Below are 263,312 nucleotides of genomic sequence, written 5' to 3'. Positions count from 1 at the left end.
TCAATGCAATTTAAGATCTCTGAATAAATACACAGTTAATTCAAGTCTTACGTAAATCAAGCGCTGGGGATTACTTGAGCAAATAAATGAGAATGAGATGGTAAGTATGGTGGGCCAGGACTTTTTCTACTGAATATTTTTTCTTTCTGAAATGGAACTCTGTGGAAATACTGCAGCATCCTCAAAGCTCCTCCTGTGAGCATTATTTGCAGCCTTGGAGGAACCTATGGCCTCTACCAAACTGAGCTCAAGGCTTAACAATGAGGAGACACCTTCTTTGGGGTAGGGATTGAACACCCTGACTACTGAACTGTTTCTCATCTGCACTGGAATCTGTGCCCTCCCTCTCACATGCACTCTTCCTTTCTCCCATGTGTTTTCTCTTTCCTTCAAAGTATCTTCCTCTTTTTCTCCTGCAAAACAGACTTCCTCTCTTTTTTGTCCTGCAGAACAGATATCCTCTTTTCTGCTCAGCGCCACTCCCAGCATTTAGAAATAGAACAGGCCACAGAGAAATGAAGCGAAAGAGAAGAAATAACTGTTCTCACTTCTGTAGCATGACCTGAGACCTCAAAACACTTTTCACACTTGAATAGGCTGTCTCAAAAAACTGCTGGATAACAAGTGAGTATTAATACCACCGTCCTAAGACTGGCAAAACAGTTCTGCAGTGGTTGTGAAGAGCAACTGGCTTGGGATACCAAGGGAACAAGACCACGCAACCCAGGGCCCAGTGCATCTCGTTTAGCTGCTGCAAAGCTGTAGAGGGAATTAACTGGAACAAGGTCCAGCAATAAAATGGATCCTCAGATACTCAGGATATTTCACTGCAGCTGGTAATTAGAGTATGATGCAGAATGAGCTAGATTCATCCCTCATTTCATAGAAATTGTACTCAGATTTTCTGAGTCTAAAAGTAGACTCAAGAAACATCTTCCCTTTCTGTGCTTACACTAAAGTAGTTGTAGCTCAGAATTTTACATGGCAAGGGGCTTTATCAGGAACAAAATTATTGAGCAGAATTGCCCTATTTTTCCAATCTGGTGGCTGCAATTGCAATTGTTAGAGGGCACTTTGTGCCTTGTGCTGCATAAACCTGGCCCTGACCTACAGAACAGGAGGCTATCTGTGCAAATAAGAAGAGTGACGCAGAGCAGGGAAGTGAGCTGTACACAGGGAGGGGTTTGCACAGCAGCAGACCAAGGTCCTGCTGTCCCATCCTCCTCCCTCTCCTTCACTGGCTCTGCACTCAACTCTGCTCTTCCCACCAATAGCTGAACCCAGGCTGAGATTTTCCTCTTTTCCCTTTTCTCTTCCTTGCACACTGTCTCTGTGTGGCCTTAACTCCTAGATCTGCAACAGACCCAAGAGGAAGGAACCCAGAGTAGCACCAAACCTGTTTTCACATTTATCAGGAGCTCACTTTGACTATGCTGCCCTGGTGATATCATTATTTGCTTCAGTTGCTTCACTGCTCTTCAGGTCTTTCTCTCCACTAGCAGTCTTTAGTCTGGTTCTGGAGTGAGGCATTTTGGGACTCCCAGACAGGACTAGAATGTCACAGCATGCCATGATGTCACCAAAGCACTCTTTGTGTTTCTCAGCATCAGAGCTTCCCCTCGTTCTGGTGCCAGAATCTTTGCCTCCGTTTCACATACCCCAAAAATGTCTTCAAAACAGCACTTACAGGTAGCAGTCTTCAGGCTCCACAAGGCTGGGATTAACAAAGACTAAGTTTAGCGCATATTCAGGGAAAAGAGAGTCTTTCAGATGAAGTTTGGACTCATGATCTCTCCCTGGCTCTGCTATTCAAGTTGTTTGCTCTAAAGAGGCAAGACTTGAAGGAACTATGGTGAACATAAAGCCACACCAGAGCACTCCTAGAGTTTGAAATCCGGAGCTAGTAAAGAACTTGGCTTCTGCTTTATATCCAGGGTTCCTTCTTGCCTTCCCTCATTTATTGAGGAAAGCCCACCCCATTCTGGCCCATTGATGCCATTAATTTCACCACCTGGAGCTGTTTCCACATGAGGGCATGTGTGGTACCAGGTGCAAAATTTGCTAGCCAAAACAGCATGGGTTATACTCAAGTCTGTCCCTCTCCAAACACCTGTTATGTCCCAGGTGTTTCCCAGGGACCATAAGAAGCCCTGCCTGCCCTTGTGCCCCCTCCAGTCACCGGAGACTTTGTCTAAGTTAGTGTCTATAAATAAAAATCTGGGTGATTTACAGGCACAATTTCCATGTGCAAGGGATTATGATAGACCAATATCATCCAGCACACACCACAATCTTGAGACAGTTTTAAAAAGGAGTGTGTTGTCTCCTTGACAGACTTAAAGTTTTCCTCCAGATTTAAAAAAAAAAAAATGCCGCCTCCTGTGAAGAGTTGTGATCTCCTACATGCTGTCAGCAGAACACAGCATCGAGCCATCCACATGGCAGTGGAGCTGTGCTCATTAAAACCCTTTGAAACAATGGCATTGCATCTGCCATAGCCAGCTCAAAAGTACCCATACATTTTCTAAAGTAACAGCAGATGCTTAGTGCATATCCCAAGCTAGAAATATATCTAACTCGTACATCTACCAAGGCTTTTGAAGTAAGCTGATTCTCAATCAGCTTCAGACACTAACTATTGAAAGACCACAGCTAGCACAGCTAGATCATTTATTATTCTTTCCTCAGTGTCCTTTTTTTTTTTTGGTGTGTGTGAAAATATACTGGTGATCTGTTTATCTCATTGTTAAGTGTAATTAGATCGTACACAGACACTGTTGATCTGATGAACTTCTCTGTAAGTGGGTTGGCTCAGGGTTTCTGTAAGCAATGTTTGGAAATATTTCTGCTGCTCATTTCCCAGGCTTATGTCAATTTTCTGTCATTAGTTTTATTTTTAAATTGGGATTATCTCAAGTAGTAAAATTTTGATTCAGATCTGAGTGGTGCTGAGCATTGTAGTGCTGCACTGGAACTAATACCATGGTAGAGGGATATGGCCAGAACTTGAAATCCCTGATCTATGTGCAAATTCCCCCTACATGGAGAAGATGCAGCTTTGGTGTTTGAGTTTGGTTCCATATATAATAAATAAATTCTGGTGGGGCAGATTGGAGAATACAAACAGCAAGACACACTCCCTTACACATCTACATGAATTATGTATGGCTTGACGACACTTATTGCTATTGTTCCTTTCTAGCTAATTACTTGTATTACAGTAATATCAAAAGCCACAAATGAGAATCAGGGCCCTATTGTACTGGAAACCAGATATAAATATAATGAAGAACTGGTCATTAGCACTTCTCTTTCATTTCTCTGTATCCTCAGAGACCTCGCTCAGCAACTTTCTTCCTCTTCAGGAGCTTAGAAAAGTTACCAAGGGGTCTGTGCCTGCAGTGATGTATAGATTGAGGGTGAGAAGAACCAATTACACCCGCTGCTCAAGGTGGCTGTCAGCAGCAGTTTAACTCTCACATCACATTCTGCAGGTCACGAGAAGATTTCAATGTGGCACTTTTCATGCAGTCTCTGTTAAATGGCAACTGTCCTTGTGATTAAGACACGCCTGCTAATTCTTTGGAGCCTCATAATGTACCAATCCCAGCATAATTTTTTATTTAAAATCCCACACTGAGTTCACAGGTGACTCAATTCTCCAGACCTCTAGGTAGTGGTTGTAGTTGTAGAAGATGAATATTTTTCCAAATTTGAAAACAAGAAAGGCTCCAGTCCCTAGACTTTTTCATGTGTCCCCAGAGAATACACTTCTTACAAGTCGTCGTAAAGCAGTGGGAAAAAGGAGGTTTGCAGGAAATGCTGCAGTTCCCTGTGGTAGCATCCACACAAAGAGAAAACAGAGTCCCTTGGTCATGTGTTGAAAGCCAATAGTCCCTTTCCTCTGCCTGTCCCCACATTATGTTTCCTGTTAGAATATCCTAGTCTGTAACTGATAGTCAAACCACTGACTTCTATATCAATTTTCCTTTCATTAACATGAAGATCTAAGAGCTTTCTGAGTGTCTTTCTATAAAAATACATCAGCATAAAATGAAATCCAGGAGCTCTGTAGTGTATTTAACTGCCTTACTCCACTAAAAACCTTTCTGCATCTGGTGGCAAAAGGAACATCCCCTGGCCAATGCAGACGTATTTTTAAGAGCTGGGGGTTTTTTGTTGTTGCTGAGAAGCAGAATTCAGCACAGCTCTGGCTGGTAGACGGGTTCATATCTGAGGAAGAGAAGAGCAGAGATTGATAAACAAAAGGCGGCAACAATCTATAATGAAAAACATCTCCTGTAATGCTTGTGACAGACCGCAAATCTGTCAGATAAAATGTTTTAGTGGTCTATAAGAAGGAGTAAGAGTTTGTGTCCTGAACAAAGGGTTTGTTTTTCTGCCAAGACAGACAATTGCAAACAAAAAAGAATTTTAAAAAAATGGGAGGGGGGAAGTTATAGGAAATCAAGGGAATTGTGATTTTCAAAAGAGAAAGATATTAGTGAGCCAGGACTTGGCAATGTGCATGAGTGGGTTTTTCCAGCTTTAGTTCAATTTATAAATCTAATAACTAAAATAATTTATTTTCTACTTCCAGTATTGGGCATCCTGTTTTCTGCTTGCTGGAATCATCTGCATGTACTGTTAAGTGAATACATTTTTGAATAATGTTGAATAACATTTTTGTGCTAGCAGGTGGCATATAAATACCTGAAATATATATAGGCCCCTGGGAAATGAAAAACACCCTTTAGTCTGAGATTATCAAACACCTTTTGTCATGTGGACTTTCAATGCATGCGCATGCAGTGTTGGGATACCTGCCACAGAAGGACCTTTATGACACTTTCCTAATCTAATTTTTCTCAAAAAAGTCACAACATTCTTTCGTGCTAGAATCCCTCTGTGACTCCTGTTCTGAAAGCTTGGCATGTTGTCAGCTGGGAAGAAAGTCACACAAAGTCACTGTGTTTCCTCTTCCCTGCCCAGCTCTTTTGCAGACACAGGCAAATCCTGACACTGCTATTATCCTCCTTCTATTTTTCCTGCTGTGAACTTGCAAGAGGTGAATGAGGATAGAAGCCTAGACATTTGCTGTGACTTCTGTTGTTCTCAGCTCTGCAAACACTTGCATCTGGCAACCTTCGCTGTATTGCTTAAACTCAGGGGAACTGTGGCAGAGAGCACTAGTGTCAGGCACTGTTCAGCATGTCCCCATCAGGTGGTGGAATAATAAAGCCATTGAAAAGCATACAACTACACTCAGCAAGGTCTTTTCCTTCAGGGATCTATAACAACAGAGCAAAAACAATTAGCTTAGGCAGAAAAAGGACCAGAAATGCCCATCAGAAATGGAAAAGTCACAAAGCAGATATTGCATAGCCATTACTTAAAGCCCGTTGACCAGGGAGTTTGGAAGAAGAGCTTAGGGTCACCCTTAAATAAACCAAGTGCATGACAGCACCCCTCTGTGCTCTGAATGCAAGAATTCCTCAGAAGATTAAGCAAGGCAGATGCCACTGGAGATATCTTTGCACCAGGGCTCAGTTCTTGGTACAGCACTCCTGTCACTGTCACTGCTGAAGAAATGCTATTGCAAACCACCTCCTCACTAGAGTCCCCATCCCCTGTGGCACCAGGGTCATTAAGGAGACTGTAACAGTAGGACATGACCTGGAGGAGTGAGTGCTATGAGCAGCCCCAACAAGCAGGAGAAGTGATAGCTGTAGAGGAGACCCCCCAGAGCTGGGAGGGAATTCAAGGATTTACATCAGGAACTGGACAACCAGTTGCCATCAACAGAGATAACCATGAACTGTGAGACTGGATCTGTAGGAGATGACTGCATAACTAGGACCTGGTTCTCCTTATAGTTACATGACAGTGTTGATGTCTGTGAGGTGGGAGTGAGGGCGCAGAGCAGGGTTCAGGGAGCCCCAGTCTGTTGGTGTGACAAGTGCTAGGGGAGAAAGAAACAGGCTGTGTACAGCACAGTCTGCTCAGGAGGGCTCTGTAATTGCCGTTGAAAGACCAGGCTGCTCAGCTAAAGGAAGTAAACAAGGAATTGATCAGTTATTGCTGTATTACACATGCACTCACGGTTTCTTGCATGCAAGCTTCCAGGGTATGATCAAAGTCCATTATCAATTTACAGTGTCAGTCTATGAAGCTGTAATCCAAAGAAAAGCTCTTTGCGCCTCCCTAGAGCTGCAGAGTTTAGGTGGGAACGAGGGTGTGCCAGCAGGAACTCCATGCAGGATCAAAACCTTTGCTTTTTTCTGCCTTTCTTGGCTATATGTGATGCATTTTCATGGGGTTATGAGGGTGGTCCCCTGTGATTTCATGCTGACATTTTTTCCCAGAAACCGGATCACTGGTCTCTGCTGCCTATTTTCGCTTTTCTTACTCTAATGAGTGTGCATTAAAAACAGAGGTGTACAGCATAATAGAACCCTCCTGGAAATATTTGTAAATAAAAGGCTTTTAGAAACCTTTTATAGGGAAGCTCTATAGACATTGATAGATAATGAACGCTTTTCTATAGGCATTGTTTTTTCACTAGCCTATACAATTCAGTAGCGAATTATATTCCTGCTATCAAATCCCAAAGGATGATTTAGAAAACCATTAGAAAGGATCTAATTCTCTGTAATTTTCTGCAGTAATTAAGATAAAAGCCTTTCAGGGTCTCCTCTATTACAGTTCATAGGATTTTTACACAGGAAAATAAATGATCAGTTTAAATTCTCCTTGGTTACTTAAGCAAAGTAAATCCAGTAAACTCTGGAGGTTTATTCTGATAAAATTTCCTTTTGTTTCTGTGGGAAATTTACTTAATTTTAGAAGACAGTGAGGTCCAAGGATTAGGCTCCTTTTTTTTTGTGACTTTTATAACAGGACATCAAACTCCACCTTCTGCTAGAGCCAAACAGCTTCAGTGATTTTGGTGCTTCTTCCCTCTGGGCTGGCAGGGCACATGTGCTTTTGGGAGGGTTGCACACAGCAGCAGGTCCCAGTCCACGAACACATGAAGCCTCAGTGTGGTGGTGAACTCAGAGCTCTGAGGACTGTGGCATATCTGGAGAGCTGTAGAGTGCTAATTAAAATATCACCAGTGGTTTTTCCATCATGTGCTTGGAAAGCTGTGTTAGGACCAGCTCAGCTCTGTGCCTACCTGTATCTTGTCCAGGAAGTAGAGATGATGTTTCTAGAATGTTGTGTTGAGTTCCTGTGAAACCCAAATGTTTCTTTGCCCCTTGACTCCACATTTGCTGCTTCAGGAGAGGTACTAATGACCTTTGCAGGGAACTCACTGCAAAGCCTTGGGAAGAAGTCACACATATGAGAGAAAAAGGGTCATAAAATCCATGGTGACATATCAAAGAGCTTAAAGGCAAAAATCACTCCTGTGCCATCCTTTTCCGGGGCTCCCCTTATGAGGCTGTGACCTATACTTTGGACTACATAAAGCTGAGGGTCAGGCCTCTGTGAAATCCTGACCTTGCTTACAACAATAAGAGCTTTTTCATTGACTTCCTTGGGTTTCTGATATCAGAGATTTGTCCACAGCCCTATCATAATCCCACTCCAGGTAGTGCCCTCTCTGCTGTCCCTAGTGGTTTTTCCTCCAGCCTCATCCATTCCATCCTTATCCTCTACCTCTCTTTGATGCTGACAGGGAACTGCCCACAGTCAAATTACAACAGTAATAGCTTCTTCTGTGTGGCATTTCTCATTCCCAGGTCTTTTCAGAGCCAAGCATTTTAATATCACTGGCCTTTCACATGCGGTTTGTAGCTGGCTCTTCCTTGAAAACGCCAGGGCCAAAGCTGGGTGCAGAATACAGTATGTTGGACTTAGTGGTCCTCACTGGTTCTTGTGTCTGTATGTCTCCTTGTCTCATTATCTGCCTTCCAAATACAGTGTGAAAGGGAGCTATTCCTATTTTCAGGAGCTGTAAATGGCGGATGCCAGCTGATGGTATAGGAAGGTCGTTAGGGGCTAGGAGGGCTGTGGAAGCCTGCAGAAAATGCCTTATCAAAAATGTTCATCATCTCCTCTTCTCAGGGGGCTTTTGGAGGTGTTGGATACACTCATCAGTAACAAGACTTCCTGCTGGAATTATTGCATCAATTAGCCATGTGAAAAACAACTTTCTGCTCTCTCCACTTCAAACAGATCCTTCCTCTCAGTGTGTGGTGCCGTCTTCATCTTTATTCCAGAGTGATTTATTTCATCTGGTGGTGCATTGCAAAATTTCCTGGCCTAGCATTGATACCAACGACTTATTTTGCCTCTGTGTACCAAAGCATGATTTTGGTTACATCATTGTCCCATCCAGTCTAAGTCCCAGCCACTTAGCAGCAAACTTAAAGTAGGTCACAATGAGTTCAAAAACAAATGGCTTACGAAGCTAAATCTTCACTCCAACACGTCAGTGCCAGTACTGTACAAGCAAGTAAGTCGTAAATCCTCACAGCACCACTACAGAATGTCACTGTAATACTCCAGAGACCAAAGAAGAACAGAGCACTCTGAATTGATGTTGCTGCTTTTATTAATTTCAATGGTTTATGCTTTATGAAATTACTATAACTCATGAATGGTGTTCCTTCTTCATTTGACACTGGGAAGGTGGGGAAAAGGACCTGACTACTAGCAATGTCTTCACTATGTTCATTTCAATTAGGAGTTTGCACATGACTACAAATTCCTAGTTTCTCAATGAATATTTTTCCATGACTGCACCAGTGGTTTTTTTCTGAAGTTTCCAGGAGGCTTGTTTTAGCTATCTGTGTAAATATCCATTCAGCTGTAGTCAGACTATCATAAATCTTTTCCTGCTATTTTTACAGACAGGTATTTTGTTCCTATGTGACAGTGAGTCCCCACATTTTCAAAAGCCTTGTGCCCTAAGGTGATGCTTGCCTTAGTGCACAGTCTAAGCGTACAAGAGCTTTCACTGTACTTTTTGGTGAGATTTTCGCTGCTCAGAAGTCTTTCAGCAGCCCCTTTACTTGAATGAATTTCATCCACAAAAAAAAAAAAAAAAGTAGTTACAAGATTTTGAGCTGAAAATCACTTTGTAAGTGCCTAGGGTTATTTTCAATTAACAACATCTAATTCCAAGCACACCATGAATCACATTTTTCTTCTCTCTTTAGAGCCAACATATTAATCCTTTGAAACAAAAATGGCTGCATTTTAATGAGAGTTTAAAAGGGTGAAAGTCCTGCTCTAGTACACCAAGCATAATAGAATATTTTTGTGATGTATATCTTCCATCCACTCACTTTAATTTTCAGAATAATATCTGGAGAGCAATCTGTTTTATCTCTGGTCTCTCCTCATCCACTCCACTTAGCTTTCAGTGTGTGTATCACAGATAATTTGAAGTTGATATTTGTTATTCTTTATGGGCAATATGTTAAAATAACACCAAAAAGATTACAGTGTTGTCTCTCCAGGTTGGCTTGCGCAACATAGAGAAGTATTAGTTTTAATTGTGTTTTTCCACATTACTTCCTGGCACTAGAACATAAAGAATTCCTTGTTAGATGAAGTTCTCAGCTGACGACACAGGGCATTAGCACGGGAAAGCCTTCCACTGCCCGGCACAGACCCCATGCAGGTCTGCAGCGGGTTGGCCCATGTCTGTTCTCCTTCAGTGGCAGCTCAAGTCGTGTGGTGTGGTTTGGAGGGGAAGGGATAATCTTGTCCACCAGGGAAACACAGTAAGGCAGCAGGCAATGCCAGCAGAAAGGGTAGAAGTTGCAAACTAAGAAGGAAATCGCCTATCCCATTCATGGAAGACACCAAGGCTGGTACCTTGTCCACGTGCCTTGCCTGCATATGGTTGTACACACCTCCTCTCCAGTGTGATTTTGACCATCTCATAGCCTGCTTCTCTGTTGCTTTAGCTGGTGTTCAGGCCAGGAGGGTGAGGAAGAAGGGAGGTGTCTAACAATACCTCTGTGAACCCTTTTCCAGGCTTCCACAGGCCCACTGTGCTGTCTGTGTCCTGCACACAGACTAGATGCCAGAAAATAAACATGAATAAATGGATACAGAGCACAGCAAAACTCTCTGGTACAGGAGAATGCATGCTGGAGGATGGGAGCTGTTGCCCTAGAAATAGTAAATAATTTAATGTCAGTCCTAGCTGCTAGCTCCTGGTGATGGCTAAGTGCCAAGATTTCATCCTGATCCAGGTCAACATCCCAGCCCACTCGCCAGCCTGAATTTCATAAATTTTGGGACCCATGGGATCTTCCTACAACATTCATTCATTCATTCTCCTGCATTGTTTCACTATGTGTGACTTAGAGGAAATCCAAAGTAAGACAGGAGTCCTGAAAGTGCATCAGGAGTAACTAGAGAGTAATGGCTAGCTGATATATTCCAGAAGGCATCCTAGAGCTGAGAAATTGCCTCCTTTTACCTGTGAAAATGATGAGGAAAGATGTTCACAGGACTGCTTCCCAATCGATTTGCTAAGGAGGAATGCTACTGCTTGGAAAGAACCTTGGAAGTTCCTCATGGTTTCATCCTGGCCCACTTGTGACTAGAACAATAGTATGCATGCATGTTCGATCAAACTTGACAGGCTTGCTTGCCTGTCTCCATTGTGAAAAGAGATGTACACAATGGCATGTCCTAAATGTGGGCATTACATCGTGTGACCAGATGTTACCACACATTCCTTCCTTCCACTCCGTACTTTTCAAGTGATTGTATCCTGAAACGAGAGCATGGCACGGAAACTGTCTCATAACTGTCTTTGTCATAGTACAGAGATGCTTTTATACAGCTGTAACAAAATCTCTGCTAAAACATCAGTTTCAACATCAGGAAATCCACTGGAACAGGTTCAGATACTTCAGCAGCTTAGCTGTAAATAGTACTGTGTTTTTATGGCTTGTATTAGATTAATGTATGGCACCTAGACCCTATGTATGCAGGAAATAAAAGGCATTCCTCATTCACAGAGCTCTGCACTGCAGTAGGTGAAGCAGGTGGATGAAACTAGGCAGTGGCTGTAAGCCCAGAGTGATAGCAATTCAGTGCAGAGGTTTGTGTTTCCCACTGATGTAGAGACAGCTACAGTCTGACCTCAAACAGTGTCTTGAGCTGGGTAAAAGTGGCTTCTTCATTTTCTGGGAAAAGGGATATTTGAGAAAGCCTGTATAACATTACTCGAAGGTTTAAAGAAAGAGCCCACCTTTCTGCAGAACACCAAACCGAATGAACTTGCCGTCTCTCAGGTTCCTCTGATTACTCCCATCAGGGCATGTAAACAACAGGCTCCTAGAGGAGAAGAAAATGAGGGCTTTAAGTATGCAGAAGAAAGACTCTAACAGCTGCTCATGGAAGAGTAAAACAGAGACACAGGAACAGTTTGCAGAATGTTATGGATAAAACGACAATAATTCACGCCCTCAGCCGGGCCAGCAGAGGTATATTACAAGCAAAGTTATCGAGTCATTGACACGTACTACATTGTGTATAACAGGCAAGCAGAGATGGGCAGACCCATAATGCAGAGGTGTTATGGAGGTGGGTAGATGTCTGGCTGACCAACATCTTGGCTGTAATACACAGTGGCTGATGACTGTGGTACTGTCTGATTTGTGTGTCCCTATCTCTCTGTGTTTTCCATAGGTAATTTGGCTCCTGACTCCTTGAGCTATCCTTTTCTTCCTTTCTCAGTTCTGCTGCTATTGTTAAAGGGCTGTGAGTTTTTAGTTTGCTTTGGTTTAAGTATGTTTACTCAATTTCCAGCAGGCAAACTGTCATTGAAACTATGCCTCGCAGCATGTTGGGTAGTTGACACTGATGACTGTGTATTAAACCCGAAAGTTTGGTCAGCCAGTCAGTTACCTGTCCATCTCCCTAACACCAGCATGATTTACTGTAAAATCTGGGTAGCTGTCAATAGTTTTGCCCATATAGCTCCCTGTAATGAAGATGTCAAGGGTAAGCTAAATCTCATTTTCTTGCTAGCAGGTTTCTCTAACTACATCAGCTTGACTTTTCTAACCAGCTTACATTGTGTTAGAACATTTGACTGCAGTATGGCTTCCTCAAGCAGATCTATGTGAGCTTACCAAAGTAAAGAAGTTTCAAGGTTGTTTATCTGTCTACTTGAGTGTCCCTCACCTCAGAAGGGAACACAGTCAGCAACTATGCTCTCTCCAGTGAAAGCAGAGGGTGAAAAGAGGCCTCCAAATTTAAAATACAATCTTGTGTGTGTAAATCCTTGCAGATACAAAAATTTGTACCTGCTCAGTTACCAAAATGAAGGATGGGATGGAGCTGTATCTATAAAGACGAGGCAGATAATGACAACAAAAGAGCACCTGGCAGTTCTATTCATATCCAGGAGCCATGAGATATTCTGTAGTTGTATGTGAGATAAGAGCATGAGGTAAGTGGACACATACTCAGCCAACAGTCTGCTGAAATTTTTAGTCCACTTCGGTTTACATATGAGTTTACAGTCTCTTGCATTACAAGTGACACCATAAAATCACATCCTTTTCTTCCATTAGGTTTGCAGATGTGCACAGTCCTCTCCTGGGCTCATTTGTCACGGTGCCTCCCTGCTTCTCTGCTAGTTCAGGTTCCTGCAATTTCCTTTCTCTGCCACATCCACTTACCCTGGCTGCAATCGCTCCAGAAGCAATTGATGTCACTTGTGTCCAAATCAACTCAGGACAGGAGAGAAGCAGTAGACAGGAAAGGACAGTGCTACCAGTGTTAGTACACTTATTTGTAATGATGGCTGGATTCTCATGGCTCGTTTAAACAGAAACAAACTAAAATTAATTTGTTAATGACAATTAACCCTATAGCCATAACAGAGACCTTTCAAGACCTGATCCTATTATCACTCTGAGAGATTTCAGATGCAATTTTCATTGCATTCAATAGAATTTCTCTGGATTTTGCAAAGAAGATCAGTCCTTGCTTTCAGTGTACTGTTTAAAATATACATGAGAATTCTTCTCTCCATTGTGGCAGAACAAAAGCCATTCTCATAGCTCTAGCTGGAGAGGTTTTGGGGCAAAATGCATGTCAGCGTGTTACCTCAACTGACTGATTTCTCTGCTTCACAGATGAGCAAACTAGGAGTCATCAGCTTCAGCTCATCACAGGAATCAGAGCACCTGCCTCTTTGCACACTGTGCTCTGCATGAGATGAGAGAAAAAGCAAGTAGATTGCTGCTTGTGAAGCAGAGCAGCTAAACATAGCACTGAAACAGAGTCTTGCAACACCCCTGGCCTGGCCTGACTGGTCCCTGTTTACCCAGATTTACACCTCTGCCAATTCAGTTAATGAGCATCCGTTCCGTGTTCTTACTCTCTCCTAACCAGCATCTCCCATAAGAGCAGAGGCGTCTGGCTTTTAATAAGTGAGCAGGAGGGTTTATTACTTTAATGGGGTGAAAGAGAAACTAGAAGGAAGACAGCACTTCAGAGCATCACTTCCAGACTGTGTTTTGGCATACCAAGTATTTAGCAGCCATACTGGTTATCACGCTCAACCCAGTACTACTGCTGGTACCTATTCACTTGCTGCAATGAACTCCCTTGGTTGTACAAGAGTCTGAGGCTTTGCTTAGTGCACTAAGAAAACCAAGTGGGTAGGTGGGGTGAAGTGCAAGGCACGAGAATTTCCTAAATTGTTGCCTTTGTCACATCTTCAGAGCATGAAACCCTGCTCTATAATGAGCTCTCAAAGGATGTAGTTCACCTGTACACAGAAGCCTAGCGCAAGAGCAACATGCAGTTTTAGAAGTCTGATATGTTCTCAAACAGTGCTCATGTCAGAAATGTTTTATGCTAGCGCGCAAGAGCTGGTTGTGAATTCAAACTCTACTTGTGTCAGATGCGTAAGTCTGTGAAAGAACCCTACTGTGACAGAAGCATAAGTCTGTGAAAAAACACAGAAACAAGGCAATATTGGCCAGCATGACAGATGGAGAGTCCTGCACCCACATTCACCCAGAATCACATTCCTGTTGGTGTTGCAGGAAAGGAGACTTTCGAAGAAGTTAAAATCATAAGTTTATTTCATTTTTCTCCATTCTTGTGGAAGGCCTGTAGAAATCTCAGGTTTATATCACCTGTCACAGGCTGATTGGCATGGGTTTACTGGATACTTCAGCATATCTAAACCTTTTGTTGTGAGACTCAGGGCATGAGGGACATGGTAGGCATCGTCCTGCAGTCTCACCATGTTTGAGTCTGATTACCCTTGACCAAGCTGCATGGAAAAGGCCCTGATTTTCACAGACACTTTACTCAGGCTTTGGGCTTAAAATGCCCATAGTTGAGAAACAGAAATTAGGTTGTAAGTTTCTGGCTGGAGATAAGCCAGCTCTGTTCAGCTTTGCTTCCATTTTTCTGGGCAAGAGGATCATTGACCCTGAGTGGCCTTGAATTTGGATTGGGAGCTCACTTCAGCACTTCACTGTGGCCTGCTGCTCATGTGAAAGGGTCTGTGTTTTAGGGATGCATAGCAGTCCAAACCTTAGGCAAAGGTTGAAGAGTACCCTCTTTCTGGGGACCAGGTCCCATTCGATATGGCAGGATGAGCTCCACAACTCGCAGTCCTCTCTCCAAATTGTGTTTACATCCCAGCCAATTTCCGTTCCTTCCCTGCTACCTCAGGGCAGCCCCCATCACTTCTCCTACCTCCAGAAAGCAGAGTATGGCCCCTTCCCAGCAGCACCCCACACTCCTGCCCCTTATGCATGTGCAGGGAAGTTCTGATTGTCTCCTTCGTTGAGAAACAGTGAAAGTCTCCTCCCTGTGCCTGGAAACAATGAGTCTGGACAAGAGAAACTGCTGTCCTTGCAGGCTGCCATGATATTGAATACAACCAGTCCTGCTGGTTCTGTGGGTGACAGAGCTCTGCCGATGTCCCCTAAGGCCTTTCTTGCTCTCCCCTCTATGCTAATATGACATCTGAACTGCTCTAGGTCTAAGTGGATCATTTCTGCTCTCATTTGTCTCATCTCACAGAACTCTGGAAGTTTGCTCACATATATTTTAGGCTCTGGTGGAGCCAATTTCCATGTTTCAGTTTGATTTCCCTGAATTCTCAGACAATTGCATTTCCCCTTCTCAGGGAGGCCAGTTCTTGGATTAAGTAAAACCATCCTGTTCTTACTGGCATTATTTTCGTTATTAGAATTTTGCTCCTTATTCACCAGGATACTGGATAGCCTGCCTCCATCAGTAAACTGACAACCAACTAAAAGGGTACCCTAACTATGCAGACACACATGCTGCCCCACAGAAGCAGAAATCCATAAGGTTTCTCCTCTGGAGAGCTCATCTTCCAGCCTTTTGTCCTGAAGAAATGTCATTCACTACCTGGCACGTGCTTTGCTGCTGAGTAGCGATTGAGTAATGAGAACTGCATACTGCTGCAAAGCCTTGGAGAAGGGCACGTGCTTGTGAGGATGGAAGTGCCTGGGGGCTGGCAGTCAGCACAGACCAGCACAACGTTCTCTCCCTGCCCCCCGTGCATGGCCTGAGCCCTTTGGACAGAAGTTCACTGGATGTGGGTGCAAGGAATGGTAGATCAAATGGGAGACAAATGTGCTTCTGGAGCTGCTGTGAAGCCATTCGAGGGTGCATCTTCAGTCCTTACTCCATTTGCATTGAAGTCAACGCAACCTGGACAGACACAGACATTATCCTTCACCCCCTAAGATTTATATCGAGGATCCATGGACTGGGCTGACAAGGACATTACAAAGCCTATTTACTGGTGGGGTTAATGTGCTTTGCTCCCACAGGTGGAAGGCACAGCTCAGTCCCTGCAGACAGAAATACTGAACAGAATATTATTCCTTACAGCCAGCTGTAATTGAAAGAGAAAGGGAGAGCTGCTCCCTCCTGTCTAAGGAACCATGAAGGAGAAACTCTCTACAGTATTTCTAGTCATCTCTGCAGCCTGTTCTTGCCACTGTCCTCACAAATGTAAATCATGTTTTGGTGTAAATCTGAACCCAGTACATTTGTCATGTCTGGGTGGCAATGCTGGCTATGCTGTTTGTAAATCCACTGAGAATAACGTATTTGTGCTGTGGGATGACATCCCATAATGAGATTGTGATATTCCACGGTCCAAGATTTGCAATTTCTGACAAAGACAGATTTCATGAACAGCAAGGCTGCTGGAAGACCTGCTGGATTTAGGGGACATTCATAAGCTAAGACCCTTCTAACCTACTCAGCCATAACTCAGATACAGCTAAGACAGTTTCTAGTGCTTTTTAGACCAAACTCTAATCACCAGTAGCTACATACTTGATCGTATATTTGCATTCAAAACACCACACTGCACAAAATAACTAACTGTAGAAGACCACAGTCAAGAACTGCATTTATTTACAAGCCAGCCTATCATATTGATCCAACTACACTTAATATAGCAAGTACAATAGTAAAAAAATTCATTTCCATGTCTAGAACTACTCCATTTATTCTCCTCAGAGATTTAGAAAGCTAATCCTTTCAGTAATGAAATTCTGCTTTTTCTTTTCTTTGCTCCCAGTTGTAGTTTATTTATGGAAAGCTTAAAAAAATTTCTTCATCCTTATTTGTGGAAATACACATATGCCACATCCTTCCCTTCTGTGCTGTGAGAAGAATTTGTATATGTGTGTACTTATGCATATACACAAATCTGCATGTAAATTCATGCCACTCTAACTCTCATAGCTAGTAAAACACACTAACTTGTTTCATCTGTCTCACTGGGAAATAATCAGTCTGGACTTAGTAAAGTAGGTGAATTAATACATTTCTATAATTTTATAAAAGCAGCCTTAGAAACGCTGTCGTGTTCAAGGCCAGAGAATAAGAGGAAAATTGTTAAATTACAGCCTCTGTATAGAGCCCAGCAGAATTAGGAACTCAGCCTAAGCCTTCTGAGTCTCAGTCTTGTTTCTCTGGCACTGAAACCAGCTGTCTATTTAAAAGCACAGTACTTTTACATGACTATTTTATCCTATTAGACTTCTTGTTCTTTGCTTACATCACCATATATACAAACATGGAAAAGTGTTTCATGTAAGTTAATAAAAGAGAAGCCAGGGTACAACACAAATTCCAAATCTCCTATCCATGCCCAGCCCAGACCAAGGGAAACGCATGGAGCAGTGACGAGGTTACTGGAAGCTGAAGACCTTCTTACTGGTCTGAACTGGAAGTTGAGTTAAAGTCACTATGAAGCTGATGCTGCCGGTTCTACCATGGAGTTGCACTCAGTGACTCAGGGCGTGCTCCTGGCCTTAATTTCCCACAACTGGATCACAGACATCCCACTTTACAGGCAGGTAAAAATATGAAAAAGCAAAGCAAAGCAATCTGTCTGTGGTCATACAATGTCTGTGACAATGCAGAACAAATCTCAGTGTATCTCAAGCCTACCCTATCGGTCCCTGAAGGTAAAGCTGCATGCACACCACCTATGCTGGGTACTGTGCATTCACATGTATAAGCAAATGTATTTCTGTTGTTTATTTGTTCAGTTTCCCACCTCCACGTTTCCTGGCGTGACAGCTGACCAGGGCTGCAGATGGGTAAGAGAGATGCTTACACATGAAATGAGTACATCTTTGAAAGCTGCCACCTCCCAGGACTGTCCTGCAGATGTGGACATCCAGGGCCAAATCTTGCCCTGGGAGGAGTGGACAGGGTTTCTCTGCCATCAGCAGTGTTGTGTCTCCTGAGCCACAGTGCGTACTTGGCTCACTCTCTGTGGCCTCAATCAAGCAAAGGGCTTGTAAAGTGGCGCAAAAGAAGTATTGATGGGGTTTAACATAAAAGGTAGAATCAGCCCACTAGAGCTGACCATTTAAATCCAGCAGGTCACTGATTCTTTTGTGTTGATCTGAACTGGCATAATCAAAACCTGGCTGGGTTCCACTTGCCGTCTCTTCATCACACATTACTTACCATCTGAATTTCCCTGCATTCAGAGAACACTCCCACCCCCTCCTGCCCTGCTCTCTGAAGGAACAGTTAGCTTGAATAATAAGATCCCTTTTTAACAACATTCTCTCAGAAATCCCAAATGCCAGAGACTGCACATCAGCATGTACCATCTCAGTCATTCACACACACACACATCAGTGATTTTTTCCCATCTCTGGTATGTCAATGCTGTTTACAAATTAAATGCTTACATATATTTCTGCCCTTTAAAAAAATGTAGCATGTTGTGACCAGTGTCAGTCCAGCATGACCACAGAAGTTGTATTCCTGAGATACTACAGCCAAGGGGTGAGTTTGTCTGTAAACAAGAGGCTTGTATATCCCATGGGCACAGTCTCAAGCCAGTGTTTGCATGCAAAAGTCCCTTAGGTTTTGTAAAGCAGGTAATAGAAGGGCTTTTTTGTGTGTTTTGTGACCCATATTTCAGGTTTATTAGTACCAAAAGACAGAAACCTCCCCTTGCATTACTAATCTTCAACAAAATGTCATGGTCACTGCTACTAAAAGCACTAATACCAAATTTATTGCTGGAGTCATGGCTGGATGCCATTCCAGTGGTATCTCCATTTCTACCGCACCTGTCCAGGCATTTGCTTGGAGCTGGTTTCTGCTGCCTCAGGGAAGGCAGTGCAGTTGTGCCTGTGGATGTTTGGCAACAGAGATCCTGCAGTGAGACTGGTTCTTCTGAGCATTTGGCCTCAGCCAGTATTTTGCAAAAGAGAAGAAAATCGGGGAGAAAATCTTAGAAAATGATCCTGAAAGAACATTTCCAAAAAACTAGGATACTTCAGTGGACCTCATGCAGTACTCTGAGCATTTATTTTGCAGCCAGGCCCTCTGATCTCTACATCTGATCAATGCGGCAACCTGAAAACTTAGTAGCAGATGTCCTTGAAAAATGGAGGTTTCTCCTCTATAAATGGTTACCACGAATGATGCAATGTTTGGAGAAGTGTCTGTACTATTTTTTTTACGTTTATTTTAAATCAAATTTCACTAGACTCTACCCTACATATTCAGCTTCACGTGTTCTGATCTCTATATTGATAGCTCAGCTTTGGGCTGGAGAAGCTGTCCCAGTTGGAGACAATGGGAACAGTAAGAAGAGAATGCAATGAGTGCTAGCAAGACTGTCACAGAAGGCAATTTGGGATGAAGAAATAAGTAAATTAGCTGGATGCTTCTGTAATATGATCAGTGGCAAAGCAGAACTGAGAAATGCATTGCTATGGCAGTAACAATAGTAACTTGGTTGTCATAACTGCATGTGGATCTCTCAAAACTAGTTTTCCACACTGTTCGCAGTACCAGGAAAAAAGTAGTAGTTTATCAGTGGTATATATTCCTCTTTGATTTCTGAAGTTTCCTCCACAGCTATAAACACTTGTGATACTTGTCTTATTGATATCTCCTCCTGCAGAGGAATGTCAGTTGGCAAGAAGCACCAAACGATTTGGCTGGTCCTAGAGCAGGGCAGCCCAGAGCAGGCAGGCCTGAGGATCTTAAGAAACTCCTGCCAGCTGCAGCGGGACCTGTGCCTGCTTGCGTCAGCACTTAATTCACCCTGAAAAAAAGCCTAACGATGGGCTGGATTTGTTCTTAGTACAACTCTCTTGACTTCAGTGGATTTTCCCTTGCAGTGAGCTTGTCCTGACGCACTCACATTGTGCAGCCAAGCAGAGCAGCAAAGGCTCTGGCTGGCAGACCATAATCAAATCCCACTTCAAGTAATCCAGCCAGCCTGCTGCCAGGGGTTTGGAGCAGGGAGAGAGGCAGCATGCCAAAGCCATCTCCTGCAGAACTGCATTCTTCCCTATTATTTAGTTACACTGATGCTGACAATTGTATTTTTAATCTCTAATTTTTACTGTTTGAGGCTGCCTCACCAGTGTTCAAAGCTCAGGGTGGCTTCTGACTGAAGAGCTAGATGACCATCCATGGAGTTCAACATTGAGTCTCCTGCAGCATTTGCTGTGGTCACAACCAGCACCAGGACTGCTGTGAAGGACTCCGAGTGTCATTTGCACCAGTGACTTCGGGTGGCACTAGTGCTCCTCTGCACAGCAAGGTGATGCTCCTGGTCCTGAGCATGGCAGTTCCTGCCTTAGCAGCACGAGAAAAATGAGCAGGTTCTGTCCCAGTTCGTCAAGCAGATGCTGAGTGAGAGGTCTAAAGTCATTTACTTCTCTAGAAAATTCTAGCATGAGGAAGAAAAATGAACAGAAGTCCTTCTGGGATGCACATACTGATTTCCTAAAGCAGTGACTAGAATCATTAGCCATTTGTACCTCAAATTCCTGCAGGATATTGCTGGGAAGAAATAAATGTATACTGCATGATGTTATGCATTGTGACAGGAGATTCTGTGTAGAAACTGTTGAGGACAGGCATGAATCTACTATAGGTCTGATATGAATTTCCCTATTTGTTTTACAATGCTGGAAGAAATCACCTCACTGTGATTCATTAGAGCTGAGGAATAAGACCACTTCACTTTCTTGCAGAAATTCCTTCCAGAATTTCCCATGAATAAGGTTCTTCCTTTCCTCTGAGAAATTGTGACCGGCTCTCTCCTTACCCTTAAGACAAGGAAGCTGGCCATTGCTAAAGTACAGAATGTTGGATTTCGTTTGTGGATTTTGGATGAGAAAAAAGAATATTTTTCACCACAAGATAAGCACTTCCATACACTGAGGACATATACTGGGACCTTATACCTTCCCCCTGCCAAGGAACAAGCTCTCCCCTGTTGTTTCTCCCTCTCCTCTCTCACTTAGTACCAATGGCAAAAATTAGCAACAAAGAACCACGGCATTCTCTTAACAGCCCAGCTGGTGCCCAAGTCGGAGGAGACAGATTGGTCGAGCGAGGTTTCTCTTTGATTAAATAGTGATTCCTGTCTTCTCTGTTTCCTAACAGAGACAACTGAGAGACTGTGTATCTCAGTGGTTGCCGAGTTGCTGTGATTGCAGAGGGACCAGCTTTGGTCACTTTGGGGCTCCCTCCAGGCCTGTGTTCCTTTCTCTGTTGCTGAGAAATAACGAGATTCAGGAAACTGAGCCCCGAATTCCAAATTGTAGCAGTTGGTGTCTAAAACCTACTATTGAATTCTTGACAGCATTTTACAAATACTCTACCTTACGTGAACCACAAGTGTTGACTGAGACACCATTCAATCTGCTCTGCTATGTCTTATTTGCATTCAGATTTTCTGTGCTCTGTTTGTTCCTCGTGAATGCACCAGAGCAGTCGCTATACATCCTGGGGTGGTGTACTGGAAGCTGTATCTTGCAGCCTGTGGTTTAGAAAAAGCCAGCAAAATACCTTTTGATCACTGGGCTGATCTTAGATGTGTTTTGCTCTAATAAAGGGTGCTTGATTTTTAATGCATTTACCTTTTCATTATTTAAAATTAAATTTAGCTGTAGTTGAACAGACTGACTTTACAGCTGGTAGAAATGTCACTCTCCCTTATTGCTGGTACAAAGATGAAGCTATATAGTAGCTTAGTAATAACTCTAGGCTTCTAGATAAACACAATCTTGATTTATAAGTTTGTAAAGCTTAAAAGTTCTCAGGATAACAAGCTAATTGTGAAATATTAGAGGTAAGAGCTGGTGAAGGAGGGCAAGAAACAGAAAGCCTGCTCCCTTGAGTCTTGGTCACCCTGCCTCAAGCCGTTGGTCTGACCCTGGCATTTCCAGACAGGTCCCAAATGATCACAAGCCACATCAAAAGGGAGTCCCTTTTACAACAGAAATTCTGAACTGTGGCAGGAAATAGTAACGACAACACCTCAGACAAAGCAGGTGTTATTTCAGTTTGAGACTATGGTACTAAGAACTGATTGGACAAGTAAAATAATGGATCTGGAAACGTATGGAGGAACTAAGAACTGACCAGACTAGTAGGGATCACAAATCTGGAAATGTGTGAAGGCAGAAGTAATCCTCACAGGTGGGGTCTTAGCCTGGATGGAAACATGCAGCTCCCTGGACAGACAACAACCAGAAAACCTGTCTAATAGATATTAACACCACCAACATCACTACCAGCAAGTGCACTGGCAGGTAAGAGAGCTACTGGCTGATACAACTAGCAACATCTAGAGACACAGCAAAGGCTGCTTCTGTCCAAAGAAGAAAAAAAACCTGTTGCCCGTTGCATCCTGCAGAACAGCAAGAATGGAGGTATGTTAAAATCCAAAAAGATTGTTTGTGGTTTTATTGTTGTTGTTCTGGAAGTGGCTTCTCAGAGGATACAAACTCCAGGGCTGGCTGTTTCCCACGACAGTCCCATAGCCCTGGCCGATGCCACCCAGCTGGTCCCAGTTTGCAGGGTTTACACACGCCACCTCCCGGTGCAGCTGGGCAAGACCTGTGACTTCATTGCTACTGGAGTTTTGGGGAAAGACTTCAACTGTCCTTCTTAAATTAAAATCACAGATAGTGGAGGCAGACAAGTCTGCAATGGAGCATTTAAAGCAGTGAGGCTAAATGAGCTCCAGTGGAAAGAAAAAGTATTTGTCTGAAATTACAATCAGAGGGAGAAATGGCAATGGGGTTTTCAGGGTAGCAAATGTTCTTTGTTGCAATCTGAGGCGAATAGAAATGATGGCTACATCTATTTGGTGAATGGTCTCCCACAAACGAACCCTGAGCATTCATGCAGGTTTGAGCTGCTGGAAAATGTGCTGGCCTGCCGCAGACTGGCAACAGTTTGTTTCCTTTCTTCTTCCATCCCTCTCAGTATTTTCAAATGAGTCTCACATTGGGCCAGTCAGGGGATGTGAGGAGACCACAGCCTAGTTGGAAGTGGGCTGAATTCATGAATTCGTTTCACATTGTTGTCACTGTAAGACTTCGCCTACTGATGCAGCAGAGATTGCTGGCCCAGTGCATCCCTATTTCTCTGCTGTAGGTGATTTAATCCCTCTGGCCTTTTATCCTCCACAGGGAGACATAGGAAGCTATCGATTGCCATGCATCTGTACTTCAGCATAGGCAGGGCTGGCTGAGGTTGGGATGGTCACATGCCATATTTAAATCGTGGCTTGCTTTTGCTATCTCATTATTACGTAAGAGTCATTAATTGGAAGGCTGTAGAACAGAGGTTATTTGAGAGAGCTGACATCTCCCACCAGGGATCCAAGAGACAGAAGATTTCCTGACTCCACATGTGCGTCCTCTGCCAAAGGCTTATACAGCCTACACTTCCTTATGATGACAACTTTCTTTGAGAGAAAAACATATTCTAACAAGCAGCCCTTAATCCTTCAACTACTGCTACAAAGAAACCTTAAAATTAGAGTTCCTGCAGTATAACACTTTTGAAATGTATGTGCCAGGAGTGATAAAAAACCCCTTTTATAGTTAGAAAACAAAAGTGTTTCAGTTGGGTGCACTCAGACATTCCTTCTGATTTGTTTAACATGCATCTTCTGTCCAGTCTGTCTGAATAGAGACCAGCTTAATGAAGCCCAAAGATGTAAGGCTTTTAGATCTTTTTTATGTTGTGGATGAAGTAAAAGCAAAACTGCCGTGGGATGTTGAGCATCAGACAACAGAAATAACATTGATATGTGCCTTGATTTGTTGTATAGCAGCCATATGGTGAGGTTTGTAGTTTCTGAATAGATAGCAGAATTCTCCCAGAAGTTGCCACACAGGAAATCCATGAGGAATCTTCACAGCAGAGACAGGTGGCCAAGAGCTGCCCCATCACACATGCTGCTGTCAGAATGGAAATACACCCATACCAGAGCTGCAGCGCTCTGCCCATAGTAGCAACCAGCTCCTGCCTGCCTCATATCATCATTCCTTTAGTAAAGAGGTGTTCTTTCTGCTGTGCATTCCTGCTCTCTGGTTTGGGTCATCTCCAGGGCAGAGAGGAATTTGTGGAAACTGGCAAGACCTTCAGCTGCAGTCACTGAACTCCTTCCTCATCTTTAGGCAATAAGTTTTGTCATGTCCTCCTTCCCTGTTGGCATCATTTTGTGATGGGCAGCAAAAATTTGTTTATTGAGCTGTCTCGTGGGTTGAACATTTTCATGTTCATAGAACAAGATAATCCCAACTTGTACATTAACATTTATTTGGCTGCAAAAATAAGCTCTTCACACCCAATGACCTGTGCTCTTCCCCACCCTCAGACAGAGGCCTCACCCAACATATAATTCATGTTCATTGTCCTGCCAATCTACACAATCTTGTTGGACTGAGGGAAGATTTGATGGTCAAAGGCACAGCTCTCAGTAATTCTTTTTGTTCCCCAATGGGCAGGTCTAGTGGACACACTCTGCTTGATCTCTGCTGTGATGACACATTGGCAGAGAAGGGCTCTGTAAGGCAGAAAGGGTCACGTCCTAAAGGTTTCTTAGATCAAAGTCAGCAAGTAAACCACCAGCAAACTGGAAACCAGTGCATTTTATTGAGTCATGACAGGCTGCAGCAAAATCGCATTCATCAGACAAGGCTTTATTGCCACCCACAGACTTTGTCTCTGCTGAGATCAGGCTCCACATCAGAAAAGGCATAGTATGAAAGTACTTTGGCAGATGAGCAGTGCCCAAGAGAGCTTGCAGTCCTAACAGATGAAGATGAGAGAAAAAATGGATTTTTCTCTCTACCCTATTGACAGACAATGGCGCCAGCGTACCTCCAAACTGTACACTGCTGCTCAGGGCCCTGAACCAGCTCATAATGCTTGGTGTTGCTAAAAATCACCATTTGGACAGGCAAGAGCAGCACCGTAGGACATTGCCTTGAGCTAGCACACTTCTCATCCTGACTTACCAGATTTGTGCTGTGTGAGTATGGCTAGATTGCTTCTAGACTGACTGGTGATTACACAGCTGGTCTGGCTCTTCACCCCTCAGTTTCCTTGGATTTCTTTACATCAAAGTTACCTGGATGTGCACTAGAACATCCACTCATCACTATGTCAATAGGCTGTAAGAACCAGGGTTTAACCTTGGGTCTTCTCTCCAGTATGTAACTGAATGTAAACTTTCAAGTTGGCTTCCAGTAAACGGGCATGTATTTCAAAGTTGAAGAGTTAACAGAGGGAAATACCTAATTGCAATCGTTTTACTATCAACTTGTTTAAGTATGAGTTAAAGTTTCCTGCTGGCAATAGCTGGGAAATAAAACTATGATGCTTCTTTAGCAATTACTGCAATAATGTTAGATAAATAGATTTTGTTGTTCAGCGTCATCCATCACATGAGTCGCTCAAAGAATCCTGATAGAAAGAGACAAAGAAACAACCTCAAAGAAAAAGATAATTTTCCTCAAAATTTAAAACTCTTTCAGAAATTTGAGGGAAATCCCTAGATGATCTTTTACAGATTCATTTCATATTCCTAAAGAATCTTTTATGAACCATCTTTCACCCATATGTACCTCAGAGCATGTCTCTTCCATACTTAGACTAGTTTTTACCCACAGGTTTCAGGAAAGGCTGGTGATTCAGGATTCTCCCATGCTAAGGACCCTACCCTGACATACCTGGAAATGTTGAAAAATATTTAAGCTGCCTGAACTGCACCATTCATCACTAGTAAATTTGGATAACTACAGGAGCCCTGTTCAGCTCCTGCTTTGCTCCATTAACCTGAGAACCAGACAACTCCTAAGCTTTCATTTACACTGTGCTCTCAGTCATGCAATGTCAAAGGGCACCATTTAAGATAGTCACGCTACTGTTGAAGGATTCCTTTCATTTTTGTACTTTCTACAGCTGTAATCTGAGGCAATTATAGAGTGTGACTCAGGACATGTCTACACAATGCAGAGATTTTCAGCCTACCACTGAGTCATCCCGTTGTGCGAGTTGCTCTGGCTCATATGAGTCATTACAAAAAAATGAGATTATGAACAGCATCCAGACCTGAGACTTCTGTTACTTTGGATTTTTCAGTGCCCTCAAAGTACCAGAGATTATTAGCTAACTGGGAAGAGTTAAAATATTTTTATGCATGGACAAACATTTAGAAGGCATCATTTCATAGTTCCTAGTCAAAGGGTGCCTAAAAGACCAAGAGATACCTGGTGGGAATTTAAAGACTTCCATTTTAAAGTGTCAGGTGATCAGGATGCTTCACTCCTCCTGCCTAGCTTAAAATTACCCTGAAGTAGCTTTGTTTTCAGAGGCCATCAGGCACCCAGCAGTTGAATGTCTTGAAATTGAGGCAGTCAGAACAACTACTTACTTTCGAGAATTTGAGCAATTAAAAGTAGATCTCTGCTGCTTTCTTCAGTTACTGCTGATATAGCCAGACTGAACAGTTTGAGACAACATTTTCCATAGGATTATGAGCCTCAGGTTTTGCTTTCCTCGTGTACTCTAACTGTAACATTTAAAAGAAACTCCTCCGAAACATGACAACAAAATCCTGTTTAATCTATACTTTAAAATTCTAGTGACCTTTTCCTCATTAGAGGGTAGTACTCTCTTCATTAAAAAAAAAAAAAAAAAAAAAAAAGCAGCCTATCTTTTGCTTGGGGGGAGTGCATTTATTAAAACTGTGATTTTTGATGCTGTGTCTGTCCAGCTTCATGAAGAATCAAACTTCAGGCCAGAATACTGTTTGGCTAGATACCTGTAACTGAATTTCCTATTCTGGCTGCATTAATTGCATGCAGCAAGTTCCAGACCAACCGTATGTGAGCAAAGCCTCATTTACACAGCACCAAAGTGTTTCTACAGATTAAACAGGTAAATTATGAGGAACCAGATCTGTTATCCTGCTTCCTCGTCACTGCTCAAGCTGCTGCCCCAATACCAATGGGCACACACAGGTAGGAAGATAACAACGTTCAGTTCAGATCTGGACATAAGGCCATGTGAAAAGCATATTGGAACCGACACCAGTGTAGCACTAAGAAAGGAAATCAAGTTGCAAGCAGCAGGAGCTGAAAATATATTTGTGGAGAAACTGCCAAGACAGAACCAGGTGAGGTAATCAGATCCTGAGGAGAGAGGAAGAAAAACGCATGTGGTGGTAAAAGTTCAAGAAGTGAGGATCAGATCTGCTGTGCTCTGCTCCTAGAAAGCAGTGGCAGAGTGCATAGATCATCTGCAAGTACTGAAACAGCTGAAATGTGAGGAACTAACAAAACCCACTGATAACGCCATGAGGCGGCAGAGCTTAAGCGGCCCCTCCTCACCGGTAACTCTAATGTATCATTACAAACCTGAGGAAACGCTTCTCTTTCTAGTGTGCTCTAACAAGAGAGGAAATTATTGGTGCACAAGAAAAATATTCCGCCACACGCAGAACTATGTTAAAAAACTCCACAAAAACAAATCAAAGAAACCTCACACCTTTATACAACTTATAGAATCCCAAACTCAGTAATTTACTAATGACAGACTTTAAAACTACCTTTTCTACTTCCTTCACTTTGGCCTTATTCTCTGTAAGCATTATGACATTTAATTGCATTATTGCATATTATTTATCCAACAATATGATGTTTTTCTATATTCTAAGCTTCTTCTACCTGTTCTCTTCCATATTAATATTTTCAGCAGATTTCTTGAACCTTTGACTCCAGACTAAACCAGCATACTCCAGATGAGCAAAATGCTTCGTTGACTGTAGCTCCCATAGCTGACTCAGCATTCCACCCCAAATCAGATCAGCCCTTCTGTTTATGATACAGAATTCTGCAGAATACTGTGAACGCCTAATCTTTTCGAAAACTTCTTTTGCCCTATTACCTTCCTTTATGTATAACCTGTGTTTTGGTAACAGAAGTACAACTCTGTATTGGGCTTCAGTGAATGTGCGTGCATATTACAAATGCTACAGATCTCTGTGCCACTGTTCTGTTGGCTTCCTCATCTAATACATCCATAAATCTGTGTCTCCTGCACACCTCATTAGTCATGATTTTATGGTTTCTTCCACATCATTGCTAGAATATTAAACAGCATACGCCCAAGAGCTGAGCCTAAGCTACACACCCAGTCTGTGTAGGGCAACACACCCAGATTGTGATAATCCCTTGTTTATAGTTACTCTCTGGGGTTTATCAAATAATAGAACTGGAAAAGGGACTCCTCAAGAATAAAAATTCATTCTCACAAAAGCATTTCACGCAGTGCATAGAATGTGGCTTTGCTAGAGGATTGCATTTACTTAAAACTCAATCAGCTGCCAGGTAGGGACTATGTAAAAGTATCTATACTTAAATGTTTATTTAGGTACTCACAGTGTGTGAATAATCATGCAAAGAAAGATTAGATGTCAGACCTACAGAAGCAGGGTGTCTCCTTGAAGACATCCTTAGACATCTCTTCTACAGCCGAAGGCATCAGAAAATCTTTAATTAAAGGACTGCAGCACAGATGACATCACCTGTAATCTACAGTGCTGGGATTATCCAGGCATTACCACACACTGGTCCTAATGGATGCCCCCTCCCCATGCTCTTACCTTTGTTTCACTTTAAGCAGATTTCTCAGTGTCTGGTGATCTCTGGAGACAGCAGAGATGGCAGAAATGAGTAGGAATATCATCAAACAAGTAGACTAGAGAAGTTATTGTCTTTCCTCTGCTCCTGTCCACAGTTTTGATGCCAGGGTGTCTGACTTCATGGATTTTTCTTCATTCTATTAAAGACAGAAGGTTAGTTGTGAAATTCAGCCCTAAACTTTGGAGGAAAAAGAAGAGAGGACTGTGTGTAAAGATATGTACAAGTGTGGAAACAAGAGTGTTTGCCAAACATTAAGGAGATTTATACTCAGTTTCATAACGTGTCAGGGCTGGAGAATGCAAAATGCCTAAGAAAGCTCAAAAGCAATTGAGGCCTTGGCTAGACTCGCTGAGATCAATAGGGAAAACACAGGACTGCTAGAAGATGTTCTTAAATGTCTCATTGAACCAGGTCTGAAAGGCAAAAGATTGGACCCAGTCTTATCCAATCTCAGAAAATTAATCAAAAGGCAAAGGTCATGATAGCTGGCTGTTTGACTCAACCTTTGAGAAATACCCATTCTTTTCAGGCCTATGCAAACTTCATACCAACATTAAAATCTGGAGGGATAAACAAAACAATAGTTCTTTTCTTATTTTCCTCATTTTGTCAGCTGCTATTGAAGCAGTTGACAACTTTGCACAAACAGCAAGACAAAGTGGCTTGCGATGAAGAGCTAATTCAGCAGGTTCGCAAACAGAGGCAGGTACTGGACTCCAGCCAGCTATGTGCTGGGCCATACTGTCACGGTGCATATCGAAGCTCACTCTTTTAAACACCAGGTGTGGTGAAGATGGAGTTTGGACTCAAGGAAGAAATCACTGCCATGGTGCTTGCTCAACTTCCCTACAAACTGAACTAGCACAATAGATCAAATGAGACCAGACGCGGGAAACGAAACTGAAGAGCTACTCCAGCATGAACGGAAAATTGCTATGGTGTTGCCGCACAGTCCCCTGATCACGGAAGGCCCATAGGGAACTGATTAATGGGTAAAACAATTTAAGCCTGGAGAATCTCCTCCTGTTTGGAGATAGATGTTGTGAGACAATGGGGGCCTGCCCACTATGGCTTCCATCCCTGTACCAGTCTTTTCCTCTTCCCTGTCAAATGGGACACCACACCACCAGCTCCCATGACCAGCTACAACACCAGCACCTCACATACCAACTCTTGAGCCAGCTGGAGCCATCTCTGACCAGCCCCGGGCAGTTCCTGACCTCCAGGCTGAGCCTACATGTAGGGGTCAGGATGAAGCCCAGTGAGGGGAAACAGAGTCAGACACAACCTGGGATGGCCAGGGCCATGAGAGCAGGCCAGGGTATCAGCCCATGGGGCCCACAGGTAGGCAGGGATGTGGCACGGCCAGAGCAAGGCCAGAGAGCAGCTTTGGGCTGGGCTGAAATGGGGCTGCCAGGTTTGTGGGTGGAAACCCCAGGTGAGGCTGGTCAGGGCCGGTAAGATCTCTTAGTGCACTCAGTACCCTGAGGTTATGCTCAATGCAGGTTATCTTCCTTTTTAGCTCAGTTTTTAAGTACCAAAACACAACTCCCTACTTACCACCAGCTACTGAAACCCACATCTCTGGCACACCTCAGCCTGCTGACAGGCTCAGGGGAGTGTTCTTAACCAGAGCAGCTGTCCCAGGGGTTTACCATGGTGACTCCCAAAAGTGGTTCACCACCATCTCACCAAAAGCACAGTTGCATTCAAGAAACCCAGGAGAAGTTTGGTGGTGTCTCACCTACCTGCCTGCCAGGAAGAAGCCTCACTCTTCACTGCCCTTCATCAATACACAGTTTTTTCTTTCTTAGATGACTGACACAATGCAATTTGACCACCTTTATGTCTTAAGCATTGCTCACCTGCTCGTGTACTCACAGCCTCCATCGCTGCCACTATTTCACTTTGGTGAAACTTTAGTGTTTTACCAATCAGATGAGTGCTCCAGTCCCTGAGCTAACCAGGAATTTTCGCTCGTGTTTTTCTTCTTTAGATCTGTTCATTTTCTGTGAAAAATTAAACCCCCTCTTTATTAGAAAGATAGATTTATGTGAAATACCGGAGACCAAAGTACAAGAGCTCATTCCGCAGAACACGTGTTTGAGATAAAGTGTTTCCTTTCCACTCTGTGACCTCCAGCAAGTCCTCTCATATCATACTGTTCCACTCTGTGAAATGGGAACAAACCAGCAGGTCTTAAACCTGAGCCTGGGCAAAAATTTTCAGAAGTAAGGAGCAAACCCATGTGGTTTTACTGAGTGAATGCAACTGGAGTAATTTGTTGCACCTGGTCCTTTGAGCACAGCAGTCTGGAAACCTGTCCCTAGCTGTCTGTGTGTAAACAGAGCCCAGAGCAATGCTTTACAACTTATGGTTGCTTGAAAGATTTTTCTAAGTATATTATCATATTATTTTCTTTTCTTCATTTTATTTCTCTTCTGGATTTACATGTTAACACGAGGCAATAGAAGAACTGTGGATAAAATGGAAGCTATTTTCCATAGTAAAATATTAACTGGTTAGTATACTTAAATTTATTTAGGGTTTTGTTCATAAAGCTTTTCTCATAGATTATCCTCTGATATATTCCTTGTATATCAGGTCTAGAATAAAGAGAATTTGCCAGGTCTTAGGGGTGTTACACACTCCATCTCTAAAAGGCTTATTCAAAACTACAGGGAAAATTTACGTTTGCCTCTCTTGGAAGCCTTGTACTTACACCATTAACAGTGTGAAGGCAATTGTCTCTGTTTCCCAGCTTTACTCAGATGTTTCTCTATCATTGCTAACTCTCCTAATTTGATCCTAGTCTTAAGAAATTGTTTTCATACACCTAAGCCTAAGTGGATATTTTTTACCCATAGATGGTGTTTTGCTTAAAAGCAAGCAAGGGACAGAAGCATTCTACTTCTTTGAAAACCTGAAAACATAACCTGATGGTGACCTGGAGGCTTCAAGCTTTTAAGATGGTGAAGAAAAAGCAGAGGTGTGAGCTTCGTGAGTATTAAGCCATCACAAAATTATTTCTGAAGCCTAGTATTAATTTTTGACACAGTTGTAAGTCCTGCTCATGGCACAGATGCAGTATATACTGTCCAGGTGAATCATATGTTCTGTTTTGTCTGGTTTGACTGTCAAAGAGAGGTCTGTCTGCTCTGTATTGTGTTACTCCTGGCTAGAGCATGTTTACAGGTACTTCTGCTTGCATTCCTGAATGCAGGCATGAAGAGAAGCTTACTGCCTGATGGGTATATATTACTAATTATATTGAAAAGTCTTCACAATGGAGGTAGTCAAACACAGTAATCATAGAGGGACCCAGACAGGTCATGGTGTTTCCATCATGACTGGACAAAACCCAGACCAACTTAACATAATTTTGAAGTTACTTAGGCTTTAAGCAGGCTGTGAGCTAGGTGACTTTCAGAGTTCCCTTCCTCCTTTAATTATTGTATGATTCTGCAATTTTTATGCATTGCCATGGGCCTGTCTAGCTGAGGAATGTTGGCTGATATAATTCCAGATGAATCAAAGCATTGCAATAGTTTTATTCATACAATTACACACATGGGCATACTATCCTGAAATAAGGGTAGCATATTCTGGTATTATCGATCTGCTTTTGCAACTATACTATTATTGTTCAGTTTCCCTATGCACAAGAGAGATGAAGGAAGGTTGTATGTGGCAGATGTATCTGTTCTCAATGAGGCATCACAGCAGGAGTCTAGTGAAAGCGTTTTCCAGCTCCGCATTGTTGAGTGTGCAAAGCTTACTTATTTCTGTAGAAGCTTCTAGATTTCTTGAGTCATATATGATTTTAGTATAATGGCAATATATTTTATCTTTCTGAATCATGTTAATAGCTACTCATCTGCTTACTCTTATCAGTATAACACAAATCAGTGATGCTCAGCAAGCCTGGATGTCTAATAAATCATTGATGCTGACTTTACTGGCAATAACTTCGGCATGTCTGTTTCCAAGAACCATTTGTTTCCTTTGTTTGGTGTTCATTTCCCAGATCACATTTTTCACTCAGGCTCACTCTTTCACCAGTGAGACACTACATTGCCACCCTCTTCTACCTACTAAACTCTGAAATAATATATCCAGAGGCTTTCCTCTTGGGTCCATATCCACTGCTGTGGGCACTCTTTCTCAACAGAGCATATCATATTTGAAGGTTGAAAGATCATTTCTTAATTTAGATAATAAAAGCAATTTATATGCATGTGTTCTGTTTATTAATCAATGTTTCACTTTATAGTGGCATGGTAGCTGGTACTCTTCATCCTTTTTCTATGTGTGTTTTATTATCCGTGATTTTTAGATTCAGTGGCAAAGAGGGAAGCTTGGAGATCTGAAATGCGTAAAGTTTGAATTTTGACCAGCAGAACACAAACCAAAGCATATTAGCTTGGTTGAACTTCAATTATCATTTCTAGAATGTAATACTTTGAGCAGACTCAATCTGACAGAAAATGCTATCCAATTGTCTTCGGTTTCTGGAAAAGGAAACCACGGTCATACACTAAAAATAATAATCTCCTGTGGTCAGCTGTATTTCCTAAACTTTGACACAAATTTTTATGTATATATAAGTACATGAAGACACCCAGATGTCATCTAGAGTCCTAAATGCTTTGCTGATAAGGAACCCTGCTTACCTCCTGAGACATAATCCTTGTTTTCCTGCGTAGCTCAAAACTCAAGTACTCTTTTATAAATACAGTTCACTCCAAAGCAAAGTGCAGAATGCTGATCACTTACCCTGAACTCATCGACACGAGCGATTTCCATTTCAGTTTAGTTCATTTCATACGGAGCTTGTAGAACAAATAGCAATACATTTCATAAGCTTCATACCTTGCTAGAGCCCAACGTGGGCTTAGTTTGTGATGTGGGACAGACTGAGCAACAGGTTAACTTTCCTGTCCCTTTCCACTTGTAAAAGCAGCAGGAGCCACCAGACTGAACCTTTTTTAAGCTCAACTCAGTCACCTCTCAGTGGGTTTTCCTGTAGACTGGGCAGGGAGGTGTCTGTGAACTAGGTAATGGAGGGCAGTAAAAATCACCAGTAGTCATGAGAAGTGCAGGATTTAGATCAGAAAAGGCCATATGAATACATGTTGACAAATTTATTTATTTTTTAAGTAATTTATAATTTTACATCTCTACATATTTACATGAAAAGGAAATTGTGCTATGATTTTTTGCGAAGCAACTGCAATAACAAGGTTTAATAGCTCAATTGCAGGAGGCACTGGATACCCAGAGGGCTCTCTTGCCCTCACAAGTGACCATACCTTAGGAATATATCTTGAGAGGAAGCAGCCTGATCCAGGAGGTAACAGATGGGAGAAGTCATCCTTCCTGAAATGACCAGGAAGAGGTTAGAGGTTTGCAGTATTACTCAGGACATGAGGAACTGGGTTGGAAGGCAAAGAACTGCACCAGTCCATTTAGGATCTGTAGAAAAAATCAGACTGGCCCCAAAGAGCTGTTCAAAATGGGGTTGAAGCAAGTGAAAGGCTTGCTGATGTCAGAGTGCTGAGGATGGAAGGGACAATGTAGACTTCATCATCTTCAAAGGAGTGTGCAACAGTGAGCTGAAAATTCAAACAAATTTCAGCATTCATTAGGCCAAGCCTGAGATTTCTAATTTTAGACACAGCTGCATCTGTAGTACCAGTTATGTTATAGAGAATGAGCCAGGTTCACACTACAATGAACTAGGAGCAGCACAACCAGCTTTTACAGTAGAATATTGGAACTGAAACAGGAAAATCCTTTATCTTGTAGGTAGCTCAGTTTTACAAACCCTCTGACAGAAACAGAAAGCACCACTCTTCCTCTGAAACTACTGTTAGAGAATAGTCTTTGCACACCACAGGTTTGTTGTGTATCTTAGATCCAAGCTGATAAATACAGTAAATACATCAAGGTGCAGATATGAAATTGCTAAATTCCAGTGAACCAGAAGCAGATGATTAGATTATCAGTGAACAACAAAAAAAAAGCAATGCTACATAAATAAGGCAGTTAAAGAGATAAATATCAGCAGTTTCCTCCTGCCAGAGGTCTGCCCCCAAAATTCATATTCAAATCTGTCATTTATATCTTATATATTATCAATAAACAGACTTGGAATAATTTCTGGGCTTTAATGAACTGATTAACCAATCTCATGTTTGCAAGTGTAGCACCCCAAAATCAAGTAGTTTTACTTATGAAGGTATTTTCTTTATTCAAATACCTGCTGGAATGCCAGCAAAAACTCTTTTTTCACATTAATCGGGAGGAATGTTATGTTCTTTACCTTAGAATGTTGGAAATGAAATACATCGTGAGTGTATTTCAACTCAAAGATAAGAAAGGCCTTGATAGTTATAATTTTAGTAATACATTATCCATATAGTACGTGTAGGCAATTGGCAACCGAGAATACTGACCAAAAAGCTGCTGTCTTTTAATTTCTGTTATCTCTGCACTGTTCAAAGCATAAGAAAGAGAATGAAACTTTAGTCTGACACCTGCACTATAATAAGAATGCTACCTTCCATTTTCAAAATCATTGCAGCTCTCAGACCAGGAAAAAGCTTGAATTTTAAATCTAAGCTTCAGTTTAGAGAGCTAGCGGTTAGAAAAACAACCCCAGCCTGTGCTCAGCAGAACACAAGTACACTTTACTCATCAAAGAGACATCCATTTAGTTTCCAGCAACAGAAAAATGTTGGTGTACTTCCTTCTCAGCCTATCAAAGCATGTTACTCAACAGAGCAAAGGTGGGATTAGTTGCACCTCTGTATAATCTAAATTTATCTGATTATGGATTTATGGGTGCTGATTGTTTGTTTCCTAGCTCCCTAGTGAAGCTTTACCACAGCAGTGACTTGGGGATAGCTCCAACAGGAGCCAAGCATAGACTGATAGCTGAAGGAACCAGAGGTCTGGCAGTGCCTTCTCACACACAACGTCAGTAGCGGCTGAGTGGAGCCCAGAGGGCACTGGGAATTCCAGAAACGGAGATAGAGGTATTACACGCTACAAAAGCTGACTCAGCCATTTGTTAGAACAGAGGAAGAACTTAATAACTAACTGGATAGAAGCAACAGAGGGATCCTTTTACTCACGCAAATTCTAACAGTTTAACTAAAACTGATGCAAACCCCCAATGCAGTTAAATCTCTGAAAAGCCCAATGGCATACATTCATATTGTCTGAAAATCAGGTAACGATGTTTAGTTTTTATGTGGAAATTTATTGAACCTGATGTATTTCAAATTCAGAGAATCTGTGCAGAATTCTGCCATTTAAGAGCAGCCATTTAGTTAATCCAATTAAAATGTCATCTAGATATAGTTTCAGACAGAATAGGTCCTGGGATACACATGTGCTGTGAGTGCATTTCATATCAGCCAGTGACATCTCTGCTTTGCTCTAGGTAGCAGCAGAGCAGTCTCCCATAGTGTCACTGAAGCTCAACTAGGCCCAAATATATGGTTTAGGAGAAAAAGGTTTTGTATAATTTTCCCTGTTTTTTTAAGCTTGCTGAGCTCTCCAGCTTTCTACTGATTACGATACCACAGACTGAGCACCAGCAACATGAAGTCCAATTGCTATTCATCTGAGAACACATGGATTTAAGAAAATGAAGTAACCAGATTTAGATACTTGAGGACCATCACATATGCTAGAATAACAGTGCAGCAAAAGCTGCACTAGGCAGCACTCGCTAAAACGGGGTAACTGCTGAGTTTGATTCTTTTACTGTTTGATTTTTCTTGCTCGGGACAGTTTTTTGGCTGTGTCTTCACTGTGCTGTCCCTTTGTGGGGGTTCAGGCTGATCCTGCCTCCTGAGAAACAACTTCATCCTGCAAAAATGAAAAAAAAAAAAAAAGACTCTCTTTAAGAGCCCCTTTCTGACCACTAGCCAGAAATTAAGTTGTATGCAGTATTATCTCTGTCCTTTTGAGGATGTTGCATGTCACACTGCTCAGTGACAAGACCTACTATTGGCATCTTCTGCTAATTTCGTGTGGGAAATCTGTTTGTGTAACCTAAAGACAATTAGTTCCCATGAGCAGCCTCGGTGTGCCTTGTCAACAGGGAGCAGGTGAGGAGAATTTCTAATACTGGCTGCAGATGGGGCAAAATCTGGTCTCTGGTTTCAAAAAGCAATGCAGCAGTACAGGGCACTAGGAACTCAGTCATAGGGATTAGCTGCCAGGTGTGCATCACTTGCATCCTTGGTTTAAGGCGGAAGAAAAACACAACTTGTTTGTAGGATCGTCTGCAAATGCCTTTCCTTGGAAAGAATTTTAGCTTCATCATGTGAGAAATTAAGAACTGCTGTTTTTCTTCTTCCTCAGGTTGCTGTGCAGTCCAGACCAGTATTTTTCTACAAATGGCAGTGTCTTCCAGATGCCTTCAAGTAATACAAAGTGTGCAGATGGAGAAGAGAAGCAGTAGGCATGCAAGGTGATTAGTTTGACTGTCAGAAATGCAGGAGACTGTCACATCTCACTGGAATCAAACTGCAAGTCATTTCCTTGTCATCCTTCCCATATGTAAATCGGGTTATCAATATTTGTCCCTTGCTGAAAAGCCCTAATCAGTACTCTGTTTCACATTTCACAGAGTACCTGAGCTAGCATTAAACAAGAATGACAAAGTGACAGAAAAGGTCACATAGCATGGCTGGAGAGCATACCGTGTTTGGTTGACGGGAGTGTTCATGGGGCATATTTGCCATGGGTGTGGAGGGGTCAATGACAGTGCATCATCTGGATGGGCAGATTTACCAGAGGGTTTCTTTCTTTCCGAGATGGACTCGCATTTTCTTGTCAGAATCATACAGAGCAGCATCAGATTCATGAGGAATCCCTAAATTTTCAGCAGAAGGAAAGAATGTGTGTACATGGAGGGCCTCTTGCTACCCGCTACAGTGCTAAGGACAGCTGTTGCCCAGATTACCACTTGCTGGACAATCATCTCAGCAGTCCTGGTGAAAACGCAGTGTGCTCAACACAACTTTTATCTGAAGGTCACTTGTATTCTTCACACTGAGCTCTCCTCAACTGAACTGGAAAAGTGTGGTCAACAGTTTTGTGTGAGGAATGTCTCTCTCTTGTCTCTAAATCACAGAAATCCTCTTCTCTGTTTCTTGATTCCTGGGAAAACACGTATTTTTGCAAAGAATTTTCAGTGTAGAGTGATGATTACCAGTCAAGTCAACATCCACCTTTTGGCTTTGGAGGGGCTCATGTGGGGCTTGTTGCAGAATGCAGCCCCAGGCCCATCGTTAACACAGCAGTTAACACCTAACTTGAAAAGTATGTGTTTCTGCTTAGCGTCCCTTGTTCCTTCCTTGTTTGTCTTGTTTCTGTAAGCAACCTCCTCAGTTACTTGTTAATGGCAAATGAAAATACTTTTGTGCTGAGCAGAAGGATGGAGTTGAAGAAATTCCAGACTTAAATTATGAAGCCTTCATGACCTTAATCATTGGAGTATAATCACAAAGGGAAAGTCGTTGTAACTAAGAGGCCACTTTTCCACAAAACCCCACTCCCAGAGACATCCTCCTTTTGGACAAAAAAAGAGCCATGGTTTGGAGTTTCCAGGCAATGTAGGAAAATGCTGTAGACTTTGTGATACTCCTTTGATTCTCATGACTCATTAAATACAGGTGGCATAGGGAATTTGACTGACTTTGAACCATTTCTTTGCAGACCCCAGTGCAAGGAAAGCTACAAAGGAACAGAACAGCGAAGGCCCAAGTGGCAGTGGAAATGATGCACCTGATTTTCTGCTTTTCCTGTGCCAGCAACCAACAGAGACTTCATTGCAGCCCAGAAAATGTTTCTTTTATTTTTAATCAGGGGCAATAAGGTAGCAATAATATTTCAGCAAGTTCCTGTATTGTGCCCACGGCAACTAACTGTTGTGAAGAAATTGAAAGCTTGTTATTCCATCTGGTGAATGCTAGTTTCAGAAAGGGAGAAAATTCAATCAATATGAGAAATCTCACTTATACTAGCAATGAAAGCTGCGCAGGAGTTTTGAAATTAAGAAAGGTGTCTTCCTATCAATGTGAGAAAAAATCCCTTTAAAATTGCAGACTTTTAAAATATGCAACAGCAGCAACAAAAATTGCCCAAATCAAATAAATTTCTCCGGCAAACAACTAAGACCGCTAAAGTAAGTGACACAGAATATGAGCTTTCAGATTGCATGTGCTTTTCTTGGGGTAGATAACCCAGGGAACATAACTGATACATGTTTAGACAGATTTTTATAATCGCCTCCACCCTCTGGTCAATATATACTTCTGTTTCTGTAAGGTCATCCTCATTTCCTCCTTGCCGAGTGCAGCTGGTGGATTACAATGCAAACTGTACCACACAGAAGACTTGATTCTATTTTCTAGCATGAGGACCCTCTGGCACTTACAATACACTTTGATTTTATTCTGTATTTCAGTGCTGAATATTGAAGGGTAAGTAACACAGTACTGAATGTAGCTTAATTCAGGAAGCTTAGCTGTTAATGATAAATATCCTTTCTTCACTTTACAAATGTGGAATGTTTCTTCAGTTTTTCAATATGGAATGTTGTACGATTGAACCATGTCATTTTAAAAAAAGAAGAAATAATTGAATTTTGTGGTTGCCTAATTCTGCACTGACCCCTGTCTTTGTAAGACATCTGTAACACATGGATTTCTAATGACACTTCTGAAGAGGAGGGATCTTGACAAAATATCTACAGTAGTTATGAAGCAGTTTTGACTCTGAATACACATACAATAACCTTTGCCTTAGGACTCGCCTGATGTGTAACAGTTTAAAGACAGTACTGTGTAGAGACCAAGTGGCAACTTGTCACAGCTTTCCCTTTCTTGTGGAAGAAATTCACGAAGGAACAGCAAAGAAAATTTTCTTTATCTGTCTCCACATATTCTCTTTTCTTCTTAGCCATAGCTCAATCTGTTTTCAAGTTGCTTGCTGCATTTAACTGATGAACGGATTGTGAGGTATTTGCTCCTAATCTCCCTAGTTTCTCTAAACGTCATTGCTTAGATTTTGAGGGGCAGTGGGGACATTCACTGTGGTGCATTCACTTAAGGACAGATTCTCTATACTATGTCAAGTACGATAAGGATAATTTAGGTGGGTGCAGCACAAAGGTTGGAACTGAACCCTGCATCCTGAAACGGTGGACCACTTCCAGAGCATGTAAAAAATTGTTATTGTAGACTTGCAGTCCTGGAAATCCTTTACCTACACAAAACAGCCACAGAGCAGAGCCATTTATGCTGTGATCTGCGGTGAGATTTCGGTCTTGTGTCAACTCACCTCTGCGGGACTGTGTAGCACCACAAAGAATATGCATTTGTAACTGCTTTTTTTCTGCAGCATTTTCAGGGTAAATTAGAAGAGCCGAATGAGATGACAGCTCTGCGTCCTGAAGAAATATGCAGGGATTAAAGGAAATATATAGCTTTCCAACAAACAACAGAGCTACACAGTACACTAGTTTACTGGCATTTATACACTTTGCTTTGCAACAGTGGGAATGACAATGCCATGGGCAAGTTAATAGCAAGTCTTTGCTATTATGCTGGTATTGTCTGAGCTGAGCTGCACCCATCCATCCCTTCAGTAGCTCCCTGTACCTAGGAGAGCTGGTCTCCTTTCAGTTCAGGGGGATACAGAGCAGAGGATCCTTCCAAATTCAATGAAGTGAACATATCCCACCTTTGACTCACTCTCAGAGCTTTATCGTGAAGGAATAAGTAAATACAGGAAGAGAGAGAGTCAGACATGAATGAAATCCTGGGTCTATTCAGTTATTCAGTGAAACACCCAAAGACATATGTTGACATCCCAGCCATTCTTTCTTAAATAATTTTTGAGTCACTAGTTCCACAAGGGCTTCATTGTGTTGTTTTTCTTGGCAGGATCAAGCAAAGACCAACTGGTGGCCTGAGAACATGGGATCCTGAAACAGGTAACTGCATGCCATTAGTGCTGTTAACATCCAAGGCATGTTTTGAACATACTAGCTCCTCTTCCTTACTTTAATGTGCTCTATTTCAGCTTACCTCACCAGATGTGATTTTAACAACAACTCAAGACCATTTTGTGACTGGACCCAACCTTGCAATGCCAACCAGGGACTGTGGATACGAACCAAGCATGACACTCCAACTCATGGAACGGGTCCTGATGGAGACTATCCAGATGGAAGTAAGTGCTCGGTTGTGGCATTGTTGATTTCCTTTGGAAGACAGCTTGACTATCTTTATTTTTCTTTCCTGGAAAGAGGGAGAGATTCATAAAGCCCTTTGAAATGTGTCCGTTTTGTTTCATGCTGACACTTGTCTTTGACTTTTCACCATGTCACGTATGAGTAAATTAAACTGGGTTGCCCCATTATGGGTTGGAAATCTTTATCAGTGCAGAAAGCAGAAGAAATTAAAGAATATCTTTAAAAAGCTTGTCCTCAGCTACATGCAATTGAAAAACTGGGGTCTAACATGGTCATATCATCAAATGTGTGCTTAATATGGCTCCATCTCTATCTGTTTGAACTGCTATCCTTGCACTAGCAGATCCATTTATGGGGGATCAGTCTGCAGTCATGCTGCTTTCTGTAATTATCCCAAGACTGCAAGGTCAGCTGCTGTTGGACTCAGTTAGTAAGCAGATTAGAATTAGTATTAGTTGGGATTTTTGTTAAATAATTTTCTGCATTTTAGTATTTTGATAATAAAAATTAAAATTGCCTGTTGAAAGAAAAAGTATTTTTTATTTGGATTCACACAAATAATTATGTTTTGCTTTCTGAATTGACACAGACCATATAACTTTAAATGTTACTTACACTTTCTTGCCTACTAAAACATATGACTGAATGTTAGAGGCTGTGTGGAGCCATATTTTAGCATATAAAAATGGTCATGCATTTCTTTTTGATTCCTTTCCATAGTCAGGTGGGAGAGACTTTATTTTCACTGGGGAAATGTAGCTTTGATCTCAGCCCATGGGAAGCAAAACCCTTCAGCCCTAGTAGAGCAAAATGTGTTTTCATATTGAACCAATTCAGACCAAAGCATTTCAAATCCTGAAAGAAATACTGTGAGTTTCTGAATTTTGAAAACTTTCCTTCCTTTTCATAAGGTCAAACCTAACTATTTTCATGGAAATACCTGCATTGCTTTCTGTCCCTTCCATTTTGAGACAAAAACAGATGCTGATGGGTTGGAATTCTCCTTGTGCTAGGGATTTGCAGATCTTGAGACCAAAACCTTTAGAAAAGAAGTATTTGTTGCAAGAGAAGGTCTATAGCAGATTGCATTATTTTCCTTTGAGGAAAGACGAAAGTGAACATGGATCAGTGTGGCACTGTGATTGGAGGTGCTGTCTCTTGAAAGAGGCCTACATCTTTATTTGTGATCCCAAAACAACTGTTTGTGTAAGAGGGGGTATATTTGCTTTGCTCTCCAGCTCACATTCCAGCTTGGGTAACTACATGGTGCTAACTATTGCAATGTAAATTCCAAACACCATTTACTTTGGTTTTTGTGAAAAAGTTCAACCTTTTTAAATTTTTTTCACTCCACAGAAGGCTATTTCATCTACCAAGAAGCAAGTAATCTGGTCCCATTCGACACTAATAGGCTTGAGAGCCCAGATATTTTCGTTTCTGAAAAAATATGCATAGACTTCTGGTACTATATGTTTGGGTCAGAAGAGATGAATGAGCTGAGAGTGCTTGTCCAAGACAGCACAGGGGAGTCTGTGGTGTGGAGTCGGAAGGGAAATCAGAGTTCCTTGTGGACCTATGCTGCCGTCACTCATGCTTTTCAAACACAAAGAACAATAAAGGTAATACATTTTCAGAATAAACTTCTTTGTACAGTGTCAGCATTTGTTCTCCCCTTGCAGGCTGCAAAAGTTTGTGCATGCAAGCTAGAAAATATAACCCAGATTTGCACAGTCTATGTTTTGCAAATATAATGGCCTTCATGCTCTGTGCCAATGAACTAAGAGAAGAAAGAATCAGTCCCCTGGGTTTTACTGGTGCTGTTAGTTAGGGGGTGAAATATATTTAGTTTTTTCTCCCTTTCCCTTCCCTTTATCACTTAGTTAACAAATTTAGGTGCCTTAGTTAAATGCAGATTTGTCCGCTATGAGTTAAGGTTTAAACTTTGGGATGCTGCCTACATCGAACTCTGTAGAATCCAGACAACTAATTGTCATTAATCATTTAGCAGTCAGTAAAACAGAGGGCAATGTTTCTTGAAGTCCTTACCTTACCACAGAATATGTATTACAGGCTTCTGAGGGAAGCTAGGAAAACTGTTATAGCCTCAGCTTACTTGATGCCTTTGGAGACAGACCAGAAATAGTGTTTTGAAAACATGCTAAGGGAAATGGTCTCATATTTGACTAAGCAAGTCCGATGCAGTGATTCACTTTGTGCCCTGTCTAGGTAATTTTTGAGGCTGTCCGAGGACTGACAGAGTATGGGGATACGGCACTGGACAATGTGAGAGTAAGGGATGGACCCTGTGGTAAGTTTATATTTGCACCTTGGGGTATACTCCTTTCTCATCCCTGTTTAAGCTGTTGACCATTACTCAAATCCACATACAACAGAGAAACCCCTCATAACTTCACACCACAAAAGAGAAATGGCAAAAACTTTACAGCTCGCTTTGTTTGAACATTATCTATTTAGTTGTAGTTTCTTCCCAAATCTCTCCTCACCACCTCAAATGTTCAGGACAAGCTATCCCTTTCTCTGTAAATGTGACGATTTTCACAAGGTCTAGCAAACTTTACCTTTATTTTAAGTCCAAAGTGTATCTCTAAACCCAGTCAAGGCTATACACGTTAGTCTTGGATTCCAGATTAAATGCTCTAATCGGCATTTTACAGCAAATCTCAGTTCTTACAAGCTCAGCAAATACACGGCACTGCCAAATGTCACAAAAAGAGATAATTATGAGTCAATAAAGCTGAATTGCACTACCAACTCTGACCACGAGTCGGCAATTTGAGCTTGATCCTTGATCCTGTAACAAATCAGCCAAGACTGGTACAAGCTGTGGATGACTGGGATCTGGAAGTGAATTACAGTTTCAGCCCATCTTTACTGACAAGCATGCGATACTTATGAAATGTGAACTGAACAAGAAATTTCCTGAAAGTGATATATAAAGTGTCATTAGGTCTTAATAGGCCTTGCTCTCTGTGAAATGCTACTCATATAACGACAATAAAATGTTTCAAATTTACGCTAGCCAGGATGAAGATTTCCATTCAGGTCCACACCCTCAGACATACAATTTTCTTTAAAATCCTGTGAAAAATACTTGGGGCCTTTGGGGAGGAGGGCTAGAGGGAGCCAGTTCTTCATTTTCCCAGGCGTATTAGCACAAGATTCAGCCAATGGTGAATGTGCACTAATAGTGCACTAATGTAACTCCAAGGCACAAGAGAAAAGTGCTCCTCCCTCTGCTCAACTGTATGACTACTAATATGATGAAATTTAAGTGTATTGTTAGGTCTGGTAAAAGTCAAAGTCCTCCCAATCTTTTTGTTTGTGCAAGAATGTTTGACGGAAGAGACATGTTAACCAAACTCGTGAAAAAAACCAAATATATGTCCATTTGTCCCATGAAAAATTGGCTTCCAAGGCAACTTTGGTGAGCAGTCTTTAGGTTATGATGACTTCTTCACCTTAGGTCTCAAGGAACAATAATCTTAGGAAAAGGTTTTCTTCTGACTTGGTGGGTTTTGTTTGATTTTGTTGGTTTTGTTTTGATTTTTCTGTTTGTTTGTTTGTTTTGATTGGGTTGGTGGTGGTGGTTTGGTTTTTGTTTTGGTTTGTTGGTTTGAGGGGCCTTGTTTGCATTTTTTGTAGGTGTTTTGGTTTGGGTTGGGTTTTTTTGTTTGTTGCTTTGGTTTTGGGGGTTTTTGTTGTTGGTTTTTTCCCTAGTTCTACAACAAAATTAACTTCAAGCTCGTTGGGAACTATCCACTGTGGGAATACAGCCATTGTCAGGATTCCTGTAATTTTTCACCAAAGTTGAAAGAGCAAAAAGAGTAATTCTGGGCTAGATATGCAAAAACTGCATTTACACTGGCATAGGGAACTGGATATGAAGAAATGAGCATATGAGAAACAGGTGTACAAGAATCCAGTGCATGCAAAGGAGCTGATCCCATTTTACAGGCAGGTTATTAAAAAATATCTTTGACTTTGAAGTTAGAGCTCATTAAGTGAACGGGATCATTTTGTGCAAGGATTTGTCAGTATACACTGGACTTCAAGTTATGTGAAGTCTATTGGCTTCTTCCAAATTATAATCATAAGTATCTTGCAAAGCCACCACATCCAGCTGAGTTGGAATAATGTTTAGCACAAAAGCAGTACCATTGTAGGATGTAGTTACTTCATCATTATTCAGAAATCTCTAACTTGTTGTCATATGACTTGTTTTCTATATTACAACTTAATCACTATAAATAAGGTCGTTAGCAGTGTCAGTAATATGGAAGACCAACTGATTTACTTATGCATTCATTTGGATTATTATATAGCTATAGTGCATCTATAAGTAGGTTGGAAAGGTTTGTTCTCCATGAATCTATGCATCACTTGGTTATCGCTTTGTACACTGGCTATTATCGCACATTCGGTGCACAGTGGAGGGCTCACAAGGGTGCAATAGGAGAGTACCTGAATGCAGAGTTGTTCTTTGCTCTGCATAGGGACAGGAGTGAATGCATGAGTGCTCTGAAGGGTTTAGTCAGTCTGTTGTGCTTACAGAGACTCAGATCCATCACTTATTCACGTGTCACCAGGTGAATGAACATGACATTGAAAGAATACTCACCCTGGTGTTACTAGCTCACACATACAAGTACACCAAGAGAACCACTTCTTTCAGAAGATATCTTTGTGATGGATAAGGAATAGGTGGAGAGGATGCTAATATTTTTTAGCAAGGAGGAGCAGGCAGGCAGAAGAGACTCCAAAACACAATTGTTTGTTGTGTCTGTCAGCAGAAAGCTCTTACAGCCGCCACATTCCTTAGAAATAAATATCATTTTGAAGAAACAAAAAAAACTCTCTGATTAGAAACCACCAGTGCCCCAAGAGTTTTTTTTTTTTCTGTTATATGGCATCTGCTGACAGGCTACTCACTCCCAGACCTGCCAACACTTGCAGACAGTATGACCTTCGTGCCTTAACATAGACACCAGAGGGAGTCACATAGAGTTGTGAATACACTTCCAGCTCCAGAGAAGCACACTGGCACAAGCTCAGTCACTGTCACCAAGCTAATGATCAGACGAGCTTCCTCTAGCACACAGAAGACCCACACATCCTCGTTTTTAAATACAGGTGGTTCCACTTGTTTCAGCGAAAAACTTCCAACTTTATGCTCTTGAAGAATAAGTGGAAATTCATGCATGTTGTTGTGTATGTTGCATTTACCCTGCACTGTTTTAACTCGCTGTACTGCCTGGTCTTTTCTACTACCAGAAGCTGTCCCTACCCCTGTACCATCAACACCTACACCAACAGAATCTACACCACCTCCTGTGACAGGTAACTTTAGCCAATCACATATGCTACTCAATGAGTTTTAGAAGGGCACCTAAATTTTTTACTACCAATGCTGCTTATTTGTTTCAGTTACTTTCTTTGGGTACCTGTCTATGTAATTACTTATGCCATATAAATCTGCCATTTCTGCTTTAGTTCTTCCACATGTAATCTATAAAATGGGAGTAATTGTGTTTTCCCACTGCACAATGAAGGCATGAGGTGGCTTTTCTGGAGGTATCCATGTGTTAATGAGAACATATTCCTTTTTCCTGTCTCCAGAAGAAATCTGCAGTATACATGGAGATCCTCACTATTACACATTTGACAAGCAGCATTATGTAGGGCTCAGCTTAGGGAAGGGCAGCTTGAGGAATGTAATGATTCTTCTGAGAGTCAATGCAGTTTCTGTCTTGAAAAAGAGCTGGTCTGGATTGATTTCTTGTACTATTGTCTCTTCCACAGGCAATGTGACTACGACAACACCAGGAACTGTCACCACCACACCTTCAGGACCCATACCAGTCTTAGGTGAGCAGAGTAGACCAGTCATGGGGCTGATGATCTTTGTGCAAGGTGGGAAGGGGAGAAGAGGCGGCAGGAGGGGCTTAGTTGAATGTCTTGTCTGGTCTTTCCACTGTCAGGCACCTGTGTGGTGGAAGGAGACCCTCACTACCACACGTTTGACAACCAGCTCCACCACTTCATGGGCACCTGCACCTACACCCTCTCCAAGCTGTGTGAGAGCAACAGCTCGCTGCCCTACTTCAACGTGGAAGCAGCCAACGAGCACAGGGAAGGCAACACTCGCGTGTCCTATGTCCAATACGTGGATGTCGATGTGTACGGCCAGAGGATAAGGCTGGGAAAAGGCGGAGTGGTGACGGTAAGCACAAGGGGAAGAGGTGGTGGGGCTTTGTGAGAGGAGAGAGCTGTGCCAGATGAGTTGCTCCAACCCCGTCTCGGTTTCTGTCCTTCCAGGTCAACGGAGTGGAAGAGGTCCTGCCCTGCACCCCATCCGCGGGCGTGCAGGTCTCATCCAGTGGGTTCTACACAGTGATCACAACAGACTTTGGCTTGACTGTGAAGTTTGATGGGTCCCATCGGGTGGAGGTGACGCTTCCGAGCACCTTTGGGCAGAAGGTTTGTGGCATGTGCGGTAACTACAACGGAATGGCAGCAGATGACTTCCTGAACCCAGAAGGGGAGCTGGAGCCAGACTCCACCAGCCTGGGCAACAGCTGGCAGGTGTCCAACGACAGCAGGTGTGTGTGGCCCCCCGGCAGGTCTGGGGACATGTTGGGCAAGAGGAGGGGGCACCAGGAGAAGCCCCCAGGTAACCCAGGGGCCCTTCTCCCTGTCTTTCCACAGCTGCTCAGCCGGACCGCTGCCCACCCCAGCCTGCACTGAGACGGACAAGGAGGTCATTGCCAGCAGCAGCTTCTGTGGGCTCCTCACTGACACCAGCGGCCCGTTTCAGTTGTGCCATGCTGTGCTGAGCCCCAGCGCTTACTTTGACACCTGCCTTTATGACCTGTGTGAGCTGGGGCTGGACGGCGAGACCCTCTGCAAGAGCTTGCAGTCCTACGCAGATGCCTGCCAGTCGCTTGGTGTCAAGATCCCGGCGTGGAGGAACGCAACCTTCTGCCGTAAGTCCACAGACAGTACCATGGATGCTTACTCTCAGGACAACACAGCATAGGCATGAAAGAGGGGCGTGGGGAATAAGAAATATTTACGTTCCGTGCCATGTAGACTTGCAGGTGGTTTTCAGTATTGGAGACACCATATCCTGTTCCATTTGGTCAGGTATGGCTTAGTATATGCACTGAGCCAAACAGACCACAGTGAAAATACAGAATATTAGTCTTTCAAAGGGGAAATCAGAGACCAGAGAAGTGCAATATTCTCCAAGTAATGGCCGCGTCTTTTGTCTCGGCAGCCATCACCTGTCCAGCCAACAGTCACTACGAGCCCTGTGCTGCAGCCTGCCCTGCCACCTGTGTTGACCCAATGGCTCCTGTTACCTGCAGCCAGCCGTGCGTGGAGGGATGTGTGTGTGACAGCGGGTACCTGCTCTACAATGACCGATGCGTGCCCAGCCAGCAGTGCGGGTGCTGGCACAATGGGCAGCACTACCCCGTGGGCTCGGAGTTCTGGTCCGACAACACCTGCTCTTTAAAGTGCACGTGTCCCGCGCGGGGAAGCAAAGTCCAGTGCTCCAGTGCCTCATGCCCTGCAGGCCAGTACTGTGGCGTGCAGAATGGGAAACCTGAGTGCCTCGAAGAATCCTACGGCATCTGCCACGTCCACGGTGACCCTCACTACTACACCTTTGACAAGGTGACGCACAACTTCATGGGCACCTGCACCTACACCCTGGCCAAAGTGTGCTCCAACACCACCTCCCTGCCCTACTTCAACGTTGAGGCCAAGAACGAGCATCGTGGCAGCACCAGCGTGTCCTATGTGCGCGAGGTCGTGGTTGAGGTGTACGGGGAGCGCATCACCATGGTCAAGCAGGAGACGAGCCAAGTGCTGGTAGGCAGTGTGGCGGCGTTCACATTTCTTGGCAGGGCCTGGCATGTACCAGACATCTCCATTGTCCCGGACATGTCCATTGTCCCAGACCTGGGTGGGTTCCCCTGAAGCCTCTGGGTTGCTTTGTTTTTCCTTTCTGGAGGGGCTGGAGCTGGAAGAGTCAAATAGGGCATGTGGCTCAAGTTGAACAGAGGCCCCTGCAGAGTGCAGAGCATAGACATGGCTCTGCAAGCCACATGGGCGTCTGGGTGCGAGGGCATCTCCGGCACTGGCTTTTCGTGCCTGGCCTGGCAGCTGATATCCATGAGGTAGGAGACCCCAGGGAGGCCGGGGACAAGTACAGGGTCAATTGCGGTGTGTCTGCCCTAGGTAAACAACGTGCGCCAGACCTTGCCGGTGAGCGCAGCGGGAGGTGCCATCACGGTGAGCAGGAGCGGCCGCTACATCGTCCTGGAGACAGACTTCAACCTCAGAGTGTCCTACGACGCTGACCACTCGGTGGAGGTGAAGGTGCCCACCACCTACTTCAACCTGACCTGTGGCATGTGCGGGAACTTCAACAACCGGGGAGAGGATGATTACTTGATGCCCAACGGGCAGCAAGCTGCAAACTCCAACGAGCTTGGGGAGAGCTGGCAGGTCCCAGACGGAGACACCTCTTGTGGTGTCCCCGAACCCTCCCCACCCTGCAGTGCAGAAGAGGAGACGCTCTACCGATCGGACGAGTTCTGTGGCATGCTGACTGCCAGGCCTGGCTCTTTTGAGAGCTGCCACGCCGTGATCGACCCCCAGAGCTACTTTGAGACCTGCTTCTATGACCTTTGTGCCCTGCATGGTGGCCAGGAGGTCCTGTGTGCTGCTCTGGAGGCCTATGCTGACGCATGCCAGGCAGCCGGCGTGACTCTTCTTCCCTGGAGGAATGCCACCTTCTGCCGTGAGTTTACGTAGAGAACTGGATCTTTGAATAGCTCCCTTTTTGTCTTAAGAGGCTGATTTTAGCCAAAAACTGACATAACCTAGAGTTCTGAAATTCTCTATATAATTAGATACAAAATACTGAGAAATAAAATTCTGTAAAAGTCACCCATTATTGATTACTGCCAGAGAGGAGAGGAGAATTTCATTCATGATCTCATGAATCTGTGTGAAACCACTACCTGTATGTTCCTGCTAATGTGGGATCACCTTTGAGTTCTACACAATATTTTGCCATTAATAGGTTTGTTGATTTCCAGACTACATCTAATGACTTTAGCTATTTGTGTACTTCTGTGGATGTACCACCTAATTATTCGATCTAGTGTAGAGGTGTCTAGCTTTCACTTGGATTTGGAGATGCTTTACATCCAGGATGTATGTGTTAAACATTCATGCTTTTTTTCTTTAGAATGTTTTATTTTTTGCTTTCTGATATCAAAATAGGAAATTAATCTCAAGCTTCAAAAACCCTGACATTGTCACCAGTTCAAAGTAATCCCATCTTTTGATCATGGTTTCAAGTGAGTCGTGATTCTCAATTCAGTGCCTTTTATTGTTTTTCAGCTGTTGCATGCCCTCCCAATAGTCATTACAATCCATGCACCAGTGCTTGTCCAGCAACCTGCGTTGATCCTCTCGCATCAATGAACTGCAGTAGACCTTGTGTAGAAGGATGTGAATGCAACAATGGTTTTGTCACCAGTGGGGATCAGTGTGTGTCCATGAGCAACTGTGGCTGCCTTCAGAATGGCCAATATTATGAGGTTTGTTCTGGCACCTAGTTCAGGGGCTTATTTCACAGTTCATCATTACCATTAACTCTTTTAATTTATTATATTTTCTTGTTTCTAACAGAAAGGAGAAACTTTTTGGCAAACCAACTGTGTAGGCCACTGTGTATGTACTGGAAACGGGACTATAGTTTGCAATCCAGACACATGTGAAGTAAGAGAAGTTTGCAAGGTGCAGAATGGACTTCTGGGTTGTTATCCATTGAATCCCAGCATCTGCCACATTTTTGGAGATCCACATTATATAACCTTTGATGGGAGACTGTACCATTTCCAAGGAGACTGCAATTATACTGCTGTTGAGACATGCACAAATTCTTCTGGAAGGTTTTCAGTGACAACCAGAAATGAACATAGAGGGAACCCAAACTGGACAGCCCTGGACTCAGTTGCTGTCACTCTGCAAAACGTTCACATTGTTTTGAACAAAAATAAAGAGACCTATGTAAGTGTTCTATTTTAAGCATAAACCATCCATCACATCTATTTGTTTTATATTTCTGTCCAAAGGAACTGAATTAAGCTTCTCCGCTTTATTCACCTCCAAGACTGTATGTGCTAAAAGTCACAGAATTTTTTCAAAAAGGCGGAAATCAGCATAGCTTCCTTCTGTCCCTTTAAATGCTCTCTAAATGACATTGTAGGAAAACAAACAAACAAACAACTTCATCCATAGCTTCACCTGTAATAGAAAGCTTTTGCTGAACTAAATCTCAGTCTGAATTTTACGGACCCGGTCTTTAAAATAAAAATAGTATTTTTGCTATACACTCTCAGGCTCATACATACCCGAGCTAGCTTTAAATTGCTATTCCAAGTATTGTTACGTGTATAGCTGTGACAGCGCAGAGTTCAGCTTGTGCTACAAAGCTCTATTCAATGGAGGGATAAGATGTGGGATAAGTTTACAGCCCATTAGTCTCTGTTAAGCTTCTAACTTCTATGTTTACATTTTTCATTAGAATAAGGCTGACTCGGTGCAAAAAGTCATAGTACTGGCAGCGTAGACCTACCCTTTGTTCCTGGGAGCTTTATTGACTTACCTGGTTTTGTGGGTTTTGTTTTCTTTAGGTGAATGGAGTAAAGGTTGATCTTCCTGTGGATTTGAACCATGAAGTGAGAGTAGCTATAAAAGGACATTATGTGGTCATTGATACCTCTGTAGGGATCCAGGTGAAGTTTGATGGTGACCAGGAGCTTTTCGTTCTGGTTGATGAAAGTCTCAAAGGACAGCTGTGTGGTCTATGTGGGACATTCAATGACAACCAACTGGATGATTTTCTAAAACCGGATCAAGTCCTAGAACAGGATCCAAATAAATTTGGTGACAGCTGGCTAGTGAAAGATGACAACAGGACGTAAGTATCTGGTAACGCTTTAGGAAACAGCAAAATCCCTGAAACATAACTCATCTAGATGTACAATTAACATACGTTGCTTACATTTCAGAGTACCTCTTCTTTGATATTACTTGTTTGCTAGCATTTTCACCTTGGAATAACTCCACTTTTCAATAGAAAGCACTGAAATTCTAAAACCACCCTTCAGAGGTTTTCCACGTAAACTTTGTATATTTTGCTTGAAATTGGGCTCCTAGTTTGCATATAAGTTGATTTTTTTTTTTTTTTTTTACTTCTCTGTTCTAAAATATCTCCTTCGTATTATCTTGCTATAAGAAGTCTAAATAAATCTCTCAGATTCAGTTCCTAAGAAAAGTCCACATTGATTAACGGAGGCACAGGGTATTTATCTGTCTATCAATGCTTTCACATACAAATTACTGCTCTTACTATACACAGCAGTGAATTGAAATTGTCTTGCTTGTGTTAGCTGATTTGTTGGTTTCATCTGGACTTCAGTCTATGGATAGACAGTCATACATCAACAATTCACAACTCTTAATATATTCTTAATGGGGAATTATGAGTCAAATCATAATATTTCTCAGTGTTGGGTTTAATACGCTAAAGATTACTACATACAGCAAACCCACAGAATTTGGCATAGGGTTATAGTACTGTTGAGATATGCCTTGCAAAATAGCACAAAATATAAAGATTTATCATATAACCATGCTTTCATTTGGTTTTGATGCAGGTGTAATCCAGTTACAGTTGTACCGCCTGCTTGTGACACAGCAAAAGAGAAAGAATATGAAGAACTTTGCAAAATTATTTTGAAAAATAATGGGCCTTTTCAGGTCTGCCATTGGGACATTCCCCCACAGCTGTACTTTGAGAGCTGTGTCTATGACCTGTGTGCCACAGAGGGGAATTCTGAACAGTTTTGCAAGATTTTAGAGGCATATGCTGCTGCCTGTGAACTTGGAGGTGTAAATCTGGGTGAATGGAGGGAAGATACCATCTGTGGTAAGTTATTAGGTCATTTAGCAAATAGTCATCCAATTAAATCCTCATATTACAAATATAAATTCAAATTACTAAGAAGTTGAGCAGAATTTCAGAAAAGGGCATTCAAGGAGACACAGGAAGCTTTCAAGTGCTTAGTATCTCTGGAAATTTGGCTTCTAATCTAAGCTTCTAACGGGCTTCCAGTATTCACTTTAGAAAGTGATGTTTGGACACTTTTGACCTAAGACGGTTGTTCAGCATTGGGTCATGGAAGACAACAGACACTGTCACTTAAGGGCTCAGCCAGGGACAACTGAGCACTTGCTTAACAAATGACTCCTTGGACTTTAACAAAATATTTTCTCTTTTTGAGAAGTGTTAATACATCAATTACCCAGCATGTTTGTAGCTCCAGGTTTTCACCAAGCCTGTGAAATAAATTCAGAAGTATTTAAACCAGGGCTTTAAAATTAATAAAGGAGATTCCTGCAGCTTGAGGTGCCTTCAGACTTCCAGTCATAAAACTATTAGACCCTTATTATCCAGGTAGACTAGTTAGCGTAGAGGTAAGACTAGAGGCAAGAAATTGCATCTTCTAGAACTACCAGAGTGATTACCAAGGCCATCAGAAATGGCAGCCTAAGCATGAGGCTATGACATGAAAAGGCATTCCATAACCTCTTTCCAATTCTAAGACAATACTTCTCATTCCAGTTTGTAAGAAGTAATGAGAAATGTCAGACCATTTTGATTATGATGTCTAGATTTCCGTCTAGGCAGGATTTTGAGAACCGGCTGCATACTACTATGCCAAATAGGACAGCTTTGAGCAATTGCAATGACCAAGAACTATCACTATGTACAGTGTATAAAGATAGCATATTAGTGTATTATATTATGAGGACAAACGAGGAAGGGACTTGCAAAATAACACACATTCTCAGGAACTTAAAATTTCATATTTTATAGTCAATTGTTCAGTACTGGTCACTTCTACACATTCCACTATAACATCTCTAAGTTTTTCACGAACATGGGTGAACGCGACCTAGAAAGGCCTTGTAAGAACAGAGAGAAGACTCCAGACCTCATTGTGGAATCTCTGCTTTTCTTTCTGCACCATATACAGGTACAACCTGCAATATGTCCTGTACATTTGATGTCGACTTCTGTGGGTGGGAACAGGCAACCAACGACAACTTTGACTGGATAAGGCACAGAGGGCCGACACCCACACCAAATACCGGCCCTTCCCATGACCACACGACCGGAGGTAGGAACAGCGAACAATATCTGGCTGTGCTTCTCTTGCAAGAGGGCAGGAAGCCTCTTTTGACAGCAAATCGAGGCCACATATTTCTCAGACTTAATCCAGAGCCTTCTGCAGCAGTCAGGAATCTGTTGTGGGGTGGGTGAACTGTGCAGGACACCAATGACCATGTGACCTGTCGGCATAAGTTCCTGTAAAAAAGCCTCAGCAAAATGATATCCAGGCTGAGACTGGATCACTGTGGCACTCTGCTTTTCCATCAGAAGGTTTTCCTTTCCCTAGGTAGGGTATCAGTGTAATCGGCTGGAAATCCATTTGGGGACTGGAAGTTTAATGCAGGTGCTGGGTGAAGAAAGGTTGTACTACCCACAATCTGTAAATGAAGTGACTTTGTCTTGTCCTGGCTAATTACTGTGAAAAATTGACGCTCTTCTTTTTCCAGAGGGCTACTATATCTACCTGCAAGGAAGTGAGCATGAGCCAAGTGAGGTAGCCCGCTTGGTCAGCCCAGAATGCGGTTCAGAAGGACCGCACTGCTTCCGCTTCTGGTATCACATGTACGGAGAGGCTGAAGCAATGGCGTTGCGTGTGTATGTAGTTCATGATGAAACATCCACACTGGAATGGAAAGTTGCTGGAAACAAAGGGGACATGTGGAACTTGGCAGAGATCACGGTGTTCAGCGAAGGAAACATGCGGGTAAGGGCGGAGGCCCCTAATGCCAACTGAGTTTAACTCTGCTTTGTAACGGCACTTCACATGTATGGCTGGAGCTAACACTAGGAACTCTCCCTTCCCTTAGATTGTCCTGGAGGGCATGATAGGTGAAGATTTCCGGAGTGACATAGCATTGGATGACCTGTCCATTAAAAAGGGATCCTGCACAGGTATAGGACGGGGCTTAGGGGAGGGCAGATTGAGGAATGTCACGATTCTTCTGAGAGTCAATGCAGTTTCTGTCTTGATAAAGTTGGTCCAGATCGATTTGTTGTACTATTATCTCTTTCATAGGTGATGTGACTACGACAACACCAGGAGCTGTCACCACCACACCTCCAGCACCCGTACCAGTCTTAGGTGAGCAGAGTAGACCAGTCATGGGGCTGAATGATCTTTGTTCAAGGTGGGAAGGGGAGAAGAGGCGGCAGGAGGGGCTTAGTTGAATGTCTTGTCTTGTCTTTCCACTGTCAGGCACCTGTGTGGTGGAAGGAGACCCTCACTACCACACGTTTGACAACCAGCTCCACCACTTCATGGGCACCTGCACCTACACCCTCTCCAAGCTGTGTGAGAGCAACAGCTCGCTGCCCTACTTCAACGTGGAAGCAGCCAACGAGCACAGGGAAGGCAACACTCGCGTGTCCTATGTCCAATACGTGGATGTCGATGTGTACGGCCAGAGGATAAGGCTGGGAAAAGGCGGAGTGGTGACGGTAAGCACAAGGGGAAGAGGTGGTGGGGCTTTGTGAGAGGAGAGAGCTGTGCCAGATGAGTTGCTCCAACCCCGTCTCGGTTTCTGTCCTTCCAGGTCAACGGAGTAGAAGAGGTCCTGCCCTGCACCCCATCCGCGGGCGTGCAGGTCTCATCCAGTGGGTTCTACACAGTGATCACAACAGACTTTGGCTTGACTGTGAAGTTTGATGGGTCCCATCGGGTGGAGGTGACGCTTCCGAGCACCTTTGGGCAGAAGGTTTGTGGCATGTGCGGTAACTACAACGGAATGGCAGCAGATGACTTCCTGAACCCAGAAGGGGAGCTGGAGCCAGACTCCACCAGCCTGGGCAACAGCTGGCAGGTGTCCAACGACAGCAGGTGTGTGTGGCCCCCCGGCAGGTCTGGGGACATGTTGGGCAAGAGGAGGGGGCACCAGGAGAAGCCCCCAGGTAACCCAGGGGCCCTTCTCCCTGTCTTTCCGCAGCTGCTCAGCCGGACCGCTGCCCACCCCAGCCTGCACTGAGACGGACAAGGAGGTCATTGCCAGCAGCAGCTTCTGTGGGCTCCTCACTGACACCAGCGGCCCGTTTCAGTTGTGCCATGCTGTGCTGAGCCCCAGCGCTTACTTTGACACCTGCCTTTATGACCTGTGTGAGCTGGGGCTGGACGGCGAGACCCTCTGCAAGAGCTTGCAGTCCTACGCAGATGCCTGCCAGTCGCTTGGTGTCAAGATCCCTGCGTGGAGGAACGCAACCTTCTGCCGTAAGTCCACAGACAGTACCATGGATGCTTACTCTCAGGACAACACAGCATAGGCATGAAAGAGGGGCGTGGGGAATAAGAAATATTTACGTTCCGTGCCATGTAGACTTGCAGGTGGTTTTCAGTATTGGAGACACCATATCCCGTTCCATTTGGTCAGATATGGCTTAGTATATGCACTGAGCCAAACAGACCACAGCGAAAATACAGAATATTAGTCTTTCAAAGGGGAAAACAGAGACCAGAAAAGTGCAATATTCTCCAAGTAATGGCCGCGTCTTTTGTCTCGGCAGCCATCACCTGTCCAGCCAACAGTCACTACGAGCCCTGTGCTGCAGCCTGCCCTGCCACCTGTGTTGACCCAATGGCTCCTGTTACCTGCAGCCAGCCGTGCGTGGAGGGATGTGTGTGTGACAGCGGGTACCTGCTCTACAATGACCGATGCGTGCCCAGCCAGCAGTGCGGGTGCTGGCACAACGGGCAGCACTACCCCGTGGGCTCGGAGTTCTGGTCCGACAACACCTGCTCTTTAAAGTGCACGTGTCCCGCGCGGGGAAGCAAAGTCCAGTGCTCCAGTGCCTCATGCCCTGCAGGCCAGTACTGTGGCGTGCAGAATGGGAAACCTGAGTGCCTCGAAGAATCCTACGGCATCTGCCACGTCCACGGTGACCCTCACTACTACACCTTTGACAAGGTGACGCACAACTTCATGGGCACCTGCACCTACACCCTGGCCAAAGTGTGCTCCAACACCACCTCCCTGCCCTACTTCAACGTTGAGGCCAAGAACGAGCATCGTGGCAGCACCAGCGTGTCCTATGTGCGCGAGGTCGTGGTTGAGGTGTACGGGGAGCGCATCACCATGGTCAAGCAGGAGATGAGCCAAGTGCTGGTAGGCAGTGTGGCGGCGTTCACATTTCTTGGCAGGGCCTGGCATGTACCAGACATCTCCATTGTCCCGGACATGTCCATTGTCCCAGACCTGGGTGGGTTCCCCTGAAGCCTCTGGGTTGCTTTGTTTTTCCTTTCTGGAGGGGCTGGAGCTGGAAGAGTCAAATAGGGCATGTGGCTCAAGTTGAACAGAGGCCCCTGCAGAGTGCAGAGCATAGACATGGCTCTGCAAGCCACATGGGCGTCTGGGTGCGAGGGCATCTCCGGCACTGGCTTTTCGTGCCTGGCCTGGCAGCTGATATCCATGAAGTAGGAGACCCCAGGGAGGCCGGGGACAAGTACAGGGTCAATTGCGGTGTGTCTGCCCTAGGTAAACAACGTGCGCCAGACCTTGCCGGTGAGCGCAGCGGGAGGTGCCATCACGGTGAGCAGGAGCGGCCGCTACATCGTCCTGGAGACAGACTTCAACCTCAGAGTGTCCTACGACGCTGACCACTCGGTGGAGGTGAAGGTGCCCACCACCTACTTCAACCTGACCTGTGGCATGTGCGGGAACTTCAACAACCGGGGAGAGGACGATTACTTGATGCCCAACGGGCAGCAAGCTGCAAACTCCAACGAGCTTGGGGAGAGCTGGCAGGTCCCAGACGGAGACACCTCTTGTGGTGTCCCCGAACCCTCCCCACCCTGCAGTGCAGAAGAGGAGACGCTCTACCGATCGGACGAGTTCTGTGGCATGCTGACTGCCAGGCCTGGCTCTTTTGAGAGCTGCCACGCCGTGATCGACCCCCAGAGCTACTTTGAGACCTGCTTCTATGACCTTTGTGCCCTGCATGGTGGCCAGGAGGTCCTGTGTGCTGCTCTGGAGGCCTATGCTGACGCATGCCAGGCAGCCGGCGTGACTCTTCTTCCCTGGAGGAATGCCACCTTCTGCCGTGAGTACCTGCCTTGCAGTTGCCAGAAGGGAAATGTGCTGCTCCTTCTGCCCAGAACCGCTGGCCAAAGCAAGTCTTTGGTCTTCCCTTTCCCTGAATATCATCCTTCCTTGACGGCTTGCTGGACCTAATTGTCCCCTTCCCATTGCAGCGCTGCTGTGCCCTGCCAACAGCTACTATGACCCTTGCATGACCGGCTGTCCTGCCACCTGTGTTGACCGGCAAGCCCCACAGAACTGCTCCAGGCCCTGCATGGAGGGCTGTGCATGCACCTCTGGCTTCCTCCTCAGCGGAGACACCTGCGTACCCGAGGCCAACTGTGGCTGCCTCTTTGAGGGCAACTACTACAGCGTGAGTAAAAACCTTACCCTGGCTTGCAGCCCTCCCAGGGCACTCCCTTGCCTCTACTTTTCCTGCCCTATACACTGACACTCGCTGTTTCTCTGCCTGCAGCAAGGCGAGTACTCTGTGAGCGAGAACTGCACTCGCCAGTGCCGGTGTGAAGCCAATGGCCAAATGAATTGCTCTGCATTGTCCTGTGCTGAGGACGAGGTGTGCAAGATCCAGAACGGCCAGAGGGGCTGTTACCCCCCCAGCACTGCTCTCTGCCACATCTATGGCGACCCTCACTACAGCACCTTCGATGGGAAGCTTCACCACTTCCAGGGCGCCTGCAACTACACGGTAGTGACAGGCTGTGACAACTCCTCCGTCGGGTTCAGCATCACCACCCGCAACGAACACCGCGGCAGTCAGAGCTGGACAGCACTGAACTCTGTGGCACTGTCCATGGAAGGCCTCCACATTGAGCTGCGCAAGAACAAGGCCGTCTATGTAAGCCCCTCCTTTTTACGCCTAAGAAGTGTAGGTGCCATTAAGTACCACTGTGTCCCCAGGAAGAGCCTGATATTCCCCGAGCCTGGAGGCAGGCTCACAGAAGAGCTTGGGAAGGCTGTGAGCGGGGCAGATACGGCTGCTCGCGCAGCACCGGATTTTCGGCTTGTTTTCCTGAGCTTTTGGTGTGCTGTATGTAGAGCAGCTGCCGCTCTCATAGGCCTGAGCAGGGTTTCTCAGGCCACCAGTGCTTCTGGCTCACTGGGCTCTGGCACCAGCCCAGTGAAGAGCAGTGACCTTTCAGTGGGGGTCATCTCCTTATGTTTCTGTCTCCTTCTGTCCCCCTTCTTCAGATCAACGGTGCTCTGGCCTCCCTGCCTGCTTCTCCTGCCCCCGGGGTGACCATTTCCCTGAGCGGCTCCTACGTGCGGGTGTCTACCGGGCTGGGCCTGCAGCTGCAGTTCAATGGGGACCATGAGCTCCTAGTGAACGTGTCTGAGGAGTACAAGGGCAAGCTGTGTGGGCTGTGTGGGACGTACACCGGGAGCCCGGAGGACGACTTCACGCGACCCGATGGGGTGGTTGTTCCCGACTTCAATGACTTTGGAAACAGCTGGATGGTGCCAGATGATGAGTGGCCGTGAGTGCTTGTTCGGTCTCAGAGATGGCAGACAGATGGGAGAGTGGGAGAGCGGAGCTGTGAGGGGCACCAGGAGGGAGGGTAGGTAACGGCAGGCACAGGGCAAGGCAGATGAGGCAGGCAGTTGTGGGAAAGCATGTGAGGCTCCACAGCAGCAGACGTATCATGGTGGCGTCTCACCTCTGCCCTCCACCCACCAGCGGGATGTCCTGTCTGCAACTGGGTGCCAGACGTGTGGCCGTTTCCCTTTCCCCTCACAGATGGCTTGCTAGTGGCAGCATCCAGGCCCCTCCATGCAGTCAGGGTGCACCGTGGTCTCTCCCCATGGGCGGGAGAGAGGGGTTCTCTTTTGGGACCTTGGTGACCTCTGTGCAGGGCCCTGCCATCCCTCTCCAAATCTCACCGTTCCTGACCCCAGAGAGAGTGGGCTGGGGCCTTGGCATGAGACTTTTCCCAAGCTGTTGAGTCACTGGTTTCTGTCCACCTGATGGCATGGGAGGAAATGGCGACTGTGGTGCATGCTGCCCACCCTCACAAGTGACAGCCGTGGGTGCCTTGTCTTAGCAAGGGATCAGGACTCCAGAGGCTGAGGTTTTGGCTGGGGAGGAGGTCTAGAAATGGTGTGGTTGGGGTCCACAGGCTGCTGTGAGCTCAGTGCTGCCTGTCTGCTTTGTAGGTGTGACCCGGCCACCGGCCCACCTGTGTCCTGCTCCCCCGAGGAGGAGGAGGAAGCTGAGCAGCGGTGTGCAATCCTCACGCAGCTCGGCAGCGCGTTCCAGCCGTGCCACGCAGTGTTGCCACCCAATACGTACTTTGAGAGCTGTGTCTATGACCAGTGTGCCACGGGTGGCAGCACGGAGCAGCTCTGCAATGACCTGGAGGCCTATGCTGCAGCCTGTGCTGAGGCAGGCGTTGCTCTGGGAGACTGGAGAGCTGGCACTGTGTGTGGTAAGTGTTCCGTTGACCACCTTTGGAGGCCTACATGCTGGTGACAGAGCCCATGACAAGCAGGGCTCATTCTGAGATATGACACTCTGTGATTCCTGCTATGGGCCACCCTGGTCACAATGTTGGGAAGGTGTTTGGGATGGGTGGACCAGCTGTCCGTAACAAACATGCGGTGTTGGTGCAGATCTGCTCTAACTATCTCTTGTGCTAGGTCCATCAACCACAGAACCTGGGACCACCTTGCCAAACACCATAACACCACCTCCACTTACACCAAGACCCACACCAAGCTCAGATGTTCTCATTCTCCATCCCCATCTTCTACTGCTAGTGCCAAGTGCTCAGTTAACTTTGCTTGACCTCATGGCAAGGGGATACAGTTTCTGTATTGAATAGCTGCATGTTTCCTCCTGCCCTTCATCTATGCTGGTGGGAGAGCACTTGAGTGCAGGAATCTCTGCTGAGCAGTTGCTGCGTGATCGCTGCCCTGGGCCTCTCTGGTCACCATGTTGGGTTGTTTGGAAAGAGTGGACCAGATGCCTGGAACACATCTCCTGTGTTGACAATGATCACTTCTACCTCTGTCTCTCCATAGGTCCACTTCCTTCTACACCCTCGACCCCATTGCCGGATACCACAACACTGCCACCCCACACACCACCACCATCATCTCCTGGGCTGACCTCAGGTACTGCTGGCTTTGGTGGGCTTTTGCGTCATCTTCAACACCCATAGTGGACACATGGTGCATTTGCATTGGATGGCTGTTATTTGCTTTGTGTCACTATTCTGCAAAATTGAGACACACATTGAGAGCCGTTCTCTTTCTGATGCCTGGTTGGGGCATCTGTCTTTCTGGTGTTTAGGTGTTAGAGTGGGTTTGAACCAGATGCCTGGAAAAAAAATCATCCTGTCTTGACACAGATCTCCTCTAACTCTGTCTCTTGGTAAAAGCAGTAGACCATTCATTTGGCTGATGATCTTTGTGCAAGGTGGGCACTGGAGAATAGGTGGAAGAATGGGGCTTAACTGGACGTTTCCTCTGGTCTTTCCACTGTCAGGCACCTGTGTGGTGGAAGGAGACCCTCACTACCACACGTTTGACAACCAGCTCCACCACTTCATGGGCACCTGCACCTACACCCTCTCCAAGCTGTGTGAGAGCAACAGCTCGCTGCCCTACTTCAACGTGGAAGCAGCCAACGAGCACAGGGAAGGCAACACTCGCGTGTCCTATGTCCAATACGTGGATGTCGATGTGTACGGCCAGAGGATAAGGCTGGGAAAAGGCGGAGTGGTGACGGTAAGCACAAGGGGAAGAGGTGGTGGGGCTTTGTGAGAGGAGAGAGCTGTGCCAGATGAGTTGCTCCAACCCCGTCTCGGTTTCTGTCCTTCCAGGTCAACGGAGTGGAAGAGGTCCTGCCCTGCACCCCATCCGCGGGCGTGCAGGTCTCATCCAGTGGGTTCTACACAGTGATCACAACAGACTTTGGCTTGACTGTGAAGTTTGATGGGTCCCATCGGGTGGAGGTGACGCTTCCGAGCACCTTTGGGCAGAAGGTTTGTGGCATGTGCGGTAACTACAACGGAATGGCAGCAGATGACTTCCTGAACCCAGAAGGGGAGCTGGAGCCAGACTCCACCAGCCTGGGCAACAGCTGGCAGGTGTCCAACGACAGCAGGTGTGTGTGGCCCCCCGGCAGGTCTGGGGACATGTTGGGCAAGAGGAGGGGGCACCAGGAGAAGCCCCCAGGTAACCCAGGGGCCCTTCTCCCTGTCTTTCCACAGCTGCTCAGCCGGACCGCTGCCCACCCCAGCCTGCACTGAGACGGACAAGGAGGTCATTGCCAGCAGCAGCTTCTGTGGGCTCCTCACTGACACCAGCGGCCCGTTTCAGTTGTGCCATGCTGTGCTGAGCCCCAGCGCTTACTTTGACACCTGCCTTTATGACCTGTGTGAGCTGGGGCTGGACGGCGAGACCCTCTGCAAGAGCTTGCAGTCCTACGCAGATGCCTGCCAGTCGCTTGGTGTCAAGATCCCGGCGTGGAGGAACGCAACCTTCTGCCGTAAGTCCACAGACAGTACCACGGATGCTTACTCTCAGGACAACACAGCATAGGCATGAAAGAGGGGCGTGGGGAATAAGAAATATTTACGTTCCGTGCCATGTAGACTTGCAGGTGGTTTTCAGTATTGGAGACACCATATCCTGTTCCATTTGGTCAGGTATGGCTTAGTATATGCACTGAGCCAAACAGACCACAGTGAAAATACAGAATATTAGTCTTTCAAAGGGGAAATCAGAGACCAGAGAAGTGCAATATTCTCCAAGTAATGGCCGTGTCTTTTGTCTCGGCAGCCATCACCTGTCCAGCCAACAGTCACTACGAGCCCTGTGCTGCAGCCTGCCCTGCCACCTGTGTTGACCCAATGGCTCCTGTTACCTGCAGCCAGCCGTGCGTGGAGGGATGTGTGTGTGACAGCGGGTACCTGCTCTACAATGACCGATGCGTGCCCAGCCAGCAGTGCGGGTGCTGGCACAACGGGCAGCACTACCCCGTGGGCTCGGAGTTCTGGTCCGACAACACCTGCTCTTTAAAGTGCACGTGTCCCGCGCGGGGAAGCAAAGTCCAGTGCTCCAGTGCCTCATGCCCTGCAGGCCAGTACTGTGGCGTGCAGAATGGGAAACCTGAGTGCCTCGAAGAATCCTACGGCATCTGCCACGTCCACGGTGACCCTCACTACTACACCTTTGACAAGGTGACGCACAACTTCATGGGCACCTGCACCTACACCCTGGCCAAAGTGTGCTCCAACACCACCTCCCTGCCCTACTTCAACGTTGAGGCCAAGAACGAGCATCGTGGCAGCACCAGCGTGTCCTATGTGCGCGAGGTCGTGGTTGAGGTGTACGGGGAGCGCATCACCATGGTCAAGCAGGAGACGAGACAAGTGCTGGTAGGCAGTGTGGCGGCGTTCACATTTCTTGGCAGGGCCTGGCATGTACCAGACATCTCCATTGTCCCGGACATGTCCATTGTCCCAGACCTGGGTGGGTTCCCCTGAAGCCTCTGGGTTGCTTTGTTTTTCCTTTCTGGAGGGGCTGGAGCTGGAAGAGTCAAATAGGGCATGTGGCTCAAGTTGAACAGAGGCCCCTGCAGAGTGCAGAGCATAGACATGGCTCTGCAAGCCACATGGGCGTCTGGGTGCGAGGGCATCTCCGGCACTGGCTTTTCGTGCCTGGCCTGGCAGCTGATATCCATGAGGTAGGAGACCCCAGGGAGGCCGGGGACAAGTACAGGGTCAATTGCGGTGTGTCTGCCCTAGGTAAACAACGTGCGCCAGACCTTGCCGGTGAGCGCAGCGGGAGGTGCCATCACGGTGAGCAGGAGCGGCCGCTACATCGTCCTGGAGACAGACTTCAACCTCAGAGTGTCCTACGACGCTGACCACTCGGTGGAGGTGAAGGTGCCCACCACCTACTTCAACCTGACCTGTGGCATGTGCGGGAACTTCAACAACCGGGGAGAGGACGATTACTTGATGCCCAACGGGCAGCAAGCTGCAAACTCCAACGAGCTTGGGGAGAGCTGGCAGGTCCCAGACGGAGACACCTCTTGTGGTGTCCCCGAACCCTCCCCACCCTGCAGTGCAGAAGAGGAGACGCTCTACCGATCGGACGAGTTCTGTGGCATGCTGACTGCCAGGCCTGGCTCTTTTGAGAGCTGCCACGCCGTGATCGACCCCCAGAGCTACTTTGAGACCTGCTTCTATGACCTTTGTGCCCTGCATGGTGGCCAGGAGGTCCTGTGTGCTGCTCTGGAGGCCTATGCTGACGCATGCCAGGCAGCCGGCGTGACTCTTCTTCCCTGGAGGAATGCCACCTTCTGCCGTGAGTTTACGTAGAGAACTGGATCTTTGAATAGCTCCCTTTTTGTCTTAAGAGGCTGATTTTAGCCAAAAACTGACATAACCTAGAGTTCTGAAATTCTCTATATAATTAGATACAAAATACTGAGAAATAAAATTCTGTAAAAGTCACCCATTATTGATTACTGCCAGAGAGGAGAGGAGAATTTCATTCATGATCTCATGAATCTGTGTGAAACCACTACCTGTATGTTCCTGCTAATGTGGGATCACCTTTGAGTTCTACACAATATTTTGCCATTAATAGGTTTGTTGATTTCCAGACTACATCTAATGACTTTAGCTATTTGTGTACTTCTGTGGATGTACCACCTAATTATTCGATCTAGTGTAGAGGTGTCTAGCTTTCACTTGGATTTGGAGATGCTTTACATCCAGGATGTATGTGTTCAACATTCATGCTTTTTTTCTTTAGAATGTTTTATTTTTTGCTTTCTGATATCAAAATAGGAAATTAATCTCAAGCTTCAAAAACCCTGACATTGTCACCAGTTCAAAGTAATCCCATCTTTTGATCATGGTTTCAAGTGAGTCGTGATTCTCAATTCAGTGCCTTTTATTGTTTTTCAGCTGTTGCATGCCCTCCCAATAGTCATTACAATCCATGCACCAGTGCTTGTCCAGCAACCTGCGTTGATCCTCTCGCATCAATGAACTGCAGTAGACCTTGTGTAGAAGGATGTGAATGCAACAATGGTTTTGTCACCAGTGGGGATCAGTGTGTGTCCATGAGCAACTGTGGCTGCCTTCAGAATGGCCAATATTATGAGGTTTGTTCTGGCACCTAGTTCAGGGGCTTATTTCACAGTTCATCATTACCATTAACTCTTTTAATTTATTATATTTTCTTGTTTCTAACAGAAAGGAGAAACTTTTTGGCAAACCAACTGTGTAGGCCACTGTGTATGTACTGGAAACGGGACTATAGTTTGCAATCCAGACACATGTGAAGTAAGCGAAGTTTGCAAGGTGCAGAATGGACTTCTGGGTTGTTATCCATTGAATCCCAGCATCTGCCACATTTTTGGAGATCCACATTATATAACCTTTGATGGGAGACTGTACCATTTCCAAGGAGACTGCAATTATACTGCTGTTGAGACATGCACAAATTCTTCTGGAAGGTTTTCAGTGACAACCAGAAATGAACATAGAGGGAACCCAAACTGGACAGCCCTGGACTCAGTTGCTGTCACTCTGCAAAACGTTCACATTGTTTTGAACAAAAATAAAGAGACCTATGTAAGTGTTCTATTTTAAGCATAAACCATCCATCACATCTATTTGTTTTATATTTCTGTCCAAAGGAACTGAATTAAGCTTCTCCGCTTTATTCACCTCCAAGACTGTATGTGCTAAAAGTCACAGAATTTTTTCAAAAAGGCAGAAATCAGCATAGCTTCCTTCGGTCCCTTTAAATGCTCTCTAAATGACATTGTAGGAAAACAAACAAACAAACAACTTCATCCATAGCTTCACCTGTAATAGAAAGCTTTTGCTGAACTAAATCTCAGTCTGAATTTTACGGACCCGGTCTTTAAAATAAAAATAGTATTTTTGCTATACACTCTCAGGCTCATACATACCCGAGCTAGCTTTAAATTGCTATTCCAAGTATTGTTACGTGTATAGCTGTGACAGCGCAGAGTTCAGCTTGTGCTACAAAGCTCTATTCAATGGAGGGATAAGATGTGGGATAAGTTTACAGCCCATTAGTCTCTGTTAAGCTTCTAACTTCTATGTTTACATTTTTCATTAGAATAAGGCTGACTCGGTGCAAAAAGTCATAGTACTGGCAGCGTAGACCTACCCTTTGTTCCTGGGAGCTTTATTGACTTACCTGGTTTTGTGGGTTTTGTTTTCTTTAGGTGAATGGAGTAAAGGTTGATCTTCCTGTGGATTTGAACCATGAAGTGAGAGTAGCTATAAAAGGACATTATGTGGTCATTGATACCTCTGTAGGGATCCAGGTGAAGTTTGATGGTGACCAGGAGCTTTTCGTTCTGGTTGATGAAAGTCTCAAAGGACAGCTGTGTGGTCTATGTGGGACATTCAATGACAACCAACTGGATGATTTTCTAAAACCGGATCAAGTCCTAGAACAGGATCCAAATAAATTTGGTGACAGCTGGCTAGTGAAAGATGACAACAGGACGTAAGTATCTGGTAACGCTTTAGGAAACAGCAAAATCCCTGAAACATAACTCATCTAGATGTACAATTAACATACGTTGCTTACATTTCAGAGTACCTCTTCTTTGATATTACTTGTTTGCTAGCATTTTCACCTTGGAATAACTCCACTTTTCAATAGAAAGCACTGAAATTCTAAAACCACCCTTCAGAGGTTTTCCACGTAAACTTTGTATATTTTGCTTGAAATTGGGCTCCTAGTTTGCATATAAGTTGATTTTTTTTTTTTTTTTTTTTTTTACTTCTCTGTTCTAAAATATCTCCTTCGTATTATCTTGCTATAAGAAGTCTAAATAAATCTCTCAGATTCAGTTCCTAAGAAAAGTCCACATTGATTAACGGAGGCACAGGGTATTTATCTGTCTATCAATGCTTTCACATACAAATTACTGCTCTTACTATACACAGCAGTGAATTGAAATTGTCTTGCTTGTGTTAGCTGATTTGTTGGTTTCATCTGGACTTCAGTCTATGGATAGACAGTCATACATCAACAATTCACAACTCTTAATATATTCTTAATGGGGAATTATGAGTCAAATCATAATATTTCTCAGTGTTGGGTTTAATACGCTAAAGATTACTACATACAGCAAACCCACAGAATTTGGCATAGGGTTATAGTACTGTTGAGATATGCCTTGCAAAATAGCACAAAATATAAAGATTTATCATATAACCATGCTTTCATTTGGTTTTGATGCAGGTGTAATCCAGTTACAGTTGTACCGCCTGCTTGTGACACAGCAAAAGAGAAAGAATATGAAGAACTTTGCAAAATTATTTTGAAAAATAATGGGCCTTTTCAGGTCTGCCATTGGGACATTCCCCCACAGCTGTACTTTGAGAGCTGTGTCTATGACCTGTGTGCCACAGAGGGGAATTCTGAACAGTTTTGCAAGATTTTAGAGGCATATGCTGCTGCCTGTGAACTTGGAGGTGTAAATCTGGGTGAATGGAGGGAAGATACCATCTGTGGTAAGTTATTAGGTCATTTAGCAAATAGTCATCCAATTAAATCCTCATATTACAAATATAAATTCAAATTACTAAGAAGTTGAGCAGAATTTCAGAAAAGGGCATTCAAGGAGACACAGGAAGCTTTCAAGTGCTTAGTATCTCTGGAAATTTGGCTTCTAATCTAAGCTTCTAACGGGCTTCCAGTATTCACTTTAGAAAGTGATGTTTGGACACTTTTGACCTAAGATGGTTGTTCAGCATTGGGTCATGGAAGACAACAGACACTGTCACTTAAGGGCTCAGCCAGGGACAACTGAGCACTTGCTTAACAAATGACTCCTTGGACTTTAACAAAATATTTTCTCTTTTTGAGAAGTGTTAATACATCAATTACCCAGCATGTTTGTAGCTCCAGGTTTTCACCAAGCCTGTGAAATAAATTCAGAAGTATTTAAACCAGGGCTTTAAAATTAATAAAGGAGATTCCTGCAGCTTGAGGTGCCTTCAGACTTCCAGTCATAAAACTATTAGACCCTTATTATCCAGGTAGACTAGTTAGCGTAGAGGTAAGACTAGAGGCAAGAAATTGCATCTTCTAGAACTACCAGAGTGATTACCAAGGCCATCAGAAATGGCAGCCTAAGCATGAGGCTATGACATGAAAAGGCATTCCATAACCTCTTTCCAATTCTAAGACAATACTTCTCATTCCAGTTTGTAAGAAGTAATGAGAAATGTCAGACCATTTTGATTATGATGTCTAGATTTCCGTCTAGGCAGGATTTTGAGAACCGGCTGCATACTACTATGCCAAATAGGACAGCTTTGAGCAATTGCAATGACCAAGAACTATCACTATGTACAGTGTATAAAGATAGCATATTAGTGTATTATATTATGAGGACAAACGAGGAAGGGACTTGCAAAATAACACACATTCTCAGGAACTTAAAATTTCATATTTTATAGTCAATTGTTCAGTACTGGTCACTTCTACACATTCCACTATAACATCTCTAAGTTTTTCACGAACATGGGTGAACGCGACCTAGAAAGGCCTTGTAAGAACAGAGAGAAGACTCCAGACCTCATTGTGGAATCTCTGCTTTTCTTTCTGCACCATATACAGGTACAACCTGCAATATGTCCTGTACATTTGATGTCGACTTCTGTGGGTGGGAACAGGCAACCAACGACAACTTTGACTGGATAAGGCACAGAGGGCCGACACCCACACCAAATACCGGCCCTTCCCATGACCACACGACCGGAGGTAGGAACAGCGAACAATATCTGGCTGTGCTTCTCTTGCAAGAGGGCAGGAAGCCTCTTTTGACAGCAAATCGAGGCCACATATTTCTCAGACTTAATCCAGAGCCTTCTGCAGCAGTCAGGAATCTGTTGTGGGGTGGGTGAACTGTGCAGGACACCAATGACCATGTGACCTGTCGGCATAAGTTCCTGTAAAAAAGCCTCAGCAAAATGATATCCAGGCTGAGACTGGATCACTGTGGCACTCTGCTTTTCCATCAGAAGGTTTTCCTTTCCCTAGGTAGGGTATCAGTGTAATCGGCTGGAAATCCATTTGGGGACTGGAAGTTTAATGCAGGTGCTGGGTGAAGAAAGGTTGTACTACCCACAATCTGTAAATGAAGTGACTTTGTCTTGTCCTGGCTAATTACTGTGAAAAATTGACGCTCTTCTTTTTCCAGAGGGCTACTATATCTACCTGCAAGGAAGTGAGCATGAGCCAAGTGAGGTAGCCCGCTTGGTCAGCCCAGAATGCGGTTCAGAAGGACCGCACTGCTTCCGCTTCTGGTATCACATGTACGGAGAGGCTGAAGCAATGGCGTTGCGTGTGTATGTAGTTCATGATGAAACATCCACACTGGAATGGAAAGTTGCTGGAAACAAAGGGGACATGTGGAACTTGGCAGAGATCACGGTGTTCAGCGAAGGAAACATGCGGGTAAGGGCGGAGGCCCCTAATGCCAACTGAGTTTAACTCTGCTTTGTAACGGCACTTCACATGTATGGCTGGAGCTAACACTAGGAACTCTCCCTTCCCTTAGATTGTCCTGGAGGGCATGATAGGTGAAGATTTCCGGAGTGACATAGCATTGGATGACCTGTCCATTAAAAAGGGATCCTGCACAGGTATAGGACGGGGCTTAGGGGAGGGCAGATTGAGGAATGTCACGATTCTTCTGAGAGTCAATGCAGTTTCTGTCTTGATAAAGTTGGTCCAGATTGATTTGTTGTACTATTATCTCTTTCATAGGTGATGTGACTACGACAACACCAGGAGCTGTCACCACCACACCTCCAGCACCCGTACCAGTCTTAGGTGAGCAGAGTAGACCAGTCATGGGGCTGATGATCTTTGTTCAAGGTGGGAAGGGGAGAAGAGGCGGCAGGAGGGGCTTAGTTGAATGTCTTGTCTGGTCTTTCCACTGTCAGGCACCTGTGTGGTGGAAGGAGACCCTCACTACCACACGTTTGACAACCAGCTCCACCACTTCATGGGCACCTGCACCTACACCCTCTCCAAGCTGTGTGAGAGCAACAGCTCGCTGCCCTACTTCAACGTGGAAGCAGCCAACGAGCACAGGGAAGGCAACACTCGCGTGTCCTATGTCCAATACGTGGATGTCGATGTGTACGGCCAGAGGATAAGGCTGGGAAAAGGCGGAGTGGTGACGGTAAGCACAAGGGGAAGAGGTGGTGGGGCTTTGTGAGAGGAGAGAGCTGTGCCAGATGAGTTGCTCCAACCCCGTCTCGGTTTCTGTCCTTCCAGGTCAACGGAGTGGAAGAGGTCCTGCCCTGCACCCCATCCGCGGGCGTGCAGGTCTCATCCAGTGGGTTCTACACAGTGATCACAACAGACTTTGGCTTGACTGTGAAGTTTGATGGGTCCCATCGGGTGGAGGTGACGCTTCCGAGCACCTTTGGGCAGAAGGTTTGTGGCATGTGCGGTAACTACAACGGAATGGCAGCAGATGACTTCCTGAACCCAGAAGGGGAGCTGGAGCCAGACTCCACCAGCCTGGGCAACAGCTGGCAGGTGTCCAACGACAGCAGGTGTGTGTGGCCCCCCGGCAGGTCTGGGGACATGTCGGGCAAGAGGAGGGGGCACCAGGAGAAGCCCCCAGGTAACCCAGGGGCCCTTCTCCCTGTCTTTCCACAGCTGCTCAGCCGGACCGCTGCCCACCCCAGCCTGCACTGAGACGGACAAGGAGGTCATTGCCAGCAGCAGCTTCTGTGGGCTCCTCACTGACACCAGCGGCCCGTTTCAGTTGTGCCATGCTGTGCTGAGCCCCAGCGCTTACTTTGACACCTGCCTTTATGACCTGTGTGAGCTGGGGCTGGACGGCGAGACCCTCTGCAAGAGCTTGCAGTCCTACGCAGATGCCTGCCAGTCGCTTGGTGTCAAGATCCCTGCGTGGAGGAACGCAACCTTCTGCCGTAAGTCCACAGACAGTACCACGGATGCTTACTCTCAGGACAACACAGCATAGGCATGAAAGAGGGGCGTGGGGAATAAGAAATATTTACGTTCCGTGCCATGTAGACTTGCAGGTGGTTTTCAGTATTAGAGACACCATATCCCGTTCCATTTGGTCAGATATGGCTTAGTATATGCACTGAGCCAAACAGACCACAGTGAAAATACAGAATATTAGTCTTTCAAAGGGGAAAACAGAGACCAGAGAAGTGCAATACTCTCCAAGTAATGGCCGCATCTTTTGTCTCGGCAGCCATCACCTGTCCAGCCAACAGTCACTACGAGCCCTGTGCTGCAGCCTGCCCTGCCACCTGTGTTGACCCAATGGCTCCTGTTACCTGCAGCCAGCCGTGCGTGGAGGGATGTGTGTGTGACAGCGGGTACCTGCTCTACAATGACCGATGCGTGCCCAGCCAGCAGTGCGGGTGCTGGCACAACGGGCAGCACTACCCCGTGGGCTCGGAGTTCTGGTCCGACAACACCTGCTCTTTAAAGTGCAAGTGTCCCGCGCGGGGAAGCAAAGTCCAGTGCTCCAGTGCCTCATGCCCTGCAGGCCAGTACTGTGGCGTGCAGAATGGGAAACCTGAGTGCCTCGAAGAATCCTACGGCATCTGCCACGTCCACGGTGACCCTCACTACTACACCTTTGACAAGGTGACGCACAACTTCATGGGCACCTGCACCTACACCCTGGCCAAAGTGTGCTCCAACACCACCTCCCTGCCCTACTTCAACGTTGAGGCCAAGAACGAGCATCGTGGCAGCACCAGCGTGTCCTATGTGCGCGAGGTCGTGGTTGAGGTGTACGGGGAGCGCATCACCATGGTCAAGCAGGAGACGAGCCAAGTGCTGGTAGGCAGTGTGGCGGCGTTCACATTTCTTGGCAGGGCCTGGCATGTACCAGACATCTCCATTGTCCCGGACATGTCCATTGTCCCAGACCTGGGTGGGTTCCCCTGAAGCCTCTGGGTTGCTTTGTTTTTCCTTTCTGGAGGGGCTGGAGCTGGAAGAGTCAAATAGGGCATGTGGCTCAAGTTGAACAGAGGCCCCTGCAGAGTGCAGAGCATAGACATGGCTCTGCAAGCCACATGGGCGTCTGGGTGCGAGGGCATCACCGGCACTGGCTTTTCGTGCCTGTCCTGGCAGCTGATATCCATGAAGTAGGAGACCCCAGGGAGGCCGGGGACAAGTACAGGGTCAATTGCGGTGTGTCTGCCCTAGGTAAACAACGTGCGCCAGACCTTGCCGGTGAGCGCAGCGGGAGGTGCCATCACGGTGAGCAGGAGCGGCCGCTACATCGTCCTGGAGACAGACTTCAACCTCAGAGTGTCCTACGACGCTGACCACTCGGTGGAGGTGAAGGTGCCCACCACCTACTTCAACCTGACCTGTGGCATGTGCGGGAACTTCAACAACCGGGGAGAGGACGATTACTTGATGCCCAACGGGCAGCAAGCTGCAAACTCCAACGAGCTTGGGGAGAGCTGGCAGGTCCCAGACGGAGACACCTCTTGTGGTGTCCCCGAACCCTCCCCACCCTGCAGTGCAGAAGAGGAGACGCTCTACCGATCGGACGAGTTCTGTGGCATGCTGACTGCCAGGCCTGGCTCTTTTGAGAGCTGCCACGCCGTGATCGACCCCCAGAGCTACTTTGAGACCTGCTTCTATGACCTTTGTGCCCTGCATGGTGGCCAGGAGGTCCTGTGTGCTGCTCTGGAGGCCTATGCTGACGCATGCCAGGCAGCCGGCGTGACTCTTCTTCCCTGGAGGAATGCCACCTTCTGCCGTGAGTACCTGCCTTGCAGTTGCCAGAAGGGAAATGTGCTGCTCCTTCTGCCCAGAACCGCTGGCCAAAGCAAGTCTTTGGTCTTCCCTTTCCCTGAATGTCATCCTTCCTTGACGGCTTGCTGGACCTAATTGTCCCCTTCCCATTGCAGCGCTGCTGTGCCCTGCCAACAGCTACTATGACCCTTGCATGACCGGCTGTCCTGCCACCTGTGTTGACCGGCAAGCCCCACAGAACTGCTCCAGGCCCTGCATGGAGGGCTGTGCATGCACCTCTGGCTTCCTCCTCAGCGGAGACACCTGCGTACCCGAGGCCAACTGTGGCTGCCTCTTTGAGGGCAACTACTACAGCGTGAGTAAAAACCTTACCCTGGCTTGCAGCCCTCCCAGGGCACTCCCTTGCCTCTACTTTTCCTGCCCTATACACTGACACTCGCTGTTTCTCTGCCTGCAGCAAGGCGAGTACTCTGTGAGCGAGAACTGCACTCGCCAGTGCCGGTGTGAAGCCAATGGCCAAATGAATTGCTCTGCATTGTCCTGTGCTGAGGACGAGGTGTGCAAGATCCAGAACGGCCAGAGGGGCTGTTACCCCCCCAGCACTGCTCTCTGCCACATCTATGGCGACCCTCACTACAGCACCTTCGATGGGAAGCTTCACCACTTCCAGGGCGCCTGCAACTACACGGTAGTGACAGGCTGTGACAACTCCTCCGTCGGGTTCAGCATCACCACCCGCAACGAACACCGCGGCAGTCAGAGCTGGACAGCACTGAACTCTGTGGCACTGTCCATGGAAGGCCTCCACATTGAGCTGCGCAAGAACAAGGCCGTCTATGTAAGCCCCTCCTTTTTACGCCTAAGAAGTGTAGGTGCCATTAAGTACCACTGTGTCCCCAGGAAGAGCCTGATATTCCCCGAGCCTGGAGGCAGGCTCACAGAAGAGCTTGGGAAGGCTGTGAGCGGGGCAGATACGGCTGCTCGCGCAGCACCGGATTTTCGGCTTGTTTTCCTGAGCTTTTGGTGTGCTGTATGTAGAGCAGCTGCCGCTCTCATAGGCCTGAGCAGGGTTTCTCAGGCCACCAGTGCTTCTGGCTCACTGGGCTCTGGCACCAGCCCAGTGAAGAGCAGTGACCTTTCAGTGGGGGTCATCTCCTTATGTTTCTGTCTCCTTCTGTCCCCCTTCTTCAGATCAACGGTGCTCTGGCCTCCCTGCCTGCTTCTCCTGCCCCCGGGGTGACCATTTCCCTGAGCGGCTCCTACGTGCGGGTGTCTACCGGGCTGGGCCTGCAGCTGCAGTTCAATGGGGACCATGAGCTCCTAGTGAACGTGTCTGAGGAGTACAAGGGCAAGCTGTGTGGGCTGTGTGGGACGTACACCGGGAGCCCGGAGGACGACTTCACGCGACCCGATGGGGTGGTTGTTCCCGACTTCAATGACTTTGGAAACAGCTGGATGGTGCCAGATGATGAGTGGCCGTGAGTGCTTGTTCGGTCTCAGAGATGGCAGACAGATGGGAGAGTGGGAGAGCGGAGCTGTGAGGGGCACCAGGAGGGAGGGTAGGTAACGGCAGGCACAGGGCAAGGCAGATGAGGCAGGCAGTTGTGGGAAAGCATGTGAGGCTCCACAGCAGCAGACGTATCATGGTGGCGTCTCACCTCTGCCCTCCACCCACCAGCGGGATGTCCTGTCTGCAACTGGGTGCCAGACGTGTGGCCGTTTCCCTTTCCCCTCACAGATGGCTTGCTAGTGGCAGCATCCAGGCCCCTCCATGCAGTCAGGGTGCACCGTGGTCTCTCCCCATGGGCGGGAGAGAGGGGTTCTCTTTTGGGACCTTGGTGACCTCTGTGCAGGGCCCTGCCATCCCTCTCCAAATCTCACCGTTCCTGACCCCAGAGAGAGTGGGCTGGGGCCTTGGCATGAGACTTTTCCCAAGCTGTTGAGTCACTGGCTTCTGTCCACCTGATGGCATGGGAGGAAATGGCGACTGTGGTGCATGCTGCCCACCCTCACAAGTGACAGCCGTGGGTGCCTTGTCTTAGCAAGGGATCAGGACTCCAGAGGCTGAGGTTTTGGCTGGGGAAGAGGTCTAGAAATGGTGTGGTTGGGGTCCACAGGCTGCTGTGAGCTCAGTGCTGCCTGTCTGCTTTGTAGGTGTGACCCGGCCACCGGCCCACCTGTGTCCTGCTCCCCCGAGGAGGAGGAGGAAGCTGAGCAGCGGTGTGCAATCCTCACGCAGCTCGGCAGCGCGTTCCAGCCGTGCCACGCAGTGTTGCCACCCAATACGTACTTTGAGAGCTGTGTCTATGACCAGTGTGCCACGGGTGGCAGCACGGAGCAGCTCTGCAATGACCTGGAGGCCTATGCCGCAGCCTGTGCTGAGGCAGGCGTTGCTCTGGGAGACTGGAGTGCTGGCACTGTGTGTGGTAAGTGTTCCGTTGACCACCTTTGGAGCCCAGATTCAAGGCTTGGGGCAGCTGCGGTGGAGGTTTCTCCATGTGTCACCTCTACTGCTCTGCTCGGCCAGCCCTTGTGCGAAGAGACTCTTCGTGACAGAGATAGCGTGGAATTCCTGCCCTGTGCTCCTGTTGCCATGGTGTGGGGGTGTTTGGGAAGGGTGCAACATCCCCACTTGGGAACAAATCCCCATTTTGAAACACATCTTCTTCATGGCTGTTTCACTGTAGGTCCTACAACCCCAGCCCCCTTGCCAGACAGCTCAACGCAGCCTCCACATACAACAACACTACCAGCACCTGGGACAAGCACAGGTACTGCTGCTTCCCATCCATGTTCTTTACTGGCTGAGCTACACAACCTCTTTGTGCACTTCTGCTCTGCTGGCCATCCTCACGTGGCCCCCAGCATGCCAGGGATGTAGGCGTGCCCTGTGGTACACAGGGAAAAGGTGGCATCACCCTCACCCTAGAATCTCTTCTTTCCTTTCTGCATCATATCCAGCTCCTGCAGGAGACTGCAATTTCGCCTGCACGTTTGACGATGACTTCTGTGACTGGGTCCTGGCAGATTACAGCAGCATTGAATGGATAAGGCACAAGGGTCCAACACCCACGCAAAATACCGGCCCGTCCTCTGACCACACTACAGGAGGTAGGAACAGCAATCAGTACACAGCGGTCCTTCAGGCAGAGGAGTGTTCCTGGAAAGATGGCAATAAACTCCTTGTAACAGCAAACAAAGGCCTCGTGTTTCCTGGCCTTGATCCAGAGCCATTTGTGGCAGTCTCCCGCAGAGCCAGAGCCTTCCTGGAGAGCACTGTTCATAGGTGGACTCAGGGCTGGGCAGGGTTGTGGCTAGCGAAGGACCTGTGTTTGCTCTCCCCTCCTTTTGCCTGCCTTGAACTGCGGCAGGGGCTGCTCGCAGGACTGTGCTTGGGTTGTCCCTGGCTGCTTGGTCTAGATTTGGTGGTGTGTGACAGTGTGGCTCACGCTTTGTTTCAGACGGCTACTACATCTACCTGCAAGGGAGCGATGCCCTCCCCGGCTTTGTGGCTCAGCTGGTCAGTCCGGTGTGCAGTTCGGAAGGACCGCACTGCTTCCGCTTCTGGTATCACATGTACGGAGAGGCTGCAACTATGGCCCTGCGGGTGTACGTGGATACGGGCGAACACAGAGCGCTGGTCTGGAGCAGCGTTGGGAACCACGGGGACAAATGGAACTTGGGAGAGGTCACACTGCAGGGCACAGGAAACTTCCAGGTAAGGGCAGAGGCTTTCACTGCCATCTGAGATGAACCGTGCTTTCTAATGGCATTTGACACGTGGGGCTGGAGCTAATGCTGGGAATGGTCCCTTCCCTTAGATTGTCCTGGAGGGAGAATGGGGTGAAAATGCCTGGAGCAACGTAGCCTTGGATGACCTGTCCATTGAAAAGGGATCCTGCACAGGTACAGGCTTTGGCTTGGGAAGGGCAGCTCGAGAGATTTCACCAACTGAGGTGGCAGGCTGTTCTATAGGCAGGAGCACAGGTGTTCTCTGCAGTGTCCTGTAGGCACTGGGAGGCTGGAGCGCTGGCACAGCCTGCAGTCACTGTTTAGTTCATGTATTACAGGGCCCACAGTCAAGACATTGAGCACAGATACTGAAGTGCCTACTCTGCTTTTATCAGCCAGCTACGCTGGTGGCAGAGCCCTTGACGAGCAGGGCTCATTCTGAGATATGACAGTCTGTGATTCCTGCAGATCTCTTCTAACTATCTCTTGTGCTAGGTCCATCAACCACAGAACCTGGGACCACCTTGCCAAACACCACAACACCACCTCCACTTACACCAAGACCCACACCAAGCTCAGATGTTCTCATTCTCCATCCCCATCTTCTGCTGCTAGTGCCAAGTGCTCAGTTAACTTTGCTTGACCTCATGGCAAGGGGCTACAGTTTCTGTATTGAATAGCTGCATGTTTCCTCCTGCCCTTCATCTATGCTGGTGGGAGAGCACTTGAGTGCAGGAATCTCTGCTGAGGAGTTGCTGCGTGATCGCTGCCCTGGGCCTCTCTGGTCATCATGTTGGGTTGTTTGGAAAGAGTGGACCAGATGCCTGGAACACATCTCCTGTGTTGACAATGATCACTTCTACCTCTGTCTCTCCATAGGTCCACTTCCTTCTACACCCTCGACCCCATTGCCGGATACCACAACACAGCCACCCCACATACCACCACCACCATCTCCTGGGCTGACCTCAGGTACTGCTGGCTTTGGTGGGCTTTTGCGTCATCTTCAACACTCATAGTGGACACATGGTGCATTTGCATTGGATGGCTGTTATTTGCTTTGTGTCACTATTCTGCAAAATTGAGACACACATTGAGAGCCGTTCTCTTTCTGATGCCTGGTTGGGGCATCTGTCTTTCTGGTGTTTAGGTGTTAGAGTGGGTTTGAACCAGATGCCTGGAAAAAAAATCATCCTGTCTCGACACAGATCTCCTCTAACTCTGTCTCTTGGTAAAAGCAGTAGACCATTCATTTGGCTGATGATCTTTGTGCAAGGTGGGCACTGGAGAATAGGTGGAAGAATGGGGCTTAACTGGACGTTTCCTCTGGTCTTTCCACTGTCAGGCACCTGTGTGGTGGAAGGAGACCCTCACTACCACACGTTTGACAACCAGCTCCACCACTTCATGGGCACCTGCACCTACACCCTCTCCAAGCTGTGTGAGAGCAACAGCTCGCTGCCCTACTTCAACGTGGAAGCAGCCAACGAGCACAGGGAAGGCAACACTCGCGTGTCCTATGTCCAATACGTGGATGTCGATGTGTACGGCCAGAGGATAAGGCTGGGAAAAGGCGGAGTGGTGACGGTAAGCACAAGGGGAAGAGGTGGTGGGGCTTTGTGAGAGGAGAGAGCTGTGCCAGATGAGTTGCTCCAACCCCGTCTCGGTTTCTGTCCTTCCAGGTCAACGGAGTAGAAGAGGTCCTGCCCTGCACCCCATCCGCGGGCGTGCAGGTCTCATCCAGTGGGTTCTACACAGTGATCACAACAGACTTTGGCTTGACTGTGAAGTTTGATGGGTCCCATCGGGTGGAGGTGACGCTTCCGAGCACCTTTGGGCAGAAGGTTTGTGGCATGTGCGGTAACTACAACGGAATGGCAGCAGATGACTTCCTGAACCCAGAAGGGGAGCTGGAGCCAGACTCCACCAGCCTGGGCAACAGCTGGCAGGTGTCCAACGACAGCAGGTGTGTGTGGCCCCCCGGCAGGTCTGGGGACATGTCGGGCAAGAGGAGGGGGCACCAGGAGAAGCCCCCAGGTAACCCAGGGGCCCTTCTCCCTGTCTTTCCACAGCTGCTCAGCCGGACCGCTGCCCACCCCAGCCTGCACTGAGACGGACAAGGAGGTCATTGCCAGCAGCAGCTTCTGTGGGCTCCTCACTGACACCAGCGGCCCGTTTCAGTTGTGCCATGCTGTGCTGAGCCCCAGCGCTTACTTTGACACCTGCCTTTATGACCTGTGTGAGCTGGGGCTGGACGGCGAGACCCTCTGCAAGAGCTTGCAGTCCTACGCAGATGCCTGCCAGTCGCTTGGTGTCAAGATCCCTGCGTGGAGGAACGCAACCTTCTGCCGTAAGTCCACAGACAGTACCACGGATGCTTACTCTCAGGACAACACAGCATAGGCATGAAAGAGGGGCGTGGGGAATAAGAAATATTTACGTTCCGTGCCATGTAGACTTGCAGGTGGTTTTCAGTATTAGAGACACCATATCCCGTTCCATTTGGTCAGATATGGCTTAGTATATGCACTGAGCCAAACAGACCACAGTGAAAATACAGAATATTAGTCTTTCAAAGGGGAAAACAGAGACCAGAGAAGTGCAATACTCTCCAAGTAATGGCCGCATCTTTTGTCTCGGCAGCCATCACCTGTCCAGCCAACAGTCACTACGAGCCCTGTGCTGCAGCCTGCCCTGCCACCTGTGTTGACCCAATGGCTCCTGTTACCTGCAGCCAGCCGTGCGTGGAGGGATGTGTGTGTGACAGCGGGTACCTGCTCTACAATGACCGATGCGTGCCCAGCCAGCAGTGCGGGTGCTGGCACAACGGGCAGCACTACCCCGTGGGCTCGGAGTTCTGGTCCGACAACACCTGCTCTTTAAAGTGCAAGTGTCCCGCGCGGGGAAGCAAAGTCCAGTGCTCCAGTGCCTCATGCCCTGCAGGCCAGTACTGTGGCGTGCAGAATGGGAAACCTGAGTGCCTCGAAGAATCCTACGGCATCTGCCACGTCCACGGTGACCCTCACTACTACACCTTTGACAAGGTGACGCACAACTTCATGGGCACCTGCACCTACACCCTGGCCAAAGTGTGCTCCAACACCACCTCCCTGCCCTACTTCAACGTTGAGGCCAAGAACGAGCATCGTGGCAGCACCAGCGTGTCCTATGTGCGCGAGGTCGTGGTTGAGGTGTACGGGGAGCGCATCACCATGGTCAAGCAGGAGACGAGCCAAGTGCTGGTAGGCAGTGTGGCGGCGTTCACATTTCTTGGCAGGGCCTGGCATGTACCAGACATCTCCATTGTCCCGGACATGTCCATTGTCCCAGACCTGGGTGGGTTCCCCTGAAGCCTCTGGGTTGCTTTGTTTTTCCTTTCTGGAGGGGCTGGAGCTGGAAGAGTCAAATAGGGCATGTGGCTCAAGTTGAACAGAGGCCCCTGCAGAGTGCAGAGCATAGACATGGCTCTGCAAGCCACATGGGCGTCTGGGTGCGAGGGCATCACCGGCACTGGCTTTTCGTGCCTGTCCTGGCAGCTGATATCCATGAAGTAGGAGACCCCAGGGAGGCCGGGAACAAGTACAGGGTCAATTGCGGTGTGTCTGCCCTAGGTAAACAACGTGCGCCAGACCTTGCCGGTGAGCGCAGCGGGAGGTGCCATCACGGTGAGCAGGAGCGGCCGCTACATCGTCCTGGAGACAGACTTCAACCTCAGAGTGTCCTACGACGCTGACCACTCGGTGGAGGTGAAGGTGCCCACCACCTACTTCAACCTGACCTGTGGCATGTGCGGGAACTTCAACAACCGGGGAGAGGACGATTACTTGATGCCCAACGGGCAGCAAGCTGCAAACTCCAACGAGCTTGGGGAGAGCTGGCAGGTCCCAGACGGAGACACCTCTTGTGGTGTCCCCGAACCCTCCCCACCCTGCAGTGCAGAAGAGGAGACGCTCTACCGATCGGACGAGTTCTGTGGCATGCTGACTGCCAGGCCTGGCTCTTTTGAGAGCTGCCACGCCGTGATCGACCCCCAGAGCTACTTTGAGACCTGCTTCTATGACCTTTGTGCCCTGCATGGTGGCCAGGAGGTCCTGTGTGCTGCTCTGGAGGCCTATGCTGACGCATGCCAGGCAGCCGGCGTGACTCTTCTTCCCTGGAGGAATGCCACCTTCTGCCGTGAGTACCTGCCTTGCAGTTGCCAGAAGGGAAATGTGCTGCTCCTTCTGCCCAGAACCGCTGGCCAAAGCAAGTCTTTGGTCTTCCCTTTCCCTGAATGTCATCCTTCCTTGACGGCTTGCTGGACCTAATTGTCCCCTTCCCATTGCAGCGCTGCTGTGCCCTGCCAACAGCTACTATGACCCTTGCATGACCGGCTGTCCTGCCACCTGTGTTGACCGGCAAGCCCCACAGAACTGCTCCAGGCCCTGCATGGAGGGCTGTGCATGCACCTCTGGCTTCCTCCTCAGCGGAGACACCTGCGTACCCGAGGCCAACTGTGGCTGCCTCTTTGAGGGCAACTACTACAGCGTGAGTAAAAACCTTACCCTGGCTTGCAGCCCTCCCAGGGCACTCCCTTGCCTCTACTTTTCCTGCCCTATACACTGACACTCGCTGTTTCTCTGCCTGCAGCAAGGCGAGTACTCTGTGAGCGAGAACTGCACTCGCCAGTGCCGGTGTGAAGCCAATGGCCAAATGAATTGCTCTGCATTGTCCTGTGCTGAGGACGAGGTGTGCAAGATCCAGAACGGCCAGAGGGGCTGTTACCCCCCCAGCACTGCTCTCTGCCACATCTATGGCGACCCTCACTACAGCACCTTCGATGGGAAGCTTCACCACTTCCAGGGCGCCTGCAACTACACGGTAGTGACAGGCTGTGACAACTCCTCCGTCGGGTTCAGCATCACCACCCGCAACGAACACCGCGGCAGTCAGAGCTGGACAGCACTGAACTCTGTGGCACTGTCCATGGAAGGCCTCCACATTGAGCTGCGCAAGAACAAGGCCGTCTATGTAAGCCCCTCCTTTTTACGCCTAAGAAGTGTAGGTGCCATTAAGTACCACTGTGTCCCCAGGAAGAGCCTGATATTCCCCGAGCCTGGAGGCAGGCTCACAGAAGAGCTTGGGAAGGCTGTGAGCGGGGCAGATACGGCTGCTCGCGCAGCACCGGATTTTCGGCTTGTTTTCCTGAGCTTTTGGTGTGCTGTATGTAGAGCAGCTGCCGCTCTCATAGGCCTGAGCAGGGTTTCTCAGGCCACCAGTGCTTCTGGCTCACTGGGCTCTGGCACCAGCCCAGTGAAGAGCAGTGACCTTTCAGTGGGGGTCATCTCCTTATGTTTCTGTCTCCTTCTGTCCCCCTTCTTCAGATCAACGGTGCTCTGGCCTCCCTGCCTGCTTCTCCTGCCCCCGGGGTGACCATTTCCCTGAGCGGCTCCTACGTGCGGGTGTCTACCGGGCTGGGCCTGCAGCTGCAGTTCAATGGGGACCATGAGCTCCTAGTGAACGTGTCTGAGGAGTACAAGGGCAAGCTGTGTGGGCTGTGTGGGACGTACACCGGGAGCCCGGAGGACGACTTCACGCGACCCGATGGGGTGGTTGTTCCCGACTTCAATGACTTTGGAAACAGCTGGATGGTGCCAGATGATGAGTGGCCGTGAGTGCTTGTTCGGTCTCAGAGATGGCAGACAGATGGGAGAGTGGGAGAGCGGAGCTGTGAGGGGCACCAGGAGGGAGGGTAGGTAACGGCAGGCACAGGGCAAGGCAGATGAGGCAGGCAGTTGTGGGAAAGCATGTGAGGCTCCACAGCAGCAGACGTATCATGGTGGCGTCTCACCTCTGCCCTCCACCCACCAGCGGGATGTCCTGTCTGCAACTGGGTGCCAGACGTGTGGCCGTTTCCCTTTCCCCTCACAGATGGCTTGCTAGTGGCAGCATCCAGGCCCCTCCATGCAGTCAGGGTGCACCGTGGTCTCTCCCCATGGGCGGGAGAGAGGGGTTCTCTTTTGGGACCTTGGTGACCTCTGTGCAGGGCCCTGCCATCCCTCTCCAAATCTCACCGTTCCTGACCCCAGAGAGAGTGGGCTGGGGCCTTGGCATGAGACTTTTCCCAAGCTGTTGAGTCACTGGTTTCTGTCCACCTGATGGCATGGGAGGAAATGGCGACTGTGGTGCATGCTGCCCACCCTCACAAGTGACAGCCGTGGGTGCCTTGTCTTAGCAAGGGATCAGGACTCCAGAGGCTGAGGTTTTGGCTGGGGAAGAGGTCTAGAAATGGTGTGGTTGGGGTCCACAGGCTGCTGTGAGCTCAGTGCTGCCTGTCTGCTTTGTAGGTGTGACCCGGCCACCGGCCCACCTGTGTCCTGCTCCCCCGAGGAGGAGGAGGAAGCTGAGCAGCGGTGTGCAATCCTCACGCAGCTCGGCAGCGCGTTCCAGCCGTGCCACGCAGTGTTGCCACCCAATACGTACTTTGAGAGCTGTGTCTATGACCAGTGTGCCACGGGTGGCAGCACGGAGCAGCTCTGCAATGACCTGGAGGCCTATGCCGCAGCCTGTGCTGAGGCAGGCGTTGCTCTGGGAGACTGGAGTGCTGGCACTGTGTGTGGTAAGTGTTCCGTTGACCACCTTTGGAGGCCTACATGCTGGTGACAGAGCCCATGACAAGCAGGGCTCATTCTGAGATATGACACTCTATGATTCCTGCTATGGGCCACCCTGGTCACAATGTTGGGAAGGTGTTTGGGATGGGTGGACCAGCTGTCCGTAACAAACATGCGGTGTTGGTGCAGATCTGCTCTAACTATCTCTTGTGCTAGGTCCATCAACCACAGAACCTGGGACCACCTTGCCAAACACCATAACACCACCTCCACTTACACCAAGACCCACACCAAGCTCAGATGTTCTCATTCTCCATCCCCATCTTCTACTGCTAGTGCCAAGTGCTCAGTTAACTTTGCTTGACCTCATGGCAAGGGGCTACAGTTTCTGTATTGAATAGCTGCATGTTTCCTCCTGCCCTTCATCTATGCTGGTGGGAGAGCACTTGAGTGCAGGAATCTCTGCTGAGCAGTTGCTGCGTGATCGCTGCCCTGGGCCTCTCTGGTCACCATGTTGGGTTGTTTGGAAAGAGTGGACCAGATGCCTGGAACACATCTCCTGTGTTGACAATGATCACTTCTACCTCTGTCTCTCCATAGGTCCACTTCCTTCTACACCCTCGACCCCATTGCCGGATACCACAACACAGCCACCCCACACACCACCACCACCATCTCCTGGGCTGACCTCAGGTACTGCTGGCTTTGGTGGGCTTTTGCGTCATCTTCAACACCCATAGTGGACACATGGTGCATTTGCATTGGATGGCTGTTATTTGCTTTGTGTCACTATTCTGCAAAATTGAGACACACATTGAGAGCCGTTCTCTTTCTGATGCCTGGTTGGGGCATCTGTCTTTCTGGTGTTTAGGTGTTAGAGTGGGTTTGAACCAGATGCCTGGAAAAAAAATCATCCTGTCTCGACACAGATCTCCTCTAACTCTGTCTCTTGGTAAAAGCAGTAGACCATTCATTTGGCTGATGATCTTTGTGCAAGGTGGGCACTGGAGAATAGGTGGAAGAATGGGGCTTAACTGGACGTTTCCTCTGGTCTTTCCACTGTCAGGCACCTGTGTGGTGGAAGGAGACCCTCACTACCACACGTTTGACAACCAGCTCCACCACTTCATGGGCACCTGCACCTACACCCTCTCCAAGCTGTGTGAGAGCAACAGCTCGCTGCCCTACTTCAACGTGGAAGCAGCCAACGAGCACAGGGAAGGCAACACTCGCGTGTCCTATGTCCAATACGTGGATGTCGATGTGTACGGCCAGAGGATAAGGCTGGGAAAAGGCGGAGTGGTGACGGTAAGCACAAGGGGAAGAGGTGGTGGGGCTTTGTGAGAGGAGAGAGCTGTGCCAGATGAGTTGCTCCAACCCCGTCTCGGTTTCTGTCCTTCCAGGTCAACGGAGTGGAAGAGGTCCTGCCCTGCACCCCATCCGCGGGCGTGCAGGTCTCATCCAGTGGGTTCTACACAGTGATCACAACAGACTTTGGCTTGACTGTGAAGTTTGATGGGTCCCATCGGGTGGAGGTGACGCTTCCGAGCACCTTTGGGCAGAAGGTTTGTGGCATGTGCGGTAACTACAACGGAATGGCAGCAGATGACTTCCTGAACCCAGAAGGGGAGCTGGAGCCAGACTCCACCAGCCTGGGCAACAGCTGGCAGGTGTCCAACGACAGCAGGTGTGTGTGGCCCCCCGGCAGGTCTGGGGACATGTCGGGCAAGAGGAGGGGGCACCAGGAGAAGCCCCCAGGTAACCCAGGGGCCCTTCTCCCTGTCTTTCCACAGCTGCTCAGCCGGACCGCTGCCCACCCCAGCCTGCACTGAGACGGACAAGGAGGTCATTGCCAGCAGCAGCTTCTGTGGGCTCCTCACTGACACCAGCGGCCCGTTTCAGTTGTGCCATGCTGTGCTGAGCCCCAGCGCTTACTTTGACACCTGCCTTTATGACCTGTGTGAGCTGGGGCTGGACGGCGAGACCCTCTGCAAGAGCTTGCAGTCCTACGCAGATGCCTGCCAGTCGCTTGGTGTCAAGATCCCTGCGTGGAGGAACGCAACCTTCTGCCGTAAGTCCACAGACAGTACCACGGATGCTTACTCTCAGGACAACACAGCATAGGCATGAAAGAGGGGCGTGGGGAATAAGAAATATTTACGTTCCGTGCCATGTAGACTTGCAGGTGGTTTTCAGTATTAGAGACACCATATCCCGTTCCATTTGGTCAGATATGGCTTAGTATATGCACTGAGCCAAACAGACCACAGTGAAAATACAGAATATTAGTCTTTCAAAGGGGAAAACAGAGACCAGAGAAGTGCAATACTCTCCAAGTAATGGCCGCATCTTTTGTCTCGGCAGCCATCACCTGTCCAGCCAACAGTCACTACGAGCCCTGTGCTGCAGCCTGCCCTGCCACCTGTGTTGACCCAATGGCTCCTGTTACCTGCAGCCAGCCGTGCGTGGAGGGATGTGTGTGTGACAGCGGGTACCTGCTCTACAATGACCGATGCGTGCCCAGCCAGCAGTGCGGGTGCTGGCACAACGGGCAGCACTACCCCGTGGGCTCGGAGTTCTGGTCCGACAACACCTGCTCTTTAAAGTGCAAGTGTCCCGCGCGGGGAAGCAAAGTCCAGTGCTCCAGTGCCTCATGCCCTGCAGGCCAGTACTGTGGCGTGCAGAATGGGAAACCTGAGTGCCTCGAAGAATCCTACGGCATCTGCCACGTCCACGGTGACCCTCACTACTACACCTTTGACAAGGTGACGCACAACTTCATGGGCACCTGCACCTACACCCTGGCCAAAGTGTGCTCCAACACCACCTCCCTGCCCTACTTCAACGTTGAGGCCAAGAACGAGCATCGTGGCAGCACCAGCGTGTCCTATGTGCGCGAGGTCGTGGTTGAGGTGTACGGGGAGCGCATCACCATGGTCAAGCAGGAGACGAGCCAAGTGCTGGTAGGCAGTGTGGCGGCGTTCACATTTCTTGGCAGGGCCTGGCATGTACCAGACATCTCCATTGTCCCGGACATGTCCATTGTCCCAGACCTGGGTGGGTTCCCCTGAAGCCTCTGGGTTGCTTTGTTTTTCCTTTCTGGAGGGGCTGGAGCTGGAAGAGTCAAATAGGGCATGTGGCTCAAGTTGAACAGAGGCCCCTGCAGAGTGCAGAGCATAGACATGGCTCTGCAAGCCACATGGGCGTCTGGGTGCGAGGGCATCACCGGCACTGGCTTTTCGTGCCTGTCCTGGCAGCTGATATCCATGAAGTAGGAGACCCCAGGGAGGCCGGGAACAAGTACAGGGTCAATTGCGGTGTGTCTGCCCTAGGTAAACAACGTGCGCCAGACCTTGCCGGTGAGCGCAGCGGGAGGTGCCATCACGGTGAGCAGGAGCGGCCGCTACATCGTCCTGGAGACAGACTTCAACCTCAGAGTGTCCTACGACGCTGACCACTCGGTGGAGGTGAAGGTGCCCACCACCTACTTCAACCTGACCTGTGGCATGTGCGGGAACTTCAACAACCGGGGAGAGGACGATTACTTGATGCCCAACGGGCAGCAAGCTGCAAACTCCAACGAGCTTGGGGAGAGCTGGCAGGTCCCAGACGGAGACACCTCTTGTGGTGTCCCCGAACCCTCCCCACCCTGCAGTGCAGAAGAGGAGACGCTCTACCGATCGGACGAGTTCTGTGGCATGCTGACTGCCAGGCCTGGCTCTTTTGAGAGCTGCCACGCCGTGATCGACCCCCAGAGCTACTTTGAGACCTGCTTCTATGACCTTTGTGCCCTGCATGGTGGCCAGGAGGTCCTGTGTGCTGCTCTGGAGGCCTATGCTGACGCATGCCAGGCAGCCGGCGTGACTCTTCTTCCCTGGAGGAATGCCACCTTCTGCCGTGAGTACCTGCCTTGCAGTTGCCAGAAGGGAAATGTGCTGCTCCTTCTGCCCAGAACCGCTGGCCAAAGCAAGTCTTTGGTCTTCCCTTTCCCTGAATGTCATCCTTCCTTGACGGCTTGCTGGACCTAATTGTCCCCTTCCCATTGCAGCGCTGCTGTGCCCTGCCAACAGCTACTATGACCCTTGCATGACCGGCTGTCCTGCCACCTGTGTTGACCGGCAAGCCCCACAGAACTGCTCCAGGCCCTGCATGGAGGGCTGTGCATGCACCTCTGGCTTCCTCCTCAGCGGAGACACCTGCGTACCCGAGGCCAACTGTGGCTGCCTCTTTGAGGGCAACTACTACAGCGTGAGTAAAAACCTTACCCTGGCTTGCAGCCCTCCCAGGGCACTCCCTTGCCTCTACTTTTCCTGCCCTATACACTGACACTCGCTGTTTCTCTGCCTGCAGCAAGGCGAGTACTCTGTGAGCGAGAACTGCACTCGCCAGTGCCGGTGTGAAGCCAATGGCCAAATGAATTGCTCTGCATTGTCCTGTGCTGAGGACGAGGTGTGCAAGATCCAGAACGGCCAGAGGGGCTGTTACCCCCCCAGCACTGCTCTCTGCCACATCTATGGCGACCCTCACTACAGCACCTTCGATGGGAAGCTTCACCACTTCCAGGGCGCCTGCAACTACACGGTAGTGACAGGCTGTGACAACTCCTCCGTCGGGTTCAGCATCACCACCCGCAACGAACACCGCGGCAGTCAGAGCTGGACAGCACTGAACTCTGTGGCACTGTCCATGGAAGGCCTCCACATTGAGCTGCGCAAGAACAAGGCCGTCTATGTAAGCCCCTCCTTTTTACGCCTAAGAAGTGTAGGTGCCATTAAGTACCACTGTGTCCCCAGGAAGAGCCTGATATTCCCCGAGCCTGGAGGCAGGCTCACAGAAGAGCTTGGGAAGGCTGTGAGCGGGGCAGATACGGCTGCTCGCGCAGCACCGGATTTTCGGCTTGTTTTCCTGAGCTTTTGGTGTGCTGTATGTAGAGCAGCTGCCGCTCTCATAGGCCTGAGCAGGGTTTCTCAGGCCACCAGTGCTTCTGGCTCACTGGGCTCTGGCACCAGCCCAGTGAAGAGCAGTGACCTTTCAGTGGGGGTCATCTCCTTATGTTTCTGTCTCCTTCTGTCCCCCTTCTTCAGATCAACGGTGCTCTGGCCTCCCTGCCTGCTTCTCCTGCCCCCGGGGTGACCATTTCCCTGAGCGGCTCCTACGTGCGGGTGTCTACCGGGCTGGGCCTGCAGCTGCAGTTCAATGGGGACCATGAGCTCCTAGTGAACGTGTCTGAGGAGTACAAGGGCAAGCTGTGTGGGCTGTGTGGGACGTACACCGGGAGCCCGGAGGACGACTTCACGCGACCCGATGGGGTGGTTGTTCCCGACTTCAATGACTTTGGAAACAGCTGGATGGTGCCAGATGATGAGTGGCCGTGAGTGCTTGTTCGGTCTCAGAGATGGCAGACAGATGGGAGAGTGGGAGAGCGGAGCTGTGAGGGGCACCAGGAGGGAGGGTAGGTAACGGCAGGCACAGGGCAAGGCAGATGAGGCAGGCAGTTGTGGGAAAGCATGTGAGGCTCCACAGCAGCAGACGTATCATGGTGGCGTCTCACCTCTGCCCTCCACCCACCAGCGGGATGTCCTGTCTGCAACTGGGTGCCAGACGTGTGGCCGTTTCCCTTTCCCCTCACAGATGGCTTGCTAGTGGCAGCATCCAGGCCCCTCCATGCAGTCAGGGTGCACCGTGGTCTCTCCCCATGGGCGGGAGAGAGGGGTTCTCTTTTGGGACCTTGGTGACCTCTGTGCAGGGCCCTGCCATCCCTCTCCAAATCTCACCGTTCCTGACCCCAGAGAGAGTGGGCTGGGGCCTTGGCATGAGACTTTTCCCAAGCTGTTGAGTCACTGGCTTCTGTCCACCTGATGGCATGGGAGGAAATGGCGACTGTGGTGCATGCTGCCCACCCTCACAAGTGACAGCCGTGGGTGCCTTGTCTTAGCAAGGGATCAGGACTCCAGAGGCTGAGGTTTTGGCTGGGGAAGAGGTCTAGAAATGGTGTGGTTGGGGTCCACAGGCTGCTGTGAGCTCAGTGCTGCCTGTCTGCTTTGTAGGTGTGACCCGGCCACCGGCCCACCTGTGTCCTGCTCCCCCGAGGAGGAGGAGGAAGCTGAGCAGCGGTGTGCAATCCTCACGCAGCTCGGCAGCGCGTTCCAGCCGTGCCACGCAGTGTTGCCACCCAATACGTACTTTGAGAGCTGTGTCTATGACCAGTGTGCCACGGGTGGCAGCACGGAGCAGCTCTGCAATGACCTGGAGGCCTATGCCGCAGCCTGTGCTGAGGCAGGCGTTGCTCTGGGAGACTGGAGTGCTGGCACTGTGTGTGGTAAGTGTTCCGTTGACCACCTTTGGAGCCCAGATTCAAGGCTTGGGGCAGCTGCGGTGGAGGTTTCTCCATGTGTCACCTCTACTGCTCTGCTCGGCCAGCCCTTGTGCGAAGAGACTCTTCGTGACAGAGATAGCGTGGAATTCCTGCCCTGTGCTCCTGTTGCCATGGTGTGGGGGTGTTTGGGAAGGGTGCAACATCCCCACTTGGGAACAAATCCCCATTTTGAAACACATCTTCTTCATGGCTGTTTCACTGTAGGTCCTACAACCCCAGCCCCCTTGCCAGACAGCTCAACGCAGCCTCCACATACAACAACACTACCAGCACCTGGGACAAGCACAGGTACTGCTGCTTCCCATCCATGTTCTTTACTGGCTGAGCTACACAACCTCTTTGTGCACTTCTGCTCTGCTGGCCATCCTCACGTGGCCCCCAGCATGCCAGGGATGTAGGCGTGCCCTGTGGTACACAGGGAAAAGGTGGCATCACCCTCACCCTAGAATCTCTTCTTTCCTTTCTGCATCATATCCAGCTCCTGCAGGAGACTGCAATTTCGCCTGCACGTTTGACGATGACTTCTGTGACTGGGTCCTGGCAGATTACAGCAGCATTGAATGGATAAGGCACAAGGGTCCAACACCCACGCAAAATACCGGCCCGTCCTCTGACCACACTACAGGAGGTAGGAACAGCAATCAGTACACAGCGGTCCTTCAGGCAGAGGAGTGTTCCTGGAAAGATGGCAATAAACTCCTTGTAACAGCAAACAAAGGCCTCGTGTTTCCTGGCCTTGATCCAGAGCCATTTGTGGCAGTCTCCCGCAGAGCCAGAGCCTTCCTGGAGAGCACTGTTCATAGGTGGACTCAGGGCTGGGCAGGGTTGTGGCTAGCGAAGGACCTGTGTTTGCTCTCCCCTCCTTTTGCCTGCCTTGAACTGCGGCAGGGGCTGCTCGCAGGACTGTGCTTGGGTTGTCCCTGGCTGCTTGGTCTAGATTTGGTGGTGTGTGACAGTGTGGCTCACGCTTTGTTTCAGACGGCTACTACATCTACCTGCAAGGGAGCGATGCCCTCCCCGGCTTTGTGGCTCAGCTGGTCAGTCCGGTGTGCAGTTCGGAAGGACCGCACTGCTTCCGCTTCTGGTATCACATGTACGGAGAGGCTGCAACAATGGCCCTGCGGGTGTACGTGGATACGGGCGAAGACAGAGTGCTGGTCTGGAGCAGCGTTGGGAACCACGGGGACAAATGGAACTTGGGAGAGGTCACACTGCAGGGCACAGGAAACTTCCAGGTAAGGGCAGAGGCTTTCACTGCCATCTGAGATGAACCGTGCTTTCTAATGGCACTTGACACGTGGGGCTGGAGCTAATGCTGGGAATGGTCCCTTCCCTTAGATTGTCCTGGAGGGAGAATGGGGTGAAAATGCCTGGAGCAACGTAGCCTTGGATGACCTGTCCATTGAAAAGGGATCCTGCACAGGTACAGGCTTTGGCTTGGGAAGGGCAGCTCGAGAGATTTCACCAACTGAGGTGGCAGGCTGTTCTATAGGCAGGAGCACAGGTGTTCTCTGCAGTGTCCTGTAGGCACTGGGAGGCTGGAGCGCTGGCACAGCCTGCAGTCACTGTTTAGTTCATGTATTACAGGGCCCACAGTCAAGACATTGAGCACAGATACTGAAGTGCCTACTCTGCTTTTATCAGCCAGCTACGCTGGTGGCAGAGCCCTTGACGAGCAGGGCTCATTCTGAGATATGACAGTCTGTGATTCCTGCAGATCTCTTCTAACTATCTCTTGTGCTAGGTCCATCAACCACAGAACCTGGGACCACCTTGCCAAACACCACAACACCACCTCCACTTACACCAAGACCCACACCAAGCTCAGATGTTCTCATTCTCCATCCCCATCTTCTGCTGCTAGTGCCAAGTGCTCAGTTAACTTTGCTTGACCTCATGGCAAGGGGCTACAGTTTCTGTATTGAATAGCTGCATGTTTCCTCCTGCCCTTCATCTATGCTGGTGGGAGAGCACTTGAGTGCAGGAATCTCTGCTGAGGAGTTGCTGCGTGATCGCTGCCCTGGGCCTCTCTGGTCATCATGTTGGGTTGTTTGGAAAGAGTGGACCAGATGCCTGGAACACATCTCCTGTGTTGACAATGATCACTTCTACCTCTGTCTCTCCATAGGTCCACTTCCTTCTACACCCTCGACCCCATTGCCGGATACCACAACACAGCCACCCCACATACCACCACCACCATCTCCTGGGCTGACCTCAGGTACTGCTGGCTTTGGTGGGCTTTTGCGTCATCTTCAACACCCATAGTGGACACATGGTGCATTTGCATTGGATGGCTGTTATTTGCTTTGTGTCACTATTCTGCAAAATTGAGACACACATTGAGAGCCGTTCTCTTTCTGATGCCTGGTTGGGGCATCTGTCTTTCTGGTGTTTAGGTGTTAGAGTGGGTTTGAACCAGATGCCTGGAAAAAAAATCATCCTGTCTCGACACAGATCTCCTCTAACTCTGTCTCTTGGTAAAAGCAGTAGACCATTCATTTGGCTGATGATCTTTGTGCAAGGTGGGCACTGGAGAATAGGTGGAAGAATGGGGCTTAACTGGACGTTTCCTCTGGTCTTTCCACTGTCAGGCACCTGTGTGGTGGAAGGAGACCCTCACTACCACACGTTTGACAACCAGCTCCACCACTTCATGGGCACCTGCACCTACACCCTCTCCAAGCTGTGTGAGAGCAACAGCTCGCTGCCCTACTTCAACGTGGAAGCAGCCAACGAGCACAGGGAAGGCAACACTCGCGTGTCCTATGTCCAATACGTGGATGTCGATGTGTACGGCCAGAGGATAAGGCTGGGAAAAGGCGGAGTGGTGACGGTAAGCACAAGGGGAAGAGGTGGTGGGGCTTTGTGAGAGGAGAGAGCTGTGCCAGATGAGTTGCTCCAACCCCGTCTCGGTTTCTGTCCTTCCAGGTCAACGGAGTAGAAGAGGTCCTGCCCTGCACCCCATCCGCGGGCGTGCAGGTCTCATCCAGTGGGTTCTACACAGTGATCACAACAGACTTTGGCTTGACTGTGAAGTTTGATGGGTCCCATCGGGTGGAGGTGACGCTTCCGAGCACCTTTGGGCAGAAGGTTTGTGGCATGTGCGGTAACTACAACGGAATGGCAGCAGATGACTTCCTGAACCCAGAAGGGGAGCTGGAGCCAGACTCCACCAGCCTGGGCAACAGCTGGCAGGTGTCCAACGACAGCAGGTGTGTGTGGCCCCCCGGCAGGTCTGGGGACATGTTGGGCAAGAGGAGGGGGCACCAGGAGAAGCCCCCAGGTAACCCAGGGGCCCTTCTCCCTGTCTTTCCACAGCTGCTCAGCCGGACCGCTGCCCACCCCAGCCTGCACTGAGACGGACAAGGAGGTCATTGCCAGCAGCAGCTTCTGTGGGCTCCTCACTGACACCAGCGGCCCGTTTCAGTTGTGCCATGCTGTGCTGAGCCCCAGCGCTTACTTTGACACCTGCCTTTATGACCTGTGTGAGCTGGGGCTGGACGGCGAGACCCTCTGCAAGAGCTTGCAGTCCTACGCAGATGCCTGCCAGTCGCTTGGTGTCAAGATCCCTGCGTGGAGGAACGCAACCTTCTGCCGTAAGTCCACAGACAGTACCACGGATGCTTACTCTCAGGACAACACAGCATAGGCATGAAAGAGGGGCGTGGGGAATAAGAAATATTTACGTTCCGTGCCATGTAGACTTGCAGGTGGTTTTCAGTATTAGAGACACCATATCCCGTTCCATTTGGTCAGATATGGCTTAGTATATGCACTGAGCCAAACAGACCACAGTGAAAATACAGAATATTAGTCTTTCAAAGGGGAAAACAGAGACCAGAGAAGTGCAATACTCTCCAAGTAATGGCCGCATCTTTTGTCTCGGCAGCCATCACCTGTCCAGCCAACAGTCACTACGAGCCCTGTGCTGCAGCCTGCCCTGCCACCTGTGTTGACCCAATGGCTCCTGTTACCTGCAGCCAGCCGTGCGTGGAGGGATGTGTGTGTGACAGCGGGTACCTGCTCTACAATGACCGATGCGTGCCCAGCCAGCAGTGCGGGTGCTGGCACAACGGGCAGCACTACCCCGTGGGCTCGGAGTTCTGGTCCGACAACACCTGCTCTTTAAAGTGCAAGTGTCCCGCGCGGGGAAGCAAAGTCCAGTGCTCCAGTGCCTCATGCCCTGCAGGCCAGTACTGTGGCGTGCAGAATGGGAAACCTGAGTGCCTCGAAGAATCCTACGGCATCTGCCACGTCCACGGTGACCCTCACTACTACACCTTTGACAAGGTGACGCACAACTTCATGGGCACCTGCACCTACACCCTGGCCAAAGTGTGCTCCAACACCACCTCCCTGCCCTACTTCAACGTTGAGGCCAAGAACGAGCATCGTGGCAGCACCAGCGTGTCCTATGTGCGCGAGGTCGTGGTTGAGGTGTACGGGGAGCGCATCACCATGGTCAAGCAGGAGACGAGCCAAGTGCTGGTAGGCAGTGTGGCGGCGTTCACATTTCTTGGCAGGGCCTGGCATGTACCAGACATCTCCATTGTCCCGGACATGTCCATTGTCCCAGACCTGGGTGGGTTCCCCTGAAGCCTCTGGGTTGCTTTGTTTTTCCTTTCTGGAGGGGCTGGAGCTGGAAGAGTCAAATAGGGCATGTGGCTCAAGTTGAACAGAGGCCCCTGCAGAGTGCAGAGCATAGACATGGCTCTGCAAGCCACATGGGCGTCTGGGTGCGAGGGCATCACCGGCACTGGCTTTTCGTGCCTGTCCTGGCAGCTGATATCCATGAAGTAGGAGACCCCAGGGAGGCCGGGAACAAGTACAGGGTCAATTGCGGTGTGTCTGCCCTAGGTAAACAACGTGCGCCAGACCTTGCCGGTGAGCGCAGCGGGAGGTGCCATCACGGTGAGCAGGAGCGGCCGCTACATCGTCCTGGAGACAGACTTCAACCTCAGAGTGTCCTACGACGCTGACCACTCGGTGGAGGTGAAGGTGCCCACCACCTACTTCAACCTGACCTGTGGCATGTGCGGGAACTTCAACAACCGGGGAGAGGACGATTACTTGATGCCCAACGGGCAGCAAGCTGCAAACTCCAACGAGCTTGGGGAGAGCTGGCAGGTCCCAGACGGAGACACCTCTTGTGGTGTCCCCGAACCCTCCCCACCCTGCAGTGCAGAAGAGGAGACGCTCTACCGATCGGACGAGTTCTGTGGCATGCTGACTGCCAGGCCTGGCTCTTTTGAGAGCTGCCACGCCGTGATCGACCCCCAGAGCTACTTTGAGACCTGCTTCTATGACCTTTGTGCCCTGCATGGTGGCCAGGAGGTCCTGTGTGCTGCTCTGGAGGCCTATGCTGACGCATGCCAGGCAGCCGGCGTGACTCTTCTTCCCTGGAGGAATGCCACCTTCTGCCGTGAGTACCTGCCTTGCAGTTGCCAGAAGGGAAATGTGCTGCTCCTTCTGCCCAGAACCGCTGGCCAAAGCAAGTCTTTGGTCTTCCCTTTCCCTGAATGTCATCCTTCCTTGACGGCTTGCTGGACCTAATTGTCCCCTTCCCATTGCAGCGCTGCTGTGCCCTGCCAACAGCTACTATGACCCTTGCATGACCGGCTGTCCTGCCACCTGTGTTGACCGGCAAGCCCCACAGAACTGCTCCAGGCCCTGCATGGAGGGCTGTGCATGCACCTCTGGCTTCCTCCTCAGCGGAGACACCTGCGTACCCGAGGCCAACTGTGGCTGCCTCTTTGAGGGCAACTACTACAGCGTGAGTAAAAACCTTACCCTGGCTTGCAGCCCTCCCAGGGCACTCCCTTGCCTCTACTTTTCCTGCCCTATACACTGACACTCGCTGTTTCTCTGCCTGCAGCAAGGCGAGTACTCTGTGAGCGAGAACTGCACTCGCCAGTGCCGGTGTGAAGCCAATGGCCAAATGAATTGCTCTGCATTGTCCTGTGCTGAGGACGAGGTGTGCAAGATCCAGAACGGCCAGAGGGGCTGTTACCCCCCCAGCACTGCTCTCTGCCACATCTATGGCGACCCTCACTACAGCACCTTCGATGGGAAGCTTCACCACTTCCAGGGCGCCTGCAACTACACGGTAGTGACAGGCTGTGACAACTCCTCCGTCGGGTTCAGCATCACCACCCGCAACGAACACCGCGGCAGTCAGAGCTGGACAGCACTGAACTCTGTGGCACTGTCCATGGAAGGCCTCCACATTGAGCTGCGCAAGAACAAGGCCGTCTATGTAAGCCCCTCCTTTTTACGCCTAAGAAGTGTAGGTGCCATTAAGTACCACTGTGTCCCCAGGAAGAGCCTGATATTCCCCGAGCCTGGAGGCAGGCTCACAGAAGAGCTTGGGAAGGCTGTGAGCGGGGCAGATACGGCTGCTCGCGCAGCACCGGATTTTCGGCTTGTTTTCCTGAGCTTTTGGTGTGCTGTATGTAGAGCAGCTGCCGCTCTCATAGGCCTGAGCAGGGTTTCTCAGGCCACCAGTGCTTCTGGCTCACTGGGCTCTGGCACCAGCCCAGTGAAGAGCAGTGACCTTTCAGTGGGGGTCATCTCCTTATGTTTCTGTCTCCTTCTGTCCCCCTTCTTCAGATCAACGGTGCTCTGGCCTCCCTGCCTGCTTCTCCTGCCCCCGGGGTGACCATTTCCCTGAGCGGCTCCTACGTGCGGGTGTCTACCGGGCTGGGCCTGCAGCTGCAGTTCAATGGGGACCATGAGCTCCTAGTGAACGTGTCTGAGGAGTACAAGGGCAAGCTGTGTGGGCTGTGTGGGACGTACACCGGGAGCCCGGAGGACGACTTCACGCGACCCGATGGGGTGGTTGTTCCCGACTTCAATGACTTTGGAAACAGCTGGATGGTGCCAGATGATGAGTGGCCGTGAGTGCTTGTTCGGTCTCAGAGATGGCAGACAGATGGGAGAGTGGGAGAGCGGAGCTGTGAGGGGCACCAGGAGGGAGGGTAGGTAACGGCAGGCACAGGGCAAGGCAGATGAGGCAGGCAGTTGTGGGAAAGCATGTGAGGCTCCACAGCAGCAGACGTATCATGGTGGCGTCTCACCTCTGCCCTCCACCCACCAGCGGGATGTCCTGTCTGCAACTGGGTGCCAGACGTGTGGCCGTTTCCCTTTCCCCTCACAGATGGCTTGCTAGTGGCAGCATCCAGGCCCCTCCATGCAGTCAGGGTGCACCGTGGTCTCTCCCCATGGGCGGGAGAGAGGGGTTCTCTTTTGGGACCTTGGTGACCTCTGTGCAGGGCCCTGCCATCCCTCTCCAAATCTCACCGTTCCTGACCCCAGAGAGAGTGGGCTGGGGCCTTGGCATGAGACTTTTCCCAAGCTGTTGAGTCACTGGTTTCTGTCCACCTGATGGCATGGGAGGAAATGGCGACTGTGGTGCATGCTGCCCACCCTCACAAGTGACAGCCGTGGGTGCCTTGTCTTAGCAAGGGATCAGGACTCCAGAGGCTGAGGTTTTGGCTGGGGAAGAGGTCTAGAAATGGTGTGGTTGGGGTCCACAGGCTGCTGTGAGCTCAGTGCTGCCTGTCTGCTTTGTAGGTGTGACCCGGCCACCGGCCCACCTGTGTCCTGCTCCCCCGAGGAGGAGGAGGAAGCTGAGCAGCGGTGTGCAATCCTCACGCAGCTCGGCAGCGCGTTCCAGCCGTGCCACGCAGTGTTGCCACCCAATACGTACTTTGAGAGCTGTGTCTATGACCAGTGTGCCACGGGTGGCAGCACGGAGCAGCTCTGCAATGACCTGGAGGCCTATGCCGCAGCCTGTGCTGAGGCAGGCGTTGCTCTGGGAGACTGGAGAGCTGGCACTGTGTGTGGTAAGTGTTCCGTTGACCACCTTTGGAGCCCAGATTCAAGGCTTGGGGCAGCTGCGGTGGAGGTTTCTCCATGTGTCACCTCTACTGCTCTGCTCGGCCAGCCCTTGTGCGAAGAGACTCTTCGTGACAGAGATAGCGTGGAATTCCTGCCCTGTGCTCCTGTTGCCATGGTGTGGGGGTGTTTGGGAAGGGTGCAACATCCCCACTTGGGAACAAATCCCCATTTTGAAACACATCTTCTTCATGGCTGTTTCACTGTAGGTCCTACAACCCCAGCCCCCTTGCCAGACAGCTCAACGCAGCCTCCACATACAACAACACTACCAGCACCTGGGACAAGCACAGGTACTGCTGCTTCCCATCCATGTTCTTTACTGGCTGAGCTACACAACCTCTTTGTGCACTTCTGCTCTGCTGGCCATCCTCACGTGGCCCCCAGCATGCCAGGGATGTAGGCGTGCCCTGTGGTACACAGGGAAAAGGTGGCATCACCCTCACCCTAGAATCTCTTCTTTCCTTTCTGCATCATATCCAGCTCCTGCAGGAGACTGCAATTTCGCCTGCACGTTTGACGATGACTTCTGTGACTGGGTCCTGGCAGATTACAGCAGCATTGAATGGATAAGGCACAAGGGTCCAACACCCACGCAAAATACCGGCCCGTCCTCTGACCACACTACAGGAGGTAGGAACAGCAATCAGTACACAGCGGTCCTTCAGGCAGAGGAGTGTTCCTGGAAAGATGGCAATAAACTCCTTGTAACAGCAAACAAAGGCCTCGTGTTTCCTGGCCTTGATCCAGAGCCATTTGTGGCAGTCTCCCGCAGAGCCAGAGCCTTCCTGGAGAGCACTGTTCATAGGTGGACTCAGGGCTGGGCAGGGTTGTGGCTAGCGAAGGACCTGTGTTTGCTCTCCCCTCCTTTTGCCTGCCTTGAACTGCGGCAGGGGCTGCTCGCAGGACTGTGCTTGGGTTGTCCCTGGCTGCTTGGTCTAGATTTGGTGGTGTGTGACAGTGTGGCTCACGCTTTGTTTCAGACGGCTACTACATCTACCTGCAAGGGAGCGATGCCCTCCCCGGCTTTGTGGCTCAGCTGGTCAGTCCGGTGTGCAGTTCGGAAGGACCGCACTGCTTCCGCTTCTGGTATCACATGTACGGAGAGGCTGCAACTATGGCCCTGCGGGTGTACGTGGATACGGGCGAACACAGAGCGCTGGTCTGGAGCAGCGTTGGGAACCACGGGGACAAATGGAACTTGGGAGAGGTCACACTGCAGGGCACAGGAAACTTCCAGGTAAGGGCAGAGGCTTTCACTGCCATCTGAGATGAACCGTGCTTTCTAATGGCATTTGACACGTGGGGCTGGAGCTAATGCTGGGAATGGTCCCTTCCCTTAGATTGTCCTGGAGGGAGAATGGGGTGAAAATGCCTGGAGCAACGTAGCCTTGGATGACCTGTCCATTGAAAAGGGATCCTGCACAGGTACAGGCTTTGGCTTGGGAAGGGCAGCTCGAGAGATTTCACCAACTGAGGTGGCAGGCTGTTCTATAGGCAGGAGCACAGGTGTTCTCTCCAGTGTCCTGTAGGCACTGGGAGGCTGGAGCGCTGGCACAGCCTGCAGTCACTGTTTAGTTCATGTATTACAGGGCCCACAGTCAAGACATTGAGCACAGATACTGAAGTGCCTACTCTGCTTTTATCAGCCAGCTACGCTGGTGGCAGAGCCCTTGACGAGCAGGGCTCATTCTGAGATATGACAGTCTGTGATTCCTGCAGATCTCTTCTAACTATCTCTTGTGCTAGGTCCATCAACCACAGAACCTGGGACCACCTTGCCAAACACCACAACACCACCTCCACTTACACCAAGACCCACACCAAGTTCAGGTACTACTGCTATGTTCCATCCCCATCTTTTATTGCTGGTACAAGGGTTCAGTTAGCTTTTGTTGAGTCTCATGGCCTAGGGATGGAGCGTCTGTAGTCAAGAGGCTGCATGTCTCTGCTGAGGCATCACTGTGTGATCCCTGCACTGGGTGTGTCCGGTTCATGTTGTTCGTTTTTTGGGACAGGTGAGCCAGCTGCATTCAACAAAAGGCTCACGTTGATGCAGATTTCCTCTCACCCTCTCTTGTGCTAGGTCCATCAACATCAAAACCCACAATCCCCTCGCCAGGCACGACAACGGAGCCTCCACGCACACCATCACCACCAAGACCCACACCGAGCTCAGGTACTGCTGTTTCCCATTCCCATCTCTTAGTGCCTATCATAACTTCTCAGTTTTCTTAATCCGGGTCCCAGAGCCAAATGACAGTTTTTATACCAGAGGGTCTGAGCTTTTTCTTTCTTACCCACCCACACTGGTGGGACAGTCCTTCAATACTGGGACTCTTCCTGAGTAGTTACTATGGAAGTCCTGCCCTGGGTCTCCTTTGCCACAGTGTTCGTGTGTTTGGTAACTGTGGACCAGCTGCCTGGAACAAATCTGCCCTGTTGACAATGATCACTTCTACTTCTGTCTCTCCATAGGTCCGCTTCCCCCTACACCCTCGACCCCACTGCCGGACACCACAACACAGCTACCCTACACACAACCAACATCATCTCCTGGGACGACCTCAGGTACTGCTGTTTTTGGAGAGGCAGGGCTCATTCTGAAATATGACCCTCTGTGATTCTTGCTATGGGCCCCCCTTGGTCACAATGTTGGGGTGGTGTTTGGGATGGGTGGACCAGCTGCCAGCAACAAAACTCCGGTGTTGGTGCAGATCTCCTCTAACAATCTCTTGTGCTAGGTCCATCAGGTACAGAACCTGGGACCACCTTGCCAGACACCACAACACTGCCTCCACTTACACCAAGACCCACACCAAGCTCAGATGTTCTCATTCTCCATCCCCATCTTCTACTGCTAGTGCCAAGTGTTCGGTTAACTTTCTTTGACTTCATGGCAAGGGGATGCAGTTTCTGTATTAAATAGCTGCATGTCTCCTTCTATCCTTCATCTATGCTGGTGGGAGACCACTTGAGTGCAGAAATCCCTGTTGACATGTCACTGTGGGATCATTGTCCAGGGTTTCTCTGGTTGTGGTACTGGGTGTTTGGGAAGCGTGGACTTTCTGCTGGCAACAAAAGTCTCGTGTTGGTGCAGATCTCCTCTAATTCTCTCTTGTGCTAGGTCCATCTACACCAAAGCCAACAATCACCTCGCCAGGCACTACATCACAGCCTCCACCCACGTCATCACCACCAAGACCCATACCGAGCTCAGGTACTCTCATGCTCCGTCCCCATCTTCCACTGTTGGTTCCAAGTGTTCGCTTAGCTTTCTTTGAGCTCATGGCAAGGGGATGCAGTATCTGTAGTGATGGGGCTGCACATTTCCTTTTATTACTGTGCAATACTCTTTGGAGAGGAATTGAGTGCAGAAATCTCTGCTGAGGAGTCAATGTGTAATGCCTGACCTGGGCCTCCCTGGTCACAATGTTGAGGTGGTGTTTGGGATAGGCGGACCAGCTGCCAGCAACAAAACTCCGGTGTTGGTGCAGATCTCCTCTAACTATCTCTTGTGCTAGGTCCATCAGGTACAGAACCTGGGATCACCTTGCCAGACACCACAACACTGCCTCCACTTACACCAAGACCCACACCAAGCTCAGATGTTCTCATTCTCCATCCCCATCTTCTACTGCTAGTGCCAAGTGTTCGGTTAACTTTCTTTGACCTCATGGCAAGGGGATGCAGTTTCTGTATTAAATAGCTGCATGTCTCCTTCTATCCTTCATCTATGCTGGTGGGAGACCACTTGAGTGCAGAAATCCCTGTTGACATGTCACTGTGGAATCATTGTCCAGGGTCTCTGGGTGTTTGGGAAGCGTGGACTTTCTGCTGGCAACAAAAGTCTCATGTTGGTGCAGATCTCCTCTAATTCTCTCTTGTGCTAGGTCCATCTACACCAAAGCCAACAATCACCTCGCCAGGCACTACATCGCAGCCTCCACCCACGTCATCACCACCAAGACCCATACCGAGCTCAGGTACTCTCATGCTCCGTCCCCATCTTCCACTGTTGGTTCCAAGTGTTCGCTTAGCTTTCTTTGAGCTCATGGCAAGGGGATGCAGTATCTGTAGTGATGGGGCTGCACATTTCCTTTTATTACTGTGCAATACTCTTTGGAGAGGAATTGAGTGCAGAAATCTCTGCTGAGGAGTCAATGTGTAATGCCTGACCTGGGCCTCCCTGGTCACAATGTTGGGGTGGTGTTTGGGATAGGCGGACCAGCTGCCTGCAGCCAAACTCTCATTGTGGTTCAGTTCTCCTCTAACTCTCTTTTCTTCTAGGTCCGTCAACCACAGAACCTGGGACCACCTTGCCAGACACCACAACACCACCTCCACTTACACCAAGACCCACACCAAGTTCAGGTACTACTGCTATGTTCCATCCCCATCTTTTATTGCTGGTACAAGGGTTCAGTTAGCTTTCGTTGAGTCTCATGGCCTAGGGATGGAGCGTCTGTAGTCAAGAGGCTGCATGTCTCTGCTGAGGCATCACTGTGTGATCCCTGCACTGGGTGTGTCCGGTTCATGTTGTTCGTTTTTGGGACAGGTGAGCCAGCTGCATTCAACAAAAGGCTCACGTTGATGCAGATTTCCTCTCACCCTCTCTTGTGCTAGGTCCATCAACATCAAAACCCACAATCCCCTCGCCAGGCACGACAACGGAGCCTCCACGCACACCATCACCACCAAGACCCACACCGAGCTCAGGTACTGTTGTTTCCCATTCCCATCTCTTAGTGCCTATCATAACTTCTCAGTTTTCTTAATCCGGGTCCCAGAGCCAAATGACAGTTTTTATACCGGAGGGTCTGAGCTTTTTCTTTCTTACCCACCCACACTGGTGGGACAGTCCTTCAATACTGGGACTCTTCCTGAGTAGTTACTATGGAAGTCCTGCCCTGGGTCTCCTTTGCCACAGTGTTCGTGTGTTTGGTAACTGTGGACCAGCTACCTGGAACAAATCTGCCCTGTTGACAATGATCACTTCTACTTCTGTCTCTCCATAGGTCCGCTTCCCCCTACACCCTCGACCCCACTGCCGGACACCACAACACAGCTACCCCACACACAACCAACATCATCTCCTGGGACGACCTCAGGTACTGCTGTTTTTGGAGAGGCAGGGCTCATTCTGAAAGATGACACTCTGTGATTCTTGCTATGGGCCTCCCTTGGTCACAATGTTGGGGTGGTGTTTGGGATAGGCAGACCAGCTGCCTGCAGCCAAACTCTCATTGTGGTTCAGTTCTCCTCTAACTCTCTTTTCTTCTAGGTCCGTCAACCACAGAACCTGGGACCACCTTGCCAGACACCACAACACCACCTCCACTTACACCAAGACCCACACCAAGTTCAGGTACTACTGCTATGTTCCATCCCCATCTTTTATTGCTGGTACAAGGGTTCAGTTAGCTTTCGTTGAGTCTCATGGCCTAGGGATGGAGCGTCTGTAGTCAAGAGGCTGCATGTCTCTGCTGAGGCATCACTGTGTGATCCCTGCACTGGGTGTGTCCGGTTCATGTTGTTCGTTTTTGGGACAGGTGAGCCAGCTGCATTCAACAAAAGGCTCACGTTGATGCAGATTTCCTCTCACCCTCTCTTGTGCTAGGTCCATCAACATCAAAACCCACAATCCCCTCGCCAGGCACGACAACGGAGCCTCCACGCACACCATCACCACCAAGACCCACACCGAGCTCAGGTACTGCTGTTTCCCATTCCCATCTCTTAGTGCCTATCATAACTTCTCAGTTTTCTTAATCCGGGTCCCAGAGCCAAATGACAGTTTTTATACCAGAGGGTCTGAGCTTTTTCTTTCTTACCCACCCACACTGGTGGGACAGTCCTTCAATACTGGGACTCTTCCTGAGTAGTTACTATGGAAGTCCTGCCCTGGGTCTCCTTTGCCACAGTGTTCGTGTGTTTGGTAACTGTGGACCAGCTACCTGGAACAAATCTGCCCTGTTGACAATGATCACTTCTACTTCTGTCTCTCCATAGGTCCGCTTCCCCCTACACCCTCGACCCCACTGCCGGACACCACAACACAGCTACCCCACACACAACCAACATCATCTCCTGGGACGACCTCAGGTACTGCTGTTTTTGGAGAGGCAGGGCTCATTCTGAAAGATGACACTCTGTGATTCTTGCTATGGGCCTCCCTTGGTCACAATGTTGGGGTGGTGTTTGGGATAGGCAGACCAGCTGCCTGCAGCCAAACTCTCATTGTGGTTCAGTTCTCTTCTAACTCTCTTTTCTTCTAGGTCCGTCAACCACAGAACCTGGGACCACCTTGCCAGACACCACAACACCACCTCCACTTACACCAAGACCCACACCAAGTTCAGGTACTACTGCTATGTTCCATCCCCATCTTTTATTGCTGGTACAAGGGTTCAGTTAGCTTTCGTTGAGTCTCATGGCCTAGGGATGGAGCGTCTGTAGTCAAGAGGCTGCATGTCTCTGCTGAGGCATCACTGTGTGATCCCTGCACTGGGTGTGTCCGGTTCATGTTGTTCGTTTTTGGGACAGGTGAGCCAGCTGCATTCAACAAAAGGCTCACGTTGATGCAGATTTCCTCTCACCCTCTCTTGTGCTAGGTCCATCAACATCAAAACCCACAATCCCCTCGCCAGGCACGACAACGGAGCCTCCACGCACACCATCACCACCAAGACCCACACCGAGCTCAGGTACTGCTGTTTCCCATTCCCATCTCTTAGTGCCTATCATAACTTCTCAGTTTTCTTAATCCGGGTCCCAGAGCCAAATGACAGTTTTTATACCAGAGGGTCTGAGCTTTTTCTTTCTTACCCACCCACACTGGTGGGACAGTCCTTCAATACTGGGACTCTTCCTGAGTAGTTACTATGGAAGTCCTGCCCTGGGTCTCCTTTGCCACAGTGTTCGTGTGTTTGGTAACTGTGGACCAGCTACCTGGAACAAATCTGCCCTGTTGACAATGATCACTTCTACTTCTGTCTCTCCATAGGTCCGCTTCCCCCTACACCCTCGACCCCACTGCCGGACACCACAACACAGCTACCCCACACACAACCAACATCATCTCCTGGGACGACCTCAGGTACTGCTGTTTTTGGAGAGGCAGGGCTCATTCTAAATATGACCCTCTGTGATTCTTGCTATGGGCCTCCCTTGGTCACAATGTTGGGGTGGTGTTTGGGATGGGTGGACCAGGTGCCAGCAACAAAACTCCGGTGTTGGTGCAGATCTCCTCTAACTATCTCTTGTGCTAGGTCCATCAGGTACAGAACCTGGGACCACCTTGCCAGACACCACAACACTGCCTCCACTTACACCAAGACCCACACCAAGCTCAGATGTTCTCATTCTCCATCCCCATCTTCTACTGCTAGTGCCAAGTGTTCGGTTAACTTTCTTTGACTTCATGGCAAGGGGATGCAGTTTCTGTATTAAATAGCTGCATGTCTCCTTCTATCCTTCATCTATGCTGGTGGGAGACCACTTGAGTGCAGAAATCCCTGTTGACATGTCACTGTGGGATCATTGTCCAGGGTTTCTCTGGTTGTGGTACTGGGTGTTTGGGAAGCGTGGACCTTCTGCTGGCAACAAGAGTCTCGTGTTGGTGCAGATCTCCTCTAATTCTCTCTTGTGCTAGGTCCATCTACACCAAAGCCAACAATCACCTCGCCAGGCACTACATCGCAGCCTCCACCCACGTCATCACCACCAAGACCCATACCGAGCTCAGGTACTCTCGTGCTCCGTCTCCATCTTCCACTGTTGGTTCCAAGTGTTCGCTTAGCTTTCTTTGAGCTCATGGCAAGGGGATGCTGTATCTGTAGTGATGGGGCTGCACATTTCCTTTTATTACTGTGCAATACTCTTTGGAGAGGAATTGAGTGCAGAAATCTCTGCTGAGGAGTCAATGTGTAATGCCTGACCTGGGCCTCCCTGGTCACAATGTTGGGGTGGTGTTTGGGATAGGCGGACCAGCTGCCTGCAGCCAAACTCTCATTGTGGTTCAGTTCTCCTCTAACTCTCTTTTCTTCTAGGTCCGTCAACCACAGAACCTGGGACCACCTTGCCAGACACCACAACACCACCTCCACTTACACCAAGACCCACACCAAGTTCAGGTACTACTGCTATGTTCCATCCCCATCTTTTATTGCTGGTACAAGGGTTCAGTTAGCTTTCGTTGAGTCTCATGGCCTAGGGATGGAGCGTCTGTAGTCAAGAGGCTGCATGTCTCTGCTGAGGCATCACTGTGTGATCCCTGCACTGGGTGTGTCCGGTTCATGTTGTTCGTTTTTTGGGACAGGTGAGCCAGCTGCATTCAACAAAAGGCTCACGTTGATGCAGATTTCCTCTCACCCTCTCTTGTGCTAGGTCCATCTAAAGTATAAGAGTGTGCTAGATTAGCTAGTCAGTTTGAATGTCTTCTGGGTTTTTTTAGGAATTGTTATGTATGTAGTTCCTGGAATTTTAATAGTTTGTGAATAAGCAGTTAAGGTTGACATGTTGACACAACCATAAGTATACCTGTTTTTGTAACACGCCATTGAAAAGCGAAGAAGAGATAAGGACCTCCTTTCATTATTTTTTGTTATTGTTGATAAAGACCATAGAACACCTGCAAGCCCAGCTCTGCTAAGATTTAATAGGGAAGGTTGTTTTGTTTTGAAAATGGGAATTTCTTATTAGCACTCAAGACCTTACCCAGTCACACACACAAATGCATACACTCCGTGTACCTCCCTTCATACATATTATCACTGGCTAATTAACTTCCATATTTTTAAAAAGTGTGTCAAGGACATTTTGTGTATGCAGTGTTCAATACGAGTTCCATAACTGATGTGAGTACAAACCCCAGACAACTGGTAGTGCAGCTGTCTGTTCTGGTTAACCAAACCTGTACATTTTTCGAGTAGATTCTTCCTATTTTGTCAGAAATAGCCTTTGAGACATGTACACTAAAAAACTCACTGCTCCGTTTTATATAATGATGTCGTAATAACAAAGCTTTTTTAAAAATATCAAATTTTTTGGCTGTCTTTCTTCCTCAACCTCTAGCATAGATTGATATGTAAGAGTACAGATTATTTATGAGTCCAAAGATGAGAGTCTGGGTTGGACTTTGGAATGTTCTTGACTGATGCCATCACTGTTATATCTCAGCAGCAATTACAAAGTAAAACAAAGTGGGAACAGAGCAACTGCAGAAGTCTGGTAGAGATTCAGAGAGAATTATTCTGTCTGTCTTTCTTTCTTCCTTCCTTCCCAGGCCGTGCTTCCTGCAGTGCCTTTGGGGATCCACATTATGACACTTTCGACCATAGAGTTCATAATTTCATGGGAAATTGCACTTACACTCTCTCCAAAGTGTGCAATGTCTCCGAAACACTTCCATACTTTGATGTATCCACATCAAATGAGCACAGAGGAGCGAACACCAAAGTCTCTTATGTGAAGTCAGTGCAAGTGGAAGTCTATGGCAACCAGATTTCTTTGCTGAAAAACAAGAAAGTGAATGTAAGAAAATACTTGTTTAAAAGACAGATATACTATTTTTAAACTGACATGCAGATAATGAAATATTTTATCTCATTGTAGACTTCATTGCAAACTTTCTCTTTTTTATTAGTTAAATGTAGGTCTTTTAATGAGATGTCCAACAAATTTGCTCAGATGAAGTGTTCTTTAATTACTTCCAGTTCCCTTGTGCACAAGATCATATCTTTCACTAATCTATTTTAGCTGCTGGTAGTTGTAGGGGTCTCAGCAGCCATACACTAACTTTTACAACTTGCTATACAGGTGAATGGCAGCAGAATGAACCTCCCTATATTTATTGAAAAGAAGATCAGTATTCAAAGCAGTGGTGGATATGTTCTCTTGGAAACTGACTTTGGACTGTGGGTGAGATATGATGGAAATCACTATGCAGAAGTCTCTGTGCCCTCTAGTTACAGTGGTCTGCTCTGTGGCCTTTGTGGTAAGTCACAGACTTAGTCACTTTTTAGTGGGTCATGGAGGCTGGTGATTACTTAAACATTTTTTCTTAACATGTCATGCTTACTCTACACACAACTAGTCTTTGTCAGATGGGCTAGAATTTGCAGCAGTGAATAAAACTTGCTAGAATGTTTTAGTTTCTGAGAAATGTTACTTACAACATTCCTAAGGATATATTGGTGTAAATCACACCACTTGATTTTTAGTCCAGTGTTTTACAGGTGGGATCCAAGGAAATGAGTTGGGGATTTTTCACTAAACAGTTCTTTCTTGTATGCAATGTGATCTAGTTACATAAGAACTTTGACTTCTTGCCTCAAGTCCACAAGTCTCTAAAGAGCAGCTCTTGTCAGTGGTCAAAGTCTGAAATGCAACTGAGCTCTTCTTATTTTGCCCAGTACACATTGATGTTGCATATATACTCTCCCTAGTTAATCGTAGTCTATTTTACAGCCTGAAACCTAGGTTTGTTCTACAGGTGTGAACTTCATGTGTCCCATAAATCTCTTTTTACCTTCACAGGTAATTATAATGGTGATCCAAATGATGACAACATAAAGCCCAATGGAGACATTGCAAGTAGTTCTACTGATCTTGGAGAAAGCTGGCTTGTGCCTGAGAATAACACCATGTATGTATATTAGTTTCATTACATGGCATTTGCTAATCAAACTCTATAAAATCATACATCCATCCACTCACTGGCTTTGTCATCCAGTACCATTTTACATATTCCAACTGCCCATTAAAGTAGGGAGCTGCCCCTCTACATTAAACAGGGAAAGCGAATAGGACTTGTGTCCTTTAAGTCTTGTTTTCCAAAGCAGGAGCTGTTTGCTGAGCATGAGAGGGATGGGACTTCCCGTCCACTTCCCTGATTGGAAACCATAACTGATTGGATCCCATAGCTCTTTTTTTCAGCTAAGAATAAGCCTTTGAATAGCTCAGAAGGCATCAAAAATTGAGTCCATTCAGCGATAAGGCTGACATCAGCTTTTCAAAGAAGCTGGATAAAGTCTTGTGACTGTAATAAAACACCCTGTTGTGCAGGGTTGTCATGTGTCAGTCTTGCACTGAAAATCTGATAGTAAGAGTTTTGAAACACATATTTGATTTTGCTTGCTTTCCCCAGATGCTCCAGTGAGACAGAAGAACAATGTGATCCTGTGCTGGAGAGTGAAGCAAAGAAGAACACAGCATGTGGAATGATCACAGACCCAACAGGTAGTATGTTGGTAGCTCTTTTTGAGACATGTGATAGAGCACTTTATAGCTTGTATTGTCTCCCCTCTATAGTCTGTCATTCTGAGCTCAGATTAGAAGCATATAAAACCTCCAGTGTGAATGGCCAACATAAAACTCATAGGTACTTGGTCAAGATATGTCAACCATTCAGACAATGACAATGTGTCCATTAAGATAATCTGAGACTGTGCACAGGGAGCCATAGCTGCTCTTTGCTTTATAGTAACTTGCACTCTGCTTGCCAAAAAATAATAGTTGAGAGGGCACTGTCGTTGCATGTATTACAGATACTTTATCTGAAATTCTGTAGATGTTCCCTCCACTGGACAGCCCTTGCAGTTGTCTGGAATTAGTGACTTGCCTCACAAGAAACTCTTAATTTATTTAAGCTATGTTGTATTAGTCATGCAAAAAGAAGAAAACCTGATCCAGTGGGCCAAGTCTCACTGTGCATGCTCTGTTTCAAGGGTTGGTTTTACTTATGAAACAAAGTTAGCCTGGAACACATGCAATACATTTGATATGACAGAAAATAGATCGTAGTGGTGATCTTATAATTCCCAATTTCTTTCCATCTTTCTATATATCTTTCTTGATTTACACAGGAATCTTCAAGGATTGTCATACCAAAGTGCCTCCAGAGAATTTCTTTGACAACTGTGTTTATGATATGTGTTTCACTGATGGACTGGCAACATCCTTATGCTATGCACTGCAGGCCTATGCCGAGTCATGTATCAATGCTGGAATATGCATAGAGTGGAGGAATGCTACTCTCTGCCGTGAGTATTGTGACTTTGAAATATTTATTCTGGATTTAAACTTCAAAAGTGTGCACATTCTCCCCTACCTTTTTCACACGTTATTTCATTTTATGTAATGTTTTGAGTATAGACTCTCTTTTGTCATGTCTTGAGCCTGCTTCAGTTTCAGTACCATTCCAGTATTTGTATAAAACAGTAATTTTCAAGAACATCTGGATACATGCAGGTCTAATCCTTAAAGTTTTAATAATGTACTATTAGTTTATTGAAAAAGTTTTATTACATTCAGCTGTATCTTATGTGAGCTTCTGCATTGGGGAAATAACTGTTGCTTTGCTCTCCTGAAAATCTACCATCCTCAATGTAAGCAAAGCTGGCAGTTCTCCATACACAAATGCTTATTGATGGCTTTTGGTTAAAAAACTAGTTTAATAGGAGACCTTGAGAAACAACTGTTTCTAGTAAGTTTACAAGGGTTTCCCTATAAAGCAAAGAAATCAAGTGTTCTCACCTATTTCCTGATTAATTCTCTTCAGAATGACCTTATGGGAAATTTCATATAATGAACTCATATTTCATAGAATAAAGCTTTCCAGGGACTCCACAGGTACTGATTTTATGCAGTTTTCTGCTTGCCAGACCTCTTCTAAAGGACCTTTATATCCACAAAATACATACCTGGAGAAAAAAAAGTCCTCTAAAGGTCAACCACACCGAAATAATAATTCTTCTCTGTTTTTTTTGTCTTTTATATTAACTTTTATTATACCAGTTACCACTGTATTACCTTCTGCAGATTTGGACCTCTTTTTCCTTTATCCTTTTTCACTTTTCCTTTTTCCTTTCTACTTTTTCTTTTTCTTTTCCTTTTTCTTTACCTTTTTTTTTTCCTGTGATCAACAATTAACTGTACATTGAAACTAAACCATAAAATAACATTGAGAGATTCTGGAAGCTGCTCAGTTTGGAAAAAGAATTACTGTGACTCTAGAACAGCTTTTTTTTCTCTATAGCAATGTCCTGTCCTGGAGGCAGCATCTACAACAGCTGTGGCACTAGGTGTCCCTCTACCTGTCTGAACATCTCAGCAGTTGAATCCTGCAGTTCCTTACCAGTGGAAGGTTGCTTCTGTAAGGAAGGCTATGTTTTGAGTGGAGACACATGTGTACCCGAAAGCAGCTGTGGTTGTCTTGATGGGAAAAACCAGTATCACCAGGCAAGTTACCAGAGACATTTAAAGAAAACAACAACAAAACCAAACAGGGGATCTCATTCTTTGTAACTATGAGAGAAAAAAATGTTAATCACACTAACATAATTAATATTTACACCATTAATAATAACAAAATAGATTCCCTTTGCCAGCCATCTTCATCTGTGAGCTATGTGGCTGTAATTGCCCAAATGATCATGTATCACGGACGTTCGAATACTAGTAATTTCATTGTCCCTTATGGTATGATCTTCCAATTTATCTCATAGCATATACTTGTACACTCCTTTTTTTCTGCTCAGCTGGATGAAAGCTGGTTCACCAGTTATCCCTGCACTGAGCGCTGTACCTGCAAGGCTAATAACACCATTGAATGCACATCCTGGGAGTGTGGAGTCCGAGAGGAATGCAGTGTTCAGGATGGTGTGCTGGGCTGTCATTCCAATGGTAAGTCCTGCCCCAAAATGGTTCTCAATGTCAATTCTATAATTAGATCCTTCTTGTCCTTCTAGGTTCGTTATAAATATATTTTCATATGTGATGGCAAAGAAGTCCCAGATGACTGCTGCCAGTGCTAAGAGATTAAAAGACACGACTATCTGTCGTGCAAACACAGATTCCTTTCTGTTGTAGTGACTATCAGCAAACACTGATGCTGTCCAAAAGCTCGCAAGGTCGCTTGGGTTCCTTTTCTCTTGGTAATAAAAATTCAAGTTTGACATCACCAGTGCTGCAAGCTCTAAATTTGGGAATAATTGAGAACTTCATTTCTGAAAGTCTGGGTGATGACAAGTGTTGTTAAATATCTATGTATAAAGATGCAAATTTATTTACTTTACTTTACTTACCTGTATTTATACATATAATGATGTATTTTTAAATAGCTAAGTAGAAAAGCTCTGTATTACTCTCAACTACCACAAATCATAGCTACAACAGCATGTAGAAATGTAGAAAGAGTTTCATTTGCTGCCAAATTGCCAATTTGTACATAATTTGCAAATTAAATTTAGGAGACACTTTCTGGAAATTTCTTACTTCCAAATAAATGTCATTGGCATGAGCCTGAGAGATACCTCTGTAAAGTTTTGCCCACATAATAATGATCAGGATTAGGTTGCTGCCCTAATGCAAACATCTTTGGTCAGCCGAGTCCATGGTGAAATCCAGTGCAAAGTTCTTATATCATTTTTTCCACCTTCAGGCCAAGGAACATGTCAAGTAGCAGGAGATCCCCATTATTTCACTTTTGATGGAAAGATGTACACTTTTATGGGTACCTGCACATACACCTTGGTTGAGGTTGTCAACAACAACAGTGTCATCCCTATAACCATCCTTGGCAAGAATGAAGACAGAGGACTAAGAGGGGCCACATACCTGAAAGAAGTCTACATAGATGTGTATGGTGTACGAATCACTCTCCAGAAAAGCCAAGGAATCATGGTAGGTGGTGGTGCTCTTTATTCTGCAAGAAGTATCTTAAAATTAGCTCACTACAGTGGCTGTAAGAAAAAAGATCTTCTTGTGTCCTAAGGAATATGTACGCATATCCTTACTACTTGTGGGGACCTCCATTAACTGGATATCACGGGGAAATATAATTTCTCACTAGTTCCCAAGGCTTCTGGTTTGGGTTTACTGTTCTATTGTCTGTGTCTTGGAGACGGAGTCCAGAGCCTCCAGTTCACAGAATTATTGCCTGAACAAAAGAATGGGGCTCCCTGCTTCAACAGCTGTTGTCAGCCCCATCACCTATAGCTAGATAACAGGTGCAGAGGAAAACAACTCATACTGTATTGGTCTAGAATAGCACAGGGATCGACAGCAGCACCAGAGCCAGGGAATCCACCCTACGGGTGGGTAAGAGCTTGCTCACTACCAGGGATCTTTCCAGCTCCCTGGTAAAGATACAGGCCATGAGTCCTGCCCAGCTTTCCTCAGCTGAAAGGCTGATTCTTGCAGCCCATAGTTGGAATATGGAATGGTAGAAGCGTAAAGAAGCTAAAACTGTCATAGAGAAATCATCCATACTGCAAGGAATATATATTGTGAGCAGAAAGGCTTTCATGGAAGAATGTCCATACTGAAAAATGACATGTCTCTCCAGCTGAACAATGAGAGAGTCTACACTCCACTGGAGAACCGGGTGCGAGGTCTGACCATTGAAAGTGTTGGCAGATTTATAGTAGTGGAAACTGACTTTGGTGTGATAGTGAAATATGATGGCAATCACCATCTGGAAATCACCCTCCCACATTCTTATTTCTCAAAGGTAAGATTTAGTATGTAAACACCTGGCACAATTTCAAAACTGCTACTTTGCGCATTTCCTTTTAATTTCTTTTATTCCTGTGTTTTGCTATTGTATCTTTCTTTGTAGCTGTGTTGTAAGATGTTATTTTTTTTTCCTTTCTATTTTTTCCTTTTCACAACAATTTCCTAGTTTTCCAAGGGGGTAGTTACAGAAAATGACCTGGCTAGGGGAATACATCCATCTTATAGAATTAAATGTCTTGAAGCCTTAGGGAGCCACAGATTTACTGCAGTTTCTATTTTATTTCTCTATGGGTGCAGTCAGACACTAGTGAGTATGTCTGAAATGTCTGACAGAAGATTGGTTGACGGTGGTGATTTAGTCACATCATTTCATAGGCAATGAATAAGAAGCTATTGGGGGAAACTGATGTAGGACAGATTGTGCTTAGAATATGGTTCTTGTTCATTTGCAGGTACATGGTATGTGTGGTAACTTCAATGATAATGGCGAAGATGATCTGTCCTTGCCCAATGGTACGCTCGTCAGTGCCACAGAGTTTGGAAATAGCTGGAAAGTGGAGGAAGACAGTGATGCAGGGTAAATGTAACTTTCATACCGTCCACCTTCCTTCAGGAACAGTCTGCTTTCAATAGTTTCAACTGTTTGCTACTTTGTAACATATAAGCAATGTACATGGGACTCAATTTAAAGCTCAAAAAAAAAAAGCTATCACCACGGGAAACCTCTGCATGGGCCAGAGGGAAACCACAGCCATTCTGTTGATCTATATACACACTTGGGGAATTAGGCTTTGGAGCAGTCTGCACTGTGGTATGGCCTCTCTTTATTTTACACTGAAAACACCTAGATCATGACGATAGTGTTGGGGAACAGTGAGAGCCAGCTGCTCCCCTGGGGACAGGGAGCCAAGTGTGATAACACAGCCAGGAGAACAGTGGCCTCACCAGCCAGGGTCAGCCAAGAGTTCAGATCACCGTACAAGTTTGCAGTGGCAAGACAGGTCCAAGGTCAAGCTGAGAAGTCAATCCTCTAGTCAGGGTCAAGTTCAGTGAGAATAACGAGGGTCAGACACAGCATGGTGATTGCCAGGTGGGTCTACTTCTGCCTAATCTTTCACTCATAGACAGAAAGAAGACTTTAGTCTCTAGCGTTATTTGTTTAATACCTTTCAAAAGAAACAAATTTCTCATTTTCAGCCTCTGTCCTATATATGCCTTTGAAACTTAAATGCAGTTGTGTCTGTGCTTTCACGCAGTTGTTTACCAGACTTAAGAGAAGATGATAGTCCTCCTTGCACTGCTGAGAATAGACTGGCCATTGAAAGCCAGTGCAACGTCCTAAAATCAGACAAATTCTCAATATGTCATAATCTAGTCAAGCCTGAAGACTTCGTACAGATCTGCATCTATGACATGTGCCAGTATGATGGCATGAAGTCCACGCTCTGTGACATAGTTCAAGTCTATGTGGACACCTGCAGGAATTATGGGATCACCATTAAATGGAGGAACGACACATTCTGTCGTAAGTGCACAAGCAAGTGAAAAAATTGAAGCATGGGTGGCTGATAGCATGAAAACAAGCTTGCAGTATTAGGCGAACAAGTCATGTAAAAGAAAATTAAACCCAAATTCTCACAAAATGCAATTATATTATTATGATTTTATTATTTCATTTTTGCACTGAACTGTGTTCGGATTGAGCTAAACCTAATGAGAACTCAGGACTAGACAAGCTATGGATAGTAATGTGGAGATAGAATGCCTTCAGCAGCCAAGGGAGTGCCATGAGATATTGCAGTGAGCCTAAACCAGAGAAATAACATAACCAGAAGACTAAATTAAAGTGGGAAACTGTGTTAGGACACAGGGCTCAATGTCACTCACTGTGTTTTGAATGAAAACTGGCAATTTGGCCAGTTGCTTATTGAGGGTCACGTTCTCAGATTTATTTCCAGTGTATATGCCTCAATCCACCCATTCAACAAAGCTACGAACAAATTATGTAAAAATGGGTAAAGATTACATAGCAAGTTCCTTTTTGTTTTTTTTTTTTTTTTTCACAATTTAGTATTACACCCACATAACGTTGTGGAGGACAAAACAATTAACTGGTTAAAAAACAAGCCAGATTAATGTTGAATAGCTCCATCAGAAATTCCTAGTTGCCTCCTTGCCAAGAGTGGAGGAAAATACTGAACAAACAAACCCTTTGTCCTGCTACTGTGCGCCTTGAACTGTCCCCTTCTGCATTTCTAGTCATTGGCAGAAATAGGGTATAGAGCCAGATGAATCTTCAGTCTGACAATGCGTATCTGTTGTTCTTGCATGTGTTTATGTCTATGGTTAAGCTAGATACACCCTTGTTTTGCATCACTCGAGAGTTGAACATTCTAAGGAATTTGCCCTAAAGAATCTAATTTCTACCAGTGCCAAAAGAAGCACTTGCAGCTGAACTGGAATACTGAACCTGAATGATCTAGCACCAAGTTGCCACCAGTTCAGGCACACTTGTAATGGAACTGAATCAGCAGCTCCAGACAGGGTTTTCTGCTTTGGTTTTTTGGGGGGGGGTTGTGTTTGTTTGTTTTGTTTGTTTATGGGTTTTTGTTTGGTTGGTTTGTGGTTGGTTGGTTGTTTTGGGTTTTTTTGCTTGGTTGGTTTTTTTTCTTTTTAATTATAAAAAAATCAGAACTAGTTGATGATCAAAATCTATACTGCCATTTAATAGGCCAAGCTGTAGCTTTCAGGCAGGCACATGTGTTTGCAGTGCACTTTCTAAATGTTTTTAATAATGCTGGTTCTATTCTCTTCACCCACACAGCATTGGCCTGTCCAGCCAACAGCCATTACACGGACTGTGTCTCCACCTGTCCATCAACATGCAATGACATTTTTGCCTCTTCCCTTTGTGAGAAGACAGAAGAGTGCACAGAGGGCTGTGAGTGTGACAATAATTTTGTGCTGAGTAGTGGCAACTGTGTACCTCTGAGCAATTGTGGCTGCAGAGATGATGACAACAATTACTACAGTGTAAGTAGCTTGTCTGTGGAGCAAATCTCTGGCTGGAAAACTTGTGGAAAGTTGGTTCCTTGTCCATCTGAATGAGAGAGAAATCTTCAGGGTTTACCTCTTAAATACATTTCATCTGATTAGTAAAAGTTGTAGGCTCAGGTAATAGGAGATGCAGAAACTTGGTTCTTTGCACCTGAAGTCAAAATTGAGGCATGCTCAAAACCAGTCAATTGATCAGTTATTCAGGCAGTCTGTCCTAGTCCTGCTTTGTGTTCAAATTCTCATCTCAAAGACAATAAGATAAGTGGACTGGGATTCCCAGTCCAGGCTCCTGGACTGAGCAGTTGTGGAATGGCCAACTAGACAGGTTGCACTAGCCAGCCCCCACACCTTTGTTATTGAACTTCTATTGCACTGCAAAGCTGAGCACCTTGGTAACATATTACTAACACAATTTGCATCCAGGCTGGGGAGACCTGGGTAACTCCGCACTGCGCCAGCAGATGCGAGTGTCAGAAGAACGGTGTGATCGAATGTAAGAGCTATAGCTGTGATTCGAACGAAATCTGCGTGATCAAAAATGGAAAACACAAGTGCAATCCAACAGGTATGTGTGGGCAGGTCTTCACTTGGTGTTCCATGAGTGCTGGAGAAGGATGTGGGTGTCCGTTCTTTCTTCCATGCCGTTTCCAGTCTTTTCCACAGGGAAAGAAGGCACCTCTGGCAGTGCTATTAATTTGAACATTATTGATCACAAAACCACTTTAGTTCTAAGAATAGAAAGTCCCAGTACAAGACAAAGAATTTGTATAGGAAAGTGGAACAAGAGTTTGAAAATTTACTCACATCTAGAAATTGGACAGTGCAGTCCGACTAGTTTAAATCAACAAACAAACAAAAACGTCAGATATGTCTGTGAATCCTTTGGCAACGATCTTGTTTATTCCATTGTATGTTGATTTGAGAACAGAAAAAAATAAAGGCAAAATAAGACAGAGCAGGTCTGAAGAGATACGTAATAGGCCAGTCAGAGAACCCTGGTGCTTTTCATCCGATAGTTGCTTTGGCTATGCAAAGTTAATCCCATATTCTCTAGGTAAATTTGATTGTTTAGGAGAAAGCTTGCTGCCTAATGACTGTACACTTCAACTTAAAGAATAACATGGCACAAATCCTACTGTACTGAGGATCAGTACAAGAATATAATGCAGATCCAGCTTTCCCCCACTCCACTTTGGCAAAATACCACAGCAGAGGCACCCCAGAAGTCTTAAGGAGAGCCTTGGTCCTGGGATAATGGTTTGCTCTGTGCTCAATGGTTAAGGAGAATACTTAGACACTAGTTGCTGCATCTGATTGTTAGGTCTGGTGAACCCAATGATCAATTTAGTAACCTCATAAGAAATCAGTATGACAGCAGTGAGCTAGCCAAAATTAGACATTCCAATAATTTTTTAGCAACGCATTGCTGAGAACCAACATCTCTGAGAGCCCACTGCAAGCCATGCTGTGTGGCAGAGTCATTCCGCTGCAGAGGTCCAATGTGCACAGCTTAGTCTCTATAAAGCCTATAAACTCTGATGTTCTGCTTCAGTTCAGTTGGCTCGTACTGGTTCTCAGCAGAGGAATGAGTTTCTCTGGCCATCTCTCCAAGTCCCCACTCGCTAGGGTGGTGCCTGAACACCCACGTTTATTTGAAGAGACCTGTGTGCTAGCAGCAATCATTTTTATCTAACTGATGTTAAAACAATCTATGCTTGGGCTCTGGCACATGCACATTCAGACTTGAGAGTAATGAAGCTCTTCCCCTTTAGGTTTTGGGAAATGCCAGGTCATGGGCGATCCACATTACATCACCTTTGACGGTCTGGTGCACCACTTTCAAGGGAGATTCACATATATTCTGGTTCAGACCATCCCTGACCTACCCGATACTCTGACACAGTTCAGCATTGAAGGCACAAACTATCCTCTTCAACGGAATCAGCGCATTACTTACCTGAAAGAGGTTCTCATCAATGTTTACAATCACGTAGTGCGATTCAGGCAGAACAAGGTGGTGCTGGTAAGTCTCTCACTGATTGCAGAGCACAGAGAAAGGCTCTCCCTTAGAGTAAAACATCTTTGAGTAATAAAGGTCTGTTCTGAAGAATGTAAGCATTAAAGCTAACTATATTGTTACAGCAGTGCTATGGGGTAACTACGAATGTGATTTTCAGTTGTGTTGAGTCTTTTTCTCTATAGCTATGAAGGATATAATTCTATTTCAAACAAATACATGAATAGAAATTTAGGAATAAAATCCCAAATATCTCAAGACTTAAAATAAAGCCATACAAATTTTTATCAGTGATAAGGAAAAGTCTGAATTATATTAGGAAAACTTTATTTCTTTCCTCTTTATTGGTGTATGAGAGAAAACATAGTTCATATATACATTTTAGTTCAATAATAGAAATCTCTTAGGATTCTATGCAAATACTGTGCCCGGATTGCTTTCCTCAATACGTTATTATGTTAACCGTAAAAAATTGAATACTGAATTTTTTATCTCATAAAATTATCTGATATATTTGTCATAAAACCAGAGCAGAGGAGTGATCATTTGTAGCATTGACCTGTACTGAAGCCAGATTTTAATTTGCCCTATATGTTATTAATTTTAACTTATTCTTTCCCCGTTAGGTGGATGGTGTGAGGGTAAGAACTCCTGTTTATCCTCATGAAGGTATTCGTATATATCGGAGGACAACAAGAATTTACCTGCAGACAGATTTTGGCTTATACCTGAGCTTTGATGGCAATCAAAATGCAGGTAAGTGATGCTAAACAATGTACAGGAATATTTATGCTCTGTCTCAAAAAGTGTTCTCATTCCAAAGGAATGATTCCTGTTGCAGGACACAGAAACAGTCCTGTAAATACATGGATGAACACATACATTCTCGGCTGTGTTAATGTCCTCTGTATCAGGCCCATGTCACATGACCAGCTTTGATCTGAATTATGAAATGTGGTACTTGGCACTGCTTTCCACCTCTCCATACACTCAGAAGCAAAGATTTATGTGTAATGGTTTTTTTTTTTTTTTCTGCACTTGCCTAGATATAAAGCTGGCCACCACCTACAGAAACAGAGTGGAAGGCTTGTGTGGTAACTTTGATGGGATATCTAGAAATGACTTCACAAAGTCAGATGGTGTTTGGGTGAAGAATGTGAATGCATTTGGTAACAGCTGGAAAGTTCCTCTGGAAAGAACAACCTCTCGTTTCAGGTACCTTATTTGTTATTTAATATCCATGGCAAGCACAGCCACTGGAAGCGAGTGAATTAAGCCAGAGTTAATATCCAGGAATAACTACAGTCTTATTTCAGGTCTTTATTCTTCCCTTTGTCTGCATGTAGAGACTTTTCCTTCTCATCACTAAGGTGAACTATTAGTGCCCTTCTATCTAGCCAAAAGAGGCCTGAACTATCACTGCATTACTCCAGTTCAGTGTCCCCCTTGGGAGTCACAGCTATTACAACTGCTAGGGCACAGGGATAATATTTTTGCCAAGCTCATGGTTCCTGACAAAGATAAATACACCCTGTTGTGCTGGATGGGCCTGAGGGAGGGCAAATCCTGGTTCATTGTCATCCCCCCTCTGCAACATGAAGATAGCTTTGAAGTCCATCAAGATGAATTCACTATTCCTCCCAGAAAAGGTTCTGGAGGAGTTCAATTTCCTTACTTTCATGGTTATCCTAGTGTTTTCTGCCAGTACACAAGAAGGAAATTCTTTTGAGTATAAATGAGCATGATATTTGTGGTGAGACAAATTCTGTGCTAATTAGTCCATACGGAACATTGGAACAGGTAGGGAAATAAGTTTCCTTCCTTCTCAATTTGCTTTGAAAGACCTTTGGAGGTTGCCTAGCCACTAGCACAGAACTTTTTTAGCAAGTAAATGGAATTGTATTAGCTGTCAGGATGTAATCTGGCTGCAAAAGCTTGCCTGCTAGAATAGTAGAAAGCAGCACGTAGGTTAGTGTTGAGCATAAAGGGGCTCTGGAGGTTCTGCCTACATAATTCTGGCACTTCAGGCATTCAGCCGGTTGTTCAGTGAAAGTGAGCATATGTCCAAGAAAGAGTGGCCTATTCCAGATGCATCATTCTGACTAATTATCAAGTTTTACTGAATAGATTGGATGAAAGAGGCATTGAATGAAGCCTGTGTCATGCAGAATTTCCAAAGATATAATTACAGCTATCCATTTTGATTTAAATAACCATAAATCTCTGAGATGGTAGGAAGTGTTCTAGTACATCTTTGATTTGCTTTATCCACCTCCTTCCCATTCAGGATAAATCATGAAAGAGAAATAAGCGTACTCTTACACCACAAGGCAGAAGTACTCTTGTGGTGTTACTTAGAGAGTAGTACCAGGAATGCTGGATGTACAGAGAACTGATGATTTCATAATGACTTCATTTCCAGACGAGATGTCAATTCAGATGAGGAGTCTGAGGAGGAACTAGATACAGGGCTCTTCCAAGGCTGCAATGAAGATCAGCTGACACAAGAAAGCAGAATCTCTAGATGTCAAATCTTGATGGACTCAGATGGTCCTTTTGCAACGTGTCATTCTGCAGTCTCACCAGACTTCTATTACACGTAAGTGTCTACTCCAGACAGTAGTTCTCCCCATCCTGATTCTTAACATAAGCCTACTTTTCTCCTCACTCCAGAATTTGCTTGGGCAGCCTGTTTTACCTTCTTAGTGGTTGCCTGATTTTTCTGAGGTGCTGCATGTTTGCAGATCCCATTCACCTCAGATCTCAGTGCCTCTGGAAACCAGATATTCAGATGAGCAAAGCTGAAAAGGTAGAACTGGCAAACAAATACTGGGTAAATCAGAACTCTGTGTCAATATTCAAGGCATATGGACATGGGGAGGGCACCCATGCATTGAAAGAGTGTGTGGTCCATCTATAAAATTTAGCAGCACTAAAAAGTGCTCCATAAGCAAGATGCAGCCATGCTAATCCAAACCAGACGTAGATAGCGAAGAATAACTTACTGTGACAAGCAGTCAGGTACCTGATTATTGCTTGTTTATACATGAATACCTCGCATGTTAGCAGCAGCTGCACAACAAATGACCTGATCTTCTCAGTCATGTGGCTGGGATTTTTTTTATTACTCTGTTTTACTGTCAGCGAGATATGGGAAAACAAAACTAACTTGGAGTCATGCAGAAAAACAGCTGAAAATAAACAATAACAAAGGTATTGGAAATGAACACTTTCTCATGTTGCACACAGGAGCTGCCTGTTTGATATGTGTGAGGAAGGAGATGAGGATGCTGTCCTGTGTCGCAGTCTGCAGGAATACGTGCTGGAATGTCAGCAGCAAGAAGTCAATATGGATGGCTGGAGGCAACAGACAGTTTGTGGTAAGCACAGGAAGAGCCAGAAAGCACAGTTTCTGCCTAAAGGACTCTCAAAATCTGAGATTTGAAGCTTTTCCTAGAAGCACCATATATCAAAGCTTCTCAGGGAGTAAAAGCATGTTGATGCACACTTCAGTCACTGTTCAGAGTTTAGCATGCACACTCGCTCTTCTGGCCTCTCTTCTGTGTCCTACACTGACTTTTGCACTTAGACCCCCCCACTTAGAAAACTACTTGTTATAGAAAAGCAGAGCAGTCAGCTTGCCCATTGCCAGAAGTTTTGCAAGACAAAAAAATGTCCCCATACCAAACTGGGCTGAAAAGTAAAAATTTCGGAAGCCACAAATCTAAGGAAAAACTTCAAAACATTTCATTTCAATCTCTCTTTAAATCTACAAAAATCTACTAATTCACTTTTTTTGTCTGCAAATTTTCAAAATAAGAAAAGATTCTGCCAAAAATCTCAAATCTTTCAGACTAAAAGAAATGCTGGAAGTATGGAAGTAATACTTGTAATAATCTCAAACTTTTTCCTAATACTTTATTTTCAAGTTGGGAGATTCATCAAACCATACTACCCTTGTGTCACCCATAGTTAGATGACTTTGTGTTCCTGGTGAAACACAGTTCCCAGCGTTGTGGAACAGCTGTGGTACTTGCAGGGTTGGCTACCCTGAATCTGTGAGAAGTTATTTGAGATCAGTGAACACAGGAACGAGAGGACAGCATCCAAATAGCTTTGACGATGCATTTCCTGATTTCAAAGTGCTTTACTCACAACTTCAGCACTATCATATATGTGTCTGCAGCTCTGTGTATGAGTGTTCATCAGATTGCCTCTTACGAAATGGGAACATCCTCTGGGTATCAAAGGGTGTTGGGTAAGTAATGCACAGCAGTCCGCTATAACTGGACTCTCCCTGTTTTTACAGCTTTGTCCTGTCCTGCCAACAGCAACTACAGCTCATGCATGTCTGCATGCCCAGCATCCTGCAGAGACTTCACCAGCCCCTCCGAGTGTGAATCACCTTGCGTTGAAGGCTGTGAATGTCTCCCTGGCTATATTCTCAGTGATTCTGACTGCGTGCCTTACAAACAATGTGGCTGCACATACCTTGACAAATACTATGAGGTACAGTCTCTTTGCGGGTCAGACAGCTCCCACGGCACCAAACAATATTTTCTTCTGCTAATTTTTTTTTGCAATCTCCTCCTTCTCCTCAGTGTATAATTTTGCATTAGGAACAAAGAGCATTTTTTAAAATAAAATTCTGGTCTCTGGAGGAAGAGAAAGTAGATCAGTTGGTTTGCTCTGAAACTCCACCTGCCAGAATACTCAAGGCAGGCACTTGGAGAAAGTATATGATTACACACTGGCCTCCATGTTAATTCATCACCTTAATTATGGTAAATAATAGCCTCATCATCTCTAAAGTTTACAACACGCCAGTTACAGCAAAATTCTGTCAGTCACTGTGGGCCCTCTCAGTGAAGAGTGGTATAGACAGGGTTGAGAGTCTGTAGAGTTAAGAGAGCCCCAAGCAAGCTGGAATCTGAGGAATACGAAGAATCCTCCATTGTAGCTGCAGGATAGAATTACTTTGTAGTCTCGTAGCTTTCTGTTTTAACACTTGAGATTTGGTACAAAAGGCCTAAACCAGTAAAGATTTTTTTTTTCATGGGAGGAGGGAGACACAATGAACAAGTGAGACTTACCAAAAAAAAAGGCACATGGCATTTCCACATTGCCTTGGCATCATGATGCGATGCATCTGCAACTCTTATCTCCAGCAACAGTTAGACACTGTTAGTTTGCACATGGACCCAACCTGGGGCTAGGACCTCATACCCCAAACTCTTATTTTACCTTCTTGAGTTTCAAAGAGCTGGATTAGTGAGATACTTGCTTTCTTTTTTGTAAAAACTACTGAAAACAAAAAAAATCCATAACACAACTGCCCTGTTGCCATTCATCATGAAGGCATCAGAGAGCATAGCATGGGGCCCCAGTGCTTCATTTGCGTCTTTTTCTGGCTGATTTTATTGGAATTTTTTTTTTTTTTTTTTAAACATTTAACTGCTGTCTTCCAGATTGGAGAAATATTCACCACTGATGACTGCTCTCAGGAATGCCAGTGCACAGAAAGCTCCGCTGTATTCTGCTATGAAAAAGCATGTGGATCTGATGAAATTTGTCACATTTCAAACTACACTCGCGGATGCTACAGGAGTGAGTCAACCACACATTGTCTTTAATGCCACGAAGTCTTAATTTACTGCTTGTGGACATCACTGGGTTAGGGACAATTGCCACAAAGTCTGAACAGAAGAAAAGCCCTTCATAAGCACACAGGGGATCTTTCTCTGATGTTTCATCATAGAAACAGTGTTTCTTAACCCTATTCCTGTTGTCAAGTACGAGTATTGTGCCTTAAAATATAGGGCATGTCCAATATTAGCAGTCAGTGTAATCTAACCAAGAACAGTTCTCTCAGGGTTGAATTGTCTGAGAGTCTGAAGTGTTTCTCCTTCCCTTGTGCTAGGTGGACCATGTATGCCAGATCCTTGTAAGAATGATGGAGTTTGCTCCGAAATCAACAGCACCTCTGTCTCGTTCCACTGTGAATGTTCAGAACTGTACACAGGACAAAGCTGCGACATTGAAAGGATAGGTAATAAAACTATTTTGGATTCCACTGTCTGCATTACACAGAGTGCTTTCAAAAAGGGTGTTATTATGGAGAAGACTGAGCATGCTCTTCATTTCCATGCTGTAAACTGGTAACCAAGTGGGTGAGCGCCTGTGGTCACCCAAGCAGACAGAAGGGGTTGGATCCCCCAGTGGAGATGTGAAGGCAGGACCATGTATGCAGAGCGTACAGGACCTGGGTGTGACATCACTCCAGAAAATTGCATTCGTCAGACAGCACAGTATAAATCAGACAGGCAAGGGTTGAGAAAAAATTTCTCTTCCCAGTACAGTTAGCTTTCACTGACAGAGCTCTTATTTCTTCTTCAGTTGACATTCCCACAAAGGATTCCGAGAACCATAGAAATGCCATCATCATTGGAGTTGTTGCAGGAGTTGTTGTTGTTGTCATCCTGGTCTCCTCTGCGGTGTACCTGTACAGGTAAGGCTTTTCCCAGCTTTGCTACCTTCAGCAGAATCAAAACACATACACTCCTTTTAGCCCCTGTAAACCTCAAAACTCCAATTAGTTGCATACCTGCAGGGCCGGAAAGGAACCACAGCATTCAGGATCTCATTTGAGGAATGCTAGGGAAAACTTAGCTTTTTCTCAGAAATGGACCTATGCCATTTCATTTACACAGAGCATATGCATCAATGTCACAAAACTTGGGCTTCTTCAAAATCTGACTTTGTTCATGGTCACACCATTCTTTGACCTCTAACTATAGATAAGAATAGAAATTAAAGATGGTTGGGGTTTTTTTCGTTTTTTTTTTTTTTGTCCATTGTACAGAAGGAAGAGAAAGATGGATACAGCTACGATATCGAGGGATTCTTCTTTGAGATGGTCCAGGGATGCATTGAATGACAGAGTACATACACGAGATTATGGCTACGTCGTGAACACTGCATTTGATCAAAATTAATCCCAAAATACATACCTATACTTAGCAATATTTTTCCAATTTATTTGTATTACTTTCTGCTCTTGTATTTTAATAAATTCTTGTATTTAAGAAATAGTAATAAATAAATCATTGCATTGGCCAAAAACCTTTGAAATTATTAATCTAAAACATCTCTCATGTTATAGACGCAAACTGAAATACGTCCTAAGTCACATTAGAGACAGTGGAATCTTCAGAGACTGTTTGAAAACCACAATTTCCAGACGGAATTTGTCAGCACAATTGTGCTGCACATCACCACATCCACACCTCTGATAGATATACAAACCATAGACTGATGCAGTCAGAATTAATTATAGCATCCCAGGCACATCTTCATATGATAATCTTACCCAAATCCTTCCATGGGGAGGGAATTCGCTAACTGAGCTGGACAGTCCTCGCTCCTCTTCTGGCAAGACATGTCCAACTGGGGAGAGAAATATATAAGAAGACACTGAGCTCATCTTGTGACAAGTATAGTAAACAAAGATTACCACATCACCATCCCCTTGGTAGTGTGGGACTGAAAAAAAAGTGATTGTTTGAAGGAGAGCTGCCTCCTTACTGTCAGGTTGGAGTGGACAAGAAGTAGGGTTGATATCAGCCCCCTTCCTGCAGGCACTGAGCAAGAGTATAACTTAACAAAAACTTCCTGAAGAACGAGACCCTGTTATAAACTCTCCTTGGGGTCTTTGCAAACTCTGAAGCTGCCACGCTGATGAATGTGGGTACAAATCTGCACCGGCTCAGTCCCAGACCATGCTATGGACCCCGTTACAGCAGAAGATCAAAGGTGTGTTTTGTGGCAAGGCCTAATAACACACAGCACACCCATCCCATGACAGACCACTCACAAGGCTCAGGGGACCAAGGCACTGTCTGGGTCTTGAACAAGCCCTGAATGAATTTCCAGTGCCATAAGTAAAGCTCTGAGACACAAAGAATGCATCATTAAGATTTCTCTGATGCATTTCCAGTTCTTTGCAGGTTCACATTTGATTACAGTGCAGAACAGTGTGGGCTTCCTGTGGTTTCTGTCATAATGCTGGTTATTATTTACTTGCCCTTTCACCCTTCCCTTTTATCCATAAACTCACGTGTGCTGTTAGCCAGAAAAGTATTTGTAACCTCTCTGAACAGTTAGGTAGATAAAAGGCATTTAAAAGGCATTAAAGGTCCATTCAGTAACACGCCAGCTGTCCTTATGTGCACAGTACAGCTATTTTGGAGAGGACGTCAATAGAAAGGGGCTTCCAGCCTCGTCACATAATGACAGTGAATCAGTGTGAGAGGCCCACTCGTGCGCAAATGAACTGCCAACCTTATGCTGGAATTACACCGCGATTACAAAAGCATCTTTCCTGACTGTTCAGTGGCAGCTTCCTATTGCTCCCCTGCGCTTGCGAACAGCGCGATTCTGTGACTGTTGAGCGGTGCTGACCACACTCACCTCCCCTTGCAGGCAGTGGGGGCACAGGTCAGCCCCCTCCCGCAGGATCCCAGCCCAGGCTCTCCCTGCAACAGGGCCCAGCTCTGCCCAGGTAAAGCAGATTTTGGCTTTCCATGAATACACTTTTTTTCTAATATCACAAGAATTGCCTTGGCTTTCCACTGCAGAGCTTTGCAAATACTTCAGAAACAGGGGGCGATACAGAAAGCAGAATTGCAATTCAGTGCTCCACCAAATTAACTATTTCATGCCAACAAAAGACAGAAAGATGACAAATCTTTCACTGCTCTGATCTTTTAAATCAACCAGCTTGCTCACCTGACTTTTGAAATGCTGGGCTTTAAATGCCCTGCTTTGCTCAACACACTCAGAGGACGGTTTTGTTGATAGTGAACCCTCCTTGTTAGCACACTGTGCCAGCTGTAGCCAAGGAGGCAGCTGTACCTGCTCTGCTCTGCTCATCCCTCAGCTCAGGGAACAACTACGAGATTCCTCTGATTTCCTGAACGAAATTCCTGGTCCGAAAGATGAAGGGCCACTCTAGAAACCTCTTTGCCCTAAAATGGCCATTGAGATTTACTCTGAGCTCCACCTCCTTTGCTTGTCTTCGCCAGCAAAGAAGCGAAACAGCAGCATCCCCTGTCCCACTCGGAAGGTTTCCCGGTGAGGGATGCTCACCTACCCCGGCCCCGCACACCGGAGCCCACCCCCGCGGCTGGCGGGGCCCCGGGAGCCGTCGGCCCGTCTTCCCCGGGGGCAGGACGAGCTTTTAGAGCCGACGAGCGGTTTTGGTAACACTCTCTGGAGCGGAGCCGAGCGGCTGCTGTGCAGGCAGCAGCTCCCTGGGGACCGTGCAAGCGCCGCCTGCCCGCAGCCCGCCCGGCTCCTCGCCATTTATAGCGGCCGGAAAGAGGCAGGACCCGGCGCAGCTTCCGCCGCTGACCCGCCCGGGGCGACAGCGCGGCCACAGCAGCAGCGGCGGGACAGGCGCTCGGGGGTGAGCGGGGTCGCTCCGGGGGTGGGAAGGGGTGTCTGCCCGGAGGGTGCGGCCCCCGCCGGGGTGCCGAGCGCTGCTGTGCTGCAGGGCTGCCGGCGGCGGCCGCGGGTCCGCCGAGCTCCCGGGGGTGTCCAGAGGCTGGGGACGGGCTCGGGTCCCCAGATGCCCCCCCGAGGAGCTGCGACCCTCCACTGGAGCTCGCCCGGGGGCAGACCGGGAGGGTCTTGCAGTGCAACGGGAGGGAGCCGGAATGGCTCCACCCTTCGCCTGCACCGCTCGGCGGGAGGGGCGGAGATTGAATTTCTTGCCCTACGCCAGCGCGTCGCTAGCGGGCAGGACCGGCCATCCCGAGCCAGAGCCCTGCGGGGACGGGGACATCACAGCTGCGGTCGAGTGCCAGCGGATGGTGCTCCCCACGCAGTATGAACGTGTCAGTGCCAGGCCCTAACGATCTCCCTGCCTGCGATCCCCCGGCAGATTCCCCGTGCGCATCCCAGACCTTTCCACCGTGCCTTGCGTTGAGCCTGCTCAGCAAAAGGGGCACGTCCTGAACTCACACTCTTGAGATGGCAGCTTTCGTGGGGTTCAGTGCCACCCACCCCGGTGACCCGCAGCCAGGGGACCTGATCGAGATCTTCCGGCCGGGTTACCAGCACTGGGCCCTCTACGTGGGGGACGGGTACATCATCGATGTGACACCCATAGGTAAGGCTGGTGCAGTCCAGCAGGGTGCAGAGGGGGCTTTGGGGTGACCCAGGAGCCCTGTCTCCCTCCATGGACCAGTGGTGGACCCTGTGTTTGTAGATGGCCTTTCCAGGAGCCATCCAGAAACCCTTCTGAGGGGCTAGAAAGGGTCTGCCTGGCTCATCCCATCTCTGCCTTTCCCAGATAAAGGGCTCCCAGCCACATCCTCCTGTGCCAAGTCAGTGTTCAGCAGAAAGGCCCGGGTGAGGAGGCAGGTCCTGAAGGACGCGGTGGGGAATGACACCTACCGCATCAACAACAAGTATGATGGCACCTACGCTCCCCTCCCGGTGGCAAAGATCATCCGGCGCGCTGAGTACCTCATCAACCAGGAGGTGTCCTACGACCTGCTCGGCAACAACTGCGAGCACTTCGTGACGCTGCTTCGCTACGGCGAGGCTGTCTCCGACCAGGTAAGCAACACGGGGTAAGCCCCTCCATATCTCATGCTTCATCTCCTTGCTGTTCCGTGTGAGCCCCTGGAAAAGGACACAGCCTACAAACTGCATGGGGACAGCAAAGCCCCAGGCATGGTGTCCAAACCATCACTGCCTCTGGCCTCACCAAAGACCCTGGAGCAGGAGGTTCCCTGTGGTCTGTCTGCACCCAGATAGTGCCCTCTTACTGAATGCCACAGCCCAAGGCTGAAAGCCTGAGTGCTACCTCTTCTGCTTATGGAGCAGGTGTGTCTTATTCATTTAATTACCTTGATTATCTCTGCCTGTTCTTCATTAGTTGGCCTGGGGTTAAGGAAAAAAAAACAAAACAAACAAACAAACAAAAACCCCAACTCATGATGTTTCCATCATATGTTTTACTTTCCCTTTGCAGGCCAAGCGAGCAATTGGTGCTATTGGGTTTGTAACGGCTGCAGCTGGTGCCTTCTCCTTGCTGGGCTTGCTCTTGGGCAGATCCAGAGAGAGACAGTACTGACGGGCTGCTGGAATGAGCTGGAACTGGGGCAGGGAGCCCCTGGCTGGGAGGGACCCTGGATAGTTTATGGCCACAGCTGCTACTGAGACTTACTAACCACTGTGCTGCCCTTGCTGAGGGCAGCACTAGCCTGTTTGCCACATACGCTTTGATTTCGTTGCTTGTGATGATTTTTTGTGGTAGTCTGGGAGCGCTCGTGAGCAAATTCTCCATCCTCACACCCTTGCACCCTCAGTGCTTTGCTGAGGGCTGGTACAAGGCTTCCTACACACATCCCATTTTTATCAACTACATGCCATGGGCCGTTTCTGTGAATAACCTATTTTAACCTGCTTGAAGAAACATTTTTGCTTTCTTTTTCTAAACAAAAGTAATGCGAAGGTATTGCTGAAGGTTTACTGTGTGTCCTCCAGGTGAGAGGCTGTGCAATTGGAAAATCACAGGTTCCCAGGCCTGCGGAAGGGCAGAGGAGGCACATGCTGTGTGTGCCTGTGCCTGCAGCATCCAAACTGAGCTGCTCCTCTGAGGGGAGGAAGGGCAGGTCTTACAGGTTCTATCCCTCAGGCTTTTAAATGAGTGCTCTAGATTTGGCATGATGGTGTTTTGCTCAGTTTTCTCCTGCTGGGAAAGTGGTCCTTTCCCTGGCTCTGACTCCCTTTGGGAGCAGCAGATACCCAGTCTGGGGGGCCTGACAAAAAACCTAGCTAGCTTTGGCAGCTGTTTGTTCCAGATTGGGGTCACTGTGTCACTGAAATTTCCCTCTTCATTCCTGTAAGTGCAGTAGTTGCTGCTATCAGACCTCACCAAGCTTACTAGATGATCTTTAAGGTCCCTTCCAACCCAAACCATTCTATGATTCTACTCCTTGTGCTGCCAGAGCACTGAACTTTAAAGAAAGACCACCACGGATTGCAAAGGCCACCAAGAGCCTTCACCCCCCCAGAGCTAGGGCCATTGGCTCTTCAGCAAGCAGAAGTTGAATTTAAGCAGTTTGTAGTCCCAGCACAAGACTGAAATTCCTCCAGCCAGCAGGAAGGCAAAGCCAGTGTCCCTGCAGTGCTGTGGGTGACATACCTGGAGAATGAGCTGTGCAGCACCAATGCCCCATCTCCAAATGTACAGAGCCCTGATACTTCCTTGTCACAAAGCTGGCATGTGGCTTTCATAGAAGAAAACTCTCTTGGAAAAGTGTGGCTTATTACTCTTAACCAGGAGTATCTGGCTTATGTGTTTGGAACTATGTTATTTGCAGACTGCATGTAAGAAATTAAATCCTGTGTTGTTTTTGCCACAGCCAACTGCCTGGACTGTAAGAAGAGATGAGAGCAGAAGAGCTGTCTCTGTAAGAGGCTTGCTATTTTTGTCTGCTCTTAACATGTATATAACAGGATCAGAAGCCTTTTTTAACCATCAGTTCTTTCAATGTTTGAAATAAAGCCAAGACTTCTGGTTGTAATTTGCAGTGCCCTCTGTTATTACATTTAAATAAAGTTCTTTTTTAATATGAGAAAACGTTATAATAAAACTGAACCCAAAACTCCTTTTTTTGCTTCTTGTAATCAAAAGTTCTTTCATGGCTGAACTAATTAGTTGAACAACTTTAAGGTGAAAGAGCAAGCACAGAGTGACTCAGCTGTCAGCAGACATGCACAAGAGCACATTAAAACCACTGCTTTTTGGCATGACTTAGTTAAAGAAAGAAGCCGAGGCTTAGCCCTTCTTTCTGCTGCATGACCCCAAACCTGGGCCAGGACGTGGCAGCAGCAGAGCACAAACTGGGGGGGTGAGTCATGTGTGCAGCAGCTGTGCTGGCCTCTGCCTTTGCAGGCTTAAATGGGGCATTTCCTCACCAGCCTGATCTTACAGCAATCTACGAGCTTTAACCTCGCCTGTACTCAGAGCATTATGTCTGCAAGACCTGGCAAGGGAGAGCCAGGCAAGGACAGTGTATGTGCCGTCTCACATCTGTAATTCACTCCAGGATGCAAGAAAACGGGAATTACTTTGTCTGGGGAACTTGCTTGTCATTCTTGGAAGCTGCAGCACTACATTTAACGCAGGATTCTTCAACTGTATGTGTGCTCCTCTGTGCAGTCAAGATTAGGTCACTTATTTTGGATTGCTTTCCCATCAAGCCCAGTGAGTGAATTGACAGGATCTGGTGCAGCAGTGGCTGAAACATGCAGTGCGAGTGTGACGTGGAGCAGCAGAAGCCATCGCTTTGCTGTATAGTCAGTATTTTTGAGCCTTTGTAGGAGATGTTGGCAAGGCCTGATACCTGCTGTTGCCATGGACTAGCATCAAGGCTGTTATTTCACCAGCAGCCAAGAGAAGAGTCCTCACCTGTGCTCCAGGGCACAGCCAGCGTGAGCCCAGCCTGCCTCAAGTGAGTGGGTTTGTGCAGGGATGCAGGCATCTGAATCTGGTGGACATCAAAGGATGAAAACCCAGGCTGTTCGGTGCAAGCCAGGGGAGTGCCAGCACTGCGAAGACCTGTGCCCAGCTGCAGGGGCTGGCCTAGTCCTCCTCACAGTGTTCGTAGGTGGGGTTAATGTAAATCTCATCCATGCTTTTTGCTGTAAAGACTTTTGTGTTTACAGGAGGCCAGCTGGGATCCCTCTGCAGCATCCTCTGCCACTTCTGGTACTGGCTGTTTGACCGGTACCAAAAGCAGCCTTTAATCAGCCGCCAGAGGTGCTTGTTCTGCAAGATAACATCCTGCAGAGTGACACGGCACAGGGTTGGTGCTGTTGCCCTTCACTGGAAGGGAGGACCACTCAGGGACAAAAGCCACCCCTTGCTACACCTGCAACCCCCCTGAGCTGCACAGCCCCTTTGGTAAGACAGCTGCCAAATGTCACCTTCCTCATCCACAGACAGGCCCTGCTCAGTTCTATCAGGACAACACTGAGCTCAGCCTGTTTAGCTGAAGCAGATAATCAAGGGGCAAGATTTTCCTCCTGGGGCTGTGGGACAAGCAGGCAGTGCTGCTCCTTGCAGGGGACAATGCTTAGTGTCAGATACAGCCAGCCTTGACCCACAAACTACTTTAGGGTTTAGTCATTACTGCAATATCCAACAGCACAGTCTCTAGCCTGGACGATTGTAGGACAAGAAGGAAATGGTTGTTTCAAAATCACTGCCAAGTGTTCCCAGGGGAGCCAGGGCAGCGGGCTCCTCCCAGGCAGCTCGCTCTCTCTCTAAAGGCTTAAGAGATGTGGTCTAAATCATCTCTGGGACTGTATAAAAAGGGATTTGACAGACACACATCGGGTCATAAGGGAAAAAAAAAAAAGGCCTGAGAGTTTATGCTTCTGGAGGAGGAGAATGACTGCAAATGGGGGTAGAATGACCTGACCAGATGCTGCTCCCATTCACCCCAGGGAAAAGGGGTGAACAAATGCACTCACCTCTGTAAAAAAAGATACACAAAAGGTGACCAAGAGCATCAGTAAGACGTAAAGTCTCCAGATCACAGGAGTGCAAAGAAACTGTTGGAAAAGACATGAACAGCAATTAGATTTAAATGCCTTGCCAAGATTTGTACCTGTTCCTAATGTTTTGAGAAGCTGACTAATATTTTCCCAGTGGCAAGCATGGAGGAGGCAGTAGGAAGTGACAGTCACTCCTAGTCACAGAGATCTTGGCAGGTTTGATGCCAAATTCCCCATGGCATGGAGCTGCCTAACTCATCTCAGCTACTTAAGCTACTGCTGAAATCTGCAGATCAGGTGCCTGGGGCAAGATCTGTTGCCCAAATACTTGTGGGAAGCTGCCACTAATGCACAACATGTGGCTCCTCTCCCTCTGTGTATGCTTGTCCCAATGCCAAGCCTCTACCTGAATCCATCCTGTGCGGGATGGCTAGGGACGAGACTCAGGTCTCAGCCATTCCCGATGTTGGGCAGCACAGCTGGAGGCAGCACAGCTGGAGGCAGCTGCCTGCACTGTGCCCTGGCTGAGCACCCAGGAGGGACAGGGCAGCCCGGTCCCCCGAGCTCGTGGTGCTCCGGGCAGGGGCAGCAGCAATCCTGGCCCACTCGGTTCTCTGGCCAACAAGCCTCCTCCAACATGCAAAACCACAATCCACTCTATTATCCTGTTCTGTTAGGAAGAAAAGCTCAGCAAGCTCTAAGCATTTTTTTCTTCTCCCAGCTGCCACCCAGTCTTTAGAGGTGAGGAGGACTAACTCGTTAATCAAGCACTTGTCAGGAGGATGTTAGAGAAGTTTGAAAAGGCTGCCCAATCAGTGTCAGAGCAGCAAATTAATTTCCAAGATAATTGTAGCTGTAGCTTCTGCTTTGTATACATAAAGGGCCAGCAAAATATGTGGCATGAAAAGAAAATGTATGTTTCATTTGCGCTTACCTGTATACCACTGTACATAGCATCAATGTCAGTGAAGAAGAGGCAGATTGCAAGCTGAAGGGCCAGGAAGACTGAAAATATATCTAGGGAAAGAGGAGCATTTGTGGCCCTGGGAAGGAAGTGGGTTGGTGACCAAACTCTGCAAATATGCTGGCAGGAGCTGCAAATGCTAATGCTGTGAAACTGATGTCATGTAAAATGCCTTTTTTTTTTTTGTCTCCCTGAGAGAAGAGCTGTGGAACTGAAATTAGAAGAGCTACTCACCAGCATCCTGCTGCAAAGCTCACCACCTGCACTGTTTTTTCTGGAACAAGTTATTTGGCATGTTCTGATTCTTCTACAACCACAGAAAACTGCCTTGAAGGGACACTGCTGTGAGCCAGACCAGCATCCCCTCCCCTGCGCTCACTCCTCCATGAGCTCAGCTGTACACCTGGACCACAGGCAGCAGAGGAGGCTGTTGTTCTGGTGGGCTGCCCTTCCAGTGGGGACATGTGCTTCTGTGACCAAGAGGGTGTGAAGGTGGGATATACCTGTGCCTTCCACAGGAAGAGTTTTATCTGGCTTTGCATCCTCTTCCAGAGGAGCAGGAGGCCACAGAGCAATGGCAAATGGCTCAGAGATCTGGAGGTGCCAAACTCCTGGCAACTACCAGGAGCTGAGCATCTTCAAACCATCTGGCAAGTTGGGTCAGCAGCTTCCAACAGACTCCTGGCAACCTCCTCACTGCCAGGGAGGAGAGGGGACAGGGCTGAGGGGGTGTCAAAAACAAGTGAATTGCCCTTTGCTTTCTCCTAGGGATTGTCCCTAAACAGGGATAAAACACAGCAAAGCGTGTGCAGATTTCTCAGCTGACAGAGGCCTCTGTCCTGTCTCAGCCTGGCTGCTTGCAGGGCAGATACTCTCTGGTCCCACCTGTCTTCTGCAAGTGACCAGTGCTCTGTGAAATGGGTTTGGGACCTGCCATTTAACAAAATACCCAGCAAAATCAACTCTGCTAAGGTGGATGAAGTCCTGCCCTCTCATCTATGACCCGCAATTGCAGATAAGCTATCAGTCAACTGATGGCTGGAACGGCTAAATCATCTCTGCTAAACTCAAACAGAAAAAGGTTATTGTGAGAGGATGTTAACAGTGATATTATCACAGGCTTTTCTCTCTCATCTGTAGGAATGGAAGTCTAGCAAGGTAAAACTGTGAATCTCAGAGGAACTCTTTTTGATGTGTCTATTTCTAAACGAATACTTCCAAACCTCATAAGCTCTCTGTGTTCCAATAATACACACTTCTGCACTAAATCCAGTCCACCATCTTCTACAAAGCACATGTTTTCCAAAATAAGATGCAGTCTCCTTTCTCAGCTCTGCTGCTTTTATCTCAAGCAGTGCTCACTGAGCTTTTTTTTGTAATGAGGAAGTAGGAGCTCACATACACCAACTATTATTTTACATTCCAGTCATTGGTGTGGGTACAGAAAAATCCACAGCATCCCTTCCCTAGCAACCTCTCCTGCCAGGCTTATTTTGGGGCAGGAACAGGAGTCTGCAGAGTACATGTTACTCCAGCTCTACTCACGGTTGGTGAAGATGGGCTTCCGAAATGGCTTTCCCTTGGAAAAGATGAAGGCCACAATGATGCAGTTGATAGAAGACAGTGGCCATAGCGTGGTGTCTTCGTAACTGAGGACAGTGCTCTGGGCACCGCTGCTGGTACCGTTTCCCCAGGGGCTGGTGGGGGCAAGGTCTGGTGCTCTGGAGAGCAACGCCTGTACGGTAACACCCAGCGGTTTGTTCCTGCTCTCTCCAGCAACAGTGAGCTGCAAACAGCAATCCCCTCTTCTTTCCAACCCAGCCTACTATAATAACCAGGTATCACCCACAGGAGCAAAACTCACACATTTAAAAACAAAACAAAGCAACGACGACAACAACAAAACAAAACCAAGAGAAAACAACAAAAACACAAAACAGCAACGACCAAACAAAACCAAACAAAAAAAAATCAGCTTAATTTTCTGGTGTATGCCAAAATCTCAGCTCTCAGGTGAGCAAGGCCAGCAGAGTTTGAGAGACACAGCTATGAAGACATGTGCCCCAGCTGCCCGCACGCTCCTCCGGCACGCTCGCCTGTGGAGCATCCATGCAGCGCAGGGAAAGCGCCTCGGGCAGGCCCTGGCATCTGAGAGTATCCTCAGTGAAACACCTCCTGCCTTACCAGTTCATTTCTCCATGGCGATATTAGCTTTTTCAGAAAGGTATCGCATCTTGTTAATGTGTAGCAATCAATATCCGTAGTTAGCATGAGTCCTGTTTGGGGAAGGAAACATTCCTTTGGGGGACCAGAAGGAGCATCTTTGGGGTCAAACTCCCAACTGCGTCTGGTTTTTTCAGCTTTGCTGAAGCTGCAGCCAGGATAGCACCAGTAGCTGTGCTGGAGTTGCTGAGTGTGCAGGAGTGTGTGTGTATATATATATATATATATATATATAATTTTTTTTTTTTTTTTTTTTTGTATATGTGGGATTCTGCCCCTGTGTTTTCATTTCAGCCTCAGCTGATGCTGCCTTCTGTCCTGCACTGGGGACAAGCAGTGGTTGACTCTGAGCAAGGGGTGAAGATACTCCTGATACAGAGGGATCCCTGCGGGGAAACTGGGAGGAAGGCAGCCACAGGGGATGCGAACAGGGGTTGCGTGTGGAGGAAGGGAGGGTCTGAAAGATGGGCCTGGAGCAGCGCTAGCTGGGACAATTGCGCTTCAGAGAAACATGTTATTGGATTGGTTCAAGAAGAAAACCAGAGGACCTTACCTGAGTTTCTGAAATTCTTCAACAAGGCAGGACTTCTGGCCAGGAAACACCCTAGCAAAGACAGCCGCGTTCACCAGTATCTGCAAGAAAGAGCAAGAGGCTGCCTTGGGCAGGCATTTGTGCCTCCATCACTCCACCAAGGCAGGATCAGGCATCCCTGATGGGTGCCTGACACGTTCGTAAAACCCTCTAATCCCATCTCCCAAACACTGTCACGGTTTTGCTACCCTAAGGGATCAGGTTTCCTCTAACATCAGATTTATCCTGCTCTGTTTTTTTCATTTCTCTCTCTGCAGGACGTGCTGGGAAGCCAGCGATCACCATGAGCTCTGTGGCAGCCTTTAGAGCAGCAAGGCATTGTGAGTGTTTCACAAGTGCAGAACAGATGGTTGATGACAGCAGCAATAACACTGCTCAGTCTGAGGTTTCTCCTACCTGAAAATCTGGCCAGCGGATATAAAATCCCAAAATCTGTCCCAGCACTAGCTATTTTAGGGACTGGGTGACAGGAATTGGGGATTTCTTCTGCTAGATGTGGCTATTTCATGTTCCTGATGCCCCTGCTGAGCAGAGGCCATTGCCAGCTATGGTAGTGGCACATGGGAAGGGGGTTGATGGTTTTAATTAACCTGAAATTGGGAAGGTGACTGTGGAGTAATTCCACTGCATGGCTGCTCGCAGCACCACAGCCCCCTCTGTCATTTGAGGTCTTAGAAGATGCTGAAAGCAAGCTGTTTGGGTTAAACCTGCGGCATGCTGGGAGGCTGCCTGGAGGTATCAAAATGTGTAGTGACAACATTACAGCTACCAACAGAAAAAGCCCTTTCTCCAGCCAGAACACCACCGTCACTTAATAAAACAGGGAGGGCAAGTAAGTGCATTGTTTCCTCTGAACTTACTTTTGTCAGCAAGCTGCAGAAGTGCTTTAGAATAACCTGATAGGACTTTCCATTATTGCAAAATGATAGTTCCAGATTTCTCCTTCCAAGGTGACCTTTTCCTTCTATTAGCACATACCTCCTAGAAATAAGACAGTATTTATTCTCACAGGCCATAAGATGGCATTTAACTTCCACTTCATCAGCCACCCACCAGGCAATCAGGGACACAGCTTTCTGCAGTATCCTTCTGTAAATCTTTACACCTGGCAGTATTTGATATTCTAGCTGTGTTTCTGCATGTAACTAATGCCTGTTAGCTATGGGCTACTAGTGTAGACACTGAAGTTTAGTCCAGCAAATAGTCACGCAGACGAGCATGTATAATTGCATTAATTCTGCACACTTCAAGCGTGATTGAAGTGGCCATTGCATCTGCAAAGCCTTGCCAGTTATTCATGTAGTTATTTTGCATGTTGCCCTGAGCAAAGGACCGCTGGATTAATTATTTCTTCCTAAGAGGTGCACAGTCCACACCACACCTCCATATACCCTGGGGTAGATACACACTAAGCCCCAGGTTTCCTCTGTCCCTCAGAGCTCCTTCCAAATCCCCAACAAAAAGCCAGATATTAGACATTTAAAGCTTTGTTAATCCCTCTGGCACCCAAAAGCAGCCATCCCTGGCTGTGCTTACATGAGGAGCAGCTGTGTTTGCTTTGCAGCCTTCTGCCAATCGCCGGGCAATGGAAGCTGGAGTGGAGCCCTCTGGTTTGTTTGCATTGATGAGGATGACTTAGCTGTGTGTGTGAATCATATCCGCGTTCCTGGCCACCGTGACAGCTGTCTGCAGGTTGTCACCTGCAAGGATAATACAGAGGCAGGCTTCTCATGTCTGCCATAGCACAGTGGCAGCCCAGGATGCCCATGGACGGGCAATGGAGGATGCTGGAGGAGTGAATCTCTCTCCTGTGTGCCCCGCGGCAGCCGGCACAGCTACGGGAGGAGCCTGGGGGGTTTACCTGTGACCATCACGCTCCTGATGCAGGCAGCAGCCAGCTGTTGTAGCACGGGCTTCATCTCCTGCTTCAGGCGGTTCTCCATCACCAGGAGGCCCAGGAACGCCAGCCCAGACTCTGTCTCCTCTCTTAGAGCAAGGACAGAAACACGTGCTGTTTCCCATGAGTGGCACAGAGAGAGAGAGACTCTGGTTTTTATTCAACGGGAAAGCCATGTTTGGTGGGAAACACGCTTCCTCTGCAGGGAAACACAACTGCTATGAGTTAAAGGCAAGCAGAGCTCAACAAGCACCAACATTTCTGCAGCTTCAGCCAAGCTGCTGGTCCCTGGGAAGAAGAAACATAGCAGAGACACGTGTGCAGAGAGATGGACAGGGATTTGCAGGAACTGGCTGGCTGAAACCTGCAGATTACAGTATACAGAATTATTTTCTATTACAGCCCCAATATGTTGCCTTATTAAAGCACAATAACAAGCTTTCATTACACTTTGATAACAGCTTCTGAATTTCAGCTCAGCGAGCCTTGCAAGAGCAGTAATAAAGCAGGCAATTAACAGTGTAATCAGCATCTGCTGAGTGGAAGGTGTTACATGGTGCAGCTTCCCAGTAGGTTCCCTTTGGCAGGAGAGGAGGGGAAGGTTTGGGTCAGGGCAGGTCAGTTTGGGGCAGGTGGTAACAAGCAGATAGTAAAGCAAGCCCTCAGTAACACCAGCAGCCCATCAGCACAACATACCTGTCTAGGTTGCTTACCTCTTTTCCTAGGTTTAGTGCTTCATGGGCCAGGGCAATGACTCTGGAGCCTTGGCTTGTATATGTCTCAACCTCCTTTAAGAAATTATCTGGGACTGTTTACAGGAAAAAAACTTTAGTGGTTAGAATATTCTATCCTTGCTGATTGCTGTTCTATGGTTAAACGCCTGTCCTTTAAACAAATTTATAGCCTTAGCTACAGCACTGTGCCCTCTCATAGAAGTCAGCTGTTTTGGACCAAGGCTGTGAACTGACTGTTCAAATAAGTGATCTATTTGTCCATTTTATACTTCTAAAATGCATGTTAATGTGCAGGTAGATAAGATAAATTACTGGGCAGAGGATACATGATTGACTTCATAATTCTGTCCTAAGCTTTACTGCATATGTGCTGAGTGACCAAGTAGTTGTTTTTACTTTAATGCCTTAATGTGAGAATTCTTCCAAATCCTAAATTTTCAATTCTCTGATCATTCCCGTGGCTCTAAAAGCAAAGAGTTCCTTTTAACTTTGCAGTATTTTGTACGCACTAGGTACTGAAATCACAGCTTTACAGTGCAGTACCTAATTAGTCATTAAGCTAAGTCATTAGACAGGGTAAGAGGAGCTAATTAGAAACCTGAGAAAGTGGAACGTGATTTTGAAGATACTTTTCTTGCTGATGTTGACTTGTTTGGAAGTTTGTGTCATTAGATCTTAGGTGGTTCTAAACTAAATCTTTCTATTGTCCCTCAAACCAATTTTTACCTGTTTTCAGGTCAGTGCCACTTGAAATAACGCACCACAGACCGTTGGTATTGTGTTTGCTTGTGATCCTTTTGAAGTACTTAGTGGATGTGACCTGAGTTTCAAGTTTTCAGACAAATTTGACTACAAGTTTATAATATTGTTCACATACAAAAAAAACCCAAAACAAAAAAACCAACCAAACAAACCAAAGAAACCCAACCAACCAAGCAACCAACCAAAACAAACAAACAAACAAACCAACCCAAACCAAAGTCTACGTTCACTTGCAGAGAGAGGACCGAAGTCTTGGCTCAAGTGTTAATACCAATTATCCTTAATAACAGTAATTTGCATGTCCACAGCAAGTTTCCCATTGCTGAGCTCTAAAGCCTTTGCAAGCTGGGTCAGTAACTCAATCCTGAATTTGCAGGGCAACAAATCAGCAGGAAATTTAACAACCTGCACAGCACAACACACTTGCTGTGACACATGCAATCACTATGGTTCCACATCTGCTCTGGGTATTTTGACATATCAGCGTTATTCTTGCATTACATCTCCAGCCAATGCAAATCAGCTAAGGGATGTGTAGGGGCTGAACCTCGGGCTGTGCATCTCAGTAGCTGTTGGGCTGTGTGCATCTCTAACTTACAAACAAGCAATGAAAACTTGTTTGTAGTATTAACTAATGATATTTAACAATCCCAAGGCTTGTTTCTGTGAAGAGTCATACACGTGCAGTTGTAGTGTGGCCAGTGAGAAGGATTAGAGCCTCAACATAAACTCTGGTTTGGATTAAGTCCAAATAAACACTGTAAAGTTGCCCTTTCCCAATTCTATACCAGTTTCTTGTCTGCAAAAGCTGGACACTATTTCTGATGCTCCTTTCATGTACAGGTCATACTGTTCCCCTCTGATCTTCTGTGAAACAACAGACATCCTCTGCAGCCCAGGAGAAAATGGGAATTGATGTAGGATTGGTATTCCTTCCACGGGAGCCTGGAGAGGTCAGGAAAGTGAGATGTTATTTGAGTCATTGCTTACACAAAGCAAATCTGTTCTGAACTTCAGCTTATTTGAGGCTTTCTTGCTAAGGTGATTTATTATTAATAGATTATTTCATTTTTGCTGCCATCTGGCTATGGGATCAGATCACTGATTACAGTTTTAGGAACCACAGTCTCTCCAGCTTTTTCTTCTCAGTACACTTCCCAGGAACCTCGATGTTTTCTTTACATTTAACTTGTTTTCCAGACTCTGTCCTGTCCCTTATCTTAATAACTGCATATTAGTGTAATATTCCTGAATTTACAGTCCTGGGAACTCAAATTTGATGTGTTACAGTGACATTACCGTGGGAACAGAGCAATCCTAGAAATTAGATTAATTTTCTTGTTGCCACAGCACTGTCTTTCTAGTATTGCTAGCAGAAATCACACTCCTTCCACCAGCAGGGAGCTGGCTGGTTCAGCATTTGGACTGGAAACATAATGATTTTCAATCGTCAAAACTCGGAGCTTCCCGAGTGTATTTTTAAGAGGAAAACTGAAGCAAACAACACTGTGCTTTAGGGTGGTGTTGATAAATCTGCTAGTGGGGTTGCATGACCATTACCAGCAGGACTCATGGACCCACAGCCATGCTTCCAGCTGTAATCCCTTGTCCTTACATTGCCTCCTCCTGCAGATGAACATATGCTTTAGGCATTTATTCTGTTTACATGTTTTTTCTGCATTAGTTTCCACTTAAACTGATTGTGTAGTTTCATTTTTCCAGCAGCTTTACAGAGTGAAGGACTCAGAGAAGTCTCTATCTTTTATTAGTGCAAATAGTGAGGTTGGGAATTAGGGGCTTTTAAGGCACATGAAGTGTTTCATATGCCACTTCAGGAGCAGCATCTCTACTTCAATCAGAGTCTGCTTTTCTGGTCCTATGCTTCCACCGTGTTTTGGGGGAAGGTGAAGCACAGCACCAAGAGTGGCTGAAAGGCATTTTGCGTCTGCTAGCCCAGATAAATGAATAGTGGGTGTGCTAGGAATTTGTACATGCTGCAGGCTGAAAACACAGAACACTCGTTGGAATGAACTGGACTCACGCTGCTGGCCTTCGGCCTCGGTCTAACAACACAGATGTCGAGAGCACCAGCCCCAACCTGAGCTGTGCTGGAGTCTCCTACCTGCTGTACAAGGAAAAGTGTTATTTCTGATACTTTTTTTTTTTTGGCTTCATATCCATCTGTTAAAGCAGGGGCAGCAGCACATGGGAGCATGTTTCCTCCTTACTCTTGGCATCCAGTTGCACGAGTGTTTTGCAATGATCTAACAGGTCTTTCTATCCATTGTCAATGACAGGCTCCCTGCAGCCTTCTCCTTGGCAGAAGCCTACATGGTCCTGCGTCTTTTGACTTGGTGAGAGTAAAAACCTGTGTCAAATTGTGGTTTCTTTAAACTCAAGTTCCACATAAATTTAATGCCATATTAATGATGAAGGGAAAGACATAATTATCCTTATCTAGCTGGTTTTATCTTCCAGTCACCTGCTTTTAAGACTCTCATTGATGTTCTGTGCAGAAACAAGGTGGTAATTTTCAGTGTAGGACGCTTTTAGCCCTCCAGCTCTGTTACTTTACGTGCTGCCAAGGCTCATTCACCCTCACAGTCCCCTCCTGCTGTCGTGTGGCTCTGCCGCTGCCTGTTCTTCCACAGGAGCGAGCACCAGCCTGATGCCTTCCTGCAGTGCTGCTGAAAGAGCTGCCATCTGCTTTACTTATTGATTAATCTCTCTTGAGCAAAAGGTTGAAGGAGAAAAGATGATGAGGCAGTTAACTGCAGAGACCCAGAACCCCTCCAGGCTAGGATGTGGCAGGGAGAAGAACAGCCCCTTTCCTTTGTGCCTCCTCCTGTCCTGCTCCCACCCACACAACTCTCCATCCCTGTGGATGAGCCCCAAGGCTCAATCTCTTGCCTCCTCCCCAGGTGTCACTGAGACTTGCTTGTCACTCACTTGGAGGCTCCAGCCTTGGATTCTCCATAGGGGTGTTTTTTTGCTAATCAGGGATAACAGCGTTTAGCATAAGGGCATAAAAACCTGCCTGCGTGTTTCCTTGGCTGACTTGTGCTCTCTGCACCACGTGGTCAATGGCGTGGTCCGACCTCCTCCTTGCAGCAAGCAGTAACCAGGCTTCCCCACTGCCTCCTTACACTCCAGTGCTTCCAAATCAAATTAAGAGAGAAAATGCAGACAGCCCCGAGGAAAATGAGTGCTGGACTATCAAAAAGCAGCCACAGTGCTGCAAACCTGCTATGAGGTTAGAAGATATAACAGCAAATTCCAGCTGTTATCAGCAAGACTGCAAAGGAATTTCCCCTACAGGCATTTGAGCTTGACTTGTGAGTAACCCCCCATGGGCTGGGTTGGGGCTGTCCCTGCTTTGGATGTGTGCAGAGGATGTGAGTCACATTACCCAGTGTGTGGCCTCAAACATTTTCAGGTTCAGCAGATCTCCCTGAATCTTCTTATCCAAAACAACCAGTGAATGACAGCTCACCAAGGCTCCGCACACAGGTCCCCAGGGCAGAGGAGTGCTGGACGGGAACTTACGGATTTTCTGAAATCTGATTAAAAGCAGAAGGTTATTGGGACTGCTTGTAGGAGAGATGCAGAGACACAAGTCCTCAGCTAGTGCTGCTCTGCTGTGTTCAGAGGAGCTGAGCCCAGTAACTGCAAGCAACACGCTGTCCTACCCATCCTCCTGATTAGCAGGTCAGAAGCACTCAGGAGACAAAAAAGTACCCAATAATTAATTGGCACGAGCTCAGCTTGACGTGAAATAACTGAGAAAGTAAAACACTCAGAGGGGCTGGCACAGGAGTCCTGCTTGGCATTAGACAAAGCAGAGAAGACACTATCAGAGAGGAACCAGCTTGCAGCAGGGACCTCAAAGAAGTTTGGCAATGTGTCCGAGAAGAAGATTTGTGAAGATGCAGTATGGAAAGTGGGCGCATCTGCTTGTGCTGTGCACCCACTAGGGTGGACAAGCATCATCAGCCTGCTCTCAGCACGCCAGGAGTGATGTGGGAGAGCCACAAGGAGCCTGACCTTCACTTCCAGCTGCAGATGTTATATCTGCAAAGCAACAGACACCAGGTGCTTGTCCCTCACACCTCGATTTTAAAAATGGGTAAGCCGGTTAACTCCTATTAAGTTATATCCATGCACTCTGTCAAAGATTCACACCCAAATTTCTTTCTGCGGACAGCTTTGAGGTTTATTTCCTCCTTGGCACCACAATACAGACTGAACACATGAGACTGGGCTGGGTGAAGGCTCTGTAATTTCATCATGGAAGCTATTTCCTAGAGTCTGCTCTTCTCACACACACATTGCCCTCTAATTCCTTTACTGCCATTGCCTCACAGTATCCAGCTTAGCTGACAGCTGGTCTTATAATATGTTTAAAAATGTGAACATTTAAGAAAGAGTAATTATGCAAATAGGCTAATGAGATCAATGCAGACAGCAATAGCTCCTCCTTGCGCTTTGGCAAGTCACCAGCACTGGCTCCCGGCTGGGTGCAGAGTGGACATGTCTGCAAAGAGAGCTTTACATCTTCATACCTTACAGAAGATTATTTTTTTTTAATTACATTAATTTATTCTGATATATGGATCCAGCTTTGTTCTGCTGCTCATGTGAGCAGATACCACCTGCAAGGCTACTTTGGTAGAAATCACTCTGGCTCTGCCATGAGCTGTCTGTCTTTTGGTGGACTCCAAACCTGTTCAATGTGCACATATTCAGTGTGGTCTCCCTGGTGCACTGGAGGAGGCCCAAGAAGAGATTGTACAATGTGCCTGCAGCTTGGTCCCATGGGAAGGGTATTTTATTGGTTGACACTTATTAATTTCTTCTCATTAATTTGCATCAGATAGTAATTTTCTCTCTGTCCTTTGAGGAAGTATTTGGAATATGATTTTTCTCCTCTCACAATGAATTCATCCATTCATTCATTCCTGCATTATTATCTCTGTGGTGTTGAAGTATCCGATATATTAACAATTACTAATGAAAACCTAGGAGTAGATATAGGGTGTGTGATTTGTCCTGCCACTGCAAAGGATTCATAATTTGAATTTACCATAACAGGCACTTCAGAGCTGAAGTCTGTTATTTTGTTATACTAATATGAATTAAATAGCGTAATCCTAGATACAGTCAAGTTTAACGTTTACATAGGGGTTATTTCTTCAGTATTTCAGTGGTCTTTGGGCTTGGAATTGAGATGGGGCCTGCCATGAGTTTGAGGGAGTCCCGAAGGACTCCTGAGCTCTGCAGGTCTCACAGATTTCTCACAGCATTTACAGAAAGTAGGTGAGATTCAACAGGCACCAAAGCCAGCAACACTTAATCTCAACAGAAGGAGCATTGTCCTAATATTTAAATGATGAAAGGTTTATTGACTAGATTAAGAATAGTTATTGAATTGTGCTGTGAATGACATAATTGAAAAGCTCTGCATATATTCTCCAAATCCCCTCAGGGTAACTAAAAGCACTCATGCTGCTGCTGACTTCTGTTTGTCTTGAATTACCAGGGACTTTCATGGCTACGCCTGCCACAGTGGTGTCTGAATGCCTTCCTTGGTGGGAAGGGGCTGAGCAGGGACACTCATTGCACTCTGCCTCCCCAAATGCACCCAAGCATCACTTGCCGCGTGCTATTTACTGCCTCTCCATATCCTACATGACTGCCTCCCTCCTAACCAGGCATTTGGGCAGCACATTCACACTAGAGATTAGTCCTTGCTAAATGAAATCCTTCCTTACCGGCTTCCCTCAGAAGGCATGACACCCCACAGGTCCAGTCCATCTTCTGGCAGCATGCCTATCTAAATTTAAATAAATACCTGGTTACTCTGCTATTGCCCACTGCTTCCCCTTGCACATCCCCAGAGGTCCTTCCCGGGCAGGGTCAGGAAAGCCTCCTGCCCGCAGCATCACCCTGCTGCATGGGCACCTGTTGAGGATTTTTCCCTGAAGATAGATCAGGGTAGATGGGGTGGAAAAAAAAAATTAGAAATCCCACATTCCTAGCAGCCCCTGCATCTTTCAGTGCCCCAGGTAGCACCTTACTTTGTCAAAGCGAACAAGGTTGATCTGCCCGCAGGTATTAATCTTCTGTGGGCTGATGCAGAAAATCATCTTTTTCTTCAGCCTCCTTTAGGCATAAACAGTGCCTGTTGTCAAGGCAGTAGGGACAGTGGGAGGCACAGCCAAGGTGAGAAGGAAAAGGGCCATCGCCACCACATCTGCCACCGACTTCTGCAAACAGCAAGAGCAACAGGGGCCATGGGGTGGGAGCAGCCACTGGTGCTGCCACTCGGGGGGTCCAACCCTCCTGCGCAGGAGCAACACAACCCAGGCTCTGCGCCTGGGGATGACAGACTTATTCTGCTTTGTTCTGTCCACATCCTCCTCCTCTTTCCCCACCCCATTTCTGGCACCTGAAAACTTGATTACGGTAGCAAACAATATTCCAAGGATCTTGAGTGACAGAGGGCTCAGAGCTGGCGCCTGCGGCATGGAGTCATCCCTCGTACTTACCCTGTGGGACATGAACACCCACACACGGTGTAGATGAGTCTAGACATTAGGAAAAGGTTCTTCACCCAGAGGGTGCTGGAGCACTGGAACAGGCTCCCCAGGGAGGTGTCACCGCCCGCCAAGCCTGACAGTGTTCAAGAAGAGACTGGACAACACCCTCAGACACACGGTGTGAACTGTGGGGTTGTCCTGTGCAGGGACAGGAGCTGGACTCGATGATCCTGGTGGGTCCCTTCAGACTCAGGATAGGGCATTCTACAGAAATTCTGTAGAGTCCCAACATGCCAATGACAGAGAGGCCTACGATGAACTTGAAGGCATCTCCATAGAGTCTGAATCCCTGGCTTGGGGTAGAGGACGGATCTCACCAGGTCACCTTTAGCTTTATCAAACCCCGGGTGAAGACACTTGCCATAGGTGCTTAAGCTTGCCTGACTGATTAGCTTTCTTATGTAATTACACATGTGAATTTATAGTGACGGCCATTACAGTTTTAGTTTCAGAGTAGTCAGATGGTTTCTCTGAACATTTTGTATCAAGGAGCTTGGGTCAAATTTTGCCTCTAAACCAAGTTCATGCCTTGTAGTGGCTTTATGTTTAGGTATAGCACTGACCCCTGTGCTCATACATTGCCTGCCTGAACAGAACTGCTGCAAGATCAGAATCCAAAAACTCAAAAAATACATATTCAGTATACTTGAGTATTTTTACTTTCTATTTCTGACAGGATATTAATCCTACTTGGTTTTAGTGTGGATAAGAAATGCCTATTACACAATGGCAGTGTTTCAAAATCCCGAGACAACTGTGAATTATTCAAGCCACATTTTTTCCACCTCCTGCTGCAAACTATTCTAATAAATAGTAAACAATTTGCTGCCAGAAAAGATAGAGACATCTTCCTGACAGATAACCCGCACAGGGCCCTAGCATTTCAAACTCCAAGGTTGCACCTGTGAGCATCCCTTCATTCACAATGCAGCTTCCATCAATCAGGACAGCATCACATGGGAGAGAGAACTTTTTTACCATCTAAAAGAAATACGTCTGCAGGGACTAAGTAATGAGACTACAGCTCTTTGCAACCTGTAGAACAATACAAAACTGAATTTTACTTGCGCACAAGTTTTGGGCAATTAAAAAAAAGTCTTAAGGCACACACAACATCATAAAACTTTGACACTGCATGATTTAAGGCTGGTACTTCTTAGAAATAATACTGGCTGAAAAGCAGCAGCACGAAGATCAGCCCTTGTCTAAACATCTCTCTTCAAGTGGGTGTCTTCAGTTTCATTTGCTTAGTGTCCATAAAGCCCTCTGACCAGGAAAACCTATCCAAGGCCTTTACATCTCTCATCACCCTAGCAATTGCCCATCTCAACATTTTTGCAAGGCAAAAATAGCTATAACCCTTATTTTATGGGCAAGGAACTGAGATGCAGGAAAGAAAGCTCATACCTCAGTGGGCGCCAGGTACCTAGACTCCTTGAAAATTGCTCGCAGGCTACTTGACAAGATTGTGAAAGTAGCCTACAGCAGAGCAGGGAAGCAGGCCTCGGAAGGCCAGAGTTGTTATCTAGTTGCTTGTTTGTGAAATTTAATTTTGCAAGCTGCTCTCGACTCTTAACACAAATTACTAGGTTCACCTGTATCATTATAGATGCTGCGGGTGCAGAAGATAACAACACAGATGCATCATTACCGCCCAGCACAGGCTGTGCCCACACTTCTCCCTGCCCTGCCCGGCTCACCCACCTCTGCCCCGTTCTCCCTGCAGCTCGCCCTTCACGTTCCAGTGGTAGAAATCAACAGGACCTGTGCAATTCCTGATACCTTTCAACACGTTAGTTAATTATGAGGAAAATGAGACACAGATGACTCACCTTCACTCATTGTGCAGACTGTAACGTGGACTTTGTTGTGCTCCTCAACAAGGTCGTGCAGCTTGGTGGACTGCTGTTGATGGGAAAGCAATTGCAGTGTTGAAACATCAATACGCAAGTGAAGCAGTAGGTTACAATTCAGTGATCATGCTAACATCACAGAAACTGAGCTCTGCTGAGTTATCCAGGGGAGGTTTCACATTGCTTGTTAGAAATCAAGATGCGAGTTCATCGAGTTGACCTAGAACAAGCTGCCATGGGAGCATGGACCTAATCATCTGTTTGCTTCTGATTCATGCTGCTGTATTTCCCTCAGCTTTCAAGAGGCTATTCCTGCTTTGTGCCAGAGTAAGTCTCATTAACTGCAACACTGCTATCTGCAGTCCCTTAGTAGAGGTTTTCTTTTTGCTCAACAGTTTTATCCTTGCTATGAGGCTATCAACAGGACAACCAAGTTGTAAAGGTTATCTTTACAAAACTGCCATTGCAAGAAGAAAAACAGAAATTCTAATTTAGCTGAGTGTCTGTGTTCTGCCAGTTTTTGCAATCTAATTCAGACAATTACATATCCTGAGATAATGATGAAGTTAACTGTCATTGCAAGGCCATTAGAGAGAATGCCTTATCTTGATTTAAAAGTTGCAGTTGCAAAAAACTAATCCCCGAGTGTGGATTTCTTCATTAGCATTGTTCATGTGAAGATGTCAAGCCAGTTTGAAGAATATCCGGAGGCCCTAAACATTGTAATTCTTCCTGCCAAAATTATCAGTCACATTTTAAACGAGCTTTGCTGAAGAAAGCTGAATGGACCATATCTGTTCGTCGTGCTCTGCAATATCAGGACAGACACCAATACTTTAAGTACAAAGGTGCTCTCAACGGTGCTTGTTCAACATGGGAGTGATAGTCATCCTACAGATATTAGTCAGAGATACAAAAACATGATGCGCAGCCACCACACCTGTGCTGGCACAAGCACCGACTGTTCACAAAGCCCTGGCTGAGATCGATGTGAGGCAGCGATAAAAGCAGCATGCACCGGTAAGCACAGACTGCCCCAGGTTCAACAACCCCAGGGGCCTGGGACCTCAGCAGGGAACGTGATGTGTGTCTCTACCAGCCCAGGGAAAAGCAGAGTCAATTCAAACAAAAGCCAGCTCCTGGATGGGCAAATTATTTCCTCCTGGGCAGCACTTTGCTATACCACCTTCTCGAGGAACCTTTCAAAAGGCTGAATCTTGCACTTCGCCAGTAATTCAGTGCAGGAACAATGATTGTAGTGGTGAATCTGAAGGCAACGTGAGCCATGCCTGGCTCTGAAGCAGCCTATGAATATGACAGCGGGGTCAGTGCGCCCCAGAGCTGCTGCCCCTTCACCCCTGCCAACACCTCTGATCACATCATGCTCTCTGCAGGAACTGTAATTCTCAATGCTGTCCTCTAACCCTTTCGCTTTTCCTGAAGATTAAAAAACATTTACCAGGACTCAAGAATCACCGGTTCACTTTCGCTTTTAAATTTTAACAATACAGAGGAATGTGATATCTGATACCCAGACCTGAGAGACTAAAAGATTGCCTGCAAGAATCCTATTCTTATCTCTCTCCCGTCTGTACTTTCATCCATATAGTTTCTCTTTTCTACCCTTTTATATCCTTTCTCCATTTGATTTTTGCCTTCTCTATGTATTTAAAGTGGGTTCAGAAATCAAGGAAACATTTCCTGAACTCCTAATGAGACCATTCTGCGATTCAAGCAGGAAGAACCACGGACCTCACCTGTCTGCATGAGGATACTCGATGGCAGGCAAACATTGCATAAGGCTCAGCTCAATCTATTTGCCTTTGTCATAGAGACTGTATGTTTGAGGTTTATCACAGGTGAGTGCTTTAGGTCAAAAAGTGAATGAGATGAGACTATTAGAAAATTCTTCGAAACAGCTGCATCCACGGCAGAAGTTTGAACAAACAAGCCCCACTGAAATCTGGAAATACATATTGGTTATTATGGTATCTAGCTAACAACAAATGAATTCAATGAAGTTTTTGAGAGATTTGCCCACCACTTGGCCTGCCTGAAGGAGCGATAGACTTTTCTGTAGACCTGGTATAACTAAAATAGCCACTGAAAGAGCTTTCTGCATAAAGACTGGAACTGAAATGAATTATTCATCTGACGAATTTGATCCGTCAATGAAAATTTAATACTTTCTTTGACATTCAGTAGGACAAAGAGACAGACACTAAATCAGAATGCCAGTCTTTGGCCACTGAAGCTGTATCTGGACTGAAATACCACGAGCCGAGGACCAGTCTGCCTCCAGGCACCACCGTTCATATTTCAAACACAAAGCTTCAGCCTTGGATGGAAGAGCAAAGTTCTAATTAAATAAACTTTTTAGAGTGCTACACCGAAGTTCTCTTCAAAGTCATCTCCAGGGGGCACTGAAAGGTTGATAGTATCAAATCCAACGAATTTCAGGAGCCCTGGAGCTTTTCAGGTATTTTGTAGGGTTTCAAACAAACTCCACTTAAAGTTCAGACAAATGCTAGCTTGGAGTCCCAGCATTCACAGCTCCTTTACATTTTAAAGGCATTCACGTAGCATCCATAATCCACTAAGGTTAACACAGGTGGTATGACAGTATCCTGTATGGAAACTTCTGCTTACAGGTTGGCAAAATATACGTCCAGCATTTCTATACACAAACCCAGCATGTAACCATTCATACATGTCTCCCCTCTTATCCACAGGATGTGTTTGGTCTGTCATCTGTAGAACAGCTTTGCAGTGTGTCCTTATTTATGCAGGAAAAAAATTTTCTTGCATCTAAGTCGCAGGAGAAAAGGAAGTTACTAGGTGAACAAGGCAATTATAACATAGGGATTTTGCAAATGTTTTCCTCCATTCTAAAGCACACTCCTGATTTACACTGCCGTTGAGGCCACAAGCAAGACTGTATGGTGCTTTGTATAATACTACCTTTAGACTAATAAAACAAGGCTATTAAAGAGGAAACCAGTGTGCCCTAGTTGTACCAATAAAATTTTCAATGCAGAACATTATCAAGAGCCTATGTGAAAGGGCAGAGTTACAGATGTGGCCGTGGTCAGCCCTAGCAGTTGCAGAAAGCACGAGCGCTCCAGGTACATGTCACTGCTCAGCCACGAGGCAAGATGTCCCAGCTCACGGGAGATGTTCAGTCAGGACTAAGGGCCTACAGCAGAGGAGGAGGACATCAGTCCCCCATACTACTGGTCTCCAAGAAGGCACACCGGTCACCATAAGGGAAACATTTAGCTCTTACAAGTATGCAGCACCAAGCATCCTCTTAGCTTCGTTTTCTTCCCTGTAACCTCCTGCGAGGAATGTGTGCTAATAGCCATAAAGGAGGTTCAACAACTTTCCTCCATGGCTCATGCCTGTCAAATCTCAACCACCACATCCCAGTGTGCCAAGGTAGAGTCTTCAAAACACTTCAAACCTGTCCCACCAAGTGCTAGTCTGACATACTGACCTCTTGAAAAAGTAACTTCCAAACAGGACATATTTCAACTTCAGTGGCATTAGGGCCACACACCAGCTGCCTGTAGGAAGGTAGAAAAGAGTTCCCCATGTTGTAGTTTAGTCACATAGGGTAAGACTTTATGTGGAAAACTGTATGTCCAAATAACAATAACACTTACCTAAAAAAGCAAGTCCTGGGGGCACCATATGGCTGAGTAGGACAAACAAACCTGTCAGGAAGCTATTGTATTTGAGGACTTTACACAGAGGCAGAATCTTACTGTTTCCTTGCTGAAAAGATCATCTGTTTGCTGGTAAACCCTGTGATGAGCTTTCCAGAGGGCTTTTAAGGAGAAAATGGCAAAGGAAGCCAGTCACAGCTTGCTGTGCCCTGAACCCCAGGTGGAACTGGTGGCATTTTCCCCAGACTTTGCCTGGCATCACTGAGAAAATAATGAGCTCAATAGAGAGCAAAGGATAGTGATTTTGCACCTTTCCAAATGTCACCCACAAAGTTTGCATTTTCTTTCTACTAAGGTGAGTTGCAAGAGGCTCACCTGAATTTGAAAGGAAGAATTATTAGGTCACATTGTCACAATTGCCTACTTATATGTAGACCATACCTGATCTTCTTCTGTTCTTCTCTTGTGAGGCCAGCTCCAAACTTGTGGTGTATGCCGTGACATGTGTTGCTGTCTTCTAATGACCTAGGATAAGAGGAGAAAGTCAGACAAAGGAGCCCCCTGCCACAAAGGGGTTTGCAACAGGCTGTTGACACTCACCCAACTTTCTTGAATTCTTTTACAGAAAAGTCCCAAATATGATTGATTTTCTGCACCTGGATACACCTCATCTGGAAGACCAAATAGAGAAAAGTCCTTTTACCATTCAAGGGAAAAGCATCTCTCTGCTACAGAAATGCTTCCCCATGTTTTAGGAGAAAATCTGAGCTTATGTAAACAGGATTTGCAGGAAGATGCTGACAGAGCACCCTTGGGAGCCTCCAGGTGCCTTCACTCCTATTTTCACCCACCTTCTCCCTGCTGTTGTTCTTCTCCACCTTATAGATGACTCACCTTTAGCTGTGCCTTCATTATGGCTCTGTTTATGACAGAGTCCATATCAGCCACAAGAGGATCATCTGAATTACTACCAACAGGTAGTGCTAATGTCGACAAATCAATCCAGGTCACTTTCTTCCATGTGTACTTGTGAAACTCATCCTAGAGAAACAGAGCACAGTTCAGTGACAAGCCCAAAATGTTGCCTGTGATGATGTTTCGTGACTCTGGGAAGCATATATGAGATTCCCAGAGAACTACTGTGGCACCATTGCAGACATAGTAAATGTAAGCCCATAGTAACAGGGATGCTTGTATCAGTGTTTTCCTACTAATCAGTAAAGCACTTCAAAGGCAATCTTGCAATCATCTCCATTTGCTTTGATTCATTCTGTGGAAGAATTTCAAAGATTAAACTAAACCAGAAGATATGCTTCAACAACTACTGGATGCATATTTAGTCTGTGGGATCAGACTAGAGCTAGTTGGAAGCAAAAGCCTTCTGAAACACTTCTGGTGTGGACATTGAGACCTCAGCACTAGGTGCTTTGCTCTACAAAACTCCTGTAACGCTGTGTTACTTGTTATACACCCATAGCCAAAAGCAACTCAGTTTTACTGCTACACATGCACATCAGCTTTAATCAGTTTATCCTAATGTAACTAGTTACAATGAGCAATAGATTACTCATTTAGTGGTTTGAGTGCATTTACTTTAGGAACATCATTGCAATGTTGAGCGTTAAGTGCCTTAAGCATTTGCTGTGATAGAATTGGCTTAGGTTTTAATTTACAGCCATGGAGACCTAGAATATAACTAATGCCTAAACCCCAGCTCTCTAAAACCCATCTGCTTAGCATTCTCCAATAACTTTAAAGCAGAAGGGCTACTAACAGCCACAACTTCTGAAGACGATCCCTCTGCTGAAGCCAGTTGGCTCATATACATAAAGGAAGGGAAAAGGCAGAGCTGTTTTATGAAGATGTTATTGGCCGAGAGCAGCTGCTGGACCCTGGGCAGCTGGCATGCCTGAAGTCTGCTTGGTTCCCAGCCTTCAGGAAGTGTATCTGCACTCTTATTAGTGTAAACGTGGTCTTCTACGTGGTGTTTCAAACTCCGCAAATGAAAATGGTTAGTTCTCCAAAACTTGACTCATCCCAGCCACTCCAATTCCAAAATTATTAACTTGCTACATCATGCAAAGACAGACAAGCTGCCCCATCTGTGAAAACACGAGGTTCTGCAAAACACAATGAGCTGGGATGGTTCACCTGCTGTTGTTCTGAGCAGAACAACATTCGCTTCTTCCAAGCTGCAGCAGATGCAGTTTGCCCACACATCCCACTCTGGCTTCCAATAAAACAGCAGCAGCAGAGCCCCACAGGACAAGATGTATCCCGCAATGCACAAGGCCTTCCAGCAGCCTTGGGTTTTGTAGCCAAATATCTCCTATACAGCAAAGAGAAAGCATTCTTTGGTAACAAGTTTGACCTTGGTGTTTGCTCATCAGGAAGCCCAAGCTTATTGAAAAGAAAAGCTGGTGACCAAAGCCCTCTCTCATAACTGTTCAAGGCCATTTTTGGAAATGAGAGTTTGCTGATTGATACGGCGTAGTTAAGTGTAGAACGGAGCTGGTGATAGGATGGTGCTGCCAGGCTGCTGCCAGCAGAGGAGCATTCTCACATCAGCTCCCCCTGTATTAAAAGAATCAATGAGATGCCAATCCTTTGGACATGTCACCCACATCCAGCGTGGACACAGCTCTCACAGCACTGAGACAGCAGCCGTGGTGGGTGCCACCCTGGCCCTGCAGCCCTACACTCGGCCCCTCAGCAGCCATGTGAGTGTCCCTCTCTGCTTCCACACGGGCACCAAGGTGGGAACCCAGGCAGCCCCCACCACAGGGCTCGCTTTATGCCACCCATGCTGTGGCAGATCGCATAAGAGTTTATTTGGGGAAATAACTTTGGTTTAAGGCTGAAATGAACACCTAGGAAAAGAGATTTAATTTTTTGTGAAAAAAGAAAAACAACTAAAAACCCCAAACAATTGTTTTCCATCATTTGTCTCCATTCCTACCGCAGTGATCCATTTCTTTCCCTATGCAGGGCACCTCTCAGCTGTCTTCCCCACTCCAAAAAGCCCAGCTCCAGGAAACCCCTGCAACTTCACCCTAGGGCTGATGATGAGGACAGGAGAGCACCCACACTCAGGAGCAAGCAGCAGCGTCGCAGGTGAGCGGCTGTGGTGCTGCCCTGCCCATGCCTGGCACCAGCACAGATGCTGCCAGCTGCCCACTGCTCCATGCAAGAAGCCACAGAGCAACCCTGTGCCATCTCAGAGGTGAGATACCTAGCCAAGACCAGACATTACAATTACCCACTTTTCCACAGGGCAGGTGGTGCATGAGGCACCTGTCCCTGAGGAGGTATTAAGTGACCCTGCACAGGTAGTAAGTAAAAAGAAATGGTTTTGTATGTTTACTCATGACTACGCCAAACGCTTTTCCAGAATAGCTTGCCAACTAAAGTACACAATGTGGTGGGACAGTGTAACACATTGACATGGCTTGTGTAGGTGAGAGGAAGAAATGGGGGTTTAAATTATTATTTTAAAAAAAAAAAAAAAGAAGTCCCGCACCTGAAATATATGTCAGAGAAATGCCAGAAGGACAACTGGTGCTTTACAGGGTTTACAACAAAGCAGAGCTCCTTGGAGCAGGCTTGTACAAACAATTGTACTGGTTCAACTTCAAATATAATTTTCAAGTGATTTAAAGGCAGTGGAGTAACCATCTATTTAGGTTTAAGAGACCAATTAACTTGATTTATCTGAACTCTGATCATAATCAACATAAACTAAGCTAAAATCAATGCAGCTCAACTGAAATAAAGGTAATCATGCAGCCCTTATACCATGTTAGCAAAATCCATTTCAAACCAGCTCTGCGGCTTTCAGATGTGCAGCCTTGTTGTATACAAAATATTCCTTCAGAGGCCACAGGAGTTTAAACCAGTAACTACACATGGTGCTTTCAGGCTGGGAGGACAAACCAGAGTGTCCACAACTCAGGAAAGTCCAGATTTTAATTTGCTTGCCTTTTCCTAGCAGGATTTCTATAAACACAGTCCAAATACAGGTCTGGAAAAGAAGGAGTCTGTTACGGGGGTGGCTGGAATGACAGGTGCGTGGGACCACAGGTCACCCATCACTCCACAGGGACTGGTTTAAATAAGTGGAGCAATGCTGTGAGCTACTGATCCCCAGGGCGCAGGGTCTGTGTCCCTTTCTGCAGGACCCCAGCACAGCTGGGTCACACCAGACCCTCACCGTTGGGCCAGGCAGGAGCCCAAGTCCCCCAGGGCAGAGAGGTGGTTTCAGCCAGTGCAGCTGGTCCCTGCACAGCTGCAACACACGTCCCATCAGCTGGATCACTGTGCACAGGTGCAGTACAGAGGCAGCCAGTGCTGATGCACAGCCTCTTCTTAGAGATACACATCGGGTGCTCACACAGCACTTAGAATGAAGCACTGAAGGCCAGAGCCAAGGGAACCCGCGTTCATGGTTGATTTACCTCGCTGAGCCTGTCTGCAGTAAGAAGAGTTTTCCAAAAAGCGCAGTACCTGGCAACAAGGCTGCTCCAGCCAACAGGACCGCAGGAAGATGTGTTTGAAGAACACCACTCAGCCTGATGCAGACAACCTGGCACAAGGCAGCGATCTCAGCAGCACCCAGCGCAGAGCCAGGGCCCTTCTCTGCTAGCAGGGTTGCAGCCACAGGCTGGATAGGGCAAGGATGGTGTCTCCTGGAAGTGTGTGCAGTTCATCTGGAGTGCACAGGCTCTCAGCTCAGTGGACACTTGCAGCAACAGCCTCACTCCACCCATCCATCCTGGCCCTCCATCCTCAGCAGGGAGCTGGCACCCCCACTGTTTCTTACACAAGTAGAGGAAGGCATTGAGGGCCATATCCACACACCAGCTAGTGATTCCCTGAGAAAACACTGCCTGCAGCAATCAGCATAACACAGATAATACCTAGCTGACTCCCTACCTGTCTCCCACAGCAAACTTTTCATTTTGTGCTGCATCCAGGCTGCTGCAACTGCCCTGAGCTCCCTAGTCTAAAACAAGTTCACATGAGCAGCAGTTAAAACCCAGCAGGAATTTGCTGAAGGCAACCAGGGAACCTGGACTCCCACTGCTATTAGTAGCCCTGCAAGCAATCCTGATACAGAGGTGCAGGTGTGCTCTGCAGGGCAAGACCTCTCCCACCTGTGCATGCCCTGAGCACCTGCATCCCCGTGACAAAGGCACTTTCTCAGTCCCAAGCACTGGGCAAACAGTGACACTGGAGATGCCGGGAAGCACCTGCTCGCAGCCTCTTCTTGCAGAGGACAGAAACTCCCATCTTGGGGCAACATGCTGCTGTGCATCCAGTGCTCGCAGCACATACATTTCCCTAGCAAATACAGGAGTGACAGGACTGTATTTTACACCTGTGCAGAAGCACCTACCTCTGTGCACATCCTGCGAACTGGAAATAACTGGATTCCAGTTGTTCCCTGCACAGAAAGCTGGACGAGAAAGTCTTACACCCTCACCAGACTCTGTGTAATCACACCATGTTAGTAAGTAGAGGAAGAGTTTCCAACTCATGTTTGCAAAGCACTCAGTGCAGCCCTTTCAGGCTGCTGCACATAATCAATAATCAATCACAAAGACAGAAAGTAGGTTCAATTAGCATTAATAATAATAATAAAAAAACCTTGTAAGGACAGAGCAGCTCCATAAAAACTCCTGTAAAAGACTGAGAACCAAGGGATTCCTGCCATGAGAGCTGTGATAGACTTTGGTCATCTGCCCAATCTTCCTAGACCCAGTAAGCAGCAAAGACCCTTACATTTCAAGACAAGTGATTTAATCACTACTTCAGACAACTGTCCAGGATAAACCTCATTTGTAAGCGCTTTTCCTATGACGTCCTTTCTGATACATGAAGACCCAGTAAGGGAAAGTGTACCCATTAGTAGAGATCCTTGCAACTAGAATGGAAAACGCAACGGGACAGTGGGGAAATGGACACTGCTCCCTGGACAGATGACTTGTGGTGGGCAAAGAGGTATCTTCCATGTTTCGTGCCTCTGGATTGAAGTAGTATATTCCTTGCTCAGCCCTTACTTTGCAAAAATCAATCTCAAAGTTGGCAAGGACTGATCCAGGGTTTTACCTTCGCCAAGGCCGTGCTCAAAAGACAGTGCCCAAATGGGGAGTGGAGGTTGAGAACAAGCAGAGGCATATCCAAAATGGGCATGAGGTGCACAAGGAAACCAAAACCGAGCGTGGTCCTCCACTCCTTACCAGCTCATTTTCTTCGTCCTTGCTGAGGAGCATACAATGATCCTTCCAAAGTATTTCTCCATCTGACCACGTTGTTTTCAGTCCTGGATGTCCTTGTCAATGCTGCTGTAAGTTTTGGGTGACCTTGCCATTCTCATATCTTTAACTAAGTCACTATTTTGATTGTAACAAATTCCGTCAAATTGCTCTATTAAATTGGCTGTTATTAAGTGCTCTTAATAATTATATGACCTAATCTTGTGATCCACCTCAAAAAATATCGATCAGTCCTAAATTGCTGCTAAATGAAAGCCATGTAAAAAGTCAAATTTGTGACATGTCCCCACTGTTGATAGCCAACCAGGAAGAAAATTTACACAGCCTGGCTTGGCTGACGGTGTGTTTGAGTGCTGCCATTCCTTGTATGCATTTAGCAATCAGCTGCACCAAACCATCGTGCAGCACACACAGTGTGACCCTCCCGGCTTGGGGGCTGTGTGCCATCTGCCCACAACCTGGATGAGGGCTGTAGAGGAGTTAAGCACTGTCTGGTGGGGGATATTAGTGCAGGATGCTCCAGGACTGTTTTTCCAACATGAAGACTTTAGAGGCTATAAGAGTGAGTAATGAGTCCTCTAAATTCAGTTGTTGGCACCAGACACCCGCAATATATAACTGAACTCTCTGCTTCCTTTCCTTGAACTGAGTGGTCCAGGTAGCAGCTATTTGTGCTTTCCTTTCCTGGTTGATCCTTGGCAGGTACTTTGTCTCTGCAGCCTCCTCTGTAACCCTCCTGAAGAGCTGCGTTGTGCAGCAAGTTTGTCAGACGAAAGGTGCCATGTGAGTGGAAAGCTGATGTGTCTTGTAAAAGGTTCTGGCATGTTAATATTATGCACACCTACAGCTATTATTGGTGAGGGTCTGCATCTTTTAAATGGAGCTTTGCTCCTCCGTTGGTTGTGTGAGCTGCCAAGAGACTTGAGCTCTAGAGTGCTGATGAGAGACAAAAGCTGAGATGACTGTATCAAGATAAACAAGTCATGAAAAAAACATGAAGGACAAAAATAAAAGTGATTTTCTTCTTTCATTAACTAGGACAAGTGTATTTCAAAAGGAAATCACATTTCGAAATGAGCTGTTTAGAGTGGCTGTGTGGCTCAGCACTTTGGCTGTGCTCCAGAGTCTGCCCCTTCGATTTAGTTGTAGAAAGCTAACCAGGATGGACAGTGTCTGCTGGCAGGGATCACTGGGGTCTGTCCAACCGGTGTCCACTGCCAGCCACAAAATGGAAAAGTGAGCCTGGAGCTTCAGTCCTCTAGGGGATTCTTCAGCTGCTTGGATAGCTTGGAATGCAGACAGGGACTATGGAAGCCACATCCAGGACTGTCAATCTGTCTCTGCCCTTAGGAAGCCTCAGAATTTGCATAACACTCGTAATACTCCTACAAAACAACTCCTTTCATTAAGTGGCTTTTATTTCTGTTTCTCTACTGTTCTGTCAATGTTACAAGCTGGGAGTTACAAGCAGCAAGTTCAAACATTCAGACAAAACTGAGCGCCCATGTTGCACTCGCCTCTCTTGCACGCACGAGCCAGGATGGGCACAAGGAGCCCAGCAGGTGCCTGGCAGACAGATGGCAGGTGGGAGCATGCTCGTTACTGTTTGTGCCATCCTGATTTCCAGAAGTATTAGGTCCTTTCAAATCAGAGACACCCTCAAAATGCAAAATGCAGACGTGAATCCTGAACACACTTGAAACTTTTATTTTTGCTTATTCCTTATTCTGACCCTAAATACATTTCCAGTCCAAGTTTGACGGGACCAGCCCAGCACTGGGATGTGGATTGGGACCTCTGATATTCCACCAGAGGTGAGGGAGCAGAACGCAGGGGCTTGATGTGTGCATATGAGCCGGTTTCTGCAGCAAGGATGTGCGGATGGCCGGAGTTATGCTATATAAGCAGTTCAGTGCAGCTGGGACATGCTGCATTGCTCTGCTGTTCAAACTGTGCCTGACACCACCCAGGGAAGATGACAAAATACACCTCAGTATGGCTGAAGATATTGGACTTGCATAGGAAGATGGAACACAAGACTGACATCTTAAAGAGTGGCAGAGGTTAAATATCACCTATCATCTGAATTTTGTTCTCTTGCAGGTAAGGTTGTATTTCAGCAGCAGGCAAGCAGGTCTTTATCTTGTTGACCCTACAAGCACCACAGGTTCGAAAGGAATCAATACTTTTATACTGTCAGTTGTGACATAAACATAAATTATGTGCCTAGTCGCCAATGCTACTGCAGCTGCCAGTTTATCACACGCAGCAACATATTTCTTCTGTGTGCGAGTTCATAAATAGGACAGCGAATTTTGTCTCCAAGGAAAATGGTACTGTATCTATCTCAAACCGAGGATGGCAGGAATAACTCTTCTCACCTGCTCTTCAATGTCTCCTAAAGCTGCAAGGAGGGCACAGAGCATCTAGTCTTCCCTTTCCAATGGATTTTGCTGCAAACTGTGAACTCATCCAGAATTTGGAGACACTTTTATGAATAAATGTGAACTATTTCTGGTTTGTGTCAAGTTGTGTGGCTTTGTGGCAGGTATTTACTATTCAGTAAACTGCAGTAGGTAGGAAGGTATTTACTCCATTTGCTTAGGTCAAACTTGTTTAAAAGAGAGAAAAAATTGCTTTGAGTCAAGTAAATGTTTTATTCAAGTTGAAACATTTTTGGTTTGGCTTTTTTTATTCTTTTAAGAAAAATAGTATTTTGGGTTTTTTTTTAAATTCAAGTTAAATTCTTTTCAAACACTGTTCTGGTACAGACATGTTGAATCGAAACAACCCATAATCTCCTCTGATCTGCCCTCGGTTTTCCAGAGCTACTTTTTACCCTTAAAGACCAAGGGAATCTTTACTGTGACTCCCAACCTGCCTGATTCTGAGCTTCTGTCACAATGCAAGAGTTCTTTAGCATGGAAGAGTGGGAATGTCCATTCCCCAGCGCTGAAGTGCTCCCAATGTGCTCCTCAGCCCCACCACTAAAGCACGGGCAAGCTCTAGCTATGACAAACAAATTGTGCTGTCAGTTCAAGGGGCCAACTCCCCTGCACACTTTATCCAAAGGAAGTGTTCTTCTTGGTCTAAAGCCTCTCTGACTGATGTCTTGTTGTACTCAGCTGGGGACAGAGACTGCAAAACATGGTGAGCAGGAAGCCAGCCTGGCATCGAAGGGCTAAGAGAATATGTGCTGGTAGAAGCCACTTTTTTTTAGTAGGTAAAACCTGCAGAAATGAGCAGCGCTGTTGCATTTATGCACTCAGCACAGCAGAGTGAGCAGAAATCCCCATCCAAGGTTAAGAGGTGAGGGATACAACTTGATGAATGACACATGGTGTGCAGAATGTGCAATTGTGTTTGGAAACCAGGGCCAAAACCCTCAGATGGTTCAACTTCAGAGCATGCCACAGCATTTAACAAAATTGTTCTGAGACCTAGATGGCTCCCTGTCTTATAATTCAGGACTGACGCCCTTGGAGGTAGTCATGCCTTCAGTATCTGCTTGGTTTGGCACTGGTAAACCAGGAGCTGATGCCAGGCAGCAGCCCAGCCGTGCAGCAGCCACTCTAGCAGAGCAAGCTCACACCACAAGGGACGGCATGTCCTTGTACAGAATGAGATCATAATTTGCAATTATCATGTGTTTCATTCTACGTTTTTGAAATGGATATACTGAGCAAACACCTCCCTCGAAAAAGAACTGTTAAACAATTAAATCATTCTGCTCTGTAGGTCAATAGTTTTGTCACCCAGAAAATGCAAGCACCACATTTTAAACTGAGAAGATGGCAAACAGGTTGCCTGGTAGCAGTGAGCTAGCAACAGAGCTCTGCACAACGGTGCTGGGAGCGGATGCTTCTAGAAGGCTTCAGCTGTTTGTGGCTCCACAAAGGCAAGGACTGCCAGAAGGGGAAAAAACCTCAAGAAATGCCAGACACCAGGTAGCATTATCTGAAACCTCGAGAGCTCTAGGAGTCCCAGGACCTGTCTGTGTTCAGCAGCCTCTATCAGGAGTAAGTTCTAATTGTTTTGTTGAAGAGAATCTCCCCAGGGGAGTGCTGGTATCTGAATTAGCTACTTCTCGTCTGGAGGAGCCCCAACCTTTACGGACTTCATAATGCAGTTCAAGAGAGGAATGCAGCAATGGGGTTTTTCAACCATGAATACTTCATCAATATTCAGCAAGATGTTCCATTTACAGCTGGCAGCCATTCATACATGGGCAAGGGGACAGGGGAAACACTGTTGTGGCTTCATGCTACTGCAGCCAGCTTTTCCGCTTCCAGTTAATTTAAAAATAAGCCAGAGCTGGTTAGTCTCAGAACAGGGGGGCAGTGAGGGGTTGGTCCTTCCTCTTATGTCTCTGAGATAGTCCTTCAACAGCCAACTGCAAATGTCCTGGAAATGTGTCCTCTGTATTTTCCTTCAGAGCGCATTCTCATTGCTGTCAAATGTTGGATTGCTGTGGCCTCCCATATTTCCCTCCACAGATATTGCCACAGAGTCTGAGAAGAAGGTTTCGTTCAGAGGTGGCCAGGATGGGTCCTGCTCTAGCGCTCGCTGCAGCCTCTTGTGATGGCTCTTCGAGTGGTACCGGAAGGTCTTTTTCAGCAGCAGCCATAGGGGTCTGTTCTCAATGACAGCTTCCTGTAAAAGCAAGAGCAAAAGGACAATTCTGGAGGACCTGGACAGCAGTTTTCCCTCTTCATTCACAGGACACACATGGGGCAAGTAGTGGAGAGCCGGATCTCCCACCCTGTCCTGCTCATCCACATTCTTTAAACAGCATTTTGCTGACCACTTCTCATACCAGCTGCACCAGAGCCCTCCACCAGAAAACCGAGACCAGCTCCTCCGGACAGTTTTCAGGATCTGTGTAGAAAACACCAAAGATTGCCCATATTTCTCTAGTCTGGGGCAGGGCCTGATACATCCCACTCACCAGAGGACAGAAAAGGTGGTTGGGCCTTGCACTCCCTTGTATCTGGTCTTTTAGATGTGGGACTTTGAGGAAAGAGAGTAAGAGCGAGGTAGCAGCAACAGCTCCTGTTTTACTAGATATTTCCAAGCTGGGCTGAGGAGGAGGGAGAAAGAGTGAGACCTGACACTTTCATCTCTCCAGTTAGTGCTGACGGGTATCTTCAATGAAGCATGCTCACCTCGACAATAAAGGACACAGCGAATGTGACCGCAAGCATCATCACCATAGAGATCCGCCACATGGTAGGGGTGCAAACAAGCTGGGAAAAAAGCAGGAGAAGCTGATCAACAATGTGTGTGCACACTGGTAGGAGCTTGTGTCATAGAATCATAGACTCAGAAAGTAATTTAGGTTGGAAAAGACCCTTGTGTCCAACCGTAAACCTAACACTGCCAACTCCACCACTAAACCATGTCCCTAAGCGCCACATCTTCACGTCTTTTAAATACCTCCAGGGATGGTGACTCAACCACTTCCCTGGGCAGCCTGTTCTACTGCTTCACAACCCTTTCAGTGAATAAATTTTTCCTAATATCCAATATAAACTTCTCGTGGTGCAACTGGAGGGCTACATTTCTATTACAGGAAGTAGTTTGAAGTCTGAGTATTTCACCTCCACGCTCAGCTCCAGCTTCCCACAGCTGGCAGCACTGGCTTTCTGGCTGTAGCTCAACTTCTTTTGGAGCTCAGATCCAAAATTAGGATCAGCAGTTTCTCCAGGGCTAGGCTATTGCAGAATTTCCTACTGCCACTCCCTCCTTTTGTCTTAGCAAATCCAGTGTATTCCCTCCGGACGGCCCAGGAGTTTTGCACTTCTCCCCAAAGGCATTTGAGCCCCTCACAGCTGCAGTGCTATGTCCTGGGTCACCACAGTCCACAAGTCGACTGAGACTTGCTTTGAAGTGCCATCTCGTGGTAGATTCTTTAATTGGTTTTGCCTGCCGAGCCACTGCTCTGGAAACAGTTACACGGTGAGGCAGCTTTAGCTAAGCTGCTTAGCATTCGAAATCCAGGTCCGTTCCCCACGTCTGTGTTTCTCCTTCCATGTTTCATTATTTCCATTTCTAAATCCACTTGCCAACCCTTATGCAAAGCTACAGGGCTGGAAGCAGCATCTTTTTCAGTATTTGTTACCCAAAGGCACAACACTTCATCATTCTGATGGCAAATGTACTGAAAAAATAGCTGTGTGTTGCTTTTGTTGTTTTGTTCCTGCGACTTCTGCTACAAGGCTGTGTCACAGTGGATGAGGTTAACATCTCCCAGCCTCAACACCCTAGTTGCCAGGTCCACTGACAACCTCGTCCTACAGCCGATGTAGATCTTATCCTTCCCTTGCATTTCTCCTAAGATAGATTTGCATAAGGCAACTCCCAGTTTGCATTCTGCCAGACTAAATAAACCTAGCCCTATCGGTATTTATTAATGAAGGATCAAGGCAGATCCTTTATTGCCATGACAGTCCCACTAGTCTTTCTCTACAACTGTTCCAAATCCAAATACTGCTTTAGGAAACTGAGAACTGTCTGAAATTTAAACAGGAAGCTTGAAAATATTTTGGACTAAGAACTGAGAGGTGCTGTGAGTGTGAACTGGCAGATCTTTGCAGGAGGATCTGCGTGCAGAGCAGCACAGCCTGAGAAACACAAGCACATGGTGCCTTAGTTTAAACTTGCAGGGCCTAGCCCCTTTCCTCTCCTGGCTTCACAACTATCACGCCATCAACATACCAAGCATGGTAAACTTAGTGATGTCATCTTCTCTTGTATGGACAACGTGCTGAAACAATCAAATCTGCATGTGTGGTTGCCCAGGTACCAGAATGCACAGATCTTAGTTTGGAGCTCCTGTTATCTCCAGGTTCTTCAATCCCATCATCTAAAGTCCATCTCTTTAAACTTGATTTGCCTTTAGAGGTACCGTGTATCACTGCAAAAGTCTGTGCCTTTTGTTAAAAACAATCCCACTTACAACAGGACTGGCAGTAGGAAGAAAATTCACCTTGGAACAATACTCACATCCATCTTAGAGTAGAGATCATCAATATCAGCAAACAGCAAGAAGAGGCAAATGCCCAACTGTCCTATGAGCACCAGTATGAACACATCTGAAGAGACAAGAATAAGCAAATAAAACCACAGGGCTGTGAGCAATCTCAGCTGCTTGCTCTTACTACAGGAGACTGTAATAATTTTCTGTGTGAAACAGTAAAAAAAATCCATTTCAGCAAAACAAAAGTGAACAGAGTAAAACCCCAGCCTTACTGGTCAAGCAGATATAGGTAAGGCTGGGACAAGCCTTGTAGCCACAGATTTAAAATGCTAAAAGCATCTTTCATAGAATCATAGAATCATTTAGGTTGGAAAAGACCTTTAAGATCATTGAGTCCAACCATAAACTTAAAGCTGCCAAGCCCATAGATAAACCATGTCCCTAACTCCTAATTCTGTCTCTTCTCAAGACGTCTCATTCAGGCTGCCTTAAGTAATGTGATGCTTCTGTGAGCCAACACCACCTTCCTGCTACTCCTTAAAAGTTTTTATCAAACTCCATTTGTCTATTTCAGAAATTCAAATGCCAGGGCCAAGTTTTTAGCATTACAGGAGCACGAAGTGTGGGCCCAGTTCAGAGAGCTGCCGGTCACAGGATGCCACTGGCACTAAAACTTCTGCAAAGTTTGCCTTTAGTCGTTTAGAAATCTAATACTGGGCTTCTGCTTTTTTGGCTGGCATCACTTGAGTCAAGTTTTAATTTTTCTCTATTGAATTGACCTCTTGGGTTGGCTTACTCACAGATCCCTCCCTTTCTCCCCACACTTACAGTTTGTGTAGACGGGTTGCCTGAAAGGCTTTCCCTTGGAAAACACTAGTGCTACGATGATGCAGTTGATGGTACTTAGCAGCCATACTGTGCTGTTTTCATAGCTCTTGTAGCCATTGTCTATTGTCTCAAGGGCTACATCTCTCATCCCACCATGTCCCAGGCTGGAAATAGAGGAGGAATTCTCCATGTGATTGTTCATTGAGAGGCAGGCACTAAAAAAGAGAATCACACTGGTCAGCAAACAGTCACTGTCCTGGTTATTTGCCCCAGCTTCCCCTACCACTATGAGGAATCCTCCCTCACAGCCATGATTTGCTCCTGCTATCACAAGGTTGTAGGTTTTTGGCCACTGGGTTGAGCTTTCTGAACTTGGCAAAGCCTGAGCTCAAACCTACTTGGATACTCTGGTCTTCTCTGTAATCAAATACTCCTCTTTGTGCTCAACAGCAGTATTCTCACCACATGTGCTGTGCTGCATGGAAAACTTGCTGGAGAACTTAGGAACCTACAGACGACACTGCTTAATATGTCTGTACCCTGTGAGGAAGCACAGGCTCTGCCTGCAGCTGCTGATCAGGCCTGTAGTTAAGCTGATTAATAGTCCCACTTGGTCTGCCCTGTGTCACCCAGAGTCCCAAGAAGGGGACCTACCTGTGTATATCTGTCTTGGAATACCAAGGCTGCTCCTGGACCACCACAAACCCAAAAATCTGCATGCTGAGGCTGAGGAGGATGTTGAGTACAACAGAGAGCAGCAGCGGGGGCGAGATGAGTTGGCTAGGAGGCCTGTAGGGAACCAGCTTTGGATAGGCACCTGTGAAACTCACTGAAACATGCACAGACGTGTTTACTACTGTGTCCAAAATACAAGCAGTGCTGCTGTGTATTACTGTTATCAATGGCCAGCACTTTTAAGTCTATAATGTTCTTTATAATACATACAAATACTAGTATCAAGTATAAAATATAGAGTTGTTTTCTTACAAAACTTTAATGGCCACAGAGCGGGTTAATTAATGGTGTCTTACTATCATGAGGCTTTTTGGAAAAGAAAATATTGGATTTTTATTTGGCTACTGTCAGGCCCAAGGATATAAGGATATGCTCAAGCTCTCCTGTTCTCTTTCTGTCACTCGTCAACTATGGTTTGGGATTTTCTGTTGCCCATGTTCTGCACGTCCTCCTGGACTAAGCACCTAGTGCCTGGTTATTTGAGCTGGTGGAGGACTGCATTAGCTGAACCAACAGCTTTTCCTCTGTTCTTAGGTTTAACAAAGTTATCCAGACTTTGAGTAAAGTTGCTATACAGAAAGCCTTGATGCAGCGTTCCAAATGGGCTACTTACAAGCAAGGTAGCTTTTGACATCTGGTATTGTGGCTGAGCCTTTTAGGCTTGATTTAATCAAAGCCATTTCCAGTTGTCTGTGTTCCAGCAGAGATGGAAGACATCTACGTACTTTTGATATGTGCTTTTCATGCTCCTGCCCTTGCCATTTCTGCTTTTGAATCTCTTCCTGCATTTATCTCAACCACCGCTTCTTTCCCTTTCTCCTCCAACACCGGTTCCCTCTCCTGTTCTTGGATTATAGCTTCCTGCTCTGTAGTGTCTGACATCTGTCTTTTCTTTCTTCTCCATTTTCATATCTCTTTCCTCTCATACCTCCTGCCTACACAGCTTCAAATATGAGTTGGATTCCAAACAGTCAATCCCTACACTTTTTCATTTGTGCACAGATCCTTAAGTATCTTCTTGATCTGCTTTCCCAAGTCAACAGGAAAAAACCTGAATAGACTTCCCGCTTCATTCCTCCTTCTAGAGATAACATCCCAGTTACCAACAACCTACATGCTCAGCAAATGCACCCATCTTATTTCAGAGCTTTTCTCAAACAAGAGACCTCTTCTACTAACCTAAACATCCTGTACTCTACATAGTCTCTCCCTTTTCTTCCTTCCTGTACATATGATTATGCATTTCCAAGGAGGTGAAAAACGTTTTCGATCATTCTCTCATTAATACATAGGATGACTAAGGGGCTTACTTGTCACACCAATTACAGTGGTAATAGCCAGGTCTTGGAACAGAAATTGGTAATTCCCAAAAGAGTTCAGCTGCTGAAAAGAACACAAAGAAAAAAAAATGACAAATCAGACATTTGCCATGGGCTTGTTTATATCGTCTTCAGAAAGCTGTATTATTTTCATGGAGCTAATGCTCTGCTGTTTGTTCTGAAACGCTTGTCAGCAGATAAGAAGACCACACAATCCACCACACTGCAGTGAACACTCTCATTTTGTGCCTTGTTCAGACTAACAATGCTTCCGGTTCCCTCAATGCAATAAAAAAGGCGGCTATTTGAAGAGACGTGCTTTCTTGATGCTGGGTGACTTCTGAATGCAAAGCCCTCCTCTCTATTTGGGAAGAAGCCATGCAAAAATGCTTTAAGGCACTCTAGGGGATTTTGCTTACTGTCAAGTTAATTCATGCTTTAAATGCTGAGTAAATTGCAACAGCATACGCTTATGCCAGATTCTCCCTTTTAACAGACATATGCCCTCGCCCAAAATACTGTTCAGTATCTCAGCATTCTTTTTGCCCAGCTTGGATCTTGAGCCTGCTAGCTGAAGTTAATGGGAAGAATCCAGTTTCCAGCTGAGGGTACAGCAGGACCATATGGTCATGCCACAGAAATTTGCAGCTCAGATAAAGGTAAAGCTCCATACCCTACCTTTATTGTGGCTTTTATGGATTGTTTTTCCTACAAGGGAGTAGTAGCTCATCCAGTTCTAGCCAACATGTTCCCAAGACATACCCAGTACAGCAGGAGAACACCAAGGTACTGAATGGTGCTGTACAGCGCCATGTACTTGAACATGCAGAAGGAAGTGACGAGGGCAGCACGGCCTTCCCTGTGTGGAGACATGAACAAAGGACAGCAATTAGGTGATGGGTCTGCTCCTCTTGCCAATCCTCTCAAAATGCTGTTCAAAAAGAAGGCATGTGTCACAAGCAGAAAAGTCTCCACTGTAGATGCCTTCCTCCTGTAGTTTTGAGGGAATTAATGTATCTTAAAGGAATTTCAGATGGGAACTAGGCCAACGGTAATTTCAAGGTCAAAGGCATTTATTTTTCTCTATTCTGGCCTGGTGGGAACACCCACCACTAATATTTGAGAGGAGTGGGAACCATCTCCTTTATGTAACAGGAAACAAACCGCCATGCTTACCTGATTAGCTCTGGCACACATGCTATGCTGGGGGTTCGGGATGTGAAAGGTGAAGCCACAGATGCCTCCTGCTCCGACAGTGATATCCCTGCATGTGCCACTTTCAAAGCCTGAAAGTTAATTCTCCTTCAGCACTCACAGACCAGGAAGACACAGCAACTGATATGTCAGCCAAGAAATGACCCCTTGTTACACGATCCCTTCTGTGAACAGCAGCCTCTTTTCACTCCCTGGGTGTGCTCTGCCTCAAAGGTTCCTCCAGTGGGAGGTGGCTGAGGCATCACATCCAGAAGAAGAATGGGAATGACAGCATGGGAAAGCCCACTTCCCACAGAACCCAAAGCTATCCACCACCAGCTGCAGAAGACAGGTTTGCCTCTGCCTCCCTTGTCAGCCCTCACTTGCAATCACACCTTATGTAGACAGTCTAGGTTCTCTGCTTGCTTCCCCCAGGAGAACCCTTGGGATTTATTGTTAAGGCAAGTGAGTGCTTCACTCCCTAAGTGGCATTGCTCCCACTGACACAAGGATGTGCAAAGTCATGGAGCGAACTAAACCTGCCCAGAAAGGAGTTATGGGTCCCAACTGAACATGGATCCTTCCTTTTGGAAAAAAAACCCAAACAAACACAACAACAACTAACTAAAAACAAACAAACAAACACCCAAACCAAACAACAACAAAACCCCCCAAAAAACCCAAACAAAAACAAAAAAAAGAAACACAACCCACAAAAAACAAACAAACAAACAAACAGCAAAACAACAACAACAACAACACCCCAACAACAACAAACCAAAATGAAAACTTTCTTGCACTTCAGTAAAATGTGCATTAAGCTTGTAGGGCTGCAGCTGTTCCCCATGGAAACTTCTCCTCGCCTGAGTCTTCTCTACCCCCAGACACCGAACATGTTGACAGAAACACCAGTGGAGAATTTGGAGAATCCTCTGGTGGTTTTTGCAAAGGAAATTAATCAGTCCTGGAGACCACAAACTGCAAGAATCTCTGCCTAAGACAGCTCTTGCAATGTGAAGACCACACTGTGGCCTGAATAAGAACTGGCACCAGTACAGCTGCTCTGTGACTAAGCAGAGCACTTGCATCTCCAGTGTGTGCTCAGTATGGGGTATTCTACTGGCATTGCATTCATTTTTCATTTTTTAAATAAATATATTGTAAAGAATTGTCACTTACCCCACAGTCATTGGCTCCATCTCCACACATGCCCACAAAGTAACTGAAAAATAAAGCAACCTACAGTTCAGTGCTGGGGAAAATGAGACCTATAAACAGGAGGAAATCAGAGCCTCCTCCATGCAAGTTATTTATACAAGTCATGCCAGCCTTTTGTTCAAAGCCCTTCTGGAAAGCTGAAAGACTGAAATACAAGCCCAGCACCATGGATTGTGCATGTGCCTTGGGCTTGCACCTCAAATGTGCCTACAGTAAAGAGTTTCTGCTGTGACAGACTGAAGAATTCATTACCATGAATTTTTATGTTCACTACAACAGACTCAGTGTCCCACCCTCACTGGATGTGAGGTCAGTCGTAACAGAGGAAAGGGCTAACGCTGGCAGCCTTGCTCAGAAAGGAAGGATTGCAGGCACTGGTACCTCATGTTCACTGGGAATAGACAGGAATTGGTGGTTCAGGGAGGCCAAACAGTGGTTGGGGTGCTCAAAACTGCTCACACCAGGCCGATAATTCTGAAAGAGCCTGTTCTAGGGCAGGGCAAGGGGCCAGCTAGTTGGTTGGAGGTCTTCAAAAGATTTGGGAAACAGCTGAACAACAGGCAGCAAAACACCTGGGACTCACGGATATATATACACCTCTGTAACTGTGAGCAGCACATGACATACTAATCCAGACTGTCCTGCCATGTTTCCTAACCCATCACACCAAGTCAGTAACAGTGCAGTAAAAAGACTGCCAGTATCAAAGAAGCTGCAGTGCTGGGAGATATTCCCAAAAATCTTGGGTAGGCAAGTGCCCCTCCTTCAGGCACAGAAAGTGAAGTAAGAATGAAGGATGATGTGAACGAATGAAACCCAGAATCATGGGAGTGTTAGGTCTTTGATAGGTTGCCAAACCAACATGGACTTCAGTATCTCTTCTTTAATAGGCTTTTGGAATTTAAGTGCCAAGGTGTGGAAGTTTCAGTTTTGTGCACTTCCAGGGAATGCTATGTTAGACAAAAGCTAACTCTTACTAGACTCTTTTCAAGCATGGAAATTCATCAAACACTTAACTCTTAGTGCTCATTATGAACTTACTCCAGCTTTTGAAACTCTTCTACAAGGCTGGATTTTTGACCAGGAGACATTCGAGCAAAAACCGTTCCATTCAGCAGGAGCTGCAAGGAGAAAAAAGGAAGTGATTTTTAAGCACTCGAGGTAAGAGTCACAGTAATTTCAGTGATTATTTGCAATAGAAATTACCAAAAATTCACATTTCCAAACAACTCATGCTAGACTCCAAAACAGGAAAGGCTGATGATCAAAGATAAAAGGTATATTAATTAATATTTTGAAAAAAATAACAATCACAATAAGGACAAGAGGCCTGGTGTGTCATTTGAATTACCTGATGAACAGACATTACCAGGCAGGGATTTACTAGAAGACAATTCATGAGACCACCCTTTCCGTAAAACAGGCAAGTCATGCTGAATTGCATACATATGGGCACAAATGTTTTAAGTTACATCCTCACGCCATGAGGCAGGTTTGCTCCACTCATGTGCAGGAAAAATCCAGGGATTTTCAGATCCTTCCCCATATGTTAATATCAGAGATTCATCCAGCCCATTAAGTATTTCAAGGTTAGAATTGTTCCCAAAAGATGTCCTGGTACAGGCCTCTTCAGCTAATTATATCGGGACAATCCACATCTACTGAATGGCAAGCCTGCTCCAGTTAAATAATCCAGACCTTACCTTTGGAAGTAAGTGCCTGAAATGTTGTGCTACAATTTGGTAAGATTTTCCACTCATAGCAAAATGATACTGGCCTGACTCCAATGCCGGCCTATTTCTTCTTTCAGTCTGACTGTCATTCTCCTATAAAACAAGACAAATGAGTGTTGCCTGCAGGCCCTCAAAAGCTACTATGTGCATTTACACAAGCACTACTACACACAAAGAAAAGGACATACTGGGGGGATGGCACTTGTGAAGACTCTGGGAGACCGGGGTTCAAGGCCCATTGCCTTCGCCTGGATTTGTAAAGGGATTTAGGCATATAATGCTATTAATTCCCGTGTGAACTACATCCTCCGTTTGTCTTAAAAGCTGGCCCTCAGCATTGCCACATTTTATAGAATTTATGCAACACTGCCCATCTGACGGGCTGCACTGTGAGAAGGGTGAGAGAGCACAGGGGCACCACAGCCGGACACGCCTTTTTGCGGTGAAATATGGTGAAGATGCTGCTCAGGCTGAGCTTCGGCAGAAAGGAGGCCCTCAACAAGCCCCTGCAGAGACTCCCGACCATCTGCCTGACTCCAGTACTTCTCAGAGAAGGGTCAGCATCTTCAGACATACTCTTCAGGGAGACTTTGTCTCAGTTTCTTTGTGGAGATGCTTGATTAAATATAATTTCTTAGCATAGCTAGCCTATGTTTCACCATGTATATGCAATTTCTCAACAGTTAATCTGTGTTTTAATTCTGCAGGTATGGGGAAGTGCTAACTACCTGCTTGAACAGGGCTGGTTCATACAGTGCAGTTCCATAGATTTTAAGTCCACATCTGTACTATCAGATATACCCACTGTATTATTTAAAGCATTCCAGCTTAGTTTGTTTTGCTGCTGCACAACACCTGCTTCTCATATGCTCACCAGGGTTCTGTAATCTCCAGTTTTGCTTTCTTCTAGTGGTTTCCAGGTTATATATGCTGAAAAAGATCCAGGTATTTCATTTGCTTCCACAAGAATTACTCTGTTCATTGGAGGAATCATCCCAGCATTTTTGGCAACAGTTACAGCTGTCTGAATGTTGTCACCTAGAAAAATCAAAGGGAGTGTTATTTAAAAATTTCTGCAATGAGGAATTGTTTATGGAGGAAACATTAGTCTTTTCCTGAATTCCACAAGAATCAGCAAAATTTCAGAGTATGTGCCTAAGAAAGCTTTTGATAAAAATCAAAACTTTGCAGGTGAGGTCTGTCTCAACGATTAAATGTATTTTCATCTGGAAATGAAATATTTTCATTTTGATGTGGAGATGAAATATTTGCATCTTCAGCTTCAGGAAATCCAGATGGCGAATGTGCTCCTAGATCATGTGTTCTAAACAAAAAATAATAAGGGATTCACTGCTAGTATTGCTGACTCTCACCAATTGCCCTTAGATGGCTTTGGTGTAGGATGTGTTCTGAAAGAGGGGAAGTCCAAGAAGACAAGGTTTGTATTACTCCTGGAAAAATATCTTTGGACCATGTCAAAACTGGGGGTTGTCCCATCCAATTCCAAACCAGTCCTTCGATAAAAAAATGGCATATATAGGGACTGGCAGACATGAGTACCCAGATGTCATAAGGTTCAGTGACTTGTCCTGGCATCCATGCTCCATCTCTGCTTATTTATGAGAACAGGATTTCATGAGGGCCTATGAAGAGGGGATCTTGCATGACACATCTTTGTCCATGTCATCTCGTAAGCTTAGCAGGGCGAACAAATGGACTCACTAGAAAGCATCAGAGGAACAGGAAGGCTCTGATCTGTGGTGAAAGGGAAACGGATTAAGAGTTTGGTATCTGACAGTCCAGTGAAGTTGTCAGGAACATAAGCCTGCATAGTTCAGCTCACATCATTATTACAACACAGATGCTTCTTGGACTACAATTGTCTGAAAGATACCAATGTCTGTGCCTTCCTACCTGTGGTGGCGACAAAGCAACAGACTGTTCACTCAAACATCATTGAACTCTCTGTCTGGGCCAGTGGCCACATAAATAATCCACCTTTTTTAGATACCTGTGACCATAACACTCCTGATTCGGGCAGCACTGAGCTCTTCCAGGACAGGCTTTGTCTCCCTCTTTAATCGATTCTCCATTATCAGCAGACCCAGGAATGTCAGATCAGATTCTATCTCCTCCCTAAGAGTGAAGAACAGACAGACAGATTTAATTCTTCTTTTTGCCTTTTGCCTGTTTTTGCACTGAATTTGGTGACAGCCAGTTCTAACTGTTAACCATCCCACCTAACTCAAAAAAATTAAAATAAGGTAGGTTGGTTTTTTTTCAGCAGTCCCAGGCTGTCTGTATTTCGTGGTGCTACCTCAACACCAGCAGGGCTTGCTTCCCACTAGCAGCAAGTGGTGCTGGTTGTGTCTGGAGAATCTTCACATGACTTTTCATCCTTCTCTTCTTCCCTTGCTCTGAAGAATGAGTTAAGGGCACAGTCAGCTTCCAGCTCTTGTTTGCTTAATTACCAAATCAAAAAAAGAGCCAATTTTGACCTACCTGCTCCACATATCGACATGAAGCCTGATGGATAAGTTGGACTGTTTTCCATTCACACACCATCCTTAGCCAGCATGAAAAAGCACCCTGAATTTCCTGCAGGATTCCCAAACTGTGGTGGTCTGATTTGGAAAGTTCATGTACACTAGTCCTTCTCATTTGAGGACTGTACAACAAAGACACACACCTTACTAAATATATCTGCTACTCTTGACAGTAGGACCTGTGCAAAGAGCATGTAGGAATGCCAATTCTGTTCTTTCCTACTCTTTTCTTTACACCTGTGCTATTGCCTGTTTTACAGTTGAACACATGCAGCTGAGAACAGAATTGGGTAAACAATCCCATCCCTGAGTCATAAACTACAGGTCTATTAGGGAGACAGGTTGACTCAGAAGAGTCTGAAAAAAATAAAAGCTTCCATACCCTTATTTTAGCCACTGTAGCGAGAAGGTGATGCCAAACACTTGCATGGCAGTCAGACCAGAGTAGCTGAGTCAGGTAGTGCCTGAATAGTCACCGCTTTCACAGCAGATCTTGCATTTGACCTCCAGTTTCCTTTTTTTGCCTGGCAGTATATACATCACACATGCTATAACTGCACACACAACTGCAAAATCTGGGCCGTATCACACACATTTGCTCATTGGGTTGGATAGGTCTGTTGTGACACCTGTCACAAGAATTAAACAAGCCACTTGCACTTTGCCTCGGTGTCACTGGCCCTTTCAGCAATGCAAAGAGCCCATGAAAGAGCAAGTGAGCCCTGCCTGGATTAGGACCCGCAGCTAGTAAACAGAGAGGACAGCAGATGCTAAGTAATGGCAAATGTTTCAGAAGTGATGTTTCTGGAATATCACAGGCAAAAGCTAGAGGGATTTGGGTAAAAGCATATGGATTCATGTGTAGCTGTTCTTGTGTGAGGCTTGTGGAAAACTAATACCATGAGCATAGCAGAAGAGTTTGTTGGCTTCTCTGGAAACTAAAGAAAGCTAAAGCGAGAAAGCTAAAGGATTGGACCAAGACAGCAGCCGAAGACAGTCTGTGAACTTTGACTGGGCCAGGGAACAGGTGGTGTAATGGAGATTATCTGCTGCCTTTGCTTAATCAAGGAACCAGGATTCAAAAAAAAAGAAAAAAAGAAAACAAAAAGATACTTCTTTTGAGCTGAAAGCTTGGATAAACCTGCAAGAAGATTTGTAGAAATGATGGACAGAAGGACGCGCATACTAGACTTCATAGTGTACTAGAGTTGTACTTCCTATATTGATCCACTGTTAAGAAACGTGTAACAATTGCGGGCACGTGCTATAGGCATGGGGTAGTGAGGTGCCCTCTACCCATTCTCAGACAGACCTATATCCAGACTTTAATCAGATTCCCTCTGGCCTAAATCTAACAAAATTCTGCACTACATCCCTGCTCTTGGTAGGGGTGTTGTGGTAGTGGTACCGTGTGAGGCACCACTAGCCCATGTCTGAATGTGGCTGATAAGAAGCAGTCTATGCCTCACCTTGTCAGATTCGTAGATTGCTTCCCTGCCTGGAGAGATTTACACGCCAGTCCAATGACCCTGAAGCCCTGCGCTGTGTAGAGCCGAAGCTTGCTTTCAAAGTTTGATGGGACTGTGCAAAAGAGGAAAAGAGAGTTCATCAGGGCATTTGACAGCTTTCTAATAAAAAGAGCACCTTGGAGCAGGGAAAGTTCTTTTCCCAGAGGGCAGGTACACTTAAAGTCTACCAACAGGCCAAGGACACCAAGGAAAGTTGCTAGACTGAACTTCACTTGACAAGAAAATCATTGCCTCTCCTCTGTCACTTTGCACTTAGGATCCTAAACTATTCTGCAAAGACTTCTCTTCTTCCAGTGTGTCAAGAAGGAGCTGTGCTCTCATAGCTGCCCTCCCAAAGCTTGGAGAAAAAAGAAAACATTTTTTGGTGTATACTGGACCAGTAGACAACTTTTTCAAATATCTATTCTGGCAGAGACCATACACCTTGTACAGGAGCTGGTACTTGCTTTTATCTCTCAGCAGTCCTTCTTTGCTGAGAAGGGCTGTATGAGAGCTCAGCCTTACCCTTGGAGCACAACAGAGAGACTCTGACTTTTCAGGCTGATAAAGTCTTAGAACCAGAAATCTCATTTGGACCTTCCACTTCACTGCACCATCAAAAGTCACTTATGCAAATGTGTTTCTAGGAATTATTTATAAATGTTACTCACCCGTTTCTGCTCTACATAGCATGGCTACCATTTCTGGAGCCCCTTTTGTGAAGACCTGTTGTTCACCACCAATTTCCTGGGCAATGACAGACATTCTCTGCAAAGCTGAAGAAAATGGAAACTGATGTAAAACGGTAACTCCTTCCACTGGGGCCTAGAAGAAAAGCAAGTGGATTAGATACTGCAGCAAGGATTTTAAACTCAGGCTAAAGGATTTTAGGTCTGTCCTTTGGGCAATGGTAAGAAGCTAACCATGTATAAGAGGCTAATTCGTCACAGTGGGACAGAAAGGACTGGTATATAAAGAGGAGGTGAAATTTGTACAGAAATATTTAGCTTAAGCAGTAGGAAAAGTTCACTGACAGTTTTAGCAGACTATTACATGTAATCTACTGAAAGGAACTCACCAGTCCTGTTTCTATAACAAGACTCTGTTAGGTCTTACACTGGTCTTGCAAAGGGAAAATTGATGTCTGAAAGCACCTGTCTTGGTGTCTATCACCAATAATGGTCTGACATCAGTTACCAGAATCCACTGCACTCCCAAGTGCTTTTAGAGATCTTAACCACTCAGCTGAGTTTGGATTGAGTCTAGAACCACCAGGACAGGCAAATTCCTGAGCTGGACAAAATGTCATCCAGCATCCCCCCTCCTCTGCTGTGACCTGCAAGCTTCCCCAGGAATCTCTTTTTAATCAGAGAGAGCAAGTCAATCTCTCTGCAGGCAGTACAAGAAAGAAGAAGTGTGGAAGAGCTGTCCTGGACACTGACAACCAAGTGTTTCTCTACCATAAGGTAACTCTTATACTGACAGTTTAACTTGATCATGAATGTGAATCTTGCAAGTAGCTTACACTGCTGGTTTTAGGCCCAGGTCTAACAATTCTGGCATGTGTGGATCCATGACCTTCAATCTGGTGTCCACTGGAATCATCTATCACCTGCGTGTTGAAAGACAAAAATCTTTCAGGTCACAGCACCAGCAGAGCTAAAAGAAACCTCAAGGAATCATTTAGAGCTTTTCCTTCTCTCAAAACCAGGTGTCTTATCCATTCCTGAAGGGAGTCTGTCTGATCTCACGCTAGAAAATTCCAGTAATGGAAAACCCAGTGCCTCCCTTCGCAATCAAATCCAGAGCTCTACCAGTTTCACTAAGATAGTGCTGTACCCTTGCACGGCAAATAGATTATATCCTTTCACTGACAGTAAATCCTTTATTTATTACAACCCACTTGGATATGCAAAAATCTTTAGATATAACACAGACTCAATGGGAAAATAATAAATAAGAGTTTGTATTAATGTAGAAAGCACCATCCTCTGCTACTTGAAATACAGCACAAATCAGCTGGGTTTTTCAATCATCACAACATGACTGTGAGGAACAAAAATATTTCATGGTGTCAAAGGACACACTATTATTCATGTTTCATAGGAATTATTTAACAGGATTTTTCCTGTTTAATTTATAACTTCGATGGGTGTCTGCCTAAGGCTCAGATGGCAAAGTGATGCCCCTGGGGAAAATCACCCTCTAACTCCTGTCGTTACTGGATAATTTATTCCTTGACACTTGGCTGGTTTACATATTTTGCAGCTGCAAACCAGACAGGTGTTAGGTACAGATGTTGTCACCCACGTAACTGGTTAATCCTGCCCTGAGTCTCTTATCTTGCACCAGCAATGGCTTGTGGATGTACCGTCCACCAGGTAATTATGGGCTCTTTTCCTCTTATCCATATCAAACTTGCAGACTTTTAGTTTTCATAAATGCCCATTCCCCCCACTTTATCCCTGCAACTCATCAGAGTGTAAATAGTAACACTGGTGGCTGTTTGTAGGTCATGGGACAGAGACTGAACACTTTCATAGAGGCATGGGCTTTAAAACCTGATGGTAGAAATATCTCCACATCGACAGAGCTCTAACAAAGGTCAAAATCTTGTATGTAGTTCAAAGCTTGCTGAAGTCGGTTACATGCTCTATAAAAGCAGTCTTAATCTGCATTTATGTCATATCTGGGACTGCCTGTTATCTGGCAGCAGCCACAGTCAGAGCTGATAACCCAGTGGGGTTCACATGATATCCACCACTTCCAGTCAAATGAGTGAAGTATTTGAAGTACTTGTAGGTGAAAGCTTTAGGTAGAAACAAGGAACATTTCTCCAAAAGCCTGCACAAGTGCTATCTCTCTGGGTTTTAACTGTTCAGCTTCTGTGTGAGAAGTGGCTATTTGCATGGCAGGGCTTGGGACCTTTCTCCTTTGTGAGAACACCAAAACTCCCCACCACTATTTGCATAACAACAAAGCACAGCTTTACCCAGTTAGTGGCCTCAAACATTTTCACATCCAGTGGGTCTCCTTGGATCTTGCCCTCCCAAACAATTAATGAATGACAGACCACCATTGCTCTGAACACCGGGCCCCAAGGCAGGCTGTGGTCTCCAGGAAAGCTATAAACGTCCTGGAAGCTAACACAAGAGAGAACATAAAAATTACCATCAGAGAACACCAAACATACGACTAACAGAAAAAAAAATCCTAAGTCAGGGGGCTGTTAAGGCCATATCCTGTGATCAGACCACAAGCATATTTCTGGGGAGCTATTTCTCACACAGCTGTTAATGGCTGGGATACACTTGCTCAGAACAGGGGTATTCTGCATAGTTAAGGAATCCATTGGGATGGACAGAGGAACAGATTATTATAAAATACCGTCCTTGCAGCTTGTGTAAGGGCTCGAGCTGTGAGGAAAAGTTTGGGCATTTTTGTGCATGCACATTTCTGGAAATGTAAATGGGCAAAAACATGGGCACTGGAGGAACTGAGTGGCAACCTCAGGGGTAACGGTGATTTTCTGTCACAAAGGGTTGGTTGGGGCACCACTGCAGCTTTGAGATCTAACCTGGCATGTCTAGCGCAGCCTATGCTGCCTGGACTTGCTGTGCCAAATGCTGATAACAGTGGCTGCATCATTTCATGTGGAGCACGACCCCTGGGATAAGGCAACAAACCCATTTTACAGAGGCTACAGAAATAATATTGGAAATCTAAACACAGGGAACTTCAAACTGCTGTTTTGACATTAATTGTCTTTCAGATTTGTTCATATGTGTATGACGAGAATCCAGTCGTTATCCCACCAAATTTAAATGCCATTGGTGTGTCAAGGAGCCTTACCAGTTTCTTTCAGAGGGCAGCAAGCCCCAAAGATCCAGGCCATCTTCTGTTAAGGTGCCAGTCTAAGTTAAAATGTACATTTACATTAACTTCCCACATGAGAGCTCCAAGAGGAATAAAAAGCAAGACTTATTTTAAGAAGTTACTGTTCAAAAAATGCCAGCACAGTGCGGAGCAAAAGTGCTACCAGCCAGTTCCTAGATTCCAAGAAAAACAACAATTCGCAACAGTGTCTGTTTAGACAACACAAACTTAAGTATACAAGAGTGGTCAGTGTGCTTCTAAAGTATGACTGAAGTGCTTGATCAAAACCCACACTTTCCCACCACTAGCATGGCTCCCATTACTACTAAGAGAGTAACCACCACGTAGCAGTTACTTTGTCAAAGCAGATGAGGTTCAGCTGTCCACAAATGTTGATCCTCTGTGGGCTGATACAGAAGATGCCCTTTTTCTTCAGCCTCCGCTGGGTATAAATGATCCCTGTTGTCAAGGCAGCTGGCAGAGCTGGGGGGACAGCAATAGTGATAACATCCAAAGCCTTCTTCACAACTTCTCCTGCCTCCTCCTGACATGAAACCAAAGGCAGTTATCAGCAAGAGGGTGGCAAGGAGTGCTGCTTGGATTGTCTGAGTGCAGCCCTCTTCATCCCTCCCCCTCTCCACTGCAGGTGCTTCAGGCTGTGCTTTTTTCTGCCCATGGTCCATCATGTATTCATCTCCCTAAGAAATTAATTGCTTTGATTTAACCAAAGGCTTTAAGGCTACACCACTGCTAAAGAGCAGCCTCCAGGCCTTCATTCTCCATGCCAACAAACCTGCCAGGTAGAGCTTACAGCCTCCTCCAAAGCACGAGTTCAAACATGCCAGTTAGGCTATTGCACTCTCAGTCAAGCCCAGTTTCCCATGATATAGCGCACAAGAATCTGCCATTTATATGGGCATTCATCCAACTGCCTACAGGCACAGCTCCGGACTCGATGTTAGGGTGAAAGGTGAGACATATGGGATGGTGCTGAAAAGGAGGGCAGAATGCATGAGCTAATGATTTCTTCTGACCTTATGTTCTAGGAGTTGCGAAAGGAAATTGCTTTTACCTGCAGGAAAAGGCATGTAAGTAAAAGTTACATTTCTAAAAGTGATCTTGAATTTGGGAGCTTATAAGTCGGTGTAAAACTGCCACTATGCTGAATGTTGACACTGTTATTCTTGGCAGTTGATATTACTGCTAAAGGATTGAATGCATTTCAAATTTGGGTCCCAGAACTGAGACACCGCAAACTAAAGCCAATTTGCAGTTCAGAAGGATCTGCAAACCGTCATTAGAGCTCTATTATTACTGCTTCTGAGCTTGGGACTTTGACCATAAATCGTGTTGCATTTGATGTGACGAATTTCCATCATGTTCTCATTCTCCCTTCATTGATATCATTTCAGACCACAGAAGGCACCAGTTTGATAATATTTTTAATATATTTTATGTGAGAATGAAGCACTTATCACCTTTAGATAAACACTCTCACAGGAAGAGCATTTAGTGTATCATGTGACTGAGTCTTACAGCAGACAACAGTCTGACACTACAGTTTCAGCTGCTGTGGTAACATCAGCGTGTATTTTATATATTACAAGGGTGAAGTTAAAAAAAAAAAAAGGAAAAATGGCAAAGCAGACACCAAGGTGTGTTCTTACACACACTTCCTTTGATATCCCGAGGGGAATTAATCTTCTGAGACAACTGACCATAGATTATTGCAGAGGAGAAAAATGATTCAAAAGCTGAATCGCAGAATCAACCTTGCAACTCAGGACTTGGACTTGACATAGGCAGATAATTATCAAGGCATGAAATGATTTCCTGAAAGTTTTTGAATTAGTTCTAAAGCAATTAGGCTTTAAAAATTGCAGAGCTGCTGTTTACAGTGTACAACTATTTCTTACACTGACCTTGATGCATGAAAATGAGTGAACTGTTTTTAAAAGGGCTTCAGGTGAACCCTCCAGAGGCTTAGAAAACAATATGGCAGGGCCCTAGGTGCACTAATAGGTCTTAATTACCCTCACTAGCCTCAGCTCCACCTGCTTATGGGTTCTGTAGCTCCAGTTAAGCTCAGACCTCAGCCTTCAGTCCTTGTCTGAGCCACGTTGTAGGTGTACCTGCCTCTAGCACTGTCTCCTCGATGGACACCTTTAGACACATGTTGCCTTGTCTCCTGTCCTCACCTCTTTCTGCTTCTGACTGGTCTGCCCAGATTATTTACCACTTTGCCTTGCTCGGGACTACTGATGGGCTGTTACCAGCACACAGCTCTGCCCGCCGTGTTCAGATCCTGTGTGACTGTGCCCTGGTCGGTGAGGGCACTGCCTGGGCTCTGCTCCACCCTCAGCTCCTGACTTGCCTTTCCCTAGGGAACAGCTGGCCCCTGCTGCTTCCTAGCACAGTAAGTCTTAGTTGTACGTTGAGAAACTTGATTAAAATTACCATAAAGAATTAATCAACCCTTGGTGTATATGGCACATTAGAGAAGAGCTAACACGGTCTTCACAGAGGGAATTAATACCCCATAAGTGTCCTGGAGAACTCTGCAAAAAATCCATGGAGATGTGGGTGACTCAACTGATACAGGATAGTTGGCATTGCAAAAGTTATTTCCCAAAAGATCTCAAGGATATTAAGCTGAGTTATAACTAAGTGAAGGTTACCTCTCTTTCCACCACCCTGCAAATGACTTAAAAAGATATGGAAAAAAAAGCAGAAGGAGGAGTTCTACATGATATCAGTAAATTTCAGGGATCTGTGTTGATACCTGGATTGTCCAGGGCCCTGTAACATGGAAGAAAGGTGGCTGAAGGGGTGGCAGATGATCTCTAAATCATGAATAGTACAGGAAACATCAAGTAGAAAGCTATTTCCTACTTCTCTAAAACAAAAATCTACAGTGCCTTCAGTGATTTAAAAACATTTTTACACAGTACATAATGAAACTGTGGGAATCATTGCCACAGGTGTTGTCAAGTCCAAGGCACAAATGAATTCAGAAATATATGGAATCACACTCTGGGAGATTTTCAGTGGCTATTAAAGCTAGATCATCTGGATACAAAAGACAGCTAATGGAACTGTTAAACCTTTTTCTTCAAGAAGTCAGGGAAGAATTGTCCTATACTTGCCCTACATCCTAGCCAGTTTCCATGAGTATTTGATACCAATTACTCTTAGAGACAGTGGAGAGGGATACATGGGTATTTGATCTAAACTGAAGTTTTTGGAAAGCTGCCTTTTCACGACACATCGGTCTCTGTCCCATTTAACCCATGACTCACTTGTGATTTTTCTAGGAATGTACAAAAAATGCCACCAAAACTCTGAAAAAGCTCCTTGCAGAGTGCTAAGGTCTTGGAATCTCCCATTTCCACCACTCTAGAAAGCATTATGTTAGTTACATGCATTGTTAATTACACATATCAGCAAGCACAGGGCAGGTAACACAGAGGCAGTCGGCATACAGAAGGCTGTTGCTAAGACATGCAGTTCTTGCATAGGATTTGCTAAGACCTCAGAAGAAATTACTATTGGGAAACAGCTGGTTTTGGCACCTTGGAATTGAACGTATGAGAGCTTGTGTACTGTCACAAACTGAATTACATTGTAAAACAGCCTCATATACTAAGACAAAAAGGAGAGTGACAAGAACTATATTTGTATATAACTGTACATGAAGCCACTCTTCAGGTCTCTTGAAACTGGGTGTGACCATTTCTCCTGCACTTAGTAACTTACCCCATTAAGTGCAAATACACACACTGCGTAGATCATTCCAATGGCTGCAAACGCTATGAGGCACATCAGGAACCGGAGGGCATCTCTGTACAGCTTGAAGTTCATGGGTTTAGGGTAGAGAATGGACCTCACCAGATCCCCTTTGGCTGTATTGAAACCTGGAAAGACAAACTAAAATCATTCCAAGGGAAAACATTCCCAAAAGTTCTCTACAAAAAATGGAGGGCTTTAAAATGACTCATGATTTCTGTAATTTAAGAAGGCCCAGATCTTTCATTTCAGTGTATGTGACCTACTCTGCAGAATATACAAAAAAGTTATTTTTGTCTTAAGGAGGAAGATTTTTTCAATGTCTCAGAAGCAGAGTAAAATTCTTCTTTGTAATCATATGCTAGTGGTTTTTGTAAAAGTTATGCCAAGCAAACGAGAACAATGCATAATAGCTTAGCCCAGCCCAGGATATCGGTTCTCCATCTGTTGTGAATTTGAATTAATGCCTTTCACTTAATGGCTGGGCGCATTAAGTCAGACTGTTCCAGTAAGAAAAAGCATGAAAGGAAAAGCAAACTGAAGTGTTGACTGACCAGTTCGCAGCACCACAGCTTTCACTGCTCTTCTGTCATCTGCCTTGGTCTGTATGACCTCTGTTCCACAGAAGAGGACATGTTTTTTGTAATCCTCTGCACAGTGCGTTCTCCAGGGCTTGCAGTTATCAGCTTGGGGTAGGTGGGTCTTTGTTACTGGAATACTTTCCCCTGGGGAAAATTAGCTCAGATGAATAAAACTGCATTATACCTTAAAATCAGTCTACTGACTTCCAAATTAGTACAGTAGCTAGACATCTAGATGGTAAGTTAAAGGTATTTGCTAGAGAAACCAGTTTAGAGAAATGTTACTTTTATTTTGTGACATTTTCAGAGTGAATAAGAGTTTGAAGCCTAGCAAACCAAGAGACTCTGCCAGAGAAAAGCTCTCCTTTGCATCGGTACAACTGCCTCGTGTAAGTCAGAGAACTGAAAACAGCTCAAGGACTCCAAACCCCCTCTGCAGATACACAGACTTGAAAAGAGACCTGAACTGGTGTTGCATGACTCCACTTGATGGTCACAAGTTGTTTACCAAGTTTGAACGTCATGTGCAGGTCACTACACTATTCCTTTGGCAGATTAAACATGAGATTCCCTATTTCCCCTTTCTAGTAAAAAGGACAGCCTTTAACTCAATGCTTGACAGCTGGCAAATATCCTATTTATGTCAGAGCAGATACACTAAGGTGAAGCAGAAGAAATATCTCCTGACAGCTGAAGCCTTCTAAATGAAAGGGGTTTCTGGAATTTCTCATTTCCATGAAAATTCAGAACTATGGGTTTCAGTTTGATTCAGACCAAGACCAAATTTAAAGATGAGAAACAGAACTATTACATTAACATCTCCTGCACCAAAAATCCTGCTTTGCAGTGGACTCTTCCACCTGGTGTGTCCTCCACTGCTATCACATTAATGCGGGGTTAACTATCTGGAGAGCTAGACAGACACTCCAGCAGGTTGGAGATGTTGCAGTCATCAGTAACGAGACATTCAGACTGACCAAGAGAAAGCCCTACAGCCTGAGCAGAATGGAGGCCCTGCGTGGGAACAGCTTTTCTCCATACCTACTGTTTCTTCTCCTGTCCTACTCATTCCTCTTCACTGTGCACTCTTTCCTTTCTAATTAGAGGATCTCTTCCTAAATTCTGCACCCCAGAAAGGAAGAAAAGGATGAACTGCCCTTCCTAAGTCCATCTTGTCTATTTAGATAAGCTGGGGCTAACTCCAATTCAGTCTTTATTATAGCAAACACCCAAAAGAATCTCCTTCTAGGCTAGTTATGGACTATCTCATAATAAGAGTTACACGTAGCACCATATGTCCTGTGTCACTGGCTGAAGCCAGAGGGCGATGATGATGTTTTGATGGTGAACCTGGGACGGATGAGCTGTACCTGTCAGCATGCTTTCGTTTACAACACACTGCCCGCTGATCAGAATGGCATCACAGGGCAAGAGGGTTTTGCCCTCTTTCAAAACCAGCACATCTCCAGGAACAAGACAGTGTGATTCCAGCTCTTGGAAACCTGTAGGTGACACGTAATGCAAACTTTGTGCTTCATATATTTCTCTGCAGTAAAGGGAAAAAATACAAGGAACTACCTGCTGAATAGACTGTCACTTCTTTATAATGGTTGATAAAAAAGGACCACAAGTAGGACCTAAGAATACAACCTCCAATATTTAGAAAAGCCTAGGCATGTTTGAACTGCAGAATTCCCTCTTATCTCCCCAGAAGCCCAATTAATAGTTATTGTTCCAATGTGCTAACCTAACTGAAGAAGCTTGGATCTACATTTCTTAGTTTGACTCTGTCTTTCTGGATTGTGCTCTAAATACCATGGCAATGAACAGGATTTGCATGAAGCGATTACGTGGACTCACAGCCATTTAATGGTTATGTGGTTGGCTTTGTCAGCACTGCTTGAAGAAACATGACATGGTTTTCCTGATAATTTTTTGCTAAGGCTGCACTCAAACAGTTATAAATATGATCAATGTGCCACAACTTGTTTCTGGGTCATATTAACCCAACGTGAAGAAGCTAGTTAATCAAGCTGAGAGACAGAAGAGGAAACTGATCTAGAAGGAATTTGATACTACACATTCTTGCATTTAATATAAATTGCTAGAGAAACGAAACACATTGAAGAAAGAAGTGTAGAGGAGTCACCTTCCTTGTTTCTGCAGACAGTGACCATCATGTTGTTATGAGACTCAACCAGTCTGTGCAGTTTAATTGATTGCTATAAAGGAGAACACAAGAAAGTGTTACATTTTTCTTACATGATGCAATTAATCCACTAACAATTATTCCCTTTTGTTATTTGTGGTTAAGAGAGACCTCATAAAGTCAGGTCTGGCCCTGCCAGCAACTGTACAATCATACAGAGAAAGAAACTCCCCACCCTAATTATGGAGAAGGTGTAACAAAAGGTTACAAAGCAAAGCACTGGAATGGGGAAGGGAGGATATGGGTGAAGAACCACACAGAGATTATGATGACTAGGAGGCCAGGCCATTGCACCTGCTACTACACAACGTCACGAGACTAAACCTCTGAGTAATTCTCAGAGCACTGTACATGTGCATGTTGTAACATCCTGGCCTTTCCCAGACATTAGAAATAAAATTTCCTTGTGGAAAAAGGTGAGGTGTCTCACCTGCCTAAGATCATATACTGTCAAAAAAATCGAGAGGAGAGACATGATTATGATGGCAATGGCATACTCCATGTAATCTTCAGCAAACCACAGACACACACTGAACAGCTGGAACACGTAAAACGGATTTAAGACCTGTTTGGAGAGAGAGCAATACTCAAGACCTGGCCACATTTAAATGGCTCCAGTATACCCACCCAGTCAATCCTGTTAGAAATGGGCTGGACTAAAAGCTATTGAGTTAAGTGTTGTGTCTCCCGACTCCCTTTCTGATTTTGTTAGCAGTGCCTTCAGTCTAATCAGGTTGGACTGCCTCCATCTGACAGAAGGGCCAAATAATCTGGATCAATAGGAATGTTATTTGGGATGTGTGTGGCTTAGCCCAAGCCTTGTTTTTCTTGCTTCTTTACAAGAAATATAACAAAGGTGAGAGAAAAGCTGTGAGGATGGAGCTCACATACCACAGGCATATCTCCACAAACACTGTTTAGGCTACATACAGCCAGTTCCTGCCTGAAAAAGATACTGGTGCTTTACATGGTGCTGTGCCCAGAGCTCGCTGGATCTCTCTGCAGCTGTAGGCACATACCAGCTACAGCTGTTCACCTCTGCTGATTAAGAGACACCCTTTGCCTGGAAGGTTTGATGTCCAGTGCAGCTTGTAAACATTCCCTGATCCCTGTAAGGCCAACAGAATGATCTCCCAGGACATACAAACACCAAGCAGCCGTCCAGGCACAGAGATGCATGACAGGGAACTATGAAGACTACGTGAATTTATGGTGATTTCATGCAACAACTTTAAGCAGAATTTGAAGAAGGAATGTGCTTGATGAGTGAGTACTCAGAAGCTAATTCAGACATAGAATCCATGATATTCTATATGCACGCTCTGCCTCCCCAAGCAGCCTAGAATAAAAGCAACAGAAATACTTAACCTCTTTGACAAGTAGTTTCCAAATAGGGATGACTGGAACATCAATAGTGTTTGGCCCACATATAACTCTCCTGTATGGAATAAAGATACGTCACTTACAGATAAAACAGTGACAGTGGAGCTCACTCAAGAAGCTGCAGCTTTCAATAGTCCTGAGATCCTGTATTAAACTCAGTTTAAAGGCTGCGAAGATCTTTCGCCAAGAAAAAGTTAAAAAATTAAATGCCCCTACAGTGCTTATGTCTGAAAAGGTGACTGTACCAGTGAAATCGACTTAAACAGATGAGAGATGTAACACAGCCTTTTAGGCAAATGTTTCCATCATGCAAAAATTCCTTTGAAACACCATAAACAAAGGAATTCTGAACGTAAAACTAAATTATCTAAAAACCAAATAATTTTTCATAAAGTTAAGGGTGATTCGAATGTAAGATTCAACATGAGCTAAGGTCAGGAGCTGGATTTTCAGAATTCAATCAACTGAAGATCATTTATTTAGCAGTTTCAGGAATACCTTTTCTGTAAATGGTCTAATGATACAAGGGTTCGTGAGAATAAGTTCAACCACCAGAACTAACTGATTCAGAAGTTCAAAACAATTACATGGAATGCCACTGAAGAAGCACACACACAACTGATCTGCACTGTCTCACAGAGAATTTCTCTTATTCCAAAAAAGAACCGCTTATAGTTAGTTACGGGACATAATTATTTCCTGATTGAGAACAATAACAGTGATAAATACTGAGACATTTCAAAAATGCTGACAAGGGATATAAAACATTCTCTAGCCCTATTCATTCAATTTTTCATGCGTGGTTATTTCATTTAAAATTACGTGCATATTAATGGATACACAAGAAACTCAAGGAAAGTAAGCCAACAGCAGTGAATTTACATTTCTTTGATATCCATATGTTTTAAGTGTGTACCTGACATTCTGTTCATCGCAGGTGAGACCAGAACCAAATTTGGCATGTATAGCTGAGCAAGTGTGGTGATCTTCTAGGGCTCTAAAATATAAAGGAAGTGTTTTCCTTAGGCCATTATTCACAAAAAAGCTTGACTTCCTCAGATACTGTGTAACCAGGGCATTGAACTCACCCAACTTTCTGGAACTGTTTTGCACAGATATTCCAGACGTAGCGGATTTTTTGTACTTGGATACTCTTTACCTGCAAAACAAAACCAGAGATAACAATATATAAAACATAGCAAAGAAAAATACTCCCAGGCCTGCTCACAGATCTCAGCTAGGCATCCTCAGATGCAGATAAAGCAAATTACACAGGGGGCAGGGATGGAGGAAAGGCAAGACTGTGTTTACTAACTCCCTAGTTATGTTGTGGGGTGAGATCCCCACCACAGGTTCCAGTGAGCTCTACAGATCTTCAGGTCAAGGAAGTACAAGGCAGCATTCTTCTCTCTTCATTTTGTGAAGCAAAGAATACAGTCCTCACTCCCATTTCAGAGAATGAAGGAATCACTGATACAGTGGTGGGTATGCAGGCAGCTGTCAAAGCCTGTCTTCAGTCAGCAACTCTCTTATCTTCTGTCTGGCTTTGCGGAAAGCAGGGGACTTTGGGCAGTTTGCAGGTGTGTTGCCGAGTCCTTCAGCTGAACAGACGTGCCAGCAGACAAGAAAGGCCATCCCAGGATATGTCCTGAGTCATGGCTAACACTGAGCCCTTGCAGAGTAGTTATGCACTAGGAACACAGGTTGCCATTTATAACTTGCAAAAGGAGTCTGTCCTGTCCTGCGCAACAACGAAACTGATTAGTGATAATGGTGCTTCATATCAGCTGGAGGAAGGCAAAGCCATACACCTATACACATATATAGTAAAGAAATCAACTCTCCTGACCCAGTGCAACAAACATTATAGGCTAATGAAATATACGTTCAGCTCATACATTGACGCAAAATGGAGCTATAACCACAGTCATTAACCTAACAAGAGGTCTGTAGTTACGATTTCATGCAATAGGAGCTGCAATATTTGTTATGCTAAAAACTGAAGTGGGAAATGAGGGACTGACTCAGCCGGAACAGGTCCTTGGACAGCTCTTGGGCACTACACATTGCTCTGTGGACATAGGTAGCTTAAATGGTGAAAAGTTTTTATAATTGCCTTATAAGTAGGGGCTTCTAAATTGCTGGTGAAGGATTAAACTGTTTTCTCTTTGCTGCTTTGAAATCTGTTCTTTTCTATCTAGATGTTTTGACTGATATGAAAGTGGTGCTCAAAGGGCTTATTATTTGAGGTTATACTGGGCTTTTTTATGTTACTAATTCGATCCTCTGAAGAATGTTACAAACCAGTCTTCCCTTTCATACTGTGCCAGTTGATTAAACTAGCTGGCACTAAACTTTCTTATGTACATTAACATATGCCCACACGAAACAGCAGTAATAGCAACAGCTTTGCTCAGCTAAATTTAGGTTCATAATGAAAATATCCACTAAAAATTGCTGTAGATATTAAAAATAAATGCTAACAAGTTAGAAATCTATTTTCTAGAAGAGAAAACAGCTCTCTTATGGATTTCCCAGTGCAGTCATCTCATACCTATAATCAAAAGACAGTTATTAGCAAATGTACAATTGCATTCCTATTGCTCACATCAATTTAATGTGTAATGCTAAACAAGACATATAAGTGAACTGTCTGGTACTTGTTCTAGAATGGGGATAATTATATTTACCCAGTTCATGGGGGACCTAATCGTCTGTCTTTTCCCCAGTGCCCCACTGGGATCTCAAGGCTATGGAACTGGCAGAGCCCAGGACACATTTTTGCAGGAACAGTCAACAGTGCAAGACTCAACTCCAGCAAATGTACTTTAAAGCACAAATTGGCGCATACAAAGGTATGAAAGTAAAATGCGTTTCAGACCCTCCTTGATGAAACATTTCTGGAAATACTGATGCAGCTCTGCAGAAGCACTTTCCTGTTCTATTCCCCCTCAGCTGCTTTCATCCCTGTTTTCATGTTACTGTGGGAGCTGTGATGTTCAGTTCCTCACAGTTTCCCTTCAGACACACAGCCACCCTTAAGTTCCTTGATTCCTATGCCAAAAATGAGTTTTTTATTTGGAACTCTGACGGTTCACTGCCGACCCCAGTGTCTTCAAGCTCTCCTACCTATAATGCAGGTCTTCTCTCAGGACCAGTGAGGATCCTTTTTTCAAAATCCACCTCAGACTAAGTGAGGATTTTTACAGAGGTGAGTACGGTTCTCTAATATCTCCAGCTTGTTTTTCCACAGCTCACTGTGTTCATCAAACTGCAAGTTTCTTAGCTGGATATGTTTCACAGCTCACTTTCACTCTATGAAGTGTGGCTGAGATTTGCTATCATCTCCCAGATGCTACGGGGAATACTTTACTTACTTGCAAACTTGGCTTCATTATGGCTTTGCTGAAGAGTGAGTCTTCCTCAGCAGTGGTTGGATAATCCGATCTACTTTTGGTAAGTGCAGACACAGAGATCCATGTCACAGTCTTACGAGAATAAATCTGATACTCATCCTAAATGAATATAAAAGAGAAGTGTCACAATTTCCCTCAAAATCAGACTAAACTATTGCCTTGGAGTGAATAATTACAGTAGGCCTTTCTAGAGCACCACTCCAGCTTTTGTAAAGAACTAACCAACAGAGGCCACCCAGCACCTGTGACTGATAGATAAATCAGCAGAACAGGAGCGGAACCACGGTTCTGTCAAAACGTGAGTACTGCAAATAATTCACAGAGCGCAGGTCTGGTCCTTGAGTGATAAGGATGGAACGTGAACACCCAGGTCATGATGTAGGCCAGGCAAACAGTACAGGACAACCTGAGATGCAGTGACCAGACTGTAAAGGGAAGATCAAAAGGAACATAGCACTGTACTGCAAAATGCGTGTTTAGTGCCAATGCCTTTCCACAGTCATTCCTGTGTTAACACTTCATTGGAACAAGTGTGTTAGCATTGTTCCTCCCTTATGGTACCTTAGACAAGCTTTTGCGACAAATTGGGTTCATGATCTTGCTATTTTTTATAAAATAAATTCAACATTGCAACTGCCTGACAGAGATTAGAGCAACTACTGTAGTAAGTACCCTCATGTTCAGTTTCAGTCCTGAACACTGAACCTCATACGTGAAAGGCAACTATGAGACTGGCATGTATCATATTCAGCGTGTGAGCAGTTTGGCAGATGGAAAAAACTGATTACCTCAGCCAGCCAAGTTCTGAAAGCACAGTTATTAAACTTCATTTGGAAATGACAACAGATAAAAAAGATTTTGTACCAAATAAGAGTCCTGTTGAATAATTCAAGGGTTCAAAAAAGAACTTTAATAATATTTACATATCTTATTTATTTGTGCACTTTTCTTCTTAAAATTGTATTTTCAGTAGAATAACATTTATTTTCTGATATTTATCTTTAATTTAAATTTCAGAATTAGTAGACATTAGGATGCAGATTGAGATGGGAAGCAGTGAATAACACAGGTGCTCATTACTTGAACTAAAGTGAATTAAAATTCAATAACAAAAGTGAGTTAATAGGCTCTTATATTGCAATTGCAGAGATTATAATGAATTATGAATGAAGGTTTTATGTGAAGCAAAAGAGAATTCCAAGGATCAAGCTGATAGGATTACTTGTATCCTCATTAGCAATAGCCATCACATTTGAGAACTGACATAATCAGAATATAGGGGAAAAAAACAAACAAACAAACAACCCAAACACCAAACAGTCATTTTAATACAAAGAACCATGAAGGAAATCTGAAATTGTCAGATGCCCAAAGCACACTTTGAGAGAGCTTCCTGATAACAAGAACATACAATATGATTCAATTCTTGTTTAATTACATAAAGGATCATTTAAAAACTCATTTATTTGAAAAGTGCTTGGCATAGGAAACCCATTTAAAATGACACACAAGAATAGGTAATTAAAATGCAAACTGAACTGAAGATTAAAAAGGGAGATTAAACCTAACACGCTTCTTTAAAAAAAATAAATACCCCAGCCTACTAGGATGCAGATTGTTTCAATATAAAATATTCAACAGGCAGATCTGTGATGTTCAAAACTCAAGATTTTAACTGCATGCTGCTCTGCTCATTTAAGAAGGCAGCTCAAACACAGTGGTAGCAAGTGATCGTTTCTGCAATTGCACAATTTGCAAATGCCATTGTTCAGGAATCTTTGAAGCAGAACAAATCAAACTTCTGGAAGAAAACCAACCATGCTAGCTCCTGGAGTATTCAGGTTCAGCTGGGATTCAGAGTCAAGTCTCAGTCTGACTTTTTAGTGTTGTATTAGCTTCCATTAAACGAAATCAGGGTTTCTGTACGTTGCAGTACTTCAGTACAGTCCTCAACAGATATAAATCTGTATTAGGAAACTACTAGCAAAACCTAACAGCCCAGAAAGCATTAACTGCAGGATTATGAGCTTATTGGACATGCGGAAGGGCTGATGGAAAATGGAAACATACAGCCAAGAAAACAAGCAGCCTAAGCTTGTCCTCTTCCTTATCCTGATCCCTCATCACGTGCTGTTTGACACTGCTGGGAACAGAGACAGACAAATCTTTGGTTTGGCCCACTGGCTAAATTTTGGCAGAGAGGGGCAGCTTCACCAGGACAGCCAAGTGAGGGAAGAAGGATCTGCTGGACAATGCCAATCAAACAGATGCTTTAGAATCTGGAGCACAGATCTTCAATGTAGAAAGCACAGGAATGGTAGAAGGGAGGAGGAAGGATTGAGAGCAAACAACGCAGTCTTGAAATGACAGATATTACAGCTTTTTTCACCCCAATTTCTTCCAGCTTGTTGTCTGATCAGCTAGATGTCACTGTCCACTCCAATCATCATCTTATACATAATTCGTGGGGTACTTGAGAGTTCTTTAGATCAATGATGGTAAACACAACATATTATTGTAGGAAATCAGCAATGTATGAGATTTCAGCTAGCTGGATTCCTTCCAATTAATTACGTACTAGTGGCTAAATATTAAAGTAGGCACCTACTGTTGTTCTGAGCAGAACAACGTCCGCTTCTTCCAAGCTGCAGCAGATGCAGTTTGCCCACACATCCCACTCTGGCTTCCAGTAAAACAGCAGCAGCAGAGCCCCACAGGACAAGATGTATCCCGCAATGCACAAGGCTTTCCGGCAGCCTTGGGTTTTGTAGCCAAAAATCTCCTGTACAGAAAAGACAAGGAAAAAAAATCATTACTATTTCACTTAAAGAAACACCTGGCATACGACATTTTCCCATCATCCACTGGTCACCCATAGGTACTGTTTTGTATGGTACCGTGAAAAAAAAAGTCATAGAATTTGTATTTTGCTTCTTCATGTCTCCTAAACATGACTAGAAAACAACTTCACATGTTCCACAGAATTTTTCATCCACCTTCACAAAATCTGGATTGCTGTAGTCTGACCAAACCTCTAAAATATTTTTATGTAGTTGTGAAACTCAGCATGAGACACTGTTACATGTGTGCATGAGTTGGATTGATATGAAAAATATAGAGGTCCTAACCTTTAGGCCCCAAGTCATTTGCCTGGTCAGCTTTTTTAAGGTCCCTGGGTGAGAGAGCTGAAGAACACTACATTTGCACTAGGGGATGGAGAGTGATGCTGCAGCAGCTGAGACAGAGTCTGCTTCAGAATCAGAAGCACCGCTGCTCTCCTGCCATAGCAGCATGTCTGCATTCACGCACCTACGCTTTACAGACTCAGCTGGTGTCTCTGCATGGTGCAAACAACACTGTGTGGCAGCACCAGCTGGGGCTGCTTTGCACAACTCAGCACAGACACAGCCTTTGTACGGCTGTAACCACATCCCATGACAGCTCCAATATGGGGATCTTGGACCTCACCAATGTGCCATTGTCCTAGCATCCCCAAATAATGATAATAATAATAATAATAATAATAATAATAATAATAATAATTGTTAGTAAGAACAAATAATGAATACTTGCAGAATGCTTTACATGTTCAGAGGGCCAAAGGAAGCTACTCACTGTATGAGCAGGTATTATTATTCCATTTTTAAAGCTGGGGAAATTGTTACAGTGAGGCAAGGTGACTTGCCCAAAACTTCAAAGGGATGACTGTCAGTGTTGCAGTTTAAGAGCTGCCAGGTCTTGTTATCATGGCCAAATTCCCTCTCAGTAGTGCTAGCAGGGACTTGGTAAAGGTGAAATTAAATGTATACAGTGAATTTATAGAGGAGACCCAGCCCTGATCTAAGATGGGAGATTGCATGGCTGCAGTTACCAGGAGAATTCGCTAACGATTCCTCAATCTCCTTCTTCCTAGTATATCTGCAGCAATTGTGCAATCCGCTTCTGAAGATCAGATAGCTGCAGCCACAGATATTGCAAGATCCATTCGTAAAGTGAAAAGAAAAGGCAATGTAATTGGAAGGATGAGTAATGCATAATTCCTGGTTCTGTGCTGGTGTCTTTGCTTGTTATGTGAAATGCAGGCCCTACCCAGTGGTTCCACGTGCTGCCTCGGCCTATCTGCTCTATGTCATTCTCCAAAAGACAGACTCTATCTTCCTAGGTAATCTCCATGGTGTTTCTAAAGGGAAGAAACCGGCAACCGTGGGGAAAAGTATACTAAATTACACAGTGAAGTTGCCTGCATTGCACAGGACCTGGTTATACAACCTTGAGATGCACAAGGTCAGTATTTTCAAAGGTTTCTATAATCTCTGAGCAGCCCAAGAGAATAAGGCAACTCTGCAGCAGACAGAAGGAAACTCATGGAAGACAGCAGAGAGGCAAGGCTGCTAGAAGGTAGCTGGTGTGTCAGTCATGTGCTATTAATATTCATATGCTCCTATAAACAGGTGAAGGGCTCTCCATGCACCTCTGTCTTGTTGTATCCTTAACAAAAAGGCTAAAAGAGTGTCAGCACCAGCATACAGAATAATACATAGAACGATGTGAACTTACAGTTCACAGCAATGGTTTACTTGGAAGATCAGGATGCTTGGATCCAGACTTCAGAGCTTGTCAGTAAGGCAAAGGAACTCCCAAGGAGACACAGATGCCTAAGGGAAGAACTGTTAAAAGAAGGTGCCTTCAGACTTCCTCCATTAAATGTCTGGACCTGGAATAACTGGAATTATATTTTCAATTTGGGATGGGCATAAATATGAGGGTGGGGAAGAATGAGATTGCTGCCATGTGCATCTTACTTCTGCCAGTGAATCATTCCTTTAATTTCCAGCTTTTCTGCCTTACACCCAAAGTCAGCAAGGCTGCAGTTACTGCAATGAAGAAGGGAGAGGGTGGGCACTCAGCACGTGATTGGCAGTCATTTGGGGTCATTTTCTTTTGGCAGTGTTCTCTGCTGAAATGCTCCATGATTCTCCAAGCCTGATATGACAACATAAACATAGAGCCAGGGCAGACTGTTTTTCTCTGCCTAGAAAATCACGCACCTATATATCAAAATATGTATCAGAGTCCCCCTGTACCTGCATATATTTCCAGGTTTTTGTTTCCCAGAATAGCTTTCCCTCAAAAAATTGTTTGATCCCTTAGATCTCGAGACACTTCTTGAAACCAAGCCTGAATCAGTATTCCTCATCTTGAAAACCAGGAGAGAAAAAGACAAGGAGAACAGCTCAGCTGGTAAAAAAAAAGGCCATTCTCTTAAGACATTCACTACGCTGTCTGCTGGATCTGGCTCCTTCTCACAAGGGACTTTCCTGAGATAGATAAACAGGCAGATAGATACCCTTGAGCTGTTCTGACAGAGTGGACATTCTGCCTTATGAACACAGGTGTTAGTTCAGGTTTGTTGGTTTGTGTATTGATGCATGTGACATTTCTGAAGATAGGTGTTCAGGACCTCTATGAGGAGTGAGCTGGGAAAGAATAAACATCAGGTGTTAACCGCATGTTTGTATCTGGTTGTTGTCCACGCAGGAATCTAAAGACAAAGCAAAGCACTTCCCACAGTTTGGAAATCTCTGGAGCAGGTTTCCTGGGTCACATCATTCAGAAGTAAAGCTAAGCAGGGAAATCTACTGCACTGCAAACCTAACTTGTGCCAAAGTTCCCTGGGCTGGAACCCTTCAATATTTACCTTCAGAATAAAATGTTCTGTTAGGCTGAGATGTGAATATTAGATGCACAACAGAGGCATCCACAGTGTATACGAGGAAGGGATGCAGGTTTCTCAGCAGGTTTATCTAGCCATGTGAATGCCTTACAGTAATTAGGGTTGGAAATTCTTCAAGCTTATTCAGGATCCCCTAGGCCTACACTACAAAGATCTCCAAGCCAATGCATGTCCACTGTGGCAAACAATACTTCCGGGGCTGGCAAAAATCCTGGTGTTGATGTCAGCAGTAAGAATATATCTGTCAGGTTGGTTTTATGTTGTTAAAGAAAAGAGAATAACCTTTGCTGGGTTGTACTTCATTGCACAAAGAGGCTGTGCTGACGCAGACGTGATTCTTTTGAAAATGGTTTTAATGAATACAGATTTGCACTTTGACACCTTTTCTACTGTGTGAGCACATTTTTAGGGCTCACAGTGTGCATTTGGCATATGTAACATCACACAGCCAAATAACCTGGGTGCTTGAGGGCACCAGGCTAAGAGATGGTGGAGAACAAAGCTAAGATTTGCTATCTGTAAGACGCCAAAGGACTTCTCATCTCACAGGAGGTAGCACTGTCTACAAAAGAGGCTGGTGTGCTCATCTCACCTCTTTAGAATAATTTTTAATAAACTGTAGCATATTGTAAAACTTTGCTTCCTCATCTGTTAACATCCCCTTTCTCTTGAGACTTCCAACAGTCAGAAGAGTGACTAAAACAAAATGGTTTAACTTGTGAGTGAAGGGTCTGGGGAGGGGCCATGGATTATGGGACAGAAAAAGCTGCCAGACCTGCTCAGTTGGCAGAAAATGTGCTTATTCCAAGAAAGGTTCCTAGCTGCTTTTACAATTATACAAAGCCAGCACTCAAGGGCTTAGCACTCTGGTGTCCAAGAAGTTTTTGTTGCTTATGTTTAAAAGAAAAATCGCTTGTAACTGCCAGGTCATCTGCACAGCAGAATTTAAATGCAAAAGTCAAACAAGTTCAGGCACTCTTTTCTTTGGTGAAAACAAGGGCCGTAGCTACCAGCAAGGAGCCTAAACAGTGGCTGTGAACAATCATTTCTGGAAACCCAATAGCCAGGTACCCTATTATGAACAACCTGTTACTATAACAACAGATAATAGGATTAAACTTGAAAGACTCGTTAAGATTCACAAGGAATTTAATAACTGAATCTCTTTCTTACCAATCAGAACCTGTTTCATAAGAGGTTTGTTTCTGTTCCCTCTGAAGCAAGTAGCAACATTCACTATTGTTCCACTAGAAACAAGGTTGTGCCTTTCAGATTCTGTATTAAAATTAAACCTTTCAAACTCAAAGTATTTAAAATTTTGGGATCAGATTCTCTTCAGAATTCTGGCATCCCAAAGGAAGCAGACAGCTGCCAATATACAGTGGCAAACTGGGGTTCACCAGCTGACTGACTGCAGTTGTCCCATTCCTTCAGACACAGGCAACTGGGGAACACGTGCTTCGGACAGGCTTGTGGCAAATTCTTCCCGAAGCAGTAGAGACCACTGAAGTCTATCACAACCTTTTGCACTGCAGGACTTATGCTTTGCACTTTAGGGTCTGTGCAAAGGGATGAGTAGTCCTAAGCTGTACAGAGAGAAACACCAAATTGAGGAGGCACAAAGCTATGGTTTTCCTACCTCTTCCTATTCCACCAACAATTACTTCATCTCAAAAACACCTTCAAGCAGATCCTTCTGAAGAGAAGGAAAAAAAAAAGGCAAACTAATTCCTAAAATAAATCCCTTCCTGTTACCACAGCTATCAGCCCTCTCTGAGGCAAGCTGTTTTGTCCAGAGTGCTCTCACACTACTGAGATTTTTTCAGTACTACATGTGGTTATGAAAATAAAGAAATTATCTTATGCTCCTAATATACACTGTGAAGTTTTAGCTGGGTACCAGGAGAGTGAATTCTCGGTCAAGCAAATGTTCTCCAGCCACACAAAGTAATTCCAAAGACATGCACAAGGATATATAGGGTAAATTTCCTAAGTCAGAGCGATTATTCTTAAATACAGGACTACCTAGCATCTCAACTATACTAAGAAACGGAAACAGTGAAGAAAACTTACAAGTATTTATTCTGATTAGAGCTCCCCAACTTTCCTCAGCAAAATGGACAGCTCATTCTACGGAGGAAAAGCTCTGCATGTCCAGAGTCCAGATGAACTCCTTGCATGCTTACTTGAACTCTGGAAGAACCGGCATCTGCACAATGTCAGCTGTAACATTACTACACCAACTGATATGATCTTGTTTCGAGAGTCAAGAACTGCTTGTTAATAATTTGGTTCAGGTGGATTAAACTGACTGTTAAAAATAATGTAAAAAAAATTTGATGTCTTGGAATTTTTAAAAAATGTTGCAGGGTCACTCAGACATTATGTGCCAGTGCCACTTGCTGTGGCTGCCAATAATTTAAAACATATGATTTTAACAAAGAAAGAATGTCTGCACATAATTCTTTTACCCCATGTACTCTCCTTGTCTCCTCTGCTTAAACACAGCCTTCTTTCCCTCCTCACAACTTCTCTTACCTACGTATTATATTGTTTCACACAAATATGTACACTAGCTGTTCTGTCATTGGTTTCTTCCTCATTCTCCTACAGAACCTGCGACACCCTCATGATCTTCCTCTCTGTTACACTTGTAACTTTCCTCTCACTCTCTCATAGGTATGTAACAAAGACACACACATACCTGCCAAATCTAGCACAACTCAGCTATGGGTTTAATTGCACCTACCACTCATCTGCTTTATCAATCTTTTTTCTGTGATTTTCATTTGGGAATGGCAGGTGACTGAGCACTGCCCATGCTCACTGCAGGCACAGAGAGCACAGCAACTGCCCGACTCCCTGGATTCACAGCGCAGACTGGCACTGCGCACACACACCAGCTGTGCACAGAAAACCTCAGATGCACAGAGCAGATCCCCGAGCACTGGACTCATGGGATACGTGCTCAGTATGACACTGGTGAGAAACAAGAACATTTCTGGAAAGGTAATGTAGGATAGCTGGCTCTGTGCAAGCACAACTTGGGACTGCCAGCAGGGCACAGCTGGAACTGGACATGCAGGGTACTGTAATGTGGCTCTACACAGCACACTTAAACCTCATTAGCTCAGGCTTAATTCTGGCTTGGCTAGTGGCAGGGCCAGCCGTGGGAAGAGATCAACAGGGTGTTTTATGGTCCTAGAACAGGGGTGTCAAACTCATTTTCACCAGGCGCCACATCAGCCTCGTGGTTACCTTCAAAGGGCCAAATATGTACAGTCCTAAAATTACATTCGGCCCTCTGAAGGCAACCGTGAGGCTGATGTGGCCCCCAGTGAAAATGAGTCTGACGCCCCTATCCTAGAGCGACAGAGCAAGGAGGAGCACAGACACAAAACCAGGAGCTGGGGAGCAGTGGCCCATCAGTACCGGGGCTACAGCCAGGAGCTGCGAGCAGGTTCAGGAACTCAGCAGCGTAGCCACTGGGTTCTGCGCTGCCCCAAGCTCAGCAGCTCTCACCCTTGGAGCCAGAGCCCTGCACTCCCTGCAGTGCTCAGGTCGTGCTGCTGGACAACTCTGCACTGCATTCCCTCGCACATTGCAGATTATCTGGGTTCGTATTACACAAAATATGACATCTCCCCTCCCCCAGATGGCAGAGAGCGGACTGAGAATCTGTGTATCTAGGGACAGCAAATGTCCACATTTTTCCATGACACTCTTTTTCACTAAAATAGAATTCTCAGATTTTGAAGATTTCTCCAGGATTTCTAGAAGTGAACAGTCGTGTCAGTTTCTAAGTGACTGTTTCACTCACAGAAATCCTACACACACTCACGGCAGAGCTAGAGTGGCTCTGCAGAACAGCAATTTTGAGCAGCACTGCATCTACCAGACATGCACGAGAACTGTTGCTGTAGAGCTGCATCACCAGCAGAATCTGTTAGATGGACAGAATGCATATGTGATGAATAGCTGATCCGTAACACACGGCAATGCCAAAGCAGGTAAGAAGCACTGAATTTACTACAATTGTGCACTGGGCTTACTATTTAAGAGAAGCACCATGAAGTAGAACAGATACTTCATGTAAACATGGGTCTTATTTCCACTCATTACGGAATACAAGTAAACATCCTGCTCTCTGGGAAACTCTGGAAAGAAATACGGTAATTCTGTATTTAGCAATCCAGCTTCATACATGTGCTCAGGCTGGAATAGTGTTGCCAGTTCAACAGACTGCATTTGCTAATAATTTATACAAACATAACATGTGTTTTTATGTTCCAGAGAAAGCCACAGTTCCCGGTCCTCCTCTAACTATCGCAGACCCTAGAGATTCAGCTGTCAAATCAGCAACACCGCTCTGGCCCATCCCTCAAGCTCATATAAGACCACTTCCACCTAGATTTATAATGCCACATCAATATAATCTGTCAAACCATTCCCTGTTGGGGAGGACAACCAGTTAAATCCAGTGGACACATACAACTTTATTTTCTTTCTGCTAAAAAAAATTATATCCCGTTCTAACTGTATGTTTCTGCTACGGGAACACCTCCACCATCCAAAACTAAATTACACACTGTAGCATTTTATTGCAGAACATGTGCCATCTGCTGCTTCAAGTTGAGAAAGACCTAGAAAGAGATACAACTCACCATCTCATTCTCTTCTCCCTGGTTAAGCTGTGCATAATGGTTCTTGGCAGGATTTTTCCCCATGAAATGACCCTCTGGAGACTTTCTAGAGCACCCTCAGGACAGGTCTTCAGCGTTGTGAGCTTGAACTTCCACATTGAGGAAGTGCTCTAAGTACACACCTTGCTTATAACTCTGCTGATGTTTGAAGACTGAAGCTCCTCCCTCTCTGTGGGGCAAGCAGGTAACATTCATCCCTCCTCCCTTCATTCTGCTGTTGGAGTTTTGTGACTGTGAGAGTACATGCAAAATTCACTCAAAGGCACTGCAAGAAAGAAAAAGTTAGGTCTCACAAGTGTTTGCCATAGTATGATTCCAAGTCATAACTCTGACAGGTGCAAGCAAGTGCTGTTGGCGTACAGCTTTCAGGGGAGGGCAAGAGGGGAATACTTTTCTTTAAGAGATTATGGAATCACTGGAGACCAGGAGTGTGCCCAAATAAGAAGGAAAATAGGCATTGCTGTTGTTAACACTCTTAGCAACCAGCCTGAACTGAATGTCCAGCTGTGATCCCCACATATGCCTCGAAGAAAAATCCAAGCTCTGGGATTGTAAACAGGGGCCCCAGTTTGTGCAGGTGGATTTATGCCTTGGCTGTGTGTCAGGATCCAGCCATGTAGGATCTGTAACCAGTATTTTTATTCATTATTAAGAATACCATTATAGAACGTCTTCTGACCTCACCATGCAGCTTTGGGAAATGTCACTGAGGTTATTTACTCACTCCTGGGAGAAAGTGGAGTTCCCTACTCATGTCAGTGAGCTGGATACAAATGTCTCTGACCTCCAAATCAGGGCTAAAGGAAGTTGGCAGAAAAACAGCACTGGGGGTTTTATTACCTCCTTTTCTGTTACTGACAGGCTGCATTTTTTTACTAGTCTTGTGATTCATTCTCATTCTCATTACTATTTCCCTGTCCTTTGCTAATTTTCAAGAAGTTACACACCAAATATTTTAGGAATGAGGCCAAGAGAGGCAAACCCGTTCTTCCAGCAAATATGCTAAGGAAACTTTTTTTTCAAGGGTGACTGAAACAGTTCAAGAAATGCCAAGTTAGTTCCTATTCATCACATTTTACTTCCATGTGGCATGGGCTTGCACAAGTCCCAAACATCTCAAGCACCAGGAAAGACCCTAGAGTGGGCAGGCTCAGAGAAACTGAAATGGGAGTAAAACAGTGAACAGAGAAATGAGGGAACGAGGTCAATCAATACAAGAAAAGTTGTCCATTGTTAATAACATGAACCAGGCACAGACCTGCAAACCAGACGTGCCCGAATGCACAGCACAGGGACAGACATGTTTGTAAAATGCTGGTGACAAGCAGCTTGCGCTGCAGCTGAAGCTGTTTGCTCTTGACACCTGGCACACTTCTAAAAGGAACCCAGACCAGAGGCTGGACAGAATTGCATATAACTGTACTACGCTGTATTGGGGTGATTTGTTGCAACAAGATAAAGGGGGAACGAGGTGCTCTCTGTACCCCAGCTTCAGTGTCACCCTTTCCTTCCCTCCACTCCAACTCTGAGACTAGCTTTGAGCCACTCAGCTTCTCATTTTGTCCTTCAGAGACCCAGTAACAGGAACTCCAGTTATTACAGGAGAATCACAATTTTCAATGAAAAATTAAAAAGAATGCAAAAAAAGTCCGTTTCTGATAAACCTGATTATACAGGAAAACTGAGCAGTGTTATCTGGAAGCTATAAAAGACAGGAAACAACTGCAAAGGTACCTTGACCAAAGCAGGCTGATGATTCTGGGAAATGACTCATTATTTTGGGAGGTGCCAGGGGTGGAAAACAGGAGTGTCACACACGCTTTTTCTGCCTGATCAGCTTTTGCTGCTTCTCCAAACCTCAGACTTGCTCTTTCTAGTGTCTGTAGAAGACTGAGGTGCAGTAGGGGTCCTTGGCTGCCCTTTCACAGAGCAGGGAGATGAGCTTCGTGCAGAGTATCCCACCAAACCCGGGTCTCCAGGGAAGAACCAAGGCTCATCCAAACCATTCATTATTCATGGGCTTAGTCCAGATCCTATTGAAAATTCCTGCTCCTACAGAACACTTTCATTAGAGAGATTTATATCTTTGCAACAGAAAAAAAAACAAAGAAAAAACAGATTAAAGGTGTAAAATATTCATCATTCCCATAGTTCAGCAACTTGTCGTAATATTCTGTTAATCCAGAACCAATGAAGATGGTGGAATTTGTTAGTTTTCTTAAGCAGGTTCACTTTCTCCCGGAGAAAACATCTCTAAAACATCCTATATTAGAACCTTCAGTTATATCATGCCCTCTACTGGTCAAAGTAAGAATTATACATGTTAGTTTATAAATAAAGTTATTTATATTATGTCCTGTGCCTCTAAAAAAAAAAAGGAAGTTTGCCTTAAAAATATATAAATCACAAAAAATAACTAGTCAAATTCAAAAATACAAAAGCAAAGGTAAAATTTAAAACAAATATAGTCCCTTAAATTTAAAAATAAATAAATAATCTAAAAGCGAGCAAGAGACAAGAACATGCTTCACCTCATCCCTACAATTTTTATCTCAGTCCTGAGAATACATGTATGTATTATGTAATCCTTGTGCAACTTATTTTGCTCTGAAAAAAATCCCACTATATAAACAGAAGCCTGGCCTACAAAACACCCCAATTTTTTCTGTTTAGCTCAGCATATGAGGCCTAGTACTGGGCATATTACAGAAAAGCAGCTGGGAACCAATGCTTGACAATCCATGGGGCAGCACAGAGAAAGGGGTCAGAAAATATGGAAGAGGGACTTAACGGTTGCTTAATATAAAGAAAAGGAGACGGAGAGGAGTCCTGACAAGAGTTTTCAGACATATAAATTTGCACACAAGGAGAAAATCGTATTCTCCATGTCCACTCTGGACAGCGCTAACTTGTTGCAAGAAAATGTCAAATCAGGCATGAGGAAAAACTTTCTGTAAACGTCAGCAAGCGCTGGCATTGCAAACAGGGCCTCCGGTTTGTGCAGGTGGATTTACGCACTGACTGTGTGTCAGGATCCAGCCGTGCAGGATCTCTAACCAGTATTTTTATTCATTATTAAGAATATCATCACAGACTGTGACGGCTGCGGTGTTTACTGACAGGTGAGGCATGCACCTCCCAGAAATGACACAATGACAAGCGGTTCTGTGTGAGGGCAGATGGGCAGACCTGCTGAACCCCCCGGGTCCCTCCTCTGCCTCCTGCTCCCATGGGGTCCTGCTGGCAAAACCCCCCAAGGCGGGGGTGAGAGCTACTCACAGCGGCCCATGTGGACACGCTTTGCGTTTTCCAGCTTTCAAGGCGGCGCTGCCACCCATTCCACCCATTCCACGCGCTTCTCCAGCGCAACGACAGCTGCGAACTCATCTGGGAATCTTATTTAAGTGGCGTGGAAGGCCCTGGTATGAGCACAGGTCTCCACCAGGGACTGGGCCCGACCGCAGGGATGAGCCCATGGGGTGCCCTGCGCCGGGACAGGGACGAGGCGCTGAGGCCATGGCCCTGCCGCCGCTGGGGTGTGAGGGGAAACACCAGCCTCCACTGTAGAGCAGCCATCACCCCCCGCCTCGCCGCTCCCCCTGCCCAGGCCACCCTCAGCGGTGTCCCTTCAAAACTCTCCCCGGCCGCCGGCGCGCACCGGAACCTTCGCGCGGGGCGGCGCGGTTTCCAGCCGGGCCGGTCGCACGGGACCGCGGTGCCCGGAAGCGGCGGCAGCCCCGTCAGCCCGCGGCGGCTCCACCTGCCCTTGCCCGCGGCAGCCCGGGGCGCCAGGCCGGCGGCGGAGCCCCGGCGGGTGGCCGCGGTGCGTGCGGCTCCTCCGGGCCCCTCCCGGCCGTTAAGGATGTGGCGGACGCGGGCTTGGTGAGCGGGGCGGGCCGGGGCAGGGGTCAGGGCGGGCGCTGCGGGCCCTGGGGCGCGGCGGCTGTGCGGGGCGAGCGGCCGGCGGGGCCGCCACCGTGTCCCGCCTCTTCCGACCTCGGGGCCTCTGCCCCGGACGCCGTGTCGGTTTTAATACCCGTCCCGGATGAGCAGGGCCGGGCGAGGCCAGAGCCGGGTAGCGGGTCGGGCTGTGCCGGGGCTGCTGCTCTCAGGCAGGGACATCCCCCATCCTTCAGCCCCCCCGGGGCCTGTATGGGATGTGGAAAGCAGCGGTGTCTCCCACATTCCCACCCCAGGGATTCCGGCACTTTCGTGTCCAGACCTGGACCCTCCCCAGCAGCTGCTCTATGTTCCTTTTTTCCGCTGTTCTTCTGTGTAATCCCAAAGAGGAGCGGTGAAACTGAATGGCTCGTAACCTCACAGTGTTCCCTGGCAGATTCAGCAGTAGAAAAATAAGCGTTGCCAAGTACTTTCTCTTGGGTTACATTTGAAAGAATGCTTTGTAATCATAGCTATTGAAAGTGTATATGAGCTATCATACAGAAGATTTCTCCTAGCTGAGGTGGGGATTTTTTGGACACTTAAACTGGAGCAATATGTGTAAAATGTTGGGTGTGACTTCCAGGTGGAGTCTTTGGCTATCACTAGTAACAGGCCATTTCTTCTTGTTTTACAAGGTATCTGTAATCTCAGAGCGATGAAAGAGTAATTGAGTTGCGGGCCTGTAATCAGGCAGATTCTAGTGGCAGAGCTACTCGTGTCTGAAAGCCTAACTTTTATTGCTGTTAAAAGTGGCTTTCCAGAGGCTTTAAATTTGGAACTAATGAAATACGTCATTTATTAGCATTGCTTTGGCATCCTTTTCAGCCTAACTGCACTTCCCAGTGAAGATATTATGGTGGGTTTTTGGTCAACATTCATTACTAATTTTTAGCAGTGGAAGGAGAAAAGGAAGAAGAAAATGGAAGTTTTGATGGAATGATGGGATATATTTTTTAATGAAATATAACATTTCAATATATACAATTATACAAACATTTCAATATACACAATATATACAAAACATACAATTAGAGCAGGTAGGGTTTGAAATATACATAGCACTTAGAAGGCAATTGTTGATCAAGTTCTTGCCTTGAACTTACTGAAACTCAACTTTTCTTCAGTTTAATTGTACAGGGTGAATGCTATAAAAGGTGCTGTATTTTAAAAGAGCAATCACAGAGAATGGAATTATATAGTTTTTAAAAATGTCTTTAATTGTGCTGAAGACTAATAACGAAAAGTGCCTGCCGTAGCATATAGTACCACCACTTGGTCTCTCCTGAAAAGTATGAAATATCCGTGTAGTGGTAGTGACCGCAAAACAAAATAAATAATGGCCCAGTCATCAGGCTTACCACACCCTGACTTAAAAAAACTGTCTTCAAAAGCAGGAATTAAACATTTCTAGTGTGAGGCAACTTTCATTTTTTTATTGTTTTGTAGCCACTGTTGTATTGGTGCTATAGGCGGTTAATTTCTGAACCTTTTGTAATTTCATGTCAAAGAGGAGAAACTTGTCTCTATTTTAGGGATTATTCTGCTCCTGCTTGTTATGCACTTCCTAGATACTAAGTTCGTTATTGCAAAGGCACAGCCTTCGAGATAGTTTAAAAGAAGTGTAGCAGCAAGAGGGGATACCCTTCAAAATCATAGTGACTTTTAGGAATGAGGATTGTCATAACAGTTGGTGGAGTTCCATTTTTTTTTTTTTGAGATTTCCATTACACTAAAGGAAATTTCTAAGCGTAGTTGGTAAAATTGGTCTTCTAAGACAGGAAAATGTCTCGGTTCACATAATTCTGATTTTTAATTAATCTTCCAAATGCTCAATTTCTGACTCAAAAGTGCTTTTATTAAAAGTCTTCCACTTCTTTGGACCTTAAGAATATGCCTGCCATAGACAATGTCATCTCTATGACATGAAAAATCTCAATACAAAGAACTATGGAGATTATGGAGCATGTTATCCAAAAAATGCTGTAATATTTTCCCTTTTATATTATTCACTTATTCTCTGTAACATCTGTTAATCTTAAATGATGTATGATTACAGGGTGAATAATTTGCCTTCTCAATAGTGTGGAGTGCATTTTTTTTGTATTTGTCCCCTTTGTAAGTAAATACACTCGATAATATTGAAAACCTTGAAAAACACATCGAGGAACAAGTATTAATTTCAAGAACTGTAACTTCATTCATATTTTGCATCCAGTAAATGATTTAATAGTAAACATTCTGATATGACAGTGAGACTAAAAGTGACAGAATAAATTGCTTTCTCCAGAGTTGTTGTCTTCTCCCTGAACTAGCAAAGCTACCTCAAGATGTTGAAGCATCCGTATAGTGCAAGTGACCTTTATACAAGGACCTTTATTGCAACCTATGCATGTACTTGAATATTGGCAGGATTTATAAGGTTCCTGTGTTTAAACCTGTGCTTTTCATGGCTGAGCTCTGTTTTCAGCATCAAATCTTTCAGACTGAAATTTTCACTCTTGCATAAATCTGAATTATTTTATTGAAGTCTTCAGCAAACATGATGCAGCCATGTCCAGAACTGATCTTGTTTGTGCATGACCTAAGACAAAACAGTAGTGCTGTGATCCTAGAGCTGCAGAACATTAGAGTCAAAGGAGCTGAAAGATATCATTAAGTACATAATTCAACTCCCAAGGACAATCCAATTTGCCAAAAAAGTACAAATGTATTTTGCAAAGGAATTTTGTCTGTATATTGTTTTTTGAAGTCTGAAAATCCTCTACAGGCTTAATGTTCTCTAAAGTTTGTTTTGAATTACAAGATAAGCCAAACTGTCAAGTTTTCTTTTGTGTTGCAAGTTGATCTTAGTCTTCTGTGGAATCTTAGCTCCTGTTTGTCCAAACTGTGTTTTATCACAGACATGTTACTTGCCTTAATCCAGTGTGCAAGTTAAATTGAATTCATAACAGACTTCATTAATGGCATTTAACGTTTTATTTCTGTAATCACTAGAAATGCTATTCCCATTAACACTGTTTACAGCTTTTTGTTTTCCTGGTATCATAGCAATGATAGCTGGAAATTGTACATTCAGAGTGGTGCTCTAATTTATCCATAACCAGCTAAAACGTAATGTGAATTGCTTCTGAAGAGGTTATAGAGTTAATGGTGTGTTGAAGAAATCTATTACTCAGAGTTTTTATTTCTTTCTTTTAGTGTCATCTGCCAGAGTCTAGCAAACAGCAGCTATGGAGTAAAAAGAAAATCACCACTTCAAAACTTGCATCTTGTCTCCCGAAGTATACATCATCCCTACTATCCAAGTTCAAAATTTCAAAGACCTCCATTAAGGATATCCACTCAGCTATTTTCTTCTCTTAATCGTCTACCCCTACGTAAAACAAAACTTTTAGATGTAAAATATGGATATCAGTCCCACAGGAACTTTTGGCTAGCTAGACTAGCATCAAGGCTTCTCAAACTTCGCTATCTTGTTTTAGGATCTGCTGTAGGTGGTGGTTATACAGTCAAGAAGGTATTTATCTGCGGAAACTATTTTATGCATTTTGTCTTTGTTATTAGTATATGTTTCAGAACAGGAATTCTTGGTATATCCACAAAAATTACAGGGTATTATTACAGAATGACAATAAAGATGAGTGAAAATGGAAAACAGATTGTTTAGAGAACTTGCATAGATTTTAAAAGATCCAAGTAGTATTATTCATGTCTAAAAGATAGTGGGTTATTATATTTTATATGTTGGTATTACTTTTCAATAGATTGCTCTGTGCTTCTCTACATACATTTCTATTTCTACTGTATTTTTTTCCTTTTTGTATTAGACGTATGATCAGTGGAAGGACATGATGCCAGATCTCGATGAATATAAGTGGATTGTTCCTGACTTCATTTGGGAGCTTGATGAACATATTGACTTCGGTATCACAAAAGCTAAAATGCTACTCTATCTAAAGACCAGCATATGTACAAGTTAAACATTCAGGTGTAGGTCCTCAGTGCCTCCCTCTAGGAGCATCTTTATAGCTGTAATTTGAGTGAACTTGTATTGTTAGAGTTTGATGTGTGCCTTATGAAGGGATTTGTATCAATGTGTTTGTAGGAAGAAATAAAACATTGTTTCGTAGGAAGAAATTAGGCATCGTCCAGCATCGATGTTCCATAATTCATCCTTTCTTTTGGGAATGTTCTTGTCCTTTCATATGGCCATATAATTCCATTATTGAAAGGAGACTTGCAGCATGATCAAGGGGACTTGGAGAAGCAGTGGTAGTATTATGCAGAAAGTTCTTTCCTTCTGTATAAATGGCACAAGTAAAAAAATACCAATATAAATAGATAAGTAAAAGATATGAGTAAAAGACCAGTTGAAAATGCAGAATAGTGAACCTACCTACCTAGAAAATTATTTTGAAGATACAGAAGAAAATGAAAAATATAGATTCTGTTTTCCTGTACCTTCTGGTTACAGTGGGGTTTTTTGCATATTTTGAGATGAAAGTTAGAAACCTAAAAACCAAGCACTTAGTTACTTTTTATATACAGGGTAGTAAGGTGGTCTTTCTAAAAAAAGTTTATGAAGATTTCACCACATGTGTGAGCATTGCATAGGTAAATGCAGAGACTGAGTAACTGAGAGAAATGTTTTCTAGTTTTCATTGCTAGTGGACACTGCATTTCTATAGTACTCTAAAGCTAATAATTTTTTAAAGGATTACACAATTGGCTGACTTATGTGATTGAAAAATAAGCTTTTTGTAAAATGTACAAGAGATGTGCGTACTTACAGTGTCATGTAATTTTAAAACATCCTCTACAAATATTTGAGAATAATGTATGAAATGTGAAATGCAGCAATACGTTTTAGAGAATTTTAAAGTACCTGAGGCAACTAACTTATCAGGGAGTTCAAAGTCTAGAAAAGCAATTAGTTTTTCAGATCCGATAATTTTTCCCAACACTAGTGGGAGGAGGTGCATGTGGAAAGAAACCTTTTAATTCTTTATTTTAAAAAAAAAAAATTAAAAAGACTTGTTGCAAAACAGTTGCTAGGATTTACAGCCTAAGCAGTTTTCGTTCATTAGCTGTTTTACTCTTTTCCCAGAAAAACTTATTAAAGCCCTTCCTGATGCAGATGACCTTGCCAAACTTCTGCCTGACTTTGACAAGATTGGAGAGAGCTTCACTTCACTGAAAGGATTTTTTTCTCCTGGTGAGAACAATTTTTCAGCTTAGTTTTAATTTTGAAAACATAAGCTGTTACAAGATGAGGTTACAGAAATATCCTTAGATGCTAAAAGAAAGCAGATCCTGAAAATGCATGTATTTTCCTTGAGTATCTCATCTGAAACTGTAATGGGCACAGGTAAGTGTAATGTATTTTTAAAAGCAAGAATTCTGGTAGCAAGTACAGAGAACCAAAATGTGAAATCGAATAGAAAACTAGAATTCTTGTACAATTCTAAACAGACAGACTGAAAGCTAGATTGCTTCAGTGAGTCATAGGAGCTGGACCTGTCCAGTTCAAATTTGGAGAAGATGAGAGTGGTATGGGACAGTAACAGTACCACAGCTGTTACAGGAGAAAAGGGTTGTTAAGAATTATGGTTCTTAATGTTGCAAGCATGTAAGATAAAAGATTTGTAATGAAGGTGTTCCTTTGGGTTGAATGATATTTTTCCATCTGGACACAGCTGCACAAGGACTTGCTTGAAGATTTAGCTTAGGCAGTGGCTGCGTTTCAAAGGAGTAGGTAGGAGTTCTAAATCCTTCACAAAGGACGGGGGATAGTTTGTGAATTCAGTGTGTCCAGGTAGTAGTAGGCTTAATGGTTTTCAGATTTTGGGAGACTTAAATAAGGTATTTCTGATTGGTGGGCTTTTTAAAAGTAAAATGATTGATTCGATCATCATATCTGACTTGCTTCTGAGCACAGCTCAAAATTTCACCCAGTCATTCTTGTAATAGTGCAAGATGATTCCTCTTATATACCTTAATAATTGTCAAACGACATAAATTTATGTTCATGAAAGATCATATCCATGAGGTGTTATTGCTTTAAGTGTGTTTGAAAATATTTTCCTATCAGTGTGCATAAGTGCAATTTCATTTTCTTTAAATACCGTCAGTGGTGGAACTAATTTATTAGTCTTGGAAACTCAGCAAGCACCTAAGTAGGGGTAAAGTCCAACATAGTAACAAGTAGATTATAATCTCCTATGTATTTTGTCTGTTTAAAATTTTGCCTGTTTAAAATTGTGGTGTTATCAACTGGTATTGTGAGATGTCACCTATTATCTGTTGTCATACTCACACAGGCATAGCTGCCATTTATGATTATGTGGTCCTCCAAATGAGACAAAGATCCCTCATCTTTGTTTTGCATTTTGATTTGTATTTATAATTTTTATTTCCCCTCTTCTGCTGATTTTTCACAGGTTACAATTTGTTTAGTGAAGTCATAGGAGCTTCTGATCTACTTCTGTTGTTAGGTGTGTAAAAGCCCTTTTTACTGCCCTTAACCTGCCTCTTTAAAGCAAACCCTTAAAACACTTCTGTACTAAGAGGAGTGAATATGGATGTAAACACAAGTATTTACAGCAATTTAATATTGAATTACAAATACTTTCCAACTATTTTAAAAATGCTTTGATCCTCCCCTGTGAGAATGAATAGATAAATAGTTGTTATTTCTCTACCACAGTCCTTAGCAGATGCTTGTTATTTCAGGCATTTTCCAGAAGCTTGTTTTGGAAACCTATGTAATTACAATAGGAAAGATTTTTTTTTTTCTTGTTGCAATAATACAAATGGAATTTGTATTATCTTTTCATGTTTATCAGAAATAATTAGCTTTAAAATATTTTCATAACTTTTAATAGTCTAATTGGAGCTGCCTTCTCCCTTGTGATACAACTAATTTGAGTCACAAATTAGATATAAAATTTTCAGATGAGTTTTAAAGTGAATTCCTTTTTCATTTTCTTAAGGTGGATTTTCTTAATAGGAACTTCAAAGATTATTTAATTAATAATTCAAAGGAGTTGAAACTTTAATATTAGGTGTAGTTCAAGAACTTTTAAGTGCCTTTTGCATGTTGTAATGAGTGTCTCTAATTATGTCCTAGGTCCTCCAGGAGAAACGGCATTCAGAGCTACTGACCAGGCATATGACAATGACAAACAGTACAAGAAGGTAATTACTCTCTTGCAAAACTAGAAGTCTCGACAACAGGAAATTTTTTTTAAAGTGCTTCAATAGCTAGTTGCAGATGTTTATTTGAAGCAGCTTGACTAGATTTTATCATTGAAAATGACTTGAGTATTCCTTGTTGTTTTTAATATATAAACAGTACAATGATAATAAACATTTTGGTGTAAGGAAGATAAAAGGGAATCATAAAAATCTTTAGGAATTGCATTCTTAAGAAACTTGGTTTGTAATAAGAATGTGATTTTTAGGTATTTTGTGTGCCTTAGGTGATTTTTAGGTATTTTGTTCTGCCTTAATAAAGAATTTCTAAGTCTTAAAGCAGTCTGTCCTTTTACTTTATTTAGATGAAGTATACATAACAATTTTGTTACCATCTTCTGGAAAAAATGTTACTGTATTATCATAACGAGAAGTTTTAGTATTTTTTTTCCTTGAAGTAAAGAAGGTGAAGTTTAATTTTGTTATGCTTTCGTGAATAGTAGGTCTTATTTCTGTTAAATTCCTAAATCATAATGTTGCTCATTCTCTAAAGGCTTTTCATTTTTCCTGTGTATATTTTTAAAAATTCTTTTTTAAAAATGGATGGAAAACAATAAATATAGGGGAATTTGTAAATTATTAAATATTTATTTTTGGAACTGAATGTGTCTAAATTATAACTGGGTCTTCTACACAAAAGATTCTGTATATGCAGGCATGTATACATTGATTCTACATTAATTCTGCATGGCAATATGTAGTGAAACCTGTACAAAGCTTATTTTTCACAATTATTTTTCTTCCCCTTTGGAACAGTGATGGATTTCTACATGACAAAGTCAGCCTTTTGTTTTCTTGTTGTTAGTAAACTGTTTATAAACTGTTTTATTTTCTCTTGAGTGATTGCTTAGCACAGGTTTCACTGTTTAAAACATAAAAATATGCTTTATTTTTGATTTGGGAAGAAATTACCATCTTCGTTTATTGTCTTTGATAACTAAACTAACTTAGATTTTTACTGAATACCAGTAATATCATTAATACTTACTATTCAGAGGGTTGGGTTTTTTGGATGCAGTGACAACTGCATTTTAATGTTGGCAACAAAACTTTTGCTGTGGTACAGAAAATAGCAGCCCATATGAAATCAGTATGGCTTAGTATGCCAGACTAAATTTTCTAATTTGTTACTCCAATTATATCCAATATGCCATGCTTAGAAACTGTTGGTTTGCTAATTAGTATGATCAATTTCAGTCATAATATTTCAAACAAAACACATATGAATACCTAACAAAGTATAAGCACCTAGTTTATTGGCAAATGAAATGATTATTTTCAAGACAATGGGTTAGATGACCTTTTTTTCATTCAATGCTTTCCACTGCCAATCAATACTCGTTGAAGAATTGTGATTATATGGATGCATAAAGTGCTGTAGCATGGTATTAAATGTGTCTGAGAAGCTGATTTTCTTTGTTTCATTGTGAAAAAAATGAGTAACTGGTGAAGGAGTCCAGGAATTCCTCGTTTGGGGGAATGTTCTGTAGAGCTGTTTTTGGGCATTGTCCTCAGATGGGTGTCTCGAAACTGCCTGTAGAATGAGAAACCATTTAGTTTGCAATACAACTTCGAGAGTGAACATTGTCCCAAACATGCAGTCAGGCCGTGCTGCTTCTTGCCAGCTAATACGTTTCTCATAATCTCTCTAATACTAAAGATAAAATTTTTTTACAGAGAGAATGAAATTAAAATTACTAGAGTGTTCAGATAAGTAATTTAAATAATGGAGTTTAAATGTTTCTACTTGGATTAAATAAGTAATTTTGTTCTTGGAGAAAGAGGAGAGCAGATAATTATAAAAGCTGTAGTGTAGTAAAATATTGTATTTCTGGGGCTAGTTCAGGCTTGCACTTGAAATGACAGTGTTACCTCCTTAGAAAATTATCTTGCATTATTGTCTGTCTTAAAACAAACAAACAAAAAAAACTCATTATAATGATTGCAAACAATTTGGTTTTTGAAATCACGTTAATTGATCAACGTTGATTTTTCTAGATAAAATTCTTTAAAATAAATACAGTTTTACACTGGAATGATTGAGTTGTGGGGGGAAGAGGAAACAGTGATAGGGGCCAATGACAGGGAGGTATAAATATTTCTGTGTTCTGGTTCATACAAGCCTGGGTGTCATGTGTATCATTCTGTGCTATTTGGGGTTCTTGAGATATAGAGATATATAGGTAGATAGATATATAGGTAGATAGATATGTATAAATATATATATTGTTTGTTTTAATTCAAACATATAAAGTAAGAAATAGACAATCAAGAAAGTAAGATTATTTACTGATAAATACCAGTGTTATTGAAAAGCCTATTAAATCACTGTATTTTTTACTTGAATATTTTATTAAATAGGGTAACTGTCATTGAAAAGAGCTTTTCATACTTTACTATGAAGTCTCACACAGACCAAATGTCTTGAGAAGTAATTGCACATTAAATAGTTAGATTGGATGACTTCAAACGTTTTGTTACAGTGCCTGTTTAAATGCTAAAGGACTATGCAGCAGGTTTTGTTCAGTGTGTTTTCTTTTATTGAGCTATAGCTTAATTTTTAAAGGGACTGTGTCAGGTCATATTGAGAGTTTCCTTGTTTGCGAAATGCAAATTATTATTATTATTGTTCCTCTAGTGCTAGGTGTAGCCATCAGGCAATCTCTCCTTGCTGCTGTATAGAAATGAAATCTTTTGGTTTGCCTCATTTTTTGGCACAGTTCTAAGGCATTTGCTTTTCTGGCAATATAGAAATTCATTACATTTTAAAATGGTTCAGCAAAATGCGAATGTGAAGATTTTTGTATTCGTGAAATGTTATACAAATCTCTGTTTAACAAATGTTTATATTTGGTCACTTGATTGTCTCTCCTTTTATCCATTCTCTCCTGTGTTGTTTATCCTTACGTGTACATGCCTGTGTTCGTATTTTGTGCAACCAATGTATAACTTGATGGTAGTTGTCTTGAATTCTTACACCAAAGTTCTATTTCAGGGTTTGTTTTGATTTCTGTAGTGCATTTTTGAAACCTTTGCTTTCACTGAATGTTTTTTTTAGAAGATGTAATATTTTTAGAGAGCTTTATTTAAATAGTTTGTTAATATTTGTGTCTACATTCTCTGAAATAAATTGTAGATAAAGTTCCAGTAGCTGCTGGCATAGTACCTCTAAATCAATTTTGAAAGACAGCCATTGCAAGAATATTTGATGTGGAGAGAGATGAGAACTAAGCTTTGTGGGACTGCTGGATAAGTAAAGGAATAAGCATCGAGTTGAAGGGATTTTGAAGTGATCAGGAAGGACAATGACAGCGTGAATAAAAACTGCAGTGTGTTACAGAAGTGGAGTGGGGGCTTTTTCTTTCTTTATGCTCTAGAAACTGTTTTGCTTCTCCTACTTTGAAAGTCAAGTAGCAGGCAAAATCATCTTTCTATAAACTGTGTTGGTGAGAATAACAACGAAATGGGAACTTTTCTGTTACTGACAAAGTTGAACCTCTTAGCTGTTGTGCACAACTTTGTGTCGAATATCCAAAACACTCTCTTTAAAAATGTGCGTGGTGAAGTTGTGAAAAATTGCTGATACTTAAGAAGTTCTGGTATGAATAATTGAAATGACATCCTGAAACTATTGAGAATATTTTGAAGGCAAGATAGTTTAATTTTTTTTGTTTAAGATTAGATGCTTAGTTAAATATAATTATAAAATGTTGCTAAATGTTTGTTTTATTCTACCTGGATTTGCAAAATGCATGGTTTTGCTGGCTATATCCACTCCCAGCTAGCTAGCGAGAGACCTTGCTAATGAAATTTCACTTTTGTTTGAACTGACCCATTCATACCTGTTTTTCATCTGTCATGCCCTTTGCTTTAACTTTGTTCTCCTTACACCCCCAATTTTTCCTCTCCTTTTTATTATAAACTCATGGCAGGGCCTGCTTGGTGAACTCATTCTGTTGCAACAACAAATCCAGCAGCACGAAGAGGAAACGCGCAGAGCCGCTGGCCAATATAACATGGGCTCTTCCCAGCACAAGCGAAAGGTGATGGCTTAAAGGACAATATGTACTGTATTCGCACTAATCAAATACTTCAGCCTTCTGTATTAGAGCTAGAAAAATCTAACTAGTTAAATCATGGGCCCAAATAATTATTAAAGCCAACTTCACTGCAGGCATATAATCCTGTTGCAGTTTAACCAAGTCGCATTTAAAGCATGGTGTTAAAAGCCAAATGAGTACTTTGTGTCGTTTTGGAATTGTATGTTCTGTGCCTCTATAAAAAATATTACTTAAAGTTCATATGTTAAAAATTCATTCAAGGGAAGTATGTGAGTAAATGTCTAGTCTGTTTTCTCTACTGTTGCTTGCTTACTGTAGCTCTCTCTTGTAAGACTGTAGCCATCACAGGCAATATATCTCTGGGAACATTTTTTTCCTGCTTTATACTGTTACAAATCTGAAAATGACAGCAACTCCTTAGAAAGAATTGTGCACAGATAATTAAATACTGCTGTTAATAACAGTCTCTACTGTATGTTCGTCAAAGGTATTCCTTTGCCTGTTTTCCCTCTTAAAGCACATAAACTGATATGCCGTGATTGTTGAACATCTGCACATCACTTAATTGATTTAAACTCTGATCATTTTATCCATTGTTATATGGCTGAGATGAATTGGAAATGCCTCCAAAAGTGGGATATTTTAGTTGTCTAATCTGTTACAACCCAAAATTCTTAACCACATTGCTTTGTTGGCTGCTTCAGAGTCGCCCAAAAATATCTCTGATTACTGGTACTTTTCAACAGCTTTGGAATTGAGCACTGGATACAGAACTTAATCTTCTGCACATCTGATAAGTCCCACAGAAAGAGGAACACAGTAAATGTGGATAAAACATTTAGACATAGTTGCATAGCTGCAATTGTCATGCGTTTTGGTCTGTCACCAGCAGAAATTACTGTTCTCTAAAGCTATAGTAGTATTTTAATCTCTAAATATTTTACTTTCTTGCCATGTTATTTTCTATGGCTTACAGTTACAACCCACAGCCACTCTAAAACTGTTCATCTTCCCTTAAAAATGGTGAAAGGCAATTTTTCCTCATATTTCACTTTTCAAATTTATTTATTTAATATTCTGTCTGGATTTAAAATAGCAGTGATGTATTCTGTCCTCAGTTATGAAGCCAGGTATTGTTTAACAAAATATAACAGAAATGCAATTATTTGAGTTATTTCATCTCAATAGGTGTTCCTTGAGTGTTCTCGCATTCATTCCCTTCCAGATGTGTATTTTAGAAGAGTAAAGATGTCTTCATGGGTCTAAATATTCTGCATTTGTTCAGTTACTCTTTTTTTAATAAAGGGAACTCCTTCAGCCTCTGTCAGATTGTATACAGTTTAGTGAGAGAGTTGGAGTATGGAATAGTAGCTTGAAGTTTATAATAAAATGTATGAAGAATTACTGGAAAGGCAATACAACATTTGATATATTAAAATGTATTAGCCTAGTAAATGCAATCAGGAAAAAAATGAGCCTGATATTACATTTGTTTCTGATTGAAATTCTACAGTGTTAGTACTTCCTTGCAACTAATTCTACAATTCCCAAGCTGTCAGGGCTGCCTTTGTTGTCCTGATCTGTAAGGCAGGTAGTCTGTGTTTTCTGAGTGTTGAAAGTCTAACTGCCCTTGCATATAAGAAGTTTTAATTTAGCATTCAAATGTGCTGTTTGGCATAGATGCCTAAGGACAAGGAAGGTGTCTTGTTTGTCACACTAATCTTTGTGCTTGAAACAAACGGAAAGAGATGGTGAACTATTCATTATCTTGGTATGAGAATATAACTTAAAGATTCCCATCATTGATCGAAATTCTACTTTAGAAAAAGAAATTGTTACTTTCATTGAAATAAGTCATTACATGCCTTTTTGTCAGGTCATAAACTAACCTTGTTTATTTTTTAATTGAGTTGGCTTGCTTACCTGTCTGCTAGAGAACATAATTATTTCATTTCCATCCTTGGAAGTTCGGTTGCCCAATTTACTTGCACGTTTTCCATTGTAATTTAACTACTCAATATTAAATCTACTTCACATGTATATTGAATAATAGTAGGAACTGTCTAACAATCAGGAGAGGGTATTATAAACACAAAAGTAATTGTTTCCTGTTGATTTTTTTTTGTCAGTCTTTTGATAAATATTTAGTAGTATAATTGATTAGTCTTGTATAGCTGCACTGTGCATGGCTGCTTCTTATACACATTTTGTCTGGGCCTTTATATTTTTATTTATATTACCAGACATCATTTTAGTTCTTGTGTAGGTGATCAGTTTAGAATTACTTATAGTCTGGTTAGAGACTGTACAAAACAAATAACTCTGGTTTCAAAGGTACTGAATTTTCAGAGGGACATACTTATTTTATACAATGTGTGATAAACGTTGCTGGAAAGCATCTGCTGTGCAAAATTAGTAACTCTATAGGGAGCTTTTGGTAGTCTTAGTGAGCAGATGTCTGTGTCTGTGTGCAGGAACCCTTGATTAAAAATGGCCCAACAGTTTTCTCATAGCTCTTGATGATGGCAACGAGGAAAGAAGGAGGAATCTGGATGTACAAACCATTCTGAACTGCATCGAACGCATATTGATGTGCCTATATAGAGATATTTTAATAGTTGAGTGTTTATTTCTTCATGAGTAGAAATCATAGATCAGTCATATGTGACTGGTACTTCAGATTGTCATGATAGTTTTAGATTGCATTGGCAACTTCGAAATTTTTAGTAACATTTTGAATTATATGTTCAAAATACTGTGTGTACTAACTGCAGCTAAACATTCAAAGCACAGCTAAACCTAATGCTGAAACATTTACATCAGTCTAGAGCTGTTTGTTATTTTTGACATAACTTACCTAACTGTCCTTGTTAGAATTAGTCACCTAGTGCTGGATAATTCTTTGCTTCAGATCTTGCAACATGTAGCTGTGTGCAATATTTTTGCTCACTGTGTTTAGCATAAGTCTATGTACATAAGACAGTGCTCATGTGGTTCTGCCTCCAAGTCTGTACCTCAAAGATGTATCAATGCCCCTGAAGTGCTTTCAGGAACATCTTGTTCAGGAGCGGAGAGTGGGAAAACGTTAACTGCTTTGAAAATCTGCAGCACACAGCAACACGTTGTTTTCCTTTTCTTTCCTTTTTCTTGCTTCTTCCAACTCAATACAGAATTCTCATTGCCCCTCTATTTTTACTTTCCCCTATGTCTCCGAGGTGTTTAAAGTGTGCGTATAAGTAAATGTTTATTTACACATACCACCTTGTAGATGCACGCGTCCAATTGTCCATGTGCTAAACTAACCCTGTTTCCGATGCACTTTTGCTATCGCTGAACTACTGAACAGAAATGAAAAGGAAGTCAATTTACAGCATTGCTGTTCATGAATAACAATGTAATTGGATATAGATGGAAGTGTCAGCTTGTATTGCTGTCTAAGTGCAGGCACAATCCTGTATGTTACAGGTTTAATATATGAATAATATTAATCACTATGAATAACTTTTTTTTTCTTGTTTAATCTGTAACAACCGGTGGGAAATTATAGTAACTAAATTGATTCGTGTCTAAATGACAGCTGTCTTCTGCATGTTAGATAATATACTTTTTCTGATATGCAGCTAACCTGAGTTGTAAATGACACATGAGCTTTATTATATCAACTTTATTTAGATATTGAAGCTTTTACCTATATCATTCTTTCAGTAATTGTTTCAGTTATATTTTTTCTAAATTTAATATTTCATCAGTGAACCATCAGATTTTGTTGTTTGTAAATATTTGCATCGTATGAATTTGTATTGCAACATTTATGCTTTTGTCTTTGTGTTATTGAAAAGGGAATTTGAACAACTGTTTATTACATCTTGATGAACTATTTTAAGAATATTTGACTATGAATGGTTCTCGTTGCCTGATCTCATTACATTTATGCCTTGAACTTCGAAATGTTTTGTATTATAATATCCTAATTTTTCCAGTTTTTAATATAATTTAAATAATTTTAAAGTAACCATTCAAGACTCTCCTGACAACACTTCTTGAATTTGTGCATGCATGTTTAGGCTTACAGTTCTGGAAAACAAATATGAAACAAGAATCCCCTTGAAGATTCAGAAATACTCACCTGAAAGTAGTTTCTGTAGTAAGCAGATGTTTTAGTGACTGTATCCCATTAAGATCGTGCTAATTCAGGAAATGAGCATATGAGATCCTGAGAGTCTGACCACTAAAATTACATTTAGGGCAGTGGCCAGAAAACTCTGAGCACCACACAGAGTTTGCTTTTCCCTAAGCCTGGTATTAATATCACTTTCCTAGTATTAAGTCTTGAAGGGTTAATTTTTGCATTTGCATGCACTGGAATTCAGACAGGTTTTTTGTGTGAACCTCCTGTCGCAGATGGAACTTGCCATATGCATTAAATCTCAGATTCTAATCGAAGAATTTTACTTGCTTTAAAATGCATGTAAAGTCAATTTTCTTATGTGGAATGAAGCTTTCAGTTCGTGATTTGATTATTTGCAGTGGATGAACTAAACAATGTGTTAGTAGCCATGATTATTTTTCTTTGTAGGTTTCTGACAAAGAGAAGATTGATCAACTTCAAGAAGAACTTTTACGCACTCAGGTAACTTTTCTGACTTACTGATTTCTTAAGTAGAGATTTATGTGCAGCAGACTTAAATTTACTAGACAAAAGCACACCTGAAAACTGTTTGGTAAAAATGCAGCGCTTTTTTCAATCTTTGAGTTTATCAGTACAGAGCTGACTGTTGGCACAGACCAGAGGTCAGTCCAGTCTGTTCTTTCTCTGACAGTGCCTGACAGAATGCAAAAGGGGAGTGTAAGAATAGGGCAAATGTGTAATCATGCTTTCCCAAAATACCTTCCTTGCCTTCAATGCTGTATTTTCCTGAAGTGTAAAGTTAGTCCAAGAGCGTTACACAAATATAGTGTTGATATTCAAGTTTGTAACTTGTTATGCATGGTAACTTTACTCCTAACATTCTGCAGTTCTCTTTTATAACTTTAATGCAACTAAATATATATGTGATATCTTGTATGTTTAAATGGCACATTTGTTGCAGAAAGGAAATTTAGTTTACTTATTTAGGAGTTATGTTTTGATCCTTAATCTAGGAAATGTCATTTCTAGTAAAGTAAAGAAGCTTTTAAGTGCATTTGCTGACCAAACATGAGATGTCCAAGAGGAAAAACAGACATCGTATGGGATATGGGGGGTGCAAATGTGGTATAAGGTGGGACTCCTTTCTGTCTAGTTAATTGCCTTGAATGTCACTGAATCTCGTTGCAACAAAGTTTTACTCTCCTTAATTAGCGAGGCAGTTATTTGTAAGCTAGACTTTTTTCAGGGTTGATGCATATTGGTGCAGGGTGCTGGGCCATCTTGTCTAGACCGTGCTCTTGTCAAGAAAGATTGGACCAGATGATCCTTGTGGTCCCTTCCAACCTGGTATTCTATACTAGTCATACTAGTCATTACTTTGGTTTGCTTGCCTGCTAAAGTTAATGTACAATTAATCTTTCATTGAATCCATAGGCTTCTAAATTGATTGGCTCTTTGGTTCAACCACATTGTTTTGATACGGGGTTTTGTAAACTCCTTATATATTTGCTAGTTTTGAAAGCATTTATTACTTACTGTTTTTTATAATAGCTTGAAATTTGAATTGAATTTGTTCTTAAAAGCACGCACAGGCCAAATACATTTCCACATCATAGTAAACAGTTTTCAGAGTGCGTATCAAAACTGTATTCATGTCTCATCTTCAGAGGACGATCATAATCTCCTAAACAGAACTGAGCAGCCAGTTCCCAACTGTCTGACTGCGTATGTGTAGCTCCTTTGCAAATGATGCTGTTTAAGATGCTTAAGGATATATAAATATATCCCCAAGTTTGAACATTGTGGTCTTATTAAAACTTTTGAAGCAAACGTGTTGTGTTGCAGAAAGAAAAAATCTAACAGTTCTTTTGGTGGCCTTATATTTTTAAACTGTAGTGATCACAAGTATTTCTGTATTTATGAAAGACTTACCTAAAATATAGCATGTTTTTCATAGGTAGAGCGTTGCTCATGTGAGTGTACTCTTTCCGTAATTAAAAGCCTATATTTCTACCACTGTTTTGTAGCTCAAATACCAAAGAATGCTTGAGCGATTAGAGAAGGAGAACAAAGAATTAAGAAAATTGGTACTGCAAAGAGATGACAAGGGAATTCATCAGAGGAAGTTAAAGGTACTTATGTGCTACAAATCAGCATAGAAATAAAATTATGCCATATTTTCTGTGATGCTATTCTAAATTGTATTTGTTAATTCATATATGAACTTTGAACATCTCTTATAAGATATCTATACTCAGTTTTTCACTTGATGAGTCTTTTATGTATCCCTTTTTTAACTATATAACTGTTAGAAGTTTCTTCAGTTGAAGAGCACGGAGAGGTTACTAGGTCTAACTAACTTACCTAAGTAGGTGGGAAATGTGGGTTGTGGTTTTTTTTGATGTAGCTTCACTGTATTTGCTAATAAATATGCTTCCAACTTTTCTTACACACACAGTCTGATACCTTTGTGCTTTGTCATGTGTCTCACTGACTGTGGTAGGGATGTAGTTACAGGATCAGGAAACATCTTTTAATGGCCCTGTATAAATCCATGGAGATGGAACTAAGTATGCTTTTGCTTTTGTCTGCCAGCATCCTGAGTGTTCTAACAACTGACATTTTCAGCCTCTCGCTGTGTCACTTGTTGATCAGTATGGATCCTCCTCTTTCTTCTGGGAACTGGAAGATAGGGAGCTCTTATCTAGATGTTTAGTGGAAGAAATTTAATTCATCTTCTTGACTTGGAGACTCTGAAGTCTGACCACTCTTCTCTTGTGCTATACATAAGAGCTCTCATTTTGCTCCTTCAGCAAGATACATCTGCAGGTGTTGTATTTTCATGCACAGAACTTGGTATTGTACTTCATAAAACAGAGGTCTGTGCTGTGTTATAGACAGTTTAGGTTTCAAATCATCAGGATAGTGTAAGTACATTTTTACAGATGATTTTACAAAATATACAGATGAAATAGTATGAAACCCAGTCTTTGTTCTGTTAGTTGGCTGTGTTTTCACTCCCTACTTTTTTTTTTTGTAGAAATCCTTGATCGATATGTATTCTGAAGTACTTGACATTCTGTCTGATTATGATGCCAGTTATAATACTCAAGATCACCTACCTCGAGTAAGTAGGTAAAAAATACAGAGTTTTTAGTGAAAAGTCTTAAAATTGAATAGGACATTTAGTTACATTCCAGAATAATCCAGAGCTAGTGCTAGGCTATTTTCTTGGAACTCCAGGATTTTTGCTTAAGACCTGTTCTCCATTTTAAAGGCAACAAGAGAATTTTGAGAATAACCATTGTAACTATGGTAAGTCTACCTTGGCTCATAGATAAAACCTTATCTAGATCCAGATGTTGCTGCTGTGCTCAGCCTTTCATTTTAAATGGTTTCAGTCAGGGCAGCCCAGCCTTCTCAGCATTGTAAAACCACTGTTGTTTCCCAGTGTGGAGCAGTGGAGCTGAGAAGGTGCCCCGGCTACTCCCCACAGCAGTGCTGCTGTGGGAGAAGGTTTGGGGAGCCCGAGTGCTGGTGTAGTGGAGAGCCAGGAGTGATTCCTGCCCGCACAACCACCCGTAGCACTGGTGGCTTCAGTAGGAAACCAGTAAGGTGGGGAGGTGACAGCAATGACATCAGAACTCAGCCTTCTCCAGGCAGAAGCAGCATTGACCAGATGAGTAGTCTTCAGTGTTTCACCTCCTGAAAGGATTTTGTACAAGGAGAGAACTGCCTGCCATGAGAACAGCAAAACCTTCCTCCCTTTGTTAGGTGGCCCGTAGGGTGCTTTGTGACTGTGCTGCCTTAAGCACAAGTCATTTTTCTTGCATGATTAAAAGTTAGTATTTCTTCAAGGGTTTCATATTGAAACCAGTGCATTTATTGTCAAACATAATACAGACAGTGTTGTCTAAGCTTCCAAAATGTCCTCCTGAAAGCCAATGGCTGTTTAAATTTTCACTTAAGGTGGTGGTGGTTGGAGATCAAAGCGCAGGAAAAACCAGCGTGTTAGAAATGATCGCCCAAGCCCGGATATTTCCTCGAGGGTCAGGAGAGATGATGACACGTTCCCCTGTTAAGGTAAGAAATATCATAATCTCTGAATCAGCATTGCCATATTGTTCTCCTTCTGATTATACAATTAATTGACGTACACAGGAACATTCATTTATAAAATGGCCTCTAAGTGAGTTGTTGTAGTCAATGAAAAAACTTCTGCAAGCCTATGTATGATCCCTATATACTATCAGAGTAGTAGTAGTTCCTACTATAAGTAGTCCTGTGTTAAATAACCATTACATGTAATTGTATATCTGCAGTGGGAAGTGTACATATGCGATGTACTTCTCATGTTTCTCGGTGTGAGATTTACCATATTTTCTCATATAAGGCTTTTACCATTTAGGTAACACTTAGTGAAGGGCCCCACCATGTGGCTTTATTCAAAGACAGCTCTCGGGAGTTTGATCTGACCAAGGAAGAGGATGTAAGTATAAAGAAGTGACTGGAACTTAATGTGGCTTTTATTAATTATCTGAAAAAGTCAATGTATTTGTGAGCAGTTAGCCCCTGTTTAGAGCGAAATATGTTTAGTGGGGCAAGGCATTATATTAGTTATTAAATTATCTCTTAGTGTGGTTCTTGACTGGCACTGAAGTGGATAAAATGTAGAAGGAGCTCTTGTGCCAACACATCTTTTGGATTATGCAGGGGTCCGCAGGTAATCTGTCATTTAGTGCCCCGTTTACCAGCTTTAGTTATTTGACGTGCGTTTGGGATAGTTAGAGATTTTTTTACTTATGTTGGTGATTTTTCTTCTGTCATGATTATAAGGAGCTTTATATTTGATATTTCGCTTTTCTCAAAACAGCTTGCAGCTTTGAGAAATGAAATAGAAATCAGAATGAGAAATAGTGTGAAGGAAGGCTGCACTGTTAGCACTGAGGTAAGACTTGTAGAGATGTTTGCCACTACATCTTTGACATGTATATCTTATGTAAGTATCCTTCAAATGAGAGACTGTGGTGAATCCAGTTTGTGTATATTTAATATTTTGCACAATCCAAAGTGTATTTGGACTGTTAAAATCACTTTTATATCACAATTAAGTGCATATAAAATCGGACTTCCTATTTAAAATTGCAGGCTCTTGCTGGTTTATAGCATATGTGTGTGTAGATATGCATTTATATAATTGTATAGATGTGTTCGTGTGTGTAATTACAAAGTAGGTGTGTGTATAAACCTTAATTTCAACTTTACTTCACAGACCATCTCCTTAAGTGTGAAAGGTCCTGGTTTGCAGAGAATGGTATTGGTTGATTTACCTGGAGTCATTAGTGTAAGTATACAATAAATTTAAAAAAAAAATCTTTAAAATATGTAAGTGAGGTAGTGTTATTGGTGAGAATATTAGCTGTTGTTTTTCTTTTTTACATCTTTCTGTTTTCTTTTTTCCTTTAAATGTGTATCTCCGTATACATATTAAAGACTGTGACATCAGGTATGGCTCCAGATACGAAGGAAACCATCTTTAGCATCAGCAAGGCCTATATGCAGAATCCTAATGCCATCATCCTTTGTATTCAAGGTAATAAGAGTCTAGACAGTTATCCAACTGGCAGGATTTTTTTTGTTTTATTTTTTAATTGGGATTCTTATCTTACTCTGGGGACTTTCCTGATTCTGTATTTTTTGCATTTGTGGTAGATTGTATAGTGTACAAAACAGCATGCTGTGGAATGTCTGTTTGTAAAGCATCTTTGGTATCCATGGAAAAAAAGCAACTTCTGCTTAGAGTATTTTATCATATCATTTAAAAATGGTGATGATAATAAAACTCAAGACTTCTTCAAAATTGTTTCTGGAGGCAACAGACAGTAGTAGAGTTTAATAGCAAGCTGGTACTTGCTCAAAATGTATATAACTACAATAAACTTTTTTTTTTGTGATAGTAGGAACGACAAATTTTCACTGTCTGTACAAAAAAATTGAATATAAGTGTAATTTTACTGTTTTAAGTTGTAACATGAAACTTATTTGATGCCTACTATACCTTCAGCACTGCATGTTAGATTACATAGTCTCTAAAATATCAATTCGGTTTTGTTTATTTTAGATGGATCAGTGGATGCAGAACGCAGTATTGTCACAGACTTAGTCAGCCAGATGGATCCCCAAGGGAAAAGGACAATTTTTGTGTTGACTAAAGTTGATCTTGCTGAGAAAAACGTGGCTAGCCCAAGCAGGGTGAGTTATAACTATTTTTCTCATATTGTGATGGCCGAAGTCACACATGGAAAAATACTTGAGATGCTGTCAGAAATATTGGACCTCACTTACCTGTTCTAGATGGTTTTGAGTGCTTATTTCTGTATTCAGTGGAATTTTTGTGGGGTGATTGTTTTCTTTAATCTCAGGCTTTGCTTTTAGTGATCACCTACATGATTTCAGTCACAGCTTGGCTACCGCTTGCTATAATACAGGTTCCTTTCATGCAGGTCACCCAAGCAAGTTTCGTTTCCTGAGAAGGCTTTAGGATATTGTGGGATGGGCTTTTTCACTTTATTTTGTGTTTTGCTATGTTATGGCTGATTAGTTTTATGCCTTTTTTTTTTTCTTTTAAATATCAGTAGAACTCATAGTCCCATGACAAACTGCTGCTTATAGTAGTGTATTCATAGATACAACTAGATCTGGCTTTAAAACTGTGCTGAAGGAAATGATGTCTCTGTGGAAAGTTAACCACTTTTTTTAATCCTTTATTTTCATAGATCCAGCAAATAATTGAAGGCAAACTCTTCCCAATGAAAGCTTTGGGTTATTTCGCAGTCGTTACTGGAAAAGGTAAAGAGAGCTCTGGCTCTGCTTATTTTCTCCTTGATAGCAGAGAAAACTGCCTAAATGGAACTGTTGCAGCACTCTTTCCTTTCTCCAGGAAACAGCAGTGAAAGCATTGAATCAATTAAAGAATATGAAGAGGAATTTTTTCAAAATTCAAAGCTGTTAAAGTACGTTGCTATTAATTTCTTTTACTAAAATGAGTCTCCGTTCGTAAATGCTAGCATCCGTTTTTCTCGTTGAACTTAAACAGATCGTGTTGTGGAAATGCTATTTGAGATTTAATCTGTTTAAATTATCTAGTTGAGGTGACCAAGTTATCCAAGTTTCCTAACACTTGCTGTAGGTCAGTGGAGAGAGACAGGCATCTTCAGGCAGCGATTGATTCCTCTGCAGCTCTGAGCCTCTCTGCAGAGCTTGCTGTGTCTTTCCGTTGGCTCTGGAAGAACTGAGTACCCAGCCCGCTTGGTACAGTTGGGAGGAATTAATGCAGCCCAAACAGGAGCTGTAATGCCTGAAAAGGTGTCTTGGTGTGACAACAATGTTGTATTCAAAGGGTTAGCTTGTGTGTTCTGCTGGAACTTCGTTGAGCAGAATTTTGATTTCACAGGCTTGTATTTCTCAGGAAAGTGAGCTGCACGGTCTTTGGGACTGCAGCACCTGCACTGACACCTCTAGAATAAAAATTTATTTGTGGTGGGAGGGTTTTTTTCCCCCTTGATTTGGCGATTATCTGCATTGAATATTTTGGAGGAAGAGACTGGAATTTGGGTTAGATGTACATTGGTACGTAATTCTCTTCTATGAAAAGCAAAGCTTTATTCTTGTGAGAAGAAAATGGGGGCCAGGGGTATGCACAGATTTTTTTCGAGCTGTCTTCCATTACAGGACATGCATGCTGAAGGCACACCAGGTTACAACAAAGAACTTAAGTCTTGCCGTGTCAGATTGCTTTTGGAAAATGGTGAGAGAGTCTGTGGAGCAGCAAGCAGATGCTTTTAAAGGTAAATATCTTTTCAAAAAACAAGTGAAGTAGCAACTTGTTGTTAAGCAGTGAATTCTTCCACATCTATATAATACTGTTTTGCCAGCATTCATAGGCTGACATGTTTTGTATTGTCCCAGTTAATCTTTACAAAAACACATGAAAAAATACTTAATGGTATAAAGGACCCACTTGTTCTAAAAGCCAAAAGAGTAAATAAGTATGAAGAAAAATAATCAGGGTTTTTTTCTGTGGGCAAAACACAGTTCTTCCACTGGATTCACATGTTGTTTGAAGTGGCTTCGTGTATAAAGATACATCTGATCAGCCAGGGCAGGACTGACTTGTACAGAGCTGGAATGGTTCTCTTTCCACTACATTTTTTCAATGCATTAATCCTGCAATTTTTTGATAAAATATCCAAGCACAGACAACAAAAAACTTTGCTCAGTTGCAGAGACCCTTAAAGTTCTTGGAGGGTTTGTCATAAGCTTAATTTGTAGCAATTTTAGGAGCTGCTAAACTTTTAAGATAGTCATGAAGTGCATATAGACAGTTAAAAAAATTAAGGCCTTTTTTCTGATTTTTGCAGCCACACGTTTCAATCTTGAGACTGAATGGAAGAACAATTACCCCCGGTTGCGAGAGCTTGACAGGGTAAATTATACTACTGCTTTAATTTGAGTCCTATGAAGTGTTGAAGATTATGGATTAAAATTCATGCCATTTAATGTCATTTGTAAAAGTTTCTTAAAGTACTGACATTTTAAAATTTGAGGACAGTGTAAGTTGTTCTAGGGGAAGGAAATACTGAGCTCTCTCTTTTATTAAATAGTGTGCTTCAAAATTGTGATACTTGAACGCTTTACAAGTCCTTTACTCTTCTAGTAGACAGCTGACCTAACTTGCCCCCAGGAGTAGGTCAGTGTTTCTTTGTGGTCATAACAGAACTGGCAAAGAGAAGTTACATTCCCTGGTCTTTCAGACAGACAGAGTAACGAAACAGTTATGATCCCATTCTCGAATTCTTTTATAGAGGTCCTGAATATTCAAAAGCTATGCCTGGCCAGAGGCATGCAAGAAATGGATGGAAAGATATATGGAAAACCAGGGTGGTAGCTTAAGACAAGCACATACATCATTGACCAGGAGTTCTCATTTTAGGCTTAAAGGCCATAAGAAAAAGGTTCTGTTTTGTTTTAATTTTTGTATGGAAACATGATCAATCTATATTTAAAATCTTTTTTTCTTTTTTTTTTTTTTTTTTGCATAGAATGAACTGTTTGAGAAAGCAAAGAATGAGATTCTTGATGAAGTCATAAGTTTGACTCAGGTCACACCAAAGCACTGGTATGGTAATTTTTTTTTTTTTTTTAAATTAACTAGCAGAAGTTTGCGCTTAAAATACAAAGAATTTTATTAAACAAAGTTCTCAAATATAAATAAGGAAGTGTTTCTCTTAGGACAATGTTTCATTATGTGCTTTGTCCTTGTGGAAGTAGTCTATGTTTGTTTATTATTCTGAATCAGCAAATACTTCTATAATCTATATGATGTCCATTTGTGTTTTGTTCTGGTTTTATACAGTATAAGGAACAACAGATATTCATCAAAAATGAAAAGGAACACTCATAACAAAGATGTTTGCAGATGTTAATTTGAAGTATGAGTCAGTAATTCCTCTTAACTTGATGTTTGGGCATTATCATTGTGCATATCAAAATAATATATATGACCTTAGATAAAAGAAGTTTTGTATCTCTGTGAATCAGAGATTTGGAAGTTGAAAGATTATGTAATTCTTGGCTGTAAAAAGAGCTGATCTGGATGTTTGAGAATTTCATCCCACATGTTGATCTCCTTGGTAGCCTCAACCAAGTAGCACTGCCCTGCCCTGCTCTACAAACATAGGAGTGAGAGAGAGAGCTTAGCCGGGGTATTTTAAGGGTAGCGCCTCTGCCTGGTAAAGCTGCCGTAGGTGCCAGCTGAGAGAACAGCCAGTGGGAAGGGTTACTTTAGTGACAACCTGTATCACAAGTGAGAATCACAAAAAAAAAAAGTCTTTAATCTTTGCCTTCAGCAACCTGAATTGAACTGTTACTTGATCATAGATTAAAAAGCAAGATAAAATATCTGACTCTTAATGGCATTAGAATAATTCTGGGCATGTCGATATGCTCCAAGGAGGTGTTGCAGGCAGCATATTAGGCTGAAGTTATGTTCTAGTCCAAGCATAATGCAGGTTTGCGGTTCTGATGTTTGCTGCTGTTCACTGTGTGATAGATGCTGAAGTGCCCTGGCCTGTGTCTAGTCTGCTTCTTTTTGTTGTGGATTGGGTGGGTGCATAACGTGAATGTTTCTGTGCATTTCTGTTGGAAGTTGTAGTGGTGGTTCTAGTTTTATAATACTTAATGAGCTATGAACTAGAACTGGAAACGTAAGACATGAAAAAAGCTTCCGTTACATGCAGTCTAAAACCAGCAGTGCATTTGGTGAACGCAAATATTTCCTGTTAAAACTTTCATTCCTTCCAATTAAGTTTGATTGGATTAAGCAAAGCAAAAGTGTATTTTTATTGACATGTGAGTAAAGAAGGAATGAGATCACATTTGTTCTTAATCAGAGGACTGCCCTTCTCCTACAGTGCATTTTTAAATGGTAAGATCCGTAACAAATGGTTTCCAGCACACCCTGTAAGTGAAATTGATTTGCCATCTCCCCGGTTGTTTTAATACTGATCAAGAATGATCAATAATTGATCTTTGTTTGAACACTAACCTGATCATCCTATTTTTAACAAAGCTTTTTAAGGAAAACATATCTTACTTTTGGCCATATTCCTTTATATTTATAGTTAATTCTTTCAACATTTCAATGCTTGCATTCTTTTTAATTTTGTATAAATACTTTTACTGCCCTAAATATGCCAAAGATCTCTTCTAACAGTAGAAAAACTAGTGGCTTTGATCCCCATTTATACTGGTATGTCAGAAGGACAGCTTCAAAATCTTTAAATCTCAAAGAAGGAGGCTTTAAACACAAAAGAGAAATTTTCAATTATGCCATTGTTGAAATGGGGAGAGGAGTGATATTTATGGGAAGTTCTTCAGTCTTTGTCCACAGATGGCCCAGTTAGAGTAGGGGCATTATCAGGGATGGGGTTTGTGTCCTGAACTTCAGCCCGTTTGGAAGAAAAGGGCTTGGCTGAATCCAATAGTCTTACACAAGCAAAAAAATGGCAGCTTTTATTCTTCGGCTCTTAGCTCTCACCATTCTACCAAATCTGGCATTCATATAACCTGTTGGTGAGCTGATTCAGCATTCTGAGCCAGCATAAAATTAACCTGCAAGAAACCCACAACCAGTACTGGCGACTGTGGCGGGAGCAGAAGGAGCGTGACTGCCTCTTACGCTGCCTCAGCTGAGCTGTCTTGCTGCAGCTGCAAAGTTTCCTGAGTAAGTTTATTGTTATTTAAAAAGGTTAAAGTTAGATTGTTTCCATTGTTACTTCCCAAAATGCATCATAAATAGGAAAGTGGTACTTAGTTTTGTTAGTGATGGGAGGCAGGATTGTAAATGAATGTCAATATACATTTTGGTAAAACGTTGGACTTCTCAACTTGCTTCATCGTTTATTAAATCTGGGAATGATCAATTAAAATCCCAGATGGAAAATGACAGCATGTTCCAACAAACAAATTGGAAAACTACAGAAAAAAAAACCCACATTCTTTTTTGGGAGTGTGGACTTCTTAGTCAAATCATTTCAATACTTTACACTCTTCCCCCTCTTGTGGATGCATGTGCACACACAGGTCTGCGTGGTGATACTGGTGTAACTAAAGGCTACAAAGAACCATTGCGCAGTGCAGTGACAGATATGAGAGTCGCAGAGATCAACTTCTGAAGCTGTATTTGCTGCTGAAAATATTGTATATCTGTGCCCTCAGTTCCCAGCAGATTTTGGCTGAAGTTGTGTCCTGATATTAAGGAGTTATTTCCTCTCTTCTCTAGAATTTTCTCAGTGTTTCTAACAAATTGAATGCATACCTGTTAGACACTTCTGTATTGGAAGCCATCATATGTGTTACAACTTCCATTTTAGGGAAGAGATTCTTCAGAAAACTTTATGGGAAAGGGTATCTACTCATGTGATTGAGAACATCTACCTTCCAGCAGCACAGACTATGAACTCAGGGACATTTAACACCACTGTGGACATCAAACTAAAGCAGTGGACTGACAAGCAACTCCCTAATAAAGCAGTAGAGGTGAGAATTTAGTTTTAAAAAATAAAATCTGTATAAAGCCTGTTGAAATGACAGCAAAGCTCCAGAGAAGTAAGGTCATATTTGGAGGGCTGGCTGCAGTTCTTCTAAGCAGCTTACACGTCAGAAAATGCTAGCAAAATCTTCATGTTGAAGCATATACAGGAATATTGTATTTTGCTCTTCCGGTGACTTTTCCCTATTAAAGACCAAAAAAATCTGTCCTTTGAAAAGATTAAACGAACTGTTCAAGCTAGATACATTTATATTTAATAGATTTATGCAAGTTTAACAGAATTCTGCTTGTTACAAGACAGCGAAGCAAAGTTTATTGTTGACTTCATTAGTAATAAATAAGGCAGTAAAGGAAAAGTCAATTACTTACTCTTATACTTTTACATTGTTTTCAGCAAATATGCAAATTTTCATACTTGCAAGAATTGTCAGAAATGTTCCTTTGCCAGCGGGTACATGGCGTGATCGGCTGTTTCAGCAGGGCTTGTTTGCTGGCTTTCTAGGTGGCATGGGAGACCTTGCAAGAAGAATTTTCCCGTTTCATGACAGAACAAAAAGGAAAAGAGCACGATGATATCTTTGATAAACTGAAACAAGCTGTCAAAGAAGAAAGTATTAAACGACACAAATGGAATGAGAGAGCAGAGGATAGCCTGGTATAATGTAGTGGGTTTTTTGCATCGTTGACTACATGCTGTTGAAATCTTTTTACTAAAGTCGCATATGAAGTATTTTTGCATTCTTTTAATGTAATCATAAAATGATAGGGAAATGTGTCTGTCTCTCTTTTTATATATAATGTTTTAACTCATTGTTCCTCAATTCATTTTATTATTACCTTTTGTTAATTATTGCCCTAAATAACCTAATAAAATTATTTTGGTTGGTTCAGGAAAAAGTCCTCCATAATCCACTGGCTGCCCAAGAACAGCCTTCTGAGAAGTGTTTGGCATCAGTTCATTTGTTCTCTTAAGTATTGCCACATAAAATAATAGCATTTCATTACCATCTTTAAAGATGGTGTGATCTGAAGGGATTTCATATTGTTTCCCATGTTTTTTACATTATATGTGCTAGGCCATAGAAGAGAGTCAAAGGCACAACAAAATATTTTTGGCAGGGCTTGGGAGAGATGCCTCTCGAATAAAATTTGCCTGCCTCATACATGCTATTTTTGTAGACATCAAAAAATGAAGAGAATGTCAGCAATAATTTTTTACTAAATCTGGAATAAATTCTTCATCGTGTGCAAAACCAATGTTCTGTATTGCAGCGAGTGATCCAGCACAATGCCTTAGAAGATCGGTCAATATCTGATAAGCAGCAGTGGGATGCAGCTATTCATTTCATGGAAGAGACTCTCCAAAGTCGTCTCAAAGACAGTGAGTTGTGTGATATATTCCACTCTTGTGTGCTTTTTAATCTGGACCAGTTTCCAGATCTAGGTCACTTCACTGTGGTGCAAACTTTTGTATCAGCACAACTGATATAGTGGTAACAGTTTAAAATGGTACCGGTAGTGATAGAAATGTTTAGTAAAATACAGCCTCAAACGTTAATGCTCTTGCTCTTGCAGTGAGGCAACCGAAACATGAGTCAGATCCATAGAGTCAAAAAATGGTACAAACACACATGTAGAAGAATAGGATAAATTCAGGGAAAATAGTTGGTCCATTTATGGTTATGAAGCATAATTAATTTTTATGCAAGTTGCAACAAGTTAAGATTATTTTTTTTTCAATGCCTGGCTTGGAACCTGGAGAGCTGTCTCAGTGGAAGGATGTTATGTTTTTCTTATACTTCCTTGAAGTATCTACTGGTTGACTGTCATTTTTAAATTTTAGTAGGACATCAACTGTTGCTTTGAGTAAGACGTCTGACTTGACTCAGTATGGCATCTGATGTTCTGAGGCATAAAATATCCATTCTTGATCTTGTATCTAACTTTAGAACTATAAATTTGGCTGGTTGCATGTATTTAGCGTGATACTTAATATCATGTTTCCTTTTTTAGCTGAATCTGTTATTGAAGGTATGGTGGGTCCAGACTGGAAAAAAAGATGGTTATACTGGACAGGACGCACCAAAGAACAGGTAAAGGGAAAAAAAAGATTATTTGTAGTTCACTACTGTTAGAAAACTTTGATTATTGCTCAGTAAGTTTTCAAAAATACCAACCTTCTTCACAACATTTAGAAGACTGCAAAAAAAAAAAATTAAAATACTTTACAATTACTTTTACTGTATATTGCTTTAAATATTACACCACAGAGAATACAGTGTACTTTTTTCATATTGCAGATACGTAGTGGTTTGTAAACTGTTTTCTATTCTTTAGCTGAATTATATCTTTACTATTATGCCATTGACCTGAATATTCCAGTAGAAAGAAATTGATGAAAACAGAGTAGAAACTGGGCTATTCTCTTCTATACTTTCCAAGTTTGCCTTTTAAGCAGAAGTTGTGTGCAGTTGCCTATCATGCTCCATTTTGCACTTAATTAGTATGTGACAACATTGTCACTTGCATTCTAGTCACAGCTGTATCTTCTGATTGATCTTTTTCATCATAACCTCTTCTTCTTTGCTCACAGCTTTTGGGAATTTCTTTTGAATTTAAGTAGCACCTTCCGTTCAATGCCCAGAGATGATGGGCTTTTTATGTTACTTTTTCTAGATATTTCTCAAACTGAATCATACTTTAAAGAAGTAAGTAGAGTTTAAAAGAATACTGTAGAAAGTAATTGTTTCAAAGGAAGGAGTTTTACAGTCAACTGTATGCAGCCAGGTATGGGAGAAAGGCAGTGACTTCAACCTATCTTACTTGAATTTTATGAGCAACAACTTAAAGGTATGAATCCATGGAGAGTTCTTGCTAGCTATTAGGCAAAAATTACGATTCTTGTCACTGTCACAGGTCATATGTGAATGTGAACCTCGCTAGCAGAGGAGAAAGGAGGCTAACACCTATTATTTTCTGCCCCCCCCTTCTCCTGCATTTCTGTGCATAATGAAAAGAAAAAATTGGAAACATTGACAGTGAATTATCTATTTAAAAATACCATATTTGACATGTCTTTCTACAAATACCCTTTTGAGTCACTTAAATGTAATAGTTAATAGTGTCAAAGATATTTTGTGTTCTGTCTTATTAAGCCGGTAGACTGTTTATTGAGGAGGTGCTGATGATCTCCGAGTCTGTAATAATTAATTCTAATTAATTATTCTAGAATATTCGTAACGAAACAAAAAATGAACTTGAGAAATTAATCAAATGCAGTGAAGAACATGCAGCTTATCTGGCAAATGATGAAGTGACGACTGTCAGAAAGAATCTTGAAGCAAGAGGAATAACAGTGGACCCATGTCTGGTAAGATGCAGAATTGTAACAAAACATATGGAAGCCTCCTGTGAACACTTGAACGTTCTTTCTAGATAGCACACAGAAGACTCCATCTAAATGGTGAATTTGTAATCCAGATGTTTCCAGATGAGTTACTAAATGACTGCTTGCACGCAATTCACACACTTCTGTTGGCTGTCAGACAAATGCAGTACAGTGCTTTGGAATCTGTCACTTTAGACTGAAATCAGAGTCTGCTGAGCAGGTTTTCTCGCCTGCATTAGGACAAGGCTTGTTTAAAATTATTGTTCAGATGTTATATAGTGGAATCAAGGCGTTTGTGAGCAAGATGCGATAAAAACATTGTGTGTTCCTAAGCTTTCAGTGTGATTGTATGAGCAATTTGAAGTTCATAGGTGCATTGAGGACATGGAAATTTTGTAAAAATTCTTGGAAAAAGGCAGGGTTTTTTAGAATACCGTGAGGGAATGTATTGTTTGTTTAAAGTGTTCTGGGAAATGATTTATCTTATTGCAGCGTAAGGCTCTTAACCATGATTAGACCTTTTATCTAATTAAATGTAAGATTTTAAATAAGTGAGAATTCAAACATCAATAAGTAATAGATGTAGATTTCCTTTAATGGTGATTTCTTTTCTACAGAAACATTGGCTACCTTTTCAACATTAATACATGTACTTATCCCAGGTAGAAGAGTTATTTAAATACCTGCTGCCCCTTTCCTGTACAGTACTTACCATGCCTTTTTGTAAAGGTTGGAGTAGTGATCCACATCCTCCATATGAGGAAACTGAGTACAAATTGAGTTTCCTTTCTAGCTAAGCAACTGATTTTCTTTGTTATGTTTGGGGTTTTTTTTTTAATTTGGTTTGGTTTGGTTTTTGTTGTTGTCTGTTGGGTTTTTTTGTAAGAGCTGTATCTATATACAGATTTGATTTTGAAGAACTGGAACATAAATAAGCCTAATCAAGAAAAGTTACAAATGTTTGTTTACATAAGACCTGTTAAATATTTCTCTATGCTTTAATCTGGTTTAATTGATAAATTAGTGGGTACCACTCAAGAATGTGTTCTCAGTGTTATTGTGAAGATTGCATCATGCCAAGAGCAGAAAAATCTGTCCTGTTTTGTAGTATATAATTTAAATATATTTTGGCTGCAGACTATGTTTTTAAGCATTCGGTTATGTTACAAGCATGGAAGAGTAGATTTTTAAATTGACAATCATCTGTAATGTTTGCCAAATGTAACTAACACATTAATTGTATCCTAGTTACAGACAAATTACTGAGAACTATTTAAACATATATTACGTGACAACAGTGGAAATTTGAGTTAGATTTTAAAATTAAATACGATCATTAAACTATGCACGATAGCGAGTGTATGTATTTATTTAGTCAAATTTAATTGCTGTTTTCCTAGATTAAAGACACATGGCACCAAATTTACAGAAGACATTTCTTGAAGACTGCCTTGAACCACTGCAATCTGTGTCGAAGAGGCTTCTATTATTATCAGAGGCATTTTGTGGACTCAGAGGTAAATTGAAGAACAGATGTACACTAGTGTGTTGTCTTTAAATTTCCATTTCAGTTGAAAAAAAAGAATTTACAAATACTTTAAACTAGCCTAACCTTTCTTTTATATCCTTTACCTGGAGATAGCTGGTGATCTTGGATATGTTTTACATGAGGCTTGTAATTGGTAAAATGCCATCCTGGTGGTAATTATATAAAATGACCACTAGGTATCAGCCATGACCTAAACATCTGTTGCTTATCAATGTGTATTGAAAATACATTCTTAAAAACAGCATTGTAGAGCTATTGATATCTTGTTGGTATCCTTTTCTTCCACTTTCCCATTGATATTTACTTACCTCACTGATACAAAAAATTCAGAAAGCATTTAGTAAGGAGGTTTTATGGGAGAAATTAATTAAATAGGTGTTTAGAGTTAATGAACAGGGCAAAAAAAATTATGGAGCTTACAAACAAATCTTTTAAATGACTTTCCAGTTTTGTAAACCCAAGCTTGTGCTACAACTGACAGTATGCAGGAAGTCACACCAATAAAAGAATCCACAGGTTTTTTTACCATTATATTTAAATCAAAAGAAATTACTGGAAAAGTAGAGTTCCTCAGTTTCTGTAGAGTTTTGTTTATAATGGGACACAACGATCCCCATGGAGCCAGAAATCTTTACCACTGCAGAAATACCTTTGCCGGTAAGAGACAATGAGCGTAGACCAGAGACCTGCCTCTCCGTGACACTTAACCTCCTATTCCTCTTGGGTGTTTTTTAAGGTGTCCTAATGTGAAGTTAGTGCTCCCTCCTGCCATTCTTGCAGGTGTACAAGCTGTCTCTTCTGCTGTTAACAAATACAGCCCTTAGCCCAACATTCCTCAGGGTCACACCGTGGAGTTCAGCTGTTGTATTTCAATGCGTTTGCTGTGAACAGGGCTGGTGCTTCAGTGAGCATTAGGTTATACTCACCAGCCTGCATGTAGTGTGTGCAAATTGGTTTTTTGTGACATCCCTTGATACAGCTCTTCCTCTTGAAAATAGATGTTAAGGGGGTGCAATGTATCAAAGAGGGCTGACATGGCTCTTGAGAAGTATTTTTGGTATTTCCTTGTTACTAACAGCAGCTATCTTCTGGGATTTTTGTACAACATCAGGATGTAAACATATGAGTTTACAGTTGCCACTAACAGTGTCAAGAGATTCTTGTAAGTGTAGAATGCTCCCTGGTCATCAGAGATCTGACACTACAACTTCCCTCGTTTCAGCTCGAATGTAATGACATTGTTCTCTTCTGGCGAATACAGCGCATGCTGGCGATTACAGCAAACACGCTGAGGCAGCAGCTCACTAACACCGAAGGTAAGGCTCACCGTGAGTCGAGGTGTTTGAAACAAAACATTGCACAGAAATTTTCTATTGTTCCTCTGGCTATGTGTTCCTTTCATGCTTAGCATGGCTGGCTGATTTTTGTGTCCTAGATAATTAAAAGATGTAGAGTAAATAGAATTTGGCATTTGTTTACATTAAATGGTTTAGTGTAAATAAAATGTCAAATAATTAAGACACTCTCCAGTTTAAAATTGTTTCAGCTTATGTGATGCCAATTATCAATGTCTTTTTTGAAGCAGCAAGAATTTCAATAAATAGTGACTATATTCTTTCTTTTTTTCTCAGGTCAATCTGGCTGTAGATTTTAATTTTAAAATGTTTGACATAAAAAATAAATTCTAATGGATTTTTTAAAGCCATACAAAATGTGCAAGCTGCTGTAGTATAACAAGCTTATACAACAGCAGCTTCCTTATAAAGTATGTAGCAATCACCTAGTGCTGTGGTACAACTACTAATAATGACCTTTGATCTGTAAAATAGTTTCCAACCTGCTCCTTGAAGACGGTGCAAGTAAAAGGTTTGAACATTGTAATGTGGTGCAAGTTACCTTCCATGGAGAAGAAATTGCCCCTAAGTGTAGGAAACGAGGTCCTGTCTCTTCAAACCACCTACCTCATTGACAACTGCTGGCCTGAAAATTGGGAAGCTTCATTAGGAGGTTCTCCCTTTGAGTGTGAAGGGCAAGGATATGAGTATTAAGATGGACATAATGCTGCTTTAAAGAGCTTTTCATTCCTCTTGAGCTTATATCTACAGCAACACCCTTCTGTATGTCATCAGTCCTTCAATACCACACTCTGCTGTCATCATTAACTTCTTTTTCCATTTTTCACCTTTAATTGACTTGGCCTTGATTCATCCGATGAGGGTGATGTTGATAGAAAAAGTGTAACTGTTAAGAAGGCAGCAAGGATACTTACAGTAAAAGATCAGTCTCAAAGAAGAAACTGTTGAATTTAATAGACAGCAAAGCAGTCTATAGATATTTTTATCTCCTCCTAAAGAAGTCATCCAATAATGTTTTAATTCGGAGAGAAAATATCCTTTGAAATTTAAACATCTTTCTCAAAGCATTTCCTGTCTCAATGGCCCAAACAAGGCGCTTATGTGTTCAGGAGTTTGCCTCCAACCAGAGTAGTTAGTCTGGCAACATACGCTACATTTCCCACAGACCTTCCAAAAATGCTGTCCTTAAGTCATTACAAGTTCAAAAGTGTTACCTCTCACTTTTTATTGGTTGATTTGTTGCTTTGATGATTTTTTTTTTTTTTTTTTCCAGTAAGGCGCTTGGAGAAGAATGTAAAAGAAGTGCTTGAAGATTTTGCTGAGGACAATGATAAAAAGGTGAAGCTCCTGACTGGCAAGAGGGTCCAGCTCGCAGAGGATCTCAGTAAGTACCTTCTCTGTAGTGTTTCAGAACTAGCTTGAGATGAAGCAAATTCTGACCACTCACCCTGAGAATGTTTAATGCATTATGGGTTGGTCATGTGCTAATATTTAGTTAATATCACAAATGGAATTTTTCTTAAATATAGTCAGACCTTACTGATTCAAAGGTGGACATTGATAGTGTGGTGTGATAAAGCATCATAATTTACATTAGATATGAATTCACTGTTATAAATATATTGCATCAGTATACTGAATAATGTAGTTGAAATAGAGTAATATTGTAAAGGGAAATTCTTGTTTTTCTAGTACAACATACAATATGATTAATCAATATCTCAGACACCTGTCTCTGGGTGATTAAGTCTTGACTGTGTAAGGAGGTTTTGATCCCATCTCTCTTTTAATTATCGGGTGAAATATGCTGCCATTTATTACTACTGACATTTATTATAGATTAGCTGGAAATGCCTGTGACTCACTGGCCAGCTTGTTTTAGGCCTCGTGTACAGAAACAAAACCTGTCGGACATGAAGATCTGATATGTTGTGCTTATTAAGCTGAGATGACCGTTATATTGAGAGATTTAGCAAGGAAGAAAATCAAGCAGATTTAACCTTCCAGGAAGATTGCAGTAGTTTAACGCTTTGAGTCACTTGGAAAGTGTTAAGGGATCACAGGTGACCTTTCTTCTTATAACTTTAGTTTGTGTTTGATGTAGCAACTAATTTTCTCCTAAAATATGAGTTTGGATATTTAATACAGAATAAATGAATGCTGTGGTCAGTGTTTCTTATATTTGGTAATGTTCTGATATCAGGGTTCAGTGAGAGAGAGAAGCCTTCAGTTGCTGTTAGTGTTTCCTAAGTATGAATTAAGTCTTCCGTTTTCTACATCCAAAACATATAAAAATATTTTGCATAAAGTAAACTCAAAACCTAAGGATTTATTTTTGATAGTTCTGGTTTTGTTACATTGGAAGTGTTACCTTATTATTGGAAGTATTGTTATTAAAATCTCAGTCAGTTATGGTATTTGTCCTTTAGAAGGTTTTGCTATATTATTTTGGAATTGTGAGTGGGAGTTTTAGTGAATCTAGGACAAATTGTCTGGTGGTTTTTTTTTTTTACTGGTCTCTGAAACAGCTGGTGTGACCATATAATTTTTATTATAGGTTCATAATTCTCTCCGAACATCCTGTGTTGCTTTTGAAACCCTATATCTCCCTTCATGTAGCCATTCGTAGAGTGAGTGGAATTTGTTTTACAAAATAAGGCTTTTTCTTCTCTATATATGTACATTGGGGTAAAACTAATGGTAACCTGCATGGTAGGACACGGAAATTCAATGAGGAAGTTCTCTCTTTTATTAGTGAGCAGTGGTGTTTGCTTGCTTTCTTTGATGCTGGATTTTACCTTTTTTCCTGAGCAAATACCGGCATAGGAGTGAAACTTGGTGATTTTTGATTTATCCTTAAATATTCCCTGTTTCAAAACAAAGTAAAGGAGCACTAGAAAATACGCAATGTTTAAGTTAATCTGAACTTCAGTTTGCACTGAAATAGACTTGGAATTTTTGCCTTGTCAATTTTGCTTCTCACCAGCATCAGAATAGCCTCCCACTTCAAAGCAGTAACAGCTGGGTAGTTATTTTGTAAACCAAGACCTCACACAAGAGCCTGTGTGTGTATAATCCAAGGTGTCTGTGTATTTAGTAAATACGCTTCAAATTTGTAGTATGCATTTTGTAAATTGCTCTGTAGCTAAAAACATTGTCACTGCACTTCATTTCTTTACATTCAGGAGGTCAGAGATCCCACACACATTTTTCACAGGAAATAATCATTATTCAGGAGAAAACGATGTATGATGACGTATTGTGGTTTATTGTACCTATGGGAAGATGTTAAAACTACAACTGCTTAGCTCTGTAGTGAAATCAGCAATGTTCTCTCTACTTTCTGCGTGCTTTTATTGCTAAGTGGTTGTAATTTTTATCAGCAGATGACAGGAAAAAAGGATTTCTTTGCCTTTCTCTTGGTGAATAGAGTGCTTTTCTGTGGTGCAGGGATTTTTATACTCCTGAGACAGACTTTGATAGCTGGGAGCATTGAACTCCCAGGTGACTATACAAGTAATTTCCTTTTTACAGCATTTCGTGGACTCTGCTTAAGGAATGAAAATCCCGACTCCCACAACTCACATTCATAAAGTATTTGTATTTTAATTAGTCATGGAATGGAAGACATCTCCTGAATCGTGGAGTCCAGTCTGTCTCTGTTCCAGGCAGCTGTGTTTATACAACCCAGCTCATTCAGGTATCTTGAGCTCCATCTTTAAATCACTTAACTTGTTGGAGCTCACTATTCGTACTAAAGTCATGTTCCAGGACTTCATTCCTTTGATGGTTATAAACGGTCTTTTAATTTCCAGTCTAAATTTGTAAATGTGAGGCTGGGATTCGCTTCCTGATTGGAAGCTGTGCTTGCAAATGTAAATTATTCATATTCCTGGGGCTGGGATGCTTCCTCTTCATGCTGATGATACGACAACGCTGTCTCACTTCCGTTACATTGATATTTTAATGCTGAAACACTGGAAATGTTTTGTTGTTTCTTTAAGATACTGGTTAATGTCCAACTGTTTCTAACACAGGTCTCATGTTAGAGAGCTCACGTAAGACTCAAAACTTATTTGAGCAGGTCCTGTTATCTGTGTTCTACAGCTTCCAATGGTATTTTAACCCTGTATATGACTATTCCTTGATGACCTTTAGGCCCCAAGTCTTGCTGCTTGTCAGAGTTTACTTCTCAGGCTTTATTCTACGTATTCTAAAGACTGTAAACAAATCTTGTTTCCAACAAATTACATATTTTATAGTGCACTGAAGGTTACTTTTTCTTCAAAAAAGGCTTAAATGTAATGTGAATGTACTCCTTATCATAAGTGTCATCATGATACTTGTACCAGTGAACAATGACAAAGTTTATGGAAATAAAGAAGTCCTGGGACTAAAGAATATCTGTAAGAAAGGCTCATAAGATACAAAAAGCGGCAGAGCAGAAGATGAATAGCTGAATTGGAAAAAATGACTTTGAAAATGTCCTAAAATGCAATCAATCAATAAGAATACCTGTACTGAAAGAGGCCCAGGTCGGTGTACCCCAGTGTCCTGTCCCTGGCAATGAGCAGATGTGGGTTCTTGGGGACCAGCAGAACAGGTTAAGCATATAGTGGTACTTGCCCGTTGTGCTCTCTCAGCATCTAACAATCTGTGTTTCCAATATTTCCTAATCCTTTGTGATTAATAGCCATTCATGGATTTTTTTTTTTCCCTCTTGTGAATTTCTCTAATTGCTTTTTGAACTCATGTAAACTTTGGCATCTGCAACATCCTGTGGCAATTAGTTCCAGAGTTTAATGACACATTGTGTGAAAAAGTACTTCCTTTTGTTTGTTTTTGAGCCACCTGCCAGTTTCATTAGGTTCTCCTTAGTTCTTGCACTTTGAAAAACATTCAGTAATCTTTCCCTATTCATTTTTTTGTGCCACTCATGACTTCATAGTTGTTTATACTGCCCACACTTGATCTTCGTTTTCCTGGCTTGAGAATTTCTCATCTGTGTAGTTCCTCTTTGCATGGACGTTGTTTCATAGCTTCACTCGGCCTTGCCACTCTTTCCCCCCTTTTTAGTTCTACTAAACCCTTTTTGAGATGAAAGAGCAGAACAGCACACAGTATTCAAAATGCATCTGCGTTATGGATTTATACAGTTGCATTATGATGCTTTCTGGTTTTTAATCCGATCTTTTTACAGTAAGTTCTTGTGGTCCGTTTCCTTTTTTGCTACTGCTGAGCAACAAGCTGGTGGCTGCACTGGACTGTCTGCTACAACTTCAAGTTCTTTTGTGAGAAGTAACAGCCAGTTCAGAGCCCATCAGCCTCGTCATTTTCCAAGCTGTGTTTTTAAACTGTAGGTAGAGTTGAGATACGTTTAGCATTTTGCTGAGGATGCAGAAACAAGAGGAAAGTGCTGTCTCTGACCTGTCTAACTGGGAACTTCAGGCATATTCAGCAATTGGTAGGAACCTGGTTTTAATGCAGTTGTTCACAACCTCCCTCACAAATCTGGTGGATTATTTATATCGAAGTTCTTCACCAAAGCTGTCTGTCAGTTGAAGAACATACCCAGGTCTGTCACCCTGGGCTAGATAGTCTCATCAGCAACAGGAAGAATTACATGTACTTTCCAGTTGACACATGCATCTTGATTGTGCTCATTGCTGAAGGACAAAACATTTCGATTTGAAATTTATGTTCCACACAACAAGTGTTTAACTATATGCTTGTTTAAATCAGTATCTTAAATATACCATGTGCTAAGTTCTGTGAGAAGTAAAATAGGGTAGAGAGCTCTAAAAGTACAGTGGTAAACATTAATCTTTTAAAAGGAGATTTTCCACTCATAAAAATGCACCTGCCCTGTTTGCATTGCAGGCTTTAAGGTACTGAATTGCAGCTGGAGGGAAAATCTAGTATCTAATGGTGCAAGTCAGTCCCTTCAACTGCCAGCGACCGTGTTATGCACAAGTGTGTGTGCTGTATGCAAAGCTTTTCCACTTTTTTTTTTTTTAATATTACCTGTTGTTTCTACAGTACCTTAGACCAGTATATCTCATTTATTTTATTAGTAATCTCTTAGTGTTTGCTAGTTCATACTGGTTTGTCCTGTATTCATGTTTAACTTTTCCAAAGTGACTGACATTGGACATTCTTGCAGGCTGCCTCTGAACTTACTGAAAGTTTTTAAATTTTAAATGTGTTTTTAAATGTTTAGGGTTTTTTCTGCAAAATGTGTTAAAATGGTAAGGCTGCTGGCATTTGCTGAGTTTCAGGATCTTTTTGATGGCAATGCTAAAGTGGGTTGATTATTTATAAAAGACAACTCTTTGAAGTCACACCTTCCCTGGAACTATTATATTTTTAATGATGTTTTCCAGTATTGGGTAATACTTTGGGGGGTGGGGGGGAAGCGGAAATGAATCTGTAGGTGGAAGAATTTAATTTCAAGATAAACAGTATCTTTTCTGCTGTTATATTTTTAGCAAAAATGACGGAATAATAATTTCAGCAGAAATACCCTATAGTTCTATGCAAAATGGATAACATGGATAAATCTTAGCTTTCTGTAGACTACTTTTTAACATGGCAATTTTTTTCCATGTTGAGCTCCCAGTGAAAGCCTTCCCAGAACTACCTAATTGCTTCCAGAATTCCACTCTGCTGGACTTGCTCTTTATATGTAAAGGGCCAAAGCAAACTTGCTCCCTAGTGTGGACTTTGTGCAATAATTAAGTTGCTGTACAAGTTTCCGACACAAGATGGCAATGAGTCACCTCCCCTCTCTGATTACTTTTTCTTGCTTTCCAGTGGACATTGGTTTCTGGATGTTAGGGTTTTTTTCTTCTAGGAGGAAGATGGGTTTGCCTAGCCTTGTCCCTCATGTTTTTCACTCTCTGGTTTGTTTTTGTTTGTTTGTATGGCATGGAATTTGTGAAGATTGCATGGGATGGTAATTTTTTCTCAGTTACACTTTCCGCGTTAGCAACTGCATGGAAAGTATTAGTTTGTTAAGCTTTGTTACTAAAAAAACTGTTACGAACTGAATGCTTTAATCATTTCAGAAAGGAGATCTTCCAGTGTCTTATCCTAAGCCTAAGATGCATGTATTCCTATTGCAGTAGCATTTAAAACATGTTGGGTGGTGCACATGTCCATGGAATACTTCAGGTGGATCCTGGCTTCAGGAAGTCAGCAGGAGCTTTGCCACTGACCTCACTAGTTACAGACCCCAAAGAAATACAAACAATCCATCTTCACTTCTTTCTTCTCCTTTACTACTTTTAAACAGCTAAACTAGGAATGTTGCAAAAGCATCTTTTATGTGCACAGGATAAACATGTGTAACAATAGCACATGCAAAGTGTCTTTCTTAGGTCAGCGTACTGTTCCTCCAATATCCTGTTTCCTCATAAGTTTAAAAAAAGGAAAAGAAAACCCAGAACTTCACCAAATTATAAGTAAGACCATGTGCATTTACACAGAGAGAGTCATTGGCTGGAGGTGGGAAGGGACTTGCGGAATGCCTGTGGAAACTCGATCCTGAAATTACTGGGTACGAATGTGGAGGGGTCAGCTCTAAGTTCGTTTGTCAGTAATATGGACACCTGTACAGGTGCCACGGGCTACCTGAGACTTCGTTCTGCACAAAAGCTTTTTGAAACTTCTGAGGAGTGAGCCCTCACATGAAGAAAAGATAGCTTAGGGCCATTTGTTTAAATTCTGTCATACATTTTTAAGGTATGAAATATAACAGTTTGCAGAACTTAATTATTTTCTTGCAAAGGCTAAAACATAAAAACTAAATAAACCAGTGTTACAGTAAAGTACTTTAAAGTTTTATATCTAAAGTGATTGCTTTAAAGTCACTGCATTAAATTATTAATGGACTTTTGTGTTGAATCCATTAGTGTTGAATGTAAACCTTTCGCAAACTTTAAATATTGGTGGTTTAATATCATATGTGAATATAATAAACTTGCTTTTTTAATGGAGTTAGAAAGCTAATGTTAGCTAGGGTTGGTACTTCCATATGCAAGTGGCTGAGTCAGGATCTGGAATTCCTGTGATGTATTTGGCTAAGCTGAGTGAGCTCTGTTGTATGTAACAAACCGATTTAAATCAAGCAAGTCTTTTTTGTTGTGCATCTATGCAAAGTTGGGGATAAAGTGTGTGAGCAGTACTTCGCAGAAAATTACTTGCTCTGCAGTTACTTTTCCTTTCATTGCTGTTAGCTGCAGAATAAAATTGTTGTGTGAAACTAATCCTATATTGTGGTCATTATTGTAGCCTAATTAAGATTTAGTCCCTTGACATGACTCAACACTTTTTGATTTGACTTGCATCCTACAATGTCCAACATGACGTTGTTGATTTCATGTACTCCTTTAAATCATGCTTTGACTTGGCTTTCTAAAGTCTTTGCTTCCATTTTCTCTTCTGTTATGACTTTCAACTTTTTTAAAAGGTCGCAGCATTTCATAGGGGGCAAATCTCAGCTGTCGGGGGGAAGATCTCTCAAATGAGGAGGTTTTGGGTAATTTTACTTTAGAAACCAGAGGCAGATAAAGCAGTTTGAAGGGTAGTGGCTAGTAGTCCTTAAATCAATTCTTGAGGTCCTTGTTCAGAACCAACATGGTTTTTGGTGTTTACAAGATACAGAAAAAAAGGTAGAATTTAGAAGATATTTGAACGTAGAGCCCAGATGTCACCCCCACTGCTCAAAGACAAGCACGAAGAAGAGGAAAGCATCCTAGGAAATCCGAATGGAGGAGTAATATTATTAGAATCTGCAGAATTACGGTTACTTTGTGCTCTCATTTCTTCCGTAATGCCTCAATATTGGATTTTTAGAAGTTATGTAAGTAAAAATATGGTCACTTCGTAGTTGTGAGATAGTTCACAGAAGTGGCAGCAGTCTTGCTTTGCTCCTTCCAGCTGGTTGCAGCAGTGAGGAGCGCTCAGTTATGGTCTGATCCTGAGCTGGCAGAAAGTTACACCAGGAGATGTCGTGACCTTCTAACCAGACAAAAGCAGAACAGCCGTTTCCCTTTGGGAATCACGGAACAGATCTCCAGCTTCTGATCCACATCTGCAGGGTCGTTCCTGTCATCACTGTCCCCTGCCAGCAGCTTCCCCTGGGTCATTGGTAGCGCCTGCATCTTATCAGAGGCTGCCTGTCACTTAGAGCACATTCATTTCTGCCCCAAACTCAATTGGTCAAATAAAGTGCTCATGTGGGCCACCCGTGTCTAACGAGTTTGAGCTTGTGCCGGTGTCACGGTGAGCTGGTGGTAGTTTGACTCCTGTGTCCTCTCTGAGCTGTGGAGAGGTCCTGGTGCTCCACGGCGCACGAGGGCAGGGGGCAACATGCTTGGAATCTCTGCAGTCGTGTCTTCATTTCCCTTGCCTTTGGATGTGAGCAAGTCAGCAACAGTGCATCTCATTATTTTTAGCAGATTTGCTGACTTTCTGGTACTCTGACAGAGTGCAAATTGGTTTTGCATGATTATCATGTTTTTAATTCCGTGTAGATAACTTATGAAATTAAACCAAGCAAGTGTTCTTTGACATGAAAGACACTAGTTGAATGGTTTTTTTCTTTTTTTTTTTTTTCTCTGAGTTTTGGGGCAGCTGCATGAAACTGATGAATTAAAACCAGAAGAATGTGTAGGATGGTCTGTGTCAAAGTACAGATAAGGTAGTTCCTGCTTTGTGTCACGGCAGAAAGTGCTTTAAAAAGATGCATCTTCTCAGAGGGAAGTAATCCTCAAGGGAGAACATACATCACTTGTAAACCTCCTGTGATGGAGTGATGGTTTACTTAACTTGAGAATCCCAGATGACCAAGGCCTGTCTCCTGTGATTTCTTAAAGTTATTGATGAAGAGTTAGGCACTGATGTCCAGGTTCTAAAATGGATCCTTACGAAGTTCAGCACATTTGTCACTGACTAAGCGAAGCCTATCACTTAAAGTTGACATTGAAAAATAATGATAAACTGCTACATGAGTAATGACATATTTAATGCCTCTTAATCTTACCCTAGACCCATGTCTCTTGTACCCGAGGGTCATTCTGGTGTTGTCTGCCCAATTTTTGTTTTGCCGAAAATTTCTGTAGTGATGCAAGGATCAAAACATCTAAATGGATGTTATTTTCTTTTTAGTACTGGTTGCTAATGAGGTTACCTATTAATCAAAATTTACATAAGTACTTATCACAGAGAGATTATTATTCGTATAAGCTCAAACCTTTAAACCGACCAATGTATGTGTTTGGTTTGAACTAGTATGGAACTGTGGAATGTAACATTCACATTTCCAAACTGTGGAGGAGTCAGTGTTGTGTATGTTACACAATGTTGATGTTGTAGTGGACTCCACTTTGCCTCTAATTTGGAAGCCTGTATTTAAAAAAAAAAAAAAAAAAAAAAAAAGAGAGAGAGAGAAAAGGAAATATTTTCAGCTAGGAATGATAGCAAACTAAGGAAAAAATAATAGAACAACCTGTTTTTCTTCAGAGCATGATGACTTACATTTCTGACTATCAAAAATGAAGTTCATTATTTTTATGATCTAAAAACTTATCACCATTTTATTTTCTGACATGTTTTAGAGAGACTTTCATGTAACTAATCCTGATAGCATATGATTTTATTATCCAATTACTGAGTATGCTCTATTTTGGGTGGAGAACCAACACATACCGGTTACTTCTTATGTTAAAGTCTCTTTACAGTTTTAAGGTTTTATGTTATTTCTGCATAAGAAAAAGTTTTGGGTTTGTTTTTTTTTTTTTTTACATCACTGGATGAATCATTGGATAGTATTTTGGTTTACCTTTATACTTTTCACTATTTCCACCCAAAATAATGAGCATCATTGTGTTCCGATTCATTCTAGCTTAAGAGTTTTGATTTTGAAATTAAATCTTTCTGTGTCTATAAGTCTGATTCAAGATGTAAGTCTGTTTTATGTTCATTCTGCTGTTAAGCTCCTCCTAGTTGTCCAGTAAGCAGCACCACTAAATTCTGTTGGAAGATGGAGTTACTAGAATAGTTTTAATTAATAATCCAAAGTAGAGAAGACTGAAAGGTGCCCAAGTCCTACCTTGCTATTGCAGAGATTGTGACTCTCATAAACTTGCAGCTTAATATCATTTAATAATCATTTGTACATTAAGCTAACCTTAATGAGAGTATAGGAATGTATACTCACTTGTGACCTCACATGACAATTTGCTAAAATTTAGTTTCTTTGCTGTAGACAAGCAGGAGTGATGTGTAACAGCCTGTAGAAACATATGTGATATAAAGTCAGCAGTCTCCACAGCTGTCAGGTTTGTGTCAGCCCCGTACATTGGGTCCATGTGCTCTGTCAGAGACACAACTATGTGCTCACCGGCCCGAGGAGCCCCGGGGACCCCTCCAAGAAATACAGTCGCTGCTGTTCTCTTCGAGCGGGGAGGGGGAAATGTGTTGCCAAAGCCATTTCGTTAAACTGCAGAAGTCCTACTTGTGTATCTGGGGCAGCTCTAGGTCAAGACATTGATTAGCAATCTACAATTTCATCAGCACAATGCACAGTTCCTGTTCCTGGTGCTAAAAAGCCTTACTGGTAACGCTAAAATAATGTTCCAGTGCTTAATACCTCGTGAAAATAGCTGAAGTGTTTTCAGACAAGCTCTGTTCTACTGCTGCCTGGTTATCTTCAGTCTAAAATAGAGATGATACTGTTTTGTACAGGCAGCTGGTAGCTTTGCTCAGGTAAGATATGCAGGAAATAATATGATATTAGTACTTGCAACAAATGTGACTTCAGTGATGGCAGCTGTGGTTTGTTTTTGTTTTGGTTTTCTATATAACATGACTTCTTAAGACTAAGATTTTATTATGTTTCTACAGCAGGCTACGTATATAATCTAGAGGTGACCTTTTCCTGTTTCAGAGGTGGATTCACCTATGACAAGGAAAAGAAAAGATGTACACTATATATGTGTCTTTGTGGGGAACGGCTCCTCGATGTTTTCTCCTGTTAATGCCATGCGGAAGATTTTCAACTAGGTCACTAGCAGTTGATGAACTCATATCTATGAAACGAATATGTTGACTGACCCTTGGAGAGTTTAATAGTGATATTAAAATAATAGTTTAGCACCTTGTCTTGTTCTAGGGTTTAATATATATATTTCTGAGAGGATGCTGAAATATTATCTTTGTCTCTTTAATAATGAAAGCATCTTACCTGATACACTTGGATAGTTGGAGCATATCTCTGTCCTTCTTAATGTCTTCCTGGAACTGATAACCAGAGTACAGGTATTCTAGATGTTACTCAGATCAAAATACCTTTTATCTCAGAATAGCAAAGGTACTTAAGGCAAGTTGAAAAGTTATCAGTAACTCTGGTGAATATAATGATGGATGTTTAGCTTTATATGTCTGAGAGGGGAAGTCTGATTTATAGATGTATTTACAACGTTTTTGTATCATAGTTTTCCCATTCCATTGCACATACTTTGAGGTCAGAATTCATAGAAAGAACTCAATTAAACTGGCTGCAAATTCATCATTATAGATTGCAATACATGTACGAAACATTTTGTAACAATAAAGGAAAGCTACTACCATGTAGCATCAGTTAGCATCTTCATTCTAACTACTAGTAACTAAAGAGTATGGTAGCTTGCATTTTAAAGGCTGTATATTTTTAACAATTAATGGATTTACTACATGAACTATTATAAATTCCATTTAAACTTTTCAGGGTTCTGCAGTGCTTTTATTACACTAATGAGCTAATTGTTAAAGATTCATTCATGTGATTCATCCTCCTGCTCAGCCTTTTTTAAAGAACTTTTAGCTGCAGACTCTCTCTCTTGACAAACCAACATTTACAGCAGTTTGACAGCAGGATGAGGAACAGCATTTGTCTTTGTAACAGCTTGAAGAAAAGGCCTTTCCTGCACCCAGCCATGCAGTTACAATCTTGACCTCTTTCTTAGCTGGGAACATACACCCAGCAGACAAGCGGCACCTCCCATGTGTTTTCTTGACCCTGTGACTGTCCATTCTCTTCCCATCTGTTTTGCAGCCTTAAAGGAACAGAGGGGGCCCTCTACTTATAAATCTGTCTTTGCAGCTGATAAATGATGTTCTGTCTCTTTAAAGGCAGCCTGGGTGGTTTTGCCTTCCTCCCCCCATTAAAATTTAGCTTTCCTCTTTGGCCTCATCCAGAGGAAAATAAAGTGTGTGAACAAGAGGAAACTGGCAAAAAACACGATGGGTATTTTCAAAGGATTTTCTCAAATTGAGCGCAATGTGACCTTGCAGTGATCAGTAAATTGGAGTAACTGCCAGGCTGTGCGAGACAGGAGAAATCATGTTGATGCAGGTCTTGGAACTGTGGTGGAAAGTCCACATTCTGAGGCATGATTTGGGTGGTGGTGAGCGTGCTGCACCCAATGGTTTCAACCAGAAGCCGGACTTGTGCATAGCCCTTAGAAAATCCGGAATGTGATACAAAAGGCTGAACTCCCAAGAGGCGATTCCCCCCACTCACACATACAATTCTTCACCCAACTGTTCATAGCGGGTTGTGTACAACTGCGAGGCTTGTGTCTTAAATAGCCCTAAGCTAAAATTTGCCATTCAATATGAAACTGTGGATGTACATTTCCACTTTTTAACGTTGTGCTTCTGGGCATTCGGATGAAATCTGACTACAGACTGGGCTTTACTTTTTACTAGAGGAAAGATGAGCGTTTGCAGCAGTGAATTTAACATTTCTGCCTCTATGGTTAATTAACCGTAACACAGAAGTAGCACAGCAAGCACTGGGAATGTTTGTAGCCAAGGAAGGGATTAATAAAGGAAGGAAGATTAAAAAAAAAAATAAAGCAGGGGGAGGGGGGGTGGTGCTAAAGTCTGAGTGCAATCCAGAGCAAAATGAGTAACAACCATGAGCTTTCAAATATCAAAGCCATGTAAACTTAAGTTGAAGATATAAATCACTTTAATGTAGAACAGGAGGATTTATAATTAGGTATTAACACATTTTTGTTGTGGTTGTTTCATGCTATAAGTTTCATCAAAGTACAGAATAAAGATGGATCTGTGTCCAGAAAGGTTTTACAATTTTTCTTGATGCTGCAGATGAAAATTGATGTCGTATGGATAAACTTGTAAACAGGGGAAGGGAAAGCTTTTTGATTTACCTAAAATCTTCATGCAGTTTTCTCCCTGTTGGCTCACAGACATATATGAACATCTTTAAAATTCTGTGCAAAAAACATTGTTTTTTTAAAGTAAGTATGTATGATTTGAATGTCTCTAATTTATCTTCAGAAGCTTAAGCAAGACAGGTTTTGTGGGCAGAGGCCACACTTTTTATTAAACCAGTTAATACAGTTGGAAAATATCTAGAAAACTTTTCCTTGCTACTTAGAGCATGGTTGAAATAAGTCAGTAATGTACTTTTGTAATTTGTGTTTAATATTATTTTGAGGCTGTTTGGCCTTACCTGAGGAGATTCACTTGATAACTGACTTTAGCTTTTTCTTTTTAGCAGTGATTCCCCAGCTTCTGCACTCTTAATTACTAGATAGGCTCACCTATATAAGTCAGCAAGCACTCCTTGTAAGACTGAGTATTTCAGGGGTTTCACTTCTGACCAGCTTGTGATATTAGGAAAAGCAAACTTTATCTGTATCTGTGTCTTTCTGTATTCACACTGTATCCAAATCCTAATTACAGATCAATTAGTCTGGTTTTGAGCCTTTTAGGTTTAGGATCGCAGGATTAATGAAAAGAAAATTAGTGGGTAGCAATATCATTTCATATGGAGATAAGGAGAGACTGAGCATGAATGAGGATTTCAAGACATCTGAATAAAGAATTTCCTCATTCTGTCAGTGAAGTTTTATGGGATGTGGAGGGAGGATTACGGGAATATTCATGACAAGATCAAGAGGCATAATGAGTTGATGTATGAACCGGCTTATCTTTTAGGTAAACACGGGGTAAATGGGAAGTAGAATAACCATTCATTGCCCCTAGGCCTGTGAATTTTGCTGTTCTAAGATGGGAACAAGGCTTTAGTTACAATTATTCTTCATTGATTTCATTTGATTTTTTGATCACTGTTTAACAAATGCTGGAAGAGTTGTGTGTTTGTGACTTCATGTCTGCATTAAAAATACCAAAGACCACATTGTCTTTCTAGAATCCAGTGTAAGTGATAGTATATATTTAAACTTATGCACTACCATATAATAAGAGTGTGATATTAGAGCAGTTATTAGCCTGTGATATTAGAGCATTGTATAACAGTGCTGGGGTAGTTCAGCCTGTTACAAAAATGATTTCCTAGTAAGCTGAATGCATTTAATCTGTGGTTTGCTTGTACATGGAAAAACACAGTATCTCAAAACCCAGGAAGCGCAACACATCACCTTTGTCTATCCTTTGATTTACTTATGTAGTAAGTATTCTTATCTGAAACCCAAATGATATTCTGGGTTGGGCATGCTGATAAACCTTCCTCAGAACAAAATGTTCTGCAATTTACAAGTGTAAATCACTAATATTTTGATCTAGGTGTCAATCAAAACCCTGCAAACATGAGTACACAGCTTTCACAGAGGAGTGAACTCCCTCAAATAACGGCGGTCATCATCTGACTCTTGAGTTGTGACAATTAATTGTTGTTCCAAATGCAATGTCACATGGTGCTGATGAAACCATGGGCACTTATCCCAGAACTGCAGACCCTGCACTTGTGCTCATCGGTCCTGCCCGAGCATTTACATTTACTGGTTTATTAAGATGTGTGTTGTGTAAATTCACAACTCTGAGCCCATTTAGCAGATCGCACAGAACGGACCTGGGAGCAAGTGCTCCAGGTTGGCCGGGCTCTGCAAAGCGCTTTTCTGCTGCTGGGAGCACAGGGCATCACAGGAATAATCGCGGCTATTTGGCAGCCATCATAACTGTTCTTTTGTAAGAATAGCCAGCGTATTTTTTTCAAAGTATTAAATTACCTCAGGACCTCATAATTATTACAGTTAAGCAATCATTTCAATTCAGTCCAAGTATAGAAACTAATTAAGTGCTCATAATATGGAGGCAATTTTAGTATGTCTGTTCTCTGAGCAAACACAGCTGATTCAGTCTATTTTACTGGAATACATATTTGCTATCCTGTTATTTTAATATGCCTTAATGAAAAAATTAAAATAGATTTTGTTGGCACAAACCTTTTTTTTTAAGGGTGAAATAATAATTATAGAGTTTTGCTGATGCTATTAATTTTCAGGACCGGAATATTTCATTAGCAAGAGGTTGAGAAGGGAAAATATTTGCATTTAGTACTGCTAAATCTGCCTGCTTTCAGCAAGTCTAATGGCTTGATCAATAGAAAGAACATACTTGGGGAAAGCATGTAGCAATTAAAAAAAATAATCTACATCAAAAATAAAGGTATTAAAAGCACAACATGAAGAGATCTTCTGGGTCATGAGATCTAATCTCCTGTTATCACTGGCAACTGCTGCTCATTTTGGATAGTGAGGTTAAGAATTTCCAAAAATAAGTCAACTCTGTCCAAGATAATGGAACGTTATTTCAGAGGCTAATTTTGTAAACATACATGGAGCATCAATACTGGAAGCTGTGCTAAGTAGTTGCCTAAATAAATACCATAGAATTAATGTTTTAATTGCACAAGAGGTTTATATACTGACGTGCAATCAATACTTTTTTTATTTAAAAAGATAATAATGAAAACACTTTGTGGTTAGTAAGGAGAAGTGATCATGGGACTACTTTTTTTCATCAGCAGGTTTCAAAGATTCTCTCTGCTAAACCAAATTGAGGATTTTTTTTTTTTTTTTTTTTCCTGGTGAAAATCAGCTACTACTTTTTCTTTACTTCCAGGATACAGCTTTTGCCCTCTTGCTGACTGTAATCTTCATTTAATATCAAGGTACTTAAAAAAATATCAGCTGAAATTCAAGAAAGTTCTTTGGTGTTTCCTTTAGGATGCAGAGTGTGATTCAGCCTCGCTGTACATCAGTGTGTGGATTAAGCACCACTGGGAAGGGGACGCTGAAGTGCTGAAAGTCTAAGTGGCTTTCCCTTCGTCACCTAAAAATTGCATGATAAAGATTTAAATTTGAGATTTCTTCATCCTCATGCAGGCTCTTTTCCGTACTTTATTTCAAATGCTAACTAAAATTCTCTACTTCTGTTAGAACAGGAGTACACGCTTTTGTTGAGGTTGTTATTATAATTGTTATCACTGTTATTATAATTACTCTAAAATGGATTTTGTAGCTGTCTATGGAATTGTCACTTTGTTACTGAGTGAAACTTTTCGTTTCCTTGGCTACATTCTTAGAGCGTTCTCTTCGGGGGTAATTTTTTTTTCCACTCATGCTTATGTATTCCATTTAAGACCTGATCGTTTTATTTTTCGTTCTGTTTTGCTGTTACTTCAGCTCAGCAAAGTAAGTTTGTAACATATGGTATTGCTAAAGAGAAGAAAACATTAACAAAAGGTTGGAAAAAGAAAAGCTTAAACCCGTATCTCCTACAGGGGAACATAAGGCTTTAATCCAGTAGTATTTTTAGCTTGAAAAAAAAATTAGTCTGTGTTTATTCTCATCTGACTTATTTTTGTCTGTCCTACTGCTCTCCTCCTGCTCCTTCGTGTATCTGAAGTGGGTGTTTTTCATGGCTGTAATCACACACAGAAGGAGCTTCAAATGAGGATGTGCTGAGAGAGAAGCAGGAAATCTCGCAGGCTTTGGATTCCAGCTGCATTCTGAATCTTGCTCCATAAGCAATTTAATAAATCAAATAGGTTATATGATGACAAGCGGTGTATGGAATTGAGAAAAAGAGTGGAAAAATGCCTAAACCTCTGAATTTTTCCCAATGTTGCCTTTTCATTCTTAGTAACTATTTGTGGTTGCGTTCAAGTTGTGTTTTTATAGAGAAATAAACTCCCAGCTTTAGTGTTTGTACAAAATAAGGTTCTGCCCACATCCATCTGGTTACTACTGCAGTGCAAGGAAATAAAGTGCAGGTTTATACATTCTTAACATTGCGTGTGCCCTTCTGAGCAGGTGTGTTGAATACTGACGTTTGGTTCCCTGAAACCGTCCCTGCCGAGAGAGCACCGGCTTTCAACTCTCTCTGGAATGATTAGTGGTGTTTGTGAGACTTGGAGTGGAGAATAAGGATATTTGGTTGAAAGAGAAAGGGATTAGCGGGCATTACTTAAAGAATAACAACTCCCTACTTGTTACAGGTGTACAGTAGTTCTCCTGTGCATGATCTAATGGAAATGTCAGGGTTTTGAAATACAACATTTCTAGTATTGGATTGCTTTGGTAAATTTTTGAATTATTAAATTAGCATAATAATCATAAAATATGTTTGTAGAAGTTCTTCAAATGGGATGGAGTTTCATCTGATGTAGAAAAATATCCTAAATCCTAGTAATTAAGAAATTTAATGCATAGGGTAATATTGACAACAGTGTTAGTTTTTGTTCATGTTTGCAGGTGTGTCTTTTTTCTTTCTGGGCATGTCCTCAGTTAAGCAGTAGGTATGTGAATGGTGATCTTTTTAATTCCTCCAGAAAAAGTTCGGGAAATCCAGGAAAAACTTGAAGCCTTTATAGAAGCCCTCCATCAAGAAAAGTAGATTGTTCAAGCAGGTAATGATGTTTAAATCGTAAAAAGATTGCAACAGTTTTCTCATTGTTATATATAAAATGATTATCTATCTTTTTTAGATGCACGTGTTTTCATGCAGACTTTGTGAAAATTCCTTTTTGTTTTATTCCAGTGCCTGTCTGCTGCTGCTTGTTTCTAATCTGCAGAACTACACTTTCAGCTTTAGCGCTACAAGCTGATGTGAAACTTATTAGAAATGTGATTACTGGCTAGTTATTCAGATACTGTGACACACTATATTTGATTACTCTCAGTTCATTATTTTTATCTGTGTTAAGAGAATGAGGGCATAACTAGCTGGAATCAAAATTGAGGGAATATTTTTCTTGTCTGTAAAGCACTTTGATTCTCTTTTTTTCCTTAAAGGCACTGTGTATTGTTGGCAAAAAATATTTGCATGCAAGTAATTTCCAAATTTCTTCTCTATTAATTCTCAAAAACGTAAGTCTAAGCGCTGTCATATATTTTCACACATTTAAAAATAATCTCCTTTCTTTTCCACAGCAACTTTGCACAAGAATGCAGGCTTTTGCAGGATACCTTTCACAAAGAAAACTGGATAGAAATGGCTTTTGTGTCCCATTCTCTTTCCTGTCTTTTGGGGAGAATCCTGAAATGTTGGAGGAGAAGAAAATAATGTCCCATGGGATTGAGAGGTTCAGTTAAAATCCACCTGCTCTTTTAATTTTTGTAGCTACATGCACATGACAGAAGAATCTGACTTGTGTGTCAATGAGACAGCTTGGGAGTTTGCTGAAGTTGTACATTTAAGGTTGGTTTTTTTTCCTGAAAAAAGCAAGTTTTATTTTTGGCGTCTGCCTTGTATGGTAGAGCTGGATCGCATTCATGAAGTGATTTTTATCTGTTGTCATTTTCTTGCTTGCAAATGATCCTGGGAGTTTGACATAAAGTTTAAGTATTTGTATGTGCATTAAAATTCCCTTCTAAGTAATGCCATTTGTACTTGTTATGCTCTGTGTTGAAGCATTCTCCGATCACTCTGGCACAGATTTAAAAGCGTGGTATTGGGGTCTTGAGAGGAAGTTGTGGATTTTGTTAAACTCCTAAACTCTTGAGAGACATCATCCAAGCGATTCTTGTAGTGCTTTCAAGTGAAAGTACAGACTGCTGTTCACTGACACCTTGAAAGGTTTGGCTCAGGAAATAATGTCAACAGCTGCTCCTTTTACCTGTTCTTTCCTAATATATGTTGTTCCTCTTGAATCATAGCCGATTACATTTCATTTCTGGGATTGCAAAGGCTCCCACTGCTGTGATAACTCCTCCCTTCACCGTAGGTACAAAGTAACCTGATTGAGTACGTGCGAGATGTAGAAAGATACTCTACAATTCCAGCTTGCCCAGCTTCCTTAATTTAAAAATGGAAAAATATAATTAATTTCATTTTTCTAATAGCTACTCTAAGACCAAGATTACTTTTATGAGAATGTTATGCACAAGGTCCTTCCACACCCACTTGGTTTCTGTCATTCAGTGTAGTAAAAATAGTAAGTGGGCTTTCTTTTATTCCCTTTTAGTTTTGCCATAGAAATGCCATTTCTGACAAATTTAAGCATGGTGTAGGCTCTGTATCACAGGTGCCTGGCAATTAATCACCACCATATTTTTCTGCCCAGGCTTTGCTACAAATGATCTGGAAATACTTCTGAACACTTCTGGGGAAGGAGATGTTAGGCCTGAAATAGTTTCTTTTGCAGTTGTTTATGTACATTGAAAAATTGACCTAGGTTTATTTTACCCTTTTGAAAAAACTATTGGTTTATATATCAATTAAAATAGAGGAATCTGAACATTTTCCAGCAGATACATTTCTGTTTGCTCTCAGAGGAAACAATACAAAATTTGGCAGGATGTTCCCCAAATGTGCAGACACAGAATATTTAGTCAAGCGGGCAAAAATTTAACATAGAACTATTCATAAAATGGTGTTGAAAGGTTAAATATTTCAAGGTGATCTAACGGAATGTTTTGGGGTTATCCGCTTAAAACTACTTCCTGAAAATGAGTCCTTGAGAATGCAAAAAAATGCAAAAATGGCCTGTGTCATAGTCATTCTCTGAAGATAACTTCAGAAACATAAGTTTGCACAATTCTGAAGGCAAAGTCCTGAGGTTGTATAGCAAGTGAAATAAGTCTGTACTTGTGGTAAATCCCTCTTCGTTTTGTTTTTTTTTTTTTTTTAAAAAAGGCACCAAGAACACAACAAAACCAGAACTTTTGCATTTACCTAGAGATCACTGTTTGAAACTTCTGTGTAATGTAAATGTTGCAAAATGTCGCATCCAGTGGCCCAGCGTTCGTGTCTTTTAGTGTCACATTCCTGTAGTTTTAGTTCTGACTTCTCTGTGCTACTCATCTAAGACTTAGCATGATGTATTCCATAAAAACTAGGTATTTATTGAATAAAAGTGTAACTGAATAAATAATAAAATGTGGGTTTTGAACACAGTACTACTGCACCTAACTTAGAAGTCGCTTTGGCCTTCTTTTTCTTATTGTTAGATTGCGAAAAAGTATGCTGTTAATGATATTAAAACGTCTGATTCTGAAGTGCTGTGTCAGCACCAAGTTAGTGGTAACTGTGCAAAGTGTTATCTTTTATTGTATAAATCAATGATTGCCATTTATGTAATATATCTAGACAAAGATGTCTTATGAAAAATAATTATGGGCCAGTTGAAAGCTGATCTCTGTGGAAGTTTAGATAATGAACTGATATTCAAAGCAGAAATGAAGACTGGTTATGGAGTCCTAGTTTCAGGTGTGTTTAAAATAAACATGTTACTGGGGCAATGGCTTTGAGAATTACAGAGCAGTCATCTTACCAACCCACGAATTCAGGAATATATCTTTTTCTTTTTCTTTCTTAGAGATGAAGAAAAATTTTACAAAATCGTTTGAAGAAAAAATATATTCAGTGTAAAATTGTGGTATTGAATGTGCTGCATGTTTGCTCCACAGAGCTTAATTTGCAGATATGGGCATGTTAGGATCAGTGGAGGATTATAACCCTATGTTAACTTCATTCATGATTAAACTAACCAAAAAATGGTCTTGACAAATAAACAATGGCTAATTTTATGCTGGTTTTTATACAATTTTATGTTAAGGTTACAGGACAGAAGAGTTAATGGCAAGTTGTGCTTATCTCACAATTATTTGAACTGTCTCAAATTCTTGTGTAACTGGAAAGTATGTTATTCAAAACTGTTTTGCACAAGATCAGGATATTTTTTCTGTATTACATACACGACCTTCAGATTCTGCATAAAGAGATTTATTGCAAAGAGCAAAGACTAATCTGTAATTTCTGTGGCTTTTTGAGGTTAGGGAGAGGATCAGCAAATATAAATGTAATTATTCCTTAAATGGATGTTTCATTTCCGAAGCATGTTCTTTGCTGTCATGTAGATATGGTAAGGTATTTCTGTTTTTCATGAAGTGAGATGTTTATGAGCCAAGGTTTAGATGTTAATGGCCAAGGATTCTTCTGTCACTTCCTCGTGAAAAAGGCACAAATGGTGGGTGCTTTTTCAAATGTCAAAAATTATTCCTTCTGAGTGGTTACTTGTAACCTCATCCTAAGGTATCAGACCATGAGACAGAATAAAAACTTAGAAGTGTGTACAAGTGTCAAGAGCAAGCATAGTTAAGTTAGAGGGTGAAAATGTCAAGTGAAGTTCTTAGTTATTACAAACGTACTGGTGTGCTCTATTTCACCATCCAGGATATATTAATCTTAAATACATCTTAAATGTAACATAGTAACTCCTAACAATTGTATTTTAAAAGATGCGAGTTATTTCATCACTTCTGTTGAGAAATGTTGAAATATGGGATCTTTAAGTCTGACCCAGGGCCCCTTGAGTCATTTGGAATTCTTTGTTCTTGGTGGGATTTGGTCCTGGCGATGTCTGTCTGTGGGGTATTTTTATGTCAGTGAAGGTGTTTCCATATGAAATCAGTCTGTGATGATAACTGTTTTTGCAGAGTTGCAGTGTGAGTTTTCTTTGACTATTTGGAATGTGTTTCTAGGTCTTGAGGTGCTTCAGGAGAGGTTCCAGTCGTGCTTCCTCCATAGATGGGATGTACAGTGGTGAAGATTACTCAAGTATTGAGGTACCTCACAGGAACATAGGGTGCATGGCTACCTGAAAGCATAGCAGCTAATTAACTAGGTTCCCATATTTTCCTTTTACTTTCATTTCCTCAGGAAGCATCTGACTAGAGAACACCATTGACTGAGATATGAAATCCTGCCTATTTCCAAAGCCTGGAGACAAAGTAGAGGTTTGACTACAATTCTGGTTACAAACTACCTTGCTAGCCTGAACTACTGTAGTTCCAGTTGCTACTGGTTTGTGTACAGTCATGGTTGGTTTCCAGGCTTGGAGACGTTTTATGGACACCCTCTGATCACCTGCATAATGACAACAGGATGTATTTGTCTACAGAGCTCAGTAATTGTCTTTAAAAAAAAAAAAGTTGCTTTCATAGTGACATGAAGATTTCAAATAATCTGAAATCTTGAGGGATTCAATCACTTTATTTTATAGGATGCCCTTGCAGTGACTAACCAACCCTAAGGTGCTTGTTTATTTTATTTTTTATGTCAGTTTAGAGCTATTGGATTCTGTTATATTTTGTAATCAGTAATCCATCTTCTCTTGAAGAAATCTTTACAGACCATGATCAATCACTTGCTAGCTTTTGTTTAGCAAGATAAATAAAATGCATTGTAAAGCCCTTGCAAGATGGGTTCTGCATAGTCAGGTAAAGGTGTCA

The 263,312-nt window shown here is 44.0% G+C and overlaps 4 protein-coding genes across 11 annotated transcripts; 2 read left to right on the top strand and 2 right to left on the bottom strand.

Moving 5' to 3' along the window:
* The first annotated feature begins 127,433 nt into the window (after positions 1-127,433).
* Positions 127,434-130,761, top strand: PLAAT1 (phospholipase A and acyltransferase 1). Its single transcript, XM_065640480.1, has 4 exons — positions 127,434-127,544; positions 128,022-128,249; positions 128,433-128,701; positions 129,120-130,761. Exons 2-4 carry the CDS (start codon positions 128,111-128,113, stop codon positions 129,219-129,221), a joined length of 510 nt encoding a protein of 169 aa, XP_065496552.1. The 5' UTR covers positions 127,434-127,544; positions 128,022-128,110; the 3' UTR covers positions 129,222-130,761.
* A 977-nt stretch (positions 130,762-131,738) lies between these two features.
* LOC135991741 (probable cation-transporting ATPase 13A4) lies at positions 131,739-160,648 on the bottom strand. Its single transcript, XM_065640555.1, is given in 28 exon segments — positions 131,739-131,939; positions 132,632-132,712; positions 133,590-133,672; positions 135,165-135,340; positions 136,396-136,475; positions 137,295-137,350; positions 137,353-137,400; positions 137,403-137,415; positions 137,971-138,134; positions 138,296-138,420; positions 139,028-139,139; positions 140,616-140,772; positions 141,869-141,952; positions 143,237-143,387; positions 145,599-145,660; positions 145,905-146,093; positions 146,635-146,716; positions 146,718-146,822; positions 147,316-147,392; positions 147,394-147,461; positions 148,259-148,331; positions 151,776-151,845; positions 152,389-152,472; positions 152,548-152,618; positions 152,842-152,988; positions 154,103-154,276; positions 158,187-158,269; positions 160,576-160,648. Coding segments are annotated over 28 exon segments (2,889 nt in total).
* Positions 160,649-162,653: 2,005 nt separating this feature from the next.
* On the bottom strand, positions 162,654-202,009 carry LOC135991388 (probable cation-transporting ATPase 13A4). The gene is made up of 30 exons (XM_065639989.1): positions 201,932-202,009; positions 194,142-194,315; positions 191,495-191,632; positions 189,206-189,276; positions 189,034-189,114; positions 188,103-188,172; positions 187,165-187,299; positions 186,675-186,747; positions 185,896-186,027; positions 184,499-184,669; positions 183,915-184,072; positions 180,514-180,702; positions 180,135-180,196; positions 179,275-179,425; positions 177,808-177,894; positions 176,954-177,107; positions 176,244-176,355; positions 174,240-174,364; positions 173,103-173,266; positions 172,199-172,321; positions 171,537-171,616; positions 170,457-170,499; positions 169,260-169,369; positions 168,846-168,942; positions 168,075-168,147; positions 166,684-166,858; positions 166,030-166,244; positions 165,228-165,316; positions 163,388-163,468; positions 162,654-162,875 (listed from the first exon to the last, which is right to left on the bottom strand). The coding sequence occupies exons 1-30, from the start codon at positions 201,992-201,994 to the stop codon at positions 162,654-162,656; spliced, it is 3,618 nt and encodes a 1,205-aa protein (XP_065496061.1). The 5' UTR covers positions 201,995-202,009.
* Positions 202,010-205,696: 3,687 nt separating this feature from the next.
* Positions 205,697-259,458, top strand: OPA1 (OPA1 mitochondrial dynamin like GTPase). Of its 8 annotated transcripts, XM_065639760.1 has the most exons (31): positions 205,697-205,852; positions 209,111-209,429; positions 209,740-209,836; positions 211,020-211,127; positions 212,353-212,406; positions 213,042-213,109; positions 217,099-217,209; positions 221,804-221,857; positions 223,384-223,488; positions 224,397-224,483; positions 225,326-225,439; positions 225,765-225,845; positions 226,230-226,304; positions 226,629-226,700; positions 226,850-226,949; positions 227,478-227,608; positions 228,133-228,205; positions 228,297-228,369; positions 229,088-229,203; positions 229,777-229,841; positions 230,458-230,534; positions 233,290-233,455; positions 233,971-234,123; positions 234,741-234,849; positions 235,482-235,561; positions 236,698-236,838; positions 238,257-238,373; positions 239,628-239,721; positions 241,034-241,144; positions 258,410-258,487; positions 259,011-259,458. In XM_065639760.1, exons 1-30 carry the CDS (start codon positions 205,833-205,835, stop codon positions 258,472-258,474), a joined length of 3,036 nt encoding a protein of 1,011 aa, XP_065495832.1. In that variant the 5' UTR covers positions 205,697-205,832; the 3' UTR covers positions 258,475-258,487; positions 259,011-259,458. The 8 variants fall into 8 exon arrangements, with proteins under 8 accessions (XP_065495832.1, XP_065495834.1, XP_065495837.1 ...); XM_065639762.1 differs by lacking the exon at positions 212,353-212,406; XM_065639765.1 differs by lacking the exon at positions 217,099-217,209.
* The last annotated feature ends 3,854 nt before the right edge of the window (positions 259,459-263,312 follow it).

The sequence above is a fragment of the Caloenas nicobarica genome, chromosome 8, assembly GCF_036013445.1.
Source record: "Caloenas nicobarica isolate bCalNic1 chromosome 8, bCalNic1.hap1, whole genome shotgun sequence".
Lineage (NCBI taxonomy): Eukaryota > Metazoa > Chordata > Aves > Columbiformes > Columbidae > Caloenas > Caloenas nicobarica.
The sequence above is the reverse complement of the archived record's forward strand: the minus strand, read 5'-3'. Positions and strand labels throughout refer to the sequence as shown.

What these genes read in the sequence shown, in the direction of transcription:
- LOC135991388 (XM_065639989.1), bottom strand. Translation starts at nt 201,994, where the DNA reads ATGGGGAAAAATCCTGCCAAGAACCATTATGCACAGCTTAACCAGGGA. An exon ending in AGGGAGAAGAGAATGAGATG is followed by an intron (nt 194,316 to 201,931) that starts GTGAGTTGTATC and finishes TTTTCTGTACAG; the next exon opens with GAGATTTTTGGCTACAAAAC. An exon ending in CTGTGTCCTTTATTGTCGAG is followed by an intron (nt 162,876 to 163,387) that starts GTGAGCATGCTT and finishes TTGCTTTTACAG; the next exon opens with GAAGCTGTCATTGAGAACAG.
- OPA1 (XM_065639759.1), top strand. Translation starts at nt 205,833, where the DNA reads ATGTGGCGGACGCGGGCTTG. An exon ending in ACGTGGCTAGCCCAAGCAGG is followed by an intron (nt 227,609 to 228,132) that starts GTGAGTTATAAC and finishes TTATTTTCATAG; the next exon opens with ATCCAGCAAATAATTGAAGG. An exon ending in CCAGCTCGCAGAGGATCTCA is followed by an intron (nt 241,145 to 246,884) that starts GTAAGTACCTTC and finishes TTCCTATTGCAG; the next exon opens with TAGCATTTAAAACATGTTGG.
- PLAAT1 (XM_065640480.1), top strand. Translation starts at nt 128,111, where the DNA reads ATGGCAGCTTTCGTGGGGTTCAGTGCCACCCACCCCGGTGACCCGCAG. An exon ending in CATCGATGTGACACCCATAG is followed by an intron (nt 128,250 to 128,432) that starts GTAAGGCTGGTG and finishes TGCCTTTCCCAG; the next exon opens with ATAAAGGGCTCCCAGCCACA. An exon ending in GCGAGGCTGTCTCCGACCAG is followed by an intron (nt 128,702 to 129,119) that starts GTAAGCAACACG and finishes TTCCCTTTGCAG; the next exon opens with GCCAAGCGAGCAATTGGTGC.